The sequence below is a fragment of the Pagrus pagrus genome (genome assembly GCF_965226575.1).
Source record: "Pagrus pagrus genome assembly, chromosome: 12".
Lineage (NCBI taxonomy): Eukaryota > Metazoa > Chordata > Actinopteri > Spariformes > Sparidae > Pagrus > Pagrus pagrus.
This window is the reverse complement of record NC_140196.1, coordinates 1,330,515-1,618,872: the sequence shown is the minus strand read 5'-3', so window position 1 is coordinate 1,618,872 and position 288,358 is coordinate 1,330,515. Positions and strand designations below refer to the sequence as shown.

The window sequence follows — 288,358 nt, the reverse complement described above, 5'->3', positions numbered from 1 at the left end:
TGAATATCCAATGCCAGATATGTTAAACTTCAAGGGACTATAAAACCTCTTTCAGTTAAAATACGTGACGCTGGTGATGCTGTGGTAAATATAGTTGTTATTCACCAATGGGTTAATGTTTATTTTGTAATGTTGATAATTCAATTTAGATTTTGTCGTTCATTTTTGTACACACACAAATAAATGTACACATTTGATAGATTTGAACCAAAATAGACTTTAATGCATCTCTTCATTCATAATCGTGACGTAAGGGTAAGGGGCGGGAACATCTGGTGGCCAACCAGGAAATACTCCGACGGCTAGACGGTCTGATTTAACAACGGTGGTCGAGGCCTTCAAGGTCTCTCCGAAGGACCCGGCCTTCGTGGGCAGCAAAGGCTGCGTCCTTGAAAGCTGCAGCCCCTGAATTGAGACACAGCCAGTATCATCGTGAACGTGAACAACAAACATGGCTGTTGTTAGTACTCACCGCTGTCAAGCTAGCATGTTAGCATTGGGAACTTTGGCTGCCATTCTTGTGCCACTAGCTTGCTAACAGCTTTAGCAAACATCACCTCGCCCTGTGGAAGACTCCGGTCATACGCAGTGATGCAGAGTGCAAAGGTCAGAGTGGAGCAGACAGACAGGTACGTATGCAGACAGACAGGTAGCCTGTCCAATCATTTCATACGGGTCAAATAGAACCATTGGACGGGCTTATTAGAGGCCTGCAGCAGCCACAGATACTGGATTTATTTTCTGTTATTTGTCAGAGCGTTTGATTTATTGATTGCTGTCGGGATGTTCACAGATTTTCTATAAATATAACAAAAATCCTGCCAAACTGACAGGATTCAGAGGAAAAAATGGTCCAGAGAGAGGGGGTTCGCCCGCTATTCCGACATGCCGCTATTCCGACATCCCTCTATTTAGACATGTACTCCGACAATGAAAAAAACATGTCGAAATAGTGGGACGCTTGAAAAATAATTTTTAATGCCGCTATTCCGACAATTAGAGGACAATGTCTAAATAGCGGCATGTCAGAATAGCAGCATGTAACCGTGATGCAGCTCTAGAGGACTGGTGGGACTGGTGGGAACTCTGCAAGACCTGCACCAGCAGAAGGATCCCTTCTGGAGGTCAGACTGCAGGCTGCAGGTTGGAGGCTGGCAGTGAAGGCTGAAACTATCCTCAAGTCTAGCAGAAGGTATAGATCAGGACGGGAGTCTGGCAGCTATGAAAGAGAGTAGTGGCTTGGACCGGCGACATGGCTGCAGAACTGGAGGCTGGAGACTGAGAGGCCGACAGGGAGCTGCTGGAGCTGTCAGAGTCAGGAAAACAAGAGGTTACAGAACCACAGCCACAGGAGACTGATTCAGCACAGGAACTGGAGACAGCTGCAGCTCAGCTCAGACAGGTTGCTGCAGAACAGGAACAGAGGACTGCTGCAAGGCAGAGCAGGAGGCCGGCAGCTGGAGGTCTGGACGGGTATCAGGAAAGACCGCTGGTCCGGCTCTGGAGCAAGTCTGCTGACCAGCTGACAAGGAAGCAGGAAGAGGTGATGACTGGGCCACCAACTGAGGACAGGAACTGGTGGACCTGCTGGTGGAGCTAGATAAAAAGTCAGAATCAACAAAGTCAATGAATGAAGTTCATCCTCTGGGGACCAAGAACGTCTGTAGAAAATGTCATGTCAGTCCATCCATCCATCCTTTGGTCCAGGTCCAATCCATGTGGACTAAAGTAGTGGAGCGACAGACATTAGCATCCATAGAGCAACACTGCTAGTGTGTCTAAAAAGACAATAAAAGAAGAGACAGTCATGTTGATATGAACATTAGAGAAACACATCATGGAGCTGAAATATGATCCTGCTTCATCATTTGGACTCGTTCACCTCAGCCGACACGTTCAACAGCACACAGGTTTTTGTATTACGATGTCTCGCTGTGGGAGGGAACAGGGTATCCATACGGCATCTTTGGCTCTGGAACTAAACTGTTTGTAACAGGTAAGAATAAAGCTTCATTTTCCTTCAGTTGTTTTATTGAACAAGTTGAAAATGTGTTTTTAATGAGTTTCTGCTGCTTCAGGCTTTACATGTTAGTTTGTTTATAATTAGTAGAGAATTCTTGCAGCCATGCAGCTATTGTTACATAAAAAGGTTCATAACTCCTGAAAAGATGTTTAAATCTCACTGCACAACTGAAGTTCTTCTTTATTTCTGCAGGAGATCAAACTGATTCATATAGAAAAAGTTTCATATTGACAATGTTACAAATATACAGTATTTGATCCTCTCAGTAATTCAGCACCAGCTCTTGTTTTTATAAAACAACATCATATATGATATTAAACATCATTTAATATATGTCAGGAAATGTATCTGAAAAACATGTAACTTTAAATATGTTGTATAGGATAATTAATAAGTCTTTATTAAATGGTCAAACTGACCTCATGACAATTGTATTTTATATGATGGTACATATGTCTTTTAGTGTGAGATATATTTATACATGAAGGAAACACATACTGAATATGATATTACGATAAATGTAATATATACTAATTATACTAAAATATAGAAAACATATTTTAAAAAGATGTAGGTTTATATACAATGGCACATGTAAAAATGAATTTTTTTGTTGATTGACTTTAAAACAGTTTATATAATATATCTATAAATAATTTCACTGATAATTAAAACAGAAATAAATGAATAATGCCAAACATAATTTCAGTTATTTTAGAGTAAATGTATTTTCAGTGTGTGATATAATATAGTGATTTCCATAGGGCAGATTAAAATATATTGATGTATGTTATGTTATTGTAGGAGCCACACATCATTTTGCTGAGGATAATTTGGGTTTCGATTTGTTTGGTCTGGTTGCCACGGTGATATGTGGTGTTTGGGTCACATGGGCACCGTAGTAGGTTACAATAGGAGCTGAATCACCTGCACTGGGGAAGGAGAGAGGCGAGTTAGGTAGCCGTAATTTTTGTTGACCGCCTTTGTTCAAGTTTGATCGTTTTGATAAACCTTTTCCATTTGATATGCACGTATAATCTGAAAGCCGCTGTAGTAGCTCTTTTGTCATTAAATACACTGAAACTCACCTGGACTCAGCGTGCTTCTCTGTATCGGCAGCGGCGTGTCATACAAATATACAGGACTTATTCTCTACCTCTCAGGCGACTTTAAGAGATTGGAAAGCCGCAACAGTTATGTTATGTTAAGTTATGTTATGTTAATTTAAATTTAATTTAATCATACGTGAAGTTCCTGTCAAGGATAAAAACAGTCTTACCTTTCTTCATATTATACTACAAAGCAGTCGTTATTCATATCTGACATATCTGAACATATCATTGTAATTGTGTATGAATCTAAAAATATTGAGAAAAAAGGTTCAGAAATTATTGAAGTACTGATTTGTTTTTCTTTAGCGGCTGGACTAAAGTACACGCTGGTAAATCTGTAACATGTTACACATGTTGTAATATAAAAATGTATTTCATGGTAAGATAAATGTATATTTTATCATATTATATGTTAATAGGTTATGGTGGTAAATATATATGATATGTGGTGGATATTGTAAACATTAAAATGGCAGCGCGTACTACACTTGAGGGTAAATATGTCCTTTATTATAATATGTCTTTTATCATGATACACATGAAGATTTTCCGTTGTATGAACATATGATGTTATATTATTATTAGTAACAATCATAATAATGATGAATGTGCGCATTGAAAGAGAGAAGTGCTGAACACATCATGTTGTTTGTCCCCATATAACATATGATGACATGACATGATGAGTGTGTTTGATGTGCAGGTGAATCCAGTCTATGTGTTGGACTTTGTGCTGTATTGATGAGTAGTTTAGTGATCAGAGTCCATGTAGTTTCCAGGATCACACTGAATGCAGTGCAGTGCTGTAAGCTGCTGTTGACTGTGTCAATGTGTGTCTGTGCTGCTTGTTGCTGCTGTCAAACTTCAGGTGAGCAGGTAGTGAAGCCCGTGGTGAGCGTGTACCCAGCAGCATCCAGAGCCCACCTGGAGGGGAACAGCTCCCTGCTGTGTGTGGCCTCAGCCATGTTTCCTCCTCTGGTCCGGTTCTCCTGGAACAAACGAAAGGAGAATGAGGAGAAGTGGCTCCCTGCTGAGGGAGAGCAGCTGGAGCTCAGAGAGTCGGGACGCACCGCCGCCATCTTGCTGGTTGACGGGGACGCTCTCTACACGTATAAATACCGCTGCTCCGTCCAGCACGAGGGGGGCACAGTGGAGGCCCAAACAGAACAAGGTAATGAAGGCTTGGTGACTGTGTCCAGCAGTGATTCAGCTTCATGTGGAGACGCTGTCAGAGAGAGCAGAGGAGCAGAGGACTGACATTTCTTTTGGCCTCCTCTTCTGTTTCAGAGGTTCCAGCTCCAGCAGCCTCCTGTCCTCCAGAGAGAGAGCCAGCAGACCTGCCAGCTCTGCAGCAAGCCGACTGTAAGATCTTGATAAAGCAGAAAGTCATATCCTGTTCAGGGCCCCTAAAAAGCTTGTTGGGGCCCAGACTCGTTGTTTTTAATGAGGGCCTTTGAGCTTTCATTCAAATGGTAGCTGACCCCTGTCTTCATGTAAAGACGGTTGTCCCGTCTGGAAAAGTCCAAATTCTACTGATGAAAATGTGATGATGTTCTGATGAAATTAATAGTCTGTCTGTCTGTCTGTCTGTCTGTCTGTCTGTGTGTCTGTCTGTCTGTGTGTCTGTCTGTCTGTCTGTGTGTCTGTGTGTCAGTGTCCTTCCAGTCTCAGTGCAGGGTGAAGCTGCTCTGTGTGCTCTACACAGTGCTGATAGTGAAGAGTCTGGTGTACTGCTGTGGACTCTCTCTGCTGATGATCCTCTGAAACAAGGGACCGTCCACCAACTGCACACATGCTGACTGACTGTTTTCTGCTCGCCTTTTCTCAACATCAGATCTCATCAGTTCATCTCATTGATCACTTTGATCAGCAGTCACAAATGTCAATTTTCATGTTTTGTGTTTGGTTGTAAAATGTGTTTTATGCACAGGTTAGATACAGTCATCCTACATATATAAATACATATGTACATATATATATCTGCATTGAGTATAAATTCTGTGGTATAGTGTTATTTTCATCCTCTAGTTTATTTCCACTTTGAATTGTGACTTGTATAATAATAGAAGATGAAGCTGAATCATTAGCTGTCTGCTAGATATTTGATTGTTTTAGTATTTTTCTCTTCTTGTCTTTCTGTTTAATACATTATGCAGAGTGTGGCAGCTTTGTTAAATTCTCTGTGTAACATTCTCAATAAAGTGAAAAATCACAGTGTGTTTTAGAAACAGCCTTGTTTTTATGGATTTCAGTTTGGCTTCAGAGCAACAGTCAGAAACAGAATCAACTTCATGGGCCATGTATGTTGACACCTACAAGTAATAGTAAAGTAAAAGCAACAAGAACAAATGAACAGGAAGATGTGAATATTAGCATATAGCTAAACAAGGACAACAAAGCTAAAGAAAGAGAAGCAAACAGAAACATATAGCTATTATATCCAAGTCAGTAGGTGAGGCTGTGCCACCAGGTTCAGTGCTGAGCCCCTTTTATAATTGTGTCAGTGTGGATGTAAAGCTCTACGCTGATGACACTGTTGTTTACACACATGAACAAACAGCAGAGCGAGCTGCTTTGAAGCTACAGCTGCTATAAAATGATCACACAGCAGCTTCATCAGTCCATCTTCCAAGTTGGAGTCAGGCTGCAGAAACAGTCAGTAAACTGTCACCTTTACAGAATCAATCAAATAGTATCAACAGATCTGCTTTTATTTCAGCTTCTCAGCTCCCTGGTTTGTCGCCCAGGTGAATAAGACAGGTGAAAGCTGAGACAGTGAGTACTGAGCACTGAAATCAAACTGAAGTTACCGGAATTATTCTTTAACTGGAGTCCGTGGTTGTAACTGTCATTGTGTTGTTCATGTGAAAAAGTGCAGCTAACGGTGAGAAGGCCATCTGCTGCAGGAAGGAAGTGCTGGTTGGCTCTCAACAGTTTTTGATGAGTCCTAATAACCACTGAGAACAGATTCATATCTGCTGCTGTACACACTCATCGACTCCTCTCCCTCTCTGGTCTGGTTTGTCTTTTCTCTTGTTGTCTGGAAGCCTTTTTTCCACTGAGCCCTCCACCCACACAAAGTTGAACTGAGCCCAGAGACCAACAGTGACCCCCCACCTGGAGCTCACTTCCATAAATATAATCAAGTACTATCGCTATTGGTATTTTTTCTTCTCATTCATAATATAATAATAAACGGCAGCTGATTTGCTTAGTTTTATGTGAATATTTTCTGAGATGAAGCTCTAGTGAAAGTTCAGGCAGTGAAAGCAGGTCATTGCCTTGTTGGGACCCACAGATGAAGTTGTTCAAAATGGACTCTAAACTGAACTTGCCAGCTGCACTTCCAGCAGGCCCAAAGAACTCCTCACAGCAGTGACACGAGGTCCTGCTAGTATTCCAGCTCAGTTAGCACCAGCAGCTGCAATGCAAAGCTTGCCAGCTAACACCACAATCTGAAGAACACCAAGCAAGTTGCTATCCCTGGAAAGGAAAGGAGCGACCAGTTTCCTCTAACTACCTTCTTTCATCAGACATTGCACAGCAAGAACAGAAGTTTTCAGCACTGGGATTACAACATTCTCCTGCCTGGCTCGTCAGCCAAAGAACCACCAGCACTTTTTCTTCAAAGACTGGTAACATTGAATTGGGCCTAGAGCACACAGCATAGCATAACAACTAACCATCTTCTCTTACCTGGCACAATCAGAAAAACGACAGTTCAGTACCTTTTTATGAGACTGATTTATTGAATTGGCTATCTTTTCCCTTCTGTAAGGGTGGTGCTCCTGAGGCAATCTACTGTAAAATTGGATCTTATTATTTATCATACTTAAAAGGAGCACAGGGAACAGTGTCTTGTGTGTATTCAAAATTGCACATGACAACAACGGTGTTCCGCCATGGTTTGTTCAAGCCTTGCGCAGCTTTGAACACCATCAGTCAGCCATCTTGGCTCTCTCTCTTCATGCCCATCCTTTTTTGGCTCTCTTTCTTTCTCTCTCTCTCTCTCTTTCACACACACACACACACACACACACACACACACACACACACACACACACACACACACAGCGTGCTTGTTTGTTGCTTGAGCTTGTCTTATTATTTTAGTTTCATAGTTGAGCTACTGTAGTTGAATGATAGATTTTTGTCGATTGAAGTATTATTGATTATTGATCAATTTGTTAACATTAATAAATTCTATTATATTGTACAGAGCAGTTTCTGTGATTATTTGATGCATGTTTTGTGGAAATTACTGTTCGTGTCAGAGCTCAGATTCATTTTCTTCACGGTTCCTTTAATTCTAAATATTTTACAAATATTTACATTTAAAGTGAAACCTTCTTTTAAGACTGTTTTTGGTTTGGTTATTGGTCCCTGATTCCAGGGTCGTGCCCTGTTTTAATGATTTGATTATTAAATTTGATTCATTTAATAAAATTATTATACCTGCCCTACCACCAAATCAAACAATGGTGCCCCGTGTGAGGTAATCGTAAAGAAATTGCTGCTGGTGCTGACATTAACATCACAGAGAAACACCACCACCCAGTGGTCAGTCACAGGAAGTGCAGGGACATCCATGTGATGCAGATGACGGTCACCATGACGACATGATCATGCTCCAACCTCTCATTTTACTGGCGACAAACCCACAGTGACATCTAGTGGATAAAAAACACACAGCAGTAAATGAGGAGTATTACTGGCAATATTGTTGTGACTACTTCTAAAAATACTTCAAATACTATTTCTACTGCAACTATATTATGAACTATATTATTACTATATTATTCTGCTGCTGCCTGTTACAGTAGATGGTGTCATATTACTCTTACATGTACTATACTAACTATAACTATAGAAGTGTAACTAATCACAGCACTGTGTCACTTCACTTGAAACAGTACTGCAGTATTAGTTGAAGTACATCTCTGCTGGTGGGTACTGTGTGTATTTGTACTGCTTGCCTTGTAAGTTGGAGTTGAATTGCTCTTCTATAGTTTCTATTTTGATTTGTGTCGTTATTTGACAGTTTTGACAGACGGAGACAAATGATGTGGTGCTGCTGAGAGTTTCATCACATCAGAAAACACTTCTATGTGTCGTTTTAAAGCTCACTTACAAACCACACATTTTCTCTTTTCATTCGGACCACTTTTTGGCCCCAACCTCTGCCTGAATACCACCTGTTTCACATCCAAGGAGGGTTCTTACAGGCAGAAGCACAGCTGTGGTGGCTTCACCAGCGTCTCCCATTGTGGCTGAGCTCTACATGGGGGAAGTAGAGAGCAGAGCCCTGAGCTCCTTCCAGGGAACAGCACCAGAACCACTGCTTCACATATGAGGAGCACAGCTGGACTTCAGCTCTTCTGAAGCCTCCGCTGGCTTCGTCTTTACAAACTAACCCTCTGAACTTTATCTGACGTTCTGCTGGAGATCCCAAAGTTTACAAAAATACCAAATGTGTCAGGCTGGATTTTGGGGAAATGTGTGTAAAATGATGCAGCAGACATGTTGAAATGTTCCATTTGATGGAGTCTTGGCTTTGAATCTTTCACTCAGTGAAACATCATGTAGCTTTAATGAAGAGACTGAACAACAGGAGACACAATAAAGATGTGACACTGTGTGTGGAAAAGGTTTGATGTGTTATAGAAATGAAATGATTGAGTGAAATGACAGAAATGTAAGGGGACGTTTAAGGCTTCAAATCACAGTGGAGGAGTTTTGTGGATTTGTACTTGAGTCTTTTCATCACAGCTGTTCAACAACAGATAGCAGTCTGTGCTACTAAATTCACCACCAACCTGAATGTGTTTGTGCTCACATCAGTGTTTGTTTCTATTTCTATTACACAGCAGCTTCAGCCGAGCCGTCGATCGGCAGCGGCGGCCTTATCTGTGCGCCGCAGGGGCTGATGGGAGCTCTGAGGACCTGTTAGAAACCACGTGGCCCTCGTCTGATCTGGCAGCTCGTCCTCGTTTGGCCTCAGCTGCGTCAGAGCGCCACTTCTCCCCAGGTTCACCAGAGGAAACACCACTGCACAACATGCTTCTCCTCCCAGCTGCTGCTCTGTGCTGTCTGTGTTCAGGTGAGTGTTTCCAGCCAATCAGGAGCCAACAAAGTCCACCTGGAACAAGCACTGTCACACTGACCTTCATCTATCTGTCTGCTTCTCTACAGCGCTGGTTGCCATGGCAGCACAGCTGATTCAGGACGATTTAACACTGACCAGGAGAGTTGATGGAGACGTCTCCTTCAGCTGTCGAACTGACCAGTGTGACAACAATAATTATTTATACTGGCTCGAGAAGAAAGACACAGAAACATTCAGATTGATTCTGGTTATTGACAAGAGCAGTTGTAACATAGCTGAGAGGTTCGTTCATCCTCAGATCAATGATTTCTCAGCTGTGAATAAAACGAACGGCTGTGAGTTGAAGATCCAGAAAGTTAAACTCCTTCATTCAGCCACCTACTACTGCGCCTGTGAGAAGAAAGTTACCCACAGTGAGAAATGATCCGAGCAGCCTGAACAAAAACCAACAGATGAACAGACGTCAAACAGTGTTTGTGACAGGAAGAGAGCAGTAAACCACAGCCCAGGTTCACATATTTCACCTCCATCTCAGCCACAGTCACAAACACACTGAACTGAGGGATTTATTTCATATTATATTTATTTATATTCTGATCAGATATTCCAGCAGGTTTATTGTTGTTTCACACAGTGAGGAAAAAGGACACAAACACAATGATAAAATAAAGAGGAAAATAATTCAATGACAAACTCAAACATAATCCAGATGAATCAGTAAAACAACAAACATACTTCAGAATATTTCAATAAAATGATCTCAAACATAATCAAATGTTTGCAGCCCAACGTCCTGCTGCTAAATAAAGTCCATCCGTCCCTCACAACACTAATGTCTCTGAATGAAAACACTTCCAGCAGCACTTGTTGTTTAACGCCTTTCAGCAGATTTCACCACATCATTTCACTTTATTACATTTTAAAAGACAAATCTTGGACACATGTCAGCTCAGGACTTTGTCCTTCTAGCAGCGGCTTATTAGGACGCTCGTCTTGTTGGACACATTTCCATCAGTTTCCTGTGGATGTTTCTGCTTCCCAGAGGATGAACCCTAACATTTATGGTGACCTCCTGACCTTTCCTCTAGCGCCACCATCAGGACAAAAGTGTCTCCAGACCGACACTTCAGCATCTGGAAAGTTAATGACTTGATTTTGAATCAACTGACTGAAAACTTTAAAGAATGAAACACTTTGTAACATTTAAAGCTGCACAAATCAAGATTTTATATGAACAGAGGCTGAAATGACTTTGTGTCATCAAGGGCCGACTGGTCATTGGGAGAAGCAGGAGGTTTCCCAGTGGCTGTTACACACACTGTTGCAGTCAACACACACACACACACACAAAAAAAAAACAAAAAAAAAACAAAAAACATGCAAACAAACAAACACACAAAAACACAAACAAACACACAAACACCGCTACAGGAGTGCGTTGCTGCCGCAGCAGCTCTGTTATTGGCTCAGGGGGTCTGTGCGTGTGCTTTGTGCTACTTGTTTAGCGGCTGAACGACGTCTGTCACTGCCGCTGCTGCTCGTCGTTCTGTGGCTCAGGGGCTGTGTGCTTTGTGTTCCTGAGTTATCAAGCTGCTGAAGAGCAGCTCAGAGGCTGTGGACAGTGAACGCAGCACATCGTCATCGCTAACCATACCAACCACCTCATGTCTCACTCACATAAGAGACCAGCTGACATTGGCTGTGTCTCAATTCAGGGGCTGCAGCCCACAAAGTGCGCATTTGAAGGCCAATTACGTCACAACGCCGAGCGAAGGCTGTCCCAATTGGAAGGCTCCTTCAAATGCAGCCCACAAACGCAGCCTGCCCTTCCCTCTTTTCGGAGGACGCACCGCTACTATCATTCGCGGCCTCCCATATCCCAAGATCCTTTGCGCACCGCTGCTCAGTCCCGAAACAGAAGAGGAAGCAAGAGAAATGGCGACATCAAGTGGCGCAGACACGACATTCAAATTTAAGTAATGGGTTTATACTCGGTTTTTACTCATTTGAATATCCAATGCCAGATATGTTAAACTTCAAGGGACTATAAAACCTCTTTCAGTTAAAATACGTGACGCTGGTGATGCTGTGGTAAATATAGTTGTTATTCACCAATGGGTTAATGTTTATTTTGTAATGTTGATAATTCAATTTAGATTTTGTCGTTAATTTTTGTACACACACAAATAAATGTACACGTTTGATAGATTTGAACCAAAATAGACTTTAATGCATCTCTTCATTCACAATTGTGACGTAAGGAAAAGGGGCAGGAACATCTGGTGGCCAACCAGGAAATACTCCGACGGCTAGACGGTCCGATTTAACAACGGTGGTCGAGGCCTTCAAGGTCTCTCCGAAGGACCCGGCCTTCGTGGGCAGCAAAGGCTGCGTCCTTGAAAGCTGCAGCCCCTGAATTGAGACACAGCCAGTATCATCATGAACGTGAACAACAAATATGGCTGTTGTTAGTACTCACCGCTGTCAAGCTAGCATGTTAGCATTGGGAACTTTCTCTGCCATTCTTGTGCCACTAGCTCGCTAACAGCTTTAGCAAACATCACCTCGCCCTGTTGAAGACTCCGGTCATACGCAGTGATGCAGAGTGCAAAGGTCAGAGTGGAGCAGACAGACAGGTACGTATGTAGACAGACAGGTAGCCTGTCCAATCATTTCATACGGGTCAAATAGAACCATTGGACGGGCTTATTAGAGGCCTGCAGCAGCCACAGATACTGGATTTATTTTCTGTTATTTGTCAGAGCGTTTGATTTATTGATTGCTGTCGGGATGTCCACAGATTTTCTATAAATATAACAAAATAATAATAATAATTTCAATGCCGCTATTCCGACAATTAGAGGACAATGTCTAAATAGCGGCATGTCAGAATAGCAGCATGTAACCGTGATGCAGCTCTAGAGGACTGGTGGGACTGGTGAGAACTCTGCAAGACCTGCACCAGCAGAAGGATCCCTTCTGGAGGTCAGACTGCAGGCTGCAGGTTGGAGGCTGGCAGTGAAGGCTGAAACTATCCTCAAGTCTAGCAGAAGGTATAGATCAGGACGGGAGTCTGGCAGCTGTGAAAGAGAGCAGTGGCTTGGACAGGCGACATGGCTGCAGAACTGGAGGCTGGAGACTGAGAGGCTGACAGGGAGCTGGTGGAGCTGTCAGAGTCAGGAAAACAAGAGGTTACAGAACCACAGCCACAGGAGACTGATTCAGCACAGGAACTGGAGACAGCTGCAGCTCAGCTCAGACAGGTTGCTGCAGAACAGGAACAGAGGACTGCTGCAAGGCAGAGCAGGAGGCCGGCAGCTGGAGGTCTGGACGGGTATCAGGAAAGGCTCTGGAGCAAGTCTGCTGACCCGCCGACAAGAAAGCAGGAAGAGGTGATGACTGGGCCACCAACTGAGGACCAGGAACTGGTGGACCTGCTGGTGGAGCTAGATAAAAAGTCAGAATCAACAAAGTCAATGAATGAAGTTCATCCTCTGGGGACCAAGAATGTCTGTAGAAAATGTCATGTCAGTCCATCCATCCATCCTTTGGTCCAGGTCCAATCCATGTGGACTAAAGTAGTGGAGCGACAGACATCAGCATCCATAGAGCAACACTGCTAGTGTGTCTAAAAAGACAATAAAAGAAGAGACAGTCATGTTGATATGAACATTAGAGAAACACATCATGGAGCTGAAATATGATCCTGCTTCATCATTTGGACTCGTTCACCTCAGCCGACACGTTCAACAGCACACAGGTTTTTGTATTACGCTGTCTCGCTGTGGGAGGGAACAGGGTATCCATACGGCATCTTTGGCTCTGGAACTAAACTGTTTGTAACAGGTAAGAATAAAGCTTCATTTTCCTTCAGTTGTTTTATTGAACAAGTTCAAAATGTGTTTTTAATGAGTTTCTGCTGCTTCAGGCTTTACATGTTAGTTTGTTCATAATTAGTAGAGAATTCTTGCAGCCATGCAGCTATTGTTACATAAAAAGGTTCATAACTCCTGAAAAGATGTTTAAATCTCACTGCACAACTGAAGTTCTTCTTTATTTCTGCAGGAGATCAAACTGATTCATATAGAAAAAGTTTCATATTGACAATGTTACAAATATACAGTATTTGATCCTCTCAGTAATTCAGCACCATCTCTAGTTTTTATAAAACAACATCATATATGATATTAAACATCATTTAATATATGTCAGGAAATGTATCTGAAAAACATGTAACTTTAAATATGTTGTATAGGATAATTAATAAGTCTTTATTAAATGGTCAAACTGACCTCATGACAATTGTATTTTATATGATGGTACATATGTCTTTTAGTGTGAGATATATTTATACATGAAGGAAACACATACTGAATATGATATTACGATAAATGTAATATATACTAATTATACTAAAATATAGAAAACATGTTTTAAAAAGATATAGGTTTATATACAATGGCACATGTAAAAATGAATTGTGATTTGTTGATTGACTTTAAAAGTTTATATAATATATCTATAAATAATTTCACTGATAATTAAAACAGAAATAAATGAATAATGCCAAACGTAATTTCAGTTATTTTAAAGTAAATGTATTTTCAGTGTGTGATATAATATAGTGATTTCCATAGGGCAGATTAAAATATATTGATGTATGTTATGTTATTGTAGGAGCCACACATTGTTTTGCTGAGGATAATTTGGGTTTCGATTTGTTTGGTCTGGTTGCCACGGTGATATGTGGTGTTTGGGTCACATGGGCACCGTAGTAGGTTACAATAGGAGCTGAATCACCTGCACTGGGGAAGGAGAGAGGCGAGTTAGGTAGCCGTAATTTTTGTTGACCGCCTTTGTTCAAGTTTGATCGTTTTGATAAATCTTTTCCATTTGATATGCGCGTATAATCTGAAAGCCGCTGTAGTAGCTCTTTTGTCATTAAATACACTGAAACTCACCTGGACTCAGCGTGCTTCTCTGTATCGGCAGCAGCGTGTCATACAAATATACAGGACTTATTCTCTACCTCTCAGGCGACTTTAAGAGATTGGAAAGCCGCAACAGTTATGTTATGTTAATTTAAATTGAATTTAATCATACGTGAAGTTCCTGTCAAGGATAAAAACAGTCTTACCTTTCTTCATATTATATTACAAAGCAGTCGTTATTCATATCTGACATATCTGAACATATCATTGTAATTGTGTATGAATCTAAAAATATTGAGAAAAAAGGTTCAGAAATTATTGAAGTACTGATTTGTTTTTCTTTAGCGGCTGGACTAAAGTACACGCTGGTAAATCTGTAACATGTTACACATGTTGTAATATAAAAATGTATTTCATGGTAAGATAAATGTATATTTTATCATATTATATGTTAACATAATATTTAATAAGCTATTTAATTTACATGAACATATAGATGAATTTTCCTGCAGGGACAAACGAATTTTTACCTTCTTTTATATTTTTACCTTCTTTTATTATATATATTCTTTTATATATTATTGTGTAATAAGTGTTAATATTAATGAAAAACATATGAAATAATAGATTCATTTTTTAAAATAGGTTATGGTGGTAAATATATATGATATGTGGTGGATATTGTAAACATTAAAATGGCAGCGCCTACTACACTTGAGGGTAAATATGTCCTTTATTATAATATGTCTTTTATCATGATACACATGAAGATTTTCCATTGTATGAACATATGATGTTATATTATTATTAGTAACAATCATAATAATGATGAATGTGCGCATTGAAAGAAAGAAGTGCTGAACACATCATGTTGTTTGTCCCCATATAACATATGATGACATGACATGATGAGTGTGTTTGATGTGCAGGTGAATCCAGTCTATGTGTTGGACTTTGTGCTGTATTGATGAGTAGTTTAGTGATCAGAGTCCATGTAGTTTCCAGGATCACACTGAATGCAGTGCAGTGCTGTAAGCTGCTGTTGACTGTGTCAATGTGTGTCTGTGCTGCTTGTTGCTGCTGTCAAACTTCAGGTGAGCAGGTAGTGAAGCCCGTGGTGAGCGTGTACCCAGCAGCATCCAGAGCCCACCTGGAGGGGAACAGCTCCCTGCTGTGTGTGGCCTCAGCCATGTTTCCTCCTCTGGTCCGGTTCTCCTGGAACAAACGAAAGGAGAATGAGGAGGAGTGGCGCCCTGCTGAGGGAGAGCAGCTGGAGCTCAGAGAGTCGGGACGCACCGCCGCCATCTTGCTGGTTGACGGGGACGCTCTCTACACGTATAAATACCGCTGCTCCGTCCAGCACGAGGGGGGCACAGTGGAGGCCCAAACAGAACAAGGTAATGAAGGCTTGGTGACTGTGTCCAGCAGTGATTCAGCTTCATGTGGAGACGCTGTCAAAGAGAGCAGAGGAGCAGAGGACTGACATTTCTTTTGGCCTCCTCTTCTGTTTCAGAGGTTCCAGCTCCAGCAGCCTCCTGTCCTCCAGAGAGAGAGCCAGCAGACCTGCCAGCTCTGCAGCAAGCCGACTGTAAGATCTTGATAAAGCAAAAAGTCAAATCCTGTTCAGGGCCCCTAAAAAGCTTGTTGGGGCCCTGACTTGTTGTATTTAATGAGGGCCTTTGAGCTTTCATTCAAATGGTAGCTGACCCCTGTCTTCATGTAAAGACGGTTGTCCCGTCTGGAAAAGTCCAAATTCTACTGATGAAAATGTGATGATGTTCTGATGAAATTAATAGTCTGTCTGTCTGTCTGTCTGTCTGTCTGTCTGTCTGTGTGTCTGTCTGTCTGTGTGTCTGTCTGTCTGTCTGTGTGTCTGTGTGTCAGTGTCCTTCCAGTCTCAGTGCAGGGTCAAGCTGCTCTGTGTGCTCTACACAGTGCTGATAGTGAAGAGTCTGGTGTACTGCTGTGGACTCTCTCTGCTGATGATCCTCTGAAACAAGGGACCGTCCACCAACTGCACACATGCTGACTGACTGTTTTCTGCTCGCCTTTTCTCAACATCAGATCTCATCAGTTCATCTCATTGATCACTTTGATCAGCAGTCACAAATGTCAATTTTCATGTTTTGTGTTTGGTTGTAAAATGTGTCTTTTTATGCACAGGTTAGATACAGTCATCCTACATATATAAATACATATGTACATATATATATCTGCATTGAGTATAAATTCTGTGGTATAGTGTTATTTTCATCCTCTAGTTTATTTCCACTTTGAATTGTGACTTGTATAATAATAGAAGATGAAGCTGAATCATTAGCTGTCTGCTAGATATTTGATTGTTTTAGTATTTTTCTCTTCTTGTCTTTCTGTTTAATACATTATGCAGAGTGTGGCAGCTTTGTTAAATTCTCTGTGTAACATTCTCAATAAAGTGAAAAATCACAGTGTGTTTTAGAAACAGCCTTGTTTTTATGGATTTCAGTTTGGCTTCAGAGCAACAGTCAGAAACAGAATCAACTTCATGGGCCATGTATGTTGACACCTACAAGTAATAGTAAAGTAAAAGCAACAAGAACAAATGAACAGGAAGATGTGAATATAAGCATACAGCTAAACAAGGACAACACAGCTAAAGAAAGAGAAGCAAACAGAAACATATAGCTATTATATCCAAGTCAGTAGGTGAGGCTGTGCCACCAGGTTCAGTGCTGAGCCCCTTTTATAATTGTGTCAGTGTGGATGTAAAACTCTACGCTGATGACACTGTTGTTTACACACATGAACAAAAAGCAGAGCGAGCTGCTTTGAAGCTACAGCTGCTATAAAATGATCACACAGCAGCTTCATCAGTCCATCTTCCAAGTTGGAGTCAGGCTGCAGAAACAGTCAGTAAACTGTCACCTTTACAGAATCAATCAAATAGTATCAACAGATCTGCTTTTATTTCAGCTTCTCAGCTCCCTGGTTTGTCGCCCAGGTGAATAAGACAGGTGAAAGCTGAGACAGTGAGTACTGAGCACTGAAATCAAACTGAAGTTACCGGAATTATTCTTTAACTGGAGTCCGTGGTTGTAACTGTCATTGTGTTGTTCATGTGAAAAAGTGCAGCTAACGGTGAGAAGGCCATCTGCTGCAGGAAGGAAGTGCTGGTTGGCTCTCAACAGTTTTTGATGAGTCCTAATAACCACTGAGAACAGATTCATATCTGCTGCTGTACACACTCATCGACTCCTCTCCCTCTCTGGTCTGGTTTGTCTTTTCTCTTGTTGTCTGGAAGCCTTTTTTCCACTGAGCCCTCCACCCACACAAAGTTGAACTGAGCCCAGAGACCAACAGTGACCCCCCACCTGGAGCTCACTTCCATAAATATAATCAAGTACTATCGCTATTGGTATTTTTTCTTCTCATTCATAATATAATAATAAACGGCAGCTGATTTGCTTAGTTTTATGTGAATATTTTCTGAGATGAAGCTCTAGTGAAAGTTCAGGCAGTGAAAGCAGGTCATTGCCTTGTTGGGACCCACAGATGAAGTTGTTCAAAATGGACTCTAAACTGAACTTGCCAGCTGCACTTCCAGCAGGCCCAAAGAACTCCTCACAGCAGTGACACGAGGTCCTGCTAGTATTCCAGCTCAGTTAGCACCAGCAGCTGCAATGCAAAGCTTGCCAGCTAACACCACAATCTGAAGAACACGAAGCAAGTTGCTATCCCTGCAAAGGAAAGGAGCGACCAGTTTCCTCTAACTACCTTCTTTCATCGGACATTGCACAGCAAGAACAGAAGTTTTCAGCACTGGGATTACAACCTTCTCCTGCCTGGCTCGTCAGCCAAAGAACCACCAGCACTTTTTCTTCAAAGACTGGTAACATTGAATTGGGCCTAGAGCACACAGCATAGCATATCAACTAACCATCTTCTCTTACCTGGCACAATCAGAAAAACGACAGTTCAGTACCTTTTTATGAGACTGATTTATTGAATTGGCTATCTTTTCCCTTCTGTAAGGGTGGTGCTCCTGAGGCAATCTACTGTAAAATTGGATCTTATTATTTATCATACTTAAAAGGAGCACAGGGAACAGTGTCTTGTGTGTATTCAAAATTGCACATGACAACAAAGGTGGTCCGCCATGGTTTGTTCAAGCCTTGCGTAGCTTTGAACACTCCGTCACGTTGTCTTCCAAGAGATCGCGTCAGCCATCTTGGCTCTCTCTCTTCAAGTCCATCCTTTTTTGGCTCTCTCTCTTTCTTTCTCTCTCTCTCCCTCTCTCTCTCTCTCTCTCTCTCTCTCTCTCTCCCTCCCTCTCTCTCTTTCACACACACACACACACACACACACACACACACACACACACAAAGCTTGCTTGTTTGTTGCTGGAGCTTGTCTTATTATTTTAGTTTCATAGTTGAGCTACTGTAGTTGAATGATAGATTTTTGTTGATTGACGTATTATTGATTTTTGATCAATTTGTTAACATTAATAAATTCTATTATATTGTACAGAGCAGTTTCTGTGATTATTTGATGCATGTTTTGTGGAAATTACTGTTCGTGTCAGAGCTCAGATTCATTTTCTTCACGGTTCCTTTAATTCTAAATATTTTACAAATATTTACATTTAAAGTGAAACCTTCTTTTAAGACTGTTTTTGGTTTGGTTATTGGTCCCTGATTCCAGGGTCGTGCCCTGTTTTAATGATTTGATTATTAAATTTGATTCATTTAATAAAATTATTATACCTGCCCTACCACCAAATCAAACAATGGTGCCCCGTGTGAGGTAATCGTAAAGAAATTGCTGCTGGTGCTGACATTAACATCACAGAGAAACACCACCACCCAGTGGTCAGTCACAGGAAGTGCAGGGACATCCATGTGATGCAGATGACGGTCACCATGACGACATGATCATGCTCCAACCTCTCATTTTACTGGCGACAAACCCACAGTGACATCTAGTGGATAAAAAACACACAGCAGTAAATGAGGAGTATTACTGGCAATATTGTTGTGACTACTTCTCAAAATACTTCAAATACTACTATTTCTACTGCAACTATATTATGAACTATGTTATTACTATATTATTCTGCTGCTGCCTGTTACAGTAGATGGTGTCATATTACTCTTACATGTACTATACTAACTATAACTATAGAAGTGTAACTAATCACAGCACTGTGTCACGTCACTTGAGACAGTACTGCAGTATTAGTTGAAGTACATCTCTGCTGGTGGGTACTGTGTGTATTTGTACTGCTTGCCTTGTAAGTTGGAGTTGAATTGCTCTTCTATAGTTTCTATTTTGATTTGTCTTCTTGTTTGACAGTTTTGACAGACAGAGACAAATGATGTGGTCCTGCTGATGGTTTCATCACATCAGAAAACACTTCTATGTGTCGTTTTAAAGCTCACTTACAAACCACACATTTTCTCTTTTCATTCAGATGACTTTTTGGCCCCGACCTCTGCCTGAATATCACCTGTTTCACATCCAAGGAGGCTTTTTACAGGCAGAGGCACAGCTGTGGTGGCTTCACCAGTGTCTCCCATTGTGGCTGAGCTCTACATGGAGGAAGTAGAGAGCAGAGCCATGAGCTCCTTCCAGGGAACAGCACCAGAACCACTGCTTCACATATGAGGAGCACAGCTGGACTTCAACTCTTCTGAAGCCTCCGCTGGCTTCATCTTTACAAACTAACCCTCTGAACTTTATCTGACGTTCTGCTGGAGATCCCAAAGTTTACAAAAACACCAAATGTGTCAGGCTGGATTTTGGGGAAATGTATGTAAAATGATGCAGCAGACATGTTGAAATGTTCCATTTGATGGAGTCTTGGCTTTGAATCTTTGACTCAGTGAAACATCATGTAGCTTTAATGAAGAGACTGAACAACAGGAGACACAATAAAGATGTGACACTGTGTGTGGAAAAGGTTTGATGTGTCATAGAAATGAAATGATTGAGTGAAATGACAGAAATGTAAGGGGACGTTTAAGGCTTCAAATCACAGTGGAGGAGTTCTGTGGATTTGTACTTTAGTCTTTTCATCACAGATGTTCAACAACAGATAACAGTCTGTGCTACTAAATTCATCACCAACCTGAATGTGTTTGTGCTCACATCAATGTTTGTTTCTGTTTCTATTACCCAGCAGCTTCAGCCGAGCCGTCGATCGTCAGCGGCGGCCTTATCTGTGCGCCGCAGGGGCTGATGGGAGCTCTGAGGACCTGTTAGAAACCACGTGGCCCTCGTCTGATCTGGCAGCTCGTCCTCGTTTGGCCTCAGCTGCGTCAGAGCGCCACTTCTCCCCAGGTTCACCAGAGGAAACACCACTGCACAACATGCTTCTCCTCCCAGCTGCTGCTCTGTGCTGTCTGTGTTCAGGTGAGTGTTTCCAGCCAATCAGGAGCCAACAAAGTCCACCTGGAACAAGCACTGTCACACTGACCTTCATCTATCTGTCTGCTTCTCTACAGCGCTGGTTGCCATGGCAGCACAGCTGATTCAGGACGATTTAACACTGACCAGGAGAGTTGATGGAGACGTCTCCTTCAGCTGTCGAACTGACCAGTGTGACAACAATAATTATTTATACTGGCTCGAGAAGAAAGACACAGAAACATTCAGATTGATTCTGGTTATTGACAAGAGCAATTGTAACATAGCTGAGAGGTTCGTTCATCCTCAGATCAATGATTTCTCAGCTGTGAATGAAACGAACGGCTGTGAGTTGAAGATCCAGAAAGTTAAACTCCTTCATTCAGCCACCTACTACTGCTCCTGTGAGAAGAAAGTTACCCACAGTGAGAAATGATCCGAGCAGCCTGAACAAAAACCAACAGATGAACAGACGTCAAACAGTGTTTGTGACAGGAAGAGAGCAGTAAACCACAGCCCAGGTTCACATATTTCACCTCCATCTCAGCCACAGTCACAAACACACTGAACTGAGGGATTTATTTCATATTATATTTATTTATATTCTGATCAGATATTCCAGCAGGTTTATTGTTGTTTCACACAGTGAGGAAAAAGGACACAAACACAAACACAATGATAAAATAAAGAGGAAAATAATTCAGTGACAAACTCAAACATAATCCAGATGAATCAGTAAAACAACAAACAGACTTCAGAATATTTCAATAAAATAATCTCAAACATAATCAAATGTTTACAGCCCAACGTCCTGCTGCTGAATAAAGTCCATCCGTCCCTCACAACACTAATGTCTCTGAATGAAAACACTTCCAGCAGCACTTGTTGTTTAACACCTTTCAGCAGATTTCACCACATCATTTCACTTTATTACATTTTAAAAGACAAATCTTGGACACATGTCAGCTCAGGACTTTGTCCTTCTAGCAGCGGCTTATTAGGACGCTCGTCTTGTTGGACACGTTTCCATCAGTTTCCTGTGGATGTTTCTGCTTCCCAGAGGATGAACCCTAACATTTATGGTGACCTCCTGACCTTTCCTCTAGCGCCACCATCAGGACAAAAGTGTCTCCAGACCGACACTTCAGCATCTGGAAAGTTAATGACTTGATTTTGAATCAACTGACTGAAAACTTTAAAGAATGAAACACTTTGTAACATTTAAAGCTGCACAAATCAAGATTTTATATGAACAGAGGCTGAAATGACTTTGTGTCATCAAGGGCCGACTGGTCATTGGGAGAACCAGGAGGTTTCCCAGTGGCTGTTACACACACTGATGCAGTCAACACACACAGACACAAAAAAAAACAAAAAAAAACAAAAAACATGCAAACAAACAAACACACAAAAACACAAACAAACAAACAAACACCGCTACAGGAGTGCGTTGCTGCCGCAGCAGCTCTGTTATTGGCTCAGGGGGTCTGTGCGTGTGCTTTGTGCTACTTGTTTAGCGGCTGAACGACGTCTGTCACTGCCGCTGCTGCTCGTCGTTCTGTGGCTCAGGGGCTGTGTGCTTTGTGTTCCTGAGTTATCAAGCTGCTGAAGAGCAGCTCAGAGGCTGTGGACAGTGAACGCAGCACATCGTCATCGCTAACCATACCAACCACCTCATGTCTCACTCACATAAGAGAACAGCTGACATTGGCTGTGTCTCAATTCAGGGGCTGCAGCCCACAAAGGGCGCATTTGAAGGCCAATTACGTCAGAACGCCGCGCAAAAGCTGTCCCAATTGGAAGGCTCCTTCAAATGCAGCCCACAAATGCAGCCTGGCCTTCCCTCTTTTCGGAGGACGCACCGCTACTATCATTCGCGGCCTCCCATATCCCAAGATCCTTTGCGCACCGCTGCTCAGTCCCGAAACAGAAGAGGAAGCAAGAGAAATGGCGACATCAAGTGGCGCAGACACGACATTCAAATTTAAGTAATGGGTTTATACTCGGTTTTTACTCATTTGAATATCCAATGCCAGATATGTTAAACTTCAAGGGACTATAAAACCTCCAGATGTTAACTTTCAGTTAAAATACGTGACGCTGGTAACGCTGTGGTAAATATAGTTGTTATTCACCAATGGGTTAATGTTTATTTTGTAATGTTGATAATTCAATTTAGATTTTGTCGTTAATTTTTGTACACACACAAATAAATGTACACGTTTGATAGATTTGAACCAAAATAGACTTTAAAGCATCTCTTCATTCATGATCGTGACGTAAGGGTAAGGGGCGGGAACATCTGGTGGCCAACCAGGAAATACTCCGACGGCTAGACGGTCTGATTTAACAACGGTGGTCGAGGCCTTCAAGGTCTCTCCGAAGGACCCGGCCTTCGTGGGCAGCAAAGGCTGCGTCCTTGAAAGCTGCAGCCCCTGAATTGAGACACAGCCAGTATCATCGTGAACGTGAACAACAAACATGGCTGTTGTTAGTACTCACCGCTGTCAAGCTAGCATGTTAGCATTGGGAACTTTGGCTGCACTTTCTCTGCCATTCTTGTGCCACTAGCTCGCTAACAGCTTTAGCAAACATCACCTCGCCCTGTGGAAGACTCCGGTCATACGCAGTGATGCAGAGTGCAAAGGTCAGAGTGGAGCAGACAGACAGGTACGTATGCAGACAGACAGGTAGCCTGTCCAATCATTTCATACGGGTCAAATAGAACCATTGGACGGGCTTATTAGAGGCCTGCAGCAGCCACAGATACTGGATTTATTTTCTGTTATTTGTCAGAGCGTTTGATTTATTGATTGCTGTCGGGATGTGAGAGGGGGTCCGCCCGCTATTCCGACAATTAGAGGACAATGTCTTAATAGCAGCATGTAACCGTGATGCAGCTCTAGAGGACCGGTGGGACTGGTGGGAACTCTGCAAGACCTGCACCAGCAGAAGGATCCCTTCTGGAGGTCAGACTGCAGGCTGCAGGTTGGAGGCTGGCAGTGAAGGCTGAAACTATCCTCAAGTCTAGCAGAAGGTATAGATCAGGACGGGAGTCTGGCAGCTGTGAAAGAGAGCAGCGGCTTGGACCGGCGACATGGCTGCAGAACTGGAGGCTGGAGACTGAGAGGCTGACAGGGAGCTGGTGGAGCTGTCAGAGTCAGGAAAATAAGAGGTTACAGAACCACAGCCACAGGAGACTGATTCAGCACAGGAACTGGAGACAGCTGCAGCTCAGCTCAGACAGGTTGCTGCAGAACAGGAACAGAGGACTGCTGCAAGGCAGAGCAGGAGGCCGGCAGCTGGAGGTCTGGACGGGTATCAGGAAAGACCGCTGGTCTAGTTCTGGAGCAAGTCTGCTGACCCGCCGACAAGGAAGCAGGAAGAGGTGATGACTGGGCCACCAACTGAGGACCAGGAACTGGTGGACCTGCTGGTGGAGCTAGATAAAAAGTCAGAACCAACAAAGTCAATGAATGAAGTTCATCCTCTGGGGACCAAGAATGTCTGTAGAAAATGTCATGTCAGTCCATCCATCCATCCTTTGGTCCAGGTCCAATCCATGTGGACTAAAGTAGTGGAGCGACAGACATTAGCATCCATAGAGCAACACTGCTAGTGTGTCTAAAAAGACAATAAAAGAAGAGACAGTCATGTTGATATGAACATTAGAGAAACACATCATGGAGCTGAAATATGATCCTGCTTCATCATTTGGACTCGTTCACCTCAGCCGACACGTTCAACAGCACACAGGTTTTTGTATTACGCTGTCTCGCTGTGGGAGGGAACAGGGTATCCATACGGCATCTTTGGCTCTGGAACTAAACTGTTTGTAACAGGTAAGAATAAAGCTTCATTTTCCTTCAGTTGTTTTATTGAACAAGTTCAAAATGTGTTTTTAATGAGTTTCTGCTGCTTCAGGCTTTACATGTTAGTTTGTTCATAATTAGTAGAGAATTCTTGCAGCCATGCAGCTATTGTTACATAAAAAGGTTCATAACTCCTGAAAAGATGTTTAAATCTCACTGCACAACTGAAGTTCTTCTTTATTTCTGCAGGAGATCAAACTGATTCATATAGAAAAAGTTTCATATTGACAATGTTACAAATATACAGTATTTGATCCTCTCAGTAATTCAGCACCATCTCTTGTTTTTATAAAACAACATCATATGATATTAAACATCATTTAATATATGTCAGGAAATGTATCTGAAAAACATGTAACTATTATGTTGTATAGGATAATTAATAAGTCTTTATTAAATGGTCAAACTGACCTCATGACAATTGTATTTTATATGATGGTACATATGTCTTTTAGTGTGAGATATATTTATACATGAAGGAAACACATACTGAATATGATATTACGATAAATGTAATATATACTAATTATACTAAAATATAGAAAACATATTTTAAAAAGATGTAGGTTTATATACAATGGCAAATGTAAAAATGAATTTTTTTGTTGATTGACTTTAAAACAGTTTATATAATATATCTGTAAATAATTTCACTGATAATTAAAACAGAAATAAATGAATAATGCTGAACTTAATTTCAGTTATTTTAAAGTAAATGTATTTGCAGTGTGTGATATAATATAGTGATTTCCATAGGGCAGATTAAAATATATTGATGTATGTTATGTTATTGTAGGAGCCACACATTGTTTTGCTGAGGATAATTTGGGTTTCGATTTGTTTGGTCTGGTTGCCACGGTGATATGTGGTGTTTGGGTCACATGGGCACCGTAGTAGGTTACAATAGGAGCTGAATCACCTGCACTGGGGAAGGAGAGAGGCGAGTTAGGTAGCCGTAATTTTTGTTGACCGCCTTTGTTCAAGTTTGATCGTTTTGATAAACCTTTTCCATCTGATATGCGCGTATAATCTGAAAGCCGCTGTAGTAGCTCTTTTGTCATTAAATACACTGAAACTCACCTGGACTCAGCGTGCTTCTCTGTATCGGCAGCAGCGTGTCATACAAATATACAGGACTTATTCTCTACCTCTCAGGCGACTTTAAGGGATTGGAAAGCCGCAACAGTTATGTTATGTTAATTTAAATTGAATTTAATCATACGTGAAGTTCCTGTCAAAGATTAATACAGTCTTACCTTTCTTCATTTTATATTACAAAGCAGTCGTTATTCATATCTGACATATCTGAACATATCATTGTAATTGTGTATGAATCTAAAAATATTGAGAAAAAAGGTTCAGAAATTATTGAAGTACTGATTTGTTTTTCTTTAGCGGCTGGACTAAAGTACACGCTGGTAAATCTGTAACATGTTACACATGTTGTAATATAAAAATGTATTTCATGGTAAGATAAATGTATATTTTATCATATTATATGTTAACATAATATTTAATAAGCTATTTAATTTACATGAACATATAGATGAATTTTCCTGCAGGGACAAACACATTTTTACCTTCTTCTATATTTTTACCTTCTTTTATTATATATATTCTTTTATATATTATTGTGTAATAAGTGTTAATATTAATGAAAAACATATGAAATAATAGATTCATTTTTTAAAATAGGTTATGGTGGTAAATATATATGATATGTGGTGGATATTGTAAACATTAAAATGGCAGCAGGTACTAAACTTGAGGGTAAAATATGTCCTTTATTATAATATGTCTTTTATCATGATACACATGAAGATTTTCCGTTGTATGAACATATGATGTTATATTATTATTAGTAACAGTCATAATAATGATGAATGTGCGCATTGAAAGAAAGAAGTGCTGAACACATCGTGTTGTTTGTCCCCATATAACATATGATGACATGACATGATGAGTGTGTTTGATGTGCAGGTGAATCCAGTCGATGTGTTGGACTTTGTGCTGTATTGATGAGTAGTTTAGTGATCAGAGTCCATGTAGTTTCCAGGATCACACTGAATGCAGTGCAGTGCTGTAAGCTGCTGTTGACTGTGTCAATGTGTGTCTGTGCTGCTTGTTGCTGCTGTCAAACTTCAGATGAGCAGGTAGTGAAGCCCGTGGTGAGCGTGTACCCAGCAGTATCCAGAGCCCACCTGGAGGGGAACAGCTCCCTGCTGTGTGTGGCCTCAGCCATGTTTCCTCCTCTGGTCCGGTTCTCCTGGAACAAACGAAAGGAGAATGAGGAGAAGTGGCTCCCTGCTGAGGGAGAGCAGCTGGAGCTCAGAGAGTCGGGACGCACCGCCGCCATCTTGCTGGTTGACGGGGACGCTCTCTACACGTATAAATACCGCTGCTCCGTCCAGCACGAGGGGGGCACAGTGGAGGCCCAAACAGAACAAGGTAATGAAGGCTTGGTGACTGTGTTCAGCAGTGATTCAGCTTCATGTGGAGACGCTGTCAAAGAGAGCAGAGGAGCAGAGGACTGACATTTCTTTTGGCCTCCTCTTCTGTTTCAGAGGTTCCAGCTCCAGCAGCCTCCTGTCCTCCAGAGAGAGAGCCAGCAGACCTGCCAGCTCTGCAGCAAGCCGACTGTAAGATCTTGATAAAGCAGAAAGTCAAATCCTGTTCAAGGCCCCTAAAAAGCTTGTTGGGGCCCTGACTTGTTGTATTTAATAAGGGCCTTTGAGCTTTCATTCAAATTGTAGCTGACCCCTGTCTTCATGTAAGATGGTTGTCCTGGACAAGTCCAAGTTCTACTGATGAAAATGTGATGATATTCTGATGAAGTTAATATTCTGTCTGTCTGTCTGTCTGTCTGTCTGTCTGTCCGTCTGTGTGTCTGTGTGTCTGTCAGTGTCCTTCCAGTCTCAGTGCAGGGTGAAGCTGCTCTGTGTGCTCTACACAGTGCTGATAGTGAAGAGTCTGGTGTACTGCTGTGGACTCTCTCTGCTGATGATCCTCTGAAACAAGGGACCGTCCACCAACTGCACACATGCTGACTGACTGTTTTCTGCTCGCCTTTTCTCACCATCAGATCTCATCAGTTCATCTCATTGATCACTTTGATCAGCAGTCACAAATGTCAATTTTCATGTTTTGTGGTTGGTTGTAAAATGTGTCTTTTTATGCACAGGTTAGATACAGTCATCCTACATATATAAATACATATATACACATATATCTGCAGTGACTGAGTATAAATTCTGTGGTATAGTGTTATTTTCATCCTCTAGTTTATTTCCTCTTTGAATTGTGACTTGTATAATAATAGAAGATGAAGCTGAATCATTAGCTGTCTGCTAGATATTTGATTGTTTTAGTATTTTTCTCTCCTTGTCTTTCTTTTTAATACATTATGCAGAGTGTGGCAGCTTTGTTAAATTCTCTCAGTGTAACATTCTCAATAAAGTGAAAAATCACAGTGTGTTTTAGAAACTGCCTTGTTTTTATGGATTTCAGTTTGGCTTCAGAGCAACAGTCAGAAACAGAATCAACTTCATGGGCCATGTATGTTGACACCTACAAGTAATAGTAAAGTAAAAGCAACAAGAACAAATGAACAGGAAGATGTGAATATAAGCATACAGCTAAACAAGGACAACAAAGCTAAAGAAAGAGAAGCAAACAGAAACATATAGCTATTATATACAAGTCAGTAGGTGAGGCTGTGCCACCAGGTTCAGTGCTGAGCCCCTTTTATAATTGTGTCAGTGTGGATGTAAAGCTCTACGCTGATGACACTGTTGTTTACACACATGAACAAACAGCAGAGCGAGCTGCTTTGAAGCTACAGCTGCTATAAAATGATCACACAGCAGCTTCATCAGTCCATTTTCAAGTTGGGGTCAGGCTGCAGAAACAGTCAGTAAACTGTCACCTTTACAGAATCAATGAAACAGTATCAACAGATCTGCTTTTATTTCAGCTTCTCAGCTCCCAGGTTTGTCTCCCAGGTGAATAAGACAGGTGAAAGCTGAGTGAGTATTGAGCGCTGAAATCAAACTGAAGTCCCTGGAATTATTCTTTAACTGGAGTCCGTGGTTGTAACTGTCATTGTGTTGTTCATGTGAACAAGTGCAGCTAACGGTGAGAAGGCTGCAGAGCAGAAACCCACACAGCGCGTCTGCTGCAGGAAGGAAGTGCTGGTTGGCTCTCAACAGTTTTTGATGAGTCCTAATAACCACTGAGAACAGATTCACATCTGCTGCTGTACACACTCATCAACTCCTCTCCCTCTCTGGTCTGGTTTGTCTTTTCTCTTGTTGTCTGGACGCCTTTTTTCCACTGAGCCCTCCACCCACACAAAGTTGAACTGAGCCCAGAGACCATAAAATTAAAACCAGTACAATTATTTATTCATTTTTATTTCTGTATTCTTTCTAATTTGCATTTTACGAGACAAAACATAAATAAACGAGAGATAAATAGAATTGTAAAACAAAAGGGAAAGTAAATAAATAGGAGGATTTATACAAAGGTAAACAAACACAGATGCAAATTAAAACAGAATTATCTATTTATGTCACATTTTATAAAATGATAGTTGCTTACCGTTATTTTAAGAGCATTCACTATATATTTACTCACATATTTAGCCTTTTATTTACTAATTTATTCATTTATTTGACAGTTTCAGAAGAGAAGTGTACTTCAAGTTCATTTTATTACGTCAACACTAATGTCATAGTACGAGCAGTATCATTGTATGTGTACTACTTGTGTGATGTTCCAGTTTTGTTATTATGTGATTTCCTGTTTTACTTTGAAATATTGCCGTCGTGTGTCGTGTGTTGCTTCTCAGTTCCCCTATTGTGTGATTTCCCGCCTTTTTCTGTGTTCACCTGCGTCTTGTTTGTTAATCAGCCCTTGTGTGTCTATAGTGTGTGTGCTCCCTGATGTTTTGATGTTCGTCCTGTGTTACTCACCTGAGGTTCACCTGAGAACCTGTTCTCGTGTCGTCCAGGTTCTTCCTGTGGTCCGTTTGGTTTGTTGCTCCTTGTGTTTTTCCTGATTTGTACTTTGCTTTTGGTTTCATGTCTTTTTGGACTTCAGCTTTCGTTAATTAAAGCTCACTTTGTGTTCGTTGTCCTGCCTCTCGTGTGTTTCTGGCCCTTTTAACCTAAACTTAACAACTTCAGAAGTCTACGCTTGGGACTAAGTTAGGCCACTTTTAAGTTTATAAAAGTCTACCTCTAAGATCACAACTCTGTTTTATTTTGTACTTCAACTATACCGTGAACTACACTATAAGTGAACTTATAGGCACTAGTTATATACTTCTAGCTCACTTTTTGGTTCATGAAAGTATACTACAGGTGTCGGAGTACTTTAGTATTCAAGTAGTTTACATTCAACTTTGTTTAAAGTATTTCTGGGGGCTCTTTTGCCTTTTGTAGTGATTGTGACAGGAAAGAGGTTAGAGGTTCGAACCCGGCCAGAAATTTATTTTCTACTACAACTATATTGTGAACTAACATACTGTGTGTTTGTTTTCTAGCCCAGTATGTAGCTTATGAAACTACACTCAAAAGTATACCATCATTAAACTATAACTTTAATCTTTAAGTGCTTATAGTTTAATATTTATATATTGTTTATTGTATTTGTTCTGCTGGAAATAAACCTTTAACTGTATTTTAAGTTAACTCATATTCTCTAGTGGACAACACTAAAAAAACACATTTCCTTAAACATATCTTGAGCAAAAGATTAAGTGCAAGTATACAAATACACTTAAACTTTATTAGTATATATAAAGTATATTTAATGTTAAAGTATATCTTAAGTATATTAAATACAAACTGAGGGCATACTGTCTTCTTTTAGTTTCAAAGAAGTAAACTTATAGCACATTTTTAGTATTTCCATCTCGGCTCTGCTGACACGTTAATGAGCACACGTTGTTGCTGCTGTCACACTGCTGCCCTCTAGTGGCTGTGATGACACATTGCATCATCACAACTTATATTACTGCCACTGCAACTCATACTCATAAAACTAATGTGCTGCTGTTACTGTTGGAGCAAATCATTCACACTGATTCACACACGAGGCTGCTTCTGCCACAGTGAACAAAACTCTGTCTCAGAGGACAGACATGATGTTTCATTGAGGACAGAAACACAATGAAACATCAGATTTGTTCTCTGAGAGTGACAGAGTTTTGTTCACTGTTGATTTCTGCCTCTTCTGTGCACACGGCAATTATTATGAAGCTTTGGAGAAGTGGTCTGCTATTTTTTCATACGCTTCTACTGCTACCTCTGGCTGCTCCTGTGCTAATACTAATAATACTTCTACTTACAGGCTGTATTGTGATTATAAAGACTACTACAGAACCTGTAATGTAAATATTGTAGAGCTGCTCCTGTATATTAGCAAATTAGTGTATTAAATACTTTTTCTGTGCCGAGGTGGCAGAACTGATGACGTATTGCAGTTTAACACAAAACTAAATGTATTTTACAATCTTTACAACGGCTACATTACTTGATTAATACAATTTAGACTATTTAAGATCAGATTTAAAAATTTAGACTGACAAACATACGTGTGCTTTTTTTTGTTGTTGTTGAGGGAAATCAGAGGAAGCGGTCACCATGGGACCGTATACTGGAAAAACAGTAGTACAGTAGTTACATAGTAAAAGTAGTAATACTGTTGGCAGGAAAATAAATATAAGTTGTGCTGTCTCTTTGTAATAAGAGAATAAACATGTAAAAACCAAACAGGAAAATCATGTTTTGATAAATCTGCTGAAAAACTGGTCAGTCTGTAACTTTAATAAGAATCCAGTGTTTTGGTCATTAACAGTGTGAATCGTTACAAGAACATCGTTAAGACCTCATTGAATACAGAACACAAAGATATGACAACTGTAACTTAACAATAACCGGCTGTTCAAACACTAAATGTAGAATATTTAAAGTTTTATATCGTCACAGAAACGACACTGAACCAGAAACAGTTCCTCGACATTGGCACGTGACCAAACCAGGAATTATGATGAAATAAGAAGAATGTAAAGTAAAAACATATTTGTTACATTTCCTCTTTCTTCTTCTCTAAATACATTCACGGCTCTGTTCCCAAACCAGCTGTAAACTGAGTCAAATCAAACACACAGAACAACATTTGTATCAAAACGGCCTTTTATGTGAACACAACCGAACTCGCAGGCGTCAAACATCGAGCGGTAAACTGGCGTCCAGTGTCCAAGTCCACGTTCAAACACTGAAAATAAACTCTGTAATCCGGGCGTGTCAACGTAAAGCTTTAAAATAATAAATGTTGATGATTTAAAGGGGCAATACGTAAGAATCTCAGTTGAAAACATAAAAAAATGATCAACAGTCATTACAAACATTATGATGTCTGTGTATTGTGTTGCAAAGATATCTACTACAGTTAGCATGCTAACCAGCTAGCCCTTAAAATGTTCTGCGGGAACTATGAGATCAGTCGTGATCGTAAAACATTTGATTCAGAGCAAAAAGAAAGTAAGATAGGAAAAAGGCAAAGGTACAAGTCTGTGTCCATAATAATTGTCAGTGACGGTGTCCTCGTCCCACAAACCTCAGCTGTCCCCCGTTCAGTCGCTCTCTGAGAAGTTGGATATGAGTGAAAGGACCTTCGGGTTGACAGCCAACCGTTTTCTTTTCTCCTGGTTTCCCACTCTGGAGCCATTGTCAGGGTTGATTCTGAAAATACATCTGTTGGCAGAACATCGGATTTAAAAAATGTGACTTATTTTATTCATTTCTTCATTTTGAGAAATTTTATTATTGTGTGTACGGTTTTGTTTTTTGTTGTTTTGGTTTTAATAATGAACCTGACATGTTCGCAGCGAAAAACCACAAACACAATCCAACATTTTCTTTCACCCTGGTTTGTTTTATTGAAGCGAACAAGTTATCGTGAGAAAATACCTCTGAAGGAACTCCAGCGTGGCGCAAACCTCCGCAGGATAGTCAATATTCATGACGTAGTACATCATGAACATGGAGGCCATCGCATCGGGGAACGTGGAGATTCTTTCCATCACGACCACTTGATCCACCGCCACCATGAACACTCCCGTCGTCAGCGGGCCGTCTCCTGTGGACACATACCAACAGAGAGTTCAGCTTCAACAGGTCGCTTCCCATTTTAAGGACAAGATAACCCAAGAAAACAGCTTGTGGATAAAGAAATAAAGACAACTGGACAATAAATATTAAACTTGTACAGTCAGACTCACCACAGAGCACAATGCATGGGTTTGGAGGTAGATCGTCTCGTCGGACTTCAGCTGAGATGCAGGCGTCTTCAACTTGGACAAAAATCCTGCTCTCGTCTTCCTTGAAGTGGAGTAACAGCATCCGCACGGCGTGATATAATTCCTCACTTGTATTTGCAGACTGGATTTCACAGCGGAGCTTCGCTGCACCGCTTCCTCTGTCCCGGTTCTTCAGGCACTGCAGAATTCTTTTGGACTTCCTGCTCATGGTTTCTTTAAACTCTTCATCTATGTGGACACCAGTCAGCTGCTTGAAATGAGTCTTTAGTCCAGTGGTGTCGAAGAGGTGAGGCCACTCTTCTTTCAAGGTCTGCATGTCATTTCCACTGAGTACGTCTCTTCTTTGAGAAGCGAATGTTTCCGTCATCAGCATCTCGATTTTATTCTCATCCATGTCGTCGTTCTCAAACATTCTCTGCAGTTCTTCCTTGTTCTGTTGTTCTACTTCCAGGTTTCCAGGAAGCGGATCAGGGTTGACACATCTGTAAACGTTCTTCTGCCGTCTTCTTCTGCGTCCAGAGCTGGCTGGCGTCACCATCCCTGGCTGTGCTCGTCTGCAGTTGTCCACTCTGCACTGCAGTTGTTTTGTAAGGGAATCATAGCCGCTGCCTACCACTTGACCCCCAATGACGTCCTTGAATGATTTGGGATAAGCCAACACCATCTTGCGAGCAATTTCCCTCAAGTGTTTCTTTTGTGGGCATTTGCACACTGCCAGGATTTCTGCAGTGACCATCCTGACCACCTCTCTTCTGTTTTTAGCAGACGGACGTTCTTGCTTCTCCAGAGTTTCTTTAATGTGCGATGGCATCGAATTCCAAGGTATGCAGAAGTTAAAGTGCCAGTCGTGGTCCAGCGTTGATAGCAGTGTGTCACTGTTACTGGTGGAGGCCGTCAAGTTGTCGACATTTATATCTGCAACAGACAATGCTGTAATCAGTGCAGTCGGACGACAACATGAAGGAATGATCAGTGATGAGGGGATTCTGCTTGATGAACCCTCTGGACCTCTCATGCTGCGTTCAGACCAAACGCAATGCAAATTATTCCTGCGTCTAGATTACAGACAAAATCTGTATATTTGCCCACAGCGTCCGGGAGCGCCATTCATTTCAAAATCATTCCTAGTGAATCACAGAAACATAAAACAAAATCCTGACCTTTGTGTAGTGGACGGTGTTAAGATTTTCACAATACTACTCCTCAATTCCTTTTGTTAATTTCCAGGACCAGAACAGTGACGTCTCTGTGTTTCCTGAATTACAAATGAAGCACTGCTTGTTGAACTTGTGGTAATTCGAGCATTGTCCACATCATCGACTCTACTGAAGTGTAACTGGACGTTGGAGTCTTTATTTCTCTCCAGCATTGTCACTAAGAGGAGAATCTCTGCATGTCTGCAGGTATGAGAGTGATAACAGAAATGCTAAAGCATTGTAATGTGAAGCAAACTGACCTGAACTGTTCAGAGGAAACCAACCAGGGTCCTTGTACTTGCCTGCATTCGTGGAGGTGCTGATCCTCGGAGCCGACTGTGAGCTTTCAGGAGAGTTTGGGAGAGTCCCATCCTCAAATCCTGCCCCTGAATTCCCGGACAGGGCTGGAGAGCAAGTCAAGGCTGTGAATCGATATTAATGCTTTATTGTAGTTGGTGTCATGTTAAAGACATAATGCTAAATCACAAATGTGTGTACAAATAACAGAGATACTGTCTGTGAAATATTAGTATTTTTTGTTGTTTGATGGCACCAGTGCTTTAATACACAGTACATGGCTGTACCTTTGACACAAGGCTGAAGTTGCAGCGTGGCCTGTGATGAAGAAAAGCCTGCAGGAGAGCTGAGAAACGACTCGTGTCCTGAGTAATTTCTTTCTGCAGGGCTGAGCAGAGCTGAAGAAGAGTTAACAGATCAGTCAGGAATTAATGTTGAGACATAGAAAGTACGAGAACAGTCTTTGACACCGCTACGAGAATGCTGTAATAAATACAGTCATATTTAGGGGAACGATGGCTGATGTGATTATCTCACCAACTCGTCTGATCTCACAAGTCCTGAAAATGTAAAGTCTGCAGTTCTGATGTTGAGTTTCACCCTCGTCTTCCTACCGTTTTCTAAACACTGTAACTTTCGAGCTCTGCACTTTTCTTTGTTTTCAGCCAGAATGAGAATTCAAGTTGTGTTTCATGTAAGCGGATGAAAGACGCTAAACCATTAGCGCCACAGTCAGGGAGGGGTTGCTGAATAAAAACCCAGATTTGGGAGGGCTAACCTGTCTGCTAGTTGGTTGACAAGTAAAGCTTAACAGTAGTTTATTTTTATCCAAACTGATGGTAATTATGAATCTCTTACACACCCAAACGTACCACCAACATAGTTCTACTCACCTTTGGCACGAGCGAGAAGCTTCCTCGACTCCACTTTCTTCAAGACACCTTCGAGGTCGTCCGGCTCCACAAACCCCAGATCTTCTAATGAGCTCACACCGATGCTTTCAAGTGTATCCAGTAAAGGCTGCCCTTGGCAGTTTGGTAGCACAGTTGTGATCAATGTCACCACGTCAGCCATGTCTGTAAAACATACAGTATGTACCCACACATTAGTTTCAGGTGGAGGAGGATTCAGTTTAAAGCAGCCTTCCTCACGGCGTGGCCCGTGGACCACCACTGAGCGACTCTACGCCTCGTGGTGAGCAGGATACATGTGTTGTTTTTAATATTAAATCAACTTGTATGTAAATTCAAATATAATTATTTTAACTGGCTGTTCTGCTGTGAAGTCAGGCATGTTATATAGGTGCATCTCAGTCGGCCATCTAGAGTCCATGAGGTTTTTAATTTTTTATTGATTAAGTCTGAAAAAGTTTGATTTAAAGATACACTGTGCAGTTTTGGAAAACAAATTCAAACACAGAAAGGAAATATTCACGATTGCACTAAGTGTTGGGACCCTCACCACATGTTTCCGACAATAGAGCGGCCTACGTGTAGACCAAAGCTTGAATGCACGTCCGCGCACTAACAAAGCCTGGTAAGCAAAGCAAAGTGCACCAACCCTAATGTCCAGTAGGTGGCGCCTGCTTGTCACAGTCCCCCCAGGTTTGAAAACTGTCTGAGAGCGCACCTGAACACATATGACAACATTAGGTACCTGTGGCAGAGCTGCTACCTTGGTGGCACAGTGTCGTGTGCATTCAAAAGAGCACGTTTTTGATGATTGACGTATTATTGATTTGATCAGTTTGCTTACATTAATTAATTGTATTATATTGTACAGAGCATTTTTCTGTGATTATTCTGTGCATGTTTTGTGGTAACTGCTGGTTGTGATGGTCAGTACTCAGATTTATTTCCTTCACTGCTCCTTTAATTCTAAATATTTTACAAATATTACATTTAAAGTTATTTTGAGACTGTTCAGTCTGGTAACTGGTCCCTGATTCCAGGGCGGTGCCCTGTTTTAATGATTTGATTATTAATTTGGATTAATTCAATTTTAGTAATTACTATCAATAATTATTCATTTCTAATAACCACATCTGCCGTACCACCAGCTCCAACAGAAGAAATAATACAATATATCTCCATAAGTGAATTAACATGCTGAGGTCTGCAACAAAGCTAGAAAGAGGCGACTTAGAAGTAAAACAGTATGAGATTACACTGAAGATCATTTGTTTATTCAGTTATAACAAAAAAAACTATTAATGAAGATTTTTCCATTCTGACTGAAATGTACTGCTCCAACTACATAATGTACCTTGAAGCACAGAGATGACTGGAAACACATGTACTGAGGTTTTTTGGATATAATGAAAATAATACATAAAGTGTATATAATGACAGTATCAGAACAGTAGAACAGTCCGGTCACTTCACTGTTAATGAGAATTTAAACACCAGGTACAAACAACACACCTGTAACTGATCACAACACAATGTAATCACGTCCACGTGAGGTGAACCGACCTGCTCTGTGGAACAGGACCTCCGGCTTCATCACGTCCTCCACTGCTTTCCTCTGTCGGCACAGTTCCTCCTCGTACTCCGCTACGGTTCTTTCGAACAGCTCCAGAATCTCTTCAGCAGCCGCGGTCAGTCTCTGGTCCACAAAAGCTCTCAGAGTTTGGACCTTAGACATGTTTCCAGACTCTCCTCCAGCAGCAGCCCGGTGCGAACACTTCGGTCAGTCTGTCGTCTAATCTTCGTCTTCGCTAACTACTTTAGCACACGTAGCTAACAGGAGATGAGTCCGGTATGAAACAAAGTCCGCCTGAACAACTTTACCCACACATGGAGGCTGTGCTGGACCTCTGATGTTGTGGTAACGTGTGCGAGAAGTAACGGGAAAAGTAAGTACAACCGCTTCCGGTACTTCTTCTTCTTCACACGGCTCACAGCCAAGCCTCCAGAAAGAGCGCCAGGCTTCCAAGCAAACATGCGTAGTGGCCAAACTGTGTAATTACATCGTCCCGTGATGCACCGCGGCCCAAAAAGACCTGTTCCCATAAGCTAACAATGGTGAAAGAAGCGTCTGTAAAACGGTGGATAATTATTTTTGAGCGCCACAACCTCCGAGACACGACTCGTTTCACTGTCAGAACCGGAGCCATTCGGTCCAATAACATTTGGAAGGTCTAGAAGAGCCGCACGGTTAAGTTATTTTATCTCTAGTCAAGTTAGCTCGGAGCTAAACAGGAAGTTAGCTTGCTCGGTCGGCGGAAGTCGCTAGTGCGCACGCTCAGTGGGCAGTACAACCCGGAAGATAACTTTCATCAACAAACTGTAATGCTGGACTTTTCTGTCCTCTGAAACAATGCTTTCATTTCATATAGAAACAAAACTCTGTATTCACATACTTGGTTTGTTAATAACATCAGTACTGTGAACCGACTGTTTTTGTTTTGAATTTTGTAGTTATGAGGCTTTTTTAGATAAATATAGTGTTATATTTCTCAACAAGAGTTTGATATGGTTATCAAATCAATACCCCAGAGAAAAGTGTCTTTAGCTCAAAGAATACCTCTTGATGAACTGACTTTAAGTCAATGTCCTGTTACTATTAATGGTGTTTCTATATGTAGTGGCGGATTCCTCCTTTCTGTTTTAAAAGCCACCTGAATGGTACGAGCTGACTTTGTTCTGACGCGTGTCCACTTTCGTTCAAAAATAATCCACTACTCACAGGTCTGCAGTTGATGTCCATTTATTAGCAGGATTCCATGGTTTAAAAACATCAACAACTAAAGGAAAACGTATCCCGTGATCCAAATTTCACGGTCAAAAAACATTTTGCGTCCGGCTCGTCTCATCCTGAACAAAAGCAAAAGGCTGCCATACACACCTGTGCTGGCTGACCTGAATAAGTAAGACTCCACCTACAATCAAATATCTTCCGGACAGGTATAGATTAATCAATAAATTAACATAAACAAACCACTTACATGTATTAAAATTAATACATTTAAACTAAAGCCTTAATTTGCTGACTTAAATATAAACTCTTCAAATAAGTTTGAAATGGCTTCTACACTATACTTGATTTAAAAAGAAAAAAAAAACACGTAGAAATCATCATGATCATATCACAACTCCCACATCATAGCTGCCAACTCTCACGGTTGAGTGTGTGTGAAAACAGGCAAAACCGTGTGTCACACGGCGAAGCTGGCAGCTATGCCACATGTAAATATAGATGTCTTTATTTAAACGATGGAGCACCGTCTTTCTCTTACCTCTGAATATATATTTCCAACTAGAACAACACAGATCTGCGTATTGTTATAGAAGTGGAGCCATTTTGGCTTCACAGCGCTAGAGTAAAATATGACAGTTTTTGTAAAGGATGCTGCTGATGGATTCTATTCTCCAACAAAGCAGACTGCTGGAAAAGATAAAAATAATTGTGGGTGATGGTGAAACAGCAACAAAATATTGGAGAGCAACAAAAAAAAGTTTGTTATATCAATCCCTGTTAGTAAAACATAATAAAGTATATTGTTTATTTGTATGCTATCTGCTAAATATAGTAAAGACTTGAGACACAGCACCTGAATATTAATATTCACAGAACTGTGTTTTTTAACCACTGTTTTCACTGCTGCTTCTGCCACTACATGCTACAGTTTACCTGGTGTGGAGCAGAGTGTGATTTCAGCCACAAGAGGGCAGCAGTAAAACACAAGGTGCATTTATTTATGTGGCACATTACATGTGATGTGTGATGTGTGATTTACAGAAGAATGGAATAAATGAAATAAAGGATGTGGTGTAATTTAATATAAGCTCACGTTTACTGAAGTACGGCACAAATATGACACATTTTTACACAGAACATATAAAGGACTTGTGAAATATGATGTTTGTTAGAAATAAAATTGCTCAACAGTTTATAGAAGCACAGCTGAAATTATTAGTCGATTAATTAATTAGCCAGTTGATTTATTTTTATCTATACATTTTTTTCCATAATGTTGTAAATGAATATATGTGAAAGTCTTTATGCTGCTGTCTTGGCCAGGACTCCCTTGTAAAAGAGATTCTGAATCTCAATGGGAATATTCCTGGTAAAATAAAGGCTAAATACAGTATTTTTAAAATAAAAAATATTAAATTATTACATTTTTTAATATTTTTTTTCATGTCAGTGACTGCTTTCATGTTTAAATATTTGAATAACTTAAATTGAGCTATTCTTCATAATTGTCAGATTTTTTACAAATTAAAAACTAGATCAAAATGAGCTCCATCTCAACCAATAACAGTAAAATCCTGCTTTTACATTAATGACCGAGTCACAATCATCTAATGACATCAGACAGAAGAGAACGACAGTCACAGCCTGCAGGGACACGTGACTGCATTCAATACTTTGAGCAAATTTTCCTAATATTTATATACTTTTACTGAAGTAGTATTTTGATTGCAGGACTTTTACTAGCAACACAGTATTCTGACAGTGGTAAAACTCCTTTAAAGGACCTGAATACTTCCTCCATCTCTGAAAACAAGATAAACAGGAGGGGGAAATATGCATACCAGTAATGTGTCGTTGCAGCCACCAGAGGGCAGCAGTGTCAGGAAGGCAGCAGGACACAGAGGTGATGGAGTAAAGCTGCTGTCTGGTGTAAATAATAACATAATAATTATCACATAATAATCACAGTCTGTTCGTTATTCTGCTACAACTATGTTTAATGTTCAGACATTGTGTCAGGTCTATATCCAGGTTATAAACTCAACGAGCTGAAATAAAGATGTATGTGATATTAATCATCGTTAGTGATACAGAGAGACAGAGAGGGTTTGTCCTCATGTAAAACTTGGTTATTAAACTGATTCAATGATGAATGAAATGAAAAGTTAAAAATGTGAAAAATGTCACTACATGAAAGGTTTGTTCATCCTGTCTGACATTATCAATCAAGCAGTCAATCAAACTTTATATCTATATTATAACCTTTCAAACAAGTCAAAATGCAACTCGGAGTGCTTTAAAAGTGATTGATAAAACAAAAACAGGTTTAGAGACTGATGCACTCCAATTGTAACAAAATGAATAGTTACGATAAAAAAAGATGAAGGATAAAAGTAAAAAACAAGCAATACAAATAATGATACAGGTGAAATAAAAGTAAAATGAGTCAAATCAAATCAATTATATTTATACAGCCCAGAATTACAACGACATCACCTCAGTGGGCTTTACAGTGAACAACATCCTCTGTCCTTAGATCCTCGATTCAAGAGAGGAAAAACTTCACATATTGAAATGAAATTGATTTGATTGTTTTAATCAAATATAATCAAATATAGTGGTTATGATAAAAAACGAAATACATTAAAATAAGTATAAACATTAACACTATAAAATTATAAGACACTAGGCTACATAAAAGCCAAACAGATTAGACTGTGCCTTTTAAAGTATCAATATTATAATCAATCAAGTAATCATCAGTTAATAAGATCTGATTTGTAAATTCATCATTTGCATGAATAACTGCACTGTTTACTTTACGTGATGTTCATGTACAGGTGGAAAACTGGCTTTTAACTAATGTTATGTATGTGTTTGTTTGTTTGTTTGTTTATTTATTTACTTATTGACTCCTCGTGTTACTATTGAGTCTCCCTGTGTGTCGTCATGCTGTGGTCTGTTCTGGACCTCATCATTGGACCTCATCATTGGACCTCACTTCCCGGAACCATGAGCATCATTTACTGCTCACGGACCACCCTCTCACATCACCGCTTCACTACACACCCGCGGAGTAAAGTAGTTCCCGCAGTTAACGCATGTTTTTGCTCCGTTTGAAGGATTTTTTAAATAAACTGAGCTGCTGCTGAAAGAGCACGCGCTGGGTTATTTTTCACGCTGCCACCGACGCGCTCACGAGTCGTTTTGGTTTACTACGTAGTTGACATTTGGCGCGAAAGTTGTCATGTGAGCGGATGAACACGGAAAATCGAGAGCGGGGTATTAAATGTCCCGGTGCCGGTGACTCAGCCAGAGCAGCGGCGGAGCGCAGAGGCCGGAGGTCCACTCAGCACCGATATCGATTATTGATTGAGAGAGGAGCTGTCTGTCACACACCGGTTCTGTTCGATACAACGAACTGAAACTGAAGATTTAACGGAACGTTTGGACTTCGCTCAGTTTTCACGTCGGTCCCGTCACCTTTATTGTGGGAGTCATAACGGTGAGTTTTAATTAACGGTTCAGACTTTTTCAGCTCTCCGGGACATTTGTCTCCTGCACCGGGGAAACTTATCAGCAAATCAGTTTTAAAATATGCCGAATTTACCTCTGCAGTAGGTTCATAACAGTATTCTGATGGCTCCTAATGACAGCTGTGATTTTTATAGTTTAAAGGTGGAGTTAGAGGTTTTGGTGCTGGAGGCTGGTGACTGTTCGTGTATTTGCAGCGCAACAACACCTCACCTGTCAATATTTGAACACGCCGTGTATTTAATAGACTCTGACAGAATAATTAACTTAAACACATGTTTATAGCTTATATTTGGACGTTTATCTACACTGAATGTTGGTAACCGTTTTCGTCCATATGGGACACGGGTGGAGATGTCGAGGGGTTTATTGACCTATTACTCATTTAAATTTATTTTAAATATTAAGTTGTATATGCCGGAGTGTATAGTGTCCTGTATTGATATGATTTTTTATATTTGAGCAATATTTCGCCCTTTAAAACCTTCAACTATAAATAAAAGAATCTTAAATTTACTGTTTTTTGGATTAAGTTCTGTGTGACGGTTACACTGTAAAACACAGCCGCCGAATAAACCTCCACATTTAGTTTTTACTGCAGTCACAAGCCGTATTTCTGCAGCTGCTACCAGAAACCACTTTAGTTGTAGAGAGTTTGAAAAGTTGAGCTGCGGTAAGTGAAGGCTGGTGGTGTCTGCTGAACACCTCACCTGTCAATATTACAAGGGTTGTTAAAGTTACAAGGGTTTTTTTGGTTTGTTTGTTTTTACTAGTGCTTATATTTGTATTTTTACATGCCGAATTGTAAAGTGTCGTCTATTGATGAAGGATCTTTATATTATAGTCATGTTTTATGTGTTAACTTGAGCAGACAAAGAATAGAAAACTAAACCACAGTCTTTAGGCATGAAGTTTTGTACCTACCTGTAAACATGTGACATAATCTATTTTGTAAGAGTATAACCTCATGATAAAGACACGTCATTTTAAATTGATAAGATGATGCGTCTAAAGGCTGTTAAATAACTCGTTTGTATTGAATCTCTCCACCTCTCACAGTTATAAAGTTATAGTGAGGACCACTTTTTGAGTATGGAAGATCAAAACTGCCAAAAATGAATAAAGAAATGAATAAATAACTGGGTGAAACGTTGACCCAGTGGTACACTTTTGCATAATGAAGCAGAAATGCATCAAGAAATACAGAAATAAAAAGTATACTTTCAGTGTTGGCAGGTTCGGTCCTCCACAGTAGTGTTCATGGTGCTCTGTGGTTAACTTGAAATAACTTGAAGATACTCATGTTTGTGTCACTGCTATGACTAATCCTTTAAATATTCATTGAGGCACAGTCAGCGCTGCAGCTGTATGGTATCTCCCCTGTATGCAAAAACTCTTCAGTTCAGATTTTGCTGAAAATCTGAATGATTGGTGATATCTGCTACACTCGTTCATGCTGCAGTAACTGAAATATGGGGATGGAAAACACAGAATATGAAGTATTTACAGGTTAATTGTGAAACAGCTGAGACGTTTGGATTAATATCTGTACTCAGATTTTTTATTTCTCTATAAAAAACAGAATTTTTGTGTAGATCGTGAAGATGAACACTTCTATGTGGTTCTGTTAGAAGTAAAGCTCATCATCTCAGTCCTGTCAGGTGACACTCGCTCAGTCTAACCTCATGTTTCGTCTCCATGCAGGCAGCCATAATGCCGCCGGTGTTAACCACGTCCAGCAGCAACTATGACTACGACTATGACACTGTTCAGCCCTACTTCCTCCTGGATGGCGAGGAGGAGGACTTCTACCTGCCTCCACGCAGCCACCTCCTCCCCGGCCCCGGAGAGGACATCTGGAAGAAGTTCGAGCTGCTGCCGACACCTCCCCTGTCGCCCAGGCGGAGACCCTCGCTGTCCGACGTCCCGCTGTCCGCCGCCGAACACCTGGAGGCGGTGTCTGACCTGCTGGACGATGACTGCAACCCCTCAGCTGCCCTCCTCCAGTCCTTCATCATCCAGGACTGCATGTGGAGCAGCAGCTTCGCCGCAGCCACCAAGCTGGAGCAGGTGGTGTCCGAGAGGCTGGCGTCGCTCCGGGCCCGTCGGGACTCCTCAGCAACCAACAACACGAACAGCAGCGCAGACGGAGCAGCCGGTCAGCAGGTGATCAGCTCTCAGGTGAGCTCAGGGTACCTGCAGGACCTCCACACAGCAGCGACAGACTGCATCGACCAGTCTGTGGTGTTTCCATACAGCACGCTGAGCGAGAAGAGCGGCGATGGAGCGGTGATGGAGGCGACATCAGAGCTGTGTGTGGACTCACCGCCACTCAGCAGCAGTGACAGCGAATCAGGTGGGCTTTTATTTTGAAAGGTTATGTGTTGTTATGTTCCCGGTCGTATTTTTATAGTTTTATCTGTCATTTAAAGGAGCACTCCACCAATTTCACGCTCTAATGTCAGTTTTCGCATCATGTTTGATACTATTCAGTGCAGGAACACATTTGTAAAATGTCTTCTGTGCTTCTGGAGGAGAAAAGCTCTAAAGTCCCATCAGAAAGATATATCTGATAAACGTTGGGATGAATAGTTGAAGTCTAGAAATTTTAAGTACATTTATTTAGTCAAAACTACAAAAATTAGACCAGAGTAGTAAAAAATGTTCAAAACACAACTGTAATTTCTTTTTGCTTCTCAGATGCTGAGTGAGAAAACTTACTTAGTGACCGATATATCAGCTGGCTGATAATATAACACACATACGGTTACCGGTGTTTTGTTCAATATGAAAACTTTATGATTTGGAGTTTACGATGCACAAAAAGATGCTTGGGGTAATTTATAATTATTAAATTCCAAGTTAAGTTTCCCAGCACTGACACCTGAATGTTTTCTTTGTTTGTCCTCAGAAGAAGAAGAAGAAGAAGACGGTGAGGAGGATGAAGAGATCGACGTGGTGACGGTGGACAGGCGAAAGGCGTCACAGCGGTCAGACAGCAGCAGCCGACGGGACGCCTCCCCGCTGGTCCTGAAACGCTCCCACATCAACATCAGTCAGCACAACTACGCCGCCCAGCAGCCAGCGAGCCAACGACCGAAACGGTTAAAGACTGAGAGCGGCTGCCCGGCGGCTCAGAGGCAGAGCGGCGGCCGCAGGTGCTGGAGTCCACGGTCCGACGGCGAGGACGACGACGACAAACGCAGGACTCACAATGTGCTGGAGAGGCAGCGCAGGAACGAGCTGAAGATGAGCTTCATGGCTCTGAGGGACGAGATCCCGGCGATCGCCAACAACGACAAAGTGGCAAAGGTGTTGATCCTGAAAAAGGCGACTGAGTTCATCGCGGAGATCAGAGAGGAAGAGAGTAGGCTGCTGACGACGAAGGACGAGCTGAGGAAGAGGAGCAGAGAGCTGAAACACAGACTGGAGCAGCTGAGGACTTTACATTAACTGTTTGTTAGTTTAATGTTAGTTTATTTTTCAATTGTTACGTTTTCATGTTGGAAACTGAACTCCTGATATCTGAGCTGCAATGAACATCTTTATAAGTAATTGTTAATTATTTAATGTGTTTAGTAACTAAAATAATGTAAACTGAACGTGGAGGACTTAAACTGCCAAAGGAGAAAATAATTAAAATAATAAATAAAAGGCTCAATAAATCAGTGCCATCTATTTATTAATTTATTCTTTTTTTGTCATTTATTTATTTATTACCCTTAAAACTGCAATGGGAAGACATTTAGATTTACATTTTAAATCTAAATGGGAAAGTTAATGAACAGGAGAATTAATAAAAAGTTAATAAATTAAGAAGCAAATTAAAATGAAATATCTGCATCTATTTTTGATTTTGGCAGTGTCAGTCCTCCGTACACAGGAACCTGCTGGCTGCTGGTCTGTCATCAGTCAAACTGTGTCTCTTTGTATTTATTACATTTTTATGTTTTATCCTCTGAAAAACAATTCAGATGTCTGATCAGGAAAAATACGTTTCAACTCAGCATCTGACTGACTGTAACGATCATCATCATGATCAATAATTTAATATTATTTAATCAACACTTACTCCCTGAGGCATGGATTCATTGGTATATTTTTTATAATAGTTTTTATTTTTATATTTTCTTCTTCAGTTGATTGTTTTTGAAACCAGCTGCACGAGAGGAAGTACACTAGAGGCATTGCCAACTCTTCAAAATAAAAGCCCTTCATATGTTGGAGGTCTTGTCAATCTAACAGTTGTGTTAAATTTGTTTCTTCACATGAAAATTGCACTTTTAAAGGAAACTAGATGAATATAAGCTGGTTTATTTTCATTCTTGTTCCCATACACTTCTAACGATGATGCTGGAGGTCAAAGGTCACAGAGCAGATTAGAGGAGTTGAGTTTCGCCTTATTGTGAAATCTGAGGGTGAGATGTGATGAAGGCTCCTCAGAGATCAAGTTTGGCGTCGTCTGTGCTCGGTTCACTAGAAGTGGTTAGAAACGAGAACAAAATGTCTCGTGGGACAGTTTCATCAGCCAGATCATCTCACAGGCTGCAAGAGACTCAGTCTGAGTCCACTCACTGTTTCTGATCTGGTTCTGGACTCACGGGTCAGTCGACACATTCAGCCTGGTGAACAGACAGACTGACTGACGCCGCTGTCGTCATGTTGAGTTTCCACACTCAACTCGGAGAAATCAGGTGAAAGTTGAGCTCCAGCCGGTAAATATAAAGTCAAACGCCTCCAATCCCACGGTGCACTCTGGGAGTTCACATCCCAGAATGCCGCAGGGTTGCTTCGCAGAGCCCAGACTAACTGGAGAATAAGAATAACATCCAACATCTGGATCTGCTGGAAAGACCTGAAAATATGACGACTTTCTGTTGAATCAAAGACTTTATGTCGCTCAACTATAACTCTTAGTTCAAACATAAGCTCTTTAAGAAATAATCACTCAACGTGTTTGACTTGATTACTCTTCTTTCTCTGTATTTGTGTCGTCCGAGGCTGTCCTGACTCAACCGTGTCACCAATAGAAAAAATCAGCAAAGAGAAATGTGACGAGTCACAGTGACGCTCTGCTGAGTCATGTCGACAGTCCAGACTGCTGAGTGCAGGACGGTCAGCGATGACTGAGGACTGAAGGATTTCCTGTTTCTGCTGTCGCCACGTTTTGTTGGTGAACTGCATCTTGTACAGATCTTAAAAAAAAATCTTACTTTGAACAACCTAAAGTCATCAGACTTCACTGCTGAGTTTTTAAAATGCCGCACAGCTTCATGCTCGGACACCTAGAGATGTACGCTGCTCTAAAAAAGCTACACATTAAACTGTCATGCAGTTTAATGTGTATGAAGAATGTGTGATTTGTTATTTACATTTACATTACATTACATTTACATTACATTACATTTACATTTAGGGCATTCAGCAGACGCTTTTGTCCAAAGCGACTTACAATAAGTACATTTGTCACAAGAAAGAAACCACAACATATCACTGTTGATAAAGTAGAAAAGATAGAAACCATATTCAAGCCCTCTTCAGAGCAAAGTATGTGTGTTATTAGTCCACTTTCAGATCAACCAGACACAAGTAAATTGAGAAAACTACCCTCCCAGCGACTCCCGAAGCCTCCAGGAGTCAGTTAAAACAGACTTGGTTCAGACGTGAAGCTCCTCAGCGTTCCCAGAGAGCCTCAGAGACTGAGGACATCTGTGTGGGGACGCCTCCCCTCCCTGACGGACATGATGACACCTGTTGTCTCCGACCAGCTGTTGAACTGAATCGTTCTGTTTCTGTACGACCTCAGACACACACACACACACACACACACACACACAGTGTCAGCTGAGTCAGCAGAAACGCTCCCACTCACCGCTGTATAAACAGTGGGAACATCCCAGTTCCCTTGAATCCGTCCCACTGAGAAGAGATGCGAGGAAACGAGGAATGAGATATTTTCCTCAGAAGCGTCTGGATCAGCTGTTATTCAGCTTTAACAGCTGTTTCTAGAGACTTTCTCTGAATTTGTGTCTGAATACATGTGCACTGTGTTGATACTAACAGAGGGAGAGACAGAAATATGATGTGACTGAATTGGACTGTTTGATTTGGCTGATAACAAATTTAAACTCGACTCTGAATCATTTCCTCACCCCGAGGACTCCGATCACCTCAGACTGTTTCCTGCCACAAACAAGCGGACAGATTTAATCGTCTCTGATATGTTTCGTCCATGTGTTGTCCATGATTCTCAGCCTGCAGACCAACTCAGCAGAAATGTAAATATTATCTGTTGTCAAAACAAATTACAACACCGCTGTCAGCGTTAGAGACAATATGCTGAATGAGACAATCAGCGGTTCATCAGGTGTGTGTGTGTGTGTGTGTGTGTGTGTGTGCGCACAGCAGGACTCCTCACCAGTTACTTGAATTAAAGTTTTACCGTCGTTGTTCAACATCTTCCATGAAGTCCTCAGAATGACGTCGTGTAGAGAATGAAGAGATCTGATTTATGTCGCATCGTGAGATCATCATCTGAATCCACTTTTCAATCAGTAATAAACTGTTGGAAGTCCACGTTGGAAGGTGGACGCGTTGGTTGGGTGGGATCTTAACAGGAGTCTGGAGTTGACATCCCATTCGTTTGATTTGTTTTTCACTTCTGTAACTCTGGTTACTTCAACCAAAGTATGGTCTTCTCCTAACCCCAGCCAAGTCATTGCTGTTGTCAAACAAATCTGATGGGGGTAGGAAGGGCGTCATCTTTTGTAGCTTCAGGCCTCTGACCAAGCTGCTCAACGTGACCAGGCGTGAAACGAGTGAAAAATGTGTTGGACTCCACCCCGGTGACAGAAATCTTCAGTGTAGCTGCTGAGCTAAAAGTGTTAGCATGCACGAGCGCGACCGCATGTCGAGGGTGTGAATAACGTCTTCTCAGATCAGTTTAGATGAAGATTGTGCTCTTCGATCAATAAAACAAGTCTATAACAGCGATAATAATAACAACAATAGAAATAATAATAACAACAACATTAACTGTGATGATAACAACAACCACAGGGAGGTTGTGGTGGTGAACAGTGGTGTTAGGTGTTCAGTGCTGCAGACAGGTGAACGGGCGGCTGCCGGCTCTGAGAGCGTTCGCTGTGTAAACAGACGAGCTCAGTGAGCCGAGTCATGAGCAGAGGCAGCTTCCTCCTCTTTAATCACAGGTTTGAGGTATTTAAATTAAAGCAAACAGTCACTGATTTCCCGGCACAGTTGGTTGAATATCCCGGGGGAGATCTGAGCGGAGACCCCGCGAGGTAAAAGGGGATTTCCATCATGATAACTGGTGAAAGTGTCAACAGGGCTTTGATTCTCAGGAAGCTGGAGAAAATCAAATGATGGACAGATTTACATGGCCAGGTGTGATAGTGAAGAAAAAACAAAATAAATGTGTCTTCATGTTGCATTTTACTCCATTTTAATCTGTTCTCTGTAATCAACACTATGGGGCCAATTAAAAGGACCCTGAGATGACTGAACGTAATACTGTGAAGTTTTAGCTCAGCAGCTACAGTGAAGACAGTAAATATCATCTCCTCAGATCAGGTTGTGATCTCTGTGATCGCAGCAGACGAGCTGTATGGAGACATCTGATGTTTAAATCATCTCCAGCTGCTTCAGGTGTTCAGCAGAAGAAACTTCACCTGACTTTTCATCAGCATGGAGGGAGGAGGTGATGACTCCATGAATCTGCTCAGAAATCCTCAACGAAGACGCTCTGTGTGCAGAACTTGCCTTAGAAACATCATGTTTTAAGTTTTCTTCAGTATCGCTGTAATCCAGTTATGTTGTTTGTACGTCCACAGGTTCCTGCAAACAGGACATGCTAACAGCTAATTCGGCAAAGATTTAATGGAGTTAAAGTATTTTTATTTCATTTTTTTGGTTGTTTTTTTTTCCATTTAAAACAAGTCTCCAGCTACTTCAGTGGTTTAGGAGAACGCGGCAATGCTGCACAAAACTTGGGGGATAATAACTGGATTTACAATTTTTGGGTGAACTGTCCCTTTAAAACTTTCTCTCCACTGGTACTGTGAGGTTATATTTTTATCGCTGAAGGTAAATTTAAACCAAACGTTGTCAGATCGTCTGTGATAACAACATGAAACTTTCTTGGTGAAGTACGGCCCTGTACTGCCCCCACCCCTCCAGCTGAGCCCCCACGGGACACCATGGCGGTATCCCCCCTGTAACACCACCCTGCCCCCCTCTCAGTGCCGCCGCTGGGTTTCCTGAGCGTTGACTTCCTCCTGACGCTGAGTGGAAAGTGAAACTTTTCTGTGTGCGGACCACCAGCAGGTAAAGCTGCCGACCACAGAGCAGCGCTCACTTTCCAGAGACGCATCAGTTTGACACATGGATTTTCTGCTGCTGTGGTTCAGAGTGACGCTGAGCGTGTCACCACTAATGTGTTATTGTTAATATAAGAAGAAAGGTCCATTTATCTTTTGAAGCTTCAACAACATCACCCAGAAAGACTCATGAACTGTGACTGAGAGTTCAAAAGCTGTGATGGATTTACTTCAGTAAGAGTAGTAATACTACAGCGTAGAAATACTCTACTACAAGATAGAGTTTTGCATTTGGAGTTATACTAAACTAAGAAAGTATGAGCTTCAAAATAAACTGTACCAAATATTTATATATATATAATATATAATAAATATGGTAAAATGTACCAGAAGTACAGTTGCTCTTCATGCAGAATGGTCCATTTTAATATAATACACATTATGAGATGATGAATACTGACACGTTGGATTAGTTCATTATGGAAGACTTAAACTGCCAAATAAAAAAATAAAAACAAAATAAATAAATAGCTCAGTGGAAAATAATTTATTTATTGAGCCAAATTTTTTGTCTTTAAATTTTGCCGGTTTCAGATCATCACTTTAATGTTGCAGCCGGTGAAGGTGGACTTAATTTTAATGACTTTATATGCTGCTGTGTAGTTTTACCTTTATTTTATTTTATATTATCTTAACCTCTGATAACATATTATGATTTATCTGTTTGTTATATTTTGTAGATTAATCTGAATCTGAAATGTATATATATATGTAGCGGAGTAAAAAAGTTCATTATTAACAAGAAGTATAAAGAAGCAGAAAATTGGAAAATTTAAATAAAGTACAAATACCACAAAAATGCACTTAAGTACAGTACTTGAGTAACTGTACTTAATTACTTTTCACCACTGCTAAACGGGCCTTTAAGTGCATCTACAGAAGGATCATGGCAGACGATGGAGGACTTCTGTCTGTGGAGGTCTGACGGGGACTTTCCCCTCGAAACAACAATCAAAGAGAGAAAAACAACGTGGCCAAAGAAAGAAACGTGCTGTTAAATCCGGAAAGTCTGAATGTGTCAGAAAGCAGAAATCATCATGTGTGAGTAACGGGTGAGTCATCGGTGTCTCCCCCCTCGGCTCCCCACGCTTCAGCCTGTCAGAGCACCGACTGTCAACCTGAGGACTTCTGCAGAAACACTGATGTTGTTGTTATTCAGCTAAACACCATTAAACGTCACAACTGGAGTCTGTGAGTGTCTGTGGTCAGTTCAAGTGTCCGTAGTAACTGCAGGACAGAGCGGCGTCAGTGCTTTGACAAATAGAAAATTGTCTTTCAAAAAGACCGAATGAAAATTTTATAAATACGATCTGCGGCCACAAAATAATCATTTATTTAATTATAACTTTGTTAGAGTCATGGAGGTCTCACTCGCCGGAGCTAAATAGAAATCCAACCAGAGGAACAAACTTCATGTTTTCAGACAAACCGATGAAGAAACGCTGGTTGTATTAAGTTACAGCAGCTAGTGGACCTGAGGAAGTGAAGTCAAAATGAGAGAAAGAGAGTGCTTAAGAGTTTTCTCTTAAGCTGCAGCACAGAAGACAAACGACACATCTTCAACATATAGTAGATCATCTTCAACATAGAGTAGATCATCTTCAACATAGAGTAGATCATCATCAATGAAGAAGTCTCATGACTCACATTTTAAACATGATCCATTTTCATCCTTTGAAGTATTGAAACCAGTCACGAGACATGAAATTAAACCCAGATTTAGCCTGTTTATTCTGATTCAGTGTTTACGACACTTCAACCATGAAGTGGAATAAAAGGTTTTTAACGTCACAGAGCTCGTAGTTTCTGCTCTTACTGTTCTTCAGCCCCGACGATGATTTTCCACTCGTCACAGCGGAGGTGAAGAGAAAGAAAGTGAAAGCGATGTATGAGATTTTTGTAAAAGTACATCAAACAGCAGCTAAAAATACTGCAGCGTTTCCTGAGCTTCAAACGCACCACCTGCTGTTTTTCTGAGAACTTCAGCCGCTCTGTAGAGAAGCTTCTTCTGCTGCGGTTTCTGACTCCGTTTGTTCGCAGCTCAGGTGAGACCGCTGAAGACGAACTGTTTCCTGCAGACGTTTGCGGATTATTCTTCACATTTCTTTGACTTCGTGTTGAGGCCATGTTTTGTACAAACACTTTATTCTCACATTGGTGTGAGAGTTTCGGAAAAAGAAGCTGAAGCGAGCCCACCGAGCTGGAAGCCACCGAGCTAGCTAACACTCACAAGCAGTCAGCGTTCAGTTTAGCCTCTGACCGACCTCAGCACTGACCAGAGACTCAGTTTCTCTGTTATCCTGCAGTGTCGTTTCTTTTTCCACCTCCTCTCTGTTTGTCATGAAGTAAAGTACATTTCCCTCCATTCAGCAGTGACATAAAGAATTACAGCACTTTACTGTGGATTTCAGCTCCTCCACTTTTCAATCCCAAAGGTTCTGCGCTCTCCTCGACTCCAGGTGTTTTATTCTTCCAGTAGCTCCAGCTCCAGCAGCTGTCTGCAGGTTAAAGGTACAATACGACTGAATTTCAGTATAAAACCGTTTAAAACAACTAAAATTATAAACTGAAAATGAAGAAATAACAGTTTTGACGGTACTGTATGTGGAAAACATCTTTGTAAAGTATTGGGGAGATATTGATTGAAGTCAGCATGCTAACCAGCTAGCGCCTTGCCAGTTTGTACATCAAGCGGTGATACTCTGATATAAATCAATATCAGCGCTCCCCTGGAGCCACGAGAGGCTGCTGATGAAGAATAATGTAAATATGGGTCATAATAAGCTGCTTACACAAATGAGTTATATGGCCACCTGTTCGGGATGGCCTGCATAGCATTACTATCAGTGTGGATGTTACAAAAGAAAAATGCCATTCTGTCTAATTGTTTATCACTAAATTAAATGAGTAGAATATAATTGTATTCATATGTATTTGCATTAGATGAGGACGACCGTCGGATGGATGGAGGTCTGATGTGAATGCGACAGGAACGAGGCTGCAGGCGGTTCAGATGAAAAGAAAACAGTCGTGTTAGTTTGAGTGTAATCTAATCAGCCAGCTGCTGTCTGGTTAAAAAACAACTAAACTAAAACTACGACTGCACCTGACGGCTCAAACTGCTGCGCTGATAAAGCTGCCTGTGATAACGCTTCACATGAACTCCCTGTTTACCCACAATGCCAAGCGGCGTTATCAGTCTAACAGAGGAGCGGTTTCCTGCTTCCTGCTGGCATCAACCCCTCTGACCAGGAGGAAGGAAGCTCCTTATATGGGCACCAGGTGTGTGGAGCACTGTTTCACTGTCTGAGGAGCAAAAGTGAAGTTACAATGTGGAAGACAGAGGCCGGACAAAAGTATGTGGACACCCATGTTTCTGCGTCTGCCAGCCGCAGGAATGATTTTTCTCAGTTCGGTGAGGAAGATCTTGGATTCTCAGGGTTCGAGAGGCGACCGTGTCCACCAAGCAGGACAGAACAGGAGTCCTGGTCCAGATGTGAACAAAAACAAGTCTCCATAGCACCGTTTCAGAAATGATCTCCTTCCACACAACACACCTTAAAACACACATCCTGTGTTCATTCACGTGCGCTGGGCGTGCTGTTATAAACAGGAAGTAGATCGGAGACTCCGCTCGGTTGCTTAGCAACAGAAACTATAATGAACGAGTCAGGAAACACGAGAGCTCCTCGCAGCATCATCTTGCATAATTTGTCAGCAAAACAGCAGCTTTTTTTTTCTCCTCTCTTTTTCCATCATTGTATTATCAACAACAGTATAACATCCGTCCAGTCACCCTGCAAACTCAAACACTCTAATATCATTACACACACTCCCAGTTACATTTGTTAATGATGCCACAAACACTGATTAACGTGTGTCTGCGTCACACTCAGTGACATGAGACACTGTTTACGTGTACAAACACAAAGAAAAAGCTTCATTTGAAGAAATGAAATAAAAAATGAATGCAGGACTTTTATTGTAACAGAGTATTTTTATACGTACTACATGTTTTACTTTAGTAAATTATGTGATTACTTGTCTTAAAATAAAGAAAGATTAAATAAAAAGAATACATCTATTAACACTGACAGCTGTGTGCTAGTTTATAAAATTAAAGGCAGACGACAGGAAGTCGTCGTCGTAGAGAGTCGGTGAGAGTCGATCCACCTGTGTGTGTGAGTGTGTGTGTGTGTGTGTGTGTGTGAGTGTGTGTGTGGTGTGATTAAAAACCACAAACAGGTTTATTTTTAACTGCCACAGGTGAAGGAAGTCATGATGGGATAATAATATTTGACCTGAGAGTTTGACTTTATCTTCACAGCTGTGGAAAGATAAAGTGGCTGTTTTTGTCCCTGCAGGCCACCGTACACTGATCACGGATAGTAAACACGGGTTTTATGTTGTAAGTTTCCAATTCTGATATATTTCAAAATGAAATATTCAAATAAAAGTGTTTCTTTTAACCAAATGTATTGACATTTTTTTACATTTCACAGCTGAATGTTTTCTGTGTGCAAAGTACACATTCATATTATTTTATAGTTTTTTTTATACTTTTTTCAAACTCAGATCTTCACTGTAGCTGCTGAGCTAAAAGTGTTAGCATGCACCTCGTCAGAAGTGGGTGCACGAGCTCGACCGCATGTTGAGGGTGTAAATAACGTCTCAGATCAGTTTATGGTCTCGGGGCTTCTTTTTTCTGTTTTAAAAAAAGTCTCCAGCTGCTTCAGTTGTTTATGAGAAGAGATTCACCCGACTTCCATCAGCATGGAGGGAGGAGACGATGACTGAGGTTAATTTTTGTCTGAACTGTCCCTGAAAGTAAAGGATGTAAATACTTCCTGCACCGCTGCAGTCGTAGTATTTATCAGTAGTTTAATGTGTGACGGCGACGTCAGCAGGACGTTACAGTCGGTGTTTGGTTTAAAGAAAGAGGATTCCAGCGCTCAGCGTCCTCTCTGTTTGATCTCAGGTGAGACACACCTGAAACAGAGATTTCCCAGGAAGCCTTATTCCACACACACACACACACACACACACACACACACACACACACACAGCGTGGACATGTAATCTCTACACACATATCATAAAGATTAGATTGTATTCAAACATCACGATAAGATAAAACATTTTCCTTCATTCCACATTTTATTTGAGGATTGTTTGTTCAGTAACATGTTCACACATCGAGCAGTCGAGCACGGAGGAGTGAAAGTGTCAAACTCAGAAACAAATAAATAAATGATACAACATGAAATACACCAAAATGTGGGAATTAATAAATGAATGAAAGTGTTATAGAATGAATCAACATTGTACTGAAGTACCAGACTGAGTAAATGTGTGAGTAAATCTTAGTTACTTTGTATCACTCAGTACAAGTGTATCAAAATTCTACCTAAGTACATAACAGTAAGTGTACTTAGTTACATTTCATCACTGATTACATGGATTGTGATGCTTTAAGTACATTTTGTCGTTAATATTTTAATACTTTTACAGAAGTCAAAATGTTGAATGGAGGACTTTAACTTGTAACAGAGTAATTGTATATTTCTTCTTCTGTTACTGTTAAGTAATCCACACAGTTATTTGCCAAACAGAGAGCCAAGAGTCATACTTGAGTAAAAGTAAAGATATGGTGTTAAAATATTACTTTGATAAAAGTGAAAGTCACCCATATAAATGTATTTGATATGTAAGTATCAAAAATACAAATTAATGTAAAAATGTGCTACTTTGGCTCTGATGCAGCATGTAATCTGTAAAGTAACTAGTAACTAAAGCAATCAAATAAATGTAGTGGAGTAAAAAGTACAATGTTTGCCTCCAGAATGTAGTGGAGATGAAGTATAAAGTAGCAGAAAATGGAAATACTCAAATAAAGTACCTCAAAATTGTAGTGAAGTGATAAAGTACAGTACTTGAGTACTTAGTGTAAATAGTTACATTCCATCCCTGGTGTGAATCTGTGTTTCCTGCCCTCGTCCTCAGATATTTTGGATGTGAGTAATTCCTGAAAAACGTCTGACAGGAAGCGTGTGTGTGTGTGTGTGTGTGTGTGTGTGTGTGTGTGTGTGTGTGTCATTTAAAGCAGGAGGACAAGAAAACTCTGTTTTTGTTGAGTCTGGCGCCCCCTGTGGACAGAAGCAGTATGAGCACCACCAGCACCTGTTGAAGATCCATACAGTGTAGAAGTATAAACAGAGTGTGTGTGTGTGTGTGTGTGTGTGTGTGTGTGTGTGTGTGTGTGTGTGTGTGTGTGTGTGTGTGTGTGTGTGTGTTTTCAGTCATCAGAGTGAGAATGGACCGTGTGGCGTTCAGGTTCACTCACGGTGAAATCCTGACTCCAGTTTATTTACAGAAGTAATTTTACAGTCAAAACAAAGGATGACTCGAGTTAAAAACAGATTGTGGTGATAAAAGATGTTTGAAACGCGCAGACAGAATAAAAACAATCATGAAGTCAAAGAACTTTTGTCTCGGCTGAAAAAAGCAGAAATGAAAGTCTTAAAATACCAACAGCAGGAGGGAGGACGTGACGGTGACGTCAGCTGATCCACAGTCAACAAGACAAAGCAAGCTGGAGGTCAGATTATTACCTGGAGACTGGAAACAGACAGGAGTGATCGATCAGATGGTCTACACCTGAGCTGTTAATGATATTGATTAGGTAACAGTAAAGATTTCTGTGAGTTAAAAGTCAGAATTCTGACTTTTTGACTGAACGATTCAGTAAAACAACTCCAAACTATACTGAAATGTGTTTACTGAACGTCATCATTGAATAAACATTTGGAGGAACGTTCAGAGGGAATGTTTCCATAGAAAAAGCTCAAAGGTGGCAAAAGTATGAAAATAGAGATAAATAAATCAGTCTTAACATGGATCCCTGATTTCTTTCCTCAAAATTGTGAGTTTCAAAGCTCAGATTCTGAAGGGAAACAATACTAAACATTTCAGTAGAACAACTCTAATAAACTATATTGAAATGTGTTTTTATCTCCTTGTCCATATTTAACAGCATTAAAAACATGACAACCTGATCCAGTAAACATTTGGAGTAACAGACAGAACGGACGTTTCCATAAATAGAGCTCAAAGACGGCACGATATTATATATAAATAGAATAAAATGGGTCCAAACATGGATCCATGTGGTACTCCGCAGGAAACTGGTGCAGAGGAGGAAGTCTGAAATCCAAACAGGAAGTGTTCTTTCTTGTGGTTGAGACACAAAACCAGACTCATGACTCACAGTGACTGTCTGTGGTCCAACAGAATACTATGTAATATATTTATATTATTCCTGACAACATTATTGATTTGTCTTCATTAAAATGTCGATCGATTGTCACTTCCACAGCTGCAGATACTCACGTATCACTGCAGCAGCGTCTCGCTTCAGCTTTTCAAAAAGAGCCATGAGAATCATTTTTATTACAAATTTAAAAACTTTATTTGGCCAACACGAACATTAAAAACAATTAATGCCATACAATCCCTGACACTGCAGCGTTCACGTACACGGCAAAATAAAAAAACACAAGCTGGTAAAGATTCCAGTCAGCAGTTCCACTGGTCACGTCAGTCCACATCAGTCCACGTCAGTCCCCATCAGTCCTTCAGTCCACGTCAGTCCACATCAGTCCTTCAGTCCACGTCAGTCCACATCAGTCCACATCAGTCCCCATCAGTCCTTCAGTCCACGTCAGTCCTTCAGTCCACGTCAGTCCACATCAGTCCTTCAGTCCATGAGTCCTCATCAGTCCCCATCAGTCCTTCAGTCCACGTCAGTCCACATCAGTCCTTCAGTCCACATCAGTCCTTCAGTCCACATCAGTCCACATCAGTCCCCATCAGTCCTTCAGTCCATGTCAGTCCACATCAGTCCGTCAGTCCACATCAGTCCTTCAGTCCATGTCAGCCCTCGTCAGTCCTTCAGTCTGCATCAGTCCATCAGTCCACAGTCCTCATCAGTCCTCACCAGTCCTCACCAGTCAACAGTCCTCATCAGTCCCCGTCAGTCCTCATCAGTCCCCATCAGTCCACATCAGTCCACATCAGTCACAGTGGTTCTCCTCTCCTCTCAGCCTCTCAGTAGCCAGTTTATTACGGTGCTTCCCATTTTTACAGCAACAAATTAAATCACTGATGATTTCGTACCGAGTTTTTAATCTAAATCTCTCTGACGAGGTGCAGAAATGTTTGGGTCGGTCTGGTCCGCTGTGTCTCAGGCGGTCAGCAGAAACACTCACAGGACATCTGTCTGCTGCTCTTTATGGGAGGTGGACCAGGTGTACATTAACCAAACCAGCCAGTCCTCCTGACAGCCACACAGCGTGACGTCAATAAAACTGTCCAACAAGAAAGAGCAGCTCAGCTTCCCTGACAGTTTCAGTGGAAACCACCTGAGACACACTGAACCAGAACCACCAGAACTAGTCATCACACTTATTTTAACCAGCTGTAAGTGACAACAGCTGGTCTTCTCAGGAGGAATGAGCTGTTTGAGTTTCCCCAAACAAACTGACCAGTACCGAGTGTTTCAACCATTTTCCACCAAAGAATCCAGAACCCACAGGGAGCGTTCGTTCAAGCAACCAGGAACTTAGTTGATCCGTGGGGGAGTTTAGGGAAGTGACACGTGTCTGAAATGCAGGTCACGTGACGTCCTGACATCCACAGAGACTTTTATTTATAGAAATGCTTTCAAAGACAAGAAACGTCCACGAGCTCGTCCACAGTTTGATTCTCCAGGCTGACAGAGGCAGCGGACATGTTCGTCTGGAGACATTCACAAAGATGTACGACTTTAATGAGTTTTATTTTTCTTTTCTGTTCTGAAAAACATTTGACGACAGCTGAAGGTCTGTGAATGTGTCTGCTTCCCTACAAGGTGACAGTTTCAAGGTCCAGGCTTCATTTGACGTGCTGCTGATTGTCTGTGTGTAAAAACAGCTGGTGAAGAAAAACTACAGGGTTTTATTTTCTTTAACTCTGCAGCCAGAAGCTTTTCTCAGAGATAACGTGGTTTAAAATCTTATTTTAGATTCAGCATCTTCACAATTTTATTTTATTTTTTACAATTCTGACTTTAAACAGAGAAATCTGATTTTTTTGAGAGTTTAAAGTCAGAATTTTAACAGTCTGAGAGAAGTCGGACTTTTCTAAAACAAAGCAAAACTAAAATTCTGGGGGGGAACATCAGACGCCTAACTTTAAAAAAAAAAACTCAAAATTTTGAGACAAAAACAAAAATTTTGAAAAAGTAAAAATTTTGGAAATTCAAAATTTTGAGAAAAAAGTCAGACTAAATTTTTAAGTCACAATTTTGAAAAAAAGTTAAAACATTGAGAAAAAAGTTACAATTTTGCAGGAAGTCACATCAAAAACATCAATATTTTGAGGGGGGAAAAAGGCCATTTTTTTTTAGGAAAACGTTTTTAAAAAATTAGGAAAAGTTACAATTTTGTAGAAACATCAACATTTTAAAAAAGTTACAAATTTTGAGAAAAAAGTCAGACGTCTGATTTTGTCACAGTTCTGACTTTTCCCTAATCCTCGTCTGTAAATATTAATAACTAAATCTAATAATGTGCTTCATCAGGAAGGTGTTTGATGTTTGGAAACAAAAGCCAACAGCTGTCGTCAAGTGCGACTCCAATGATGCTAAACTCTGATTGGTGCAGACGAACGTGACATCATCTTATTTCGAACCAGCTCACAGTCAACTGAAAGTTTGAGCTCGGCCACAGAGACTTTGGTCTGAGGTAGGAACTGTGGTCGAGGATTTAACCAAGAAAAGGTTTCTCCGGTAGAAAAGTTCCTGGGTTCTGAAAATGGTTCTGTAAAAGGTTCTGTGGTGGAGAACGGGTCTGAAGTGATGATCTATCAGACATCTAACAGATCTGTCAGAGCTGCATTCAGGTCACATCACGGACGAATGGTCAACACGTTGGAAAGTCTACAGATGTTTAAATCAAGCAGACCCAGCTGCTGATGAACCTACAGCTCCAGATTAACGTAGGTGGATCTTCATCATTCATTCATGTTTCAGCCCCAGAAATCAGGACAAACTTTACATTTTTGGCTCCACGACAGGAAAGTCTGAACAACAAAGGGAAGTCACCTGTGCTATTCTCAGCGTCCACCAGGTGGCAGAATAAACTTCCACTGAGCAGATGTGACGTGAATGCAGCTCGAACACAACAGCTGATTTTTACGCCATCTTTTCTTGGATCAACCAACTCTTCTTTTCCTTTTTTTCTTTACAATGACAACAAAAAACAGCTTTTTTTTTCAAATGAGAGTTAAAAACAACAACTGAGGTTAAACAACGAAACATGAGCTACAGCTTTGTTCAGTAGTTCTTTTGAAATTTGGACCATAACACTTCTGTCTCCCTGCATCGACTCCAGTTTCAGTTCAGCCGAAGAAGCGTCGACTTAATTTGGCTGCAGCATGTTTTTGATCTGCTTGGAGGTAGCCTCGTCGTTCAGATGTTTGGTCGTATACCTGCAGGGACGGAGGAGGCACTGTAATCATCATTCAAAGTAATAATCAGTTCAGAGAAGACTCAGGTTAATGATGGAGATTTAATAAAAGTCCCTCAAGTCAAAATGGGGAGAAAATCAGTAATCTGACATTTTTCACTGAGACACTAAGAGGCTGATCGGACCTGATACCAACATCCGTCCTGAGAGACCATTTGTGATCTTTGACTCAAAGACAGAAAGAAGTTCATGGAGAACATTTGCTGAATTTACAAGAAGGAACAAATCAGTCAGAATCAGTCAGAGACAGAGTTTCACACAGTTTATAAAGTGTCTCCAACTCAACAACTCACTAAACTGACACATTTGTTAAGGGAGTCTGGTGATGTTGTGGTTACTGGTTCAATGGATTGATCAGTTGAAACAGACGGTGTGTTCACAATCTTCTTCTTCTTCTTCGGTCATGTGCGGCCCAGAATGAATATCAAATGCGTCTCATTCACACCTGTACTTTGAGCTGTCTACCTGTAATCGGATTACACAGGCCGGATGTCGATACCAGGTCTGAACTGGTCAAAACTGTGACTTCAGTAATAATGTTTCCTGATCTCTGTCTCTTGGCTGGTGTGTGTGATGTGTTGGTGGTGTGTGTGATGTGTTGGTTAGTGTGTGTGATGTTTTGACCGGTGTGTGTGATGTGTTGGTTGGTGTGTGTGATGTGTTGGTTGGTGTGTGTGATGTGTTGGTTGGTGTGTGTGATGTGTTGGTGGTGTGTGTGATGTGTTGGTGGTGTGTGTGATGTTTTGACCGGTGTGTGTGATGTGTTGGTTGGTGTGTGTGATGTGTTGGTTGGTGTGTGTGATGTGTTGGTTGGTGTGTGTGATGTGTTGGTTGGTGTGTGTGATGTGTTGGTGGTGTGTCGGGATGCTGTCAGACCTGAGAGCGTTGAGTAATCCCTCCACACTGCTGGGCGGCTGCTCCTTCAGCACTCTGATGCAGCCTTTCATCTGGTAACGAGCAAACAGCAGAGTTAATTGATCCTGAACAGATCATGTGTGTGTGCGTGTGCGTGTGTGTGTGTGTGTGTGTGCGCGCGTGTGCGGTCCTTCTTCTTACGTCTATATTGGAGGTCTTAACGAAGGCTCCGGCCGGGTGAACGTGGTCGTACAGGATGATGACGCCGACCATCACACGGAGGCAGAACAACACCGTCTCCTCACTGGCAAAACGACTGCGGTACTCCCTGCACACGCACACACACACACACACACACACACACACACACACACACACACACACACAGTGTTGGTTCAGGTCTGAGGCTGGTGGCTGCGATGATGCGTTCAGGAACGTGTCAGGACTCACGGTGTTTCCAGCATCACTTTGCAGACGCTCGCCATCGTACTCAGACAGTCTGTCGTGTTCTCGATCGGGACGTCCGGATTCTGCAGGACAATAAAGTTTCATTCAATAAACAAATAGAATATTTCAGAAAACTTTATTGAACTTCAAGTCTCCGACAGTTATGGTGAGTAATGTTTATTAGAAAACCATTCAGACAGGTGACTGCTTGTTTTAGATCTTTTAATTAAGTACAAATACAACAGTGTAAAAGTACTCTATTACAATTCAAGTTTTATCATTGCCATGTTCTTTAAATATCAAAAATAAAATCTTTAAGCAAATAAAATTTTGAGAAGAAGAAAATTTAAATATAAAGAAATCCAAAGTTGTATGTTTTTAGAGGAAAGTCACAGCAACCAAGTTTTTATTTCAGTTTATTTTAGCCTCATGTAGAAATCCTATGAATCTCTACTCATAAACTTTATTTAAATATTATTAGCTGAATGTAAAAACGTCCTCGTCTTCACTCGTCAGATTATCATGAATGAAACGCGGCTGCTGAGCAGAAAGAAGGAAAAATATCGTCACATAATTTTATTACAAACAAACTAATAATTTATTTCTGTGACCCGACGTTAAAACAAACAGGAAGACTTTAGTTTTAATGATTCGACGAGTGTTTAAACTTCACTGAGGGCGACCTCTGCTGGCGGTTCATAAAATAGCAAGACGTACAGTCTGCAGTGCTGTAGCGACCCCTGCAGGCTGACGTGTGCATTACACCTACGATATAACGAAACGACATCAAAGGTTTCTCGTTCTATGATTTAAAATAAACTTTAACTTCTTTGTGTCTTCCTGCTGTTGAAACTACCAAAATAAAATAAAAAATACAGAAATGAATGGTTCAGTAAATCCATTAATTTGCCATCAGTGCAACAAAAATAATAATTTATTATTTTATTTTATTTATTTTTATTCTAATTAATTTAAAATAAAAAAATTTAATTTGCTTCTGTATTTATTTACCTTTGTATTAAGTCCGCTGTTTATTTACCTTACCATTTAATTTGTTTTTTAATTCAGTTATTAATTTTAAAATGTATTTATTTCTGCAGTAAAACAATAGATTGATAAATAAAATGTAAAACAACTAAATAAATAAATAAATTGGGGACTAAAAAAGCTAATTAAATTATTCAATTAATTCCTACGTTTGTTTTTAGTATTATTTTAGTGAACATACTGATTTATACTCATTATATTTATACATTATTTCTTTATTTCTTTTTGATTTGTCAGTTTCAGTCCTCCGTACACTCAGAGAACAATCACAGTGAAATGAATGAATGAATGAATGAATGAATGAATGAGCTGTTCAATTAACACATTTATTTAGAAAATTAATAAATAAAAAGCATAAATAAATAAACTGGGATTAATTGATGGACAGACTCACATCTGAGACAAACTTTGACGTGGCGTCACTCAGCGTCTTCAGCATCGGCGTGGCGCTGGCGTAAAACAGAGACATCCGATTGGCCAGCTCGTTGTTGACCTCATTTCCTGCGTCGGCCTGGGAAGAAAAACAAGCAACAGGTCAGAGATCAGCTGAACATCGTCTCCTGTTACAACATAACTTCAAACCGCTGTGGAGGCTGAAACTGCCAAATCTAAATTAATAAACACATTTTATGCCATTAAAGTACACATTTTTTCCTACCTGCTCTTTTTATTTTCCCTTTTTATTTATTGAGTTATTCATTTTTAAATTCATTGATAAACTTCTCAACACGTCCGTGCGTCTGAATGATGCGGTGATGTCACTGTGGGTTCATCTACTCACTGACAGGTTGTTGATCCGCATGCGGCTGATGGTCCGACGATAGTAGCTGAAGTCGTTCTGGATGGCCGGGTTCGTCATCTGAGACACAGAGGAAGTACTCAGATCCTGAACTTCAGTTACAGTAGCAGCAATACTGAAGTATGAAAATACTCTGTTACTAGTAAAAGTACTTTCCACCACTGGAAGAGAAGGACGGAGGGCAGTGAAGATGGAGCTCATCAAGATCAAGGATGTAGAAGAGAAGTGGAGGAGGTGAAGAGGAGGTGAAGGAGATAAAGAGGTGAAGAGGAGATGCAGGAGGGAAAGAGGAGGTGGAGGAGGGAAAGAGGTGAAGAGGAGATGCAGGAGGGAAAGAGGAGGTGGAGGTGGAGGTGGAGCACCTTGAGCTCGTCGAAGCGCAGCGTGAAGTGCATGATGTGAGCGAACTGACGAGCCAGAGCTTGTTTCTGCTCCAGATGCTGAGTGGGAGTCGAAGCCGAGCTGGTGAGGACGTCCAGGAGACAACGCAGACTGGACTCTGACGGGAGACAGGGAGGGAGACAGGCAGGACGGGGGGAGACAGGGAGGGAGACAGGCAGGACGGGGGGAGACAGGGAGGGAGACGAGGGGGAGACAGGCAGGACGGGGGGAGACGAGGGGGAGACAATAAAATATAATTCAAAATGAATAAATTAAAACAGAAATATTAATTGATGCCACATTTCATACATTAATTCGTAGTTCAGTTTTATTTTTGGTGCATTTTGACAAATTTCACAAATCCCCTATACAAAACCACTTCCTTGTGATTGAGCTCAATAACAGTGTACAGTTTGTCCTGAGGGTGGCGCTGGAGGGAGCGTCACGGGTCGTAAGAATCAGGGACATTAATACTCGAGCAGCACGAATGAAAGGACATTTCATGGACACGCTGGCTGCTGAGACGTCTCTCTGACTCTGAGACAGCGATCGGAGCAGAAGGTTGTTTAAAGAGAAAAGTTGTTGTCAGGTTGTTACCGAGCTTCTGGGAGAACTCGTAGAAGGTTTTCAGTTTAGTGACCAGAGGAACAACAGCTGACCAGGCCTTCTCCTGAACCCCCTCCACACCAGGACTCTGGATGGCCTGGACACACACACACACACACACACACACACACACACACACACACACACACACACAGACAATACACACTCATCATCTCATCACAAAATACAAAGCCACATTCCTGTCTTTTCACAATAAAAGCCTGAATCCAGTGATGGAGGAAGTATTCAAATGATTCAAATGATTCAAACATCTAAAAACTGTTTGTGAAGCTGCAAACATCAACAAACGATCTGATCTGCGCTGGAAAATGTTAATTTGTAAAGTAACTGAAGCCGTCAGACAAACGTAGCTCGTGCTCACCTGTCGTATCTCCTCTCCTGCCCCTCTGTACGCCTGCAGGTCGTCCAGGATGACCCGAGCCTCCGTCAGCACCTGGTTCACCGTCTCCCACACCGACGTCTCCGACTGTGTGGGCTCAGCATCTGTAAGGAAACGTAAGCGTCCTCATCATCACTCACCTGTCTCACCTGTCTCACCCCTCCCTCTCTAGACAACATTGAAGTGCAGCATGTGATCTAATGATGTCATTAGCTGATGAATACTGAGGTTCAGGAGTGTTTAGAGACGCAAACAGCTGTTTGTTGACTCGTGAAGAAACGGTCGAATGAGCAGCGTCAGGATCACCTCCAACTCTGCAGCTCTACGGAGCTTTAGCCTCTTTTAGCTCCTGGTTTTTGTTTTGCAGCACATTTCCTGTTCACACCTGATCAACATCCATCCTGAGTGACCACCTGTGGTCACATGTCACTTCCCTGCTCTCAAAACAAACCCGTCCATCACTGAGACAAACAGACGCCATGTTTCTACTCAGAGACAGAAAGAAGTTCATGTAGAACATCTGCTGAATTTACAAGAAGGAACAAATAAGTCAGAATCAGTCAGAGACAGAGTTTCACACAGTTTATAAAGTGTCTCCAACTTAGTAAACTGAGACATTGTCCTTCTTCTTCTTCTTCTACAGATGATGTCAGCTGAGTAGACGTCCTTCACCGTGACTCTGGACATGTGCGTACTCACTGCTTAATGTGATGTGAGTGTGTGTGTTTACTGTGTCTTACTCTCAAAGTCCAGGAAGAAGTTTCCACCATTGTTGTCGATGTCTCTGGTTAACACCTTGATCAGGTTCCCCATGCTGTCAACACACACACACACACACACACACACACACACACACACACACACACACACACACAGTGACATGATGAAAGACACACACACGATCGGCTGATCGTTAAAAAATCGTTATTTGCTGATTTAAAGAAAGATCCACTGCAGATCTACTGAACCTCTGATGCTTCTTGTGTATTTGTATTTGACAGCAGCGGTGGAAAGAAACTATTCACATTATTTACACCTTTTTAAAGCTTCACTGTAGCTGCTAAGCTAAAAGCGTTCGACCGCACGCCAAGGGCTAAAATAACGTCTCCTCAGATCAGTGTGTGATCTCTCCTCTCCTGCAGACTGTAAATACAGCAGACGAGCCGTATGGACACATCTGGTGTTTTTTGGTTTTTTCTTTTTCCTGTGAAGCTCCAGAAATGTTTTGTGGACTACGAAACTTCACCTGACTTTCTATCAACATGGAGGGAGGAGATGATGACTGGGTTTTACTTTTTGGGTGAACTGTTCCTTTAACCCCCCAGGACCCAAAAACCTGTGGGTGTTTTTGAAGGCATGTTTTCTTTCAAACTGCCCAAATGACAGCATTTATCAAAGACAAAATCCGTAAAAACGTCAGATTTTTAAATTTCCAACAGTCCTTGAATGTCCCATGTACTAGAGACGCTTACGTGAGGACGAGTAACGAAGTATCTCAGCTTTAATTACAGCTATTTCATCAAAATCAGATGATAAATGACCAAAGACATCAGGTCGTTGCAGCTGTGTTCGACTGCACACACGACATTTAATTTCCCACTTGATTCTCGTTGTGACTGTGAAGTGAAAGTTCAGTGAGAAAGTGTGAAAGGAGAAAAAAAACACGCCCAGAAACTGTTTGAGGAGATCTGAGGCGTAACACTCATTTATTTATGAATGTGCTCCATCTTAATGTTGACACAGGAATACAGATTAATACAGAAGCAGCCGGAGCCTCGGTCGCTGATTCTGAGCTTTAAAGGTGCATTTTGTACCAAAACGAGCTGAACTACAATCAGCTTTTACACAAACAACAAACCATCAGACACAGTGAGGCTGCACACTCGACTACAAAGACTATTTTGTACCAACCTCACTGACGCACCGGAGGTTCAGGTAGTTCAAACTCGTGCCGTTTGTCCAAACTTCCCTCAAACGATCTGAACTTTATTCTGAATTCTAGCTCAGATCCCAAAGTTTCCACAGATACCAAACATGTCCGGCTGAATTTTAGTGAAATGCTACGAAAATGACGCAACAGAGAGTAAAAAACATGGAGTCTGTGGTCTGAATACCAACATGATACACGGTGAACAGACTATGATGCTGATTTAACAACCTGAAAGCTACTTACTGTGAGAGTGGAGGAATTAATGAAGCTTTAACGCTCTGCAAAATAAACTAAGTCCAGTAAAGGTCAGGTACTCCTCAGACCGGCGCAGCTTCGTTGAGTTGGCGAGCTGCAAACTGAACTGGAAGCAGCGTCTTCTCGTTAAAAAACAGTGAAAAGAGGAAGTGATGAAGTCTCTGAAAGTTTGGCCTAAATTTAAAACAGAGGAAGTGAAGCAGACTGAGCTCAGATCAGGTGAAACACGACGCAGCGCTGTGCAGAGACGAGGCACCAGCACCAGTCAAACTGCATCACAACGTCCTCACAACAACCATTAACACGTTCATTCACCTCAAAGTACCTTTAATTTCTCAACGATCACGGCGGCATTAAGATGAAACCGCCTCAAACAGCACAGATCAGTCATTTAAAGGACAAATACGTGAATTTGTCCTGCACGTGAAGGCATCTCTCATGTTTCCTGTGCAGGTTTACACGGTGAGTTCAGGTGCATTCAAACCATCAAAGCCTGCTGACATTTTCCTCAACACAAACTCAGCTGTGAGTCTGACGTAAAGTCCGTGTGAAGCTCAAAAGAAATGGAAATGAACACGTGGTGAGTGACAATCACTCGAAATATTCAGTTCAACGTTCTAAAACAGCAGAAAGGTGAAGAAATAAAACTAATTTAAACGTAAAGTGGTTTTATTCACGCTGGTTTCTGTTAATATTTCAATGTAAATCACTGAAAATGATCATTTACAGTTTTATCCTCTGGATGTTCAGACGCGTCTCGTCTGCACGGTTACACTGAATGTTTTATGTCTCATTGTGAGACATGTCCCTGTCCACAACATACAGTCCAACACGGTCCGAGTTTAAACTTAGTAACAATATCACCGAAGATAAAAACTCCTGATGCTGCAGCGAGGACAGAAGCATCAGCGCATCACGAGACGTATTTCCTTCTTAAAACTAAACTTTGTGCATAAAACAGCGAAAACAAAAACAACAAAACAAAACAGCGGTGTCGCGTACAAAGCACACAAACAGACGACATCACGGTCACATGACTTCATCACCACTGAGCGTCTTACTGCACAATTACTATCCAGGTTTTCTATAAACTGATCAATACAAGTTGTAAAGTCAGAGTGAGAACAGTGTGTAACTAAAGTGGGCCTGTAAAGACGGACTAGTGAGGAGACGAGTCTCCGTGTTCGCTGTGAGGACGTTTAATGTCCCCGACAACCTCTGTAGTCTCATTCAGACACTTGTTAGCAACCGCTAACAGAACATGTAAATGTGTTCAGCCTGTGGTAACGACACATTTAACTGACAACACATTCAACACTCACAGACTTTGAGACGAGGGAACAGGAAGTGCTAACAAGCTAACATGCTAACTGACGTCTGGGTTTTAGGACTACAGACTGCAAAATGCATAAACCTCCGTAAACGTACATGATTTCAAAGTCTGGAGCGTATAAACTTTATTTTGCCGTTGATGAAGTTTGATTTTGGCTCGGAGCAGAAACGCAGGAGGCTGCTCGTCGTCACAACATCTGAACGCTCAGAGAGACGAAGTTCAACGTCTTTCTGCAACATAACGTCCTGACTGCTCGTACAACGCGACCTCCGGCTCTGAACCAGAACGTGACCTTTACGGCTGTTTTTAGAAACACGTCTGCAGGAAGACGCCCTGAAGCAAACACTCTGATTAAAGGAGCAGTCTGTAGTCTTAACGAGCAGAGAAAGATCCTCATTGGCTGATTTTTTTCTTCTGCCTAAACAAACTGACCTTAAAGGACAACACAGTTTATATGTGGCGGACCCTGCCACCTCTCTAGCTTCAGACAGTATTCTGGGACTTATTGTCCTCTGAGCAGCTGGTTTATTCACTGACGGAGACGGTTTGTGTTGCTACATCATTAATGTCGTCAATATTAAAATTCTTTAAAACTACGTAGTGCTCCTTTAATCGTGTGTCTGTAATCAATAAAATAATAATTTGCTCGATTTGTTCAACCATCGAACTCACAGATGTTAAATTTACTCTTCTACACGACAAACATTTGAGTTAATGTTTGATGTTTTTGGTTTAAACGACGAAACGATCGATCGGTTTATTGATCGATGCAAATTAAACATGTGTCGATCAATAACGGGTGAACTTCAGCTGCTCCGGCTGCTGAAACATGATGAGAACTTTCACTTTCAGTACTTTTACTACACTCAGCTGGAAATACTTCTTTACAAGCAGGAAGTGTAACTGAATACTTTCAAACTGTAGTATTTGTACTGTAACTCAAGTACAGGATGTGATTCCTCCACCAGCAACGAGTCAACCTGAGCTGCAGTCATTCATTAAAGTACACGTGTAATATATGGATCAGTTACTTTACTGAAAGTACATTTATCTTCAGATACTTTAAGACTTTTACTCGAGTACTCTTCATATGAGTGACTTTCACTTTGACCACAGTAATATTTTAACACTGTATCTTCACTTTTACTCGAGTATGACTGTGTTTACTTTGTACCACAGTAATTACCAGTGGTAGAAGTACTCAGACCCCTGAGTAACTAAGTACATTTACTCAAGGACTTGACGTTTGGGGTACTTGTACTTTATACTTCCACTCCGCTACATTTTGGGGGCAAATCTTGTACTTCTTACTCACTTTGATTTGATAACTTTAGTTACTAGTTACTTCACAGATTACATGCTTCAGATGTAATATCAGATACTTTAAGACTTTTACTCGAGTACTCTTCACATGTGTGACTCTCACTTTGACCACAGTAATACTTTAACACTGTATCTTTACTTTTACTCGAGTATGACTGTTGGGTACTTTTGCAACATTGTTGAGTAAAAGTACTCAGTTACATCCCATCCCTGGTATTTCAGTAGATATTTCCGGCTGTTTGTTGTTATTGATTACTGGCTGAGTCTTTCCTGCAGCACTGATCGTATGTGATGAGCTTCAGCAGAGTACAAGTACCCAGTCTGACGGGTACAAGTACCCAGCCTGACGGGTACAAGTACCCCCGGCAGTACTCGCTGGCTCCTCGGCCTCCTGAGGCTGCAGCAGCAGGAGGCTGCTCGCTGCGTGTCGTCACAAACCTTCAGCAAACCGCCGTGATGTTGGTGTTATTGATCTGATCTCTGACCGGAAGTAATAAGTGGCCCGTCACCTGTTGTGACGTCACTTAAAGTCAGTAAAAAGCAGAGTTTTGTGGCGTTAGTGGCTGAGAGAGCCGCGGCAGCAGCAGAGCCCTGCAGGACCCGACATGTCTGATCCGGGACCAGGATCCACCCTGAGCGGACTGAACCCCCCCAGATCCCCAGCGCTCCCTCCTCCCTCCTCCCCCCCGATCACCGCCCTCCCCCCGCTCCTCACCTTCTGATAGGCGAGCTGATCGATACGTGCGGATCGATAGTGTGTCCGGGCTCCGGCGTGTCCGCGGCGGTCCAGGTGTCTCCGGCGGCCCGCCTCCTCTACATGCTGAGTGAGTGTGAACCCGGAAAACAGCCGCGCGACGCTCCGTTAACTATAAAAGGAGTGATTTCCTCAGGAGGAACTGACCTGAGAGCCAATCAGAGAGCAGCAGCTGAGGCTGCAGGAACCTCTGTACCTGCGGTACTTGATTACATTCATGGACGGGAAGTTACTCCTGACACCTTCAACACTGTTACTCGAGTTACTCCTCTTCCTCCTCACTGATGCAGCCGGCAAACTGAAGTAACTAGTTACTGAAGGTGTAGTGCTGGCATGTAACTGAGTACATTTACTCAAGAACTACAGGCCTGCTGAAGTACAATGTTGATGTACTTGTACTTTACTTGAGTATTTCCATGTTCTGATACTTTATACTTTCACTTCACTACATTCTGGAGGCAAATATTGTTCTTATTACTCCGTTACATTTATCTGATAACTTTAGTAACTAGTTACTTTACAGATTACATGCTGCACCAGAGCCAAAGCAGCACATTTTTACATTAATTTGTATTTTTGATACTTGAGTACATTTAATATCAGATTAAATTAAAAATTATTAACAACAGTATCAAAATAAAAGAGTACTCATTAGGCCTCCATGTAATCAGGGATGAAATGTACCTAAGTACATTTACTCATGTACCATAGGCCTTAAGTACAGTAGTGAGGTACTTTTTGGCAGGTTCAGTCCTCCATTGGAGTGGAGACTATTGCAGTAGGAAAACTGTAAAGTAACTGAAGTTATCTAAAAAGTAATGGAATGTAACTGAGTACATTCTTTCAGGTACTATAGGGAAACTACTCAAGAACAATTTTGAGGTACTTGTACTTCACTTGAGTATTTCCATCTTCTTCTTTATACTTGCACTCCACTCCACTTTGGGGGGAAAATGTTGTACTTTTTACTCCACTACATTTATTTGATAACTTTAGTTACTAGTTACTTTACAGAGTACATGCTGCATCAGAGTCAAAGTAGCACATTTTAAAATTAATTGATTTTATTATCAACCAGATTATTTTTAAAATCCTTTGTGAATATCAGATGTGAGAAACAGCCAGGCGACAGTTTACAGTTTAAACTACAGGATCGTTTTACTTGTACTTATGATACTTTATTACATTTATTGCCTGTAAGTTACTTGTGATATGTGATGATATATGATGTAATTTTTATTTCTCATCTAATCTCATTATCTCAACTGTTAAACCTGTAACCTCTCAGGTACGTGGTGGCTTTTTCTTCTCTTATAAACTTAAAAGATGCAGAACAGCAGCAAACAGCAGCATCAATGAAAGCTGCTGCACCAAACTCCATTCACAAAACTGCCGTTTTTATACAACGGGTGTAAAGAAGAAAAGCAAATGGCAGAAAAGTGTGTGAGGAGGAGGTGGGGAAGGAAAGGAGGTAGGAGAGAAGAGGAGGCACCTATAAGGGAAGGAGGAAGTAAGTAAAAGGAAGGGAAATGTTACGAAAGGTGAGCGAGGTTGCAAAGGAGAAGAGAAAGGAAGGAAGTACTCAGGGAAAGATGAAGGAAGGAAGTGAGAGAATGAGGTGATAAGGAAGGAAACGAGGAGTTAATGAAAAGGCTTGTTTCTTTATGTGGTTTTACTTCACCTGTTATTATTTATCAAATTAACATACTGTGTCCAACATGAGCAGAAAGTAATGAAGCATTTATACCAACATTACACTCAGTGTACGGACCTCCTGAGTGTTTACATGTATAATCACATCTATATTTATTTATTTGTATTATTTTACTCCATGTAACCTCAGTCTGTATATTTAGGTCCCGTGTCTGTCAACATGAAGGCGTTGCTGACATCTCATTGTGTAACCTTGTGTTGTGAAACAATCACAATGAACCTTGACACTTTGAAACAACACAACATTGGTGGAATCCTACATTTCCCATGGTCCCCCGCGCACACGGAAGTGCGTCACCACGCATGACCTTGCCTTCTTCTTCACTGCGGTTGCTAGTCGACAGAGAGGACGAGCATGGCGAATAAAGACCCCGGTGTAAGTGTTGACTCGTGTCCTGTGGTTGTGAGTGAATGTCGGCGACATGTCTGCTTCTGCTCCGCGGAGCCGCGCGGCCGCTTCCCGCGCTTTGTGTGCCAGCTCGTGACATTAGCGGTTTTTCACAACAGCTACACACACACACGTGAGTCGGGCTGTATCTGATGTAAGCTAGCTCCCAGCTTCATTAAAGCTAGCTGACTTTAATTCAGAAACATTGAGCCATCGGTGGAGACAGATGCTGCATGTGGACGGTTTCCTAAAGCTAGTTAATGTTGGTCTGCGATCGTTTCACTAACTGCTGCGGGAACATTTACGTTTGTCTTGTAGTTACGTTCACTCTTGTTGGCAGACATCCCAGTTTCCGTCTAAAAATCTAACAGATTAACGTTTCCCTGCTTATCTGCACACGTACACGCACTATAAAATAATGTTTGAAAACTTAATGGACGTTTCCAGAATCTTCTTTCTAATTCGGCCTAATGTAGGACACTGATCTGCTCTGCATGTTATAAATGAGCTAATACACGGTGGTTGACAGTTGGAAATACTATAAGCAGACGCATAGAAATGTGGATTATCTCTCAGACGAATTCATCATTAAAGCCCTTAAATTCAAAACAGACCAGTCTTACACTCATTCATTCGGTTTGTGGTAGCACACATGAAATCAGTGGGTTTTTGAATGAAGTTTGGCGTGTCCTGAACACATGGACTGGTTTTGTATCCAGAGTCCTTGGTGAAGTTGTCGCCCATCCAGTACCAAGGTCACTCAGAGTGACCATCTTTAACCATTAACTACTCGGTATGAAACAGAACCGTGTTGTGTTTTAACTTAAAGTCACCCCAGTGTGTGTGTTGTCGACGTTTCTCATCAGAAATCATGGTGTTTGTGTGTGTTTCAGGGTTTTCTGCAGCAGCTGCGGCAGATAGCCGGCAGGATGTCATCAGGACCTCGGGGTGCAGGCATCGGGCTCAAACTGCTGATCGGCGCCGGAGCTGTGGCTTATGGAGTGAAGGAAGCGACATACACAGGTAGCGTACTTTACTTTGTTTCCATGCAGACAAACAACTAACACACCTGTGACTCACCTGAGCCTGTTTCCAGTCATGACCAAAACTGTACAAAAGATGCAACATGTCCTCTAGACCGTGAGAGCACATGGACAGTGTGCATTAACTCTGCCGAGAAGTCCAACAGCATCCTGGGCGATATTACTGACACCTCGACCTCTAAGAAACAGACTATTTTTAAATAAAATTAGAGAAGTTGATTCGGTTATGTTGTTTCCCTGATTTGTATCATACTGAACTGAAAGGTGACGACTGTCAGCGGGTGTCAGACTGTTGCACATAACGACCAATGTCGAGGCTTCAAGTCCTCGTAGAGTTCATGATCCTGTGTCCAATGTTATCAAGAAGTCTCAGGTCCATCTGTGACGACCTCCCAACTTCAAAACGCTGATGAAAGATTGGTAAAGTGCATCATCTCGTTACAGAAAGCTAAGGAGGCGTTTAACAGGGATGTTTTGAGGTTTCTTTGCTGCAGCGTGCCTCGAGTCTGGAAATGAATCCAAATTACAAAAGTGTTTTGTAGCACAAAGGAAGTAAAAGAAAGAGATAAGTTAAGGAAGGAAAACGTGTAGAAAAGGGAGAAAATGTAGGGAAGACATGAGAGAAAGGGACGTTAAGGAGGAGTAAGGAAGGACTGTGGAAAAGGAAGGAATTAAATTGAGGAAATAGGAAAGAAAGTGAGAGGGTAGGTAGAAGAAAGGGAAGAGTCCGGGAGGAAAACGAGGAGGACAGCGACGACTGAGAGGGGAAAGAAGAAAACGAGATGAGGCTGAATGTGAGGAATCAGGAGGAGAGTATCTTTAATCTTTGTATTTTCACCAGTTTTTCCCTCTGAATCACTGCACAATTTCATACTGTGTTACTTTGACTGTTACTTCTGAGGATGTATTTTCTATTTACATGTATTATGACATCATCAGTATTGTAAATATTACCGTTCTGAGTTAGAATTTGTTCTGTAAAACTTCGTAGTGCACCTTTAAGTCGGACATGTTGGAGGAGTTTGTGCTGGAGGTGCAGGGAGCTGACTCATGTCAAAAGGAAACGGTTTCTTTAAAGTTCATCTTTATTTTTATTCTCCAACAATGTTTCACCATAATTCAGTTTGCCGTTAAACATCTGAAGTCAGGGTTCATCACGGCCCAATCCCTTGACCTCTTGATCCGGGTTGGGACAAAAAAACATCAATGCAGCAATACATCATATCACTGCGATAATCGACACACTGGTGCCAAATACTGATATTCTCAATTTAAAATAATGCATCAACAGACTCTCCTGAAACTACCTAATGCCTCCTCATGGTGTAAACTTAATTAACACCGACTGAGCCGTGGTTATTTCCTTTAATCATTTTAACTCCAGAGCTGTTCTGTTCGCTGACGGTTCAGCCTTGTGTCAGTTTCACACTGACATGATGGCCGACATGGACGAGTTACAGTCAGTGTGTGTGTGTGTGTGTGTGTGTGTGTGTGTGTGTGTGTGTGTGTGTGTGTGTGTGTGTGTGTGTGTGTGTGTGTGTGTGTGTGTGTGTGTGTGTGTGTGTGTGTGTGTGTGAGAGAAAGAGGAACAACATTATTTGAATGCAGTGAATAAATATAATCCTGCTCTCTGCTGTCGTCAGTCAGACTGATATCTCAAACTCTCTAACTTCCAGTGGTTCTGAAGTGTAATGAGTATTTATTCCTCTGACACACTCTTGTGAACGCTGATGTCTCAGAACCACCTCGAGGGAATTTCTTCAGATTTGGAATAAATGAGAATGAACTGATCTGAATTTGGTGATCAGAGGTCAGAGGTCAAGGTCACTGCGACCTCAGGAAACACACTCTGGCAGTTAAAGGATAAACACAGCGTCATAAAACAGCAGCAGAGCTCAGGAACAGGAACCTGACTGGTGATGTGGTGACTGCAGATGAAGTCAGTCAGACTCATGATGCGTTTGTGTGTCCTGTAGTTGAAGGAGGTCAGAGAGCGATCATCTTCAACCGGATCGGAGGGATGCAGATGGACACGGTTCTGGCTGAAGGACTTCACTTCAGGTAGGATAAACACACGGAGAGAAAAATGATGCATTATTCCTTTAATATTGACTGATGAGCGAGGGTGGAGACGGGATCTAAAACCATACATTAATGTATAGAGGTGTCAGTGCAACAGGGCTGATGGATGGAGGTTCAGTGCCTTGCTCAGTGGCTCCCCTGCACTGCCCAGGAGGTGAACTTGAACCTTGGTGGGATGTAGTTGGTGAGAGAGAAGGAGAAAAGTGATGGAGGAAGACGGGAGGTTGAATACGAGCCTCTCCGCGACGACATGGAGGAGCCGGCTCGTTAACTTTTGGCTGTAAAAGCTTAAAATTAGTTTTTAGTGAGTTTTCTTTCCGATTGTAAATGAGGAGAGTTATTGTAAAGCAGAATCAGGCTTCTTGTGCTCAGTCTGTAAACAGCTTTTATGATTCAGGGCTTCAGTTTGCATCATTTGTGAACTAGAAGAAAAACATTTGTGGACATTTTAAACTGTAACGTTGCAGCGTGAGGCACGTTCTCCTCACGTGACACAGGCCTGTTACCTTGACAACATGGCTGTTGTGAAAATAAATTGATGATTAATACATGAATTTATTCTTTAAGCTTATAAACGATCGTCGGGCCTGAATGGAAAATGCAGGCCCAGGTCCGAGTGCCTGTTCACAGCTACCATTTCCTAATAATTGTGTGGTGGTCATGAGTTGTGTCTCTGGTTTGTAGTTTAGTCACTGATAGGGATGGGTACCTTTCACACTTGAACAGATACTCCTTTTGTATATTAAAAAAATTGTCAAAACTTCTGAATTTTGAATATTTATTTCTCAATAACATCAAGGAACTCCAACATAAAACTTGAGAAAAATGTGTGGGTGGAAAAGTAAATAACTTAAAAATAACGAACTGCAGCCAACCCGCTACAAACACCGTCTCCCCCTAAAATCTATACTCGCCTCATGTCTGTGCAGGAAACCTGAGAGAAAGAGGTTTTTAAGGTTGTGTGTTCATCTCTGAGTCCTTCTGCAGCTTCTGACTGAACCTCTTTAGTTTCTCTTGTCCTGTTTGTTTCAAACCTCTGCTGAGTTTCACTGCTTCATGTGTTCACTGTCAGCTGGTTCAGGAGTCGTGTTTAGTTCCTGCTGCTGAAAACACAACGTTTCCTGTGATGCTTCTTCAAAATAAAAGCTTTTAATGGCTAAATAATGGAGGAAGTGAAGCTGGACTCTCACTGTGTTGAAGCTGGACTCACTGTGTTGTTGTCTTCAGGATGCCGTGGTTCCAGTATCCCATCATCTACGACATCAGAGCCAGACCCAGAAAGATCTCCTCTCTCACTGGAAGCAAAGGTCAGAAATCTCAAATCTCACTGACAAACTGAAACAATCTGATGGAAACATGTTGTGAAAAGTTTAAAGCTGGAAGGACAGTGTGTTTTTATTGATCCTTCACGTTGTGTTAACTCGCACAAGTATTTAGATCTTTTACTTGAGTAAAGTAGAAACGCATCATTGTAGAAACATGAGCAGTGTCAGTTTTCTTAAATCCATGATTCAACTCTTTGAGCGCTGACGGCTCTGCCAGCGTTAGACTGTCACATGTGGATCAGCAGAGATGAACAGATCGTTGGTTTTGTGTCCTGACAAACTGTTATTTAAATATATAGTCGGAGTATTTTACAACAAAAGTACAACTTTTGACAAGTTCAACTAATATTCACTGAAAATAAAGATTCCAGAGTTCGACAACAATTTCCAGCTTCAGTGGTTCAACATGAACAACAAACGGTAGAAATGCAGCTTTTTCCAAAGTTCAGCTGCAATTAATTATTTTCATATTTAATCTGATAATTAGTGTCTTTATTAACGTGTCTTTAAATGTCAGACCAGTCATACTGTTTTTTGTAAAACTTCTCAAAAAAAGCAGCAAATCCTCACGTTTAAGAGTCTAGAAGTGAGAATATTCAGATTTATTTTTTTTGCTTGACATTTGATTAAAACGAGCTGATTATCTGAATAGTTTCAGATTAATCGATCTGATAATCACCAGACGTTTGTGGTCATACAGGACCAGAGTTTGTCCACCAGAGGGCGCTGACCCGCTGCTTTTATTTTAATACACTTTAACTCTGCAGATCATAGTCGTCGTTCTTTATAAACGGTTTGAATGGATCCTTATTCAGAACTGAGGACTCGAGCGTGGTTTTTAATATAAATGCAGATTCAGTTGTTTCCATGGCTGCTGTTTGATCATCAGCAGCTGTAAACGGATCGTCTGTTTCCTTTGTCGTCGCTCTCAGACCTTCAGATGGTGAACATCGCTCTGCGCGTCCTGTCCCGGCCGCTGGCGTCCAACCTGCCCACCCTCTACCAGCAGCTGGGTCAAGACTACGACGAGCGCGTCCTGCCCTCCATCGTCAACGAGGTGCTGAAGAGCGTGGTGGCAAAGTTCAACGCTTCACAGCTCATCACACAGAGAGCACAGGTACACGCACACACACACACACACCTTTATATGTTTATATACATTAACACTCACTTGATCAGGTAGACCTTTACAGTCCAACGCAGCTCTGTCGTAACATCCGTCTTTATCAGGATGTTTAGTTTTTGTTCACATTGTCAAAAAATGTTCAAATTAAATATTAATCTGAGTGTCTGAACGTCTGGAACAAATCCTCTTAAACTCTCGCTCAGTATCCGGTCAGAACAGCAGAAACAGAAGCAGTTCAGCAGTGAAGGTGCCTCACTTTAGTGCAGTAAACATTAAACAACCTTGTCGCCCTCCAGGTGTCCCTGCTGATCCGCAGAGAGCTGTTCGAGAGGGCGAAAGACTTCAACATCATCCTGGACGACGTGGCCATCACCGAGCTCAGCTTCAGTCGAGAGTACACCGCCGCGGTTGAGGCCAAACAAGTCGGTGAGTAGGAACAGGAAGTTTTAACCTTCTGCAGCCTGCAGACATTTGAAACACAGAGAGTCATGATTTAATCAGCTGCGATGGATCAGATGTGATAGTTTGAGAACGTGTGTGGAGAGGGTGGCAGTAAACTGTCAGTCTTGTTTCTGAATGTGTGTAAAAGTAAAATACATCACCTAAATATAAGTTGTATAGAAGCATAATGTGACTGTTGTGCGTGTTGTTCCTCTCCAGCCCAGCAGGAGGCGCAACGAGCTCAGTTTTATGTAGAAAAGGCCAAACAGGACCAGAGACAGAAGATCATCCAGGCTGAAGGAGAAGCTGAGGCTGCTAAGATGGTGAGCTGAGTTCAACTGGTCTGAAATGTGATTCTTACTGAGCAGTCACGGCTGAACAACATCTGAAGAGAAAGAGGTGCTCCGGTCTTCTGCCTCAGCAGCAGTAATTCAACTTAATGACGATCCAGACTAACACCTGGAAAAGATGAGACCTGAGAGGTCAAAATACAAACGGTGAAGTCTCAGACGGAGCTGAAAGTGTTGAGAGCAGCTGTGCTCCTGCTGCTCGTTACTGTTGTTGTAACAAACCTGTTGTCGTGTCCTCGGGCTGTTTGAACAGAAGGTTTACACGTCTGTGATCATCCAGCCGGCTCTGATTTCTCCTTTTAAACAGTCGTCAAACCTGAAAACAAACAAGTGTTGACATGGTGCAGGAATTTCTAACTTCCATACAGTATCTTAAAAAACATTAGAGAGACCATTTTTGATCCCACGGGGAAAATCTGACTTTGAGACATGTCCGGTGTCTCAGTGAGACACGGCAGAAAAACATTAAAGGTGCGATATGCAAGAATTGAGCACCTGTTAAGTTCAAACAACTCCACACACAGCTGCTAACTGTAGCTGCTGTTAGCTCGTGAGCTCAGTTAGCCATGCAGAGTGTGGGTGTTTACTGCTGCACCTCTGGAGGCACAAAACAGCGAGGGGCTAGCTGTTTAGCACGCTCACTTCAAAAGATGTCTCTCCAAGACAAAACATAGACGCCTGCGGTGTTTCCCACAGGTTGATAATTTACTCACGGTGGCGTTGGGTGGCAGGGCGGTGTGTGATGTGGAGCATGTGAATTGTTCATTAGAGTTTCAGGGAGCCGAGCCTCTCGCACACTTTATAATACAGGCCTGATCTAACGTTTATGTCACGTTTGTACTGTTTCATCTGAGTGACATTTTCATTGTTCAGCAGCAGGTCGTCTCCCTACAGACTCCGAGCATCTGATAAGACGCTCTGACACACTTCCTGCTTCTGTAGACAGCTGCGGACCGGTCGAGCGAATCGCACACATTTCCATTCACACGACAGTTAGCCCGAGTGCAGCGTACATGCAGGATGCTCGGCATCACACGTAGCTTCTGACAACAGCTCTTGAGGTGGACTGTTTTCTGGTATGTTAGTTGATGTGAATCCAGCAGCACATCTTAAATTTGTAAACTTTGACCACAAAGGTTCGCTGCTCTGCGTGCATCATAAAATGACACTCAGAGTTTGAATCTGGATTTTATCTACCTGGGCAGGTCGCCCAAGTGAAGCTCGAGTATGGGAAAGACAACGACTGTGACAAAACGTCAAGACTATTCTCTTCATATTATGTTGATGTTTACATCGAACACTAAACAATTCTTACATAAAATATATTTTTCTAAAAGAGTGTGAATGACCTTTAAAAGATAATGTGTCTCAGTGCTGTTGGAGAGAAGAGAGAGGAGTGTAACGGCTGCATCGACACTGAAGGAACTCAGATCTTCAGATATTTTTAACGTCACTAAAACAGAGTTTGACGTTAAAGAGTAAAAATTTCGATTACATTCAAAAACTGATTACATTCATTCCTTATTTCATTAAACTAATTACATTGATTTATAAGATTGTAATGAACGCTGAACACAACCTCCAGATCTCATAAATTCCTGTTCTGACGTGAGCTCACTTGGCCTCAACTCGTCGTTCAGCACAACTATGCACTAATTATTTCCCTGCCTTTCAACATGCGTGAGAACATTAAACCCGCGCGGCGACACGCCTGCAGCTCTGATCCCTCTGATGATCGGAGAGACCGGCTCAGCCAGCTGCTGCCAACCGGCCTCAGGTCCACCTTTTGTTAGGTGTGTAACACTTTCTCTGCTGTGAATACACTAACAGTTTAATTATGTGTGTGTCAGCTGGGCGAGGCCGTGACGAAGAATCCAGGCTACCTGAAGCTCAGGAAGATCCGGGCGGCGCAGAACATCGCCAAGACGGTAAGAAACTTTGTCTGTGCAGCACCTCATCAGCTCTGCAGCAGGATAACATTTCAACGTGTTGAGAAGCACAGAGTGAAAAGTTCAGATTCAAGATTAAAATGTTTAGAAGCACACAGGTGGACGACGGTTTGCAGCCAGAGATCGTCACTTTAAAACCAACAGCAACAGTCAGACTTCCACAAAAATACATCCAAGCAGAACCAGTTTACCTACAATCTGTAATATCCAGAGATATGAAACCAGACTGAGTCTGCAGCCTTTTATTTATCAGCCTTAATGTGACAAACATAAGTCACGTAACGGTACTTTCCTGTTCTGTAAAGCAGCTCATGCAGGATGTCTGCAAGTCCTGATAACCCTCAAGGAGCAGTTCAGCCAAGAAGTAAAACAGTCATCATCTCCTCCTGATGATATAAAGTCAGGCTCAGTCATCATCTCCTCCTGATGATATAAAGTCAGGCTCAGTCATCGTCTCCTCCTGATGATATAAAGTCAGGCTCAGTCATCGTCTCCTCCTGATGATATAAAGTCAGGCTCAGCCATCGTCTCCTCCTGATGATATAAAGTCAGGCTCAGTCATCGTCTCCTCCTGATGATATAAAGTCAGGCTCAGTCATCGTCTCCTCCTGATGATATAAAGTCAGGCTCAGCCATCATCTCCTCCTGATGATATAAAGTCAGGCTCAGCCATCATCTCCTCCTGATGATATAAAGTCAGGCTCAGTCATCGTCTCCTCCTGATGGTATAAAGTCAGGCTCAGCCATCATCTCCTCCTGATGATATAAAGTCAGGCTCAGTCATCATCTCCTCCTGATGATATAAAGTCAGGCTCAGTCATCGTCTCCTCCTGATGGTATAAAGTCAGGCTCAGTCATCGTCTCCTGATGATATAAAGTCAGGCTCAGCCATCGTCTCCTCCTGATGATATAAAGTCAGGCTCAGCCATCATCTCCTCCTGATGATATAAAGTCAGGCTCAGTCATCGTCTCCTCCTGATGGTATAAAGTCAGGCTCAGTCATCGTCTCCTGATGATATAAAGTCAGGCTCAGTCATCGTCTCCTCCTGATGATATAAAGTCAGGCTCAGTTATCGTCTCCTCCTGATGATATAAAGTCAGGCTCAGTCATCATCTCCTCCTGATGATATAAAGTCAGGCTCAGTCATCGTCTCCTCCTGATGATATAAAGTCAGGCTCAGTCATCATCTCCTCCTGATGATATAAAGTCAGGCTCAGCCATCGTCTCCTCCTGATGATATAAAGTCAGGCTCAGTCATCGTCTCCTCCTGATGATATAAAGTCAGGCTCAGTCATCATCTCCTCCTGATGATATAAAGTCAGGCTCAGTCATCGTCTCCTCCTGATGATATAAAGTCAGGCTCAGCCATCATCTCCTCCTGATGATATAAAGTCAGGCTCAGCCATCGTCTCCTCCTGATGATATAAAGTCAGGCTCAGTTATCGTCTCCTCCTGATGATATAAAGTCAGGCTCAGTCATCATCTCCTCCTGATGATATAAAGTCAGGCTCAGCCATCGTCTCCTCCTGATGATATAAAGTCAGGTGAAGTCTCGTAGTCCACAGAACATTTCTGGAGCTTCACAGTAAAACAGAGTTGCAGCGTTCTGCTGAACACCTGAAGCAGCTGGAGATGATTCAAACATCAGATGTCTCCATGCAGCTGAAAAGACGTCATTTACACCCTTCACTGTAGCTGCTGAGCTAAAAGTGTCCGCCTGAAGTGGGTGAAAACAACGTCTCAGATCAGGTTGTGATCTCTGTGATCACAGCAGACGAGCTGCATGGAGACATCTGATGTTTAAATCATCTCCAGCTGCTTCAGGTGTTCAGCAGAACGCTGCAACTCTGTTTTACTGTGAAGCTCCAGAAATGCTTGTGGACTACGAGACTTCACCTGACCCAAGAAGATGAATGAATCTTCTTTGGCTGAACTGCACCTTTTTAAATATATCAGAACTGGGTCTTCAGTTGTTACAAAAAGACAAACAGCTTTCCTTAAAGCTGCACTGCAGGATTTTCCTAATGATCAAGTCATAGAAAAATAATCCCTCTCACTCACTGTCTATCTGCAGAGACCTCGCTCTCTGCTTGTATTATATAATTTTTTTAGTATTTTGCCATGTTTGTAACGTTTCTAGGTGAAGTCGTCAAATACTGACACTGAGCCAAACCAACCGTCACGTTCAGGAAGGAGACCCGCCTTTCTGCTGACTTCCTGCTGACTTTCTCCAGAATCCAAACCTTAACACTGTGTTCACAAGCAGCAACCAACCAATCCTGCAAAGTTTGTCTTTAAACAGTCAGGAGCCAGAATAAACAGTGAAACAGGTTTTTGTTTCTGTTCACCTCGGACTTAAATACACAGAAGATTTCATCACCAGCAGAAATGTCAGAGGTTATTTTTATTGACCGACCTTTAAAAACTAAAGAACGTTTTACTTTACAATCACAGTCTTCTTCAGAGTGTTCAGTTTGACCTGATTAAGCTCAGACAGCTGTGGTGACACCTGAAGTCTCCCAGTGGCCTCAGGTCGATCACCTCAGGTGCAGCTCAGTGAGTCCACCAGGTGGCGCCAGCAGAACATGAAAGTCAGAGGACACAAACATCAAGCTTCAGAGTCTCATCCTCATTAAAGGACATTTAATTTAACCTTTTTTTTCATAGCTATGTTGGTGGAGACCTTAAGTTTGTTTTGATGCATTTATTTTCATTCATTTCTTTTCTCTCAAGTTATAATTGAATCTGTGCACATCCTGATATATTATCAGCAGCAGGAAGACAGAAAACAGTTTATCTGTGACTTTTATCATCACGCCCTCGTCAGGTTTTATAGTTTCTCTGAATTAAAACGTGTCCCGATCACAAAGAATCAAAACTAAAATAATCTGTTTTGTCCTGAGAACTGCAGCTGATACAGATCATTTTCTATTTATTTACACTTTATCCATCCTCTGATTTGACATCTCTAAGCTGCAGTTAAACACTTAACAGTTATCAAACATGAGAACTACCATTAATGATTATTTCCACCGTCGATTGATCTGCCAGTTTTTTCTTCACTCACTCGTTCGGTCTGTTAAACATCGTCTTGACGACACATGAACGAGCGGCGAGCTGCTTTAACGCCCAAAATATTTATTCAGACTTTCAGTGTGAAATAAACATAAAAAAAACATTATTAAATGTTATTACAACTGTTACCAGTCATTCATCTCCTGCAGTGTTGTAATGTAACTGAGAACATTTATTGTTAACTAGAGACGCAAATTAAAACAAAAATATTTATTTCTGTCACATTTTATGAAGAAGTTAGTACTCGAGTTCGTCTTCTGGGTGCTTTTCACATCAACAGTTAACCGCTATAAATATAAAGACCAAACACTGAGATGTTGTGTGTTACAACAGCTTAATAATAAATGATACGCTGCTCATTAATGCTACATCTGTGTAAGTTTAGGTTGTGTCTTTGTCGCTGACCCCAGTGGAAAAGAGAAATCAGAACCACGTTATCACCACAGTGTTGGACCGGTGGTTTGAAACAAGAAGTTGTGAGATATCAGATGAAGCTTCTCTGAGTTAATCTTCTCTGATACGTTCGGACACACTGAGCGCCTGTTTGTGTTCACGTGAGCCTGGGGGGTCGTGATCAGGGACGGAGCAGCTCTACCTCACTCGCCTGTAGATTACAGTCGGGTCACGTGACCCGGGCGCTGCGGCGCTGGCGTGTGTTTCCTGTATGGCCGGTGGACGGGCCTCAGCAGCTCTCACTGTGCTGTGAATCAGCTCAGTGTTGAAGTCTGACAATGTTCCCATTGTGCTCCGTCAGGCCGGCACGCTGAGAAACTCCACCTGTTTGTGTTTTCCCTCCACTCACACTGTGTGTGTGTGTGTCTGTGTGTGTGTGTGTTTGACCTGCAGGTGGCGCAGTCCCAAAACAAAGTGTACCTGAGTGCCGACAGCCTGGTGCTCAACCTGCAGGACAAAGAGAGCTTCAGGTGAGTGTGGACACAGAGACGTCATCGGAGCCGAGCATCAACACACTGATTCACTGATCTGATCGATTCAAGTCCTCAAAGTCCAGATTTTATTGTTTTCGCTTCATATCGATTCAGTTCAATCATCTCGTTGAGGGTTTTTCTTGGATATAAAATAAATTCTGAGAGAATTGAAGCTGTACGAGGAACCGTCTCCCCGGTGCACTGTTAGTAATATTAGTGCTGATGTGACATGTTATGATGATTTTAGCACCTTAATATTAAAAATGCCGCAGTGAAAGAACAAAGTAACGATCAGAGTTGAGCCAGTACTCGGCTGAGTAACTGGTACAGAGGAGATACTTTTTTTAAAAGTACTGTCCGAGTAAATCAGTATCGGTATCAGTACTCCTGCTGAAGTCTCCGGGTCGCTGACTGTACGTCGCTCTGACTGTTGTGATCAAATTATTGATCCAACGCTCGACTCTGAGGCTGTTCTGTTAATAGATTTATAATAAATAATATATAAAGCAGCTTCTGTTACTTCCCGTTAGCCCCACCCACTTCTGGTTTAAGCCCCGCCCATGTCATGTACATAAACAGATACAGAACATTTAGTAAGTTGAACAGATACAGACGACGAACTCGCTCGTCTTTAGTAATGACAGATGTCAACAAAGGAAAATAAGAAGATAAAAGGAACTTTCTGTTTTTTAATAACCCTCGTGGCCATCAGAGTGCAGATTTCTGAGTTACGAGGTGCATTTGAATGCACCATGAAGTCCTTGTGTTCAGTGTGAAACTCAGACGGCAGAAGAAAGAAACTGCGTCTGTAAATGACACAAAAACATGTCGGAGTCTTCCTCTTCTTTAATATTAGATAAAAATCACCTTCAGAGATTTAAAGTTAGCTCTCACAAGCTAATGTTAGCTCTCACAAGCTAACGTTACCTCTCACAAGCTAATGTTAGCGCAGACAAGCGACTGCTGGACGGGATGATTTTCATGCTGGAAACCAAACACTGTTTAAGTTTAAATCCAGACCATGATCTTTTCTAAAACCTGTTTTTATTTCCTACATCTAAACAAACTGCGGCTAAAATTTGGAAATATTCTTTTAAATACCTGAAAACAATAAATTCACAAAGTCAAATGGTAAAAATCCATAAAACAAAACTCAAACATCGACCTCGTCCACTGGGACAGAGCATCATGTTAGTTTCACCATCAGCGAGTTGCTTTTACTAAATCACCTGAAGACCAAAAGGTTTAATTTATATTTTAATATTTAAAATATTAATTATTAAAAAGTAACATTCACTCGGAGCTCGCTGAAACGTACACGACTACTGCGTCCATCCGGGTGGTTTTAGGGAGTCGCTCTGCTGGACGACTCTCACAAACACAAGTTAACTCATAAACTACTCATAATAGCAGAAAATAGCGTCTCACTGCTGGTACTTTAATAAACTGACAGCGTCGTCATTTCATTTTCTTTCAGAATGTTGCTGAAGTAAGAAGACGTCTGTCGGTTTGTCATCATTCCTTTTGGTCCACTTCTATGGAAAGAAAACATCACCGACTCGTCTCTCACCTGTTGACTCCACATCAGGTTTTCAGTCCGATCCTGGTTCATCCGTCTGTCGGTCACAAAAACTTTAATCAGTCGTTTTATTTTGAAAGGTTCCTGTAGTGTAGGTGAAAGTGAATCTTCTGCTTCTCTCGTATCATCATCTGTAGTCATGAGCAGCCATTTTGTTTTGCTTTGTCACGATCAGAAAAAAGAAACTTTTTTTGTGGTTTAGAAGTCGTTCAGACGGTCCCTTCCTCCTCAGACGAGTCGAGTTTCTAAGATTATTTATGTACATTTTCCAGGTGGAAGCTCCAGTTTCATCAGCCGACAGCTTGTTACATGAATAAGTTGTAACGTGCTGATAAAAGAAGACATTTTGGTTTCTGCTGGAACTTTTTCACTCATTTACATCCAATGCTCAACATCAAATAAAGAGTTTAAAAACTGAACGCTCCAGTTTCATGAATGATTGTGAAAAGCGTCCAACTAACAAACTCCAGAGGAATCTCTGAAAGAGACGGAGACGGCTACAGAGGACTGAAACTGCCAAAATCAAACAATAAACAGCTAAATAAATATGTAATGTCATTAAATGCACCAAAGATGATACTAAAGAATAATGTAGGCATTAATTAATTTATAAAATACAACATGAATTAATAATTCTGTTTTAGTTTGCTTCTGGATTTTACCTTTGCATCAATTCACAGATTATTTATTATCTTTCAAAATACAGAGAAAAGAATAGAGAAATAAATACAGAAGCAAATTAAAGCATAACAATGTGTCATTAATTTGTTATTAACGAATTCCTGCCTTTAGTTTATTCAGTTTTGTTGCATATCATTTATCAATTGAACTATTTTTTTTTTTTATTGTATTGGTTTTGGATCCAGCCACTGTTTAGTGAAAAACTGAGATTTAAGTTGTGAGATTTTTGAGAGAAAGAATCGACGTTGTGGTCGTAATATCAGAATTCTTCTCATTTGTTCCTCAGCATTTTGACTTTCTTCTTGAAATAATGTGACTTTCCGTCTAAATCTCACTTTCCCACTAACATTGGTGAAAAGCCGAAGTGTCAACAGTCCACACATTGTTTAGGGCGTGTACAGGCGTGAGACTTTAGCCCCACAGCAGGAGAACGAGCATGTTTTCCAAAATCCTCAACTGTCCCTTTAACCTGCTCAAACTCGAGCATCATGTTCTCATTCAAACCTGAAGCTAAAATAACTCGGCTGCTCCATTTTCGCAGCGAACATCAGGGCGCTGCTGCGTCGCTGCTGCGTGGACGGCAGCAGAGAACATGTTTGAGTCACAGCGTTCAGGGATCAGCGCGAGCTCGTAAACGTTGTCGGCAGGTCGGAGCTGCAGCTTTTGTGTTTTGTAACACTTCATTGAGTAAAGCCTCCGCTCAGCCTCCAGCTAAATATGAACATTGTTGAGTCATGATCGTTAATACCAGAGTATTTATGTCAAGAGACGTCTCGTGTACACACTCACACTCACACACACACACACACACACACACTCACACTCACACACAGTTATCTTTGTTGCAACTGTGTGGAAATGAAAAGCTTGTGTGTCCTCAGAGGTCAAGCACCGACTATATTAACGTTCAATAAACCTCTTTCTTTGCGTCTCATTAAAGCGCCCAGTCGGCCATTTTGATCACTCAAGTTAAAGGAACCGTTCGGCCAAAAATAAATATTCAGTCGTTATCTTGTTCTCGACCGACGTCCTCTGAGAAGACAACGTGTTCAGGCTCTCTCGACCTGCCGGTGTCAGCAGCAACACAACCAAGTGTTTCAACCCAGTTACAACAACATCACCAGACTCCCTTAACAATGTAGTGATTTTAAGAGTTGCTTCATGAGGAGAAACTGAACAAACGTAGTGAAACTCTGTCTGACAGATTCTGAATCATCGTCTCCTTCTTGTGTATTCAGCGAATAAATGAAAACATAAAGTTGTTTGTTTCCTTGTCACATTTTACAAACACACTAACCAGTAACCAGTATAGGCTACTGCTTTGTCCCAGACTCCCTTAACAAATGTGTCAGTTTAGTGAGTTGTTGAGTTGGAGACACTTTATAAACTGTGTGAAACTCTGTCTCTGACTGATTCTGACTGATTTGTTTCTTCTTGTAAATTCAGCAAATGTTCAACATGAACTTCTTTCTGTCTTTGTGTAGAAACATGGCGTCTGTTCGTCTCATGATGTTTATCTGCATACAGAGCAGGATAGTGAGCTCTGATCACAAATGCTCCCTGAGGATGGGTGTTGGTTGATGGTGTGAACAGGCTCACAGGCATCAACATAGATTAGATGTTTTTTGGCTTCAACAACAAAATCATTCGGCATCGACCACTGAAGTCAGAGTCATGGAGACGGGTCCGTGAAACTGAAGCAGCTCGATGAATTCAGCCATCGTCTCTTATTTTGTACCCTCCTCCTCGTGTGTCGCCATGTCTCGGTGAAACAGGCCTCAGCAAACAGTTGAATCTTAAATGCGATCGGCCATTTTAAACCACAAAGACACAAACTTATCGACCATTTCATGCTAAAATAAACGTGACGGACGACGTCAGCTCTGCACCACCTGTTCATCAGCTCTCAGCTCGCTAAGGCTGAAGATTTGAGGCCCTTCAGCTAATTTTGTCGGTCACATGACCCTCATCATTTCTGCCCCCCCCCCCCCACAGGGTTACAACAACAACAAAAAAAAGAAAAGATAAGATGGCTGCCGAGTTATTTATAGCCCGAGCTGTGAGCGGGGAGGCTGCAGCTCAGAGCTGCTGCAACCTAAAATCTGCAGAGGGAGGAGGGGGGAGGACGAGGAGGGAGGAGGGAGGAGGACGAGGACGAGGAGGGAGGGGGGAGGACGAGGAGGTGAGGGGGGAGGGAGTCCATTGTGTTGGTGACACAAAGCGAGAGCTGCCGTCCCTCCATGTTGCGAGAGGCTGCTGTTCTTCTTCTACATAAGAAAGAGGAAGGAGGAGGGAGGGAGCAGATTTAAATCTCAGAGGGGAGGATTTTTTTTTATGCAGGGAGGAAGGGGAGGGGGTGAGGAGGAGGAGGAGGAGGTGAGGAGGAGGAGGAGGTGGGAGGTGAAGGTACAGGCGGGTGAATATTCATGGAGGGTTTTTAAAAAAAAAGAAAAAAGGAAAAAGAGGGGGCTGGGAGACGGAGGCAGCGCCCGATTGGCTGCAGCTCCACGCCCCCTCACACCTCACAACAAGCCTGTCAGCCGGCCAATCAGGAGCCTCTGTGCAGTTTGAAAGATGCCAGAGAGAAAAAGAAGGAGAGGAGGAGGAGGAGGAGGAGAGGAGTTTTAAAGGAGAGAAGGAGGAAAAAGGAGGAGAGGAGTCAGAGATGATGAATGTGCTGCTGGTCTGCAGCCGCTGCAGTTTGCAGGAGCTTTCTGAGCTCGGCTGTTTTAACCTGCAGCGCTGCTGGTTGTCACGGCGCCGCGGGGGTTTGGCGCTCGGCTCCACCATATGGTCGACCCGTCTCGCTCGTGACATCACTGTTCCAGATTAATCAGGGTTTTTTTCTGTCGGTCAGGATGGAGGAGCTGCGGCAGCGAGCTGCACAATGACACCAACAATAAAAAATCATCTTGTAAATGTGCTTTTTGTATCAACCCGGCGATCTCAGGTTGAGCTTGAAGGGCGGTCGCCGTGATTTATTCAGCCTACAAGCTGTGATACACCCCGTCGCCCCCCCACGCATCTTCTCATGAATCTCCTCATCAATTAAAGATGATATGTGTAAATTATACCTCCTCACCTAGTGGCAGCTGTAGGGAACTGCACCTTCATCGACACCCTCTGCTCTGTTTTATATACATTTTTTTATTCGGCGTAAACCTTTAAAGCTTATTCTGATCAGCTGACCCGTACGCTGGAAATAATAAAGTAGTTTTTGTGTTCGGATGCTTGGTGAGAAGATACAAAGGAGTGACAGCAGAGAAGATGAAGTGAGGCTCAGAGACGCTGCTGAAGTCCAGGAAGCAAAGTGTGGACAGGAGGTGCGTCTGTGTCACTCCAGAGACCTGAGGCTGAACATGGATATCTATCAGCTGTGTCCTTCGCTGTCCTTCCTGTCGCGTCCTGCGTGCTGCAGCTCCTTCAGCTTCCTGCAGCAGCTGATTACGCAGCAGTGAAATGCCGCCTGTTTGCAGTGACCTCGTTTTTTGCTCCAGATCATCAGCGCCTTTTAATCTTCCGCTGGTTCCTGCTTGATCTGCAGTGCATGATTGCAAATTCGCTATTAAGAGCGAGAAGAGGAAGAAGGAAGGCTGAGGGGGTGAGGAGGAGGAGGAGGAGGGTGGTGGGGTGAGGTAGGAGGGGTGAGGCTGCAGATCACACACACATGCTAACACATGCTCACGACTCCACCTCCCCTCCTCTCCCTCCTCCTCTCCCCTCGCCTCCACCCTCCCGTCCTGTTTCCACGGTGCAAAAACAAGGACGGATTACCGTTCATCTGCTCCATCGCCATGGAAACACTGACCTCACACTGTGGTGACCGGCAGTCTGGGCTGGTCGCCATGGCGATCTGCTGCCGGTGCTGTGCCGTACCGTGCCAGGCGGGTGGAGGGAGGGAGGGAGCAGGGTCTGCTGGGTTGTGACGGAGAGGCCCTGCAGCTCTCCGCAGTGTCGTCAGAAAGCACAACAGGTCTGCTGCCACCAGCAGAGGGCGCTCTGCATGAAACAGGACCAAAACCAGGCAATTAGAGAGTCTGAGGCCCCGTTCACACCTGGTATCACCATCCAGTCACAGCTGGACAGTACAGGTGTGAGCGTAACATCCGATCGCTCAGACCAGAAGAAGAAGAAGAAGAACGGCAGAATGATTCAGCTCTGTCTGATCTCCAGGTGCTTCACTGGTCTCTGTTCACCTGTCAGTGTCAGCAGCAGCTGTTTGTGAACACAGTGATCAACCACTGAACCAGTAACAAGTGAAGTTGTGTGTTTCCTTGTAGAAAGTGTCAGTTTGTGGCAGCATGGCTGTACCAGCCTGTCTGCTTCTGTGTCTAAAGTGCTAAAGTCTTACCTGCCAACATTTAGCAGCTGTTTGAACACACTGTTTACACTGATTTCACCATTTACACTCAATTTATGAGAGAAGAAACATGTTATTGATCTAAACATGTCACATTTTACAAACACACTAACCAGTAACCAGTATAGGCGACTTCTTTGTCCCCAGACTCCCTTAACAAATGTGTCAGTTTAGTGAGTTGTTGAGTTGGAGACACTTTATAAACTGTGTGAAACTCTGTCTCTGACTGATTCTGACTGATTTGTTCCTTCTTGTAAATTCAGCAAATGTTCTGCATGAACTTCTTTCTGTCTTTGAGTGGAAACATGGCGGTCACTGGAGACACATGTTGAAGTGGACAGGGTCTAGATAATTAGTCACGGCTAATCTCTTCCACAAACAGCTTCAGATATGAGTTTGGATACGACAGCTACAAAGACTGGAACTAAAATACAAGAGATACAGATTAAGCTGACTAATGTGATTTACTACTTCTGTAAATCACTGAGTTGTAAGGTTGTGTTGCAGTTCAAGGATTAGAAGTAATTTATTAGCTAGCTGGGTTTTCTGGGCCGGTTCTGTTTATAAAAAATCCACATTTAAGACCGGCACTCTGTGTGGAGACTGTGTCCAGACCTTTATAGGATTTTTGGGAAGTTTACATTTCAGCAGCTCCAGCTAACGTTATCCTCGTTAGCCAAACACGGTTAATCCATCTTGTCAGGTTAATTGACTAGCTAGCTACAGCTGATAATACTGTTTCAGGTGTGAAAGTGTCGGCATCGAGTCATTTAGCCAACATAAAACCAATGTTTTGTTAGCATTCAGAAGTTACAGCATTAAATACTGCTGTGTGTTAAATTAAGGACAAATCAAACCCAATGAAGCCGACGGATCGTGCGGCAGGACGTCCGTCGTCTCACGGACTCCTCGTGTCCTCACTGTGACGTCCTTCATGCTGCAGAAACAAGACAAACATTGAGCCGTTTTTATGACGGAGAGGCAGTTTTCTTCCCGCTACAGGACGACAGCGCGTCAGAAACGTCACAGTGAACTGCAGGGATGTGTTGTGTCGATGACGACCAAACCCTCAGTGAAGCTCGCTGTGCTCCGCCCTCAGTATGTACAGGAAAGACGAGGGTCACAGTCGGACACAGTGGACGATGAGAAACATTTATGTTGATTGAGATATTTGTAAGTAAAGTTATAGAATCACTGATGCTTGACGACTTCGTCCCAACGTTGACTGAAGGAACTTACTCGAAATAAACCTGGAAAAGGTGCGTGAGCGATTTCCTTGAATGAGTCTTAAACTTAAAGAGACATGAAAGGTGTAAACTCAGTCATCACCTCCTCCCTCCATGCTGATGAAAGTCAGGTGAAGTCCAGCGTTGCAGCATTCTGCTGATCAACTGAAGCAGCTGGAAACAACAAAAACAACAACAAAATACTTTGACTCCATTAAAACTTTGCCGAATTATCTGTTAGCACTTCCTGTTTGCAGTGAACCTGTGGACGTACAGACAACTATCACTGGATCACTTTGATACTGAAGAAAACTTAAAAACGTGATGTTTCTAAGGCAAGTTCTGCACATGTGAGGAGCGTCTCTGTTGAGGATTTCTGAGCAGATTCATGGAGTCATCACCTCCTCCCTCCATGCTGATGGAAGTCAGGTGAAGTTTCTTCTCCTAAATAACTGAAGTAGCTGGAGACTTGATTAAATCATCAGATGTCTGCTGTGATCACAGTCTGCAGGAGAGAAGAGATCACACACTGATTTTTAAAAAGATGTTATTTACATCCTCGGGGTGCATGCTAACACTTACCTCAGCAGCTACAGTGAAGATTTCATCGTAATAAAGGGTGTAAATATCATCTCCTCAGATCAGTGTGTGATCTCGGGGCCTCTGCAGACCTGGATCACAGCAGACGAGCTGTATGGAGACATTTTTGGTTGTTTTTTAGGATTTAAGTCCCGAAAATGCAGCGATGCCATCTGACTTTCCTTCAGCGTGGAGGGAGGAGATGATGACCGAGTTTACATCTTCAGGTGAACTGTTCCTTTAACAGTAACAGAGGACAGTACATCATGTTTTGTGAGTTCATCAGTGGAGGTTTGGTTCATCAGCAGTCATCAGTAACTCTGTCAGATAAAAGAAGTTTCTCTTTGAAATGAAGTCAAAGTCTTAAACTGGAACTGCACAACATAAAACTTCCTGACAGACGACATCGTGACGCTTTAAGTATCCAGGCACCGTTATCTGCTCTGATAGTAGGAGGCCTGGAGGTCAGAGGTCACAGCAGCCTGACAATATCCTTCAACCCCCCTCTGGGCCTCCTGCTGAGACCTCGGCTTCATCAGGATCAGGATCGTCCTGCTCTCTGGGGTCAGTGTGACGGTGCCGCCCTCCTGTTGAATCGGAGCTCTGCTGGTAATTTGCTGATGTGATGGAGCTAATTAACCTGCTTCTCTGTCCTGCTCCTGTTGCTGTGGAGGTCCACAGGGACGATCTGGAGCCGCTGGCCCACTTCAGAGGCAGCAGCCTGCCGTCACGCCTGCTGCCTCTTTGTTCACGTCCTCCTGAATTATGTCCGTGTGACACGTAAACGAGGCTGGTGATTGCTTTGACTCGCAGCGTCTCAGAGTGTAAATCAGACGCTGGTTTCTCCGTCAGACGGACGACTGCTGCTCTGATACTTCACGTCCAGTCTGGACTTTGAGCTGGTGCCTGTTTTAAAGTCTGTGTCTAATAGTTTAATGACCATCTCATGTAAAGTAGCTTCCTGTGTGTCTGGAGGCTGCTGACTGATGGGACTCTGCAGACCGGTTGAGTCTGCTCGCATGTTTTAATAAAACCTGTGGACACCTCAGTCACAGTGTGAACATGTTATTGATCACATTGATCGTGCCCATACTTATTCATTTTTTTACTTCAGTCAGAAATAACTGAAAGTCTGCTGGGATACAGAAATAAATATATATATAAAGATATTAAATATAAATGTAGGCACACTCTGTAAGGACACTCCCACACTCTGTACGGACACTCTCACACTCTGTACGGACACTCTCACACCCTGTACGGACACTCCCACATTATGTAAGGACACTCCCACACTGTGTAAGGACACTCCCACACACTGTAAGGACACTCCAACAGTATGTAAGGACACTCCCACACCATGTAAGGACACTCTCACACTATGTAAGGACACTCCCACACTCTGTACGGACACTCCCACACCATGTAAGGACACTCTCACACTATGTAAGGACACTCCCACACTCTGTACGGACACTCCCACACCATGTAAGGACACTCCCACCCTCTGTAAGGGACACTCTCGCACTTTGTAGGGACACTCCCACACTCTGTAAGGACACTCCCACCCTATGTAAGGACACTCCCACACAGAGATTAAAGCCCTGTGACTCTCCTCCAGTTAGTTAGAAGTGAAGAAGCCTCTTGGACGAGACCTGAAACATCTTCAACAAACTGAAACAAGTCGCGATACAGAACTTGGAGGTACCAGGACCTGGATGACTGAGAAGCGTCATCAACATTTACTTCAGTATTTATTTACTTTTGTCTTAATTTCCCTTTTTGTTTGTTTATTTAGTTCATTTTAATATTTTTCTAACGTATTTCTTTCTCTTTGCATCAACAGGATAATACATGAATAAACAAATAACTACAGAAGCAAATTAAAACAAACATCAATTCATGTCACATTTTCTAAAGAAATGAGTGACTACGATTCTTTTAAGTCTTATTTTTGTTTATTGACGGTAAATCAACTTTTCTCATCAGCTGGTTGATCGTGAGTTATGTCCGTGGCGCTGTGACGGAGTGATGACCATCATCGTGGTTCTGTGATGATCCGATGGATCAGAGTGATGAACAGATGATCACGTGATCGTCCTGCTGCAGCGACGACACAAAGAGCGATCAGGTTTCGTGTTGTGTTCACTGACGTGACGGAGCTGTGGGAAACGACGCCTCCAGGTTCGCTCTCACGCATCAGGAGAAACCTGAAGCTCCTTTTCTTCTTCTTTGTTGGTTTGAGGAGTTGTGACTTTTGTTTCCTCCTGATGCTCTTTGTCATTTTCACCTACAGACACAGACAGTTGGCGAGGTGGTGGAGGAGGAGGTGGAGGAGGTGGTGGAGGAGGTGGGGGGATGCTGGTGTCAGGTGCTTCAGAAACCAGCAGGAACCTGTTTGTGGGGGGTTTCCGGCTGAACGCTCTCAAAACATTTCAGCTCTGAAACACCACAAACTGATCTCGGCTCAGACCGCAGGCTGCGACAGCCCGAACTGAAAGCTTTCTTTTTCTGTCTGAGTCACAAAACTTTCACCAGACTCCCCTGAACACCTCGCTGCTCCCCGCTGTGACCTCACAGGGTTAAAGTGCTGCTTTAAAGGAGCAGTCCCACCTTTCAGCTCCTTCTGCAGACTGTTGGTGCAGCCAGACTCCCGTCCGTGTGCTACTGTTAGAGGTTTCTGGTAACGGAGGCCTGATCCAGGACTCCAGTCGGGCCAGGTCCAGATTACTATCAGCTGAATGAGGTCTGACGGTCCCGTCGTTGTCATATCATCTAACAGCTGAACCCACAGTGTGTCAGTGAAGTTACACTCAGTGTTTCTCACCAAAACATTTGGTGTTTATCAGACAGGCCGGGCCCACGACTCCTCTCATAAATCACAGACAGAGAAGTTTTTTTAATTTTTGAAAATGTGTATTGTTGACATCATCTTTAAGCTCGTAACGAATGAAGCTAAGTAACGATTATCTTCATTTGTATTAAAGATGAACAGTTCACCTAAAGATGTCATGTAATCACAGTCTGCAGAGGAGACCGGGACGACACCAGGACAACACCAGGATGACACCAGAGGTCAGAGGTCAGAGGTCGAGTCTCAGGGTTCACAGATGACAGTCAGGTGCTGACAGAGAAATGAAGGTGAGAGCTGGAGGACGTTAGGACCCAGAAGAAACAATCAGTGGTCATCAGTCTGCTGCTTCATGAGACATCTCAGATTACCCCCGCCGCCCCCCCTCCCCCCACCGGACGTCCTCCCCGTCCCTCCCTGAGCAGACGGAGACATGGGGGGAGGACGGTCGTATCGATCGATCAGCTCAGTGAGGTCGAGCTGCAGCACTGTGTTCTTCACCCTGTTCAAACCAGAGACGCTTGAATTAAACACACTTATATCAGTGATGAGGGACCTGAAGGGACAATGGAGACACACTGAGACACTGGAGACACTGGAGACACACTGAGACACTGGAGACACACTGAGACACTGAAGACACACTGGAGACACACTGAGACACTGGAGACACACTGAGAAACCGAGGAGACACTGAAGACAATTAATGAATTTAAAATGTGACACATTGTCGTTTCTGTATATTTTTGATATAAACTGATTTATTTACTTTGCAGTTTGTTTTAGTTATTAATGTTTAAATGTATTTATTTATGTATTATCTCACAAAATGCAATTAGAACAAAGTATTTCATACATAAGTGATAAAATTTAAATTAATAAATAAAATGGAAAGTAAATAAACAGAATAATTAATAAAAAGATAAACAAATACAGAAGCAAATGAAACCATGAATATAAATTTATGTCATATGTAAAATAAATAATACCTAAATTCATTTTAAATATATTTTTTGTACATTTAATCTCCTATCATCTATTCACTTGGATGATAACTAAATAAATAAATAATTGTATTTATGTATTTATTTTTGTCAGCGTCAGTCCTCCATACTGCAGCACCCTCGTCGAGGTTTCACATTAAAACTGCACATTTTATTTTGTTATTTTATAAACACAGAGGCTTTAATTTAATTGTTTTCTTCTATTTCATGTAAATATTTGAATATTTGTTAATTATTGAACATGTTCGGTGTGAGCAGTGTGACGGTACGGAGGACCGGGACAGCCAAAATAAAAAAAGAAATAAAGAAATAAATGTAGGTCTAAAAAAAATAAGTAAATGCACCGTAAATTATGGTAAAAAAGGATGTAGATTAATTCTTTCATAAAATGTGACATAAATTAATGTTTCAGTTTTAATTTTCTTCTGTATTTATTTGATATCAGATCATGAATCATACTTTCTGTCGTGGTCCTCTGAGCTCGATCGCTGATCAGGATGTGTGATGAAGCCGGCGGCCTCCAGGGGACGTCAGGACATTTTATTAATGTCGAATGGTTTTTATTTAAACGTCGACGCGTCTCTAAAACTGTGACTTGGACAGAAACAGAAGCAAACAGCCGGCTGAGGCGTGAAGCCGTCGCTCTGCTTCATGTAACTGTGATAATAAACCTGCTGCTGTGTTTCTGGAGCTGGATCAGCTCCTTGCTCTGCTCACGTCCGTCATCGCTCTCGCTGCAACAATCACACGAGGGGGAATTCATGTTTCTGCTTTCACGTCGAATGTGAAGCCGCTCAGAAAAACAGGAAGTGTGCAGAGTGATCTCGGCCAGCCGACATGTTGGAGAGCCTGCAGGCCGTCTCCTCCCGCGAACACACCAGCACTTCCTCATTCTTCACATTTCCGCCCTGAAGCCAACCAACGGCAAATATTTGTTTTTGTCCTGAACAGGAAGACGCTGAAGGCAGCCGACTGCTGCTGCTGCTGCTGAGCCAGTGTTCAGGCTGAGGTGACTCTCTGCTGTTTCTCAAGAAATTCACCAGAGCTGAGAGTCAGTAACTTGAAACTAGACTCGGTGAAGAAGCAGAGCTGTGTGAGAATCATGAAAAGGTCCTGAAGAGGAGGCTGGATCGGACCTTTTAAGGTTCTCTGATCAGACTGACACGAGCTCTGAGGTCTCTGTGGTTAAGATCATCACATCCTCACATTTCTGCTTTAAACTGACGACACGACGCACATGAAGCACCTTCTCCTCTCCAGAGACCTCAACATAAACCTCAACAAACACCCGAACAGCTGAGCACAGACACGTTTCTTTGTGTTGCTTTAACAACCTGTGACGAGACGTCCACAGGACAGTTCAGCCACTTCGTCCTCCTCACTCGCCCTCAGAGAGAGGACGACAGCGTGAATCCACTCTGTGGAAGACAGACGAACGTTCAGTCTCTCCTCACAGACTCATAAAGATTTATTATGCTGCACTTCACTTCAAGCAAACTGAGGCCGTTGAAGCGTCCCATCTCAGAGGTGAGCCTCAGGGATGGTGGAGGACGTCTGAACCTCCAGAACCAGCTTGCATAGTTTATCCTTCACCAGAGAGAAGCTCACTGAGCGGCTTCATCTTCTGCTAAGTTTCATACAAAGCTTTTCCTCGTGGTGCCGAGCTGAGCCCGGCGGACCGACTCTGTATCCGAGTCAGCACATGAACAGAAAAGCCCAAATCCAGATCTGACTTCAGGCCCAGAAACACCAACTGACATCCAGGAACGAGCAGCGACTCAGGCCGAGGATTTCTCATCGTTGATCATTTCCACCAGCAGGGGTCCTCAGTCAGAACCACAGTAAAGAACAGCGAGGGATCATGGGAGTTGTTGTCTTCATTACAGATGTGAATCTCTCTGTGACTCAGACGAGGTGATGTTTTAAAGTCTTCTTCACGTTATGTTTCGTCTCATAACCAGAAGAAACGCAGCGTCACCGTGAGGAAACGTGAGAACACAAGTCAACATGAAGAACGAAGATGGAGTCGTCTCCACACGTCCTCACACATTAAATCTTTGATTATTCTTTGTTCTCTCTTTCCTCCTGCTGCTGCGTATGAAACAGGAACTTCATCTTTTCTTGTTGCAGCTCAGTTGAACTGTTGTTGACATGGTTGTGTGTAAATGTACATATAGATGCATTAATGTGTGTTTTTATCTTGAAAGGATCAGTCTGGTGTCGCAGCACCGTCTGACTTCCTGTCTGTGGCTCGTTGGCTCCAACTGAAGATGTAAATCTGTAAAAACATTTAAAATGATCCAGTGTTCAGTTGTTTCTCTAGTTTTAATCAAACAACAGGAGGAGAGCGAGAGCAGATCTGTTGGGGACTATTTTCAGCAGCGGATGAATCCACATTTGGTGCTCTGGTGAGTATTTGTGTGTGTGTGAGTCAAAATAAACTACAGTGTGTGTTCACGGTGACACAATAGCACAATAAATGTGATATGATGATGTTTTTCCTCATTAGAGAGAGGAGGTGGAGGAGGGAGGACGACTCAACCCTCCTGAGGTGTTGTGATCACATGGTCACATCAGATTAACAAAAAACAAAAAAACAACTTAAATCTGAAAATCAGATTCTCCACGTGTCAGACAACCTTCAAAAATCTGAGTTTTTTTAAGGGTTTTTAAGAAAATGTCCCCTCAGACTGACAGTAGCTGCTACGTTCATGTTGTGTTCATGTTTGTGTGTTTCTCAGGACTCCTCAGCCTTCATCACCTCCTCCTCCTCCTCCTCCTCCTCCTCCTCCTGCAGCCAGGGCTCCATGTATGGTCTGAGGGGAAACGTCTCAAACCTCCAGCCACCGAAAAGCCTCCAGCAGGGAGTGACTGAGCCTCCCCAGAGTCTCGGAGGGCGAGTCCTGTATTTTTAGAAACACAGACTTACTGGCTATTATGAACCAGGGCGTGTGTGTGTGTGTGTGTGTGTGTGTGTGTGTGTGTGTGTGTGTTGACAGTGATAGATGGATCATCATGTCTCTTCATGTTTGTCGGAGCTTCAGTTGTTGCCTGAATCAGCTTCGGTTTCCATTTTGGAAACTTCTTGTGTTTCCTGCACCAAACTCCAGTCAAAAATGTTACGTTTTTACCTCCACTACATGTTTGTGATTAATGCTGGTTGACTTGTGAATGTGTATATCTGGTGTTGCCTGTTGATTCTTCTTTTATTAATAATAATAATAGTAATAATAATAATACATTTGTTTTATGTACTCAAACACTCTACAGGTTAAAAAGCAGAATAATAAAAACACTAAAGAAGAGCAGTTTTCCATTAAAAGCAGTTTGAAGGTGAGTGTGATTGTTTTCTTCTTTCGTTTCTGTTTGTAAGCGGGGAATTCCCAAGATTGGAGATAGAAGGTTTTCCCCTCAGAGTAACAATGGTTTAATGTAGCACATGAGAGGTTTTCCTGTGACAACGCCCGTCAGACATTTTACTGATGATGCAGGTTCAGTTTTACTGAAGTGAAGTTTAAATGTAGGATTTTAACTTCCCATCAACACTTTGACTTCATTAAAGAGTTCCTCCACGGAAAGAAGGAAACAGATGCTTTTATTGTGAAGCTACGTTAACAAACCTGTTGTGACACAGTTTACACAAGATAAACCTGACGGAGGTCTGAAGTCCTGAATGAATTTAGCTGCAGATAAACTGTGTGAAACTCCGGTCATGTTCAGAAGTGGATGTGAAACGTGTCGCAGGTTGATCACAAGCAGCTTTCAGTTCCTCAAACTGAAGCTTTCTGTGGCCTGAAATGTGTCGCTATTGTTCAAATGATGTTTTCACACAAAGACAGAAAGAAGTTCATGTCGAACATTTGCTGAATTTACAAGAAGGAACAAATCAGTCAGAATCAGTCAGAGACAGAGTTTCACACAGTTTATAAAGTGTCTCCAACTCAACAACTCACTAAACTGAGACTTTTGTTAAGGGAGTCTGGGGACAAAGAAGTCGCCTATACTGGTTACTGTTTAGTGTGTTTGTAAAATGTGACATGTTTAGATCAATAAAATGTTTCTTCTTTCATAAATTGAGTGTAAATGGTGAAATCAGTGTAAACAGTGTTCAAACAGCTGCTAAATGTTGGCAGGTAAGACTTTAGCACTTTAGACACAGAAGCAGACAGGCTGGTGCAGCCATGCTGCCACAAACTGACACTTTTTACAAGGAAACACACAACTGACTGTTTTCATTTAATGCTGAATTTACAAGAAGGAGACAATGATTCAGAGTCTGTCAGAGACAGAGTTTCACTACGTTAGAGAGTTTGTTTTAACTCAACAACTCTTAAAATCACCACATTTGTTAAGGGAGTCTGGTGATGTTGTGGTACCTGAACATGGAGCTGTCCACCTGTGCTGGTGACACTGGACAGGATTTAGTCGTGTTCTTCAGATGTGAAGATGACAGAGAATAATCTCATGGCGTTTCTTTGCAGGGTGGTAAAAGTGTGAACAATGAGAAAAGGTAGAAAGAAGTTCAGGCTGAGGCTGTTGTCACACAGCTGACCAATCACAGTAAGAAGTGGCTGCACAGGTCAAAGGTCAGAACTTAACGTGTGTATTTTCACATCTTGTTTATTCATTCACACATTTTTAAATGTATTTCTCGACATATTTATTTGTGTTTTATTTTCCCTTTGCAGTTTGTAAAATGATGCATGAATAATCAATAAATGTCACATTTTATAAATTCATTAATGCCTACATTTATTTTTAGTGTTATTTTTGGTTTATTTATTTATTTATTCAGTCCTCCACAGAAACTAACAAAACTGAAAATGATTAATAAACACATAACTAAATGTCTTAATAAATAAATGAAATGGTATTAAATGCACCGAAAATGATAATAAAGATAAATGTAGGCATTATTTAATTCATAAAATGTGACATGAATTGATATTTCTGTTTTGATTTTCTTCTGTATTTATTAACTTTAATTAATCCACTATTAATTAATTTATTTTCATATTAAATGTTCCATTTATTCATTAATTTAATCATTCTTAAATGTATTTAGTGATATATTTATGTCTGTATTCTTTTCCCTTTGAAATATTTCAATAAATATCAATTTCTCTCATCAGTTATGAATCAATCAATGCCCACAGATATTTACTTATTTAATGAGCCATTTATTTATTTATTCATTTACGTCTGATTGTGTCAGTCCTCCCTAAGTCTTCCTAATACCATGCGACAACGACCAGCTGCAAACAGCTGTTACTGTCCGTTAGCTTAGCATAAATGCAGGAAACAGGAGAAACAGCTAGCCTTGTGTCTGCTGGTTGCCTGGTAACACAACAATGATAGAAACTACAGGAAGTACAGATCAAACAGGTATAAGGTGATTTTCTTCATTGCCTGCTATCTCTGGCTGTAGTTAGCTACTGTTAGCTCATTAGCTCATAGCTCAGTTAGCCGTGCAGTCAGTGATGGTTCTGGCTGAGTTCGGTCACAGAGAGAAACTCGAGTGCAGACGGTGTTCGGTTGTTTTTTTATGTTTATAATGAAAACGTGTCAGAATATTTCTTTCTTCACATTCAGTGAGTTCATGTTGGCGACTTATTACGTTTACATCTCCAGCTGCAGCTACAGGCTGTCAGACTATCGCCTCTGAGCTACACAGTGCTGTTAGCAGCTAGCTGGTTAGCATGCTAACTTCAGTAGACATCAACACTGTTGTTTCTTCACTTTGTTCATAACGTGAGTTCAGTTTTTAAATGTTTAAACTCAAACTCTGGTCATTTCTCACAGACGGATCCTGTGGACAGAGCTAGGCTAGCTGTTTCCCTCTGTTTCCAGTCACTAAGCTAAGCTAAGCTAAGCTAAGCTAAACTCAACCTGAACATCAACAAACAGAAGAAGAGGATTCGTCAAACTGTTGATGTTGAGCTGCAGGTGAAATTATCAAAATCATTCAGATTCATCGAGTTTAACAGAAGGTTCATTAAAGGAGCAGTCTGTAGTTCTGTTGAAGAAATGTTAATGAGCAGAGAAAGATCCTCATTGGCTGATTTGTTTTTCAAAACAAACTAAATCAACAACCTTTGTTTTTTCATGACTGAACAAACTGAATAAACAAACTGACCTTAAAGGACAACACAGTTTATACTGTTTTACTGTGTTTGTATGTGGCGGACCCTGCCACCTCTCTAGCTTCAAACAGTGTTCTGGACCTTATTTTTCCCTGAGAGCAGCTGGTTTATTCACTGATGGAGGCAGTTTGTGTTATTACCTCATTGATGTTGTAAATATTAGTTTCTTCTCTAAAACTACTTTTAAAAGATTTTTTTTTAATTATTTTTTTAAAATTAATTGAACAAATCAAACGTTGATGTTCAGCTCTGATGACACTGATTATAATGATGTCTGTTTGTAATAGTGTGTCTTTAGATTTCACCTTCAACACACTCGCTGTGTGTTCAGCGTGTGTGTTTCAGCAGCGACACACTTTCATTTTTATCTTTGCTTTCGGTCGATCTCAGCAGTAATTCGACCAAACTGTCGGCTCAGGCCGGCTGAGCCCGTCACACGTGCATCAGACTGGATACCTGCCTCCCTCCAGATGATTAATGAGTTTATTTCAAAGCTAAAAACCTGAAACCAGATCAGAGTCCAGATCCGTCCTGAGCTCCGGCTCCGCTCCGGGCTTTCTCTCCCTCCCTCTTCGCTCAGCTCGTTCCTCCGGCCGCCATTTCAGGAGCTGCAGAGGCCTTTCTGTCATGGAAGAACAAAAGCTGCTCTGTCTTTGTCTGCAGCTTCACGTTCACATGCAGCTTTTTACATTCAGAGACGTGCAACCGCTTTACCACACAACACACACACACACACACACACACACACACAGACAGACACACACCGAGAGACCAAACAGTGACGGGACTTTAAATTATTAAAACAACTTTCACATGTGGGTGAAAATTCATGAGTGGAAAGGTCACACACACACACACACACACACACACACACACACACACCTTCCTGTCCATCTGCGTCACGCTCACACTGACATCTTTGCTGAACTTTTATTCTGAAAAATAAAAAAAAGGCTCCACACAAAGACTCAAACTGTGTTTCCTGTTCACGAGGACGCGTCCAGCTTCAGTCCTGCAGGTCTGTTGTTTTACTGACATCTCTGCTGCCTCTGACTTCATCAGGAATACAAATAAAACATTTAATCACCATGAAAACATTTAGTTTCACATTAAATTCAGCTGAAATCCTCCTGCAGGGACTGAAGCTCCGTCAGGGTTCAGCTTTAACGTCTCTGGTGTCTCTTTAATGTCACTTTGTTCAGTTTATCAGTAAAATCTTACATTTTTCTTCCGCTGTGGCGTTACAACCTGAATCCACCTCAGATTTTACACCAGAATAAATAATGAGGGGAAAAAAGGGGCTTTACTTCTATGGTATGGAAACGCCTTCAAACTGCCCTCCCCTCACACACACACACACACACACACACACACACACACACACACACTCATAAAGGCCATCCCGTATCAAAGGAGTGTTTGATGTCGGTGGGTCGGTGTGGGCCGGCTGGTTTTGGGGGCTGGGCGGGGACAGGCAGCAGATGAGGGCTGCTGGTGCTGGTGGTCTCATGGTGAGCAGCAGGAATACCAAACCTCCTCTGTTACATGACGCAGAATGGTAACTCTGTACTTTAACCCACACATGCATCTGTAACCAGAGTGTAACAAAGAGGACGCACTACGTGTCTGCTGGCGCCCTCCAGAGGCCACAGCGCTCATTACAGACGCCAGCAGACCAGAACAAAACACAGCAGACTGGATCCTGACCAGGGACGAGAGGAAGAAGAGTAACACCTTAACTTCAGACCAGATGTTTGGATTGAGGTTCTCGCTGTGAGCTTGATTCAATCAATCAATCTTTATTGAGACGTTCACATCGGAGCAGAACAAACTCTTTAATTATTTACAGAGTGACGAGAAAAATCTGCCTCGAGCAGTGAAGAGTTGTGAAAGTGTGAAAATGTGGGATCTTTCCTTTAACTTGAAGAGGAAATTTCTCACAAAACACTGAATATGACTGAAAGTATTAATGAGGTAAACGAGGACAGTCAGAACAATAACAATAATGATATGAAGTTTCCACATTAAAGAAATGTTACGACTCAAACAATGTTGGAGTAAAGTTGAACAACTCGAGCAGCTGGAGACGCGTTTCAAACATCACGTCTCCGTTCAGCCTCCACTGCTGCTCCAACAGACGCAGTGTGAAGAAAACAAGACAACTAGCATCGAGATCAGAAGTTCAAAGGTCAGAGAGACGACGGCCTCGTTTCATCAGCAGGAGTTTGATTATTTTTAATATTTCTCAAAGGAAAGCAGCAAAAAAATCACATTTAAGAAAAACAAACAATATTTCACTTTTTGTTTGGAAATAAAAAAATCAAAGTTTATCAAAACAGCTGCAGATTATCTGCCGATCGATCGATCGATCAGCTGCAGCTCTGACGACACAATATAACATGAACACTCAACAACAATATCAACTTCTTTGTTTTTGCTCATTTTTCACCAGTTAAAGTTAAAGACTGCAGTGTTTTCAAATGTGTTAAAATCTGTGTTATCGCTGGTTTCCTCCCGACAGGTGAGTCACATCAAGGTGCTGATTAAACAGCCGGATCAGTGCACAGGTGAGCTGCTCACAGTGACAGGAAACGCTGAATGTGCAGTTTATCTGAAACATGGACTTTACACGACGAGCGACCGGGTCAGGATGTGGTCCGGTCGACAGCTGTTGGTTGTGATCTGAGCCGCTTTTCTTCTTCAGCTGTGTGAAGCTGCTGGATGTCAACAGAAAAGATGCTGTCAGACACGTCCGTCCATCCAACGTGCTGCAGGCGGACATGTCAGGTGAGTCTGCAGGTCAGGATGCAGGAACCAAGGAAGGAAAGGTCATGATGTCGGACTGTGGTTTCTGCCGTATTGAAGTCTATGGGAGATGATGGAGAAACACTAAAACCCAACGTCGTCTGACTTCTGATGAAGGAAAGCCTCCACACACAGCAGAACATGTTGTTTTTTATCAACATGTTCCTCCCTCGATTTGTTTTATCTGAACATCATCAGCCCTGTCAATCAATCAGTGAATCTCCCATAGACTTCAATACAGCTGAAACCACAGTCTGGCTCAGTGACATCATGACTCCTCCTTCTTTAGCTTCCTCGCTGAGCGCCGGGATGTTTTCAGCTCATGTTCACATCCTGTCAGCCGAACGACTGAATAACTGAAGATTGTTGAAGTGCAGCAGCGACACGCGAACCGGGCCGTCGACGTTTGGTCACATTGAGGAGAACCTCGTGGTTTTGGGCTCAAATCACGACAATATTTCTGTAACTTCATTCACAAACATGTTACCTCTAATATCGTTTAACCCGTCCACCATCCCATCAGCCTCCCTTCACTCGCTCCTCCTCCACAGCTGTAATAATCACTTCAGCCACTAGAGGGCGCCGCCTAACCACAAACATAAATATGGGTGGTAATAAGCTGCATGATTTCTCAACCAATACGGTCGTTTCTCTGAGGACGGGCTCATATAGATCCGTCTAACGTGCGTCGTCATGCTGCTACATGAGGTGATGGACGACTACCGGCCTCAGACTCTGATCACAACATCTCAAACCAACCGCCACCGTGTTCGTTGTCGGATGTTCACGTCGGCCCATTCAGAAACTTGACCACCACCGTGAGGCGCTCTGTTCAAACGGTTAGCAAACCGCTCGCCAACACGACGCCACACACGCCGCCTGCCATCTGATCGGGATTCATCCACAAAGAGAAGACGCCATCGAAGGTGAGCGTCTACCTTCTCAGGTCATGTCCAACAACAAGCTGCAGTTGGGTAGCTTCGTATTTATTTCCCGTTTGATTAACATTTAATTTATTAATTGATCTGCTTGTTTCTGTATCATTTAGCAAAAGAAATAAAATGAAATTTAAGGAATTTTATTATTAAACACAATTTTCAACAAAATGTCAAGAAACCCCGGGTCAAAAGGTCGTGTGCTAGCAGAGTAAATACCAGCTCTCTAGCTAGCTGATAAGCTAACTTTATCTACAATCATAGTTAGCTACAGAATACAGTTAGCAGCAGTTAGCTTCTCTGGTGATATACTGCCCCCTATGTGTCAGCAGGTCGTCAGTTCTTACATACTGCAGCTTTAAAAAAAATTATAAAACGGAAATAAAGGAGGAATTAATACAAAGATGAATAAATACAGAAGCAAATTAAAACAGAAACATCAATTTATTTCACATTTCATAAATTAATTAATGCCTACTTTTATTTTTAACATCATTGTTGGTGTATTTAATAGAATATAATGTATTTATATATTTATTTATTTTTATTTAATTTTGTCAGTCTCGGTCCTCCGTACAGTTTCTCCAGAACTGATCCGATGTGTTTGGATTTGGATCAGTATTATAAACATTATATCTGGATTCTGTTTGTTCCTGGTGACATTAATAAAACGGTTTGGAGCTTTGATGTGACGTCTTCAGGCAGACGGAGGGAAACATTCAAGTATCTCAGATGATTTGTTTCAGTGATTTAAATATGAAATATGATCTTACCTGCTTCTCCAGCAGCAGTTTGATCAACAGGTGAGTTCAGGTCCAGACTGAGACATTTAAAGCGAGCCTTGTGTGTCCGTCTAGTTTCCTGCCGAGGTGTTAGAGCAGCTGTGTGATGCGTCATTTCCACCTTAAATCAGACGTGTTAATGGAGGCTGAGGGCTGAAAATTGGTGTGAGATCAGTTCAGGTTGAGACTTGATGCTGGAGACCTCGACGGCCTGCTGTCGTCACACAGACGCCGCCGGACGGGAAGACGGTCGAATGATGAAAACTGAGAACTTTTCTCTGGTTCTGAAACAGTCTCAGTTTAATACCGATGCCTCTTTATGACCTACATAAGAAAACAAGCCCGTCACACAGAAGATATTTCAGTCACCAGCTCAGAGTTTGACAGTTAAATCTGTTTTGTGTTGAGGAGTGAAGCTGCTGTGGCCTGATGCTCCGGCAGCAGATACTTCTGTATCTCATGTCAGACAGCAGCAGGACCTCCAGATGTAATGTTAACATTATATGTTGGTTTGTTACTGAGTCTCCTGTTACTGTTGGATTATTTAAGAGAAACACTTTTTACAGTTTTTTTTTTTACATTTTACAGTTATTAATCTTTCATAGACACGAAGAGATCGATTACCTCGTCGCATTGCATCATGCAGCTGAGTTTAAAGGGACAATCTGTGAAATCTGTGAGTTTTAGTTTAAAACATTTAAATAATGTGAACAGAGTGAAGAAACAACAGTGTTCAAACACGTCTACTGAAGTTAGCATGCTAATCAGCTAGCTGCTAACAGCACTGTGTAGCTCAGAGGCGATAGTCTGACAGCCTGTAGTTTCAGCTGGAGATGTAAAAGCAGTCAGTTCACTGCTGAGTCCAACAAGTCGACAACATGAACTCACTAAATGTGAAGAAAGGAAAATATTCTGACACATATTTTCATTATAAACAGAAAAATACAACCGTCCACCGTCTGAACTCAAGTTTCTCTCTGTGACCGAACTCAGACGAGCTTCATCGCCTCGTTAACTCATCAGACACGCTTCATTCAGACTGATGTTTGTTTCTGAGGAAACAGAGTTCAGACTTTAAACAAGTTTAAACAACAATAAGTATAAATAAATAAATAAATATGAGAGAAACATTTGAAGAATTCTTAGAAAATAGTCAAAGTTCAGACTTTTAACTCAGAATTCAGACAAAAACACAATGTTTTTTTTAAAGCCGTCAGAATTCGGACCTTAAACTTTGTTTTAAAGAGAAACAAGTTGGAAGAATTTTGATAAAATAGTCAAAATTTAGGACTTTAAACTCAGAAATGTGACGTTGAAGTCCCTGGACACAAACTGAATCAGTCACAAGAACAGTGTTGGTTCTTCTCCACAGGTCTGGTTCGGTCCAAATAAATCCTCAGTTCACAGAGTGACATGTGAGGATGTTCTGTCTCTCTCTGTCCTCTCATGTCCCCGCCTGCCGTGTCTTCTCGTCCCCGGAGTCGTAGTCCTGGTCGAACACTTTGGGTTTTATTTTAGTTGTTTTTCCATCATTGAAAGATAAAAGTATTTTATTTTACTGAAGTATTACAGCAACACAAAGTATCCAACAGTCATACTCGAGTAAAAGTAAAGATATGGCATTAAAATATTACTTTGTTAACACTGACAGTCAGTAAAAGTCTTAAAGTATCAGATATTAAATGTACTTGTGTATCAGAAGTACAAGTAAAAGTACACTTAAACATACATTCACATGTATTTATGTACTCTATAGTATCGACTAGTCGACAGACAACTGGATCAGAATTCAGCGTTTATCTGAAAATCTGTTTTATATTTAAAAACGTTCTACTTTGACTCGGATGCAGAATGTAATCTGTAAAGTAACTAGTAACTAAAGTTATCAAATAAATGTAGTGGATATAAAAATACAAAATTTACCTCCAACATGTAGTAATGAAGTATAAAGTAGCAGTAAATGTAAAGTACAAATACCACAAAATTGTACTTAAGTACAGTACTTGAGTAAATGTATTTAGTTACATTCCATTATTGCTGGTGATAATATAAGTTAGTTGCAGCACAGTTTCAATTGTGGTTGAATTTACTAAATACATTTACTCAAGTACACTTTATAAGTACTTTACTTGAGTATCAGCTGGTTACTTCAGTAGAAATATTTCATAATTACAACACTATTAATGTCATTTTGTATAAAGTTACTTAGTATCTGATATTAAATAAACTTCATATCAAAAGTAATTTTCTGTCAAAATGTACTGAAGTATCAAAAGTACACGTAAAAGTAAATTAAACATATTTTCATGTTTTCTGATTATTGGAATCAGTGTTTGTTTATTTAGTTTTTATTTCATTTCTGATAAAACAAATATTTTACTACTTTGACTCTGAAGCAGAATGTAATCTGTAAAGTAACTAGTAACTATAGTTACTAAATGATTTGTGGAAGTATAAAGTAGCAGAATTTAATACTCAAGTAAGATTACCTCGAAGTTTAACTCAGGTCCAGTACTTGAGTAAATGTACTTAGTTACAATCCATCACGTCACACGACTACAGTTCATACAGCCGCTCAGAGCTGAAGCAGGAATTCAAAAATGTACTTGTATTATATATTTAAATATAATCAAATGAAGTGTTGACATGAGCAAATAATAGAAACTAAAAGTAAAATACAATAAATAAATAAATATTATAAATTATAAATAAACAGGTAAATAAATCAAATCAAACTTAAAGACACATTTAATGTTTTATTTTATTTAAGAGGTCTTTAAAGTAAAAGTTAATTAATTTGATTATTTTTAATCTTTGATCATTTTTTGCTTTTTATGTAAAATAACATTAATAAAATGTGTTGTGTGATGCTGAGTGTGAACACCAGAGGGCAGCAGATACAAACACCTCCACTGAGACACTGTAACTAATAGTACTGCTACTGCAGTACTACTGCAACTACTGCAGTACTACTACATTACTACATTACTACTGCAGTACTACTACAGTACTACTGCAACTACTGCAGTACTACTGTAGTACTACTGCAACTACTGCAACTAATGCAGTACTACTGCAACTACTGTAGTACTATACTGCAACTACTTCACTGTAGTTTATCAGAATTATTCATGAATTCAACCTTCTTAATCTGACAGTTTGATGTTGAATGAAAGATATTTTAGCTGCTTCAAAAAGAGGAACTTTGCAATGATGAAGTGCCAAAAAACAAAACATTAATAATATCAGATAAAACAATAAATAAATAAATAAATAAATCAAAGATGAGAAAACAAAATAGTGAATTAGTTCAAACTGATCTGAGACAGAAACATAAAGTTTTTAATCTTTGACAGAAAAACACAAAAACCCAGAAATAAAACTGATCAGATCCTGAAGATGTAAACAGGAAGTACAGTTGTTTTTTATTGTGATTTATTTTTTGTTTGTGGTTTTCCTGTTTCAGTTTCTCAGCTGGTTAAAAAAAGATTTGGTTGTTGAGTCAGTTAAACTTTATTTATATTGAACCTTTCAGATAATTTAAGTTTAGAGCTTTGAGCTGATAATGAGACTGAACAAAGTTAAAGTGAAGAATAAAATATAAAATAAAGAATAAATGTGTGTGTGTGCTGCCAGCAGATGGAGACAGAGACTTGAACATGACTGACAGACTCTCCAGACGCAGATTAAATCACTGGATCTTTGACTGAGGTTCTGCTGGACCGACAGAACCACAAGTGAGATGAGTGAGAATGAAGAGTTCACACAGAGGCCAACTCTGAAAAACATGAAGATAACATCAGGAAAGAGGAAAAGAAAATGGAAACATCACAATGGAAGAAGTGAAATTAATGTTTTATCATCTGGAATAAAATATTTTTCATGATGAAACATGAATGTCACAGTGAAGTTGTCACGTTCACCTGAACTGTGGTTGAATGTGAACTTGTTGTTTTCACAGGTGATTTGTGACATTTCACTGCAATCTGCTTTGTTTAGATTATATCTGCGTTGTTTAATATAAAAGAAAATACCTAATTATTATATAAAAATATATAAAAGTAAAAGCAAGAACACATGAATGTGAATAAGTTATAATAAATATTATCTAGAAAATAATATGATAAAAAAAATCTGTAAATTCAGTGAAAAGTTTCAGATTAAAGTCCAGTGATAGAGGAAGTATTCAGATCTACACAAGTATCATCAGCTTCATGTAGTAAAAGTATCAGTAGTGAAGATAAATCCTCTTTTTATTCCCAGAAGTTTGAAGTTATCTCTGATTCTCCTTCCGTCGGTCACACTCTGGTGTGAGTCTGGTTTGACTCTGGTGAGACTTTGGTTTGACTCTGATGTGACTGGTGTGAGTTTGGTTTGATTCTGGTTTGAGTCTGGTGTGACTGTGATTTGACTCTTGTGTGAGTCTGGTTTGACTCTGGTGTGAGTCTGGTGTAAGTCTGGTTTGACTCTGGTGTGAGTCTGGTTTGGCTCTGATGTGACTCTGGTGTGAGTCTGGTTTGACTCTGGTTTGACTCTGGTGTGAGTCTGGTATGACTCTGGTGTGAGTCTGGTTTGACTGGTGTGAGTCTGGTGTGAGTCTGGTGTGAGTCTGGTTTGACTGGTGTGTGTCTGATGTGACTCTGGTGTTCAAGGTTCAAGGTTCAAGGTTTCTTTATTAATACCAGCTGGTAAATTTGTTGTGCAGACAGGCACTCGGCAATCCCAATATAAACAGCCACACCCAGACATCATGAGAGACAAATCACAAATAGAAAAACACAACATACTCAAAATACATGGTCATAGGAATAAGTAGAAAAGTGCTTCTACATAGAAAAGAAAAGAAAAGTGCTTCTACATGTCCCTGGGGCCCAACTAAGTTCAATATGAACAAGTTCACCTTGTGGCTTTACTATTCAATTATTACAATTGCTGTGGGTATGAAGCTACTTCTGTACCGTTTTGTCCTGCCCTTAGGGGCCACAAGACAACAGCCAGAGCGAAGGAGCTGGAACTCGCCATGCAAAGGATGTGAGCAGTCCTTACGAATAGTGCTGGCTTTACGCTGCAGCTGTGTGTCATAGAGTGCTGCCATGGTGAGTTGAGGCTCACCAATTATCCTACCAGCCCATCTGATAATCTGGTTCAGGGAATTTTTGTCCTGTAGTGACAGATTACCAAACCAGGATACCAGGGCAAAAGATAACACAGACACAGAGTCTGATGTGACTCTGGTGTGACTTTGGTGTGAGTCTGATGTGACTCTGGTGTGAGTCTGCTGTGACTCTGGTGAGTCTGATGTGACTCTGGTTTGACTCTGGTTTGACTCTGGTGTGAGTCCGGTGTGAGTCTGGTGTGAGTCTGATGTGACTCTGGTTTGGCTCTGGTGTGACTCTGGTGTGAGTCTGATGTGACTCTGGGTTGAGTCTGCTGTGACTCTGGTGAGTCTGATGTGACTCTGGGTTGAGTCTGCTGTGACTCTGGTGTGACTCTGGTTTGGCTCTGGTGTGACTCTGGTGTGAGTCTGATGTGACTCTGGTGTGAGTCTGCTGTGACTCTGGTGAGTCTGATGTGACTCTGGTTTGGCTGTGGTGTGACTGTGGTGTGAGTCTGGTTTGACTCTGGTGTGAGTCTGGTTTGACTGGTGTGAGTCTGGTGTGACTCTGGTTTGGCTCTGGTGTGACTGGTGTGAGTCTGATGTGAGTCTGGTGTGAGTCTGGTGTGACTCTGGTGTGAGTCTGCTGTGACTCTGGTGAGTCTGATGTGACTCTGGTTTGGCTCTGCTGTGACTCTGGTGTGAGTCTGGTTTGACTCTGGTTTGACTCTGGTGTGAGTCTGGTTTGACTCTGGTTTGACTCTGGTGTGAGTCCGGTGTGAGTCTGGTGTGAGTCTGATGTGACTCTGGTTTGGCTCTGGTGTGAGTCTGGTGTGACTCTAGTGTGAGTCTGATGTGACTCTGGTGTGACTCTGGTGTGACTCTGGTGAGTCTGATGTGACTCTGGTGTGAGTCTGGTGTGAATCTGCTGTGACTCTGGTTAGTCTGATGTGACTCTGGTTTGGCTCTGGTGTGAGTCTGGTGTGAGTTTGGTTTGATTCTGGTTTGAGTCTGGTGTGACTGTGATTTGACTCTTGTGTGAGTCTGGTTTGACTCTGGTGTGAGTCTGGTGTAAGTCTGGTTTGACTCTGGTGTGAGTCTGGTTTGGCTCTGATGTGACTCTGGTGTGAGTCTGGTTTGACTCTGGTTTGACTCTGGTGTGACTCTGGTTTGACTCTGGTATGACTCTGGTGTGAGTCTGGTTTGACTGGTGTGAGTCTGGTGTGAGTCTGGTGTGAGTCTGGTTTGACTGGTGTGTGTCTGATGTGACTCTGGTGTTCAAGGTTCAAGGTTCAAGGTTTCTTTATTAATACCAGCTGGTAAATTTGTTGTGCAGACAGGCACTTGGCAATCCCAATATAAACAGCCACACCCAGACATCATGAGAGACAAATCACAAATAGAAAAACACAACATACTCAAAATACATGGTCATAGGAATAAGTAGAAAAGTGCTTCTACATAGAAAAGAAAAGAAAAGTGCTTCTACATGTCCCTGGGGCCCAACTAAGTTCAATATGAACAAGTTCACCTTGTGGCTTTACTATTCAATTATTACAATTGCTGTGGGTATGAAGCTACTTCTGTACCGTTTTGTCCTGCCCTTAGGGGCCACAAGACAACAGCCAGAGCGAAGGAGCTGGAACTCGCCATGCAAAGGATGTGAGCAGTCCTTACGAATAGTGCTGGCTTTACGCTGCAGCTGTGTGTCATAGAGTGCTGCCATGGTGAGTTGAGGCTCACCAATTATCCTACCAGCCCATCTGATAATCTGGTTCAGGGAATTTTTGTCCTGTAGTGACAGATTACCAAACCAGGATACCAGGGCAAAAGATAACACAGACACAGAGTCTGATGTGACTCTGGTGTGACTTTGGTGTGAGTCTGATGTGACTCTGGTGTGAGTCTGCTGTGACTCTGGTGAGTCTGATGTGACTCTGGTTTGGCTCTGCTGTGACTCTGGTGTGAGTCTGCTGTGACTCTGGTGAGTCTGATGTGACTCTGGTTTGACTCTGGTTTGACTCTGGTGTGAGTCCGGTGTGAGTCTGGTGTGAGTCTGATGTGACTCTGGTTTGGCTCTGGTGTGACTCTGGTGTGAGTCTGATGTGACTCTGGGTTGAGTCTGCTGTGACTCTGGTGAGTCTGATGTGACTCTGGGTTGAGTCTGCTGTGACTCTGGTGTGACTCTGGTTTGGCTCTGGTGTGACTCTGGTGTGAGTCTGATGTGACTCTGGTGTGAGTCTGCTGTGACTCTGGTGAGTCTGATGTGACTCTGGTTTGGCTGTGGTGTGACTGTGGTGTGAGTCTGGTTTGACTCTGGTGTGAGTCTGGTTTGACTGGTGTGAGTCTGGTGTGACTCTGGTTTGGCTCTGGTGTGACTGGTGTGAGTCTGATGTGAGTCTGGTGTGAGTCTGGTGTGACTCTGGTGTGAGTCTGCTGTGACTCTGGTGAGTCTGATGTGACTCTGGTTTGGCTCTGCTGTGACTCTGGTGTGAGTCTGGTTTGACTCTGGTTTGACTCTGGTGTGAGTCTGGTTTGACTCTGGTTTGACTCTGGTGTGAGTCCGGTGTGAGTCTGGTGTGAGTCTGATGTGACTCTGGTTTGGCTCTGGTGTGAGTCTGGTGTGACTCTAGTGTGAGTCTGATGTGACTCTGGTGTGACTCTGGTGTGACTCTGGTGAGTCTGATGTGACTCTGGTGTGAGTCTGGTGTGAATCTGCTGTGACTCTGGTTAGTCTGATGTGACTCTGGTTTGGCTCTGGTGTGAGTCTGGTGTGAGTTTGGTTTGATTCTGGTTTGAGTCTGGTGTGACTGTGATTTGACTCTTGTGTGAGTCTGGTTTGACTCTGGTGTGAGTCTGGTGTAAGTCTGGTTTGACTCTGGTGTGAGTCTGGTTTGGCTCTGATGTGACTCTGGTGTGAGTCTGGTTTGACTCTGGTTTGACTCTGGTGTGAGTCTGGTTTGACTCTGGTATGACTCTGGTGTGAGTCTGGTTTGACTGGTGTGAGTCTGGTGTGAGTCTGGTGTGAGTCTGGTTTGACTGGTGTGTGTCTGATGTGACTCTGGTGTTCAAGGTTCAAGGTTCAAGGTTTCTTTATTAATACCAGCTGGTAAATTTGTTGTGCAGACAGGCACTCGGCAATCCCAATATAAACAGCCACACCCAGACATCATGAGAGACAAATCACAAATAGAAAAACACAACATACTCAAAATACATGGTCATAGGAATAAGTAGAAAAGTGCTTCTACATAGAAAAGAAAAGAAAAGTGCTTCTACATGTCCCTGGGGCCCAACTAAGTTCAATATGAACAAGTTCACCTTGTGGCTTTACTATTCAATTATTACAATTGCTGTGGGTATGAAGCTACTTCTGTACCGTTTTGTCCTGCCCTTAGGGGCCACAAGACAACAGCCAGAGCGAAGGAGCTGGAACTCGCCATGCAAAGGATGTGAGCAGTCCTTACGAATAGTGCTGGCTTTACGCTGCAGCTGTGTGTCATAGAGTGCTGCCATGGTGAGTTGAGGCTCACCAATTACCCTACCAGCCCATCTGATAATCTGGTTCAGGGAATTTTTGTCCTGTAGTGACAGATTACCAAACCAGGATACCAGGGCAAAAGATAACACAGACACAGAGTCTGATGTGACTCTGGTGTGACTTTGGTGTGAGTCTGATGTGACTCTGGTGTGAGTCTGCTGTGACTCTGGTGAGTCTGATGTGACTCTGGTTTGGCTCTGCTGTGACTCTGGTGTGAGTCTGCTGTGACTCTGGTGAGTCTGATGTGACTCTGGTTTGACTCTGATTTGACTCTGGTGTGAGTCCGGTGTGAGTCTGGTGTGAGTCTGATGTGACTCTGGTTTGGCTCTGGTGTGACTCTGGTGTGAGTCTGATGTGACTCTGGGTTGAGTCTGCTGTGACTCTGGTGAGTCTGATGTGACTCTGGGTTGAGTCTGCTGTGACTCTGGTGTGACTCTGGTTTGGCTCTGGTGTGACTCTGGTGTGAGTCTGATGTGACTCTGGTGTGAGTCTGCTGTGACTCTGGTGAGTCTGATGTGACTCTGGTTTGGCTGTGGTGTGACTGTGGTGTGAGTCTGGTTTGACTCTGGTGTGAGTCTGGTTTGACTGGTGTGAGTCTGGTGTGACTCTGGTTTGGCTCTGGTGTGACTGGTGTGAGTCTGATGTGAGTCTGGTGTGAGTCTGGTGTGACTCTGGTGTGAGTCTGCTGTGACTCTGGTGAGTCTGATGTGACTCTGGTTTGGCTCTGCTGTGACTCTGGTGTGAGTCTGGTTTGACTCTGGTTTGACTCTGGTGTGAGTCTGGTTTGACTCTGGTTTGACTCTGGTGTGAGTCCGGTGTGAGTCTGGTGTGAGTCTGATGTGACTCTGGTTTGGCTCTGGTGTGAGTCTGGTGTGACTCTAGTGTGAGTCTGATGTGACTCTGGTGTGACTCTGGTGTGACTCTGGTGAGTCTGATGTGACTCTGGTGTGAGTCTGGTGTGAATCTGCTGTGACTCTGGTTAGTCTGATGTGACTCTGGTTTGGCTCTGGTGTGAGTCTGGTGTGACTCTGGCGTGAGTCTGATGTGACTCTGGTGTGAGTCTGCTGTGAGTCTGCTGTGACTCTGGTGAGTCTGTTGTGACTCTGGTTTGGCTCTGGTGTGACTGGTGTGACTGGTGTGAGTCTGATGTGACTGTGGTGTGAGTCTGGTGTGAGTCTGCTGTGACTCTGGTGAGTCTGATGTGACTCTGGTGTGAGTCTGATGTGACTCTGGTTTGGCTCTGGTGTGACTGGTGTGAGTCTGATGTGACTCTGGTTTGGCTCTGGTGTGACTCTGGTGTGAGTCTGCTGTGACTCTGATGTGACTCTGGTTTGACTCTGGTGTGAGTCCGGTGTGAGTCTGGTGTGAGTCTGATGTGACTCTGGTTTGAGTCTGATGTGACTCTGGTTTGGCTCTGGTGTGAGTCTGATGTGACTCTGGTTTGGCTCTGGTGTGAGTCTGGTGTGACTCTGGTGTGACTCTGGTGTGAGTCTGATGTGACTCTGGTGTGAGCCTGGTGTGAGTCTGCTGTGACTCTGGTGAGTCTGATGTGACTGGTTTGGCTCTGGTGTGACTCTGGTGTGAGTCTGGTTTGACTCTGGTGTGAGTCTGGTTTGACTGGTGTGAGTCTGGTGTGACTCTGGTGTGAGTCTGATGTGACTCTGGTTTGGCTCTGGTGTGACTCTGGTGTGAGTCTGATGTGACTCTGGTTTGGCTCTGGTGTGAGTCTGCTGTGACTCTGGTGAGTCTGATGTGACTCTGGTTTGACTCTGGTTTGACTCTGGTGTGAGTCCGGTGTGAGTCTGGTTTGGCTGTGGTGTGACTGTGGTGTGAGTCTGGTTTGACTCTGGTGTGAGTCTGGTTTGACTGGTGTGAGTCTGGTGTGACTCTGGTTTGGCTCTGGTGTGACTGGTGTGAGTCTGATGTGAGTCTGGTGTGAGTCTGGTGTGACTCTGGTGTGACTCTGGTGTGAGTTTGCTGTGACTCTGGTGTGAGTCTGCTGTGACTCTGGTGAGTCTGATGTGACTCTGGTTTGGCTCTGCTGTGACTCTGGTGTGAGTCTGGTTTGACTCTGGTTTGACTCTGGTGTGAGTCTGGTTTGACTCTGGTTTGACTCTGGTGTGAGTCCGGTGTGAGTCTGGTGTGAGTCTGATGTGACTCTGGTTTGGCTCTGGTGTGAGTCTGGTGTGACTCTAGTGTGAGTCTGATGTGACTCTGGTGTGACTCTGGTGAGTCTGATGTGACTCTGGTGTGAGTCTGGTGTGAATCTGCTGTGACTCTGGTGAGTCTGATGTGACTCTGGTTTGGCTCTGGTGTGAGTCTGGTGTGACTCTGGCGTGAGTCTGATGTGACTCTGGTGTGAGTCTGCTGTGAGTCTGCTGTGACTCTGGTGAGTCTGTTGTGACTCTGGTTTGGCTCTGGTGTGACTGGTGTGAGTCTGATGTGACTGTGGTGTGAGTCTGGTGTGAGTCTGCTGTGACTCTGGTGAGTCTGATGTGACTCTGGTGTGAGTCTGATGTGACTCTGGTTTGGCTCTGGTGTGACTCTGGTGTGAGTCTGATGTGACTCTGGTTTGGCTCTGGTGTGACTCTGGTGTGAGTCTGCTGTGACTCTGATGTGACTCTGGTTTGACTCTGGTGTGAGTCCGGTGTGAGTCTGGTGTGAGTCTGATGTGACTCTGGTTTGAGTCTGATGTGACTCTGGTTTGGCTCTGGTGTGAGTCTGATGTGACTCTGGTTTGGCTCTGGTGTGAGTCTGGTGTGACTCTGGTGTGACTCTGGTGTGAGTCTGATGTGACTCTGGTGTGAGCCTAATGTGAGTCTGCTGTGACTCTGGTGAGTCTGATGTGACTGGTTTGGCTCTGGTGTGACTCTGGTGTGAGTCTGGTTTGACTCTGGTGTGAGTCTGGTTTGACTGGTGTGAGTCTGGTGTGACTCTGGTGTGAGTCTGGTGTGAATCTGCTGTGACTCTGGTGAGTCTGATGTGACTCTGGTTTGGCTCTGGTGTGAGTCTGGTGTGACTCTGGTGTGACTCTGGTTTGGCTCTGGTGTGAGTCTGGTGTGACTCTGGTGTGAGTCTGATGTGACTGGTGTGAGTCTGGTGTGAGTCTGATGTGACTCTGGTGTGACTCTGGTGTGAGTCTGCTGTGACTCTGGTGAGTCTGATGTGACTCTGGTTTGACTGTGGTGTGAGTCTGGTTTGACTCTGGTGTGAGTCTGGTTTGACTGGTGTGAGTCTGGTGTGACTCTGGTTTGGCTCTGGTGTGACTCTGGTGTGAGTCTGCCGTGACTCTGGTGTGACTCTGGTGTGACTCTGCTGTGACTCTGGTGAGTCTGATGTGACTCTGGTGTGACTGTGGTGTGAGTCTGGTTTGACTCTGGTGTTTATTCCTCCAGCAGCTCTGGACCTGCACCGTCTCTGTCAGAGAGCCCCCTAGTGGCAGAAATAACATTGTACGTTAACCCTGAAATTAAACCCCGCCCACTTTTAATTTCCGATTCAAGCCACAGGATTGGACGCTGCTTTCTCTTTCAAATTGATTGACAGGTGTGTTTAAACAGGACCAGCAGACACATCAGTTTGAACTCACAGTGTCCTGATGCTGTCAGATGGTTCTCAACATTTTTTAATTTTATTTCACACATAACTACAAAGTACACATAACTTATACTTTATATTATAAATGTGATATTATTATTATTATTATTATTGAGTATTTTGTCACAAACATCTGATTGGATTGAAATGTTTTTACTGTGAGACCTCAGCAGTGATCCATGAATTGTCTCCTCAATGAAATTATCAGACGTACATTACACACTGACTGATGACATCATCGTGTGTGTGTGTGTGTGTGTGTGTGTGTGTGTGTGTGTGTGTCCATCTGCCTCTATAGAGATCAATAATTAAACACAGCTAATGGGCTGCGAGCTGCAGCCAGGGACATCTGTCTGACTGTGTGTGTGTGTGTGTGTGTGTGTGTGTGTGTGTGTGTGTGTGTGTGTGTGTGTGTGTGTGGCGCAGTCAAACTGAGCATGCTCAGTTCATCTGTATCATAACGAGGTCAGAGCCTCAGTTTGACCCGCTGACCTCTACAGATCCAACATCCGCTGAGATCAAGGTTAAATATTAACACTACTGATGTTTGTACTTGTACTGACACTGATACTACTTGCAGCAGCCTGCAGACACACACGGACTGGAACTAATATATATAAGAGACGTTTATAAAAGGATTGTGTTAAACATCTGAATTTGTTCTGATCAAAGAGCCAGAGGAGAGATTATATCTGCTTTATGTTGTTTCAAACCTAATTATTATACCAATGATTTTAAATTATGATCCCTCTGGTATCCGCACATTACAGCTACAGTTGTTTATCTTTCAGCTTCAGTGTTAAAATCCTGATGATGTTCAGAGAACCTGAACACTGAAGAGTTTCAGCATAACAACACGAAACACCAGATTTTTTAAAGAGGCACGATGTCGTTTAATATTTGCAATATTAATGAGGTAATAACACAAACTGTGTCCATCAGTGAAAAAATCAGCTGCTCTCAGAGGAAAATAAGGTCCCAGAACACTGTTTGAAGCTAGATAGGTGGCAGGGTCCGCCACATGTAAACAAAGTAAAACAGCATAAATTGTGTTAGGTGAAAACAAAGAGAGTTTGTTTATTTAGTTTGTTTCAGCCAATGAGGCTCTTTCTCTGCTCATTAACATTCTTCAACTAAACTACAGACTGCTCCTTTAAACTACAGACTGCTCCTTTAAACTACAGCCTGCTCCTTTAAACTACAGACTGCTCCTTTAAACTACAGACTGCTCCTTTAAACAGCTTGTCTAACACTGCCTCTGTCAGACTGTCAGCAGGATAAAGATGTAAATGTTGAACTGCGTCTGTCGGTCCTGCTCTCAGGCTGCAGAGTTACCGACTGTGGGCCGCAAAGAAACTACAAAATGGCGTCAGAGTCGATACATTCGGCTACACGCCGTCTGGAAGGTATAACCCACATGTGCAACGAGTCGCAAACAGGGTTTTGTAACTTTAAAGCACTCTGACATGTTTAATGGCAGCAATCTTGTAACGTAATGAGTTACTTTTCAAAAGTAACGTTGCCCAACACTGGTCATCACTGAGCTTGAGAAGTCTTTATGCTAAGCTAAGCTAACCACATCCTGACTCCAGCTCTGAGGACAGACGTCTCACTGACGGACAGAATGATGAAAGTGTTGAACTGCTCCTTTAATCTCCTCTGCTCAGGGTTCAGACCTGTGGAGCTAATTTTAGCTCTCTGCTGTTTGTTTGTCTGCTCGCTCGGGTCCGTCAGAAACTTTTGGAGGAGCAGAGTTCATGACGGCGCCGACTGAACTCTGAACACAGCAGCTCGATTTCTGCTTCGTGAACAGGAAGTGTCACTTTCACCACTTCCTGTTTCAGACTCTTCTTTTCTCTGGCTTCACTTCAATCCTTCATGTCCTGATCAATGTGATGTCACGTCTTTAAATCTAAGGATCAACACATAAACTCTGTGTGTGTGTGTGTGTGTGTGTGTGTGTGTGTGTGTGTGTGCTGTTTATCTAGTTTCTTCTTATCAGCTGATTCAGTGAAACGCTCACCTGCTGCAGCTTTGAATTTCTGTCTGACTTGTTTTTGACATTTGTCATTTTTTAGTAAAAACAGTAAAACTGAAGTTTAGAGAAGTGAACTTGTGTCTGAAGGGTTGTCGGTTCGATTCCCAGACTGGCTCAAACAAGAAAAGGTGCCTCTCTCATTCTGAGACGTCCTTCAGCGAGGTGAAGAAATAAAAGGACCTTCATTATCCAGAGGAGGAGTTGTTGTTGTTGTTGTTGTTGTGCAGCAGTTAGAAAGTAAGAAAATGAAAATATAACTTTTCAATAAACACATTGTTACAAATCGTTATCATGTGGACGTTTGTAAGCAGCAGAATATTATGGGGTGTTTATTGTGGGTGTAGCTTCCTGCAGCTGCCACCAGATGTTAACGACCTCGTTAGCAGGGAGCAGCTTCAACGTGTTTCAGGTGCAGATTTACAGTTTTTACCTGTTTTTGATCCTGATTTACACTTTACCTGAGTGATGAAGAGGTGTGTGTCGGGACAACAGAGTCAGCAGGAGGACTCACCTGAATACTGAAGGTAATCCCCCTCCTCCTCCCCCACCTCCTCCCCCCAGCAGCCCCCCAGCGAGGGTTCGGACCAACACCTCCCATTGTCATGTGTGAAGCTCCAGGCCGTCTGAAAGTCTCCACACTGATTCTGTTTTCATGCTAATGCAGCGAGCACAAAGGAAGGTAATGCTTTAATAAGAGTGGAAATGGGTCATGTCAAACTGTGTGTGTGTGTGTGTGGGTGGAGGAGTGTTTGTAGTGATTATTTTCTACATTTTTAACCATACAACTGTGTTCAGACCTGCTAACTAAGTCTGTCCTGAGTGATCTGATCACAGGTGTGAATGCCACCAAGATTTAACGAGGAACATTTGATCACAGAAGAACCACATCACCAGACTCCCTTAACAAATGTGGTGATTTTAAGAGTTGTTGAGTTAAAACAAACTTTGTAACGTAGTGAAACTCTGTCTCTGACAGACTCTGAATCATTGTCTCCTCCTTGTAAATTCAGCATTAAATGAAAACAGTCAGTTGTTTGTTTCCTTGTAAAAAGTGTCAGTTTGTGGCAGCATGGCTGTACCAGCCTGTCTGCTTCTGTGTCTAAAGTGCTAAAGTCTTACCTGCCAACATGTAGCAGCTGTTTGAACACACTGTTTACACTGATTTCACCATTTACACTCAATTTATGAAAGAAGAAACATTTTATTGATCTAAACATGTCACATTTTACAAACACACTAAACAGTAACCAGTATAGGCGACTTCTTTGTCCCCAGACTCCCTTAACAAATGTGTCAGTTTAGTGAGATGTTGAGTTGGAGACACTTTATAAACTGTGTGAAACTCTGTCTCTGACTGATTCTGACTGATTTGTTCCTTCTTGTGAATTCAGCAAATGTTCGACATGAACTTCTTTCTGTCTTTGTGTAGAAACGTGGAGTCTGTTTGTCTCATGATGTTTATCTGCATACAGAGCAGAGAAATGAGATCACACATGTTGATGTCGGGTCTGAACAGGGCCAGAGACTTTCTCTCTGAGGGCTCACTGACGTCTTTAATATCACTTCAGACGAGCTTCAGATCGATGCTCGCTCATGGTTTTATTTTCAGCATGTCGTATTTGTTATTATTATTATTTTTGTTGTCGTAATCTGATATTAATGTCGGATTTTATTTGACTCTGTCTCCTGAAATGTTCGACTCCTGGTTCAGCCAGGTGAAACACGTTGTGTCTTTGTTCTGTATTAATAAAGTTAACTATGATCATGTCAGCAGATAGTTTGTCACCAGTTAGACTGCAGACATGTTTGGATCCTTAGAGGTTTAAAGGTTTTGGGTTTTTGCTCTTCATTCAGGTTGAAGTTTTGTGTCTTCATGTCATTTTGTTTCTACGATCGACGTTTAAAGGAGCAATCTGTAAAATATGGCTGGAATTTGACTTCATCTGAGGTCGCGCTCCGGCCAGACTCTGGTCAGCTCACATGGCCACCTAGCTCCACAGCTAATTGAGCTAGATAGCTGGTATCTGCTGCCCCCTATAGCTTTCAGAGCTAACTGTGACCGCTTACATTAGCGAGCACGTGAGCAGCGTCGGTACGAGTAAAAGTGTCCGTTGTAATGTAGGTGCAGTAGCAGCAGTATTACCAGAGCTCCGGTGGCAGCAGCTGGTAGAGCAGCTTTAAACCGAGTGTTTTGCAGGAGGAGCGTCTGCTGGAGGAGCAGCAGCGGGAACAGAGGAGGTGTGTTGCAGGAGTGGAGGAGCAGTGCAGCCTCTCTGAGCCCCTCACTGTCTCAGCTTGTTCTTTCAAACAGAATTCCAGCTGTAAATGTGCCGCCTCGGGCTACAGGCTCGTAAAGCTGCAGACGCCTTCAAAGACACACACTGAGGCTGTGTTTGAGTCCGTGCGCCGCCATTACATACGTTACATGTTCAGCCATCACGGCGGGACAGTCGCGGCTGCTCCTCCATACGTGTTCGGGATCAGCCGGAGCCACGGTCCAGTTTGTCTGAGCTCCTGCTGGTCCTGGAAATATTCACAACAGATAAAAATAAATAACGGACCAAAGTTTAATCAACGTTCTGAAAATATAAGGAGAAAAAGAGGTTGTTAAAGATATAATATGTAACTTTTTAACATACTTCTGTCACAGTTTTATGCATCTGACCTGTTTTACCTGAAGTACTGAAAATCACACCTGAATAACAATATTTGATAATAAATCAGCAGGTTTGAACAGTTACTGCACGTTGGCTCATCAGTTAGTCCATATTTGTTCTTTAATCAGTTATTTAACGCTCCAGGCGCCACAGAGCTGCTCGTCCACACACTCATACAGGAAGTGATGATTTTATCTTTTAGCTTCAGTGTAAAATCCTGATGATGTTCAGAGATCGGTCGCAGGTTCGAGACCTGAACAGTGATGTCACTCCTGGTTCGTTAAAATAAACATCACATGAACAACATGAAGCACCACATCGTTTAAAGAGGCGCTGTGTCCTTTAATATTTACAATATTAATGAGTTAATAACACAAACTGCCTCCATCAGTGAATAAACCAGCTGCTCTCAGAGGAGAATAAGGTCCCAGAACACTGTCTGAAGCTAGAGGGGTGGCAGGGTCCGCCACATATAAACTGTGTTGTCCTTTAAGGTCAGTTTGTTTATTCAGTCATGAAAACAAAGAGAGTTGGTTTATTTAGTTTGTTTATCAGCCAATGAGGATCCTTCTCTGCTCATTAACATTTCTTCAGCAAAACTACGGACTGCCCCTTTAAATGTATTTATTTACAGACGTAATGTTTGTTGGTTTGTCTGTAGGATTAAACAAAAACTACTGAACAGATTTCCACCAAACTTAGATTGAGGACGAGTCTCAGTCCAGAACAGAACCCACTAACTGTTGGTGCTGATCCGGTTCAAGGGACGCAACCACAAACGTTTCTCTAACATGGTGAGTTAGGACGTTCTGACATTTTGGTTAATTTCTCAGGGAATGATGAAAACAATCAGGTGTCTTGTGACTCAAATAAAAATCTGGATGCAGCAGATTTAGATTATATTCGGCTTGTTTGACCTGAAGAGGCCTGTTGGCGGAGGTATGCGCTCTGTATTGTATGTATGATTCACAAAGTGCAAAGAGAAAAGAAGACAGAAATAAATTAAAAAATAAATATGCAAATAAAAACATTTAAAAATGAGTAAATTAACAAATAAAAGAGAATTAAACAAATTCAGAAGCAGAAATATCAGTTTATGTCACAATATGAACTAATTAATGCCAACATTGATTTTTAATGACATTTTTTATTTATTTATTTTTGCTTCCGGTGGTTTAATTTCTGCATATTTTTCTATTGATTAACTATTAAACTTACTTTTTCTTTAAATGCACATTGACATTACTTTTGACTTCGAGATATTCAATGTCACTTCCATGAAGGTCAATATTTAATATATTAATATCAAAATTTAATTCTAAATAAAATCTAACAAAAGCTGGATTTCATGTGTGTTTGACTTTTAAGGACTCGGCTCATAAGGATTCTCGTCCAAAGACACCTGGAGGTGATAATCAGTGATCTCTCTCCTCCATGTAACATCAGACATCATGTCCCTGTCAGGCTAATCAATAGAGAGAGAGAGAGAGAGAGAGAGAGAGGTGGTGGGGAACTGACAGTGAAACCAAGCTGTGGGCGAGCGAGCAGGATGGTAGAGTCATGTGACCTGTGGAGGAAGATGAAGAGGGCGGCAGAGGAAGAGTTTCATTGGCTGTTGGTTATCATAAAGGACGAGCTGATGAAGACAAACAACCTTCATCGTGTGGACAGCAGCACGTTAACTCCTCCAGACACCGAGCTCCGACTCTGACGTGACCTCTGAGCTGTTTAAGTCCAACGCTCAGGTTCTGTTGAGTCGGACTCGAACATCGTGGCGCCGCTCCGGGCTCAGTGTGGCATCTGAGGACCTGGACACTTCCTCCATCACTGCTCCAGCACACGTGACATCACTGGTGGGCGTGGTCACAGGTGCAGAAGTTAGACGACGCTTTCGTCGTTAATTAAGTAAAATCATGGATCAATAAAGAAATGAATTTGTCATTTAATGCATCAAAATGATACAAGAGATTAAAGGAACAGTTCAACCAAAGACATTTCTGACTGCTGTTCTTCTGTGAGTTAGCTGCTAACTGCTGCTAACTGCTGCTAGCTGCTTTCTAAATCTCCTGGTTGTGGGTCGGACTTCACGTCACATCCCGTCCTGCTGCCGATCACCTGCGTACCGACCAACAACGTTCTCATCTCGTCTCGTCTGCATGAACATCAGCTTGTTGTTGCTTCACTGAGACGCCAGAGGAAGTCGGGGTCAGACGAGCGCTCTGCACTTCCTCTTGTGTCAGATAACATCGGTTACACACTCTTACTACACAGTTTCAGGCCACACACACGCACACGCATATTTCATGCTGCTGTTGTGTTTTACATCACACGACATGTTAAAGATGCATGAAGTTGTTTTTGAGTGAGGAAACACTTCATTCTGACTTCCTGTGACTGAACAGACTCGGTGTCACTGGAGTCGGACCTGAACGGGATCAAATCTCTGCAGCAGGTTCTGCATCAGGTGGCCTAACACCAGAGGGGTGGAGGCTGTTGGATCAGCACGTTAACCTCCTCCAGCTGGTTCCCCAAACCAGACAAACACAAAGCAGATCTGCTAACGCTGCAGTTAAAGTGTATCGTCGTGCCACACAGCGTTAGAAAGCTTAGACCCTCCTGACTCTACTCATGTCAACCATTTCAAGATGAAACCACGTCGGCGAGGTCCAATCACCAAACAAACAAGCTAACTAACTAGCATGCACAACGTTCTGCCAACTCACCACTAAAGTGTCTGTGTGTTTCAGACTCCAACAAAATGTCCATTAGATCAATTTCAGCAACACATTCAGTCTAAAACACTTTCACATCATTAAATGGTGACAAAATGGCAAAAAGGAACTGATCGTGGATGTTTTTCACTCTTTTATCTGTAAAAGTCTCATTTCTTCTCAGCAGAAACTCTCCTGCCTGCACACCGGACATCCTGCCGTTTGATTGACAGCTCATTTGAGCTGATATGAGCTTCTGTGCCCGCCCTCGGGCCTGCAACAGCCAATGAGTGATGGTGTAGACAAGTCCCCCACTCTCTCTTCTTCCTCCTCTCTCCTGAGCCACTCACACGCGGATGATTGACGCGTCATGTAGCCAATGAGATTTCAGATCCAGTAATATATAGTTTATATCAGTTTTTAAAGCCCTAAACTTGGAATAATGTAAGTTTATATAGTTTTAATGTGTTTTATTCTTTTAGATTTTTAAATGCACAATGTTAGTTTAATAAGGAAATAAAGAATAATAATGAGTTTCTGCAGGCAGGGGTGTTTTTTGGTCATAAAAATAAAATACAGCAGTAATAATAACTACAATGGCAATCAGCATAATTTTCGGTGCATTTAATGACATCATTTTTATTTATTTTTGCTTTGAGCAGTTTAATTTCTCCATATTGTTTTGAAGAATGCACACTGACATTACTTTTGTCTATGAAATAGGAGATATTTAATGTCACACCCATGAGGGTCAATATAGCAGATCTATCGTCAATATTTAATATGTTAATATCAAAATTTAATTCTAAACAAAATCTAACAAAAGCTGAATTTGATGCAAAAAGACAAAAACACTTTGTGGTGAGTCAGTTTAAACTGATTGATTTTGCTGTTTTAAATGCTGGTGTGACCGAGTCTTAATAAAATAAAATAAAGGTGATTTAACAACAGTCCACAACATCAAACGAAAAGATTTAAATCTGCTGCATCCAGACTTTGTGTTTAGATCTTCATCAACCTGAACTCACTCAAAGACACCGGACACATAAATACACCTGAAGATCCACTCATACCCTGAAGAATGAGTGTCCTCTCTCACAATGTGACAGAAAGTGATAATATCCGTCCCTTCGTCAGAGTCACACCAAATGTTGATGGACTCTATTCTGGACTGAGACTCGTCCTCCATCCACGTCTGGTGAAAATCTGTTGAGTAGTTTTATTTTAATCCTGCTGACGAACCAACAAACTGACGGTTACAGGTGAAACACGAGCTCCTCCGTGGAGGGAATCAGAATAATACATGTTTGTATGTTTTTCCTCTCAGACAGAAGTTTGATTCTCAGCTCTTGCAGTCTCTGTGCTGTTGATACTCTGAGGCTGTTCATGACTCATTAGACGACCTCTCACCGCTGTAACGTCAGGTTACATGTATGGATCTGCTCCTACAGGTATGTGCAGATGGGAAACCTTGTTTGTCTCTGTGAAGACCTTCAATTTAAAGATACAGTCCCCCCGGCAGCTAAAACCCTCCTGCATGTTTTATCTCCTCATCAGTCTTAATGCACGATTCTCCTGGAGCTATTGATAGAAGTTAAACTGGATGATAACTGCAGATATCCTGATATGAACTTGTTGTTTGTGGGGCTGCAGGAGGCGGCGCTGCAACAGGTTCAAACATGTCGGCTGCAGGCGGGAAGACTGAAACACGACCAGTCAGACGCCAGGACACATTATCTGCTGCTGTCATTTATCTGTTATCTTATTTAGTCTCAGCCGTGAGCAGAGAAGCTGGACGTCGGGTATCAGGACAGTTTAACAGAAAACCAGAAACAATCAGGTTTAAAGTGTCTCTTGGTTGTTTGAGCAGCGTCTGGTCGTGTAGACCAGATTGATCCCCTCCAGGGTGAGTCGCACCAGCCTGGATTAAGTCTAAACCTGGATTAGTGTCGGCTCTGAGAATCCAAATATTGAACCTCCACTCTGACCAGTGTTCACGGACGAGCTGATGGTTTAAAGCTGGGAGATGTTCCTGAGTCCTGTGATAGTCTGCTCACTTTCAGACGGTTGTTTGTCTGTTGACGATAGTCTGGTCCGTCTCTACAGGCCCACTTCAGTTACACACTGCTCTGACTCTGACTGACAACTGGTACATTGATCAGTTTATAGAAAACCTGGATAGTAATTGTGATGTCGTCTGTTTGTAGCCTAGCATTAGCTTTTTACTGCTACACAGCTAATTTACTTCAAACATCACAGACTGGAGTTCATCTGTGGAGATATAATATAATAATCCAAAATACAGTTGAATAATCCCACAGAGAACCAGTGATGATAACTTCTTACCACAAAATAACAAATGAGGTTTTCCAGGATCACAAGAAAATCTTCTCTAGATCTGCAGATAACGAACATGATTTAATAATTTAATAACGAGACACAGTCGAGGCTAAATAAGACCGTGTGTCCTGCGTAAAGTCAGATAAACAAGAGCATATTTATTGTTGTCTTGTTGCTCTACATGGCTTCACTGCTCTCCTGTGATCTCAGATTAAGTATCTTTATTTTTATTAAGAGAGTCGTTATCTCAGGAAAACAACATTCGATATCTGGAGATCTCGAGAAAATAACTTTTGTTGTCTTGTGATAAAGACGTGAATAACTGGAGAACACAAATAAAGAGTAGTTAAATAAATCTGTCTGATCGCTCAGGGTTTCTGTATAGTTTCACTCATTCAGTGTTTTTTTTTAACTTAACGTTTATTTGATTGCATTTAAACTGTATTTATTGTGATTGTAGTTTTTTAGTTTATGGATTTCTGTTTGTCTGAATGCTGACTCCTCTGATCAAACACTTCAGGTCAGTTTTATTTTAAATGTCCTGTTTGTAAGAAAAGTTGATCCCAGCTCATCAGACTGACTCACAAATCTTACAAACAAACAAAATGTTCCCTCCAACAGAAAGTTATTTTATGTATTCATTCAGGTTCGTCTCGACACACTTAGATATATATTATTAACTCTACATAACAGTGCTGACAGAGCGCAGTGTTGCAGCCGCCCAGCGCGGACAGATGAACCTGAGGGGCCGCGGAGCAAATATCTGTTTGACTCTAATTAAAGCTAAAATAACTGCGGCGGTGAAGCTAAGTGTCGACACCGGGCCCCTCCCCGGGACAGGGCCACCAGATTAAGTAGTGATCCCGGACCTGTCTGAGTTGATATTGTACTTCAATGGTGCAAATTCCTAAACAAATCTGCAGTTAATCAAATTATGTATAACCAATTGACACACAGTGAACTCGGGGCTTTGGGGGGCCCCTGGGCCTCTGGGGCCCCGCTGCAGCTGGCGGCTCGGCTCAGCTGGTGATCTGAGCCGGAGCTGGTACCAAGATTCACCCTGTAGATGTTAATGAGCAGAGAAACGTGAGTTCAGACGGTGTTCGGTTGTGTTTTAATGTTTATAATGAAAATATGTGTGAAAATATTTCATGTCTTCACATTCAGTGAGTTCGTGTTGTCGACTTGTTCGACTCAGAAGTGAACCGGCTGCTTTCACGTCTCCGGCTCCAGTAACGAACATCGTTTCCTGAAATATCGAGACACAGCCGCGGTTATAAACCGAAATCGCTGCAGGAACTTTTGTGTTTTGAGCAGCGACGTCTCTTCAGTCGAGGAAACTGCTGTAAAGTGCTTCGTCTGGTTTTGGTCGCCACAAAAACGGCTGGAAATGTCTTCAGGTGTCTGTTCTCCTCAACATAAGCAACCGGACCTGAAGAGACGAACGTGTCCGACATTTATTCTGCTGGTTTGCATTTGTGACCTGAAGACGCGTTTGTTTGTGTGGATCCTTTAAACAACGAGCTCAAACTAACGGTGTTTAACAGAAGTCATAAAAAACAAGATGTGAAGGAAAAACAAGGAAAATAAAACAATATTTAAATGTTTGATGCCTGAACCGAACCAGAACCTGCACAGCATGGTCTTTAGAAACTGGACCTAAAGAGACGTGAGGTGTCCAACAGGTCTTCTCACGGTTTCCTGAATGTGAGATGTTTCCACTGAGCTGGTTCATCTCAGTGTGAACGCTCCGCCGGTGAAAACACGGTATGAGGGGATGCTGTGCAGAGTCTGGTCCTGTTGGATCCGTCTCCGCTCCGCCTCGCGCGGTTTAATATTTCATACTACAGCTGAATGAAACATGAAGAGCTCGAGCGTTTCCAAGCAATTACACATAATGAACGAGGCTCTCGGAGATCATGGCGGCAACAGGCGCCTCTGCTCGGCGGCGGATGGGGAAAAGGTAACATGAAGTGAAACTCTACACTGATGCTGCGCACACACGCGCGCCGCAGTCCACGTCCGCGATCCGCAGCCGGAGTTTACAGCGCGCCGACGGGAGCCCAGTTTGAATTGACGGACGTCCGCGGCAGCCAATCAGCGCGCGTCGTGCGCAAAAGCCGTGTTTATTCCACTTATCCGACCAATCGGAGCGGCCCTGAGCGGCCGAGTGCGTCATCAGAGTAGAATGTGAATGTGGGCTGCCTGTTACCGGACCGCACTCCGCTCCCATCCCCCATCATGAGCGCGTAATGGCGGCTGCTTTTTTGCCGCTTTGTCCTTCTCATGTTCAGCTTGTAAAATGAGTTCAGACCTCGGTAAGGAAACAATACGTGTTTGCCCTTGTGTTTCATAACGTGTCAGTTCATGAGCACATTATAATTCTGTTTCCTGCACTTGTCTCATCGCATGTCTGTTATGTCGCACTGCTTTTTTTTCTCTCTCCCTCCACGACGGGGCATTTGTGGGCTCTTAACAATGGAGACGGAGGAAATGAGGCCACCGGCACTTTTTCAAAACCCTGCACCAGCTCACTTGTAACACGGCTGCACACACTGTGACACGGCGGGGACATGTCTCATGTACACGGTGCTCGACGGAGATTGTGTGTTTATTCGTGCATCGACCTTGGCGCACGAATTTATGGGATGTTATGTAAAAAAAAAAAAAAAGCGTCAAGTGCGCACATCCACAGATGAGTGAGGGAGTTTCAAACATGGGCGTCGGGAAGAGAAGAAGGGGGCGGGGCGAGCTGTGATGAGACATGGCGGCGGTGCTGCACATTCACGTCCTCTGAGCCGTTTTATGTGATTGATCGTGTTCATAAGGCGACTTGATGAGCTGACAGTAACGTCATTAAAAGCTCTGATCCGCTAACACCGTCCGCGCCGCCGACATTTTGCCTCTTCTTCCTCCAGACTCGCCTTGTATTCCCTCGTCGCGGGGCGGTGGGCGGGAGAAAGAGCCGTGTAGCCGCCGCTTGACTCGACCAGACGAACATCAATCAATCAAACTGTGACACTACGTCAGCCGGAGCTGCTGCCCGCGCGACATGTTTAGTGCGTAATTCGGTGTGAACGCACTTTTGTCGGTGTCACCGTGTAGAAACGGGCGCGCGGGTGTCGGGTCGGGTCCGTTTTGCGGGCTTTGATCGGCGGGTTATTGTTTTTGTGGAGAAAGGACAGTTGCAGCGGCGGACAGGAGGGGGCGTGGCCTCCCGGTTTAGAAATTCTATCCATTGTTCCACTCCAACGCGCGAAGAGAACACCTCTGTGGAGCCCGCAGCCAATCAGCGGCCGCACAGCTTCCTCTCGACTCCGCCCACAAGCCTATATTAAAGGCTCGGCCGTCAGCAGCATTGGCCACTGGCACAATATAATACTGATTGATCCACAAACCGAGGAGAGGGATTTACTTTCTTCAACCTTTCATTTCAGCCGTCCTTTATTTTATTGAACTAAAACAATGGCAGACACACAAGTTGACTCCGGCTCGGATATCTCTGCCAAGGTAAGCCGCCGCACACCTCCAGCAGGAGCCGCGTCTCTCTAAGCCCCTCAGCGGCATAAAGCTCCTCCAGGCTCTAACCTAGATTTTTAAAAAACCTTCCGTCGTCGCTTCGCGCTCATTCGGACTCGAAGTCGGACGCGCCGGAGGGGGTGAAAAACAAAAAGAGCCGGTGTTCACGTCTTTTCCTCTAAAACTCTGTTGGGGGATCTTGTGGAGATGAAGCGGGGGTCTCGGCACCGCATCATGGAAATAGGCTGCGTTTACAGTCCGCGTCTCATTGTCCGGAGAGTAACAGTCTGCGCGGGTTCTTTGTTTATCCAGGCGGCTCGGTTCTCCTCTCCGAAACACGCACAGCAGGTCCGGAGCGACACGGCGCCGACCAGCCGCCGCTCCAACACACACTTGACAGCTTTTTGAGCTCTTTGCGCCGCGCTCGTCGCTCATCGACGCGCCTATTTGCTCATTTTATTTCCACATCTTCTCGGCAGCTTAGTGCGAATTAATTTGAAGTCCGATCCGCTTCCAGCGAGGAGAGCAGCGCTGATATCCCGGGTTGTTTTATTAATAGAGGGATAACGAGCTGCTGAGGCTGAGCAGCGGACTGAACGGGATTTCGTGCGGCTCTCCAGCTGGGCTGCTGCTGCGAAGTTGGTCCGTTTGAATGGAGGGCAGCGAGGAGGCAGCGGGCGGTGCGTAATGCACACAGATGTCAACTTTCGTGCTTCTCCACTTCTTCCAGCGCTCGCAGCTAATGTATTTGTTTATGGCCCCGGGTTTTAAACGGCACCAGCGGGCCTGGCCGCACCGCCCGACCCGGTTTGTTTACCGACTCAGGAAGGTCGGCTGCTGCTGCTGCTGCGTGAACGGGCTCCGGGTGCTCAGCCTCCGCTCACCGGAGAGTCTGAGCCGCGGCTTCCGCCTTCTCCTGCTGGTTCTGAGCGTGTTTGCAGGGCGCGTTTATCTCAGGGGAAAAGTTTTTCTTTCTTTTTCTGTAATGCAGCCCACTTCTCCTCTGTGTGTGTGTGTGTGTGTGTGTGTGTGTGTGTGTGTGTGTGTGTGTTGTGCGCGCGCGTGTGGCCGGGCTGTGGAGGTGTGATGTGACGGTGCTGGTTTTCCCCTCTTTGTTACCCGTCACCGTTTGGGCTCTCTCCGTCTATCCGACCGTCTTTGTGCTTCTTTAAATGTTAATTTCCGTCCAGTTGGACTTTGGACCAGATCGGGTAAAACTTTAATAGCCCCCGCGGGGGGAGCCGGGCTGCGCGGCGGCAGCAGCGGGGAGAAGGATCCAGGCTTCAGACAGTCGGAGCGGCAGCGAGCTGAATAATTATGAGTGATTATAACAAATGAACATATGGAGAAGGTGGCGAGGGGAACCGGGCCTGGTATTACCGCTGATAATCCGGCGTGCCTGTTCAGACACTAAATATAGTTGTGGAGCATTTTTACGCACAAGCGCCTTTTTACGCACACTCGGTGAGCGAGTGCGCGGAGCCTCCGTGCTCAGCTGAACCGCATTTGTCTCCTGCCGATGCTGCTAAACAGCTTAATGGATTTGAACCAATAAGATTATGTGAAGTAATTAATCAATAACAGTGTATGTGTTGGATGCGCGGGGCGTGCGTGAAGCGGGGATAATGGGCTGAGAACGGACGATGTCGGCAAAACGAGGAAACGGAGCGCTATTAATAGGCTCGGCGGGCGGTTTTCCGGTCTGAGCGCGGGGCAGAAAGCCCCTCAAGGTGTTTGTGACGGTGTGTTGGCGGCTCCGGTCCCGACGCGCCGCCTCGTTTTCGCTTTCCCGGCCGCTTCTCTCGGCTGCCATGTGTCGTCTTCTATTGTCCTCCAGCCTCCGTTACAACGAGCGGCCAGCAGCAGCAGCGTGCACCGCGCTCACCGCCTCCTCCTCCTCCATCACCCCCCACCTCCTCCCCCTCCTCTCTCCTCCCTCCTCCCCCCCCCCCCGCTCCTGCGCCCTCCTGTGTTATTTTAAACGGAGCAGTGCATCCTGGGTATTGCAGTGCCTCTCCCGGGCGTGTCTCGTGACATATGGCAGCGACGGCAGCCCGCAAAGACTACAATACCCAGAGTGCCCCGGGGGCCACATCAAAGTATCAGATTACAACACATTAGAAGGGATGAAGTGGGAGGAGGAGGACGGGGGGAGGATCTGCAGAGACCAATATGGTGTTTAAATAGGAAGGCTTCATTCTGACAGCGAGAGGGCTGAGAAATGTGCAGCTCCCAGCATGCACTGGGGCTCCACTAACTAGGCCATCAGGTAGAAGGGCAGGTAGACGAGCTCACGCACCAGCTGCTTCCTGAACGCATCACAAATATTTTTAAAATATATTTATATTTTTCTGTTTCTGTTTTCATCAGGACCTGAAAGAGAAGAAGCTGGTGGAGGAGAAGGAGAACGGCAAAGATGCTGCCACCAACGGAAAGGTAACCTCCATCGCCTCAACCCGGTCTCTCCACCACTCTGGTGTTCCTCCTCAGAAGCACTTCCTCTGAACTTTGAATGAAATGTTGAACTTTTATCCGGACAGCTTCAGAAAGTCTTCAGAAAGTGAACTTTCTCTGCGTTTCAGGAGAACGAGGAGAACGGCGAGCCCGACGTAGATGACGAAGAGGACGAGGAAGTGGATGAGGAAGACGAGGAAGACGACGGAGAAGGTAGCTAGAATATTCTGCACGCGTTTTTTAAAAAAAATGCTCCGTCGTTTCCCGAAGAAACATCTCACACTTCTCGTCCTGCAGGTGAGGAGGAAGACGAGGACGACGACGAGGACGAGCTCGAGGGCGGCACAAAACGGGCAGCTGAGGATGACGACGACGACGACGAGGTGAGACGGCGAAACCCTCACCGCCAGCAATCTGATCGACCAATCAGCTCCTGATCTCACCGTTCGACTAACCCACTCTCTTCTTCTTCTCTTCCTCCAGGACGACGTCGAAACCAAGAAGCAGAAAACCGACGATGACGATTGATGCGTTTTCCCCCCGCGCCATCCTGCTGAACCACTTCCTGATTCTTCACCTCTGACTGTTTTTATATGTCGCAGGTGGAGGGGCTGGAGGACTGATTTAAAGGAAAAATAATAATAAAAAAAAAAATCCAACATGGTCATTAGCAAGTAGAGTTCAACAAACATCGACCACGTCCACACACACACTCGATCTCCCCTCAAACTGCAAAACAAATTTTCTAGAGGAACTCGCCACCACATCGACGCAGAAATCCGGCTTCTCTTCAACAACAACAACACGAAAGGAGAATTTGTTTGTATTTTTATTTACATTTTATATTTTTGTACATATTGTTAGGAGGGGGGGTCAGTTTCTCTCCCGGCAGCGATCTCGTCAGACCAAATCGGTGCTTCTTTAACGAAAGATTTTACTTGGTTGACCATGTTACGATATCTCAACAGATACTAGGGAAAACATGTAAAAACAGTAAAAAAACAACCTCTTAAGCCGTTGAACTCAGAGCATTCCAGTAAATTTAATGTATGTACTTTAGCTGTACCATAACTAGTTTGTTTGTATGGGAGGGTAAGGCCAAAGAAAAGAGCCTCTTTTCTTTTTCCTTCTTATTTCGTTTTTGTCAGCGACTTTTTGTTTTATGACGGCCTGTTTTGATGTATGTGCGAAGTTTGTTGTTTGACAATAAACCGGACTTTTATTTTGTGAGTTGTACTTCGTATCTCTGCTCGTTTTCTTCTTCTCAGCGGCCGGAAGACAAAGACGCTCAGGTGGACGTGAACCGCAGGAGGTTTTACAGAGGTCAGAGGTCAAAGGTCAAAGGTTAGCACCACTGGAAAGTAACTAAATACACTTGTGAGGTATTTGTACTTGAGTATTTCATGTTATACTACCTGACGCTTCAAAACTCCTTCAGGACGGGATGAATATTTTACTGCACCACATTTAATCACAGATACAGAAAACCATCAAATTAAATAAATATATTTAATTATTAAAGGTTAAATGTGGAGTTAAGATCAATCTGATCAGCTGTTATATGATTAATATCAGAGAAATAAAAACTTTTTAACTGAACAGCTTCTTTTAAAGAGAATAAATTATTTAAATCTTTTAAGCTTTTATCAAAACTCCGAGTGCAACTAAGAAAAACAAAAGTATTTAATTTTCTTAAACTTCACCTGCAGGACTCTTTGATTAATCAAATAAATATTAAAATATATAAAAATGATTCTCTGGTCGAGGTGAGAGGTCACAACATGATAATAACTTTATTTATACAGCGTCAGATCACAAAGACAAAGTTCTTCACATGAAACATCAATAATAAATAAAGTTTATACAATAAAGACGAGAGAAGAAATATTAAAACAGAGAAAAATGTGTTTAAAGAAAGAAGATAAATCTGATCAATGACGTCAGGAAATAAAAACAAGTGTTATAAGTATAAATACTCTAATTACAAGTTTATTTAAGTACATTTAGCTGATAATACTTCTGAAGGATTATAAAAGCAGTACTTTTACTTGAACTGTGGTATATTCAAACCATAGTATTAGTACAGGGTATGAGTACTTCTTCTACCGCTGTGTAGTAAAGATATTATGTCAAAATATTACTTTGGTAAAAGTGAAGAGTACTCAAGTAAAAGTCTTAAAGTATCTGATATTAAATGTACTTAAGTATCAAAAGTACAAATAAAAGTTCAATAGTAAATATATTTACTATTTTACTTCTGAAGTACCTTTATCTGATAATACTTCTGTACTTTTACTGAAGTGGGATTTTAAATGCAGTACTTTTACTTGTAATGGAGTATCTTTAAATTTGAGTATTGCTGCTTAAAGTACAGGTGTGAGTACTTCTTCTACCGCTGGTAATCTGTGTGGTCAAAAGTACCCCAAAGTCATACTCGAGTAAAAGATATGGTGTAAAAATATTACTTAAGTATCTGATATTAAATGTACTTAAGTATCAGTAAAGTAACTGATCCATATATTTACATGTATGTATAAACTGTGAGTCAGCTGATACTTTGGCTCTGATGCAGCATGTAATCTGTAAAGTAACTAGTAACTAAAGATATCAGATGCATGTAGTGGAGTAAAAAGTACAATATTTGCCTCCAGCATGTGGTGGAGTGGAAGTATGGAGTAATATAAAATGAAAATACTTAAGTAAAGTTCCCCTAAAAGAGTACTGAAGCACAGTACTTGAGTAAATGTACTTAGTTACATTCCGTCGTTCTTGGTAATAGTTTGAGTTACAGCCCAGTTTAACTGGAGGTTGAATTTACTAAGTAGAAGTACTTTACTTGAGTATCAGCTGCAGTAACTAGTTACTTTGCATCAGTGCTTTTTTGAATAAAGTTACTTTTGAAGTACATTTATCTGATAATACTTTTGTACTTTACTGAAGGAGTATTATAAAAGCAGTAATTTTACTTGTAATGGAGTATCTTCAAATCATAGTATTAGTACAGGGTGTGAGTACTTCTACAATCATCAATCAATCAATCAATCGTCATCAAACACGATTTATTCTGTAATACTTTCATTTTACAAGATAAGACATTAAAAAATACGTAAATAAAGATGTTTTAAAAAGAATAAATAAAAAGACATTACAAGATATTTTATAAATAAACGATGCCTGTATTTATTTTTACTGTAATTCTGGTGAATTAAATGGCATATTTACTTATTTATTGAGCAACTTATTCATTTCTTTATTTGTGATATTGGCAGTTATTTCCATATTTCTAATCCAGCCAACATGAGCAATCATCTGTTTTACTACTTATATATTAATTTATAAATGTTGACATTTATTAGTGTATTTATTTGTTTTCTCTTGAGAAATGCAATGAATACAGAAGTAATACTGCAGTAACCAGTTTATAATACCACACATTGACTCACAGTGTTTGTTGATATTTCTGTTTGGATTTTCTTCTGAATTTATTTAACTTCCAAGTTTCCGTCTTTTATTTAATTATTTATTTATTAACTGAAAATAATAAACTGACCCGCCTCGTCCCTACGTGACCTCTTTGACTTCCTCTCCTGCTGCTGTAATAATGACTACGGCCACCAGAGGTCGCCTCCTAACAGGAAACATAACTATGGGCCATCATAAGAGGAAACATATGGAGGACAGAAACTGCCTAAATCTAAAATTAACAAATAAATGGAAATTGAAAAATGAATAAGTTAATTAATAAAAGTTTTAAAAACAAAGGGGAACGTAAATAAAAACAGAAGCAAATGAAACAAACCGCCTCCATCATTAAAACGACATATTGATCGACTGTGAAAGCGGCTGATCGTGACCGGTGATACGTTTGTTGTCAGGCGGCGACCTCTAGAGGCCGGAGTCATAATTACACCAACAAAGGAGGAAGTCAGGTGACGCAGTTTGATTTGAGCAGGATGAAGTATTTTTACTTTGTGGCCTGAAGTAAAGAATACCTTTTCCACCACTGGCAGTATGAGATGATTAAAATAATACGTATATTAGTACTTGTGTTGGGCCTCGGTTGGATGGAAAGTAATTAAGTATATTGACTGTACTTTTACTTGTAACAGAGTATTTTAAAGTGTGTTTTTTTACACTTTTACTGCAGTAAAGATGTGAATACTTCCTCCGCAGCTGCACACGAGTGTAAAGTTTAAAAAGAGGCTTCAGACGGACAGAGGGAGGTGGCAGAGGAGAGTATCCGAGTGTTGAAGGTGTGAACGGTGAAGCGGAGGCGTGAACTCGTCCCTCTCAACAGTTTCCAGCTCAGGACGAACATGACGGAGCCTGAACGAGCGCCGACGACCCGATCTCTGTTCAGTCACGTCGGCTGCAGCCTGCAGGGCCCGGAGCTCAGCCAGGAGGTCCACACACAGGAATGTTCACCACACACACACACACACACACACAACACACACACACACACACACATATATACACACACACACACACACACACACACACACACACACACACACATACACACACACATACACACACACACACACACACACACACACACACACACATACACACACACACACACACACACACAACACACACACATACACACACACACACACACACACACACACACATACACACACACACACACACACACACATACACACACATACACACACACACACCACACATACACACACACACACCACACATACACACACACACACACACCACACACTCACACACACACACACACACACACACACACACACACATACACACACACACCACACACACACACACACACACACACACACACCACACACACACACACACACACACACACAGGACATGTCGGTGCTTCACCTCCTTCAGACAACATGTCACTGATACACTCTCACAGTGTCACTGTACAGGTGAGCTGGACAGGTGAGCTGGACAGGTGAGCTGTACAGGTGAGCTGGACAGGTGAGCTGGACAGGTGAGCTCCGTCTGCCGCTGTTGGTTTGATCGGATCAGATGTTTCTGCAGATTTCTTTAATATTTTCTCTATTTTATATTCGAGCAGTTTTTGTGTTGCTTGTCAGCAAAACTGCACAAAAACCTTCACAAAGATTCAACCTGGAAATTATTTAAATGAAAATATTTGTTGGTTTGTTTTTTGTTAATGTTTATGTTTTTCAAGTCTTTATTTGATCAGTTAAATCAAATTAAAAAAATAAAAGATATCAATCAATTAATAATTAATATTCATATTTTAATAGATATTTTGAATTTGAACATTAAACATTTAAAATTTAAAAAAATATATAATTCATTATTTAATTATTTAGAATATTTTCAGTATAATATTTTTAGTATAATATATACTATATATGTATACTTATATTTTAAATATTTATTTTGGTATTTGTTTGTGGGTTTTTTAATCGTATAAATGTTACTACATATAAAATATATATATTTTGTATTATTTAAAATACTTTGTAAAATAGATCTTTTGTACTTTTGGTTCGATTTTCATTATTAAACTTTTTCATATTTCATGTTTATTTAAAGAAACAGGACTTAAAGCAGTCTTGAGAAAAATTAAAGTGTTTTTGAACATTCAAGCAAGTAAACCTTTTATATGGAGGACTGAAACTGCCAAAAAATAAAATTAAAAAATGGCTCAATAAATTCATCAGTAAGTCATTAAATGAATAAATAAATAAATAAATAAATAAATAATTTATCAAATGTGACATAAATTGATATTTCATGTTTTATTTGCTTAATAATTCTATTTATTCATATTTAAAATGTAGGTTTTTATTTCTGTCATGTTTTCCCTCCATTTTACAAGATAAGACATCATAAATAAATAAATACATTTAAAACTGAATAAATAAAATGGTAAAACAAATGGGAAAGTAAATAAGTAGGGGAATTAATACAAAGGTAAATTAAATCATTAATATCACTTTAAGTCATATTTTATAAGTTAATTAATGCCCACATTTATTTTTAGGATCATTTAATGGCATTAATTGAGATGCTTGTTTCTTTCTTTCAGGCCTCCATGTTTCTAGTTTTTATGTAATACTGCCAACAAACCAACAAACCAACACAAGTGAGTCTTTTGTTTTACTATTTTTTATATTTTTATTATTATTTTTTAAATGTGTTTTCATTTTTATTAAAGTTTTATCTTGAAAAATGCAAAAGAAAAAGAAAACAGAAATAAATACAGAAATAAATCAATTTAAAAATGAATAATTGAATTCATTAAATGGGGAAATTAAATACATGTGTTGATTGTTTCAAATTTAGATAAATATAGTCCATATTTCTCGTAGACACCAAAAATATGAACCAGAAAATGAGCAGAATGTCTCATTTGACCACCAACCAATCACATTTGCTCTGTTAACACAACAACATTTCCAGATCCGACCGATAAAATCTTCACAGTTCATCAAAAGATGAAGAGTTTTTATAAAACGCTGACATCTCAACCAATCAGCTCTTAGATCAGAGGAGAGGCAGGTCAGACCGAGTCCACAGGTGTTTTACAAAACACTTTTTTTTCCTCCTCTGGTTTCAAAAGGATTCCCGTCGACATGAAAACACAAACGCAGGCTGTCACCACGAAGCAGTTTTCAGTGACCTGAAACACGTTCACATGTACGGAAGACAAAACACACAGAAAAGGTTTCGTTTTCAGAAACACCCGTGTGGACGTGGTCTAAATCGATGCTCATGTTTGCATGATGTCTGAGTGAGTCGGCACCAGGATGGACAGAAATCTAAAAAATATCTGAATCTCAAAAAACACAACATGTCTCTGTGTGTAAAAGCAGAACGTGAAATCGCCACAGAAGATTTCCAGGAGTGTGTTGGAGCACACGACCTCGGCGACCTCGGCGTCCTACTGAAGCCAGTTAACCAGAAACTGTTGATGTGATTAAATCCTGTCTTGTTCTTCAGAGCGCAAAGTCTGACAGAACAGTGTGAGGAAACAGAGAGCGGGCTGAAAAGTCTCAATCAGGAGTTTACACTTTAAACAGGCTCTCACAGACTCGTCCCTGCAGGCTGCCGCCTCACATCCTGACTCACTGAGCCCAGAGAAGTCACGTCAGCCCACATTTCAGCCAGAGTCTGCAGCTGATCCGGCCCGTCACCAGAACCTCCACAGACAGACGCTCGTTCCTCTTCACATTCACACTTAATGAAGTCCAGAACGCACCGTGAGGCGTTCACTGACCACCTCCTGCTTCATGCTGGTGTTGCAGCCAGTCGGCAGAATGAAAAGCTGCAAACAACGATACTTTAAATCAGTTTGTACAACATGTGTCACGTCACGCTACATGTTTATGAGTCGAGCCACAGACCACTGTTCAAGACTGCGTTTGGACATTTGTAAGTGTCAAACCACTGGATATTTTTGATAAGACGTGGAGACATTTTCCAGCCGTGTTTGTGGCGACAGAACCAGATATTTTAAGCCCAAACATGATCCAACCGAACCGTATCGTATCGTGAATGTTATTTTTGTTAACTATAAAGTTTCAAATTAAACATGAAGAGACATGAAGCTCCTCCAGAGGTCTCGGTCCGTCCTGTATCTTCAGCACGCTGCGAATCACCAAGTACCAAAAGTAAAAGTACTCATTAATCAAACAGCTGCCATCAGAATAACATATTTGATTAGAGGATGATGATTATTGATGCATTCATGTGTTCATCACTTTAATGCTGCAGCTGCTGAAGGTTTCATTGACGTCATCACTGAGCAGATCAATAAAGAATGATTGATTATTAGATTATTAGATTATATTCTGTTATTTTAATCTAAAAAAGCAGATTAAAGTGATGAGTCACTACAGTGAAGTGTGTCAGGAGCAGAAATACTCAGGTGAAGTACAGTTACAGTTACAGTTACAGTTACTGCGGCTGACTCACAGACGAGTCCTGACATGACTTCAGTTCAGAGCCGCCAGCTGAAAACAGGAAGTCTGACCTGCACTCAACAATCCTCAGCTCCCTGCTGATTGGCTCTCGTCACTGGAGCGCGATGACAGCCCGTCCAATCAGCTCCGTGTGTGGAGTTTGAACTGGAGAGCCTCCGCTCTGCAGGTGTCTGTCGGCCAATCAGAGAGCAGGATCACCAGGTGTTTACGTTCATTCATTAAATTCAACGTTGAGAGTTTTTATCACTGAACATCATGAAGACTCAGAGTACTACTACAGTACTACTACAGTACTACTACTACAGTACTATTACTGTACTACTACAGTACTACACTACTACTACTACTACTGCTGCTACTACTACTACTACAAGTAATAGAAGACAACTTTGAAGTGATTGTACTTTACTGGAGTCTTTCATATTTACTTCATCTCAGAGGAAAGTATTGTACTTTTACTGCAGTACATTTATCTGGCAGCTTTAGTTGCTAGTTACTTTACACATCTGATGTTTGTACACACCTGGAGAGTTTATAAAGTATGATGTAATTACAGCTGATACAATTAGACAGTCAGTCAATTAATCGATGTACTTTGACTGAAGTCATGTTTTGATACTTGTAACAGAGTATTTTACAGTGTGCTATCAGTACTTTTACTGCAGTACAGGGTGAGTACTCGTAGTACTCTGGCTGTTACTGTTCCTCCACCTGCTGCTACCTGAGCAGGATCAACAGGTGACCACGTGAAGGGTTATGGCTGATGGAGTCGACAGTCATCTGTCATTGTTCCTTCACTCTGCTGCTGTGGCTGCAGCTGACGGGCTGCAGGTCGACTGAGCGTCTCTCAACTGTTGTTCTGGATTAACAACAAATAGGAAACCAACGTCAACACAACATGACGACATTCAGATGTTTCTGAGCAACAGCTACATTCAGAGCGAGATGCTCGTCAGATCCTGATGAGCTGCGTCAGTGTTGAATCTGGATCAGTCAGAGTCGCTGAGAACAGAAGGTCGTCCAGATATGTGAATACATTAATATCTTTTCTTCAGAAAATATTGAAATAAAAGTAAGACAGCTGTTTTCTGGCAGACGTCCTGACCGTCGTCCCGTCTGCTCTCACTGATGAAGCTCTGCAGAAACAAGATATTAAAGGTACAGTACGTGAGAATTCAGTCGAAAACCTTCAAAAATGAACCAAAATGATCAACAGGATGTGACAAAGTAACAGTTTTGACACAATCACATCTACAGTGTTGGAGATATCTACTGAGGTTAGCATGCTAACCAGCTAGCTCCGGCCAATTGTGGGTCAAAGCTCCTGTGCCAGCGGTTTAAGCACCACCACTCCCCCGCTACCCTCACTACTGACTGAGCTAACAGAGCTAACAGTAGCTGAAGGTAGCAGCAGTTAGTTGTTCTGGTGGTGCCACTGATTTGTTTTCAGTCTGAATTCAGCAGGATGCCAGTTCTTACATATTTCACCTTGAACGCACAGATTTACACGCAGCTCGATCAGTGTGAAGACGTCGTGGTGCAGCTGAGCTCCGGCTCTCCTGCAGCTGCCGACACGTTCATCTCAGCAGCTGCACTGAAGAAGTCAGCTAAACAAAGGGTGTAAAAACGACCTCAGATCAGTTTGGATCACAATAACAGTGTTAGTGATAATTATGATAAAGACTGTTACTAACAATTATTTTCATTGTCAGTTAATCTGTCGACTATTTTCTCGATTCATCGATCAGAAAATGGTGAAATAGTCGATCAGCTTTTCATCCTCAGATGTCCAGTTATCAGAACATGTAACGAGCTGACGGCACAATTTTTCTTTTTCTTCAAAAATGACTCAAACAGATTAATCACTTATCAAAATAGTTGACGATTAATTTAATAGCTGACAAGAAATCAATTAATCAAATTTAATGAAAGGGAAAAGAACAGCAGTAATGATTATAGATAGTTTTATAGGACGTGGCAGCTTTTATCAGACCGAACACAGTTTGACCAGATTAAATTTCCAGATCATCAGATCATCAGATCATCAGATATTCAGTGTTTGTGTTGCAGAAATTTAAAGTTAAAGTCACATTTATTGACTGAAGACGAACATGATTCGTCTTCTCGTCAGTGGAACGAGCAGTAACCAGACCTGGACCCAACAACAGTCTGAGCTGTGAGGCGTTCGCTGTCTCTCCTCTGGTGCTTCACTGCCCCCGTGTGTCCAGAATCAGAGTTGCATGTTGTTTCCTCTTCAGTCTATAAAGCTCAGATGATTAATGAGCAGAGCTGTGAGTCAACACTCAGTCCATTTCTGCATTGAAATATCTAAAACAATTAGACCTTGGTTATATATTTTGTGGAGCTGTGTGCTTTCATCATCCCAAATGTTCCTGGATGATAAAAACATTTGGTTTTGTCCCCACAAACACAGCTGGAAATGTCCCGACATCTTGTGACCAATATCCAGTTTCGCTGCCACAAACACGACTGGAAGTGTTCACTGTCTCCTCAAAAACAGCTCGTTACATCACCACAAACACGGCTTTAAAAATCAATCAGCTCATTAAAAATACTCCTGGAAAAGACCCGACATATCCGGTTTTGGACAGGTACAGCTGGAAAAGTCCTGATGTCTCATCAAAAAATATCCAGTTCATTCACCCCCCAGACAGGAAGTGTCCCATAGTTTAGTCAAAAACTGCTCTTTCGTGTTGCCACAAACACAGCTGCAAACGTCCCGACATCTCATCAACCAGAACCAATTTTGCTGCACAGACCACAGCTGGAAGTGTTCACCGGCTTATTAAAAACTGCCCGGCTCATCGGCACAAGCATGGCTTTAAAAGTCCGATCACCTTGTCAAAAGAACCTGGTTCTGGCACAACAAACACGGCAGGAAATGTCCCGACGGCTCGTTACAAACATGCAGCAGTTTCACATGGTGAAGTTTTGAACCGGGTCTCCAGAACGAGCTCTGAGGATCTCTTGAGTGAGCGGGTCACGTCTCTGTAAAAACACCCTGTTGTTTTTTTAAAATGTGTTTTTCACACCAGAACCATCCAGATGGATGAACATCTCCACAGGTGAAAGGAAAATATGTTTTTTTTTAAATTTTTGGATGAACTTTCTCTTTAGACGTCACAGAGCTGGACTCACTGAGGACAGTTACTGTCTCTTCATTCACTCACAGGAATGAAATAATTATATTTCATTAAGTCTGAAAATATTCCTCGTCTCTTCATGTGCTGCTTCATCGATGTCTTCTCATCTGTGTAACAAACTTTGTGTCTGTTTTTATTCTTTTTATTAATGAAGACATTATTTTGTTGATTGTTCTTCATTGTTTCACTGTAATCTGTTGTGTTGTTGTTGTTGTTTACGGGAAAACTTCATGAAGACTCACAAAAGAAAAGATTACAAACACATATGATGAACTTTAAAATGCAAAACAAAACACACACACACACACACACACACACACACACACACACACACACAGTGTCCTCCACGCCCACTTTCATTGTGAGCTCCACACCCAGTCCCTATAGAAATATCACACACACACACACACACACACCAGACCATCAGGGGTCTATACATCGCCCCGGCAACCAGGGGCTCGCCTAGCAACAGCTGGTGTGTTAACGGGCTTCTGAAACAGCGTACCCCCCCATCACACACACACACACACACACACACACACACTCCTCTTTAGGGAGTGTGTGTTACAGAGGCACCATGTGGCATCATCACATCACCATATGAAAGATTCACTCACACCATCAACATACATACATACATATATGTATATATATGTATATATATACATATATGTATGTATGTATGTATGTATGTTCAAACCACTTCAACACATTCAGATTCACGTGTGTAAATAAAAAATATTAATATACGTCCTAGTTCTCTGTATGGAGGATTGAAACTGCCACAATTCAATCCACAAAATAAAACAATTAAATAAATAAATAAATCTGCTATTAAATGCACCAAAAATAATAAGAAAAATACATCAAGGGTTTAAAAATGTGACATAAATTAATATTTTTGCTTTAATTTGCTTTTTTAGTTTTCCACTTATTTTTGACTTGTTTTATTTATTTTTAAATATTTTTATTTACATATTTATTTCTGTAATGTTTCCTTTTGCATTTCACAAGATAAGACATTCAAATAAAATAAATAAATAATACTTAAAATACATGTAGGCATTAATTAATCTATAAAATGTGATACAGATATTTCTGTTTTGATTTGCTTCTATATTGATATTTATTTCTATGAATTCCCATATTTATTTACTTTCCTATTTAATTTATATAAATAATAATGAAAATATAAACAATATTTTAAAATCAATAATGCAAAGGTAAATACATACTGACTTAGACTTTATTTATTTTTAAATGTTTTTACATACATATTATTATATTCCCATTTAATTTTCCATTTTATTCATTGAGTTATTATTTTTTATGCATTTAATTCTGTATTCTCTATCCTTTGCATTTTGCAAAATAATACATGAATACTTACGTTAATCAATAAATACATTAAAACATTTTTTAATTAACCATGCGAAGGTGAATACACACAGATTCAAAATGAGACTTTATTGGACTTTATTATCCCATGAGGAAGTTCTTTTAACACCAGACATTATACAAACCAGTGCAACAACTACACAATGAAACACACACAGAACCAAACAGCAATTACAAAACCACACGTGGGTCGGTCCAAATTAAAGCAAATCAAATCAAAGCAGAAATATCACATTATGTCACATTTTATAAACTAATGAATGTCTACAATTATTTTAAACATGATTTCTTATTTATTATTATTCTTGTATCATTATTTTGGCAGTTTCAGTCCTCCACACATGATCCCACTGCTGCTCTGAGACTGTGATGTTCATGTACATGAGACCAAACTGTTCAATAAACCAAACTAATGGACAAATGATAAAACTTTGACTTGAACATGGAGCTGAAGTCAGATGATCACATGTGACTGTCTGAACCAGCTGAGGCTGTTCAGATGCTTCTCTCTGCAGCAGCACAGCGCCACCTGGTGGTGTGTAGGATGTATGACAGCCCTGCAGGAACACAGACACAAGAGGACAGTGAGGACAGCTGGTCATCCAGCGTCACGCTCAGGTTCCTCATAATCCACAGAGACATGATGGTGCTGCAGAGGTCAGAGGTCACTGATGGGAGATTCCTGCCCTCGTCTTGATGTTTGGACGCAGCTTCTCCAGCAGTGTGAAGTTCCTCTGTGACAGCGAGGAGGAAGCTTCCAGCTGAGTGGCCTTGAATCCAGACCGGTGGAGGTCAAGAAGGTCGTTCTGGTGACCCGGTCACAATAATAAACACTGATAATGTACAGTTCTGCAAACAACAGTTGTGTTTCGTTTCTTTAGGTTTGATTTTTAATTGTATCTTGTGGTCTGGTTGGGTTTATGCATAAAACCACTTTGTTAGATCATGTTTAAAACATCTGGTTTTATTATTGCAAACACGGCTGGAAAATGTCAAGACGTCGCGATAAAACAAACTCTGGTTCTTCCTCGCTGGTGGTCGCTTTCCTTGTTAAAGGATAACTACCGATTTTTACAACCTGGACCTTATTTCTAGGAAAATATATGATAATTTACTCACCCAGATAACTCTGTTGTCATTTGGCGTCATTCGGACCAAAATTGATCCAGTGTAGCGCCGATATATCCATATAATGCGAGTGACGGGGCACCGAAGCGCAGCCTCTATGAGCATTATCTGCCACGAAACTAGTTCATTTCACCAATATTTTGTTACGATATGCTCGTGCTATTCCCCTCTGAGTCCGGGCTCGTCTGTTGTCAACACCCGGGGTCTGTAGGCTGACCTACGACCTCTGACCTGGAGGATGTCGTCTCTGAGTTGCGCGCGCACCCGCGACAGCCGGCTTGTTTACCTGTAGCTGCTGCTGCTAGTTTGACCCCGGATGTTGATAACGGACGAGCCCGGACTCAGAGGGGAATAGCACGAGCGTATCATGACAAAATATTGGTGAAATGAACTAGTTTCGTGGCAGATAATGCTCATAGAGGCTGTGTGTTGATGCCCTGTCACTCGCATTGTATGGATATATATTTAAGTAGCTAAACTATTGAGATCTTGTCTAAATGATACGCGGTTGGTGGGAACTACTTTTTCTTCCGCCTGGGTTAAAGTATTGATCATTTAAAGTGGACTACATAGACTAGGTGTCATTAAATCATACAGAGCCATGGTGAACTTGATGGATGGATAAGAAATAACATTTTATCAATAAAATATATCTATTATTATTTACAATAAGTCTAATTTGCTTTAACTGTTAAATTAATATTTTAAAATGTAGGTATTGACAAACTTGTGCAATTATTGTGGCATTTATTTATTTAATTAAATATTTTACTGGCAATGTCCATTTGAGTCACCCAGTATTATAAAACAGCCAGTGTTTGCATCCCTTACTGGAGGCTGGAGAGACTACACACATAGTTAATCTAAATAAGATTCAGCGCTCAGTGCAGAGTAGCCACATCGTTTGTTTTGCCCTGTGATTTTATATCGTTTGAAGATGATTCCCCGAGAGCAGCAACAATAACTGAGGCCGCTGCCTCAATGTACTGCCGAGGTTAAAATAAACACATAAATGAATAAATGAATTACTCTGGTGTCTTGTATTCTTTATGAAGCTGTGATTTGAAATACACAACTTTTTTTAGATTCACCAGACACATTAGGTGTATTTGCACAAAGTGTGAGTATCGGATCGGTGTCCCCGATACCAGCCTGGATTTTACTCGGTATCGGATCGGAAAGGAAATCGGTGGTATGAACATCACTACTGATTGGTCGCTCAGAATTTAAAAGTCAAAACGGTTGCAGCTGATTGGCTGTGGCGTGGAGGAGAAGGGCGGGGCCAGTCACAAACGGTTGAGACTAATGGCGCCGCCTGGGTCACGTAGCTACTGAGGAGAAACAAGATGGAGACACAGACACACTTTAATCTGGGTGAGTAGGTAAACTTTATTGTGATGACACAGAAAGGTGTGTTTAACTGAAGTTCAGTAGAGTTAATTATTGGAAGCTGAGCTGAAGAAGGGACGTTTCCGTTAGCAGCTAATGCTAGCGCTGACGTTAGCTTGTAAGTGTTAGCCTCGGCTCGGTAAAGTTTTCGTCGGGCCTGAACAACCGACCCGGTCTGCGGCGAGACTCTCGCAGCACCTCAGGACTTTTTATCGCATGTTGTATAAATTGTCAGTATTTCCCCACAAACACACTTCACTGTGGTGTATTAACAGCCGCCCAGTTATCATCTGCTGACCCATTAAACTTATTTAATCCGACCGGGAGAACGAGTCCATCCTGATCGATTAGCAGGTGTCACTCAGGCCTCCAGTCAGTCACGGCTGCTCTGAGACTCATCCCGCCTGTGAACACAGGCTGTGTCCAAATTCAGGGGCTGCAGCCCACGAAGTGCGCATTTGAAGGCCAATTACGTCACAATGCTGCGCGAAGGCTGTCCCAATTCGAGGGCTGCTTCAAACGCAGCCCACAAATGCAGCCTGGCCTTCCCTCTGTTTGGAGGACGCACCGCTACTATCCTTCGCGGCCCGCTATATCCCAAGATCCTTTGCGCACCGCTGCTCAGTCCCAAAACAGAAGAGGAGGCAAGAGAAAATGGCGACATCAAGTGGCGAAGACATGACATTTAAATTTAAGTAATGGGTTTATACTCGGTTTTTAGTCATGTAACATCCAACGCCAGATATGTTAAACTTCAAAACCTCCAAATTTCAACTTTCAGTTAAAATACGTGACGCTGGTGATGCTATGGTAAATATAGTTGTTATTCACCAACGGGTTCATGTTTATTTTGTAATGTTAATGATTCAATTTAGATATGACACATTTTATTGTTAATTTTTATACACACACAAATAAATGTACACGTTTGATAGATTTGAACCAAAACAGACTTTAATGCATCTCTTCATTCACAATCGTGACGTAAGGGTAAGGGGCGGGAACATCTGGTGAGGCAACCAGGAAATACTCCGAAGGCTAGACCGTCCCATTTAACAACGGTGGACGAGGCCTTCAAAGACCTGTCCGAAGGACCTGGCCCTCGTGGACCGCGAAGGCTAGGCCACTGAAGGCTGCAGCCCCTGAATTTGGACACAGCCACAGTCATTGTGGTGCAGCCTCTGCTTTTTAACGTTGGCCCTCTCGTGTTGGTTTGTATAAACTGTAGGTGCACCTGGCTGAGCGATGTCGTCCGGTGCGCGTTGGTTTTAATCGGCTACGTAATTAACGAGCTTCCTCCGCAGGCGGCTCACCTGCTGTGCATGGCGACTGAAAACATCCTGAATGTGGAGGCATGGATGCAGGAACCAGGGGTGCTGAGGAGGCTATAACATATGCCGAATTTACAAGAAGGCCCAAATAATTAAGAATTCGTCATTGACAGCGTTTCAGAAAGTTTATAAAGTTTCTCCTAACTCAGCAACTCACAAAAATTAAGCGTCTTTTAAGCGAGTCTGGGGACTTCCTCTCCCTCTTCATCTCCTTGCTGTTCCTGACTGCAGTTGATGTGGCTGCTTTGACTTATAATATGTTGGTGTTGAAGTTTGACGGCTGCTGTTGTGCAAAGCGTTCTCAAAATGTTGTCAGTTATTGTTAATAATGATCAGATACATGTTTAGTGAATACAAAATAAGAAACGGACTTGGAGGTGTGTCTTTTGGTCAGTTTTATAAAACTTACTGCTGCTGTTAAAGCTCTGGTCTACGATTAGAAAGGTTTGAAAAAAGCCCCCCCCCCCCCCACACACACACACACGCACACGCACACACAAACGCACGCACACACAAACGCACACACACACACACACACACACACACTCTCCTCCCCTCTGTGCTCCCTCCCCTCCGACGTGGTATCGCTCTCACACACACCCCCTCCAGGCACAACAAGCTGGGGAACAAGTAACGATGTCGGATTTACAGGTAAAGTTATTACGATGCACGTTGAAACTAACATAAATCTTGTAAGTCATTACAATGTCCACAGCTAAGCTCCACAACCAAGCTAGCGTAACGTCATTAGCATGTTACAGCTACGTAATAAGTTACTATTTATCAACAGCTAAGTTAGCTCTGGTACTGGGATAACAAGGAGAAAGCTAACAGGAAACCAAGAGACTAACAGATGCTGCCGTCAGCTTTCATCACAACGATCGCTTCCACATTGTGGCTGAAAAATAAACCTTCATGATCCTCGGACCAGCTGTGTGTGTCCCAGCTGCTGTCTGAGCAGCACCAGACCGCGACACAAACGTGCCCGTAAACCGTTTCACGTTGCCACATACGTAGACCTGGGTAAGCATTAAGTAGTTATCATGTATTTGGATGATACAGAAACACGTGTTGGACTGAAATTTAGCAGCTAATGCTAATGCCAGCACTAGCCTGTCAGTGTTAGCTTAGGTATTGCAGGTTTACATGTTTGAGTCCTGGTGATGCTCACTGTCTTGTTGAACTGTAAATTGTAGCTCAGTGTAGTGCGTATTTGAGTATTTTGAAATGGATCAAGTGTCTGATGGTGCAGTGTTCTGTCGTTTTCCTTGGAGGGAAGTGTGTTGGTTTGGTAAATATGTTTTCTTTGAGCCTTTATGTTCTGGGTTATACAACCGTGACAGTCCTCACATTTTGTTCTGTTAAATTTAACACTTTTCCACTGTGGAAATATTAGTTCTTTTGAAAACAATGTCTCTTTTTACAAGAAATGCATGAAAACATTACCCATGTGCACAGAGGTTTGTCTGCACCTCTTCTATAGCAAGGTAGGTTTGTTTTAACTTAAACAGAAACTGTGGTGATTGTCAATCAGCTTTGTATCGCTACAATCTTGGTAGTATTTTCAAACAATGTTAAAGACGTGTCATCTGGTGGATTCTAGGGCTGTTGTATCAGCCACAGATTGATGTTCCGAATAACTAAATATTTGGTCAAATTTCATTAAAATCTGATTTATTCATTTTTTTCTTTTACAATTTCTTAAACAATATTATGACACAGAAATGTGTCATTTGCAATGACAACATGTAGTTTTTGGGAGTAAAAACAAAGGTAGAAACTAAACCACATAGATTCATACACACATGCACATGTGTATTTGTTAACAGTAACTGATATCAGAAACCTAAAATAATTAACTGAAGTCTAACAGTGAAATCACTGCCTTGCTGACATTAACCAGACAACAACATACAGAAGAGCTTTGACCTGAGGAAACGCCCTGTGTGAGGAGATAACAAGTACTTGGTGTATTTTGTTTTTATGTACATGAAGGCTTTAATCATGAGACTGATCTGTTGAATGTTGTCTGTCCTGTTCTGCTCACCATGCAGGGTGAGGCCCAACTACCTTCTTTGTGATGGAAATAAAGTCAACTCACTGAGGAGGAGGACTTCTTCCTGAACTTTATCTCCTGAGGTTTGTTAACAATGTATCTGATGGTTTAAAGGAAGGGGTCGCATTTGTGTCATAAAACAATAATCACGTGCAACAACTATTGGTGGCTGATTGTCCACATGAGCTGGTTTTGGGATGTTTTTCTTTACCGTCAAAGTGCAGTTGGTTTGACTTGAGCAGCAGCAGCAGTCACTGTAGTCGGAGCAGGGTCGTATTCAGACCTCACCGTGCCCCGGGGCAACAACATTCAAGTGCTTTACAGTATATCCAAGACTTGAGTATCTGACCCTCATCAAGTGCATTTTAATGAGGGGAAGCTATGATGTACAGATGCAGTGTTCAATCTGAACGTATGTAACTATACAAAACATAGGTCATACACCACTACTTCATACCAGAGAAACTCATTTACATATCACGTTCATACAAACACACCAGCATCAGCAAAAATACACAACTTTTACTCCTAAATAAAGAGAAGGACGAATAATAAGATCATACTGAACTGACATACATCTTCTGGTACAGGCGATCATGTTCTCGCTCCTTTTCATCTATCAGATGTTAAACACTGGCTCTCTTTCTTCACTGTGAATATGCAAACTGGAGGACGATATCCTCAAAGTCCAGACCCCTAACGAGTTCATGTTCGATGGCCAGGAGGGAATGTGCAGAAAGCCGTCTCTGTAACATTGCGGTCCTCGGCTCATTTTAATGACCTCTCACCTTCACAGTTTGAGACAGGTGAAGTTAGAAACATTCGTAGTGCAACAGAAACATCTGGAGATCTTGTCTTGAGTCCATTACTCTCAACAACTCGCCACAAACGTATAATAAGTTTGCACTTGTCCTGGTCTGTCGAATATGTGCAGCTCAGCTCAGCAGCTCTGTCACGTACTTCACATTCAGCACAGTGCTTCATAAAAACCACCAAAGAGTTCAGATATCAGTGCAGGCATCAATCCATGTGGATGGGCATGAACCCAGCCTGTTAACTATGACATGTAGGTCTCAACTGTGTAAAGGTCCAACTAGAAGACTAATATTATATTACTGGACTTCAACATCAAAACAAAGACGGCAAAGTTTTTTGTTTATTTCACTGCACATGTAACAATACAGTGACAAAATTCCTGTTTTTTGTTTTTTTTCTCTTTACCCTCCAGTCACATGTTCTGAGGCTGAATAAATGTACAAAGAAAACAAGTCAAATAAGAAAATAAAAACTAATAATATTCATAATAAAATAAAAATACATAATGTGGAGAAGTGAAATTAAACTACCCTATACACACACACACACACACACACACACAGTGTAGCCGTTGCCTTAAGTTACAAGTTACTTTGCCGATTCAGATTAATTAATATAAATAAAGATTAATAATATAATACAAATTAATTGATGGACTGTTATCAGAGCAGTGTAAAGGAAATGAATATGAGCTCTGTCTTAACCAGTTAAAGTGATGATCACATTAATGCATTAGTAATTATATTCCAGCTCCAAATTATTCTGAAGTGCACTTTTATGTTTTGGAAAACTAAATTATAAACTATAAGTTCTGTTTTAATTAAACATACGAACATTTCAGCTGGTCTTTGTGCTGGAGTTTGTGGTAAATCAAATTCTAAATTTTGACACCAAGATTTTTTATTTTCATTGTAAATGCTTATCGGTCACCTTGATTACTAATAATCAGCATCAGCCCTGAACCAGCTTTTTCTTGAGAAAGAATCTCGTCCAGACACGGTGAGTACACTGTCCTACAAAGCTAAAACACAGGGACTAAATATTTGGTCAGATTGTGTTAAAGTTGTGGAGTGAAGACTTTCAGCTGGTTCAGTTTCTCCAAAAGACTCTACACATAGTTGGAAGCAGCTCAGCAGTTACTTCCTGTGAAGAGACGCCCTGTGTGAGCAGGTTCGGATAACAAGTACTTTGTGTATTTTAATATGTTCTCATGTTTATGAAGGTTTTAATCATGTTGAATGTTGTCTCTCCTCTTCAGCTCACTGAGGTGAGGTCCAAACGTTTCCTGTTATTGAAATAAAGTCAACTCACTGAGGACGAGGACTTCTTCCTGAACTTTATCCCCTGAGGTTTGTTAACAATGTATCTGATGGTTTAAAGGAAGGGGTCACATTTGTGTCATAAAACAATTAACACGTGTCTGCATGTACGTTTGAACAGTTATTGATGTCTGATTGTCCGCGCTGACTGGTTTTGACTGGAGAGTTATTCTTGAATCACCCTAAAAATAGAGTTTGACTTGAAGTAGGAGGCAGTATCTGAAGTAGTGTGTTGTAGCTACCACTGGAGGGCAGCATCAAACAGGTTGTAATCCTGACAGCAGCAGCACAGAGCAGACAGATCAGGTGTTACTGAGGTTTAAAGGTCAAAGAAGTCCAAAGTTAAAATGAGCTCATGTGAACACAGTAAAACAAAGCAAAATACAAGAATCAGTGATGTTTAAATAAAAACACAAAAGTTACATCTCAACCCAAAAGATTCAGGGTTGAAGATTTTTAGTTCATCCAAATCACTTAAATTGGCATCATGAGGTTTTCACAGTAAAGCGACACGTTTTATTTTACTCTTGACTTCAGTGGAGCTTTTCTTTCATACAGCAACTGTAAAATGGTTGTGTAAAACTTCACTGAGCTCACAATTCAATTTGATTACAATTCAGCTGTGAACGATTCAAATGCAAAATGATTATTGATGCATCTTGATGTACGGCATCCTACATTTTCTGTATTCCTGCACATGGCTACTTTTCATTATTTAAATCCCCCTATTATTGAGAGGGTCCCTCCAGTATTCAGACTACAACAGTCTACAGTATAAATATATGTATATAACTGCATGTTTTCAACACCAGTGTCTGTGTTATCACCTCAGTACATAAACATTACAAAAACAAAACATAAATCTATCTGCAGTGCATTTCACATCTGCTGTGATCTATAATATATTGTTTTCACACGGCAGCTTTAAGACAGGACACACACTGAATGTGACAAACATCACAAACACTCTGCTGCACACACCTCTCTCAGAGTTAGACTGAAAAGTTGACAGCGCCTCTTCAGTTCATGACTGGTTAGCTAGACGCGCTGTGTTCGTTATGACTGCAGATGTTAATATCAGGTGAAAACTACTTATGTGGTTCGTGATTGTTGTAAGTCAGAAGTTACACTCAGCCTGTATCTTGCCCAGTTCATGTTTCCCAGCAAGTTCATGAAGTCCAACACGTGCCCAGATACCCGCTTTCAAAATACTTGGTGTTTTTTTGTTTTTGCACTCTCTGCTGATATCTGCCTCCTTCCTGCATGATGTGAGCCTGATGTCCACCCACAATTAATGGAGGAATTTCCACACCTCTACTGTACAAGCTGACAGATGACTAACAGTTTGGATAGCAGTAGTGCCTCAGAAGTAAAGTAACATACTTTCTGTTTTCTCTAGTCTAGACTAAGAGATGGGCTCTAACGCCAGCAGAGAAATGGAGGTGCCATCAATGGAGGTGGCAGCGCTCGGCCGGCCGTTCAGCCTCGGGATGCTGTACGACTGCCGCAGTGATACTCTTGTTCCTGGTAAGGATTCACATGTAAAGGTTACTCAGTGTGGCTCAATTACAATACGTGTTTGTAAGTAATAAGTTACAACTCCTGCTACTATCTCAATAAACACGTTTATCTGAACTTGAAGAAGTTACAAACCAGGAAAACAAATACTGTAAATTCATCAGTGTAAGCTAACCTTTCCAAGCCTTCCTAAAGAATAAAAGGCAGTTTAACTATTTCTTTTCTTTCTGGCAGGCATGACACTGTGGGACTGCGATGATCTCGACAAACATACAAGAGAAAGACCAAAACCTAAGACTGACTTTAACATAGTTGCATCTGAATCAATTGAGGACAAATCTTCAGCACTAAATGTTGAAGCCTCTTTGAAGGCGAGTCTCTTGGGTGGACTGGTTGAGGTTGATGGATCAGCAAAATACCTGAATGATAGTAAGACTTCCAAAAATCAGGCCAGAGTAACACTGAAGTATGAAGCTACCACAAAGGTCCAGGAACTGTCGATGGATCATCTTGGAAGAGGCAATGTGACGCATCCAGAAGTCTTTGATACAGGGTTAGCCACACATGTAGTCACAGGTATCCTTTATGGAGCACAAGCCTTCTTCGTCTTTGACCGTGAGGTGTCAGAAAAGGAAGATCATCAGGACATCGAGGGTAACTTGAAGGTGATGATCAAGAAAATTCCTTGTCTTGCTATAGAGGGTGAAGGTTCACTGAAAATGGAAGACAAAGACAGAGAAAAGGTTGATGAGTTCTCCTGCAGATTCTTTGGAGACTTTTCACTTCAGAAAACTCCGACGTCCTTTGACGATGCAATACAAGTCTATCAAAGTCTGCCAACACTGCTGGGAGCCAACGGAGAAAACGCCGTACCAATGAAGGTCTGGATGTTGCCACTGACATGTTTAGATTCTTCTGCTGCTAAACTCGTCCGTCAGATAAGTATAACATTAGTTCAAAAATCACAGAGAGTCCTGGAGGACTTCAGTGAGCTGGAGATGAGGTGCAATGATGCACTGAAAACCACCACTGCACAGCAGTTCCCACAGATTGGCACAAAGGTTAAAACCTTTAGAGAGATGTGCTCTGAGTTCAAGCTGGATTTCCAACAAACCTTGGCAAAGAAACTTCCATCAATCCGAGGAGGAGGAGGAGAAGAGGCTGTGCTCGCAGAGATCCTGAAGAAGATTCATTCTTCTCCTTTCAACAGCAAAGACCTGAACAAGTGGATGGACTGTAAAGAGAGAGAAATTCACACCTTAAAGTCTTTAACCAACAAGATGGAGAATACTAAGATTGTCTCATCTGAAACAGACCTGTACAAGGAAAGTCTCAGTGCAGAGCATGCTGTGTGTTTTGTCTTCACCTCACTGGGAAGCGATGAACCGTACCTCTCAACTTTATCAGACTACTTAGAGGAAACAACCAAGCCAGACGAGGCTCGAGGGTCACGTACTCATGATGTAGAGAAGGAACAATGGTACGCCTCAAGAGGAGTAGCAGATACAATGAGGAGGAAAGCAAAACTCTTCAGTGACTTCGCAGAGGCCAACAAGGAGAACAAGAACATTAAGTTCTTGGCAGTTGGTTCAACGGACGAGACACAGAAAGGTTCAAGCATCGTCCTCTATAAAGACGGCTTCTCTGTCACTGAGAACTTTGAGCCTCCTTCAAAGCCTGAAACAGTAACAGTCAGAGACAGAAACCACAACAGTGTGACACTGAAGATTTCTCCAGCAAAGTTTGGAGCAGAGAACATCACCTCCTACTCTGTTGAGTACTGTGTCAGTGGACAGGATGGATGGAAAGAAAAGACAGCACCAGCTGAAGAAGTCACAGTGAGCGATCTGAGTCCAAACACAGAGTACAAGTTCAGATGCAGAGCAGTGACCTCAGTAGGTGTTGGACCAGCCAATGAAGTCAGTGGTTCCATTAAAACTTCACCTTGCAGCCCTCCTGGAAAACCTCAAGTTGAACCAAACTCAAGTGAGATATCACTTAGCTGGGACAAACCTGCTGAACTTGGACAAGATGTCCAGATCCTGAGCTACATCGTGGAGTACGCCAAAACAGACAGCAGGGTGAAAGAGGAAGATCTCCAATGGAACCAAAAGATGTCAAAGACTGAAAAGACGATCATTTCAGGGCTTCAGTCAGAGACACAATATGTCTTCAGGGTCAGATGTGATTGTGGTGAAGCTGGAAGAAGCAAAGAAAGCATCTCTTCTATCTTTGTTGTGTTCCTGAAAGAACGACTTGCTGATGCTGTTAAAAAACAAAGCAGACTGCTGAAACACCAGTCAGGTCGTCTCCCTGTTTACAAAGTTCCCCTGGAAGAAGAAAGAATGAGTGTTGCAGGCTGCAGGCGTTTCAGGTTTGGGAAAGAGTCCTTTAAACATAATCGCACCATCATGGTTCTCGGAGCAACTGGAGCTGGAAAATCAACTCTCATCAATGGGATGATCAATTACATTCTGGGTGTTGAATGGGAGGATTCATATCGGTTTAAATTAGTTGATGAGGATCAGTCGAGATCAGAAGCTGAAAGCCAGACTTCTGAAGTCACTGTGTACAAGATCAACCACCAGCAGGGGTTTAAAATAGACCACTCACTGACCATTGTTGACACTCCAGGATTTGGAGATACAAGAGGCATAGAGAGAGACCAGGAGATCACAGATCAGCTGCGTAATCTCTTCACTGATCAGCGTGGTGTCAGTGAAGTTGATGCTGTGTGTTTCGTAGCTCAGGCTGCTTTAGCTCGACTCACACCAACACAGAAATATGTGTTTGACTCTGTGCTCTCAATCTTTGGCAAAGATGTGGCAGAAAACATCAGAGTGCTGGTGACATTTGCAGACGGCCAGCGTCCTCCAGTTCTAGAGGCGATCAAAGCTTCAGGTGTCCCATGTCCTCAAACAGAAGACGGGCTGCCACTTCACTTCAAATTCAATAATTCAGCGTTGTTTGCAGACAACAGATCATCTGAAGCAGGCAGCATTATGGAGGAGGATGAAGATGAATCAGACAATGAAGAAAGCTTTGATCAGATGTTTTGGAACATGGGGACAAGAAGCATGGAGACGTTCTTTGATGATTTGAATGTGATTGAAACCAAAAGCTTGACATTAACTAAGGAGGTCCTCAGAGAAAGAAAGCAGCTCGAGACTTCAGTTGAAAATTTGCAGAAGCGGGTTAAATATGGGTTAGTCAAGCTTGAGGAGATAAAAGAGACAAATAAGTGTTTAAACAGACTCAAAGAGATCGCACTGAAGACAAATCCTCTCTCCACTCCAGAGTTCATTGACCTGCTCATTGAGGGAGAGAAATCTGAGCGTAAACCAGGCTGGAAGCAACGAGTTGAGATCCTGATAACTATCAGAGAACGAGCAGAGATCATGGCTAAAGTAGAGAGAGGAAAGGAACTCCTCTAGAGTCCATCTCCTGACCTCCAGCATGTTATCAAGGCCAAACAAAGAACAACACCAACCATGACAGGAGACCACAATGATTCCTACACTGTCACCAACCAGGACCAACACCAACCAAAACTATTGACCCAGACCAAGATGAGACTGAGCCGAAACTGACCCAGACCAAGATGAGACTGAGCTTATACTAACCCAGACCAAGATGAGACCGGTTCTGATACCAGCAAAGACGAGCTCATGCTGCTTCCCAGTCAGACTACGAACTGGTCCTCAGGTCAACTCCATGAATGATCACATGGACAGAGATCTGATTTAAACATCACTGAAGTCTTTACTAGCTGAGACATTTCTTCAGTTGTAATGGAGCAACCTGATCGGTAGTTTGAAACCAGCCAGTAGTTAAAATAAAATCTCATGGAGAGCTTCACATGTAAACGCAGCAGCAGAGTTATGAAGAGCTTCACGTGTAAACGCAGCAGCAGAGTTATGAAGAGCTTCACATGTAAACGCAGCAGCAGAGTTATGAAGAGCTTCACGTGTAAACGCAGCAGCAGAGTTATGAAGAGCTTCACATGTAAACGCAGCAGCAGAGTCATGAAGAGCTTCACATGTAAACGCAGCAGCAGAGTCATGAAGAGCTTCACGTGTAAACGCAGCAGCAGAGTCATGAAGAGCTTCACGTGTAAACGCAGCAGCAGAGTTATGAAGAGCTTCACGTGTAAACGCAGCAGCAGAGTTATGAAGAGCTTCACGTGTAAACGCAGCAGCAGAGTTATGAAGAGCTTCACGTGTAAACGCAGCAACAGAGTCATGAAGAGCTTCACGTGTAAACGCAGCAGCAGAGTTTTGGAGAGCTGGTGCAGCCCAGTCATGATGTTCAGCAGGTGTAACGTCGACCACGTTCACCATCTTGATTAATGTATTTAAAGTGAACAGCAGCCTTCAGCTGTTGTCTGCTCTCACAGTGAAGCTCAGTCACTTTAATCTGTGAGGCTGTGGGGAACATGAAGAGAGCAGATCTTCTGTGATGATGTGAACACATTTAGAAAGAAATCTGATGGTAAAGACAACAAATCAAAACATCGACATCATGTTGTGATAAATGTTGAAGAGCTGAGCTGATATAAAAATCTGCTCCAATGCAACCTGATCATGAACGTTTGTGTTTGTGTGTTTTTAACATGAATGTTTAATGTGTTTCATTGTTCCCACTTTACATAGTTGAGTTTTGACTCTGGGTCATCAGCTTCCTGCTTATTTAACATGTTTTTATCTATTTTTTTCTTTTTTTCTTGGAGATTTAAACCTTCCAGACGATCTGAATAATGTTTAATGACTCCTGATGCTGATGTGTACTGACTGACATGTTATTGTCCTGTGGGCTCCCACTGACAGATGGAGAAATCAGTAATCAATAATAAATACATGTGATTATTAGAAGTGTTGTCTGTCGCCCTCTGATGTGTCAGTGTCGCCTTCTTTGTCTTCTGCAGCTTCATTTTCTCTTCCAGGACCTTTCAGGTCAGTCGTCACACTGCTGACATCACTTCAGTCCGTACTACTGCAGTCCATTTACTCCAGTACTTCACTTGAGTACAGTGTTGAGGTACTTTTACTTCACTTGAACATTTCCATCTGATGCTATATTATACGTTTATTTCACTCCACGTCAGAAGGAAACTTTGTACTTGCCCGACCCAGAGGTTGGGAACCACTGGACTGAACTATGTAACTGAATATAAAGTAGTTCAGACTTAGTGATGTAATGTAACTAAGTACATTCACTCAGGTACTGTACTCAAGTACAATTCAAGGTACTTTTTGCTGCTTCATACTTCCACTCCACTACATTTAGGAAGCAAATATTGTACTGTTTACTCCTCTGCATTTATTTAACTTTAGTTACTAGTTACTTTACAGATTACAAGTATCACAGTTTTAAATGAATTGATTTTCTCATCAGTCAGATAAAAACAGTGATTGTGATGATCAGCTGACTCACAGTATACAGTTTATACATACATGTAAATATATGGATCAGTTACTTTACTGATACTTTGATACTGAAGTACATTTAATATCAGACACTTTAAGACTTTTACTGGAGTATTTGACTTTTGGGTACTTCTTACAGCACCGTTCACCTGCAGCAGCTCTGATGATGATGATAATAATAATAATAATAATAATGTCACATAGAAACAGATCTTTTTTTAAAGTTTCATTACTTTTGACACTTTAAATGTATTTGAGTGAAAGTACTTGATTACTTGGACTTAAATGTACTGAGAGGAGCTGTAAGTGGCTCTGAAGCTGTTTAAATGTGACACTGCTGCCTCTATATGAGCCACATGAACAGCTGAGACATCAGTGAGCAGATTGTCTGTTTCTGTGTATTGATGATTTTCACTCCTGATGTTTGTCACCAGCTCAGATTCTGACTCATCCAGGTTGAATGAATCATAAAGATAAATGTCTGTTTTATTTGACCGGGCCCACCAGAACCAACAGAACACAAAGTGTCTGGTAGAGATCCTGAATGCGAGCCTTTTACTTGTGACGGAGTCTTTTGACATTATTGTCACTGAAGTGAAAGATCTGAGTTCTTCTTGAAGAACATCGTAACTCAAGTGTCTGAACATTTAGTGAAACTGCTGCTGTGTTAGTTTCATCTGTTGCTGTCACATTCTGCCTCTTCAGGCCCAGTCGTTGTCCTTCTCCATCCGTCCACCAGATGTCCTCAGACTCTTCCACCTGTCCCCGTCCCCTGACTCCCACGTCCACCTGCATCAGCCCCAGTGTCTAACTGGCCTAACCACAAACCAACAGACAGAAGCAAATTATAAATATTTGTCACGTTATACAAATGAATTCATGCCCACATTATTTTCTATTATTAGTGGAGTTTCCTGGAAAATGTATTTATTTATTGAGCCTTTTATTATTTTAATATTTTATTGTTTTTCATTCTGAAGTACCTGTAGCAGGTGTGTTAGCATCCTGACATTAGCTCATTAGCACTGGTTTTGTCGTCTGCCTCAGATTATTTATTTGGTTCATTGATGTTTTCACTGCAATATAATTAAACAGCTTTACCTTTAAAGGCTCCTCTGTGTTACAGTTGTTGCAGGACCTCCATTTTATTCTGAATGCAGCAGTTACTCATGTCTTGGGTTATGCTATGTGGACTTAGTGGTGTATCTTGTTCTGTAATTTGATGTGGACCTGGTGGCAGCTGCCTGACTGTATAAATATATTTAAAGTAATTAAAACTATCTGCGTTATCGACACCACCATAGTTTCATGTATTATAATGTGTGGATCCACTGCAGGACCAGTTCTTCTCCTCTGACCCTGCAGGAGCAGTTAGCTGACATTGTGTCTGACTGCAGGACTTGTATGGATCACGGTGTTACACCTTCTTAGCACCAGTGGACCTCCTGATGTGACCTCTGACCTCCAGGACAAAGTCGCTCCTGTAACCCTCCAGCATGTCTCAGCTGCAGTGTGACGCGACGCATTAGTGGCATTCAGGTGACAATGGGATAATCGGACGCTGCTCGCCGCTGATCTGCAGGCTGAGACACAGACAGAGACAGAGAGAGGGACAGACAGAGACAGACAGACAGACAGACAGAGACAGACAGAGACAGACAGACACAGAGGGACAGACAGAGGGACAGACAGACACAGACAGAGACAGACAGACACAGAGGGACAGACAGAGACAGACAGACACAGAGGGACAGACAGAGGGACAGACAGACACAGACAGAGACAGACAGACACAGAGGGACAGACAGAGACAGACAGACACAGAGGGACAGACAGAGGGACAGACAGACACAGACAGAGACAGACAGACAGAGGGACAGACAGAGACAGACAGACACAGAGGGACAGACAGAGGGACAGACAGACAGAGACAGCGGTGTGATTCTGGGCCGTCGGCGGCGACAAAAGCTCCGTTGTTGAAGCTTCAACACGCTGATTCACCGGAGCAACAGCAGCTCAGCTGACAGAGGGAGCGCTTGTTTAATAACACACACTCCGTCCCACCGGGGTCCTCGAGAGCACACACACACACACACACACACACACACACACACACGCACACACACACACACACACACACAAAAACAGAACACGCACTTTATGTCAAGACACACTCTTGTACCATTATGATTCAGATACTACAATGCACAGACACTATCCACTGTGTGTTTGTGTGTGTGTGTGTCTGTTTGTGTTGAGATGATGTAAACTAACACTATTAAAGGTGCAGTATGTAACTGGATAAGTTGTCATACTCTAAACAAATAGGGGGAAGCATATCACCAGAGTAACCGCTAACTGCTACTAACTGCAGCTGCCGTTAGCTAACCATGCAGCTAGCGGTCATGCTGGGTTACTCTGCCTGCACTGGGAGCTCGGAGCACTCGCACACTTGTTGTTGTTTATCATCAGACTGTCACCTCGAGGTAAAAAAACGGGCCATGAGCTAACTGGTTAGCACGCTACACGGTAAATAGACGTTTGACATGTATTTGACACCACTTATACAGCACATCTCAAACAAATCAAAAAGTGTTTACAAGTGATTGAAAAAAACAAACATGGGATGATAAGAAAACAAAAACAGGTTTAGAGACAAATGAAAACCAATTACAATAAAATTAAGATAATAAAAGACAAAAACAAGCAAAGAAAATAACAACAAATACAAAATAAAATATTCCATGTTAAAGTTCAAATATAATATCAATAACAACAACAACAACAACAACAACAACAACAACAGTAAAATGTAAAAAAAAAAAAACCCTCACAAACAGAATTAAATAAGTATAAACATTAAACATTATTAAATAAGCAGACAGGGGGAGTGTCTACGCCGTCCTGGAGCCCACAGCAGCCAATCAGTGTTCATGCAGAGAGGAGACCCGCTCTCTGTTCCCGCCCCTCTGTCCTGAGCCACTTACACGCCAGCCACAGAATGATTGACACCTCGTGTAGCCAATGAGATTTCAAATACAACAATATTCAGTGTATATCCTTTTTTAAGGCCTACTCTTGGAAACTGTTCAAGTTTATGTTGTTTTTTTTCTAAAGTTCCTTTAATCTTGCGTCCACGTTTTAGCTGCAGGTGTTTCAGCAGAAACACCACGAGGCGTCAGACGCTGCCTGGCCAACATGTGGACGGCAGGATTTATCCGTCCATCTGCACCAGAACCTGCAGACTGGACTGAGCCTGAGCGCTGCTGTCTGACACTGTAATGTGATTACTGCACATGTCATGTCAGTTTTCATCCCCATCTGGACAACATGCTCATAATTAATCTTGGCATAAATCTGGACTTTGGCAGCCGGAGTGTGTGACACACACACACACACACACACACACACACACAAGCACACACACACACACCCAAGCACTTATTACACACACATAGCCATAGCGTAAACACACAAGTATGAGGCCTGAACACTCATAGCTACACAAAATCATAAAAAAACATACACACTGTCATTCCCACGCACTCCTACTACACACACACACATGCACAGACACACACGCAGCTCAGACACTCATCAGCATTAATGCGGTCAGTCTGGCTCTTACTTACACACACAACATCACATTTACTGACAACATAAACACAAATAAACTGAGTAAGTATTTTATCTGAAGTGATAGAAAGATGTTTTAATCACTCACAGTGTCTCACCAACAATCACCTGAAGTGAAATCATCTGATGATGTTTCATGACTTTAATTTTAGTTAAATCTGTGTTTGAACGATATAAACTGCTGGATGAAGCTTCAGACTTCGACAACAGGAACGTAAACTTCTCACTCTCAGCATTGAAGCTAATGAGCATGTTTCACATCATGTCAACAAATTTCCTCAGTAAAAGTCAGAAGCTGAGCTCCTGCCGGTGAGTGTGTCGTCAGGATGGTTTAAAGAGGATACAGATTGAAACACACCTGAAAACAAAGAGGTGCTAATTCTTCATGCTGGTGTGATGAAATAAGAGCAGGAGGGCGTCACAACAACTGCACAGGAATCAGAAACTGAAGAGTCCAGCTCTGTTTGGTGGACGAACGCTGAGCTCCTGATGTTTGGTGCCATGAAATGATGAAGCACATGATCCACTTCAAAACCTGTTTTAAGGAACGATGTTGTTGCTCTTTTACCCTCTGATTCATTTGTGTTTTACATCTGTTGTTGTGTTGATGTTTTTATTTGTGACGGTGTGATCTGACAGTGTTTGTTCTATCAGTCAGGCTCAGCCATCATCTCCTCCTGATGATATAAAGTCAGGCTCAGTCATCGTCTCCTCCTGATGATATAAAGTCAGGCTCAGTCATCGTCTCCTCCCGATGATGTAAAGTCAGGCTCAGTCATCGTCTCCTCCTGATGATATAAAGTCAGGCTCAGTCATCGTCTCCTCCCGATGATATAAAGTCAGGCTCAGCCATCGTCTCCTCCCGATGATATAAAGTCAGGCTCAGCCATCGTCTCCTCCCGATGATATAAAGTCAGGCTCAGCCATCGTCTCCTCCTGATGATATAAAGTCAGGCTCAGTCATCGTCTCCTCCCGATGATATAAAGTCAGGCTCAGCCATCGTCTCCTCCTGATGATATAAAGTCAGGCTCAGTCATCATCTCCTCCCGATGATATAAAGTCAGGCTCAGTCATCACCTCCTCCCTCCATGCTGATGACAGTCAGGTGAAGTAGCTCGTCTGCTGTGATCACAGTCTGCAGAAGATCACAACCTGATCTGAACAAGTTATTTACACCCTCGCCGTGCGGTCGAGCTCGTGCACGCTAACACTTTTAATTTAGCAGCTCCAGTGAAGATTTCAGCTTAATAAAGTGTGTAAGTGACGTCTTCTCAGATCAGTTTGTTTTCACGTATTAACAGCTACAAATATACAATATGATGAAAAATATCTGATCTTCGCTGAATGTCTCTGGTGAAGCTGCAGCGTGGGGCTCAGAGTGGAGGCGACCATCTTGGATCAAGAACAAAAATAAAATGATCTGTTATCGAACATTTTGATCAGCCGTCGTCAGCAGCACCTCCTGACCCCGGACATCCTTCTGCCTCATCACATCTGAGCCTGATGCGACCGTGTGGCTGTCAGGAGGTGGCAGGTGGCGTGAGAGCAGAGCAGACCTCTCCTTCTCGACTCCAACACGACGAGCCCAGACTCAAGGCGAGGTCATTCATTAAACATGACCGTCTAAAAATAAAGGCCTCCTCCTTTCACCGGAACTGCTCGCTTTAATCTGGGCCAGAGCGCCGAGTGGTTTGCACCAGCACATGAGAGACGACATGAGAGACAACGAGAGACAAAGAGGGACGTTTCACACGGGGAGGAAGAGGAGGAGGATGTTTCATCTTCATCGTGACCAAAGGATGGATCTGTCCTGCAGGAGGGGTCAGCGGCTGACCTCTGACCTCTGTCACCGTCGGCTCCTGCTAATAAAGTCTCATAAAACATGTGTCAGGAAATGATCTGTGAGCATCAACACATCTGTAATCACACAAACCGTCAGGCAAAAACACCTTTTCTCTGTTTCTGATGTTTGCAGAGGCTCCTGACAGATATGGAAATATAAAGAACTTCAGATCAGTTTAATTTATACGGTTATTAATATCTATATTTTAATGGCTGATAAAAAAAAAATATTTATAATAAATACAAATGAAGTATTAATCCATTAACAGAATATTTGTACGTTTCTGCAAAACCACAGATAACTTCAAACTTTTCTTGAGACTGAATCTAAACACTATCAAGTTAAATAAAGTGATGATCCATTCATCACTCAGATCTGGTCTCATCCCTCCTCCTCTTCTTCTTCTTCTTCTTCTTCTTCTTCTTTAATCTATTTAATCCATATTTGACCCTCCAGTTCATCTTTCACCTCCTCCTCCTCCTCCTCCTCATCCTCTCCTTTCAGTCTAGCTTCACATCTTTTTCCTCTTTACTTTCTTGAAGTCCATCTTCTTTGAATCAAACTTCCACCTCCTCTCTCCTCCTTCACCTCCTCTCCTCTCCTCATCCTAAAACTTCTGCTCTTCCTTCTCCTGCTCTCTCCTCCTCAACCTTCTACTCTTGCTCCTCCACCCTGCGCCTCCTCTCCTCTCTCCTCCTTCACCTCCTCTCCTCTCCTCTCTCCTCCTTCACCTCCTCTCCTCACCTCCTCTCCTCCTTCACCTCCTCTCCTCTCTCCTCCTCCTCTCCTCACCTCCTCTCCTCCTTCACCTCCTCTCCTCCTTCACCTCCTCTCTCCTCCTCTCCTCACCTCCTCTCCTCCTTCACCTCCTCTCCTCTCCTCTCCTCCTCCTTCACCTCCTCTCCTCTCCTCTCCTCTCCTCCTCCTTCACCTCCTCTCCTCTCTCCTCCTCTCCTCTCCTCTCTCCTCCTCCTCTCCTCCTCTCCTCACCTCCTCTCCTCCTTCACCTCCTCTCCTCTCTCCTCCTCCACCTCCTCTCCTCACCTCCTCTCCTCCTTCACCTCCTCTCTCCTCCTCACCTCCTCTCCTCTCCTCTCCTCTCTCCTCCTTCACCTCCTCTCCTCTCCTCTCCTCTCTCCTCCTCCCCTCACCTCCTCTCCTCTCCTCCCTCCTCTCCTCTCCTCACCTCCTCTCCTCCGTCACCTCCTCTCCTCTCCTCACCTCCTCTCCTCTCTCCTCCTTCACCTCCTCTCCTCCTTCACCTCTCCTCTCCTCTCCCCTCCTCTCCTCCACCTCCTCTCCTCTCCTCTCTCCTCTCTCCTCCTTCACCTCCCCTCTCCTCCTTCACCTCCCCTCTCCTCCTCACCTCTCCTCCTCCCTGGTGCTGCAGGTGAGCCTGTGATTGGGCGGCAGGTTGGGGGGAAGGCTCCTCCTGGACATCACATGTTCAACATTTGCAGCTCTGAGACGCCATTTTGGAGGAAAGTTTGGAATTTGTGGACCTGGGGAGGAGGAGGAGGAGGAGGAGCAGGAGGAGGAGGAGCAGGAGGAAGTGGAGGAAGAAAGGAGGAGAAGCAGGAAAAAAGAGGAAGTGCGAGAAAAAGAGAGGAGGGATTTACACTGAGAGAAGTTTGACACGAATGCACAACGCAGGCTGTGCGGGGAATAATAATAAGTGTGCGTGCCAGTGCGGGATACATCAGTGCGGGCTCGGCTCGGCTGGAGTTGAGGTGTGCCGCCAGGCTGGACTTTGAAGTTTAGTTTATTTGCGGGAGAAGAAGAAGCTGCGGGGCTGATCGTTTCCCTCCACCGCAGCGGCAGCAGCAGCGGGCAGCTCACGCATGCACCGCACGGAAACGCACTGTTTTTCACACGGAGTTCGGCGCACGGCGGGTGAACGCGACATCTCCACTTTTTAACGTCGCCGCCGCGGTCAGCCTGCGCGGTGCACGCCGGGGCAGGGAGCCTCTCTGGCGGGGAAGTACAGCACGGAGAGTCGGTGAAGGACGGAGCTCGTCGCCGGACCCTGCTCGCTGTCTGTGACGGGACTTTGAAGCAGGACTCCCGGCTGTTCCGTGGCCGTCCCCCCGATCCTGCGGCGGCTGCTGTCGCCGGACGCGTCAGTTCGCCGACAGTTAGTTTGGGCTTGTTGGGCTCGGAGGGAACTTGGTGTCGTCGTGGAGGGATTTCCTTCTGCCCGGACTTGGAGCGCTGACAGCGGCTTTAGCTGGCGGAATAATCGATAAAAACCGCCCTGTGTGGGAGTGTATGTGGCCAACACTGAACTAGCTCCACACCGAGCCGAGCCGGACCGGACCATGCCAGTCAGGAAGAAAGGTAAGCCGCTCTCACTCAACATATCAACTAGCAAGCTAGCTCGGCTAGCCGCTGCCTGCTGGGAGAAAGTCAAACTGCAGCCTCGTATAAAGACACACAACAGCGAAACAAACACGGACTCACTGAAACACGCTCACAACTCGACACTAACACACTCCACACGGCTTATCTCGGCCTTGCTGAGCCGTGCCGTGCCATGCCAGGTAAAGTGAGTTAAAGTAGGTGGCTAGCCGGTTAGCCGCCGCTGCTAACCAAGTTGTATGTGGGGCACCTTGTCTGGAGACGAGCCCAACTAAAAATAAACTAATATTAATGAAATATTTACAACAGGCGGCCACAGCAGCACTCAGACACTCTCATGTACTGGTGACGTCACTAACCGTGTACTTTTACTTTATCTCTGTTAAAATGTGTCACAGAGTCAAAAGAGCCGAAAAGTCAACGGCAACCTAATTATACCCAGTCATGATGTTTCACTGCCAGTCACACTGCACTGACTGCACTGACTGCTCTGTGACTGACTGCTCTGTGACTGCACTGACTGCTCTGTGACTGACTGCTCTGTGACTGCACTGACTGCTCTGTGACTGCACTGACTGCTCTGTGACTGACTGCTCTGTGACTGACTGCTCTGTGACTGCACTGACTGCTCTGTGACTGACTGCTCTGTGACTGACTGCTCTGACTGCTCTGTGACTGCACTGACTGCTCTGTGACTGACTGCTCTGTGACTGACTGCTCTGTGACTGCACTGACTGCTCTGTGACTGACTGCTCTGACTGCTCTGTGACTGACTGCTCTGTGACTGCACTGACTGCTCTGTGACTGCACTGACTGCACTGACTGATCTGTGACTGCACTGACTGCTCTGTGACTGACTGCTCTGTGACTGACTGCACTGACTGCACTGACTGATCTGTGACTGCACTGACTGCTCTGTGACTGACTGCTCTGTGACTGACTGCTCTGACTGCTCTGTGACTGACTGCTCTGTGACTGCACTGACTGCACTGACTGATCTGTGACTGCACTGACTGCTCTGTGACTGACTGCTCTGACTGCTCTGTGACTGCACTGACTGCTCTGTGACTGACTGCTCTGTGACTGCACTGACTGCTCTGTGACTGACTGCTCTGACTGCTCTGTGACTGACTGCTCTGTGACTGCACTGACTGCTCTGTGACTGCACTGACTGCACTGACTGATCTGTGACTGCACTGACTGCTCTGTGACTGACTGCTCTGTGACTGACTGCACTGACTGCACTGACTGCTCTGTGACTGACTGCTCTGTGACTGCACTGACTGCTCTGTGACTGCACTGACTGCTCTGTGACTGACTGCTCTGTGACTGACTGCACTGACTGCTCTGTGACTGACTGCTCTGACTGCTCTGTGACTGACTGCTCTGTGACTGCACTGTGACTGACTGCTCTGACTGCTCTGTGACTGACTGCTCTGTGACTGACTGCTCTGACTGCTCTGTGACTGACTGCTCTGTGACTGACTGCTCTGACTGCTCTGTGACTGACTGCTCTGTGACTGCACTGACTGCTCTGTGACTGACTGCTCTGTGACTGCACTGACTGCTCTGTGACTGACTGCTCTGACTGCTCTGTGACTGCTCTGTGACTGACTGCTCTGTGACTGCACTGACTGCTCTGTGACTGCTCTGTGACTGACTGCTCTGACTGCTCTGTGACTGCACTGACTGCTCTGTGACTGACTGCTCTGTGACTGCTCTGTGACTGCACTGACTGCTCTGTGACTGACTGCTCTGTGACTGACTGCACTGTGACTGCTCTGTGACTGACTGCTCTGTGACTGCACTGACTGCTCTGTGACTGACTGCTCTGTGACTGACTGCTCTGTGACTGACTGCTCTGACTGCTCTGTGACTGACTGCTCTGTGACTGACTGCTCTGACTGCTCTGTGACTGACTGCTCTGTGACTGCACTGACTGCTCTGTGACTGACTGCTCTGTGACTGCACTGACTGCTCTGTGACTGCTCTGTGACTGACTGCTCTGACTGCTCTGTGACTGCTCTGTGACTGACTGCTCTGTGACTGCACTGACTGCTCTGTGACTGCTCTGTGACTGACTGCTCTGACTGCTCTGTGACTGCACTGACTGCTCTGTGACTGACTGCTCTGTGACTGCTCTGTGACTGCACTGACTGCTCTGTGACTGACTGCTCTGTGACTGACTGCACTGTGACTGCTCTGTGACTGACTGCTCTGTGACTGCACTGACTGCTCTGTGACTGACTGCTCTGTGACTGCTCTGACTGCTCTGTGACTGACTGCTCTGTGACTGCTCTGACTGCTCTGTGACTGCTCTGTGACTGACTGCTCTGTGACTGCTCTGTGACTGACTGCTCTGTGACTGCTCTGTGACTGCAGTGACTGCTCTGTGACTGACTGCTCTGTGACTGACTGCTCTGACTGCACTGACTGCTCTGTGACTGCTCTGTGACTGCACTGACTGCTGTGTGACTGACTGCTCTGTGACTGACTGCTCTGACTGCACTGACTGCTCTGTGACTGGCTACACTGTGACTGACTGCTCTGACTGCTCTGTGACTGCACTGACTGCTCTGTGACTGACTGCTCTGACTGCTCTGTGACTGCACTGACTGCTCTGTGACTGACTGCTCTGTGACTGCTCTGTGACTGCACTGACTGCTCAGTGACTGCTCTGTGACTGACTGCTCTGACTGCTCTGTGACTGCACTGACTGCTCTGTGACTGACTGCTCTGACTGCTCCGTGACTGCTCTGACTGCTCTGTGACTGCTCAGTGACTGCTCTGTGACTGCACTGACTGCTCAGTGACTGCTCTGTGACTGACTGCTCTGACTGCTCTGTGACTGCACTGACTGCTCAGTGACTGCTCTGTGACTGCACTGACTGCTCAGTGACTGCTCTGTGACTGACTGCTCTGACTGCTCTGTGACTGCACTGACTGCTCAGTGACTGCTCAGTGACTGCACTGACTGCACTGTGACTGCACTGACTGCACTGACTGCACTGTGACTGCTCTGTGACTGCACTGACTGCTCTGTGGCTGCTCTGTGACTGCACTGACTGCACTGACTGCTCTGTGACTGCACTGACTTCTGTGACTGCTCTGACTGCTCTCTGACTGCACTGACTGCTCTGTGACTGCTCTGACTGCTCTCTGACTGCACTGACTGCTCTGTGACTGCACTGACTGCACTGACTGCTCTGTGACTGCACTGACTGCTCTGTTACTGGACCTGAAGACTGACGGTCAATCACTTCATCAATCACTTCAATAAAGGTCAATAACTATTACAAACTGGCCCTCAGTAGTTCTCAGAGCCTAAAGTGACGTTTAATATCTCAGTATGAGGGACAACAAGACAGCAAGACAACAAGACAGCAAGACAACAAGACAACAAGTACAATAAGTAAGCAAGTAAAATAAAAACAACTCGGTCAGATACTTATAAAGTGCTTTAATGAAAAATAAAAAGTTTCTCTGTTGTAGAGCCTGACTGATGTTATCAGCTGATATCAGCCCATCACAGATGTATCAGCATCTGTTGTCCCGCATGTAAACTTTGTTTTTATCTTTATTGTTTGTTTATTGGCCCTAAAAATCTCATATCAGTCAGAAAACAGCAAAAAAATCCAACTAATACGAATGGAAAAACCCAACTAGGTCAAATACTTATAAAATGATCTGTCTGCATGTTGTCCCACATGTCAACCTGTTTGTTTTGTTAAGAGATGATAATAAGGAATAAGTTAATTTATGATTATTACATTCTTAGTGAGGTTTTCTGTTTCAGTGGTTTCAGTATTAGAAAAATGTGCGTGTCACATGTTCTCTGAGAACAGAGAGGTTTTAATGTCACTTTCTGTTTGATCAAAAGACAAAAACAGCAAAAACATAAATTAAAACAAACAAAAAAACAGCAACTCAAATATAAATTCAATATTAGGTCAAATATTAATGAATTGATTTAAAAGAAGCTCAAGTGAAGTCAGTTATCTGTTAAATATCTGCTCTTCATGTCCTGACTTGGAGTTTTGTTTATTTTTAGAGCCTGGCTGATATTATTGATGCAGAAAAAGATGTTCGAGTTCATTGATAATTATTAGATTCTCCATTATTTTACAGTGTCGGTGCACTGATGTCGTTTTAAACAATAAAGCTTATTGTTACACTGTAACATCTCCTCCTCTGTGACATATTTCTGTGCTTGATAACAGCTTTTGAAGAAACATTGCAAAGAAAAGAAAAACAAATGTGTATATTGACCCCAAAACTCAAACATTGGTCCTCAGTTTGACATGAAGAGAAAGTACATCACAGTTCATAAATCATTTCCTTTTTAGTCTTTGATGTAAAGATAGATACAAAACAAAACCTATAAAATACACACAATGACAACTAGAATGATTTGTGTACAGTTCTGTTTCTCATCAGCGACAGTCTGACCGTCTCTTTAAAAGTTCTGGTTGATATAAAAAAGTTGCTCAGAGTCGAGTGGACTTTTCTTCAAGCATCCTGTTTTGTGTGAAAACCACTAGAACAGCAACAACTAACAGAGCAGTTGTAAAGTGTTAAGTTAATCACTAGTATTTCTGATAATCAATTAATCAGTTTGAATTATTCTTTAAGAAATAAAAGCCAAAAGTTTCTTCTCCAGCTGGTTAAATGTGAATATTTCCTGGTTTCTTTCGTCCTCTGCGACAGTAAACTGAATATCTTTGGGACGAAACACTGATGGACATATTTCACCATTTTAGAGACCAAACGATTAATCAATGAATTCAGGAAATACTTGACAGATTAATCGACAATGAACACAATCGGTAGTTGCAGCCATAAATAAAAAAAAAGAAATGTGATCGGCGAACTGATCGCCAGGCTTCAGTCAAAATTAGTTGTTTTTTCAGCAGCAGAAACGACTTTCGATGGCCTTTCAACCGAGCGTGGGCCGTAATCCAACGTCTCTTCTGTGTGGAGAGAACCAGGAAGATGCTAACTTCAGTTAGCCACAAAAACTGGCATCGCTACATCGCTGTATTGACCCGTAGTAACTTCACAGTATCGACCTGCGTTTCCTCGACTGCCTCCACATCTCAGCGTGCGCTATCCTTTCAAAATAAAAGCCTGAAGATGCTGTAACAGCTTTCAATATTTTGAAATAACTTGCACATCCCAGGTAATATTGTGATATTTGATGATATCTGATATCTGATATCGACCCAGGACTTCTTTAAACCTACAGCTGACATGTAGTGCTGCAACTAACGATTGTTTTCATCATGATTAACCCATACATTATTTTCTCCATTACTCAAACAGAAAATTACTTTAAAAAGAAAGTGTTTAATAAAGGTTTAATCACTACTGTAGAAGTCATTAAGCAGAAATGTTGACGTTTCTCTGGTTCCAGCTTTAGAAATGTGGAGATTTGGATGTTTCTGTTTTAAGATCACAGTAAGCTGAATATCTGAATATCCATCTGTGTTCTGGACATTTTTTCTGGCAGTTTATAGACTAAATGATCTGCAGATTAATTTGCAAAGAAACTACAGCAGCCCTGTTCTTATTGTTTCAACATCTAACTCTTTTTCCAGGTCCTTGAGAAGCCTTAGATTAAACTGTTAATATCAGGCCTTTAAAGTCATTAAATTGTCTCGGATGTGTGTTAAACACTTTAAGCATTTAATCTGATTTTCTTTAGTCTGAATCAGAAGTTTTGATGCCCTTTAAACCCAAATCTGTGCTCATCCTGACACACTGACCTTTATACTTATCTGTCGGGGAGAGGCCTCATTCAGTTAAACCAGACTCCACTTACACTTTATACTCATGTCTTCATATTCGGTGGTATTAAACTAAAGTATTAAGTATTACAGTGTGATCTGAATAGAGCTGGTGTAGCTCAGTGTTTCAGCACTGAGGGATTACTGCAGCAGTGAAGCAGCTGTTTATTCAGACCAGCGTCTCAGATCACTGTTATCAGTTGTTGAGGCCCAGAATGAACCTCTGCTGCTTCCTCCTGTCGTCCAGATGCACAGCGAGCCCTGCTGCTGCTGGAGGAGTACCGGGCCAAGCTGCAGCACGCCGAGGACCGGCAGCTCCGACACTCCATCCAGAGGGTCATCGACATCTTCCAGAGCAACCTCTTCCAGGCTCTCATAGGTACGGTCGCCTCTTTCTGACCCTGAAAACACTTCACAAAGGGCCAACTCACATCCTGGGAAAATCCAGGTGTTCTCGGTCTTAACATCCTGGAAACAGAGAAAAGGTTTGATAAGGTGCTTCGATAAACTGCAGATGCCACAAGAACACAATTTTGTGCTAATTTAGAGCTAAAACTGGAAACTATCGTGGACGGGCACTTAATTTATGGGACGTAAATGTCATCAGTACAAACACTGACGGCTCTGCCACTGTTAGACGATCACCTGTGGATCAGTAAAGATCAGATCAGTGGTTCTTCTTTACGACAACAGCTTGTCTTCATCCTGGAGTCTTTATGCAGGTCAGTTTTTGCATCGTTCATCATCGGCTCCAGAAGAGACGACGTATTAAGAATATTATTGATTAAATGTGTCCAGCGCGTTCGTGATCACAAAGGCAAAAAACTGAAAAACAGAAAGAGAAACTTCCTGTTTTTAGCAGGTTTAAAAAACATCCATACACACAGTAACGTAGGTGTAAAGTGATGCTGCAGGCTAACGCTAAGCTAGCCCCTGATGGGCGCACATGGGCGGGTGAAGAGGAAAATAATACTGTCAGAATCACTGATGCTGTGATTTCCATTATCCAAACTGAAAGATCATTTGAGCAATTTTTCGACTTTAAAACGAAATCGTGACACCACTGGTATACATGTAGATCTGATATAAAGACAAGAATTCAGAAATTAATTTTTGACGGTTGTATTTTGGGATCAACGGCGGTTAAGTGCCTCCCTTCTTGAATACAGTCTTTCCTCCTAACTTCATGCAGTGTTCAGGATTGTGTCTCTGTCTCGGGGAAGCTGAAGCTCTGACTCTTGTTATCGATTACTCTGCACACTCCTGATGTCGGGTAAACCGCCGATTTAATTCATCATTGAAGGTCAAACATCACACTGTAAATGTCAGTAAACCTCTGCAGGGAAGAGCCGGCCGTCAGTGTTTGTTTCTCCTGTGCGAGCCGTCACAGCGCGCCGAGAGGTCATAAAGTTTGTCGGTGTGTCGGTGTGACCGTCCGGGGGCTGAGAGTCAGAGGCAGAGCAAACAGTCGACACAAACAGAAGAAGAAAAAACCTCAGAAGGAATCTGCTGAAAAGACGAGAAGAGAGCAGCTCCTGAGGCTGCAGCAGAGAGGAAGTGGTGGAGAAAAGTGGTTTGTTGTGACAGGAGAGGCGAGAGGTCGGGAGGAGTTCACTGATCCGACACTGAAGAGGAGACGTCTGCTCACGTTTTCATCTTATTGATGACAAATAGTCTGTGCCAGTTTTAGCTTCTGTTTTATTGAGACTATTTATCACCTCCTCCCTCCTGAAGTCAGGCTCAGTCATCATCTCCTCCTGATGATATAAAGTCAGGCTCAGTCATCGTCTCCTCCTGATGATATAAAGTCAGGCTCAGTCATCATCTCCTCCTGATGATATAAAGTCAGGCTCAGCCATCATCTCCTCCTGATGATATAAAGTCAGGCTCAGTCATCGTCTCCTCCTGATGATATAAAGTCAGGCTCAGTCATCGTCTCCTCCTGATGATATAAAGTCAGGCTCAGTCATCGTCTCCTCCTGATGATATAAAGTCAGGCTCAGTCATCATCTCCTCCTGATGATATAAAGTCAGGCTCAGCCATCGTCTCCTCCTGATGATATAAAGTCAGGCTCAGCCATCATCTCCTCCTGATGATATAAAGTCAGGCTCAGTCATCGTCTCCTCCTGATGATATAAAGTCAGGCTCAGTCATCGTCTCCTCCTGATGATATAAAGTCAGGCTCAGTCATCGTCTCCTCCTGATGATATAAAGTCAGGCTCAGCCATCATCTCCTCCTGATGATATAAAGTCAGGCTCAGTCATCGTCTCCTCCTGATGATATAAAGTCAGGCTCAGTCATCATCTCCTCCTGATGATATAAAGTCAGGCTCAGCCATCATCTCCTGATGATATAAAGTCAGGCTCAGCCATCATCTCCTCCTGATGATATAAAGTCAGGCTCAGCCATCATCTCCTGATGATATAAAGTCAGGCTCAGCCATCGTCTCCTCCTGATGATATAAAGTCAGGCTCAGCCATCATCTCCTCCTGATGATATAAAGTCAGGCTCAGTCATCGTCTCCTCCTGATGATATAAAGTCAGGCTCAGCCATCATCTCCTGATGATATAAAGTCAGGCTCAGCCATCATCTCCTCCTGATGATATAAAGTCAGGCTCAGCCATCATCTCCTGATGATATAAAGTCAGGCTCAGCCATCGTCTCCTCCTGATGATATAAAGTCAGGCTCAGCCATCATCTCCTGATGATATAAAGTCAGGCTCAGCCATCATCTCCTCCTGATGATATAAAGTCAGGCTCAGCCATCATCTCCTGATGATATAAAGTCAGGCTCAGTCATCATCTCCTCCTGATGATATAAAGTCAGGCTCAGTCATCGTCTCCTCCTGATGATATAAAGTCAGGCTCAGCCATCATCTCCTCCTGATGATATAAAGTCAGGCTCAGCCATCATCTCCTCCTGATGATATAAAGTCAGGCTCAGTCATCATCTCCTCCTGATGATATAAAGTCAGGCTCAGCCATCATCTCCTGATGATATAAAGTCAGGCTCAGCCATCATCTCCTGATGATATAAAGTCAGGCTCAGTCATCGTCTCCTCCTGATGATATAAAGTCAGGCTCAGTCATCGTCTCCCCCTGATGATATAAAGTCAGGCTCAGTCATCGTCTCCTCCTGATGATATAAAGTCAGGCTCAGTCATCATCTCCTCCTGATGATATAAAGTCAGGCTCAGTCATCATCTCCTGATGATATAAAGTCAGGCTCAGTCATCATCTCCTCCTGATGATATAAAGTCAGGCTCAGCCATCATCTCCTGATGATATAAAGTCAGGCTCAGCCATCATCTCCTCCTGATGATATAAAGTCAGGCTCAGTCATCGTCTCCTCCTGATGATATAAAGTCAGGCTCAGTCATCGTCTCCTCCTGATGATATAAAGTCAGGCTCAGTCATCGTCTCCTCCTGATGATATAAAGTCAGGCTCAGTCATCGTCTCCTCCTGATGATATAAAGTCAGGCTCAGCCATCGTCTCCTCCTGATGATATAAAGTCAGGCTCAGCCATCATCTCCTCCTGATGATATAAAGTCAGGTGAAGTCTCGTAGTCCACAGAACATTTCTGGAGCTTCACAGTAAAACAGAGTTGCAGCGTTCTGCTGAACACCTGAAGCAGCTGGAGATGATTCAAACATCAGATGTCTCCACGCAGCTCGTCTGCTGTGATCACATTTACATCGTGGACGAGCTGTTGCAACACTTTAGCACTTTTAGCTTTACAGCTACAGTGAAGACTTCAGCTCAATAAAGGGTTAATGATGACTGAGTTGTACTGTTTGGGTGAACTGCTCCTTTTTAAAGTGTGTAAACGCCCAAATTAAAAGCATGAACCTGACAGGAGAATAACGAGGGACCTGTAAAAGACCACAACAGGATCAAGATGTGAGGGGAGTGTCTTTAAAACCCCTGCGGTCCACTTGTTGAATTTCTTCTTTTGTGGTAAAGGAACAAGCTGAATTTGTCTCGTCAGTTCAGAGAAGAAGAACTTGTGCAGGCAGGTTTGTGGCTCTCGGTGAGCCTGCAGGAGACGGAGGTCGTTTGTGGTTTTCAGTGTTTTCCTGTGAGTTTGTAGTTTGTGTCCCTGCGTCCTGTCTGACAGCCGGATTAAGAAATGTGTAATATCGCAGCGTATTGAGACTGCCGGCTGTTAATGAGCTCCTGGTCTGTGGACAGTGTGTCACTGCCTCACTGTGTCGGCGCTTCATCGATGTGTAGTGTAACGTGTCAATCTGTCCGTGCGCTGAGCAGCAGGCAGGAAATATGCTTCATTGGATCCATTTGATTATGACGTGCTGATCCTGTGGTGCGAGTTGGTTTCTCCTCCTCTACCTGCAGAAAGTTGGCGTGAGTGCAGCAGATCATTTAAACCACGACGATACAAAACATGTCGGTTCATCTTTAGCATGTTCTTGTGAAGCAGAAAGTCACCCGGCAGGTTTCTGGGCGTTTTGATGATAGCGGTGCGTGTTTGTGACGCTGCCAGCTAACGGGACCAGAGGAAACTGAGACGCCGCCGCTGCCACCGCCACCGCTACTGCTGCTGCAGGGTTAACGGACGCCGAGCAGCAGGAATGTGGTCCGATCTGTTTCAGTTTCCCAGGACTGTCTGACTGACTGTCTCACTGACTGTATCTGTCTGTCTGTCACCTTGGATCAGGTGTTCACAGGTCGTCAGTAGTAGTTTTTCTAAACGTTGTGTATAAATCTGATGTTCTGACGTCAGTGTCATGTTTCAGATTGCAGGTAGTCCTCCTGTACATGTGCACACCTTCAGCCGCTCACTGTTACAGGAGTCCTCTCCACCTGAAAGGCTAAAAGATAAAGAAGAAACGGGGGGGGGGGGGGGGGGTAATCTCTTCATCACCATAGCAACCGGTCAAAACACTTCAGGTCCACACGGATCAGAAGAGATGAATGAATTTACATGTGAAGCGGCAGCATGTGAAGAACCATGAATGAAGTGCTGGAGATGAATACTTCAATTAAAAAACTGCAGAAAACAAAATCCTGATATTAAATGTTGAAGCTGTAAAGAAGAATTAGAGTCGTCGTAGCCTGTTTTTAAAAATGTGATCATGATCAACATGATCAGTAGTTTGACCTTTTTATTACATATTTATAAGTTTGTTCAGCGTGAAACAAACAAACAGTGTCCGACTGTTTCTGCCGAGAGGAGAAGAACTGTTCAGCGTATTTATAATCCATGCAGAGCCGATGAACGTGTGGATTTTTTAAACATACTTCTTATTCCCTGTCATCGTTACAAAGGCGTCACATGTTACTCTAGCAGTGGTGGACTAAGAGCGAAGGCAGCTGTTCACCGTCGTATGAAAGTTAACGGCTTGTGTATCGTGTCCAGGTGCCAGGATCCTGTAGGAAGGCTGACTTTGTCTCTCCAGAGATCTGATTGGTCCAGTTTTGATCTGATCCTCTGAAGTTAACGTGGAGTTGAGCTTCACGATACAGAAAACCTGAGCGAAGCCCAAAGATAACTGACCAAACCACTGATGTCTCGTTTGGTTTCTTCCTCTGGTCGTCAGTTGATTGAAAACACATTCGGTCACACTGTATTTTCAGAACGGTTCAGACATTTTGATTGAAACTCGGTCAGCACTGGACTCAAACAGCTGCTGACACTGTCTTTATTCTTGTGTTGAAGATCAGCAGGACGAGTTGATTTCTCCTGCGGCACAATCAGATGTTCTGATCACCTGCTAAACCTCACGTTGACCTGATGTTTCCCTCGTCCTGAACCTGATACACTGACCTGCTGCGATAAACCAAACCCCCTTTATATCCTGACCTGATAATGTAAAGGAAACTAGTGTCTCATGAAATATTTACGGAGCTGAAAGCACAAGAACGAGTATGAATGTTGGCCTCTGATCATCACCTCACAGGAGAAGCACATTCAGTACAGTCTTCAGATATCCTCTCCGTCCTCCAGTCAACTGAAAACATGCAACATAAATATATTTGTACAAATATCAGGTTCGATCTGCGTCACATTCGACTTCATAACATTCACAGACGACAGCGACGGCTCGATTCCTTCAGTTTCTGTTCATCCTGCAAACATCCAGTTCCTCCTCCTCCTCAGCATCTTCATCACTAATAGATGAGTGGAGATCATCGGTGTGAACTCAGTGGCCTGTTTCTTTATCTTCTTCCTCCTTCGGTTTAGTCTTTCTGCTGCTTGAAGCTCAGTCACACTCGGTAGATCCACATCGTCAGGTGCGTCTGGGTTTGTGAGGCTCCAGTCTTTGTCAAACCGGCCGGTCTGTGATGGACCTGAGAGAGTTGTGTTTTTTATATCTGCAGTCTTCTGGCTTCCCTTTTTGAAATGATGAACACGGATCACCGCCACCTGCTGGTTGGGAGAGTTCACTCCTCACGCGGCTGCAGAAACATACAAGCTAGTCGGCCGTCGTCCTTGTGGTGTGTTCAGGTGCAGAGACACGGGAGACGTGAGGCGACACAGCAGTCTACGCTCAGCACCGTTAGTTCACTGATGTTGATTTGGTGTCTCCGGGGTCTTGATTGTCGTGTGTGCTTCTGCTAGTTCTCATCATGAAAATTGTCATTGTTGTAGCACTAATTAACCTTGAAAGTTCCCAGGAACTCGAGGGAACGTGGCCCGTTAAATCCTTTCAGAGTCCTTGGTTCTGGTGTTTAAAGTTCCCATGAAACAGATTATGTAGTGCTGTTTGCTTCTGCATAATTACGTGTTTCCTGTAGAAACAGGCAGCAGCTAATGGTGCTGAATGTAGGTCACGCCCGCCCCACTATCCAACCACCACGACGGCCATGCTGCCTCTCCCTGGACAGAAGCTTCCTGTGGACACGGCCTCAGAGAAGACGGTACAGAGGTGGTTTTCTGCAACGTGTCGGACCGCTCAGCGATCTCACCAGCTAACTGCAGATGACGTTACATTAAGCTACAGTTAGCTCTTACTTTAGCAACCAAGCTACCTGCATCTGTCAGACCAAGGGACCTAAAAAAGAAGGAAGGGGCATTACATCACTTTGGGGCCAGACTGTGGTTTCAGCTGTATTGAAGTCTATGGGAGATGATGGAGAAACACAACATATATACCTCGTCTGGCTTCTGATGAAGAAATACCTCCAGAACATGAAAGAAAACACTTCAGAGAGGAAGTTCATGATTTATTTCCCCCCAAATCATCGACAGGGCAGATAATACGGTGATGGACAGAAGTCTTTCCTTCACCAACTGTGTGTTACTTCATTTTCAGGAGGTGGTTCATTTCTTTCTACACATTAAATGATCATATTGATCGCTCTTCCTGCTTCGACTCTTAATATTAAATAATAATAAGTTGAGTGTTGTCAGACGGCTTCACCGTCCACACCCTCTGTGTCTCAGCGTGTCTCCGGCCTCGGTGTGTTTGTCACGCTCACCCTGACGTCCCAGTGTCACTGATGAAAAATAGATTTCGGCCACACAGTTTCCAATCTGCCAAACCCCCCAAAAAGAGATGTCTGCAGCAGGCCGAGCACTGTGTAATCCCTCTGTGGACACGACGATTACCCCCAGTCCATAATCCCACCCCCCTCCGCCGCTGATTTACAGAGAGCGAGCGAGCGAGCGAGCCGTGTGCTTCAGTTTCTGTTTTTCTTCTCATTCTTTCAGTTCAGACTGGCCTCATTCCTCTCAGAAACAGATGGCATCTATTGAATCTTTTCAATTTAATAAATCGACATCCAGTTTGCAGCCCTAAAGATTTGGATGTTACTCTGCTAATTGCAGAGAATCTGAACTCTGCCCAGGATTTATGATGAGGTGACCAGATTTCTGAGGGACAGTTTGATGGTCAATTTATCATTAAAATATCCAAATGTATTATCTAAGAAGTATAAAAAGGGGACAAACAAAGTAATAGTCTGTATATATTTGGTATTAACATCCGTCTCCAGTGACCACCTGGGATCAGATTCACCATGTTTCTACACAAAGACAGAAAGAAGTTCATGTTGAACATTTGCTGAATTTACAAGAAGGAACAAATCAGTCAGAATCAGTCAGAGACAGAGTTTCACACAGTTTATAAAGTGTCTCCAACTCAACAACTCACTAAACTGACTCATTTGTTAAGGGAGTCTGGGGACAAAGAAGTCGCCTATACTGGTTACTGTTTAGTGTGTTTGTAAAATGTGACATGTTTAGATCAATAAAATGTTTCTTCTTTCATAAATTGAGTGTAAATGGTGAAATCAGTGTAAACAGTGTGTTCAAACAGCTGCTAAATGTTGGCAGGTGAGACTTTAGCACTTTAGACACAGAAGCAGACAGGCTGGTACAGCCATGCTGCCACAAACTGACACTTTTTACAAGGAAACAAACAACTGACTGTTTTCATTTAATGCTGAATTTACAAGGAGGAGACAATGATTCAGAGTCTGTCAGAGACAGAGTTTCACTACGTTACAAAGTTTGTTTTAACTCAGCAACTCTTAAAATCACCACATTTGTTAAGGGAGTCTGGTGATGTTGTGGTCACTACGTCTAGTCACCCTAATTTAGGTTAATAAAGGTCTGCAATGACTGACTGTTTGATTAACTCATATTTAAGTTTATAAAATATATAAAACAAATGGTGAATGTTGTTTTTTAAATCTCTTGTTTTCTCTGATCAACAGTCCAAAACCTCAAAATATTCCAGTTATGGTGATTTAACACCTACAGGAGCAGAAAACCTCCCAGTTAAGAGGCTTGAACAAAGACTGGAGAGTTTGAGATGGCAGAGCCGCTTTAATGAACACAATCCTCAAAACTATGACATTATTTTCTTACTTAACAAGTTGATTTAATTCTCTTTGATTGGAGAACGTTTACTTTAACTCCTTTTTTACATCTGTGATGTTTGTCAGGGAGGAGCGACATGTTTCAGATCAACATGCTTAGCTTAGCTTAGCTTAGCACAAAACACTGGAAGCAGGAGGAACTGCTAGCTTAGCTGTACCAACGGAGGAAAAATCCACCTTCTGTCTGAAATCCCTGTTGTTTGTGAGCAGGTGTAGACTGCCCTCCTGTCAGTTTGCAGGGAAGTTATTTTTAAGACACGACTGAATTTTCTTGCAGCTCTTGTAGCGTAGCATGCTGCTAACCTGCACTGCTTTGTGTTCAGGAACCTAAAAAACAGTCAAAACACGGTTTGAATCAGCAGCTCGTCAACTGTGTGAGCTTAAATCTGAACATGTTTCTCTGGTTCCCGCCTCTCCAGGCTGTAACTTCTGGATGTGAAGTGCTGAGTCAGCTCCCCTGACCTCTGCACACACCCTGGGTGTGGTGACTTGGTGGTGTAAAAGTTGTCCTGGACGTTGTGTGTTTTCCACACAGCTGCTGCTCTGATAGCAGCAGCAGTCTAAATAGGTGTGGTCTTTTATTAGACTGCACAACAGAGGCTCTTGTGTCGGACTCGGCAGTCTAACTGGTTAATGTGATCACGGAGAGGACCGGTCTCGGATCAGCCTCTGTTTAAAGACGTCAGCTTTCTGTCCACTGTCTTTAATTTGATTTAAAAACTAAAGGTTGGAAATAACAAGTGAGCTACAGACCCCATGATGGCTCTTCTTTCAGTTCTTTGCTCTTTGAAAATGTCATTTCAGGATCATTAAGGCCTCTGAGTTCGTACAAAGTTCTGTATCGTAGTCAACTGGACCTGTTTCAGCTTCTTGAAGATGTTTCACCTCTGGTCCAAGAGGTTTCTTCAGTTCTGCTAGTTCTTGTAGAGCTGAAGAAACCTCTTGGATGAGAGGTGAAGCGTCTTCAAGAAGCTGGAACAAGTCCAGTTGACTACGATACAGCACTTTGTATCAGCGTGACCCGCTGTCTGTTCATAATCTGGAACCAGGTTAGCTAACTGAGCTAACTAGCAGAAAAAAATCCATGTCGTGGGCGAACGTGACACCGGTGACGGTGATGAAACCGGGACACCGTCCATCCTGAGGGCACGTATGAACCATCAGTGACACTAACGGCAACACAGCAAGTCACCACACAAGTCTCGTTAAAACACGGGAACAAAAACCTTCCAGCTAATCCTCACAGAGTCACCAACACGGTGGCTGGTGGGTTCCTGCTGTGTAAATGAAGGGCCCGTGTCCACAGAGTGTCTTTACTCAGTTGTTGGTGACGAGGAGCGAGCGTCTGCAGCAGCGCTCAGAGAGCTTCCAGTTGAAAATCTCACATCTTCTCAGAAATGCTCTGCTGACGTCACTGTGGCTCTTTTCCTTCTCCCTGGCCGAGGCGACAATATTCACCGTATTTTTCTCTCCTGTGTCACTTCCCTCATCCTCCTCGCTCTGATGTCCTGATGTCAAATACAAATCAAACAGCTAGTAAACCTCAGAGGATCAGTGTGGATCATACAGCGACGGCTGTCAAGACGCTTCATCTCAGCACAGCCGAGCTTTTCTGCCTGAAAACAACGATCTGTGGAAACAAGAGGCCTAAATGCTACAAACTCACTCCTCTGCTGCTTCACCACCCTGCTGGTCTCTGCTGGTCCCGTCTGAACCGCCTTGAAACGTAAAGTCACCCGGGTAACAGTTAATATATGACCTGTTGATTAAACTGGCCTCCGTCAGTCCTTGAGGCTTTGTTCGGTCCTGGTCTAGTCCTGGTCTGGGCTGCTGAGCCCGGTCCTGTTGCCCGCTCTGGGCTTCAGTTCTGGGGCTCATTCATAAAAACCTCCTCACTAACTAGCAGTTAAACACAAGCAATAAAAACCAGTTAAGTCCCGATCGGCAGGCAGCGTGTGACTCTGCAGGTTGTGGACACATTGTTGACCTGATGAGATGAACAGTCGGAGGATCAGTTGACCTCGAGCTGGACGTTGTTGAGGATTTCAGTGTGAAGCTCACAGACGTGACCACAGTTCTGCTGAATTAATGCACTTATTATGAAGAGAGAGAAAACAATGAGGCGAGTCTGGAGGAGAACAGGGAACTTGTTATTTTTAGGTCTTACATCAGCTTCTGTAGATGTTTGGAGCTATTTCCAGTCGTCACAGATTATTACATAACATTTGACCGTATCAGTGAGAATTGTCTCTTTGTTTTTGGGCCTTTTTTCAGTCATTTGTTTCTTCTCTCACAACAAAGTGATTGTCCTGCAGCTGCTGTCAGGCGGTTATGTTACAGTGTTCAGTGCAGAAGAACCGGATCCTGATATAAATGTGAGGCTGCGACCCGGCTGGTGGAGGGTGAAGTCAGAACACAGTCGGTCTGAAGCGGCGCAGATTACAGAGTGGAGTTACTGCAGCAGCTCCACGTGGCACTGATGTCACCCAGACATGTTAGGCTCTTATTGTGAAAGAGCCAAGCTGAAGGAAGTCCTCCTGAACTGCACAGACCGGTTCTGACTGCGTTCACCGGCTGCTTCTGACTGAATCTGTGTCTGCTGCTCTGTTAATATTCGATCATTTCAGTCGCTGATCAAACAGAAATGAGTCGACAGCAGCTACGTCTCTGAAATGTTCCTGATCCAGTCCGTCTCACTGAAGACATACTTTACTTTATCTGATTTTAGTTTTGGTTTTGGTCGTTTTTTAAGCAGTAAATCGAACATTTCCTGGTTCCAGCTCCTAAAGTGATCGATTAGCTGCTTTCTATGGAGGACTGATGCTGCCAAAATCAAAAAGACACAAAGAAATAGCTCAATAAATAAGTAAATATGTCATTAAATACAAAAACACTGATATTAAAAATAAATGTGGGTATTAATTAATTAATTAATTAAATGTGACAAAAGGTAATACCTGTTTTAATTTGGTTCTTTATTTAGTTTCCTTTTAGTAATCCCCCATTTATTTACTTTGTTTTGCCATTTTATTTATGACTTTGTTCATTATTATTGTTTATTTATGTATTTATTCTATACCTTTTGCATTTTGCAAAATAATAAATAAATACATATAAAGTAAATATGTATAGAAATAAATGCACAGAACTTTTTTTGTATTATTTTCGGTGCATTTAATGACACAGTTGATTTATTTTAGAAGCGTCAGTCCTCCATAGAAAAAACACCAAATCCTCAAATGTAGGCATTAATTAATATTCCTGTTTTTATTTACCTTTGTATAGATCCCACTTTTATTCACTTATACATTTATTTATTTATGTCATGTTTTTAGGTAAAGAATACAGAAATAAGTTAATAAAATTTATTTATTTCCACACATATTAATTTATTCAGCAAAACATAAATGGAAAAGATTACAGTAATAAATAAATACATATAAAATGAATAAATTATTAAATTAAATGCTTAAAACAAATAAATACGAGAATCTTTACTTGGTTTTAATTAGCTTCTGTATTTATTTACCTAGCTTTTATTTTTAGCATTATTCTTGCTGCATTTAATAAAATGTTAATTTATTTTTTGAGCTGTTTATTTTTTATTTTGGCAGTTTGGGTCCTCCGTACTCTTCTGATCTGTTGCTGGACGAAGATGATTTAATCTCATCAAATCATTTTACTGAGAAACAAACAGAGAAAAGAGGAGCGTCCATTTTGTTCTGAATTGTGTTAATAATGTTGGAGCTCCTGATGTTTTTGTGATGTAGAAATGTAACTGTAACTGTGTAACTGTAACTAACTGTGTAACTGTAACTGTGCCGGACAGAGACTAGAGAGGAAAATAAGCTTTAACATGTTTATAATATCTTGTATTTAAAATAATTCCACCTTAAATCCGACTAAATCTGAGACTGAGCAGAGACGTGTGACTGTGATCAGCATCATGTGATTGGCTGAGCTCTGATCATGTGACTGCAGGTGTGTTTTTGAGCCCCTCCGCAGTCTGAAGGCTGATATGTGATCAGATTTGAAGGCAGGTAGCTGCAGCGAGGAGCTGCTGAAGTGATGGTTGATGGGAAAACATCTGTGTCGCCCCGGCGGTCAGCTGCCGCGCCGAGCCAAAGAAAGCCTCGGTTATTTTAGATCTGCGCTCTCTGGAAGCCCTCCTCCAAAAATAAAGGCGCATGTTGGATGTGACCACAGGCTTTTTATAATCCGGGCCTCACAGACGGACGGTGCTGCAGGGACGGGCTCAGAATACCAGTCAAACTATCCATCAGAAGTCTCACAGTCCGTAACTGAGAGATGACATCAGTGTTTTTGTTTGTGTCTCTGTGCAACAAACAGCAACAACAGATATTAAATATTGATCTTCCCGATGTACCGACCCAGCAGAGCGTGCCGTGCAGGCTCAGAGCCGCTGTGTCCAGAACGTCACTGTTCATCAGTGTGGAGGCTCACGGCGTTGATCCTTCGGGACGTGGGCGGCCATGTTTCAGATCAATATGATGTTTTTGATTTAATTAAAGAGCAGTCGTTCCCCTCAAACAAAAACTTTTATTAATCTGTTTTCAGTTCTGCAGTTTGGTCTCTAAAAGTGTCTCAGGTGAGACTCTTGGATTAAGACGTGTGTCTGCTCCTCTGTCCTCGCAGATATCCAGGAATTTTACGAAGTGACCTTATTGGACAGTCAGAGGTGGGTGGAGTCTTCCAAGGCGGCGGACCCCATGGCGCCCGTCCACCTGTGGGACTTCTCCAGCCTTCAAAGCACAACGGTGACCTCGGACACTCTGCCCAGCCTTAGCACCAGCATCGAGGTAAGACCTGAGCGAGGGTCGACGGCTCACACAGGACAGGAAGTGAACTTCTTCTTCTTGTGTCTGAGCTGCTCTGTCCGCTGTGACGATGTTTGTTGGTAACAGGAGCAGAACAGTAAAAATAGAGAACATTAAAAATAGATCACACCTGTGAAAACATCACAGGGTGGTGGCTGAAGGTGCGTCTGTTTGATGCTAACTGCTGCAGGATCCACAGCTTGTTTCAGCAGAGCCTCCATCGCTGCTCTGTTATTGATCAGCTGTCACATGACGAGCGTGGAGGTAAAAGAAGGATCCAGGCCGACCTGCTGCGTCATGCTTGTGTTTCTGTTGGTTTCCTGCCTCATCATGTTGTTGTCGTCTGCTGCTGGCTGTCATTTATGATTTACTTGGTGTCCAGAGATGTGTTGACCCGGGGTTCAAACAGACGGGTCGTGTGAGGGGACGCCTCCTTTTTTCAGCTCAACACTCGTAGTTCGAGCAGTTCGATCCGCTTCAGTGTGGACGAGATGAAAACCTCGTGTCGCTTCGCTATTTTAGGATAAAATCATCTTTATTTGGCAACGTGGTGAGATTAAAGCAGGTGGATGAGAGTCATACTCGAGTAAAGTAAAGATATGGTGTTGAAATATTACTGTGGTCAAAGTGAAAGAAGAGTACTCGAGTAAAAGTCTTAAAGTATCTGATGATAAATGTACTTAAGGATCAAAAGTATCAGTAAAAGTACATTTATACATAAACTCCACTGATTACTGGATTCAGTATGTTTTGTTCCAATTGCTGATGCTGCATGTAATCTGTAAAGTAACTAGTAACTAAAGCTATCAGATAAATGTGGAGGAGTGTAAAGAAGCAGATAATGGAAATAATCCAGGGAAGTACAAGTACCTCAAACTTGTACTCATGCACAGACCTTCAGCAAATCTACTTAGTTACATTCCATCATCGCTTGTATGTGTAAGTTGCAACCCAGTTTTAGTGGTGGTGGAATGTAACTAAGTACATTTACTCGAGTAGGAAAATGGGAGTACTTGACTTGAGTATTAGTTACTAGTTAATATAATAAGTATATAACAGATAATACTTCTGAATTTCACTGAATTTTAAATGAAGTACTTTTACGTGTAATAGAGTATCTATAAGTAGTAAGTATTGCTACTTAAAGTAAAGGGTGTGAGTATTTTTTCTACTGCTGGTAATCTGTGCAGTAAAAAGTACCCAACAGTCATACTCGAGTAAGTAAAGATATGATGTTGAAGTATTACTTTGGTAAAAGTGAAAGTCAGTCATATGAAGAGTACTCGAGTAAAAGTCTTAAAGTATCTGATGTTAAATGTACTTAAGGATCAAAAGTAGCAGTAAAAGTAACTGATCCATACAATAACATGTATGTATATACTGTAAATACTTTTTCTCTGATGCAGCATGTAATCTATAAAGTAACTAAAGTATCATATATGTAGGGGAGTAAAAGAGTACAATATTGGCCTCCTGTGGTGGAGTAGAAGTATAAAGTAGCAGTAAATGGAAATATTCAAGCAAAGTAAATGTACTTAGTTACATTCATCACTGCTGAATCTTCAAAGTAACTTAAATCATCAAATGAATGTAGTGAAGTAGAAAGTACAACTATTTCCCTGTAAAAGACGTCAAAGTGTGAAGTGGCGTGAAGTGAAGTACAACAGGACGATACTGGAGTACATATACTCAGTTCCTGTCTGTCCAGGCAGCGTAGGAATGTAACTGAGTAGGAATGTAACTGAGTAGGAATGTGAAGATAAAGTGTGAAGTGAAACGTCAGCTGGTTGTTTTTAATCAGCTGGACTTCGTTAACACAAACCAGAGTGAAACTATTTCCCTTCTGCTGAGTCAGCAGCTGAGTCAGCAGCTGAGCCAGATGATGTCACAGGACTCCTCCAACCCGACACGTCTGCACCGGGCGTCCACATACTTCTGGCCATGACTTCTTCATTCTGATTTCACTGTAATCATGAACACAAAAGTCTCAAACATGAGCCGTGATGAAGTGATGAGGTGATGAAGCGATGACGTGATGAAGTGATGACGTGATGAAGCGATGACGTGATGACGTGATGACGTGATGACGTGATGAAGTGATGACGTGATGAAGCGATGACGTGATGACGTGATGACGTGATGACGTGATGAAGCGATGACGTGATGACGCGATGACGTGATGAAGTGATGACGTGATGAAGCGATGACGTGATGAAGAGATGACGTGATGAAGCGATGACGTGATGAGAGGAGCAGTCGCAGAAGATCAGAATCCAGTTTGAGACGATAAAATCAAACGTGATCTGTTGTTCAGGTGCAGACTTTGACTTCAACTTAAAAAAAAGATTTTGAGTCATTTATTAAAGACTGTTTATTTTTGATTTTGGCAGTTTGAGTCCTCCATAAGATTCAGCTTTTTAAGTAATTCTTAACATATTTAACCTCCAGATTTAATGTCAGTAATATAGTAATGTAGTAATGTAGTAATGTAGTATATATATCCGGTCAAATCAACAGACACAGAAACATTAAAGTTAAAGTGAACAGTTTTAAATTAAATAAATAATAACGAGCAGAATGAGTCATCGGTGCAACACTGAACACGAGGCAGCGATTAAAAGACAAACGTATCTGCTGATTAAGATCATTAAAATGAAATCATGACACGGTGCAGCCGCTGTTTTCTAATCGTTACAACGATCGTTATTTTACTGAAGCTCATTTAAGATTCAGTGAACTTAACGACAAATCGAGCTCGTTGTTATGAAGCCGTGTCGTCGATCAGTCGTCTTCTCTCCGTTCACACGTGATCAGCTGTGTGTCGTCAACACCGACAGCGCTGCATGTTCCTGCAGAGCGCTGGACTCTGAACGCACCACGTTAAAACCTCACTGACTCTTGCAGTGGTGTGTGTGTGTGTGTGTGTGTGTGTGTGTGTGTGTGTGTGTGTGTGTGTGTGTGTGTGTGTGTGTGTGTGTGTGTGTGTGTGTGTGTGTGTGTGTGTGTGTACTCTGACACTGTCTGACACACACACTGCGGTGATGACGTGAATCAGACAGTTTTTAGAGTTGTGCTTCCTTTTTAAAAGGAGCTAGGCTAACAGTTTCCCTCTGCCTTCAGTGTTTGTGCTAAGCTAGGCTAAACACATCCGTCTGGAGAAAGCCTGAAAGTGTTGGACTGCTCCTTTTAAAAGTTTCATACCATGTCAGAGCGCATGTCGGACAGAAGCTTTGCCTTCGAAGCCTTTTTGTTATTTCACTCCATCTGAAGCCGTCATGATCTTTGTGCTTTTGTTGGAGGAGGAGGAGGAGGAGGAGGAGGAGGAGGAGGGTTTCTGTTTGAGAGGTTGTTTCATTTTCCTGTTTCATCAAGAACATGACGAAGCTGAGTCGGCTACAGTTGAGTCAGCACAGTTCAGCTGGCAGGTGGGGGTCACATGGGCCCACAGGTAAACTGTTTTACCTGTTTAAGTGCCGGATGAGTGGGATGAGTTCATCTTCTGTGTTCAGTCACAGCTGTCAGTCAGTCCGTCACAACAACACTGTCACAAACATGAATATATTGAAATGTAGTGACCCCGACAGGATGAATCGTAATAAACTCAGGTTTTGATGACAGCATCCGACGCTCATCCACTCATAAGTCGGTCAAACCAACCTGATCAAACATCACACGTTCAGTCAGAGACTTCAGACGACTGAGACGCCTCCTCAGAGTCTTCTTCACTCTTCACTGTGTGGACAAACACACTTTCAGTAAAAGTAAGTAAGCAACAAGTGAAACTGAAAGTTAGAGCTGTCACGGTTCTCCAAATCCACAATTCTTCAGCACCGACAGCTCTGCGGCCGTTAGACTATCACATGTGCATCAGTGCAGGTCAACAGACGGCTCCACTTTATCCTGGGGTCGTTTTGTAGGTTAGAGTCAGACGAGTTTAGAAACTATCCACCAAAAATAAGACTGTAGCCTGTCGACATGGTGCCACCCGCAGTGACACTGTTGCTGTATACAACACAGAGTGCAGCGGAAGGGATTATAAATCAGAAAACTTCGTTAGAGGAAATGTAAACGCAGAGAGAAGAGAGATTGTTTAACTCCTGTTCACCAAGTGTTTCCCTCTGACTGACTGTCTCCACCCGTCTGGCACTCAAACAGGCTCAAAACAAACCACAGACGCTGTGCAGATCAGTCTGAGCCTCGTGTCTTGTTTGCATTGAACCCGTTCTCTCTCTTTCCTCTTTCTCTGATTGTAAACACTCATCGTCACTCGTAGGACTCCCCCCTCCTCAATGAAATCCTCGTCACGCTGGCGCAGGCCAAGCGCTCGCCCGCCGGCAACACACAAGTAAGTACTGGACGCCTGCTGCTGGTGGGAGGGGGTGTGGCTGCCGTCCACCTTCAACGCATGTCCCATCCAGTCCTCGTGTGCTTTGGACCATCGGAGGGGGCGGGGTTCTGGGTTAGGGGTTAGGGGTCAGGGGTCAGGGGTCAGGTTTGGCCTCAAGGTGTCGCTGTAGTTCAGTCTGAATGTGACCGAAGTGAAACCAGAGAAGAAATCCTGACGCAGCTCGTCAACCGAGACAGAGACGACTGAAAGTGACTTAAACAGAAGTGAAAGACGGGCGAGACATCTTCACTTTGTTAGTGTAACATTAAAAAACATATTTTCTGTCGGATTTGTTTTATTTTCTTTAAAAAGATCAAATTCAATTTGGAAAAAGTGTAAACTTTGTCCAGCGAATGATTTATTTTCAGAAGAATGGAGATAAAACTGAGACAGATTTCTTCTGTTTATGATTTGTTCTGTTTCAGTGACGCTGAAACTGCCAAGATCAAAATAAATAAAGTAAATAAATAAATGTCATTGAATTTATATATTCTGTATTCTTTCCCCTTTGCATTTTCCAAAATAATACATAAATAAATACATGAATAAAATGGTAAAACAAATGGAAGATTAAATGAATATTTTGATTGTTAATTTTGGCATTTTCAGTCCTCCATACCTGACGGACTCACATTAACGTTATATAAAGATTTTTGAAAGGGAAAAAAACAAACCGACAAACAAAGCGGATGCTGAAGGCAGCGTCGCTCTGAAAGAGGAAATATTTCTAGAAGACAAAACGTGACGACAGAATCCAGAATCTGACCGCTCGTGTTAAAATGCTGCGCTGCAGATATTTATTCTCAGCACTTTAATATTCAGCTCACAGACAGATGTGACTCATTGTTCTGACTTCATGTCCGTCTGCCAGATGTGCATCAGGTTAACTTCGGTTTAATCGTCTTTATGTTCTGGCTGCTTTCAGCCGCTCGGCAGGATTTCCTCTCTGGTTTCATGTTTTAATATTAGTAAAAGACTCCAGATGCAGCCGACTGGAGAAGAAACGCAGCGACGTGTTGAGGTGGTTTGTGCTGGTTCAGGGGGTCATGGTTCAATGTGCTTCATTCATTTTGGTTGATGTTGTCGGGTCTGAACAGTACAGCTCCGGTCCTCAGAGCCGACGGACAGAACCTGTAGATACAGAGTTTGTTCCTCAGTGTGAGATTCTCACTGACACATTAAATATCCTGTTTAATCTTCTGACTTGATCTTCTGAATATTTAGATTTCAGATCCAAACCGAATCCAACGTAACGTTTACACATAAACGTGTGTGAAACCCAGCTGCTGTGACTGTTGAACTGACTGCTGAGCTGCACCGAGCAGCTGAACGTGACCCGGCAGCCGGTCTCACTGTTGGTACAGTTTTAAACAGTGAAATGACCTTTAAATCTGGTCCAACACTGTCCTCGATGAACAACCTGGTAAATGTTATCAGTATTTTAATGTTAGAAAATTAAACACTGTTCATAAAACATGTGAATTACTAGTTTGTGAAATAATATCTAGAAAATGTAAAATTTAAAACACTTTTATTCAAAGTTTTATTGTGACGACTTCCGTACACAAGATATGTTAATAAACAAAGATGTGTGTAAAACTACAGAACCAACACTGTTGGACTAATTGTATCTAATTTACTAAATTCAGTTATTAATGTTGAACATAATATTTTCATCTAATTAATAAAAAAAATGAGACAGAGGTCATTTTTTGGGGGAAAAAAATATTTTCTGCAAAAAAACGTGACACTAATATTATAGATATTTCATTTATTTAAAAAAAATGGAAAAGTAAGAAGGAAAAGTGAGTTGAAAGTTTTTATACAGTAGAGATGCAACTAAATAATCCAACTGAATCAAATGAGAACAGATTGTTAATAATAAATCACAGTTATGTCACAAATTAAATCAGAATTCAGGTAATTACTGTAAACAAGTAACTATTTGAATAAATACACCACAAGTAACACTGACGATAAATGTTGCCATTGTTTGATTATAAGATGTGACATTAATTTATTTTGTTTATTATTTAAATCTTACTTTTAATTTTGTATTATTTTGAAGGGAAAATAAATATGTAATAAATTTGGAAATTAATAAATAAAATGTCATATTAAAAGTAAATAAAGAAGGTGATTAAATACAGACACAAATTCAGACAAAAATACCAATTTATGTCGCATCTTATGAATTAATTGATGCCAGCTTTGAATCTCGTTTTTGGAACTTTTAATGACATTTGGTTTGGACAGTTTCAGGCCTCCATATAAAGACAAACAGACGCTCAAACCAAACACAACGTTTGTTTGTAGCCTCCTGACTGCGGACGACGACAACGACGACTCAGACTCACTCGGAGACACTGGAGCTGTGCTGGTGTTCAGGACCTTCGTGGTGGTGGTTCATGTGGATTTCAGTTCTGGTTCTGTGCAGGTTTCAATCATACTTTGACTCTTTAGGTTGCTGTGTGTGTCTCCATGGTTTGATTTAACAGGCATCATCTCATGTGTTCATCTAAAGTTGTTAAGCAGAAATGACTGTTGGGTCGAGTTGTTCTGACCTGTTGTTGACCCGAGGCACGTCTGAGTGTTTGTACCAGCTGCAGTCGCCTTCGTTTGACTGTTAACAGGATATCTGATGACTCGACACTTCTGTTAACCAGGTTGTTATGAAAATGATCACTGTGAAGTTTGAACAGCATCATCCATCATTCACAGCTCTGTGTGCAGCAGCTGTGATATCTGCAGGCTGGAGTGAGAGCAGTCAAAGAGCTCACAGAAACATCTGGAAAGATTCATCTCGGGTTATAAAAGTTACACTAACGAGCTGCTCAGACCTGAAATCAACATCAGTCCTGAGCGATCACAGCGTTCAGCCCTCAGTCAGCTGACGTTAACCTGCGTCTGAGTGACCAAACCAACCCCTCCATCACTGACGAACAGACGCCATGTTTGACACAAAGACAGAAAGAAGTTCATGAAGAACATTTGCTGAATTCACAAAAAGGTCCAAATCAGTCAGAATCAGTCAGAGACAGAGTTTCACACAGTTTATAAAGTGTCTCCAACTCAACAACTCACTAAACTGACACATTTGTTAAGGGAGTCTGGGGACAAAGAAGTCGCCTATACTGGTTACTGTTTAGTGTGTTTGTAAAATGTGACATGTTTAGATCAATAAAATGTTTCTTCTTTCATAAATTGAGTGTAAATGGTGAAATCAGTGTAAACAGTGTGTTCAAACAGCCAAACTTCTTCATCTTCGTCTTTCTCTTCTCCTTCTCATCCTTCTCCTTCTTCTCCTCCTCGGTCTTCTTCTTCTTCTCTTCGTCACGTCTCTGCTTGTGTTCTGATTGATCTGATCTATGATGCATCTCATTCTCACCTGTCCACCTGTGATCAGATGACTCAGGTGGGATGTTTGTCAGCGTTGAAACTCCCTCAGCTGTTTGAACTGTCGAGTCAGACGGCTTCTTATTATCATGTCACATTATATGTTTGATGTCACAAGCTGATTCCTACACGCCTGCTTTAGTTCATGTCGTAGATGCAGTTGAAGTAAAGTAACGGTCGAACAGCACACTGTCCCTGCAGGCTGTCGTCTTCTCTGTGATGTCACCAGATGACTTCATGTAAAAGCAGGATTTTACAGTTGTAGTTGGTGGAGTCTGTTCATGTGCACAGTATGTCCGACAACAGTAACATTTTAATTAATGCGTTATTATAAAAATAAATAAAAACTCCCCAGAGGAGTAGTTTCATCCCATTGCATCACGCTGCCGTGATGACTGACTGAGGTGGACTCGCTGCTGAGTGGACGCTTTATGAACATCACATCGTAAAAACTGATCCGAGTCTCTGAGATCAAATAAAATCCTCCACATCAAAACTGCATCTTACTGCCGTTATTTACCCGCACAGCGTCCAGAACATCAGCTCAGAGGAGCTCAGCCACTTATTTAATCATTTCCTGACAGTGAAGAAAGTTTACACCTAACTCGATCCTACATGTAGAAACCTCACTAATAACATCAGAAAATGTTCTGACTGATGATGTCAACATTTCCACCGATATTTTAAAGGTCGTATTGAAAACAACTTTATTGTTACTATCAGACAGTAGAAGACAGAAGAAGGGACGCTGCAGCTGCTGGGACTGTCTCAGTGCTGCAGCTGTTCCTCTGTAGATGATATCAGCTGCTTCATACTGAGGCTTCAGCAAAGTAAACATGTTGGAGAAGAACTTCTGCTGTCTTAGATTTTGGCTAATGCTATCATTAATGCTAAGCTAATGATAACCGAGTGAGAGAAAAAGCAGAGCTACTGTATCTCCAGCGTGCTGATCAATGACGCACAGATGTTGATGCCTCGTCGTTCATGTAGGCACCTCGGTTTCTCTCCCTCTTCTCCTCTGTCTCCTCCATCAGCCGGCTTCTCTTTCCCTCACAGTTGTTCACGTTGCTCCACAGTTACATGGAGGAGACGGATTCCTTTGTGCTGTAATTGGACCTTCAGATCCAGCCTGGTGTCAGACTGGATATCACAGTGAAAGTGAGGTTAACAGCGACCCAGTCCAAACGTGGACGGGTCTTTTTCTCTGCAGAATCACACTGTGACATCAGTTTACTTCAGAATGAGTCGAACCAAAAAAAGTTGTCTGTTGTCGGTTTAATTAAAATGTTGTTACAATATCAGTCAGGACATTTTATTATTACATTTTATTACATTTTTCAGGAAACGATCACATTATTGGGTGCTGATGGGGAACGCTCTGAAGACACAGAGAGCAGGGACGTCAGGAAATCAAAGAATATAAAACAATAATTCAGTCGTTATCGTGACGTTTGACTTTTATTCCTGTGAGCGGGTTGATTTCGGCGGGAACAGGTGAGATGATGTTTCTCTCTGAATGAACTCAGATTTTCCGACTGTAGTTTTAGTGGTTACATCACTTCCTGTGGAGCGCTGAATGTTTAATGAGGAGGCATGAATGACACACCGTATGACGGCACACATGAGGGAGCAGCCACATGACGGCTGCATGGAGCTGTAAAATATTCATACTTGTGATTCCCACCCGCCCACGCTGCCTCGTCTCCTGCTGCTGCTGCGACACTCGCTCTTCCTCCTCCTCTTTCTCCTCCTCCTCCTCCTCCTCCTCGTCCTCGGACAGTTGGTGTTGAGTCATACATGTGATAACAGGCAGGCGAGTGGTGTGTTTAAAGTCCTGAATTTAGAGTACAAACTGAATCAGTGTCTGGACTCTGGAGCAGTCTGATGTCAGGTCGGACACATCGCAGCTTCATGGGAGAACACATGCAGCGCTCTGTGACATCATATCCTCATTAGAGATTAAATAATTAGCTGAGTGACAGAAAGTTATTAATCACTGGAGACATTGTGCTGGTTCCAACCTGTAAAGATCTGCTTTTCAATAAATGAAAAACTTCTGGTTCTGGACTTCAATTTAAGCTCTTGGTTGTTGTGACGGACATTTTTCACTAGTGATTACTTGATTTATTGAGAAAACGATTAGCAGATTCATTAATAATGAAAATAAATCTTCATTTTAGGCCCAATCATGATAATATGATCGTCTTGTGTTATTGTTCCAGTCAAATTAATGATTCTAAACCAGTTTTAAATAAACATCAAAGTATACAGCGAGCTGCTTATGTTTTGGTTTGACACATGAAGAGCTACTAAATCATTATATATATGTATGTATATGATCTCTGACTGTCCTCATCAGTCAGGTGAATTAATTCACACATTTGTTTACATATTTGTCATAAACATTCAACTCAAAAATAAATGAATGCAACACAAAGTTTTAATGAAGTGGATGAGGAGCTTTACAACACGTGTAATCATAACATATCTTTATTTTTAATAACTTACAGCACCACATTTAAGTCTGGATGTCCTGATGGTGAAGATGTGATGTTTAATGTTGATTGTGTCCTGCTCATTATTTGGTTTAATGTGATCTTCTCATGACATTCAGATGTGAAACACCTGCAGATGATTTTCTTCAGTTTCGTCATACAGTACAGGTATTTAAGTGTTGCCTTCACTGCTGTTGGAATATGTAGAGTTTTAGATTGGAGATCCACAAACAGCCTGATTTAATAGCAAACAGCACTGTGTAAATAAAACATGTCGCACTGACGCTCAAATGACAGATTCCACTTAAACAATAATAATAAACAGTTAATTGTAATATTATTGTAATATTCGTCCTGCGCTGCTGAACTAACGTGTCAAACACATGATGTCATTTTGGTTTTCTGACTTTGTTTTAAAGCTTTGGAGGTGTGGGCGCGTCACAGCAGTAGACATCTGTCGGCTTCAGTTACAAGAGTAATAGTACTCCGTTACTTACAGCTCAGGATCAGTTCAGTAAGTTTTAGAGTGGTTAGATTTCCCACAGCTCCTGAACGCAGCGTCAGACCGGAGGAGCGGGGCTCGGTGAGTCCTGCCCCCGCTGAGCTCCGGATACCGGGAGGAAGGAGGACCGGGGGAGGGATGAGGAGGCTCTCCGGTGGGCGCACACTCTCTGTCCGGTACACGGAGGCTGTCGGTCGGTGCGTGTGTGTGGCTGTGACGTTATTCGTGGAGACTCGTGAAGCCGCGAGCCGGAGCTCGCAGCAGAAGGGACAGCGCGCGGTGAGATGCTGATGTTCCCGGGCTTTACTCCCGGCTCGGAACGATGGACTGCATCTGTATTGTCACGACTAAGGTAACGCCAGAAGAACCGCACTAAACAGCGACACACAGACGGGGTAGAGGGCGGGTCTCCTTCAGCGTGAATCGGTGATAAATTCGGCGTGTGTGTGATTTTCTGAAGAGCTCTCGTTTTATCACAAATCTACTTTTAGACACGGTTCACCTCTCAGCCCTGTGATGTGTTCCAGCTAAAATAGCGCAGCTCACAGACGGAGGCTGGTTGTGAGATTAATTAGAAAAGTTACGTTTGTCTAAAAATACATGATATTTTATGGGTTATTTAAATGCCGAATTAAACAGAGCACTGTCGAGATATAAGGGATGCCATCCTCTGTTCCTCCAGCGGCGCGTTTCTACACACAAGTAAGGAATTGTTAATTTATCATATTTCTTAATGGTAGTTTGGCGTGTTTTCTCTTCTCATTCATTTAATTTACACTGGTAATATCTCTCTTTTAAGCGTTTTCTCTACACTACTGAAACATTACATAACTACTCAAATAAGGTGATGTAGTTTGACTTTACCTGCCTTTCACATGATCAGTGGTTTAGTCTAATCCCAGCCTCTGTATTGATAACTGATCAGGCTAATTAATTATCAGCCAGTTGTCAGTTTCTGTGGTGTAGACTTCCCTCTGTGCGTTTTAATCAACTTGCCCAATTAAAACATGATGATGTGACTAATGATGGAAGTTGAAAGCTCTGCAGCGGCCACATTACCCTTTAGTTTCTCTGATTATTAGTCACATTATCTGCCTCTATTCCTCCAGAAAAAGCTCATTTTGTTTAACGTGCTGTCGTCTTTCTGTGGCTGCCGTGTGTCATCAGCATTACCAAAGAAGGAAAACCTCCTTTTTCATCTCCCGCACATTTGTTCAGGCCAGGTGGGCGTCTTGAACAGGTGACCTTGTGCTTCTTGCAGGCTGCTGTGGTGACGGTGTCATGCTGTATGCGGGGCTCTCGAGCACACTGTTTCAGACTGGTGTCAGAAATCCTCTGACGGGCAGCAGCTGGAAGTGTTGCGATCAGGTCCGAAGGAGGTTTAAATGTTTGTAAATGGTTGAAGGTATCTCCAGTGGACAGCTGTGTGAGCTGTGTGGTCGTTTCCATGTGAATCCCGAAACATTCGGACTCGTTTCGTGTACAGGAGGACGCCCGGGACGGGTCGTTTAGCTGAGTCAGCTTCTCCCTTCACAGTTGTTGTTCACAGTTACAGTCTGAATGAATCAATCAATTCACATTTCACCAAAATCTGTCAGAACATTTCAACACCGCAGAAATCATTTTGATCACAGACCAGAGCCCTTTTAATGGAGATAACAGTGTGATTACTGGTACAGTAATACTTCTGACTGTGTCGCTGGACATGAATATATGATCATGTGTTTGTTTTGAGCTCTGGAAGCAGAAAGATCGGATCAGGAGCGCTGCTGTCTGATGCCAGGATGTGGACGTGACCTTTGTGTTGGTCTTTTTTCACTCTGTGTGTTTAAAGATGAAACTCTCACATCCAGTCTGAGTGTCTCTGCGTGTCTGTTTTCATCCGACGGTCGACCTTTTGTAATGTCAGCATGTTTAGCTCCGATTCCCTCGCTGTCCTGTCGTCTGACGGCTGACCGGACTCCGCGTTGGTGGGTTGGACAGGACTGAGCACAAGTTCACACAAGAGGCGAGATGTCAGAGCGACTGAGAAGCCCTTCAGTCCACACGGTCCTCATAAACTACAGTTTCTAACTTTGGTACATTACATTGAAAGATGATATTTAACACCACGGCGAAAACCTAACACGACATTAAGAGCAAAACATTTTAGGATTATATTAAAAGAGAACAACAGAATGAGCGTAGTGAACATTAAATCACTATTAAAATCTGTGTCTGTATCTGTGGTCGCAGGTCGAGCTGCGTGACTTCTCATTATTAGTGATCAAGGAGACAAACTGATATTTGGGATCGATGTTCTTAAGCACAACTTTCAGGTACTTTACTCAAGTTTTCTGCTCCTGTCTACTTCCACTGCGCTACATTTATTTGATACATTTAGTTACAAGTTACTTTGCAGATTCAGATTACTCTGTGTTTATAGGCCATTGATTGTGACGTGTGACCAATCAGATAGTGTTGTGGGCGGGACCGTGTGTGAGAGGATGATGCATCGGAGCCAAAGTAGCACATTTTGAAATTAGTTGATTTTACCAGCAAGAAGACAGAAAAATCACTGATAATCTAAAAATGCTGACTATGATAATAATCAGCTCCGTCTACCCCGAATCTTCAGATCATTCCTTTAATAATAATTTGACTGTGTGAACTTGCTTTTGCAAGAAGATAAAGCAGGAAAGCAGCTGGTACCGGACCGGTGTACCGATACTGCAGAAAATGATAATTAAAGCATATCAAATATTCAGAATCAGTATTCATCAAAAATTGAACAGCAGACTGAATCACAGACTCTGCAGCGTCTCTACAGGCTGACTGAGTCCAGGAGGTGTGAACAGGAAGACAACAGCAGTGTTTTCATTTACAGATTCATTCATTGAATATCCGATCCATCGTCCTGAAGCTCTTCAAGCCCACAGTGAAACCAGAAAACGTACAGCATGGTCACTTTCCAAAGAAAAACTTGGAGACCATTCTCGTATATTTCTGTGTTTCGATCAAAATATAAGGTTTTCACAAGCTGTTTCCTTGGCAACCCCTGAGAGTTTGACTAACAGCTGAAGCAGTCATTACAGTCCCATCAGGCTCTGATGTAATGCAAACATTGATCACTACTCCAGTAAACAGGACGGACCTTAGATATGACTTAAACTAGTCCGCTCAGCTCATTGAACCCTTCAGCTCGGCTGTTAGCCATAAAGCTAACGTTATGCTAACAAGACTCAAAGTAAATAACATTGCGTACGGTCAACAAACAGTAAATATAGTCGTTCTGCGCCGAGGTGACGTCTCGCGACTGCAGCCAACCCGCTACAAGCCCCGCCTCCTCAAATCTATACTCGCCTCGTGTCTGTGCAGGAAACCTGAGAAAGAGGTTTTTAAGTCGTGTGTTCAGCTCTCAGCACGTCTGCAGCTTCTGACTGAACCTCTCTAGTTTCTCTCGTCCTGTTTGTTTCAAACATCTGCTGAGTTTCATGTGTTCACTGTCAGCTGGTTCAGGAGTCGTGTTTACTTCCTGCTGCTGAAAACACAACGTTTCCTGTGATGCTGCTTCAAAATAAAAGCTTTTACATGACTTAACACTTTGTTAGCAGTGATTCTTTGTTTAGCACTGTGGGGATTGGGACAAGCACGTCGTTGGTTTAAGACGCACCTTCAAGCAGGTAGTTTTGTGATGGAAATGCAAATCCCTGCCGTGCCGAGTCAAACCGAGTAGAGCCAGGCCGGCAGATGTGATGAGAAACAGCATCAGTTACCCACTTTATAATCACTACGACTCTGAGTGTGTCAGTTGGTGTTCGTTCGACCTTTTCGGGCTGGACTGATATTTGGGGCCTACTAGTACTTCAACTGCCTGCTACTGCTCTTTATAGACTGACTTTCAGATATTTTGTAAAGAGCTCGACTGCTTTTGCAAAGTGTTTTACATCAAATGCTCCTCTTCTGCTCAACCAATCACAGCCTCTGAACACTCACCGTGTGTGTCATGTGACCAAAGTGGCAGATAAACCCAACAGGGCCTCCGACAGCGAGGAGGAAAATCCTGATGGTGATGTCGAGCAGGAGAGTGAGTGCTGTGATTGCCGCTCTGGTCTGGATGCTGATGTGGAGTCGGTGTCTGAGTCCTGGACCTCCTGCTGGTCTTGGATCAGATCCCTCCAGGCCTTCATCTCTTTCCTTAAATCCTGTTTCTGTGTACCGTGTCCTCGTCCTCCTCTGACCTGCTCCCTCTGCAGCCTCCTCCCTCAAAACTCTGCCTGTAAATACTCAACGTTCAGCTGGTGTGTGGCTGCTCTGACCTTTGACCCTCAGCCTTCTCTCTGTTGGTTGATCCGGTCGTAGTATTGTTGTAGGCTAACCAGATGTTAGCATCAGGGATTGACTGATATGGGTTATTTATCAGGACCGATATCGATTATCAGGGAGACTGATAACTGATATTTAGAGCGGATTTACATTTGCATTCACGTACCTTTACTCAAATGTACTCAATGTACTCAGAGCCACTGTAGCACATATTTAAATTAATTTGTTTTATTTTAATTGGACACAAAAAACAAACTGACAATCAGAAAAATTCAATTTTCTTAAATGTGAATATTTTCTGGCTTTGACATCAAACCTGAGGACGAAACACTGATCGACATTTTCACCACTTTCGTACTTTTTATAGATCAAACAACTAATCAATAAATCGAGGACCTAATCGACTTTTTTAGGTGAAAAAACGATCTAAAAACAAAAGACTTTCAGTTTCCTGAGTTATGAAACCGAGAAAAACAGCAAATATAATTAACACGTTTTATATTTTCCTTCAAACGACTCAACAGAACCATCAGAATTATTTTCTGTCAGCTGAGTGGTCGAATGATTGATTTGTAGGTGAAAAATGACGTCATTGATCATAAATAGAAATATTTTTCTGTGTCAGTTAAAGAGACAGACGCTGATGCCTCAGGGGACTTGAACCAACAACCTTCACGGTGCTCGTGTGTCTTCTCCCTGCAGTGCTAATCTACCCCCCCCCCACAGACAAGGTGTCAGAGCCTCAGGTGCAGAGTGTGTGTGTGTGTGTGTGTGTGTGTGTGTGTGTGTGTGTGTGTGTGTGTGTGTGTAGGGCAGCACCTCAGTGTTGGGACTATTTTCAGCTCCTTATTAAGCGAGTGCTGCAGCTCTGTGGCTCAGTCAGCTCAGTTTAAAAGGAGCTGCTCTGCTGCTGCTCACCAGTGTTTGGTGCAGCAGCCACAGTTAGCTCAGTGTTTGCTGCAGCAGCCACAGTTAGCTCAGTGTTTGGTGCTGCAGCCACAGTTAGCTCAGTGTTTGGTGCTGTTGCTACAGTTAGCTCAGTGTTTGGTGCTGCAGCCACAGTTAGCTCAGTGTTTGGTGCAGCAGCCACAGTTAGCTCAGTGTTTGGTGCTGCAGCCACAGTTAGCTCAGTGTTTGCTGCAGCCACAGTTAGCTCAGTGTTTGCTGCAGCCACAGTTAGCTCAGTGTTTGGTGCTGCAGCTACAGTTAGCTCAGTGTTTGCTGCAGCCACAGTTAGCTCAGTGTTTGGTGCTGCAGCTACAGTTAGCTCAATGTTTGGTGCTGCAGCTACAGTTAGCTCAGTGTTTGGTGCTGCGGCTACAGTTAGCTCAGTGTTTGGTGCTGCGGCCACAGTTAGCTCAGTGTTTGGTGCAGCAGCCACAGTTAGCTCAGTGTTTGGTGCTGCAGCCACAGTTAGCTCAGTGTTTGGTGCTGCAGCTACAGTTAGCTCAGTGTTTGGTGCAGCTACAGTTAGCTCAGTGTTTGGTGCAGCTACAGTTAGCTCAGTGTTTGGTGCTGCAGCTGCTTTATGGTTAGTGTGAACATGATATACTAACAGGTTTAATCTATACACACAACATCTGTGTGATAAACACACTTTAAACTGTGAGCAGCCTGAGAGCAGCTGAACATCAGTTAGTAGGTGGATCATCATCATCAGCTTCATTCTTTACTGCTGACTGGGACACAAATACAGGAACTGGAAACACTGACCACAGAGAGACACGCCCATTAAACACACGGCCATTAAACACACACACACACACACACACACACACACACACACACACACACACACACACACACACACACATTAAGGACACACACACACACACACACACATTAAACACACACACACACACACAAACACACTAAACACACACACACACATTAAAGACACACGCACACACACACATTAAAAACAAACAGCCCGAAGCAGCTCTTTCTTTCTTTCTTTCTTTCTTTCTTTCTTCTTCTTCTTCTTCTTCTTCTTCTTCTTCTGAGGCGTGAATGAGTCGTCTCCAGTTGAAATGACCACGGACAGAGCAGCAGTGGCTGATGGGAATGTAGATCAGCTGTTTACCTGCTGACTGACATTTCTTGGTAATGAGCTCCTGCTGTCGAGGCGTGACGACAGTGCAGCAGCAGTTTGATGCCTCGTGTGCTGATGGATGAACTGTTGGCTGCTCTCTGCTCGGTGGGAAAACGTCACTTAATTATTAATTAATTATTACAGGCTGCTGTAGCTGACGGCCACGCCCACTTACAGGATGAGACGTCGTTTAAAGCGTACGCTTTAAAAAAACGTCAGTTTAGTCAGGAGACGTGTCGTCACCGCCAGCCTCTGGGATGGTTATCTTTTATCATTTAATATTTTATATACATTTTTTTATATACATTTTTATATATACACATTAACACTTTTTTTTTGTATCTAGATTTATTCATTTTAGTTTGTAAATCTAGTTAATTTTATTCTTTTCATTTAGTTTTTGTGAAATTTTGCTAGTTTTTACAACATTTGAGGTTTTATAACTGATTCTTCTTTTGTTTATTGATTTTGGACAAAGTTCACATTTGACTCATTTTAAATAAATTTAGCATATTATATAATTTTATTATCATTTTACGTATTTAGTTAAATTTTTTTACACTTTGTTATTGAGCAACAATTCATTCAATATAGAACATAATGTAGATTAATGACATTCAGACGTGTGTCTGTTCTAATAGGAATTGAAATGATATAAATAAAGGTCACAATGGTGATCCTCAGTTTGCTCTGTTGGATCAGCTGATCAGAAACTTCTGAGCCCAAAATATCGAGCTCTGCTTCGTTCTTCTTCTTCTTCGACTTCTTTCTTCTTCCTCATCCTCTTCCTCCTCTTACGAGTTTACTAAAAATCATAATAATAATAAGAAGAACTATGTTGTCTGTCTTTTATCATGAGGAAGAGTAGAAATACTTAATTACCCACCTCCCCTCGTTAATATGAGTCCTGTCTGAAACGTGAGTGTGTTGTATGTCACACGAGTGTGTGTTGTGTGCGACACAAGTGTGTGTTGTGTGTCTGCAGTGTGACTGTAACAGTTATTGTTTACACTGTAGAGAAGTCATGTGATCACGTCTCATGTTGAGCTGAAGTCCAACTGTGACGACAGAAGCTCCGACCAGGAAGTGAAACAATCCACCAAACTATCAGCCGAACACACGACCTGCTCTGAGTGACGTGTGTGTGTGTGTGTTTGTGTGTCTGTGTGTTTGTGTGTCTGTGTTCGTGTGTGTGTGTGCGTGCGTGTGTGTGTGTGTGTGTGTGTTTGCTGTAAGAGGCTGATGTGCCCTGAAGGAGGACACAAGCCAAGAGGAGCATCCATGCGTATTAAACACACACACACACACACACACACACACACACACACACACACACACACACACACACACACACAGCAGGCTGCCAGCAGACTGCAGGGAGGTGAGGAGAACAGAAGGAGAGGTTAGAGAGGAGGAGGAACAGAGAGGATGCTGGGAAGGCGTGGGCGGGGCTCTCAGATGAAACAGACAGGAAGGAGGAGAGGTTGGAAATTGCCTCTTTGTTCAGTGTACTGTCTGGATGTTGTGACCTTTGACCTCCAGTGATGATGTCACTTTTTTTTGTTTCTGAGGACAAGCTTGAAGTTAAATTGGCAGTTTTCCAGAGGGAGTTCTGTATTGGGTTTGTCTAACGAGATCTCTGGTGACTGGAGTTTGTTCAGAAGTGAACACTCTTCAGTTAAAGTAGAAAACCTTATTTAACGGGAGGATCTTGTTTTTTTGGATCATCGTCTGATGACTCATTATTATCAACTTAAATAACTTAAACAATCTGAAAAAAGGTCCCAGCAGCTTCCTTGGGTTAGTGTCGGGGGTTAACATGCAAGTTTAGAGCTGCGACAAATAATTCATCCATAAGTTTTCAATTTTTAAATCAGCTGCCAAATATTTTTATCATTAATTTATCAGTTTGATCACTTTTTTCTTTAAGGAGAGGTTTTAAGTTAAATTGGCAGTTTTCCAATGGGAGTTCTGTGTTGGGTACATCTGGGTCATTGAATGGTCGTTTGCCTCTGGTTTTATTATTGTTTGCAGCCATAATGAACAATAAGCTGTCGCTCGTTAACTCCCTCAGTCGAAGCAGTGAAAGCATCTTTGACTGTTTGACTTAGAAACAGTTTCTTCAGTTTCTTTTATCTCCACATATCAGACCTGTTGATGGTCTCCTGGTGATCTCCTGTTGGTCTCCTGGTGGTCTCCTGGTGATCTCCTGTTGGTCTCCTGGTGATCTCCTGTTGGTCTCCTGGGGATCTCCTGGTGATCTCCTGTTGGTCTCCTGGTGATCTCCTGTTGGTCTCCTGGTGATCTCCTGGTGATCTCCTGTTGGTCTCCTGGTGATCTCCTGTTGGAGGTTGTGTAGTTAACAGTGTTGGGTTGTCGTAGTTGTGAGTGTGATGGTTTCCTCTGCAGGCGTTTCGACAGCAGAGCGATTTTCCCTCCTCTTCCTCCTCTGATCCTCTGGTTCCCCCGGGTCTCTGCCTCTCTAAACTCTGCATTGGTATTCATGCTGATGGAGAACCTCTGTGGTTCTGCTGCATATTAAACTGAGCTGTCATGTCTGCAGCGGCCTGCGCTCGCTCTGTGCCACGCTGAATAATGGATTCCTCTTTGTGTTTCTGTGGCTTTTAGCAAGAGAGAGATGAGAGACACACGGAGAGATAAAGAAATGTGAATTTTGTTAACATGATCCGTTTTCATCAAAGCGATCCTTTATGGAGGAGAACGTTTGATTTGAAGTGAATGTTAGCTTGAATCACTGAATCAGCAGGACAGTTCTCAGTCTGCTCTTCTGTCTCAGCTAACCTCACTTTAACTCTGTTTTACTTCGCTGTTAATGAAAGAGTCCACACGCAGAAGACAAATGGTTGTGTGAAGATGAAGGAGGTGCAGTCGTGCTACTTGATCTTGTGGTTGGTCGCTGATGTGGGTTCAGTCCCTACACCAGCGTCAGCGGCCGATGTTTATCTGATGTGTGTCATCAGTTTTGCGCTGTGCAACGCTGCCTCGTCCTCCGACCCTGAACGTGTCGTCCATGTGGAGTTTAGTTCCTCGTCTTTGTGTCCTGCTCACAAAGCGGAGAATAAACAACAACCAAGGCTCGATGAAAGGGTTAGCTTCAGGGTTAGGTCACAATTTGATTCATTTTTTTTAATGTAATGATTTAATTAAAATGTAATAACCTAAATATTTCGCCTGTCAACTGGGAGCAAACTGTTCAACACAAAAACCAAATAAGAGTCTCTGGATGTCTGAAGGGAACTTAACTCTCAACCAGACTGTTGACGTCTGGAGTTTGCCGGCCGGAGCGTCTCTGCAGCACCGCCGTGTTTTACTTATAACAGTTTATTATATGATTTCACCTCCCTGAATATCACACGAGGCACTTTTTCAGGTTTCTATAATATTTTGATCAAAGCGTTAAATGTAACGTAATAACCAGACTTTATATCTGTGAACAGACACCCAGTTCTTCTTGTTCTGTTGCGTCTGCTGCCCCCGGTGGTCGACGTGTGAATCATTTCCAACACAACGCTGACACCAAATTAACCAGGACTGAAATCTGTTGGATTATAAAGTTTATGAACTAAAGTGCAAATTAAATACAGAAGTCTACGTTGTGATGTGTCTGAGCCTGAAACGCTCTCGGAGCAGTTTGTTGGTTCATTTTTTCAGCCCGCCGTTTCCTTTTCCTCGCCGGCAGCTTTGTTTCCATGCGGCCTCTCGTGAGTCGAGCTCTCTTTGTGTCGACGGCGGCTGTTGTCGGGACAGGAAGTGCTCGAAGTTTAGATTGACTTGGTTGCTTCAGATCACAGAGCTCTGACTTCCTCTGCCTTCGCTGTGCTGAGAGCTTTTTAATGTGCCACTTTCCCCTGAAACCTGCAGCCTGGTCTGATCTCAGGTCAGACGGTTTGATCTGATCTGATCTGAGCTGATTGATTATGTCCAGTCCATATTCAGAAATCCTGTTTTTCTGTCTTCCGTCTGAAGATCTTGTGATTTCTGGTTACTATGACTCCGAGCAGGGTCGATCGATCTGATGGTTTTGGTTTGTAATCGATCCCGAAGGCGTCAACAACCTCCATTTCCCGTGAATCGTAGCGATCGCTGTATCTAACGTCGTCTCTCTGCTGTTTCCAAACTGGACATAAGATCATCGGCTGGCTGAGCTACACTACCTGAACAGGTGAAGTAGCTTGATGGCTGCTGTGTGGACGAATCACTTCAGGTGGTTTTTGGGTGACATTTTATAAACAGCTCAACATGAGTCACAGCTGGCAGCGTGGTGAGTGAGGAGCTTGTGCCACGAAGACACTATATTTGATGTAGTATTGTGTTTTAATGGGTCAAACAAAGAAGAAAGTCAAGAGAAACTCCCCGTCTACATCCGGGATCAGTACTGTAACTATCTAAATGTTTCTGCCAGATTGTCCACCACATTGATACTCTCAATTATGATTTTTATTTGAATTAGCCCTGAAGTGGTTAGATTAATAATGAATTACTTGTTTTACATTTTAAGCAAAACATTAACCCTCCCAGATCCAGACGGCCGCTGGTGGACTCATGTGAAGCAGTTTCTCAGCTCTTCAGCTCTCACACTCGTCGAGCTGCTTCAGTTGTTCATGTTCAGTGGATCATATATTTCTCTGAAAAAGTCACTTTCTGTTCTGATTTAATAACCTGGCAATGTATCCACACGGTCAGTGAATGAAAAGAAGGATTACTGTTTAAAACACTGAGGATGATATATAATTAAAACTGCAAGCAGTGATGAACGGGCCCTCGCCCCCCCACGTACGTTGGGCTGTGGCGCCTTCGGAGGTCTGTGCGCCCAGATGTGTGCTCGCCCTCTGCCTGTGGAAATGTCCTGCCTAAATGCCAGTGTAGTTACATGATCCCACACTGATTTTGAATCTATTGATCACATGACCTGGAAGCTATTGAGCTAAAATGCTAATATTTGCTAAAAATGCTAATATTTGCATATAAAAATTAATAAAAAATATTTACAGATGTAAAACGTAAAAACAAGAGGCGTATCTCATGCAGCCAGTGTAGTTACATGATCCCAACATGATTTTGAGTCAATTGATCACATGACCTGGGAGCTATTGAGCTAACATGCTAATATTTAAGTATAAAAATTAAGAAAAAATAATAAATCAAAACTGCAAGCAGTGATGAACGGGCCCTCGCCCCCCCACGTATTTGGGCTGTGGCGCCGTTGGAGGCCGCGCCCAGATGTGTGCTTGCCTGTTGCCTGTCGAAATTTCCTACCTTAATGGGATACTTGTCAGACAAAACACAACAGTGACATCTTCAGTGCCTTCCAGTGGGTGGCGCTATAGATATGACACAGTATTGATGCAGAGACGTATTCAGGGTGAGCTCCTCTACATGTGTGAGCAGTTTGATGCAGATGGGCAAGTGTATGTTGAAGTTATAAGGACTTCCTGTGTGATGGCGAAGGATCACAATTGACCGCACGGCCACGCCCACCAGGTGTAACACAGGCTGTGGAAGGTCTGAGGATGCTACTGAGTGAATGTGAAGTCTGTGGTGTTAAATCTGTAGGACGAGTTAGTGAAAGTATGAGACTTAGAAATTGGGATCGCACAGAATGACTTCATGATAATCCGAGAAAATTGTCGCGGGGAAAAACAACGTTAGGTGGCGCTATGGAGCCCCCTGGCAACACTCACCCCCAATAATTTTGAATTCAGATAGCAGCACACCAATGTGACGTTTGTTCCAAGTGTGGTGAGTTTTGGGGCATGTTAAAGGCTCCAGATATGCAGTCGAGTGGAAGGAAAAAGAAGAATAATAAATAATCCTTACAGATACAATAGGTCCTCGCACGAGATTCGTGCTCGGGCCCTAACAAGTAGCTGTAACTTTCTTATTGAAGGTCAGATGGAGACAAAGATTCATACAGAAGTCTGAAACATCCAAATACTCTCTGATGTTTTTAGATCAAAACTAAATTACTAACTAACTTAGTTAATAACTAAACTAAACTAAACTAAACTAATTGTTCACTGTCATTTCTAAAAAGTGGTAAATTCTCAGACAAAGCAGATGAATCGAATGATGTTTGGCTCTTAATGCTGACTGAAGAACTAAATACGATGATTTCAGATGATTTCAGATGATTTCAGATGATTCCCTCCAATCAGTCAATAAACGATGATTACATTTCTCATTTATTTCGCATGAATCGAAGTCATTCGTCCTCACAGTGAAGCCTGTAAGCACCGAGGATTCTGGGTAGGGAGTGGCAGTGAAATGCTGCAGATTTGAAGGCGAAGCTGATTTTGGCTGAAGTGGCTCTGATGTACCCACACTCCCCCCTCCCTCCCCCACCTCAGGGCGACGCCTCGCCATCTGGGTGGACTCAGAGACAAGAAGTCCCTGCCAGACTGTCCTGTGGGACGAAAACACACAAGCAGGCGTCGTCAGACTGTAAACAGCCCGCCGTTACAACAACAGAGGGGGCGTGGTGTCAGGTGCAGGTGGGACATGACATACGACCCAGAGAGTCCAGTTTGAGGAACAGATCTGAGTTCAGAGGTTAATCAGACGGATTTATAATAACCGACAGGTAGCACATGATGGTAAACAGTGGACATATCTGGATAAAGGACTTTTCTTTCTTTGGTATTAAAGAGTTCTGGCCCGATAGAACAACTACTGTTTGTTCTGTGTTCAACAAATCTGTATTGAAATAATTATAAAAGGAAACTCTGCGCCAAGACCGAAGAGATCTGCTGCTCACAGCTTCTGTCCGTCTGCACTCTAAGTGGACTGAAACTCACCGTTACTGCCTCAAACACCATGTTACAGATTATTACAGATTATTACAGATTACACGAGAGCCATAATTTGGATAAAAGTTCATCACCATCACCCCAGTGTTTACTCTCATCCGTCATGTTTCAGCATCAACTCACCAACTCGTGTGATAATTTAGTCCGACTGTCTGATTTGTTGTTCTGACTTGAGGGAACGTTCTCTTGAATTTCCCAGCTGGAAAACAGCAGCTCCCATCACCACTGACGGACTGAAACAGCCCCGCCGGGTTTGAAAGTGTCGACAGAGACTTGGAACAAAGTCAGCCAGCTAGCTCTACTGAGGAAGCTAAGCTAAGAAAACGTCAACAACAACAACAACAACAGCAGCAGCAGCGACCTGCAGACAAGAAACATCACTGCCACAAATTGAACCGAGTGTCTTTGGTTCATCTGACTGAGCTGGTTTATTAAGAAAATAATAAACAGCACATGAAGACGGTACGTTAGTGCTCCGTGCAGCAACAAACTTTAATTTTCTCTCCGACACGTCACAAACAACAACAACAACACTGAGGGGAGACACTACTGTATTGTGCTCTGTGGTGGGCGACAAAAACCACGATGTTCATGTCAGTTCATCAGTTCATCAGTTCATCAGGCCAGACCTAATTAAAATAAACACTGGTTGCAGCCTTAACAAATGAAAAGGCTTCACACTTGCCTCTTGTTGTTTCTGAATGTGTATTCCTGTTAAAAGCTGATAATTACTATTACTACTAACATTTTAGTTTAATATCAGTCAGTATAAAATACGTGAGATTAGAAAGTATTTTCCTTGTCGTCGTGGATTTATTGTATTATTCCTCCTGCTAACTGAGGGGAAAAACAGAAAACATGGAGAAAGCAGAAGAAGAGCTTCTCAGACTGAGATCAGCTATGAACTGTGTGATGGTGTGCTGCCCCCTGCTGGACATGTGCAGGCTGTGTCTGCACATCTTCACTGGTTTCACTGGGATTTACAGTTTAGAGCGTTGATGTTTGGATTCGGCAGCGACTCTGTTTATAATCTCTTCATCACTTGTTGCTGTTCGAACTTTAATGTAGAGCATGTTGAGTTTCCCTGAGGTCACGTTCTGGTTCAGTTCTGAAGTGGAGACCACAGATGAAAACGTTCGAACCACAACTGAAGTTCAGTTGACTCAGGTTCTGTTCTCCAGTTCAACAATCAGGTACTTTACTTGAGTATTTCCATTTTCTGTTACTTCGTACTTCCTCCAAGATAATATGTCATCTGCACATTTCAACATCAACATCAGAACACTGAAAACAAAAAAGACTTGATGTCAGTAATCCACTGGTGATGTCAAAACTTTCACTCGAGATCATATTCAGGAACAAAATAACGACAAATACAGAAATGAAAGCGATCAGGTGTTGTAAAGATCCGACAGGTAGGAAGTGACGGCGTCTCACCTCCACCTGTCCTGTCTGAACGAGGCTCTCGAACATTTCATTAAAACATCACTGCTTCATATTTTGAATGTAATATTTTATCATTTATAAAACAGGAAACATGAAAGACATTTTCAACATAAAAGAAAAACAGCGCAAGGATTTTCCTGTTGGGGTTGTGTGTGGAGGAGTCCAGCAGGGGGAGCCACTCCACAGCTGTGAGCTGTAACACAACACGCTGACCTGAGAGAAATGAAGTAGAAATGATTAATGATGGTTTATATGAGACTCAGGTGACCACAGTGTGTCCAGCTGACTGAGACACACCGCAGACGACAACAGCATCCAAACCACAACACTGCAACAACATGCACACATGCACTGTCACCTGACCCACAGCCAGCAGGACCCGGGTCATATCAGGTCCACCTGGAGACATACACACACACACACACACACACACACACACACACACACACACACACACACACACACTAGTCCAGAGTGTGTGTGGTGAGCGATGTGTAAAAAGCAGCAGAGTAAATTTAGAAGGAGGCCGTCACATCTGAACCTGTCAGCTGTTATCACTGTCACTGCAAACACTCAGTCTGCACTGCTGGACTGCACTCACTGTGTGTGTGTGTGTGTGTGTGTGTGTGTGTGTGTGTGTGTGTGTGTCTGTGTGTCTGTGTGTGTCTGTGTCTGTGTGTGTGAGCCTGACTCAGGCTTTGATAATGAGGCGCTCAAACAGCAGCACACCCCGACTGAAGCTAATTGGTGCAAACTGTCCAAAATGTAATTCAGTCTAACAGAAGCTTCATGTGAGGCTCGTCCGTCTGTCCGCCGTCCGTTTGTTCACCGTCTCCTCGTTGTTGTTCAGTTTGAGAAGCCTGTTCAAGTGTAGAAATCAATGCAAAGTAAAACAAAAAGAGACAAAACAATGAAAGGAAACTTGACTTTAGTTTGTTCGACCTGCTCTTTTTACAAAACATATCCTGCTTTGACCACGAGGTGAACATGGAGGACTGAATACAGGAAATAAATAATGTGACGTTTAATGCTCCAAAAATAATACAAAGAAAAAGTAGGCATTACTGATCTAATTAATAAAACGTGACTTAAACTGGTATTTCTTTTTTAATTTGCTTCTCTATTAATTGATTTATTTATAAATACAGAGTTGCAAGTAAGTTACAATAAGCCTCCACGCGGGGATGTCCCTCCGTCCCCCGTCCCTCCGTCTCTCCATCTCCCTCCGTCCCTCTGTCCCTCCGTCCCCCGTCCCTCCATCTCTCCGTCCCTCCGTCTCTCCATCTCTCCGTCCCTCTGTCTCTCCGTCCCTCTGTCCCTCCGTCCCTTCCTTGTGAACACGACATCTCAAGAACACCTCGAGGGAATTCCTTCAAGTTTGGAACGAACGTCCACTTGGACTCAAAGATGAACAGATCAGATTTTGGTACACGAGGGTGAAGGTCACTGTGACCTCACGGCGTCCCACAGAGAGCTGAAGCCCCGCCCCTTCCTGTTCCCCAATACGTCATTATGAGCAGATTTATTGCGATGTTCATCTTGTTTACGAGCTTTTCTTCCCAGCTGGCTCCATGTTGGTGTTGGTGACGTGTGTTGATGAGAAGACGTAGTTCACTGAGCGCTTCGACACAAAACTACATGACATTTTACTTTAATTACCACAAACTGACACAGGAAAATGATTTTAAACTGAAGATGGACTTCAACATTACAACATCTTTCTGAAATAACATCCCGTGAGGTCGACAGGAAGCGGCGTGACTTAGGCTTCGTAACTTCTTCACCTTTACATCTCAAAACACATTTCTGGCCATAACTCAACAGATCAAATAATAAGAGTGACAAAAATATAATTAAATGACGAAGTGAAGACATTTTTTATCCAAACGGTCAAAGGTCAACTTCTGCAGATGTTCTGGCCTTTATTAACGCCACAACTTGAACTAGTCATCCAACACTTTAAGATCAGGCTGTAATGAACGCTGCAGCCTCTAGAGGGCGCTGGCAGAGACCTGAGACTGTTGCTTCTGACTGGACGTCCGTGATTTGATGCTTTAAAGTTGTTGTTCATTAGATCCGAAGCTCTTCTGTTGTTTTTACGTCTAATTTACAGTTTACCCATCGAGTTTTTATCTGTTTTTATATTTCGGTGTGATGGCTTTTAAAGAAATGAATGAGTCTGTCGCACGTGGTTTGAAATGAGCAGCAGCGTGATTATAAAAACGTTATTTAAAGAAAACGGCTTCAACGTGATCTGATGGACAGAAACAGAGAGCTGCTTCTTCTTCTCTCCTCCTCACTTCTCACATTTCCTTTCATCTCCTCCTCACCCTGAATGACTAACACACAGAGACAGACTGTGGGTGGATGTGTGTGTGTGTGTGTGTCTGTGTGTCTGTGTGTGTGTGTGTGTGTGTGTGTACAGAAACAGACCAATTAAAAGCCGGCAGAGAGACGAACAGATGAGAGAGACGGAGCGACTCTCTCTGTTCTTTCTGTCGTCAGTCTCAGGAGGAATCTCTCGGCTTCCTGACGTCTCCGCCCAGGACGAGATCCGCCTCGTTATCACACACACACACACACACACACACACACACACACACACACACACACACACACACACAGTCATCAGATAGGTGGTGTTTCCTGTCTCAGAGGTCGTCCCCCCCGTTCAGTCTGCAGAGGTTCACTAACTTCTCGTGGTTTTTTGTTTTGTTGTTTTTTTGTTAAATGTGCGTCTTTGACAAACAACAATCACTTCTTCAGTTAACACCAAACAAACGATCTGAAACAGAAGTGAAGAGGTGATCGATCAGCACAAAATAATCACCATCTTCTCTGATATTGATCGCTGGTTAAGCTCGGTCGTAGCTAACGTGATCACTATTAATGTGAATATTCAAGTGTTGAAGTTACCTGAAATCAACAACGCTCATGTAATATTCAATATTTATATGTATTATTATTATTTTTAATATTTCTCTTAACATTGTTGACAACAACATGGTAATAATCTCTGCACCATTCATAATCATCAAGGATGACAGTATTTATTTTACATCCAGTTCTTCTAATATTAATCTAATATAACGTCATCAGGTGTAACTGTTGATGTAATCTGTGGGACTGAACACAGTCGGATGTTTCATCAGCTGAACACTGAATCGGTTTAAAGAGAAAATAATTGTCGGATTTGTCAATAATGAAAATGAAAGATTTCAAACCAGTCCGCTGACAGGAAGTGTCCTCGTCTCCATGTCTGTTGTTGTTATGCACATCAGGGAGCGGAGCTGCAGGAAGTTGGTTCACAGCGAGTCTACATAGTTTTATTTTGGCGGGGCAGCTGTGAGCTGTAGTGATGCTGAAGGAGGAAACACAGGTGGGCTCTCAGGTGCTGAGGTGTCGTCAGGTGTCTGAGGACACGAGCTCTGACCCGTCAGACGTTTGTGTGATGATTTAGTTTGTCGATAAAGATTTGAAAGATGATTCGAAGACGTTTTGAGCGAACGGGACCGATTCTACAAAAACTCTTTCAACACGACGTCTGAAATCATTTTATCAACACGATGCAGGCCACGCCTCCTCTTCATCCTCTCCTTCTGTCCTCCTCTTCTTCGTTCACTTCATCCTACTGAGTCCTCTTCATTTGAATAATCCTTCTCCTCTTCCTCTGGTCCTCTACTTCCCCTTCTCCTCTTCCTCGTCCTCCTCTTCTTCATCTCTCCTTTTTTTCTATTTTTCTGTCTCCTACCTCTTTTGCTCCTCCTCTTCCTCTCTCCTCTGGTGGTCAACCCTTCTCTTCCTCCTCCTCTTCCTCCTCCTTTCCTCCTCTGTCTTCCTCTTCCTGCCTTCTTCCTTCTCCTCTTTTTTCTGTCTGTCTCCTCCTCTTCCTCTCCTCCACATCACTGACTCTGTCCTACATCACTCTACCTTCCCTGAGGATACACCCCCACTCTCTCTCTCTCTCCCTCTCTCTCTCTCTCTCTCTCATTCCTCTCTCTCTCTCTCTCTCTCTCTCTCTCCTCTCCCTCTCCCTCTCTCTCTCTCTCTCTCTCATTCCTCTCTCTCTCTCTCTCTCTCTCCTCTCCCTCTCTCTCTCTCTCTCCTCTCTCTCTCTCTCTCTCCTCTCCCTCTCTCTCTCTCTCTCCCTCTCTCCCCCTCTCTCTCTCTCTCTCTCCTCTCTCTCTCTCTCTCCCTCTCTCTCTCTCCCCTCTCTCTCTCTCCTCTCCCTCTCTCTCTCTCCCCTCTCTCTCTCTCTCTCTCTCTGTCTCTCTCTCTCTCCTCTCCCTCTCTCTCTCTCCCCTCTCTCTCTCTCTCTCTCTCTCTCTGTCTCTCTCTCTCTCCCCCCTCTCTCCCCTCTCTCTCTCTCTCTCTCTCTGTCTCTCTCTCTCTCCCCCCTCTCTCTCTCTCTCCTCTCCCTCTCTCTCTCTCTCTCTCCCTCTCTCTCTCTCTCTCTCCTCTCCCTCTCACTCCCTCTCTCTCCTCTCTCTCTCTCTCTCCCCTCTCTCTCTCTCCCTCTCTCTCTCTCTCTCCCCTCTCTCTCTCTCTCTCTCTCTCTCTCCTCTCCCTCTCTCTCTCTCCCCTCTCTCTCTCTCTCTCTCTCCCCTCTCTCTCTCTCTCCTCTCTCTCTCTCTCTCTCCCTCTCTCTCTCTCTCTCGTTCAACCCTCCTCGTTTCTGATGAGTCATGTGACCAACCTCTTCCCCCCCCCCCCCTCCCTGGAGAACAATCACACCCCCACAGAGGAAAGCTTAACACACTCACACACACATGCACACACACACACACACGCGCACACACACACAGCGCTCGCTCGCCCCGGCTCTCATCATCATCACCACTCTATCAGTGTAGAGAGAGAGAGGGAGAACGCAACAGGGAGAGAGGAGCAAAACGAGAACGAGGGAGAGAGGAGTCGAGGCGAGCGCCTGAGAGGAGGTCAAGAGGGAGAGGAATATATTCTACCAGAAGAAGAAGAAGAAGGAGGAGGAAGAGGAGGAGGAGGAGGAGGGGTCAGCGGAGAGGAGGAGGGGGGAGGTTCTCCCTGAATGAAGGAAGAGCTCTGGGAGTCGTTTCCTCCCCGCCGCGATGGAGCGACGCGAGGAATGAGGGCGGATGGTGAGAGCAGGGAGCAGCAGCAGCAGTGGAGGAGGAGGTGGAGAGGATGGAGGTGGAAGCGGAGGAGGAGGTGCAGGGGGAGCCACGGCCGGAGCCGGGCGGCGCGGGAGGAGCCGGCAGCGCTCCCGGAGGAGGCGGCTGTCGGCCAACTGCCCCGGCTCCGACAAGATGTCCCCCGGCACGAAGAAGAAGGTGGATTGTTTCTCGCCCATGCTGTGCCACTGCAAGGTGGCCTGCACCAACAGCACCATCTCCCTCATGTTCGGCTGCAAGGTGGGTGGAAACATCTGGAGCGCCGCTGTGAGGGAGGTCCTCAGCTGAGGGGGGGTGTGAGGTCACAGCCGGGGCGTCGGGTTCGGTTGTTTATCACAGTGTAGAAGCTGAAGTCCGAAACTACCTGAAACATCTCACTGAAGGTAAACTTCTGCTTTGTATTCTGAGTACTGTGAGTAATCAGAGTAAATTGAGTGTAACAGAGGTGAAGTCCCGCCCCCTCCGGTTTCCCTCATGGGACCTTTTTACCAGAAATAATCACGTGGTTCACGACGAGAAACTAATCTTTTTTTGATTTTTCGCTTGTGTTCATCAAATTTAAAATGTTGCTAGAAAGTTGCAGTTTGTTACAAAGATAATAAAATATAACTGAGTGTTAGTGAAACCACATCGTCTCGCTCGGTATACGTCAACGTCAACTCCAACATGGCCGTCACCTCGGCACCAGAAAAGTATTAGAAAGTTCAAAATCTCAACAACTCTCACCGAACTCAGACAGAAGAAATGAGTGTTAACCGTCACTCACACGCCTGCTGTGTAAGCTTTCTAATGAGATTTTCACTTATTGCTTATTTTGTCTGTTTGTGATCAGATCACAAAGATGAAACGAGAATATTTGTTTGTTTTTTTGCTTAAAAACTGACTTCAACGATAAATATCGACTATCGACTGATCAGGTAATCGAGTAATCGTTTCAGCTCTTATCAGTATATCTTGAGCGCTAAAACACGACGGTCCAACAACTGAAGAATGAGCCGTCGGGTTTTGTTTTGGTGGTTTTGGAGGAATAATACCTGAAGTTGGATCAGAGAACAAATCTGAACCAGTTAGACTAAAATTTTGTCCTTTGAAACCCTGAAGATGCCTAAAAACACTGAACTAAATCTGAGTATGTAAACGTGACGATGAAAGCAGTGAGTAATCTGGTAATAATAACCAGAACATCATTAAAATAACGGATGCTTCTGTCTGCTCGTGCTGCTTTTTGATTTATAAGAAAATCCCAAATATATTCTTTCAGTCAACTCGAACATCATGTTGAGCGACTGAAAGCTGACGGTTTGGATCCACCAGCACCTGAACACCGACGCTCCATCACAGCTGCTGCAGTGTCGTGAGGGAGACGTTGACCTCAGCATCAGCATCATTTTGATTTCTGCAGCTTTGATTTGATGTTTTCTGGACTGAAATATTGAAAGTGAAACTGTTTCCAGAGCAGAGATGGACGGACACTGAACATGAAAAGAAGCAGAAATCGAACCTGTGTGGGCGACACTGAGAAACCCTGCAGGGCAGCGAGCGAGCCGCGATCACAAAACGTTTCAGTCAGACTCTTAAATCGACCAAAATTCAAACCAGGTTCTGCTGTAGTTGCCTGTCAGACGACAGCTGAGGGGGAAGAAGCCCTGTTAACCGGTCGTCACTGAGCGGCTGTGTTTACTGTTTGACCTGACGCGTCACGATAGGCCGCCCGAGCCGCCTGTCGTCTCTGCTTCACTGAACCGGCCAATGGGAGGCTGTGATCGCAGCAGCGCTGAGGCGCGATTGGCTGTCGGGCAGCGTCAGTGGCAGGCTGGCAGGCACGTGCATGTGTGGTCAACATGTGCTCTGCAGGGAAACACCAACGAACCAACAGCACACATCACATGAGAGCTGCTGATGGAGGCTGAATGAAGCCTTCACACAGTTTACAGTGGAAACACTGACGGAGAGCAGCGGCCTGACTCTCCTCCTCAGTGTTACCTGTGAAATACTGACTATTTAAGAAATGAGCCTTCAAACAGTGTTTGTCTTTCAAATGTTAAAGTAAATGTTGGTGCATCCCTGTCTGTTTGTTTTAGATACGTTATGATCCAACACAAGAATTATATTATTATCACACTGTGATTATTTTGACAGATGTCGAGTCTTGAGTCACGGCTGTAGTGGTCATTCAGATATTTGTATTTAGTTTTTACTGAACTTACTTCATGTCCCACCTGAAGCGTTTCAGCAGCGGAGCGTCATGTCCGCCTGATGTTGTTGTCCTGCTCAGATTGTGTTTATTTCTTATTTATTTCTGTGGTTGAGTCGCTAACTTGTTGAGTTGTGTCGTTGTTTATTGTTAATATTTCTGACTTTGAGTCCGACACAGGAACGTTACAGAGCATCTGGTCAATTTTCAAAATAAAACACCCTGTGCAGACTCAGGATCCACAACACAGCAGAGTCTGAAATATTAACAGTAAACACACTGAAGACGTTTTAACGACAGCTCCTCGACCACAGAAGAAAATGATGAAATAAATACAAAACCAGTTTTTAGCTTCCATGAAATCGTCCCTTTCAGGCTGCAGCAACAGTCGTGCAGCGGCTGACCTTAAACCTCTGAACTCTGGTCCAAAGCCTCTGATGGACTCTGGTCCACTTCAGATGAACCTCCCAGCTGACCTCGTGCCCCCTGGCTCTGATTGGACAGTCACTCCGCGCCTGAGGGGGGTCGGAGTTACAGTATCATGTCGACGGCTCAGATTAAAGCGTCCTGTCCTGCACGGATCAGGAGGTGATTGGTGTGTATTGTTAATCTGAGGGATTGGGACGATGACATCTCAGACTGGTCGGGCTGAAGTGCTCCCACAGCGCCGGCCTGTGATTAACCGCTCTGCTGTGACTTCTGCTCTGTGTCAGTTTGACCAGTCTTAATTAAGTCCCATTGATCGGCCGCCATCGACTGCTCTCTGCCACACACCCGATAGATTGTGCCGGAAGTTATCAATTGTGGAGCCGTAAGTGTTTAGTGAGCTGCTGTCATTTCTCAAACATCCAGCTGGGATGACTTCACCACCCATCGGATTATGTTTTGATTTAAAAACATCCGGGCCGACCCTGCAGGGCCTGACCGGGGCCGAGCTCCACGTGTTGAACCCACAGCTCGTCAATATTCAACTCCAGGAAAGGCCGCTCTGTTTACAGTCTGCTGTCAGTCTGCAGACCGCTGAGAGGAATATTAAGGCTGTGCGATTATTAAATATTTAGTCTGTGGTGGAGGAAGGACTAAAAGTAGAAACACAGCAGTGTAGAAATGCTCTGTCACAAGTTAAAGTCCTGCAGGGACGAGCTCTTATTTTGGTAGATTAAAGATGTTGTATGTAATTTTTCTAGTGCGTATTATTTCCACATTAAACTTCCAGGAGCGTCAGAGAGAAACGTGAAGAAAACTTTAAAACATTTCCTCGTCTGAGTCACGTCAGACGAAGAACTCCCATGATCCAATGCGACTTGATTACATCATCAAACTACGCCTTTGTTTTGACTGAGTGACCCCTAGTGGCAGAAATGACATTACCTGTGATTAATCCATAAAAATACGATGAATGTTTTATATAAATAATCTGAATCTACAAAGTAACTGTCATTGAATAAATGCAGTGAAGTAAAGCTCAACAACATTTCATGTTTAAAAGTACAATAAAATAACTCAAGTGAAGTATAAGTTGGAGTTGGTGTTAATCATGTGTGGACTGTCTGGTCGTCTCTCGTTTCATCTCTACGTCCGTCTGAGAGCGTCTTTACGTCACGCAGCTGCACGAGTTTCATCTGGCGGCTCCGGTTCTGTCTTTATCCTGAAAACCTCCTGAAACAAAGCGGGTGGCCACGGGTCCTTCCTACACGTCTGATCGCTCACTCCTCCTTATAAACTTCAGGCTCTGTGGTAGAAAGTCTGCAGTCGGACGAGGCATGACTGTGAAAAACACACTAAAAGCATCCATGACACACTGATAAAGAGTGTCTTCATCTAACTGAGCTGGTTTAACAAGAAAATAATAAACGTGACATGAAGACGTTCACAGAGCGGCAGAAAAACCCAAACAGCAGCAGCTGTGAGTGGATGGACGGCTGCGTGCTCTCCTGTGTTTAAACGCCATGTTGCGACGGTCAGAGCTCAGAAGTTGTTGTTCATCCTCAGATCATATTGGTTTAGTTTGAGCTCGGTGATGATGAACTGACTGAAGGTGTCTTTATTGGACAGCTGACAGCAGAGACGGACAGGAGACATGGGGACAGACTGGGGTGGATTCAAACAGATCTCATGGCATCACAGCTGCAGCCAACCATTATTTTCATTGTTGATTCATCTGATTAGTTTCTTGATTAATTGATTAGTTAGAAAATTGTGAAAAAATGACGATCAAATGTCTCGTTTGTCCACAACACAAAGACATCCAGTTTACTGTCACAGAGGAAAGAAACATCTGACATCAGAGTTTAGACCTTAAATAATGACTCAACCTGATTCATCGATTGTCAGAAGAGTTGATGAATTGAATTAATGGCTGCAGCTCCACGCAGGAGGCGAGTGTGTCTGATGTTTCTGGAAATTCGAAGTGAGAGTTTGATAATGAAATAATGACGAGAAGCATTTTGTGGTTTGAGTTTCCGTCTGTGCTCAAAGTTGACTGACAAACACAGAACAGACGGTGAGCAGAGAGGCTGTAGAGGGAGATTACTCCTCGCCTGGTTGTTCCCATCTTCTTCCTTGTGTTCCTCTTCATCACATCCCTGAATCATCCAGAAACCCTCCTCTTCCTCCTCCTCCTCCTCAACATCCTGCTACATCCGCTCCATGGTGATGCTCCTATTTATAGCAGCTTTTGGCAGGCAGGAGTCGGCACTGTGCCTCCTCCTCCTCCTCCTCCTCCTCCTCCTCCTCGACAGCTCTCAGAGAGACGAGGAGGAGGAGGAGGAGGAGGAGGAGGAGGCTCTCTTCAGGCAGACAGTGTCATCACTGGAAACCTCCCCGCTGCCTCCTACACGCACATTTCCATTTGAGCTGCCCTCGTCCTCAGTGAGTGGGCTCAGTGTCTCGCTCAAGGACGCTGTGACATGATGCTGCTGCAGCCATTGAACCTGCGATGTGTTTACAGGACGATCGCAGCGTCGTCCACTTCACCGCCGCTCTCTCTGTGCTTTCACAGCTGTTTAAATTTTAATGGCAACAATTCACATGAATGCACAGGAGGCAGCCGGAGAGCCAGATTTAGGCTGCGTGGGCTGAGACGCTGCAGCGCTGTGACCCACAGAGGGAGTCGAACCTGTAGACCGACTGTTTCACTGTGGCTGCTTTGTGTTTGTGGTTGTGTTTCCTCCGAGTGTCGTGACGCCTCAGCTCGCCTGCAGCCTCCTGATGCTTCTCCATCTGCCGCTCTGTGGTCAGGCAGCACTCACGCAGAGCTGTGGTGTGTTTGTGTTTATGAGCGACGTCGGGAACGTTGTTACCTGGAAGTCACCTAAAGATTTGATGAAGCAGCCGCAGGGTGTGAAGTTGTTTGGCTGAGCAGCTTATTGAACATGTGGCTGGCAGGTGAACATTTCTTGACGAAGGATCAGGGAATTAAATTGTTGCCTGATGAATCGCAGAACCTCGACAGTGTTTTCACCGTCTTTTGTTCAGACGAATAGAGCCGACCGATACTGGCTAATCACAGACATGCTGCTGTCTGCATCTGTGTTGTCTGACAGGTCCTGAGACGTTTTGTTTGGTTGTCTTTAGATATTATGATGCACAAATAGATGCTCGGCTCATTTAGGATCATTCAGTTGAAGGTTTAGATCTGTGGTTCTCAGCCTTCATAATTAAAGTATTAAAACATTTAATAGAGGGTTTTTTTGTTTGTGTGTCTGATCATAATCATGTGCATCCACACTCTCACTCAATACAATCTATTTTAAGTATCCCAGCTCTCCCAGTCCCATCACAGCTCTCCCAGTCCCACACTGGGTCACTATATGATCACACTGAGACTCATTAATGGATAATATTAAATTAACGGTCAGTGGTAACTCCTATCTGTGTCGTCGTATGAAAAAGGTTTTATTATAGTTTCACCAAATATTCTGTCCAGTTGGTGATTGGTTATTTATCTTTTCACAGATTTGATTGGCTGAGCTGCGTCACGTGAGTGTCTGTGAGTTTCCCGGGTCGTACAAGCGCCTGTCAAATAGAAACTCTCTGTCAAATTAAAATAATTCTCATTAATCAGTCAGTAATAGTTCTGGTTCTGGTAGGATGGCGTCCATCTTTGAGTGATTTGATGGAGGGGATGGCAGGTGAACGAGGGTGATGGCGTCACCTGATCATGTTCTGATACTCCGAAGAAACTTTATTTTTCTTAAATGACACTAATTCAGTCAAATACTGCAGATGATCTTCTAGTAGCTGTTCTGGATCTGGTTCTCGATCAATTGTCCAATCCCAGTAGTACGGTATCAATAACACTGTGGGATCTTGTACGTAATATTTCAGAAAAGCTTCCTTCAGCAGTGAAACCGGTTCCTCTGAGCGCTGGTGTTGCTGGAGCAGAGCTGGCGTCAGTTAAACACAGAACACATCAGAACATTTTCTGTACAAAATGAGTCAGACTTCCTCCAGCGGAGTGATTGACGGCATGTGATTAACACGAGCTCACCAGCAGGGTGATCCTGTGACTGTCTGTACATTCAGAGCTGCGACACGTTTGTTGATGATGATTCAGGTGTTCTTCTCTCACCTGGTCCTCGGCTCAGTGTTTGCCTGTTCAAATAAGCGGATGGAAACTCGAGCCTGTCGCTTCACGTCACTTCAGGAGTCGTGTTTACTGAGCTGCTCGTATCAGATCAATAATTTAAGATCAGGTTCACAGGTTTTTTAAATCAGACCTTCAGATTTTGGATCAAGAAGCTCAGAAGAACTGAACAGCTTCAGTGTGTCAGATCCTTTTGGATCAGGGCCAAAAAACGTGATCAGGTCGTCGTGTCAACCGAGAATCTTTGGTCTTTTGGTCAGTTTCCAGTGCAAACCAAAATCATAATCCACTCACTTACTCAGAATGATCTCGAAAGGCGCCACTGGAAACTGAAACGTGATCAGACGAACCATCTATCACAAGCTAACTCCAACCAATCAGACCAGCAGGACAGCGCTGCCACCAGAGGACCCGATCGCTGCCACCACTTCCATCAGTTCTGATAGGAGTGATGCTACAGCAGCTACGCTAACCTCTGGAGGAGCCACCATTGTTGTGTCGCTTCTCTCGCTGGTCGTCACACCTGAACCTCACCTGTCGCTGCCAGCAGTTCCTCAAAGGTCCGGAGCAAAGACACAGATCAGTGTGTGTGGTTGTTACCAGCGTCTGATGGTCTGTGTGAGACTGAAGATATTTTCGGCCTCTGTGAACATGCTGTTCCCCCCCAGAGACGCCTCGCTTCCTCCTCACTGCAGCAGAACACGGAGAACACGGGGTTCTCGATTCGATTCAGATCCTTTATTTGTTGGAGCTGTTCAAAAGGTGTGAACAGAAATGTGTGATTTCTGCTTTGTCTGTAAGCAGCGTCAGGCTGCCTTCTCACTCTCTTACTGCTGCCTCCACTGCCGAACAGTGATCACAGCGATCACAGCGATCACAGCGATCACAATGATCACAGTGATCACAATGATCACAGGGATCACAGCGATCACAGTGATCACAATGATCACAGTGATCACAATGATCACAGCGATCAGGATTATTTAGGTCTTATGTGCTCAGGACTGCTGAGAGCTCAGGTTCAGAAGCATTTAGGACGTCTGATGTGATGTTGAGTGGACGATCTTGTTCCTGTGTGAAAAGGTGAAGCTGTTTTCTGACGTGTTCAGTCGGTGAAATGATCCTGAAGTTTGATTCCTGTTTGTTTCCAAAAAAGCAGATTTGATTTCACATAAATGTTCACAAGGTTTGATCCACCTGCTTCATGTGTGAAATGTAAAAAATCTGAATGTGATTCAAACATTTCTGAAGTATCTCACAACAGACAGGAGTTTTCTGCAGAGCCTCAGTTTGTGTTACGTTGCTCTCTAGTGTTTCCTAAAAATATCTGGTGTGAGCGGCTGCAGCAGGAACAAAAGACAGACTGTGGGCTGATTCTTAAACACAGTGCATGAACACTGTGGAGGTGGTTTACCCAACAATGAAGACGACAGGAAGGAAGAAATAAAAGACAGGAGTAACTGCAGGAGCACAAAGACTCGTGTATTCTCATGAATCTCTCGTGCAGAACATCTTCAACATCTGTTCGAGGCCAAAAAAAAGACACTTAGTCAATTAAAATGAAACTGATTTTTCGCTTTTCAAGATGAGCTGTTCACTGAGAACATGTCGGTGTTTGGTTCGTGATTGTCAATTAATTCAGTCGTGATCTCCATATTTTTAAAATCCTTGAGTATTGAACCTCGATATTTGACATCAGGCGTTTGTCAGTCGGACTCATAATCATCTTTACTTTTCTGTACGTCAGATGGTTCGTCGATCCACCTCCTGCTGTCCGGGTCAGGTGGAGGTGTCAGTAGGTTAAGCGAGGTCATCGTCTGATACGACCTCAAAGGCTGGTTCAGGTATCAGATACACATCATTTATAATCAGTGTTTTATTGATTAGGAACAGGACAGAAACTGGTAGATCTGACTCCACCATGATTTTTGTATTTGATGGTGTTTGTTCTTTTCATGGTTCGTACATGCGAGTTGCTCTGACGTCCGTCACATCGTGACGGATGAGACTTTTACCTCGTCAGTGTTGGAGTGTTTGTTCAGATTCACACCTCTGGATCTGAGAGCGTTGGCTGTCGGCCGCCTCTCTGGCAGCTGCTGTCGTCCTTCATGAATTAAGCAAATGTTCAATCAGTGGGCCGGCAGCTCGCAGCCTCTCAGCCTGATGAATGGAGAGGTTGCCCTTCAAACGCCGTTTGTTGGCTCTGTGCAGGCCGCGCTGTCACAGTGAGGCCGACGTCTTCCCTCTGAGCAGAAACAAAAGCAGATGAAACAAATGCTGAAGACTTTAAAGGGTCAGTTCGCCCAATTTACACAAATAAAAATAGCCTCCACCACAGGACGGTGAGGCGCATATAACTGGATAATCCACGTGTGATCGGAGCAGCATGGGAAGTTATCTCTGTTGGAGGGGCTGCATGTGGACTACCAGCCCACAGCCAATCAGACGCAGGATAATCCAGATTAACGTCCCTTTGAAGTGGCTGCTGAAAGTTTCTCCAGAGGTTCTTACAGCAGCGTGGCAGGGTTTCTCTAATCCGACGGCAGGTCTCACGTTGAAGAAAAGCAGGATAAATGTTTGTCACGAGCAAAACCCGAAACATCTGCACCCACAGCTGTGTCCAGATTACTGCAGTTACTCATTCAACGTGGTAATCGTTGTGTTTCTCATCATTTTATCATCATCAGTGTGTCCGTCTGTACGAAACACAAACGCTGGTTCACTGTGGTCACTTTCTCTAAATCACAGCGTCACTCGTTAATACCGACCTCACACACACACTGATTCATGTTCAGTTTAGACTCAGTCTTTGATGAAAGTAATGAAGTTTTCACAAAACCTTCGTCTTTCAACCTGTTTTCATGTCTTTAAACTTGTTTCATTTGGGCACCTGATTTAATTTAGTTTGCGTCTTTTGATTTTGTTAGTTTAAAGACATTTTACTCATTTTTGTCACATTTTAAATTTAAATGTCTTAAAACATAAGAAGACACGTCTGCCACCATCTTATGTTGTGTACAGTTGTGTCCATGTGAATCTCCAGTTCTCGTTCCTGCTCATCATTATCATTGAATAAAATGTTGAGCAAAATGAAAAAAATAAAATGAATCTGTCCATTCGTCATTCTTCCACATAATTATTTAGCTTTTATTTGTTGACAAAAATATCAGATAAAATCCATCACAGATCTCGTGTTCAAGGGTTGTCAATGAATATTTTTCTTCAAAGTGACTAAATCAGTATTGAAACAAGTGCACCTGTAAATGACATCCTGTACGTCTTTATAAGAATTAATTAAGCTAACAAAACACGCAACATTCATGTTAAAATGGCTCCAAACTGTGACCACTCAGTCACATTTGGTAACTATGTTTTTGTTTTTTAAATTTATCACCACATCTCATGTCAAACACCACTTTTTCACTTTAAAGCTCTACTTCACTTTGAGACTTTTCCCTTTTGAATAAAACAGAAACAAATGTAAATAAATGTCTGTTTACTACCAAAACATTTATGTGTCACCAGTGAGTCCTGAAGAAGACTAAATAATGATAATTAAAAAACCTGTTTGGTATCTTCACTTCCTCAGCTCAACTTATATACATCTAGTGTGAGACAACAGTTGATCCAAAGTGTTTTTCAGCACTGAGAGAAAAACAACAGAAGAATAAGAATAAAGTGATGTTTGAAGTTTATCAGTGATCAAATGTTGTAGAGATGAACTTCCTTCATCAATAAACCGATCAGACTGACTCCTGTCACAGTGAAGCAGAGCGCAGCAGCTGACTCGTGCATCACTCTGAGTGTAGTTATGTAAGCGGCGTGTCGAGTCGCTCACCTGTCAACGTGAACCTCTCTCCTGTTGAAGCCAGCGAACAGATGAGTAAGACTGAGCTCTGACTCATCAGGACGTGAAGCCGCAGCAGACGGATGTCTAAGAAAAATCAGCATCCTTTCAGCTCTCATCTGTTTTCAATCCCTTTAAAGGGTGATTACAAGACTCTTATTTTGGTAGTTTGTCCATGGTTTCCTGTGTTTTTCTTTCCATCATATAAAGTGTGTGAAAAGTAGCCAACAGTCGCACTATGAAGTAAAGATGTCATGTTAAAATATTACGTTGGTAAAAGTGAAAGTCACCGTATGAATATTACTGGAGTCAAAGTCTTAAAGTATCTGATATTAAATGTACTTAAGTGAGTGTAAAATTATACATATTGCTGATAAAATACATATTTCTTTGCATTATTTTAACTTATTTTTATTTTTTGTTTTTAATGTGCTCTGATGCATTCTTTAAAGTTACTAGTAACTAAAGTTAAAGTTACATTAAATGTAGTGGAGTGGAAGAGTTATACTCAAGTATAAGTACCACAAAATTGTATTTTAAAGTGCAGTACTTGAGTAAATGTATTTTTACTCATGTACTGTATTTATGTTTAAATTAATTCAACTTGATCTCTTGGATGTTTTATTTGGTGGAGGCCTCTAAAAACTACGTTACCCATGAGCCTCAGCAGCCATTTCTCTTTAGATTAAATCAGTCAGCTGAGAATAAAACACAGAAACACTTTTGCTGAATTTAATCCTCAATCGGCCCAGAGTCCAAAATGAAACCACCTTTATCTTCCGCAGCAGACGACAGAGTTTGGAGCTCTGTGATTGGATGTTTGTCACTGAAATGCACCTTGGGAATCGTAGTTGAGTCCTCTCCGTCAGTTTCTATGTCCACAGGCTTTCTGTAGCGTTGAATCAGATCTTTTCTGACACAGTGGTTCATGTTTTGTTCTGATGATTCAACCAGGAGAGTTTGTGTCCCGTCAGAGACCTGAAGTGCTCCGACTGTGAGTCACTTCACATCCTCAGGAAACACGAGCAGATCCTTCAAGTGTTTTCACACTTCATCTAAAAATGACTCCACGGTACATTTGTGACTGCAGACTTCTGGAGTTCAGTAACTTGTGGACTTCTGGTCTTGATGTAGAAACGTTATCGGCTGCATGTAAACTGATTTGATTTGAATCATATCACCTGGTTCTCTGAGGAGACGGCGCCCTCCGTCTGTCAGTCAGTGCTCAGGGCATCACCACCCTCACCATCACCGTCCACCACATCCACCTCACCCTCGTCTGTCTGTGTGTCTCCTGTTACAGAAGTACAGGCACCACGATGAGGACTCGTCCCCCCAGGACCAGAGCTCCCCCCAGCTCACGGAGGAGGCGGTCGGAGCAGAGCTGGTCCAGGTAGCAGAGAAGAACCTGTCCCAGATCCAGAATGTGCACGGATACGTCACCCACGCTCACATCTCACCCATGAAGGTAGGAGAGAGTCGGCTTCGTTTCCTGTCTGTACTCCGCCTCTGTTGATCCATGTGTCGGTCTGTGTGCTCAGAGACTTTACTTTAATAATCAGATATTAACGAGGGCATTTAAAGAGCCAGCATCAAGAATAATGAGCGTGATCCTTCAGGTGCCAGTAAAGTCGAAGCTTTTATCTGTTTTTCTTTGTTTCTGCTTGTTTATCTCTTTGTTCAATAGAAGATTCTCCCTCCCCTTTTCTCTTGTCATGTATTTATTTATTTATATTTGTATTTATTTGTTTATTAATGAACATGTTTGTGTTCATCTGTCAGTCAACACACATTCACACAGACCAGGTCAGGTCTGACTTACTGAATTCAGTTCATTTTAAATTCACCTTCTGAAATCGTTCGACTCAAACTGATTTCAGTCACGAGAATGAAAACTGAACTGGTGAATTAATCCTGACACACACACACACACACACACACACACACACACACACACACACACACACACACACACACAGAGGGAGGATGCTGGTTGTTGCTTGTCTGTGTCGCCTCCATGTGGTTCATTAAAACCCTGAAGCTGCTCTGAAGCTCACACGTGTACATGTACCTGTACCTGTACCTGTACCTGTACCTGCTCACCACACCTGTGTCCTGTCATGATGCCATCCCACACACATAAACACACCTGTCAAATTCCTCCAGCCAGGTTTCTATTGGACAGGTGAAAACCTGTTTACTTCCTGTGAATCCAGGTGAAAACGTCCCTAAAACAGATAGTGAACTGAACTGAGATGAAGTAAAGTGGAAATGTTGTGTCACGTACGACAGACTTTAAAGGACTATTCTGACATTTAAACCAGCTGAAGTTACCTGTGACACGTCCTTGAACAGTTTCAGCATTTTATAATAAAAAGTTACTTTACATTTTAATGTAAAAGAAAAAAAAAGATCTAAACAAAAGACTTTATCATCAAATCTTCCTGTTTCCTGTCAGTTTTTTAACTCTCCTCCCTGAGAGGCTGAGGCGACACCCTGAGCAGCTCTGTGTTTTCAGCTCGTCAGTGTGTTTATTGAAACCAGAACAGAACCAGACTGTCTGGAAGCTCAACCTGGAGAATTTGGCGCCGTCTCGGTCACATGACTCTGCTTCCTGTTCATGCCGTCCTCCTCCATGCTGCCACCGTCAGCTGCTGCTGTGTTTGTGTCTGTCGCTGCTCAGATCGGACTGTCGTCTACTGTTTGTGTGTCAGAGCGAAGTGGATCCGTGTCAGTTGTTCAGTTCAGGGACATTCAGCGCCGACTCAGCCAGAATTCAGAACTTTTCCCAGATCATGTCGGGGGATTAATGGATGAACGTATTAAATTCATGGGACCTTGTAAAATCCTATGAAAATACAAAAACTGACCATTACAAGCTGTAACTTTGAAATGTCCTGAACCCAATGAAAAACAGGCTCAACAGGTATCAGACAGATAGAAAAAGCCTCCCCGTCGTCTTATTCTTCTCTGGATTGGGTTGAAACGTGTCCTGAACATCACAGAGACCCTGAGGATCATTTACAACATGTGTTCATTTAAATCATTGTTGCTGAATGTTTACAGTCATCAGATTAATAACAATAATTATGTTTTTATTTTCCAACAATATCTCCACTAGTTTTCACTTTGTTGACCCAAATGTTGAACCTGTGTATTAATGAAGCTCTGTCACATCTACAAGTTATTTTGTGACACACATCTTGTTAAACAGCCTCAGAGCTGAAAAACACTGACTCACTGAAGAAGACGGCAGATTTTACCGAGGAGGATTATTTTATTTTTTCTTGAAACTTATTTTCTTTCTTTCTTCTTTATCTTTTAGAAAATAGCACACCTTTCCTACTTTCCTTGGCTGTGATGTCACATTCACTGTTTTTATTTCATAGGTGGATGTTTGTACTGTGTTGTGCTTCAAGGGTTTCAGTCCTTGTGTGATGCCTATTGAGCCCGTTTTTCATTGAGTTCAGGAGATTAACAAGTTACAGTTCGTGATGGCTTTAATATTTTGACTCTATATTCTAAAGAAGAGACTTTGAAACTTTTTTTTGTAGCTGTAACTTACAAATGTCCTGAACTCAATGAAAAACAGACTCGACAGGTATCACACAAAGATAGAAAAGCTTTGAAATAAAACCAGTGGATGTGATTTTACAGCCAGTGAAACAGAAATATTGACGCTTTCACAAGAAAAAGTTTCTGCTTGAAAAAAACACATCTTGTTGAATATAGCTTCAGAAGACACTGACTAACTGAGAGAGACTGTGGATTCTCACAGGACGGATTACTTAATTTTTTAAATTACTTACACACTTATTTGCTTTTAAATAGCTAAGTGTTCATACTTTCCTCTGATACCTATTGAGCCTGGTTTTTATTGGGTTCAGGAAATGTGCAGTTTACAGCTTGTAAAGGTTTTTATGTGTTGACTTGATATTTCCCCCAGAAGAAATTTGGAAACTTTTTTTTATATGAAAGTGTTCATATTCATTACAGACATAAAAAAAATCTAGTATGCAACAAACCAAAGCACTACAATCTGTAACGTAGAAAAACAGGCTCAGTAGGTATCACACAGATGGAAAACCACTGGGTGTGATAATACAGCCAGTGAAAAGTAATAATGGAGTTATATAACGTATACAACTTCTAAACTATAACTCATTTCTACAGATGTTTCCAAGGTATTAAAATAATCCTTTTTTTAAATGATTGGTTCAGAGTACATGTACATGCATTATGGGAACTGTTGACTGGAGCGGGTCAGGGTGTCTCCACCTCTGCTGCTCAGACTTTGTTGTCAGTCCTTAAATGTGAAACACTAAATCATCAGTTATTTTAAGGCTTCTGGAGGCTGTGATGGACATTTTTCATTATTATTGACATTTTACGAGTTTCATAAATTAGTCAAAAAATAATTGATAGATTGATCAATAATGATAATAACTGTTGAGGCTTAGAGTTCATGAGGTTAAAGCAACGATAAGTTTGTTTATGCAGCAGAAAAACAGGTTACAAAGCCCTTAAAGAATAAAAATAAGATTAAAATAATAAGATAATAATAAGATTAAAACAAAATGCAATTTAAAACATTTAAGTTCAGAAATGACAAAAATCTATAATCAAAGTGAAAACTGATGCGATAAAGACGTGGAGCAGACTTTTAGTTTGAGTTAGCTGGTTCTGTTTTTATTTTTGAGAAAATAGTTTCCATTAAATGAAGAAGTAAAACATGAAGTGGCTTTTTGTTTCCTCTCAGCCTCAGTTGGTCTGTGAGGTGATGCAGAGTCCACGCAGCCGTCCGCTCCTCAGACGCCGTTTCTGTGTTCGCAGTTGATTAATTCACACGTGTTTAAACATGTTCACGCTGCAGTGGTCACGGTAACGGAGAGCATGAGATCAGATTAACGCCTGATAAACAGGACTGATGTGTTCAGACTGCTCAGCTCTCACTGCTCAGTGAAGCTCTGCTGCCACCGTGTGGCGGGAGGACGTACCGACGCCTTAATGTTAACACTCAGACACTCGTCAAAGCATCGAGTTCACCTGCTGTCTCAACGCACAGGACGACATTTGTGATGAAAACAGTTGTATCGTTTGATCAGATGTGATTTTTGTAGTGTATAAAAAACATAAAAAACAACAAATCAGTCGATACGTGGATTAAATTCATGCATTAAATGACATTTTGACTGATTTGTTGAGCCATTTCTTTCTTTCTTTACTTTTGATTTTGGCAGTATCAGTCCTCCGTATTTGTTAAGCTACAATGAATATAATAAATATAATAATCTTTAAAGTATGTAATCAATGATGTGTACAAGCCTTAATAACTAATAACATTTTTCAAATATTAGCTCATTGTGTGTGGACAGCTTTTATTCCTCCTGTGTTTACCTGTAGAATTTATTTTCTTATTTATTTTAAAAAAGCAATAAAAAACATCTTTTAAGAATTTGTATTCAGCTTCGCTGTTCTGGAGGTTTTTGTTTGTTATCACAGTATCAATATGTTCCTCAATCAGTTAAAATCGTTCCAGTTGCTGCATTAGTCCGTATTTAAGAAATGAGTTTAATATGTCAGCGTACGTGGTTTTCATCGTGTGCTGTGGTTGGTAATTAAGTTGATTAATTAGATAAATAACTGTAGCTGTCCTTCTATAAACACAGTAGAGCTCCAACAGAAGTGTCCTCACCTGTTGGACTCGTGTCCGTTGTCCCAGGTTGTTGTTGTGTTCACGTGTCGTCTGCTGTCGTCTGTCTCAGCTTCCTGTAGTTCATACTCATGAATGTGTTGCTGCAGCGTTCAGACCTCATAACTCATGTTTTGGTCCTGGAGCTCACGTGACTGGATGATCTGACCGATCACACTGATAACAAACTGAATCCTGAAGCTTTTATTCTTCGTGTTTCAGAACATCCGGTCAGCCTCCAAAACATTAGAGGAAATCATCCCGTCCACCCGTTTCCTGCTCATCCTCACCGCTCTCTCTCTCTCTCTGTCAGGATGATCTGTCTCTCTTCTGCTTTGCCTTTTCTGTATTTTGACCTCTCCGAGACTCCGTCTTTCCTCCCCTCCTGTATCCTGTAGGTAGCGTCTCTGGAGTGCATCTTTGACGGTTCTTCACTGTTAGGACAGCACCTCCCGGAGCTCCCCTCCCCCACGCCCTCCACCCTCTATCCCCACGGCGAGGACAGCCCCCTCCCCTCCTGCTCCTCCAACCCCTACCCCCCAATCCAGGTAAACGCCCTCCCCCCATCCTGCTGGGCTGTCGTCATGGTAACCCAAACTGCTTCAGTACTGCTGGGAATAATATTTCTGATTTTGATTCAATTTTTTGTGACTGTTTGTGTCAGATTGTTTCCATCTCGACACATTTTCATTTCATGAGAGAAACGTTCAACCACCACATTCATATTCAAATAAATCCAAATGAAAAAAGCCTCAGTCGAAACTGTTTTACACACCTGATCCCAGATGTCAGGTCCACCTGAACCACCACACAGAAATGTAAACTCAGTCATCATCTCCTCCCTCCATGCTGATGAAAGTCAGGTGAAGTCTCGTAGTCCACAGAACATTTCTGGAGCTTCACAGTAAAACAGAGTTGCAGCGTTCTGCTGAACACCTGAAGCAGCTGGAGATGATTTAAAATGTCCATCTGACACTTACAATACATTTAGATTAAACAACAAACTCTGCTCTGTGCAGCAGCAGGGCTTCAGCGCTGTGGCTTCATGTCTCTGCAGACTGAAGCTGGACTCACATGTGATCCCTCTCGTGATCTCATGGGGAAGCAGACATAAACAAAACTTGAGATTAGTTTGTTGAAACAACTTGCTGAACAATGTCTACCTACCTTAACTTGGCAGCACCATCAGCTGTGACCAGATCGTCTGTGCCCGACAGGATACTGCCGCAAATTCAGTATTGAAGAATATGGTCAGAATAAGATACTTGGTTTTGTTGTCCAGTGGAAGCATGTATGAAGCGCTTCTGAGGAGATTTCAAAATGTATATTGTGATCGTGATATAGCCTAAAAATATCACAATATAATTTTGAGGACATGTCACCCAACCCTGAAACTGAATGTGTCTGTGGGACAGTCTTCTAGCCCTACTTGTGTTGTGGTTCCAGGGATGATGATGATGATGATGATGATGATGATGATGATGATGACGACGGTTGTGTGGTTGGTCCAACACTTTGATTCATACGCAAACATCTGAACAACTAGCGGATGGATTGTGGTAAATGTGGTTCAGACGTTCATGTTCCCCTCAGGATGAACTGTGTTAACTCTGTTGATCCTCTGACTTTAGCGCCATCATCAGGTCAACGTGTTAATGTGTCCAGCACTCTGGTTAATCAATGACTTTCCCATCAGCCTCAGGTTGGTTATCAAGTGCGTAGTGGAACATTTTACAGTGTTAACACACTAATCTAAGATGTAAATCATGGTAGAAGTAGCTCCAGTATGTCAGTGCTGCCATAGTGAAAAACAATGTTAGCATCATCTCTTCAGTATTCAGCCTAAAGCAGCGTCTCACAGAGCTGCTAGAACGACTGTAGCTTATTTCTGTTGGAACCAGGAACAGACCAGATGGAGATCTGGACTACAGAGTTAAAACGACTGCAGTTGTAATGTAGAAAACTCGGTCATGTGGCCCAGTTCTGTGTCGTACTTCACATCAGCTGGACGACTGTTCAGAGACGGAGCAGGACCTCCACACCTTCATCTCAGCGGTAAAATCACCTGCTCTGATGATGAGCTTTGTGCTCACGCTGACACTGTTTGTTGGAGAAATCTCTACATCCTGCTCCTCATTGTTTCCTCCACGTTTGATCTGCGGCGGCGGCCCGTCCCCGGCCTGACGTCAGCAGGCAGCTATCTCCGACACCTCTGCCGCGATAACGCCATGAATGGATCCTCACATCCCACAAAGACACCGGAGGCTGGGAGGACGTACTGTACACTCCTTTTTTTATTATTCCTTTCATTTTTTCATCTCTCTTCCTCCGCCTCTCGCTCGCTCTCCTCAGCAGCGCCATGGCAACACAGGAGATGAATGCCGACAAAGAAAATCCTGACGGCAGGAAAATGGAGGAGGAGGAGGAGGGGTTGAACCTGCAGAGAAGGACAAGGGCAGATTTAGTGAGGCTTTCTGTAATAGGGTGAGGGAGGTGGCAGTAAAATGCAGAGTGGCCGACCTCCTGTTCGTCCCAACGCAAAGATTTACAGCAGCTGTGATGTGTGTTTATCACCGAGACAAAGGACTCAGAGGCCATGAAATGACTTGTCACTAATGCTTCTTCTTCATCGTCTCATCTCTGCTACACTTCATTCCCAGCTGCAGCAAAGGATGCTGGGAGGACAGGCCAGCTCTATTTATAGCCAGGCGGTCCTGGAATTTCAGGGAAGTCATGGAATGTCAGGGAAAGTCGGGGGCTATCGGGGAAACGGCAGACGGTGTTTTCTTTCTTCATACGACCCAGATTACAAAAACCTTGTGACGCTAAAACAAATGAAACATAATGCGATAATTACTTCTTGTACATATACTCACTGTTCAAAAACAATATATTTAACGGAGCTGCAACTAACGACTTATCTGCTGATTTCTTTCAGGGTTAACTGATAAGTCTATAACATTTAGTCTCCCAGAACCCAAAGTGATGTCTTCAGATAGCTTCTCTTGTCCAGCTAACAGTCCAAAACTCAAAGACTCTTCATTTCACTGTCAAAAATGACAAAGAAAGGCACTAAATCCTCACATTTAAGAAGCTGGAACCAGACAGTGTTTGACATTCCCACTTGAAAAATGACTGAAACGATCAGTTGATAACTTGACTAATCGTTGAATTTTCCTATACATTTTTTATCTCTTTTACCTACACTTGTTTTTTGATGAAGAAAAGAAACACTTTGTCCCTTCTGGGAAAGTTTCCCTGAATATCCAAAAGACCAGGTATTAGATATGTGACACTCATCTTAAAACATTTTTACAGGTAAACGAGAAGCATGAAATACCTCCTTTAAAGCACAATTCCAAAAGATTATGATCCAGATCTGTTTCTCAGTGTATCAGTGGATAACTGCAACGTATCAGTTGCGTTTTTGTAAAGTCACAGCTTTTCCACTGACCAGAAAAGACCACAAAAATGATCACATGGGGAGAAGTTAACGTTCTTAAAGGGTCTATTACAACCCAAACCATCTTTTCCAAAACCTAACCAAGTATTTATGTTGCCTAAACTTAACCAAACAGCAACTTAATGTAAAAACACAAACTGAACAAAATGTTCTGGACGGGATATAAACCCTGGACTCCTGGTGAAAGTCCTGTACTTCACCCAGGCAGGCACAGGCTCATTTACATCTGGACATGTCGCTTTTTCCTAAGTTGCAGTGACGGTCCTAAAAACAAGAAGAATTATGATATTCTAGGAAAAACCCCAACGTGGCGATATCAATTAAACCTACTCATACACTCTCCTGTCAGACTCTCTTTTTACCAACTTGACAGATGATTCATTCTCCGGCTTGTTTCTTCTGTTGGTTGAAGTGAGCTGAACTTAACACTTTGAAAACTGACCTGACCTCTATTGTGGAAGTTTAAGAAAATGCTGCCATCCACTGGTGATTAATGTCTGAGCGTTCAGATCATTGGAATCAGCAGCTATATAGAGTCTGGTGTCATCTGCATAGTGGCGATAGTCAAAACTTTTCCTCTAGATTAGGATGCAAAGTGTAAAAGTTTGAGAAAGTCGTGCACCCGGGACAGAACCTTGTGGTTCCACATGGGACGTAGTTTTGATGAGAAGCTCTTGAAGCTTTGAAATTTAAAAGCTGTCTGAAACACACAGTGGAAACAAAGAGGGATGAGACCGATCGGGTACAACCTCTTTGTCCGGTGTCAAAGGTCACAACATTCCCTAAAATTAAAACAGACTCAGCTTCTTTGAAGAACATAAACTTAAAACCCTCAAATATGGAGAACCAAAACCAAAACCAATATACGAATGAACAAAATATAAAAATTAGACCATACAACTTTTTTTTAAGTGAAAACAGTATCTTGTTTTTGTTCAGTTTTGTTTTGTTTTGTTTTTTTGGGGTTTTTTTGGAAAAAAGTGAATGAATGATTAAAATCTTGGAGGAGCACAACTGCGTCTGTTTTGCATATTACATCATATGTGTTTTTGTTAGCTATTTGTTAGTTGTATGTTTATACATTTTTTATGTATGTTTATTGTAAGAGATGATGCCCAACGAGGTGTCAGACATGTCCGACTCGCAGTTTGCTCCAGACAGAATTAATGGACTCAGTGGAGTCTGGAGACGTCATCCAGCTCATACCATATTCATTTGGCGAAGACAAAAAAAACTATATTTTCGTGTGTTTTGCGATCAAAATATGAAGTTTTTCACAAGCAGTAGCTTCGTTTCCCTGGCAACACCTGAGAGTTCAGACTAACCTGAGAGTTGGACTAATACCTGGAACAGTCATTACCGTTCAGGTTGTTATGTAACAGAAACTTAGTTCGCTGCTCCAGTAAGTAGATCAGACCTTAGATACAAGATGACAACGGGAGATAAACTAGTCCACTCAGCTCAATGAACCCTTCGGACTACCTGTTAGCCAGAAAGCTAACGTTATGCTAGCAAGACTCAAAGTCAGTAGCACTGCGTACGGTCGATAAATGGTAAATATTGCTTGACTGCATGTTTAACAATAAGATGTCACCGTCCTCAAACCAATATGAAGACTTTCACAAACACGCGATCCACGTGTCCTGAAGCAGAGCTGAACAGTGAGCGAGATGTGAGATGATCCTTGTGTTCAGAGGTGTGTGCTAACCTTACAGTCTCCATCCTGTGGTGTTCAGAGGACGATGCATCAAAGGACGACACTGTTGTTACTCATTTAGATTCAGACTGTAATACATTATTTAAACAACAGTTTCAATGAAACTATCGTTCATCAAGAATTAATTTACGTCCTGCAGCCAAACAGAATCACGTTTTTTTTTCACCCTGACCAGGGTATGAATTAATTTAATTAGTTTATAATTTCAGTTGTATTTTCATTAGTTTGTTTTTCTGTTATTATCAATGACTCCAGAGTTTCAATAACTAATAAGCCACCAGCAGTTAGTCGTCTCTTGGATCAGCCATCGTGACGGTCGATCCACACATCACTGATCGCCACGCTGTCCGTCACAGCCGTGATAACTCAGCAGTTTGCAGGCGCGAGTTTCCCCTGCTGACTCGTTTTTGAAAAAGGGACTGAAAGTCTGAGGAGTGAAGTAGGACAGAGGTCAGCTCGACCAAACCCACAGCGGACTGACAACCAGGAGGAGGAGGAGGAGGAGGAGGAAGGAGCTGCGTGAGGTTTCCAGACTGCAGAGAGAAGAGATCAGAGGACTAATTTCCTCCCTGCCTGCGCTCTCTTTAAACACACACACACTCTCTGAGACACACACAGTCGTCTCTCCTCTCGTCCTCTCGTCAGCCCTGCAGTCTGTTGTTGCTGTCTGCTTCACACAGACGGAGGCTGGCCGACCGGCTGCTCTCTCTCCGCCTGCTAAGCGATGCTCTCTCACCCCGGCAGGTTAATCCGCCCCCGGAGGCTCCTCTCTCTCTTTTTCCCGTTAAGTCCGGCGTCAGACGACTACCGCTTACCGTCTACCGCCGCTGCTCGTAACTGACAGCAGGAGGACGACCTCAGCGTGTCTCAGCAGCTGGTCACCTCCGTCAGCTCCTCTGCAGCCTCCCTGTTTGTGTCTGTGAGGAGGAGGAGGAGGAGGAGGAGGAGGAGGAAGAAGAGGAAGGGGGGACACAAAGTGGAGTGAAGCCCCCCTCCCATCGTCTGCTCTCCAGCCAGCACCACCTCCGCCAACCCCGCAGCCTGCAGCAGGAGCGAGAGGAGGCGCAGAGGAGGCGACACACCACCTCCACCTCCACCTCCACCTTCACCACAGCAGCAGCAGCAACAAGCAGCATGCTCAACTCTGTGTGGTACGCCAAAAAGATGGGCCGCCGCATCATGGGCACCCTGAGGAGAACCAAGCGGCTCCACCGGCGCCTACTGGTAGGTCGACCCCCCCCCTTCTGAGACCCCCACCCATCAAAACATAAATCCTCATATAGGTGAGGAGGCAGGGGGAGGTGCTGCAGCGAGTAGCATGAGTCATTTTCTACAACATCAGCCTGTACACATACGATCATACACTCCTCTGACTGGTGTGTGTGTGTGTGTTTTTGTAAATGTATTGATCGATCCGTCTGCTGTGGATGTGACGCTGCTGGATGAGGCAGATGTGGAAAAGTTGCAACAGGAGCTGCTGCTGCTGCTGCTGCTGCGTCATGTGGTGGATCAGGATTCATGCAGAAACCTTCACATCTGCTTCAGATCTAGAAACGCCCTCATCCACGACCTCGTCTCTGACTGATGTGTTGTTATCTTCATCATCAGATAAACACAGTGTAAACATGAGTACGGTGTGTGTGTGTGTGTGTGTGTGTGTGTGTGAGGTGATTGGTTGATAAGGCTGCAGCGGCTGTGAGCAGGTTGTTAGATCTAAACAGGAGATCACTGTGCGTGTCCTTAATGTTCAGGAATCGGGGACGCTGCTGATTGTTCCAGAGCTTTCAGCAGCTGTGTGTCGTATCTGCAGATATCTGAGAGCGAGCTCGTGTTTCTGTTGATGTCAGGTCCAGTTTTCTAAGCGTCTGTGTGGATGTGGAGAGATTTACCTGCATAAACAGCAGCATCATGTTCTGGGCAGATGTGAGGAACCCCTGCAGTAGCACATGCCTTCCCCGGCGTTGCCTAGCAACCTCCAGGCTCCTGACACGCAGCACTGCCCCGCCGCCTCCATGTTTACTGCCTCAAACACACACGTTAACATACGTGCACGTCGACACACACACTGAGGACAGGCTTGAGCTGAGAAAAGCAAAATATAAAAGTTTTATCTGAGTCATGAAGTTTCTTTTGAAGATTTTTACTCACTTTAATTAAATTTTTAAGATTTCTTTTTTATCTTAAAACAATAATCAGCCGCACATTTCACCATCGAAACAGGTTTTTCTCTGTAAACGTTCTTTCTCTTTGTACTGCTCGTTAATTATCTTCCCAACATGCATCCAACATAAGCAAGCTTAATATCTCAAGTGATTATGATGTTTCTGCAGTGCCAGTTAGTTCTTTTTCATTCAAAATGCGACAAAACCCAGGAGCCACCTTGGTAGTTTTATTATATGTAATATATAATTCATGGCCAGTGAAGTAGAACTTGTGCTTGTTGGGATTTAACACTAACATGGCTGTTCCTTGAGTTTCTGTGCTGTCAGGAACTAGAATAATGTAATAAGAAATGTTTATTTTTTTATTTTTAGTTTGGAGTGATTTTATTGGTGGTACAGGTCTTTAATGAGTTGGTTTGTTGGACTCCTGCATAGGATTTATTCTTACATCAGGTCCACAATGAAGAGAAGTCTCAGACTTTATTTTGATACTTGACTTTTTTCTTTTTTGTCAAAATAAAAAACTAAAGCTGCAGCTGCTTTTGTTGCACTGAGCTGAAGTGAAACCACAACCTCCAGGTTCTGCTCCAAAAGCAAGAAAACCTCCTTCAGAATCACGTGTTTGAGAACACAAATAACTAAAAGTCCTCACAACAACATAAACTTCACTCACCTGTAAGACTGCGGCTGAGTCCGTCCTCCAGCGGCCGGGGTTCAGATCTGACCTGTGGCTGCATGTCGTCCTCCCTCTACCTCGTCCTGTTCCCTGTCACTCTTCACCTGCACTGTAGGATCAAGCAATGAAGAGGCCACAATAATAATAATAATAATAATAACTATAATAGTTATTTTAAAAAAAGTATGCAACAACCCATTACAAGCTATAACTTTCAAATTGCCAGAACCCCAAAAAACAGGCTCAATGGGTATCACACATTTCGTAATAATTAATTTAAATTACATTTTGTATCTAAATGTAATAAATATTCACGCTTTCACATAAAAATAACCTTTTTTGGGGATTGTAGGTTTGGAATGCACAAAGTGCCGCAGATGTAAATATAGCTTTGGACTAAAAACCCAGTTTTTATCATGTTCTGACTTTCAAAGTCAAAGAAAGATTGTTTTAATCATGTGAAGGGGTTCATACTCATTACAGATTTATTTTAAAAATAATAATGCTGTATTACTTCATCGCTGTTAAACATGACACATTTTGTACTTTTCACTGGCTATAATATCAAGTTCAGTGGTTTTCTATCTTTCTGATACCTATTGAGCCTGTTTTTCATTGGGTTCAAATCTAACCGACTTAAATCTTAATCTTTATCTTCAGCTCACCTGAAGAATTTGAAGCTCTGTGATTGGATGTTTGTCAGTGAGGCGTGGTTGAATTATCTCCTTCAGTGTTTATGTCTCCAGGCTTCTTGTAGCTTCGACTTTTTATCAAAGAATCTGATGTTTTCTTGCTCATCTTTTGTTCTGAGGATTCAAACAGAGTTTCATGTGAATCCAAGACTTGTAGAGAGAAAACTGAGTCAGCAACACCGTCGATTCAAACCTGAACTGGACTTTTTATTGATCTAAGTGTTGTCTGGTTGGTGGAGCGAGGCACAAACACTGGCAGGGTTGCTGTGAAGCTGTGTTCCCTGGTGGTTCGGATAATATCTGAGCAGAGAAGCTGCAGGACTGACGTGACTCTGAGCTCAGATTCATGACTGTAATCTGTTTGGTGTCCTGTCAGCCATGGCTTGTGTCGGCAGCGCTGCTCCTCCACCTGCAGCCCACCGCGGGTTAATGACCTATGAAACGGCTCACCATCAACCCGGAAAGAACAAGCTAAAGATCTACAGATGGCACCGACACACCGGATCAGGTTCACAGACGATCTCTTTTATATGTATTGAAGGATTTAAGATACAACTTTGAAATGGTTATTTTTCCATTAAGCATGAGAGGTGGTAGCACACGAGTTCCTGCAAGTTTCCGAATTGCAAGAGTAAGATGAAAAGATAGCGCTGGATGACAGAGACAGGTTGACTGATATGTTTGTATGTGAGGCACAACACGACTGAAACTTTATCTCTCAGCTACAATTATCATGTGTTTTAACCAGACCTGAGTATGTGTCCCTCACATAGTGTTTAACGTGCTGTAATGACTTTCTACTCAGTCAGCTTTGTGAAAGTCAACCTGACGCATGTCAACAAAGAGGCATGTGTGGATGAATACGCAGGGTGATTCGGTCAAACTGTAGATCCTCAGTCAGTTTAGACATAATGGCTCTTTCAGGCGGCTATTTTGCAAGTTTACTTTCAGCCACACTCGAACGAGTGTTGTGAAATGATTCATGTAATGTTTTTTTGGAAAGCTGTCGGAGGCTCAGACTGATGAGTTTTGTGCAATTCCTCGTTTGGCTTGAAGCTCTACAACAGAGGTCAACCTTAGCGTGAAACTGGAGCAACATCAGCCAAGTGTTTCCCACAGGTTGAGGATTGACTCGTGGTGTTGATGTTGTGTGATGTATTTAGAAAAATAAACAAATAAAGGTTTATGAATAACACTTTTGGCCTATAAGGTGCGGGCCTTGTACAGTTTGAGTTAATGTTCTCTTTAATCCAGGAATCGTCTGAGATGACCTCGAAACCTGACCTACAGTTAATGACACGAATGTTCATTGATCACTTTCCTTTCTGATTTGTCAGGAAATGTGAATTTCCCTTTAACCTTAACAAAATATATAAATGCCAACTCACCGAAAGCCTCCAGGTTCATTTCATGGATTTTCTTGAAAAAATCAATGTTGTAACTTTGATTAAACTCACAGGATCCTGTGAAACCCTGCAGCTGTATTTCTCACTGGATTGAGTTGAAGTGTGTCTTGAACATCTCAGAGACCCTGAGGATCATTTACAACATGGATTCATTTAAATAGTTGTCATTGAATGGTTACAGTCATCAAATCAATAACAGGACGTCATTTTTTACCAGAACGAAGAATCTGTGATTTTCCAAAGTTCATATCTTCACTAGTTTTAACTTTCTTGCAACCAAGTTTTTCATCGGTAGATATTTGTACTGTGTTGACTTCAAGGTTTTCTATCTTTGTGCCCCATTGAGCCTGTTTTGGGTTCAGGACATTTGTAAGTTACAGCTTGTAATGTTTGCTTCGTTTCATTGTAGATGATGACATCGTGTTCTGTGTTCCAGGAGATAATATTGATCTTCTTGAGCTGGATATGTAAATATTAATTCACAATGTGAACTCGTTTCGAGCTGACGTCAGAGAATCTGGACTTATTTTCTCTTAAAAAAAAATACTTTGACAGATTAATGGAATATCAAGAGTTGGCCATTGATTTAATTGTTGACCATTAATGACTTGATTAATGAGTGCAGCTCTGTTGTACCTGCTGTCGGTGCCTGTGCAGACTGTGGTCACTGCAGGTCTGTCTGATTGTGTCACTGCTCATGTTGCTGCCTTGTTGGACTTCATGGTGAAACTGGCCCAACATTTGAAAACAACACTCAGATCAGGTCTTTGATTATGGTGATGCAGCTCTTTGGGGTCCGGTGATTGTTTCACCATCAGGACTCAGTTTGGTGAATTAGCACCAATTAGCAGCGTTTGTTTCAGTGTGAATGTGAGTGGGACTGTCACATCTGTGTTGTTGCCAAACACTGTGATTGAGGCTGATAAGGTGGCAGCTTGTTTATCTTGCTGGACACGATGTCAACACGATGTCAACACGATGTCAACACGATGTCGCCATCGGTCAAATCAAAGGAGAATTCTGATTTATTACTTTTTTTTATAATCACAGTTTATCCATCGTTGTTTGTTTCCGGCCCGTCTGATCGTCTCACTGCTGCTGTCTCTTGACCTGACTTGTTTTTTCAACATTGTTACTTCTGACAAACAGACGGACTGAACAGGTGTGATGAACTGAATTGTCCTCCTCTATGAACCAGTTTTCCTCAGATCAGATTTTGTAGCTCCGGCTGCATAAATTTGCACATTAATGAGGGAAAAGGAAAAATTCTTTTGTTAATCCTCCACAGCTCCTCCTCCATGTTTTAAGACATTCAGTGTATATTAATACCGTCCATGTTATGTGAAACAAGCGTAACAGCGTCGTCACCGACCCTGTTTGTGTGTCTGGTTGTGTTTCTGCTGGTGAATGTGTGTTGTGTTGACAGTGATGGCAGCTGCAGCCGTGTGTCGACGTGTTTGGCCTGTAGGTGGAGCTGCAGATGCACAGCAGCAGATCTGAGGCTGTAATCCTAATCTGTCCTCTCAGTGTGTGGAGTCAGATTTTAGCTGATGTGTTGATGAGACGGTCTCGGGCTCTGACATGGACCCGCTCACACTGCGTGTTCATACCGACACATGTTCAGAACAGTCCATGGTTCTGATTTGCTCTCTCAATGCTGCGTTTGTAGTGAATCACGAGAGTCGGTGTCCAGATTCACAGAAACACAGAACCAACAACCTGCTTTATTGTTCAGATGACAGTGATACATCAGAATCAGTGCAGACGTGTAGATCTCACAGCAGAACGTGGATGTAGACCGAAACAGTTTATATGGACACAGACATGAGGTGTTCAGGGACTCCAGGACCGTCCAGGCTGGGTCGTTGGTTTATTGTTCCAGTTCTGTCACAGATCCAGACGAGGTGTTGCCGGCTCGTTGTTTTGGATGCTGGAGAGGGAAAGATCTGGAAACGCTCCTCCCACCAAACCTCGGCTCTCCTCCCTGGATTTTAAATCCTCTTTTGAAATGTGTCCAACCGCACGGCGCCCGTTGTCATGTCAACACTAGTATGCGGGTTATTCTGGGCCTAGTTTTATGTTGTATAAATTATTGTCCCATTCATAATTCACCCAGAGTAAAGGCTGCGATACCGTCAGCCACAACGGGGAGAACAAACTGTTGACAGGAGGTTCGAAGTCAATCTTAAATCTTTTTTTTTTTGTGTGTAATTAGCTCAAACTGTGAAGGATTGTTGAGGCTGACTTTGATATTTGAGAGATGACTCGTGTTCCTGTTGCTGCTGTAAACTACAACATTACAGCTGAGAGAAATAAAAGGTTCAACAAACTTTGGCTGGTCTGCAACGAAGATGAATGATACAAGAAACGGTCTGTCGTGCAACAAAAGGTTGGAATTATTAGATTATCCTGAAATGTCCTTCACCAAACATCGGCTCTGAGTTAGTTTGAAGACGCACTTTTCTGTTCATAAAATCAGGAGTATCACGGGAAAATGGTTAGTGTGTGGAGGTCCTGCTCCCCAGAGGATGAACCCTCTGCATCAGGAGGAAACACTGCTCACGTTCTTCAACCTGCGAGTACATTATTTAGTTTAATTCTGAGGCTGTTTTTGTTTTTTATCAGAAGAGTCAAAACAACAACAGAAAGTCAGAAGCGTCACATCAGCAGCGGCTCGTGGTTCAGGCCTGAGCAGGACTGTCAGCTTTTATCTTCAGTGGAGGCTTAAAGCGGCTGCAGTGAATATCTGCAGCTCTCTGCCTGCCTGCTAACCGGGAGTCCTCGCCCCCCCTCCCGCCCTCGCTGCTGACGCTGACATGCACATCGCTGTGTCTGAATCCGGGGGCGACATCGATTATTCATGCAGCGAGTGGAGCCGCCCCCCCTCGTGCTGACATGTGCCACGCTCGCTGGAGCCCATTAATTGGCAGGAGAAGGAGAGAAGACGAGAGGCAGAGCGTCACAGAGGAAGAGCAGCTGAAGAGGGAGGGGTGACGTGGGAAACAGAAGAGGGAGTTATTGTGTTTTGGTGGTGGAGGAGGTGGTGGAGCCTGAGAAACGGGACTGAGTTTGGGTCTGTTGCCGACCCAACAAGCCTCTTTAGATCTGAGGGACGCATCCATAATTTATCATTTCACCTCCTCCAACCGGGAATCTCCTCCAGGAAGATGACCACACATTCCCCCCGGCAGGAGATCGCCCCTAAAGCCATGAACGGAGCCGAGAAGAAGCTGCCCCGGGTCAACATCAACCTGCAGGAGTCCATCGCCCATCTGCACCCGCTCCAGAGGCAGCACGCTATCGAGCTGCACCGGCAGCAGCAGCAGCAGCAGCAGCAGCAGCAGCAGCCGAACCGTCCGCAGGTTCAGGCATCTCTGTCGACATTCACCGCCTGCACAGTGCCGGCGTCCTGCCGAGCTCGCAGCCGTTTCCTCAACCTGCGGGACAGCGTCAAGAAAAGCCCGACCAAGAGCACCGCCAAAGTGGTCAGCAGCAGCCACGCAGCAAGCAGGCCGGAAATCCCCTGGGTCCCCTTCTCTTTCAGTAAGGTACTTCAACACTGATGACAAGTTCTGCTAGAAGTTTGTGTTGTTCTGTCTCAGTCGAGGTAAGACTGGACTGATGATCGTAACGGTCTTTGTAGCACCAAGTCCAAACCAAAAAGTACTTGTAGCACTGAGCTGGTTGGATTGTGACATTTCAGTACGAGACCCTGATCAAGGTTTTACTGATGAAGGTCAAGTATTGAAACTAGAACTTCATCAGGAAAAACCTGATAAAAACCTTTAAAGACTAAATGTATTTTTTCAAGTTAGACAGTTTGCAGGAGTTCGCCTGCAGTGTTGGATCAGCTGTCCCTCCTACGCACCCGGCTCATGGAACAGATGTGAGAAATACTGGTACCAAAAAGTTCTGTGATCCGTAGCAGTGACGATCGTTCTCGAGTAGCAAAAACGTTGCTGTTAGATGTCAGATTCGTAATCTTAAACTCCCTCGATGTTCTCAGAGTTTCATCGGGTCGAGTCAGTCTGAGGACAGAGATGAATTTATTTGCAGCGATCAGCTGTGTTTTGTTTTTGTTCTGGTGTCTTCACAGTTTTTGTTCTGCGGCACCTGAAGTGTCCAAGAACTTGTTTTCACTGTTCAAAACGTTGTTGTGACCTCCGACTCCTGAACTCATTGAGAAGTCGCTCTGTGGTCAAACTCACATTGACAAATAGTTTTCTGTGTGTGTGTGTGTGTGTGTGTGTGTGTGTGTGTGTGTGTGTGTGTGTGTGTGTGTGTGTGTGTGTGTGTGTGTGTGTGTGTGTGTGTGTGTGTGTGTGTGTGTGTGTGTGTGTGTGACCTGCTGTCAGAGAGTCAGATTGAGTTACTACAGTGTGTCAGTTTATGGAGAATCAATACAGAGCGTCCATGTGTTGTTGTCAGGACATCTGTTGTATCAAACTCGGGACGGACTCTCTTGTTTTATTTCTGTGGATTTTGCGTTTCTTCATCATTTTCCCCTCCAGTAGTTGTGTGAAGGTTCGTGTACACAGTGTTGAGTTAAGTCTGCAGTCAGCGGTCAACAGTCTGCAGAAGCCCCGAGATCACAACCTGCTCTGAGGAGACGTTATTTAACCCTCATTAAGAGGAAGCCTTCACTGTAGCTGCTGAGCTGAAAGCGTGCATCCCGTCTGAAGCGGGTGCACGAGCTCGACCGCATGTCGAGGGTGTGAATAACGTCTTCATCGTGATATAACCAAAAAATATCTAATGATATTTTGTGTCCATGTTTTATTATTGAGGACAGTTGAGGCTTCACTGGAGCTTCAGAGGAATCAGAGTTCGTATGATCCATGAAGACGATCCGTCGTCTGTCGGACATTAATCAGATATTAATTAAACTCAACGTGACGTTAATGTGTCAGAGTTACAAGATAATGTTCCTGCAGTGAGCTGTCCAATAACTGAATTACATCAAGTCTTTCTTACTTTCACTGTTCTTTGCTCTTTTCTTTTAAAATATTATTATTCACCTTTTCAGGGAGCTGGCAGCTAATGAGGAAAAGTCACTTTGTTTAAATTGTCCACATCATGTAGACACACAGTGGACGCTGCTTCCTTTTTCCTATTCTGGTTCATCATTTAAATATTTTCATTCATATTTTGAGTTTTAAAATCACTTTTTCTCCACGATGTGACCGAACTGTTAGGACACGAGGACAGAGTCCGACTGTACCTTCACACCGCTCTACCTCTCCAAACCCCGGCTCACATGTAAAACCACAATAAAGAGAAGTGAGCATGAGGCAGCCGTCAGCACGGTGACCTCTATTATGCAAGAGCAGGACCTCGTGAAGCTGCTGGCAGGAAGTGCCGCTCTGTTTCCAAGAGGCTTAATTGTTGTGCTGCAGCAGCAGAACTTGGAGCCCATGGAAAACCAACAGCCGCTAAAATTAGCCCCCGCACATCGACCGCATTGATCCGCCAGCCCTACATCTGGAGCGCCGCTCGGAAAGCCGCTGACAATGGGGCTTAATTGCTCCCAAAGAATACAAACCGGTGTGACAAACGCAGCAACACACGAGGACAGAGTTCATGTTTGAGTTTAACAAACACTCCTGAGCCAGAACAGAACCAGAACCGACACTGAGACACAACTCAACAAACCCTGATCTGTAGTTGTTCATGAGACGTGTTTGTGTGATGATTTCTCACTTATTAACTCGACGACAGTAAGCATCAAGTAATCCAGGAATGATTCTGATCATTTCTGGATCAACTTGTTCTCATTGTTCTTTACAAAATCAGTTTATCAGAGAACACGTTTTCTCAGATCGTTTGACTTTCAGCCCAAAACCCAAAGGTTTCAGGTTAATGATGATGTAAACAGAGAAAAAGCCTTTTTCTCAATAAATAACATGTTGACTGTCTGACTGATTAATTGACCGACTGATTAATTGACTGATGAAACAGTTGTGCGGTGGTTTTGCTCACTTGTTGACGCTCATGATCTCGGTTGTTGTTGCTCATCACTACAAAGATGTGCAGAAAGCTGTTTGTGTGTTCAGGGCTTCTAATGATATTCACATGTTAAGCTTATAACAAGTTTGATGGCAGAAAATAATATTTTGACGGCCGTCACTGATGCTAATAATAATAATAATAATAATAATAATAATAATAATAACAATAATAATGATGCTGAATGAACGTGCATTTTGGTTCAGTATCTTGCTCATATTGGACGTTCAGCTGGGGGATTGAACCAGCAACCTTCTGATGACTGGACAACTCGCTCTACCTCCTGAGCTGCAGCCACTCATATTGATATATATCATTAATAATAGTGAATATAATAATAATAAATATAATAATAATAGTTGTGTAACCGAGAAGCTGTGAGAGTTTCTACAATATCTCGGTTTATTAAATCTGCTCAAAAAGTCAAATGTTTTGATAAAAATGTACTTAATGACAATATATAATAAAACTGTGACATAAATTTACATATTCGATGATAAAATAAACCGCCGACAACGACCTGCCGCTGTTACATGTCGACCTTTGACCTCAGCGCTGCGTCACTGTCGGGGTTAATACCGTCTCCTCTCCATGATTGAAATATCTGCTGCTGCTTTTCAATAATCACAAAAAGGACATCCGACCCCCTGCTGAGACTGTACCGAGGGACCGGGGATTTACCCCACACACACACACACTCACACACACACACACACACACACACACCCACACACACACACACACACACACACACACTCTCAGACCCAGGTCACAGTGTGGCTTTAATCTTCTCAGAGCAGCAGATGGGCAGAGTTTGTCACATCAGGATTGTCCAAAAAGCAGAAGTGTCAGGTAATCTGTCAATCACAGGGCGCCTTCCTGTGATTGGCCGACCTCTCTGACCCCCTGCCGTCCTCTCCCGTGTGTCAAACTCCACCCGGCCGGGGCATCGGCACGATGAAAACAAACGCACATTGGTCACAGCACCTGTCAGTCAACATGGACACATCCTCCTCCATCCTCCCTCCACTCGTCCTCCTGCTGTTCATCTGTGCTGCTCTGTGTTTGTCTAACCTTTGACCCCTCACCATGCTATTGTTCAGCAGGCCGAGGCCACCCCGCCCTCCTCTCCCATAATCCCTGTGATCCCAGTCTCGCCAATCGCAGCCGAGACCACCATCATCCCTCCGACGTCACAGGTTTCCTTTTTTTGTTTTTTTGTTGTTGTTGTTGTTGTTTTTATTTCCCTCCACTTGTCTTCTCTCCGCTCCATCCATCCGTCCATAGATTGATCTCGTCACTCGTCTGGCTGCTCATGTGTTTGCTTGTCGTCGTGTAGAGTTTAGTTCCATGTCTGCCGTCCAGCTGTGGCTCTGATGAAGTGAGCAGATTAGAGATAGAAACAGTGGGAGAAATGCCACACTTCCCCCACATGACTTTTAAGAGCCCATCTGGCTCCTCCCGGGCAGAAACTGAGCGAGCGAGCGAGAGAGCGAGCGAGGCAGACAGAAAGAGAGTGAGTGAGTGAGCGAGCGAGCGAGTGAGGCACAGATTTTAAAGCTAGAAGAAGAAGAAGAAGAAGTGAAGGAGCAGAATCTCCGTCCTTCAGGACTTGATTTAATCGATTCAGGCTTCATGCTTCAGCATTGCATCTTCTGCAGCGTGAAATGCCACCATGTACGTACGTCCTCACTAATCTCTGCTCAAATCCACCGGCTTCCTGTTTTATCCTCAGCTGGTCTGTAGTGTCACCAGGAGAGAAATGTCAGTGATGTCTGTGGTTTGCTGCACGGCGGACGGTGTCGTGTTTCTCCTCTGACGCTGTGATGTGTCTTCTCTCCTCAGGCCAACCCTCCTCCTGTGGTGGTCAACACCGACAGCCTGGACACGCCTCCATACGTGAGTTCACCTGGTTACCTGTCCGCTGATCGTTTCCTCTTGCTTGTAATTAGATAATATTTCTAATATCAGCCCAACTTTGGTATCGATATTCACCTTGTTGAAAGTTATCGGCCTGCAAATAAGATGATGTTCACCGATTTGTATCTGATGTGTCACATTAATTCTGCACTGGCACTTCCATTAACTGTCTCGTGACATCGCTGACATCGCTCTGTGAAGCTGCAGCTCGCTGTCTGACGCTTCATCGTCCTCTGAGCAGAAACTGTCCTGCTGTGTGTTGAGCTCCATTAGCTCTTAGCTCCGTTAGCTATTCACTCCACTTGCACTTCATAAATCAGACATCACCATATTTTTGACCAAATACCTCGATATGAATAAACTATTGATCCTGGGAGTCAGTGCAGCTCCTCAGGGTTTAAAAGGCTGATTTCTAAAGGAGGTTCTGTATCAGATTGTTCTTTATTGAATCATGCTGGTGATGATCTGTGTGTGTCCGTTTGAGTCAAACTGCAGATAAACTAAACTGATCCGGCCTCCTCCCTGTCTGCAGTCACCACCGCCCACAACACTGTCTGACTGGTTACATGTCACGAGTAACAGCCAATCACCACTTAGTAATCTGAATCTGCAAAGTAACTAAAGCTATCAAATAAATGTGGAGGAGTGGAAGTGTAAAGAAAATGGAAATACTCAAGTGAAGCCTGGTCACCCTTCAGCAGGAATCGAGTCGCTGATAGTAATTGTTCCTTCTGTGCACGTTGCACTTATTCTGAGGTTAGTTATTTAAACAACAAAGTTAAACACTGAATTTGATTACTCGCATTTTTCTTTTTTAAATTTCTATAGATATCGTGAAAATATCATGACGGTTAATTTGTTTGTCTCATCTATTCGTATGTGCGACAGCGTCGTCCTGCTGAATCACAACACGAGCCGTTATCATCCCACTCAGATCATTTTCTTTTTCTTGGTGTTTTTTCACTGAAAATCAGTGCAGGAACATCTGGACTGCTCGTCATCACGGTGCTGATCAGTTGTGTATCGTACAAAGATTACAAGACAGAAAGTTAAGGTAGTCAAACATTCATACAGGTGTCGGGGAAGGTCTACGGAGGCCCAGAGGGGCCGGTGAGAATCTGTTTTTCTGGTGATCCATTTTCACCGTCTGAGCTAAATGATCTTCTCTGCTGTGTTCATGACTTCTGATCTGGTGGAAGGAAAAATTTCGGCCATGATAATCTTTCTAAATTCCTTTTTATTTATTTTCATCTGTGAAAGCAAAAAGAAAATTGCTCTTGTGGACAAACTAAAAAATGTTTTACTGGGAAAAAAATAACCGACTGAAAAAAAAAGATTTACTTTTTCAGTTTCATGAAAAAAAAAATCTCCCTTTTCACAGACTGAAAAATAATAAAGGAACTTACAAAGATTATCCAGGCAGATTATTCAGCAGCTCTCAGTCACACAGGAGAGAAAGTAAAGAAAGTCACCAGATATAATAAATCTCTCTCTTGCCGCTCGGAGCTGCTGTACAGATCTCCGTCCAGCCGAACACGTTTCCCGGCGGTCGCAGCACGAGTCCCGTCACTCTGCTGATGATCATCATTTTGATATGAAAGCTCCAGAACAGCTACTAAATAAACCTCGTGATGAGATCGTCTCCTCAGCTGCTGTTTAAAGGTCGCAGATGAACCTACAGGCTGACTGGCTGCTGCTGTCAGACTGTGATCAGTGATTGATGAAGTCAGTGCAGCTCATCAAACTGTTCGTCTCTGCACCTGTAAATGAAGTGAAGGACAGGTACGAGGCTCCTGCAGAGCCGTGAGCTTCCTGCGGCGGTCCCGTCCGGTCTGTCCTTGTCGGACTGGCTCCTGGCGTCGGACCAGTCTAAATTAGAGCGGTGGAGACTAAACGGCTGCCTGGCCTCTGATTGGCTCTGAGATGCTGGAGATGTTGGCTGCTGTCAGCGAGACGCTGCTTTATCTCAGCCAGCTTAATTTGCAGAAGAGCGAGATGTTAAGAAAATAAGAAAAGGAGGTTTGAAAAGCAGCTTATTACTCCGGCTGGCTGAGTCGCATCAGTTCACCAACACTGCAGCTGCTTCACTCTGTCCTGACGCCATGAAACGAGACCTGTGCGTTCATCTCAGCTTCAGACGGTCCGTTTCCTCCAGGAGGAGTTTCAGCTTCACGGATGATTTTGCAATAAAATTCAGGTTTTAGTTAGTGATTCGTTAAAGTGATCAACAATCCAGCTCATCAGTGTGAAGCAGCTCCGGACTCATTAAAGCATCATAGCTGATGCAGTAACAAGTACTCAACAGTCGTACTCGAGTGAAAGTAAAGATACAAGGTTCAAATATTACTCTGGTTAAAGTCACTCATCTGAAAAGTACTCGAGTAAAAGTCTTAAAGTATCTGATGTTAAATGAAAAAATAAAGTGAAACATAAGCACATTACATGTATACGTAGTGTATGTGTATGTTAATAGCAGTGATGAAATGTAACTAAAGTACATTTACTCAAGTACTGTACTTCAGGGGTACATTTATGTGATAACTTTAGTTATTAGTTAGTTTTCAGATTACATTTTTAAATGAATGTATTTTCTCATCAGTCAGATAAGAACTGACGATCAGCTGACTCAGTTTATACTTTTAAACTTCAGTCTGAGTTTCACTTCGTGTGAATATTTGCAACACTGAGCGGAGTCGTCGTGTCTCCTCCTCTGAGAGATGAACCGGCTGGTTGACGGCTGAAATAACTTCTTGAGGTCACTTTGCAGCTTTTGAAGGTCTCAGCAGATTATCACACAGAGGATGGAATAAAATAATCTGCAGTTTAAACTGTGCGTGTCCTTCATGTGGTTGTGTTCACTGAGGACGTGAGTCACCTGTTGGTTTCCAGAAGTGACCTGATGAATCTTGTGTGTGTGCAGGTGAACGGGACGGAGGCTGATTATGAGTACGAGGAGATCACGCTGGAGAGGGTAAGACGACGAGCAGCCGTCCTCTTTATTTATTTATATTTATGACTCAGGACTCGGCCCGCGACACACGACCTTCAGCTCATGACCTGTGGAGGCTGCTGGTGTCCTGAGACCAGGAACAGGATCTTATTTCTGTTTTTAAAAGTTTCTGAATCTGTCAGAATCTGTAGAGATGAGACATAATGACTCAACTCTGTCTGCCTCTGTTCAACAATACGAGTGTGTGTGTGTGTGTGTGTGTGTGTGTGTGTGTGTGTGTGTGTGTGTGTGTGTGTGTGTGTGTGTGTGTGTGTGTGTGTGTGTGTGTAGCTGTGTTTTAATCTCTGACTCTGCCTGTGGTGAAATCTTTTTTATCATCTTCTCTCATATCGTCTCTTTTTTTCTTGTCCTAATTCAGCTGTGCTTCTTCAAGTGCAAATTATTTTCAGTGCAGCGTGAATAAAAACCGTGTCTGCCAGCTGAGTCCCACAGAACCCACAGAACCCACAGTCCGTCTGTCCGTCTGTGCTGCTGCCTGTCGGCTCTCGGGCCTCGGGCTCGTTGGTTTATTATCTGTAACGGCAGTTTAATCATCAGGGTAGAATTAATTTATCACCGTTTGTTGAATGAATAATCTGATTTTCTTTAATTTTCACTTAAAAATAACGTTTTTGATTCTGACTCAGTCACACACACACACACACACACACACACACACACACACACACACACACACACACACTCTCACACACACACACTCACACACACACACTCACTCACTCACTCACTCACACTGTGCTGCTGCCTCAGATACTAGAGCACCACATGTGGATTAATCCGCTGCTGAAAATAGTCCCAACAAATTCACTGTTTCCTCCTTTTACTTTGATAAAAGCTACAAACTCGCATCAGTTCGGACTCTGCGGCTGCTTCAGCTTCATTCTGACACGATGAAACGAGACTTCTTCATTTATCTCGACGTTTATTTTGAGCTTCAGATGAAGGAGTTTAGAAAAGAAACGTGTGATGTGAAGAGTCTCAGTCTGTTGGATGATTTTAAAATAAAACGTTTGTTTGTGATTCGTTACAATGATCAAGAACAACAATCCAACTAAATAAAAACATGAAGCTTCTTCATCTCAAAGATTTCTGGATTTAGAAATATGACCAAAGTATTTCTAAAGCTACAGAAAGCAGCTTCTTAAAGAAATTCAACTGTATATTTTGTGAGGAGTTTTTAAGATTTACGTCTTCAGTAGGAACCAATGAGCCGCAGGCAGGAAGTCAGACCGTACTGACAGACGGACGAGCATGTTGTTGGTTTGAGTCTTTCTAATAATGACAGAAAACATAATTTCACCTCACCACTCTGTAGCTTTGCTGATCTTTTTTCTTCAGTGTTTCACATTAAAAGCAGCTACACAGAAGCCTTTTCTCTCCTGGGCGACTTTTAATGTGAAATCCTGCAGGAAGTGTAGTTTCAGTGACAGGAGCTTGATGACAATCAACAACATGTCAAAGTGGAAACGACTGTCAGGTCTGAAAACAAGAACAGATCCGATATGAAGTTGAAGTGAACCCTGTTCTTCACTGACGTTTATGTTCTGATCCATTAAAAGTCTGTGAGATGTGTTGATGCTGAATGTAATCACTCATCTGTTGTTTGTTTCTGTTGTGGTCGTCATGGTGATTGTCGTGGTATCCAGGGTAACTCGGGACTGGGCTTCAGCATCGCGGGCGGCACAGACAACCCCCACATCGGTGAAGACCCGAGCATCTTCATCACCAAAGTCATACCTGGAGGAGCCGCCGCCCAGGACGGACGGCTCAGGTGAGACGAGCGAGTCATGAGTGTGGCTGCAGGATCTTTGTGAAGCTCGTGTCACAGTTCAGGACCGTTCAAAGACAAACATGAAATAATGTCTACGTGGTTGTTGAGTGGTATCTTTAGTTTCTCATCAGTTACAACAAATCAAACATTTAAATATTTTTGTGCTGACAAGAGGAAAATGACTGAATCAACCGAGTCAGCAGCTTCATGCAGCTTTCAGTTTTCATCTCGTTTTTTTGGTTGGCTGGTCGTTAGGTGAGTAACATCCAGTATTTAAAGGATGAGTTCACACAAAAAGTAAAATCCAGTCATCATCTCCCTCCATGATGATGAAAGTCAGGTGACGTTTCGTAGTCCACGTAGGGACTGTGACCACAGCAGACGAGCTGCGTGGAGACATCTGATGTTTGAATCATCTCCAGCTGCTTCAGCTGTTCAGCAGAACGCTGCAACTCTGTTTTACTGTGAAGCTCCAGAAATGTTCTGTGGACTACGAGACTTCACCTGACTTTATATCATCAGGAGGAGACGATGACTGAGCCTGACTTTATATCATCAGGAGGAGATGATGGCTGAGCCTGACTTTATATCATCAGGAGGAGATGATGGCTGAGCCTGACTTTATATCATCAGGAGGAGACAATGGCTGAGCCTGACTTTATATCATCAGGAGGAGATGATGACTGAGCCTGACTTTATATCATCAGGAGGAGACGATGGCTGAGCCTGACTTTATATCATCAGGAGGAGACGATGGCTGAGCCTGACTTTATATCATCAGGAGGAGATGATGGCTGAGCCTGACTTTATATCATCAGGAGGAGATGATGACTGAGCCTGACTTTATATCATCAGGAGGAGACGATGACTGAGCCTGACTTTATATCATCAGGAGGAGACGATGACTGAGCCTGACTTTATATCATCAGGAGGAGACGATGGCTGAGCCTGACTTTATATCATCAGGAGGAGAAGATGACTGAGCCTGACTTTATATCATCAGGAGGAGACGATGACTGAGCCTGACTTTATATCATCAGGAGGAGAAGATGACTGAGCCTGACTTTATATCATCAGGAGGAGAAGATGACTGAGCCTGACTTTATATCATCAGGAGGAGAAGATGGCTGAGCCTGACTTTATATCATCAGGAGGAGACGATGGCTGAGCCTGACTTTATATCATCAGGAGGAGAAGATGACTGAGCCTGACTTTATATCATCAGGAGGAGACGATGACTGAGCCTGACTTTAAATCATCAGGAGGAGACGATTAGTGAGTTTACTTTTTGGGTGAACTGCTCCTTTAAAGCTGCTCATTGTTTACCTGTATGAACTCAGTTTAAATGTTAAAATTAGGAATAAGCAGATGAAGTTTGTCTGACTGAGGCCTTTAACTGTTAACTTTTAGAGTCGTCAGTAAATAGCCGGTGTCGTTTACCCAGAACCCCCTGCAGCGTCCTGCAGCCTTTCACTGCTTCATTCATAATGCAGCAGCCTGAGTCTGACACACCTGATCCAGGTGATGAAGACGAGGAGGAGGACGGACTGTGGGATGAGGTTGCCTCCAACATGAACCCTGTTTGTTGGTGTGTCAGTCAGCAGTGAGGCTCATGTGTCCGACCGAAAGCTCCGGTCAGTTACAGACAAACAGGAAGTCAGTAAAAGCACTAAGTTCAGGACAGAGAGAAGAAGAAGAGGAAAGTGTTCACGAAGCTGCAGCTCAGAGATTCAAATGAACCAACGCGTGAAATAAACTCGCTCAGGATCAGAGATGAGGAATGAACCCGGGTCCGCGGAGCCGATGTTGTTGTTGGATGAAGATAATAAACGATGTTCATCAGCTGCAGTTTGGTGACGGGCGTCTGATCACATCGAGTCTGTTGGGTCTGTTTTTGAGTACAGGAGGAGAAATTAATCATTTCACAAAAACACAAACAGCTGGTGACGAAGAACTCGCGCACGACATGTTCGACACCTCGTAGGTTCAGTTTTAATAGTAAAATGTTGTTTTTACAGGATGTAAAAAAGTGACACTTCAGTCCTCAAAGTTTATTACACAAATCTTTTCATTTAAAAAGGGTGAAAACATTTAATGAAAATCGATCTCATGCTTGTTTTAAGAACAGAGCTGGAGTCAGTCTGTTTTCTTCACAAACTGAAACCTGAGTTACACTAACTAACTGTCAGGAGAGGAGATGGTGTCTGCAGCTCTACTTCACCTGCCTTGTTTTCATCCAGCTGCAGTGAATCGTTTCTGTTCCAACGCACCTGAAAGTTTACAGCGGAGGGTGACTGACGGTCTGTGGCCTCGTGTGTTTCAGGGTCAACGATGTCATCCTGAGAGTGAACGAGGTGGACGTTCGGGATGTGACCCACAGCCGAGCCGTGGAAGCTCTGAAGGAGGCCGGCTCGCTGGTCCGACTCTACGTCCGCAGGAGGAAACCGGTCTCTGAGAAAGTGATGGAGATCAAACTGGTGAAAGGACCCAAAGGTAACAGGAAGCGGTGTGAGCGAGCGTCCTGCAGCTGCAGATGATGAGGAGTTGTTGGATCGTCTCTGCTCGCTGAGGAGCTTTAGTGAAATCCCTCCGGGCCTCATGATTATTCAGACAAGAAGCCAGGCTGGAGAACAAAGCCTCAGTTTCCACGGAAACATCCTAAAATATGCTTTAGTGCGTTTCTGTGCCCTGATTTGTGCTGCTGCTAAATTGGCAGCAGCGTGTTTGAGTGATGTCAGTGTTTGTGTAAAGTGCATGTTGGTGGTGGCAGGTTGATTCTAACAGTCCGTCCCCCCTCTGGTCCTGGTCCTGGTCCTGGTGTGTTGCAGGTCTTGGCTTCAGTATAGCAGGCGGAGTGGGGAACCAGCACATCCCGGGCGACAACAGCATCTATGTCACCAAGATCATCGAAGGAGGAGCTGCACATAAAGACGGGAGGCTGCAGATCGGAGACAAACTGCTGGCTGTAAGACTGAACACACTCGGTTCTGATGGTCGCAGCAGCTCGTCATCATGATTCACTTGTTAAAGGATAACTACCGTTTTTTACAACCTGGACCTTATTTCTAGCAAAATATATGATCATTTACTCACCCAGATAACTTTGGTGTCATTTGAAGTCGTTCGGACGAAATTGGATCCAGTGTAGCGCCGATATATCCATATAATGCGAGTGACGGGGCAGCGAAGTGCAGCCTCTATGAGCATTATCTGCCACGAAACTAGTTCATTTCACCAATATTTTGTCATGATACGCTCGTGCTATTCCCCTCTGAGTCCGGGCTTGTCTGTTGTCAACATCCGGGGTCTGTAGGTTGATCTACTACCTCTGACCTGGAAGATGTCGTCTCTGAGCTGCGCGCACCCGCGACAGCCGGCTTGTTTACCTGCAGCTGCTGCTGCTAGTTTGACCCCGGATGTTGACAACAGACGAGCCCGGACTCAGAGGGGAACAGCACGAGCGTATCATGACAAAATATTGGTGAAATGAACTAGTTTCGTGGCAGATAATGCTCATAGAGGCTGTGTGTCGCTGCCCCGTCACTCGCATTATATGGATATATCGGCGCTACACTGGATCTAATTTCGTCCGAACGACTTCAAATGACACCAAAGTTATCTGGGTGAGTAAATGATCGTATATTTTGCTAGAAATAAGGTCCAGGTTGTAAAAAACGGTAGTTATCCTTTAACTCGTCTCATCGTCTGAAGAGACGTTTGAAAATCAGTTTATGATCTCTGCATTTTCTTAAAACAGACATTTCCCTTGATTTTAACGTTATTAATGATGAATGAGTTCGTTTGGCTCTCGTCTGTTCAGAGGAAACACTACAGGTGACATTTAACACGTCTTCTGTCAGAACATTGGATAAACCAGGTTCAAGCTTCTGGTTTCATGTTGTTGACATGTTAGAGTCAAAGGTTTTCAGACGGGGTTGATGATATCTCTTTATAACGCGTCTCCTCTGTGTTCAGGTGAACAGTGCTTGCCTGGAGGAGGTGACCCACGAACACGCCGTCACTGCCTTGAAAAACACTCCTGACGTGGTCTACTTGAAAGTGGCTAAACCCAACAGTGTCTTCATGAACGACAGCTTCGCCCCGCCCGACCTCACCAACTGTGAGTGACCCACGACCACCCATCAGTTAGAGCCGCACGGTATCGTACAGCAGGTCGTGTTGTGATTGTTGTGATGGATGTTTCACGTGTGTCATCTTCAGTAGAAAAACACTGAAATCATGATGATGTGACATTTGTTCATCTGCAGAACAGAAAATCACAAATATTTTGCTGATATTTTATTTGTGCAGCCTGAGCTGAGCGACGTCACAGTGAAACTGACAGCTGAGTGTGATCTTCATGTTTCATCATTTGTTCACATTTATTCTTACAGTTCGCACATATTGCACCTTGAATGGGTTTCATGTACAACTTACAGCATTCGTTCTGTCAGAACTTCTTTCTGATACTGAATCAGATTGAGTTGAATATCAGATGAATTTGTGAGAACGTGGCGATATCGACGAACTAAACATCAGAAACACTCAAAGTGATCGGACAGGAGCTCCTGCTTGTGTGTGATCGGCGCCGTGTTACTGGACGACGTCACTCTTCAGCTCAGTAAAGACCAGAACCAGGTTCAGTCGTCTCTCGTGTGACGGAGGGACGCAGCAGCTCTTGTGTCGATCTTACTGAGACGCTCAGAGGACATGAAGCGTCCTGGAGGTCTCCTGACGTCACACAGACCAGATTATCAGGTCCTGGTTCAGACCTGGGCGGGTTGACTTTGTGCCTCTGACCCTGAATCAGTGTAGAATTCAGCCGGGACCGCAGCGTCTGTGACGACGCTCCCGGAGGCATCCATCAAACGACACGTCTCAAAGTCGAGGCTGAACTCATTCAGAGCACGAAGTCTGGATCGGATCCCAACGACTCCCTCAGTGAAGATTAATGTGGACACGCTGAAGGACAAACGGATCCTGGACTGATGAGGACAGGAGGGACCAGGTCCAGCTGGACTGTGTGACCAGCAGAAGGGTGATCGGGTGATCAGGAGATCAGGTGATCGATCACTGAAAGGATCAAACAGGAGGGAGGACACCAGTACTGTATGTATCTGAGGACATACTGTGCATGTTTGGCTGCGTCAGACGGAGGCTCCGCTCACTGTCATGTTTGTTTGTGACCTGTTAAATTAGAATAATGTTTTCTCAGCTGATTCAGTTTCTTTTTACTCAAAGTGGAAAATTGAGGACACGAATCAAAATGGGATGAATTTCTCCAGGTGACCGAAATGTTTAAAGAAGATACAACAGTTTGTACTGAACTGGTCGTGAACATGTTCGAGTGTCTCCAGCAGGTCTGCAGGAGGAGCTGACGTTCAGCAGCAGACGGCTGTTAGTTTAAAGCTTTCCTGCCAAATGTTGTACAAGCTGAGCAAAATGTGAAGATGAACTGAGAGTCTGATGAAAACACGTCTGAGTCTCTGTCTCCTGGAGGACAAGATGTTTGGATTTCTGCTGAAATAACTCAAAAGATAAAAAATCTTCCTCTTTAAAGATCAGCTGATCCTCGATGGTTCGGTCATCGCAGGTCGAGTGATTTACAATCAGGAATGTTTGTCGCTCAGGACGAACCGAAAGATTAATTAACTCCTTAAATATAATGAAGCTGACGGGAATCAAAAAACTACATCGTCACTAAAGCTGGAAGAAAAACAGATCCACTGAAGTAAAGTCAGTCTTATATTAAAGAGTTTTATTAAGCAGCGTGTAGGCCGTTAGCTCGATGCTAACGAATCATAGGAATTAAGTCCTCACTGGGAACAACTAAAAAGATGCTGGGCCTCATTGAACGGTTTTATACGCAGTATAATAATGATGCTGCTGAACTAAAACTCTGAATGATTCAAACTCGTCTTTGAAAAAAAAGGAAACCAAAATAAAACAAAAAACAGTTTGAGAAAACGTCCCGTGCGTCTTCCTTCATGTTTCAGCTGGTAATCAGGAAACGTCTCCGTGTCGCGGTCCCACCAATCCCCCATCAGCCATCAGATCCCCTCAGACTCTGCGTCCTGACCTTCGTCTTATCAGCCCTCCTCTCCTCTGCTGAGGTCGAGACGCGTGAAGGACGAGCAGCAAATCCAATCAGTGGGCGTCGAGCTGCATCACAAGCGTCAGCTGCTGTCAGTGTGGTCGGGCTAATCCACACAGCAGCACTGGAGGACGGGGGGTAATGTGTCTAATGACGTCCCGCCACAGTGACGGCAAAGATCAGAGCTGGAGGTCATGAAGGAGAAATGATTCTCGCTCCATGGCGGCAGCTTAGAAACAAACATGGAGGACGTAGTTGTTGTGATGATGCAGCCGGCCGTCCCATCATCCTCTGCTGCAGGTGTCACAGCGAACAGATTTACCTCCTCGACTCGTCCCGCGTCGATCTCGAACATCTAAAACTTTGGATCTTCAGACTCAGAAGGCTGAAATACGTCCACTCAGTTTTAGAGCGAGCATCTTGTTTTGTTTCCTCGTGGTCTCTCTGATGTCCTCTGCTCTCTGAAGATGTCCTCTGCTCTCTGAAGATGTCCTCTGCTCTCTGAAGATGTCCTCTGCTCTCTGATGATGTCCTCTGCTCTCTGAAGATGTCCTCTGCTCTCTGAAGATGTCCTCTGCTCTCTGAAGATGTCCTCTGCTCTCTGAAGATGTCCTCTGCTCTCTGATGATGTCCTCTGCTCTCTGAAGATGTCCTCTGCTCCCTGAAGATGTCCTCTGCTCTCTGATGATGTCCTCTGCTCTCTGATGATGTCCTCTGCTCTCTGAAGATGTCCTCTGCTCTCTGATGATGTCCTCTGCTCTCTGATGATGTTCATCTTTGTCAAACTTCAGACAGGTGAAGAGACGTCAGTCAAAACTGGAACTATGACTGAAAAATCACAAACTGAATCAGAATTGAATCAGTTCAGCTCTGATTGTTGTGTGACGTGAAGATATGAACTCTGTCAGCCACAAACAATTACTCTCATTATTAAAGGTGCAATACGTAAAAATGGGCCACAAATGTTGGCAACATATCACCAGAATCAATGCTAATTGTTGCTGACTGTATTATTTTTAAACAGCCATAATCTGTAGCTACTGTTGGCGTATTAGCTCAGTTAGCCGTGCAGCTAGCTGGACTAGCAGGAGTGTGTTGGTGTTTACACAGCTAGCGGAGGAGCTTTGGACCGCTCCTCTCAGCGGCCGTCTCCACCAGAGGATTTTATTTTAGTAAAAGCTGAACCGATCCTGTAAAATCAGGACGTTGTACAGAATGAACTCCGTCTGTGAGTCAGTTTAAACTCAGTGATGATCCTGAGACGTTTCCACAGACGGCATCATCAGTCTGATCGGACCAGGTTCAGTTTCTCTCTAGTTTAGTTTACGACCCCCCCAGAGGCTCCTGGCCTCGTCCAATCAGACGGTAACAGGAGCCCGACAGGTGAGTGTAGAGGAGGGTCTGAGCAGGTGTGCTGTCAGAGGAGCGGAGGCTGAAACACAGGCTGCTGCTCAGAGCGAGTCCGGACCAGAACCTGTTTTTACTCCACAGTTTTTATTGTCTTTTAATTCAAACTTCATCTTGTTTTTGTTCCGTGAAGCTTCGTCGAAGGAGAACCTGGACTCTGACGGTCCCGTCCTCTCTGTGTCTGTTTCAGCGTACTCGCAGCACATGGAGAACCATATCAGCCCCCCCAGCTTCCTGAGTCAGCCCCTCCCGCCGCCAGCATCCTCGGGACGCTACTCCCCGACCCCCAAGAGCATGCTGGGAGACGACGACGTCACCCGGTGAGGACGAACGCATCAGACACAGTGACGGGGATCGTTAAGTAAAACCTGACTGACACTGATGCAGATACAAGACATTTACACACGTTAAACCTACGGAGGACTGAAACTGCCAAAATAACAAGAGCAACATGTCGGCATTAACTCATTTACAAAATGTGTCGTGATATTTACTTTCTCATTTCTTTTACCTTTTTATTTATTGATTTACTCATCAGCTCTGCCATGTTTTCTTCAGGCTTGTTGGTTTGTTTGTTTGTTGTTTTGTCAGAAAGATTACACAAAGATTACTGGACAGAATCGACTCATTAACTTCCAGATAAACGGACGGATTCAGGATTTTTTCCCGCTTTCTTTAACTTTGCGAGAGTTTTTAGACATTTTCATTAATTTCTCAGTGAATGAACAGATCTGGTAATTGTTATGGGCCTTGGCGGAGGTATGCGCTCTACTGAGTGAAGGTCTATGTTTTGAATTTATTTATATACGTATTTATTTATGTTTATTTATTTAGCAAAATGCAAAGAGAAGCAGGATTCTTTAGGTGAAGACGACATTTTCATTTTGCAGACGGGAAATAATTGTTCACAGTTTCAGAACCAAACGAACAGAAAATATAACAGAAGATTTTACTGCAGATTAAATTTACTCTCAGTCAGTTTTTAACTTTTTTCCTTCCCTAACATGTTTTCTGTCAGAAAATGTCCAAATCTCACATTTAAGTTTATTTTAGTTCAGATTTCTGTTCTGGACATTTAAACAGATATTTAATTAGATAATGCCTCATTAAAATAATTAAACATAAATTATTAGAGTACTTGATACGAAAAACAATCGTGTTAATGTCAGAAAACAACTGGTGAAGTTTCATGACGACGTCACAGCGGTGCTGTGTCCCCGTCAGTGTCGCCCTCTGCTGGTTCAAACCTGCACACACACACACACGCACACACACACACACACACACACACACACACAGTTCTGTGAGTTTAAAAGTTAAATATAAATATAAATATAAATACAGACCGCAGCAGTGAAAAGTCATGTTGTTTTCTGAAGTCATCTGGAGGAGATGGAGAGAGTTCACCTGGGCGTGTCTGTCATCTGTCTGAGGTCACGTGACGTCAGGATGATTGACAGCTGTGTGTGAGGTCACGTGACGTCAGGATGATTGACAGCTGTGTGGTCCAACAGGGAGCCCAGGAAGGTGGTGCTGCACAGAGGAGCGACGGGACTGGGCTTCAACATCGTGGGCGGTGAGGACGGAGAGGGGATCTTCATCTCCTTCATCCTCGCTGGAGGACCAGCGGACCTCTGTGGAGAGCTGAGGAAAGGAGACAGACTCGTCTCTGTACGTGCACACACACACACACACACACACACACACGTGGAGCTCACCTGTGCAGCTGTCATGAAAGCGTGTTGTTTATTGTCCCTAACACACTCGTGTGTGTTCGTCTCCAGGTGAACGGCGTGGACCTCCGTAACGCCACCCACGAACAGGCCGCCGCCGCCCTGAAGAACGCCGGGCAGACGGTGACCATCATCGCCCACTACAGACCAGAGGGTGAGACACCTGGACACACCTGCTGCACCCGTCACATGATTATCAGACATGTCCACCAGCATTGTTAGGAGGTCAGAGGGTTGTCACAGAGACTTCAGGACTGATTCAGTCCATTACTGTGACGGGTCAGAACACAGAACCGGCCTCTTTAAAGCAGCTTTCAGTCATGAAGAAGTTCTTGAGAAGTTCTTGTGTTTGTTTGTTCACCTGTTTGCTGTCAAACGTTCGGTGTTCCCGTGCAGAGTACAGCCGGTTTGAGGCGAAGATCCACGACCTGAGAGAGCAGATGATGAACAGCAGCATCAGTTCTGGTTCTGGATCTTTGCGGACGAGTCAGAAGAGGTCGCTGTACGTCAGGTGAGATATCAGCTCACCTGGGAGCGACACGGGTTCAACAGCAGAGCAGAGCTGATGTATGGAGGCTCAAAGTGGACAAAAAGAACAAGACATTAAGAAATACTAATTATCGTCAAATGATTTTTGTGTTCATGACGTTTTATTTGTCTCTTTTATAAAGGACGAAATTTGTTTTTATCAATTTTTATAAATTTGTTTCATTTATAAAATAAAACAAAATGAAAATAAACAAATCACAAGAGAAGAAAAATATAAAATTGACTGAAGATCATAATTAAATACTTCAAAGCTAAATTATTGTTTGATTGTTACAAAAAATGTTTCTGTCATGAGTTTATCAATATTCCTCTTATATGTTATTAATTATATATTTTTTCTTTTTATTATTATCTTATTTTAATTAATCAAAAATGTTTTCAGTCAATATTAATAATTGATTTTATTATTTATTAACGTGTGTCTGTGTGTGTGTGTGTGTGTGTGTCTATGTGTGTGTGTGTGTGTGTGTGTGTGTGTGTGTGTGTGTTGCAGAGCTCTGTTCGACTACGATAAGACCCGGGACTCGGGTCTGCCCAGTCAGGGACTCAACTTTAAGTTCGGAGACATCCTCCATGTGGTGAACGCCTCCGACGACGAGTGGTGGCAGGCGAGACAGCTGACGTCACAGGGGGAGGTGGAGGAGGTGGGGGTGATCCCCAGCAAGAGGCGGTCAGTGTCACACACACACACACACACACGTAATTAATCATTCACATATCGTGTGATACATTTTAAACTTGATTTTATTTCATGTGAACTTTGAGTTTAAGAACTTTGTTTTATTTTGTGAACTTTGAACTAAAAGTCAAAGAAATGAGACGACGGCAGTTTCGGAACACTTTGTTCCACGACTCGTCTCCAGGTGGAAACCTGTAAATGACACTCGAACTTCCAGGTTCTTGATGTTTCCACTGTATCTCACAAACAGGAAGTGTCAGATTTTTGGCAGCTGGACGTCTTTTTGATTTGATGTTTTGTAGGAAGTCGACGTTTGTGTGACAGACGAGAGTTTAAACCTGTCGCTGATCATGTTATTGATTATAGATGAACTCCAGCACGACTTCGTTCTGATGCAGAGTTCAGCTGCAGAGTTTCTTTGTGTGTGACCTTCAGTGAAGCCTGACCTCTGCTGACCTTTGACCTTGTGTCCTCTCTGACCTCAGGGTTGAGAAGAAGGAGAGAGCGAGATTAAAGACGGTGAAGTTTAACGCTAAGTCTCGAGACCGAGGGGTGAGTGTGTGATTTCTGATGGTAGCAGCAGCTGTAGAAGTGTTGGTCACAGTCCCATGATGCCCTGTGAGAGGCTGAAGGTGTGTTCATGTTGATTTATTAGAGGCGGTCAGAACCGACCCTGTTGATGGAAAGCGGACCGGAGACGAACAGTGAAGTCAGATGTTTGTCTTCTCAGATGGAAACTGAAGCGATCCGTTTGTTTCGTGTTGTTTAAAACTGCAGCTAACGATTATTTTCACCGTCGATCAAACTGTTGATAATTTCCTCAAAATGACAGAAAATGGTGAAAAGTGTCGATCAGTGTTTGTCAAAGATATTCAGTTGATATGGAGGACTGATGCTGCCAAGATCAAACATGAATAAACAAATGTCTTAATGAAAAACTAAATATTAATGTCGATATTAATTAATGTATAAAATGTGACGGAAATTGATATTTGTTTTAATTTGCTTCTGTATTTATTTACCTTTGTGTTAATACTCCTATTCAATTACTTTCCTATTAATTAATTAATTAATTAATTAATTATTTTAAAATGTATTTGTTTCTATAGTTCTCGCTTTGCATTTTGCAAATGATACACAAATAAAAACATAAATAAACATTTAAATACCCCTGTTTTCTTTAACCTTCCTTTTTTTCTAATCTTTTTTTATGTATTTAATTATTTTGCTAAATGTAAAGACAAAAGTATACAGACATAACATTTTAATAATGAAAATAAATAATAGATAAATTAAATAGAGAAGCAAGAACAGAAATACAATTTATGTCAGTTTATTATTGATTCCTACATTTATTGTTAATATTATTTGTGGTGCACTTATTTATTTATTTATTTACTTATTTATTTATTTATTGGCAGTATCAGTCCTCCATAAGTTAACTGTCTCAGAAAAGTAAAGAAACCAGAAGATATTCACGTTTAAGAAGCTGCAGTCAGAAGTTTTGGTCTTTTTTGCTTAAGAAATGACTCAAACCCATCAATCAATAACCAGAATAGTTGAACATGTATTGATTAATGCTGCAGCTCGACTGTAGTTTGAGCCTCACGTGTTTTTACCTGATTGTCGACACAAACACAACAAACACAAGGCATCATGGGACTTTCCTGTAGTCTGTATCTGAGCAACATTGACTGTATTGATCTGTAATTAGCTCCTGTATTGATCCATGCTGCATGAGTTTAGTCTGAGTTTCTCTTCCTGTGTTCTGAAGACGAGCTCCACCTACTAATGAGTGTTGGACTAATGTTTAAACCAGCTGCAGCCACTTAACAGCATGTTGTCGTTGATCTTCTTCACCACTCGAGCGTCTCAGCAGCCAAACGCAGCAGCGCCTCCCCAGCACCTTTTAAACCGTGTGTCGCTTTAACACGCGTCGCCCGGCGCCGCCCGCCGTCCCGCCCGCTAACACACAGACTGACGGGGGAGGAAAACAAAACAACAACATGCATGACCCCCCCGACCTTTCCCTCCCTCCTCATACGGAGAAAAACGCTTGACATTGATGTCTGACTGTCTGCTGCTCACTGAAACCTTCCTCCTCCTCCTCATCATCACTCACCTGTCTCACCTGTCTCACCCCTCCCTCCCTCTCTCTCTCTCTCTCTCTCTCTCTCTCCTGCTGGATAACATTGAAGTGCAGCATGTGATCTAATGATGTCATTAGCTCCGCCTCCTGCTGATGAATACTGAGGTTCAGGAGTGTTTAGAGACGCAAACAGCTTTTTGTTGACTCGTGAAGAAATTTAAAAACTGCACTGATGAATATTTTATATGAACGATCAAATGAGCAGCGTCAGGCAGCAGCGGAGCTTTTTAGCCTCTTTTAGCTCCTAGTTTTTTATATCAGCTGATATCAACATCCATCCTGAGTGACGACCTGTTTCTGCTCAAAGACAGAAAGAAGTTCATGTTGAACATTTGCTGAATTTACAAGAAGGAACAAATCAGTCAGAATCAGTCAGAGACAGAGTTTCACACAGTTTATAAAGTGTCTCCAACTCAACAACTCACTAAACTGACACATTTGTTAAGGGAGTCTGGGGACAAAGAAGTCGCCTATACTGGTTACTGTTTAGTGTGTTTGTAAAATGTGACATGTTTAGATCAATAAAATGTTTCTTCTTTCATAAATTGAGTGTAAATGGTGAAGTCAGTGTAAACAGTGTGTTCAAACAGCTGCTAAATGTTGGCAGGTAAGACTTTAGCACTTTAGACACAGAAGCAGACAGGCTGGTACAGCCATGCTGCCACAAACTGACACTTTGTACAAGGAAACAAACAACTTACTGTTTTCATTTAATGCTGAATTTACAAGAAGGAGACAATGATTCAGAGTCTGTCAGAGACAGAGTTTCACTACGTTAGAGAGTTTGTTTTAACTCAACAACTCTTAAAATCACCACATTTGTTAAGGGAGTCTGGTGATGTGTTGCTGGTTCAGTGGCTGGACAGAGTGTAATCATTCTGCCTGTTTCTTCTTGTTTCACGCAGACGTCAGTTGAGTCGGTCGTCCCACAGCGATGACGTCCTCGTGTCTGTTGTCGACAACTCAAAGATGTTTACTGTCAGAAACCAGAAAATATTCAGATTTAAGAAGCTGCAATCAGAGAATTGAGTTCATGACTCAAACCGATGAGTCCATCATGAGAGTAGCGATTAATCCAACAGTTGACGACTAATCGATTAATCAATTAATTGCTGCAGCTCTAACTGTCCAATAGAAACACATCATACATGTGAGTGACGTGACCTGAGGTGATTTATTTTTTGACTTTGATCCTTTATATATATACAATATATAATATATGGTATAATATATATACACTGTGTATATATATATATATATTCACATACAGACGTTCTCTGTTCAGGTGTATCGACGAGCTCTTTAATAATCTATAATCAGTGTAGATGTAAACGTTGGCGCTCCGTCAGGGCTCCAGCTGGTCGTGTCCTCTCAGCTCGTCTCTGCATGTCCTCTGCATGTTCAGCTCCTCCTCGTCCTGCTTCTGTCTGACACGTGCTGCCTTCACTGTCACTGTGTTAAACGCAGCCTCTGACACACTGACAGGACTACATCACTCAGAGCAGCAGGGACTTCTCACAGGTTCAGTTCATGAGTTCAGTTTAGCTTCAGCAGACGTCTGATTCTGTGTCAGTGCAGATATTTATTTTATTTAACTTCTTCACATCTGCTGCTGTCAGCTGCAGAATAAAAGTCTCCACAGGACAGATCGATATTCTGAAATATTATATATCTACACACAAAACTCAAAGTACGTTAAATCAGCTGATTAATCTGTTCATCAGTGTAAAACAGTCACGTCAAACTCACCTCCGCTGAAAACTCAGCAAACTGCTTTTTTTCACTAATTTATTTCAGTCACGTCTAATTTGCCTTTTGTTCTGTAAACGTCTCCGGATCAGAACAGAATCTGATGAGACTCCAGGTGTTTATTCCTCCAGGAGGTCTGGTTCTGATCCAGACTCTCTCCTGGTGACAGAAATCACATATTGTGCATTTAAAAGCAGTTTTTAAAAAACGACCTGATTCACGAGTGTAACGTGTCGGAGCGGAGTGAGAGTGACGTCACAGACAACAAACAGGATCATATGACGGAGATGTGTTGTTTCTTCTGGGTGTTTTATTTCTACATGTTCAGTCTGACTGCTAACTGACATTTAGCCTGTTAGCTGTTAGCCGTTAGCCACTGACTCAGACAGAAAGCATCTCATTCTGTCCAAACCGACATCAGACTCCCATCTCCCCCTCTTCCTCCTCCTCCTCTTTATTTTGTTTTGTTTATTCCATCACCCCTCCTCCTCCTCCTCCTCCTCCTCCTCCTCTTCCTCCTCTTCCTCCTCAGCAGTCTCTCAATGACAAGCGTAAAAAGAACCTCTTTTCCCGAAAGTTTCCGTTCTACAAGAGCAAAGAGGCGAGCGAGCAGGAGACCAGCGACGTCGACCGTAAGTACCAGCGCGTCGGCGGGGTGAGCGCTCTGTCAGTCTGTCTGTCTGAGAGGCGATTGGTCGGCGACAGGGAGAGAGGTCAGCTGGTGGCGGCGGCGGCCTGGTTGTCATGGCAACAGGGCCTGGCTAAAAAAACAAACAAATGTGTTACCACAACTGAACTGATCACAAACTGGTTCAGATAGTTTGAGTGAGGAGGAGAGACTGAAACAATCAGCCGCGAAGGCTCCTCCTCCTCCTCCTCCTCCTCCTCCTCTTCCTCCTCTCTGGAGCCAAAATGGCCGCCCTGTAGCCCTGCCCACCGGCAGCGTCCCCTCTGCTCTCTCTGTCGCTGTAACTCAGTAACTTTGTGTTGTTTTCTCCTCGTTGTTCACTCGGCTCTGCTGACATCAGGACAACAGTGACGACATGCTATCCAAAGGCCACAGTAAGTGTGTGTCCCCCACCTCACCCACCTCACCCACCTCACCCCACCTCACCCCCACCTCACCCACCTCACCCCCACAACACTCCCATCAGCCTGCAGGTCTCCACCAGGATCCATGTCGTCTTGTTAATGACCAACACTTCATTTCTTTTTAATCGGACATAATCAGAAAATGAGCAAATATAGAAACAAACTTAAATTTAAATGCACAAAGTATTGAGTGTTAGCTGACGTCAGGCGTCACCTGCACAGTTAAACTGTAGTTTCTGCACATGTGAGTGTCAGGAAGCTGTGCCGATGATTCCTGTTGAGACTCGTAGACTTTTCTCTCCTCTCTGCAATTTCCAGCCGTGTCGTCGTCTGAAACTGTAAAATCATCCAACGTTCTTCTTCTCTTGTCTTTATTGGCGGATCGCAAACCAACTTTTAACCCTCCGACCTCACTGGAGTGTGTTGATGCTGCACTTGTAAAGTCAAGTCGGTGAAATCAGTTTGGCTTCACGTTGTATTATTTCACCAGTTCCCGTGTGTCAGTCTGAAGATTTTCTTAGTGGCTTCGAAAAAAATGACAATAAAAAAACAAACGTCTTCTGTCCTCCGACCCAGAAACTGAAGAGATTAAACTGAACAGAAACACTATAATAAATCCCATGTTTACACAAAATGTTCTCCAAACATAAAAAGATCACATTTTATGCTACAATAATAAAGAAAAACAAAATTAAAGCCTTCAAAACACATTTTTTAAAACCTTCATGAACTTTGTTTTGTTGCTGCAGCTTTATATTCTTGACTCGGTCTTTAAACCGACTGTTGACGTCGTCTCTGGATCCAGTCTGTTTGTCACGACAGACGATCAGGACCGACGGGTTCAGGCTGTTAAATGCTGCTGACGCGTTCGCTGAGACACTTAACGACGTCCTCACTGATGAAGCTTGTGTCCATGTAGAGACGCGTTCATTCATTTAAACTAATAACTTCAATTACATTTTTCTCGTTGGGTCCTGGTGGACACAAAGCCTCAGAGCTGCCCCTCCCTCCTCTCCCTCCTCTTCCTCCTCTTCCTCCTCTTCCTCCTTCTCCTCCTTCTCTTCTTCTTCTTCTTCTTCTTCTTCTTCTTCATGTTCTTCCTGTTCTTCTTCTTCTTCTTCTTCTTCTTCATGTTCTTCCTGTTCTTCTTCTTCTTCTTCTTCTTCTTCTTCCTGTTCTTCTTCTTCTTCTTCTTCTTCTTCATGTTCTTCCTGTTCTTCTTCTTCTTCTTCATGTTCTTCTTCTTCTTCTTCTTCTTCTTCATGTTCTTCCTCTTCTTCTTCTTCCTCTTCTTCTTCTTCTTCTTCTTCTTCTTCTTCTTCTTCTTCTTCATGTTCTTCCTGTTCTTCTTCTTCTTCTTCTTCATGTTCTTCTTCTTCTTCTTCTTCTTCTTCTTCTTCTTCTTCTTCTTCTTCTTCTTCTTCATGTTCTTCCTCTTCTTCTTCTTCTTCTTCTTCTTCATGTTCTTCCTCTTCTTCTTCTTCTTCTTCTTCTTCATGTTCTTCCTCTTCTTCTTCTTCTTCTTCTTCTTCATGTTCTTCCTCTTCTTCTTCTTCTTCTTCTTCTTCATGTTCTTCCTCTTCTTCTTCTTCTTCTTCTTCTTCATGTTCTTCCTCTTCTTCTTCTTCTTCTTCTTCTTCATGTTCTTCCTCTTCTTCTTCTTCTTCTTCTTCTTCATGTTCTTCCTCTTCTTCTTCTTCTTCTTCATGTTCTTCCTCTTCTTCTTCTTCTTCTTCATGTTCTTCCTCTTCTTCTTCGTCTTCTTCTTCTTCATGTTCTTCTTCTTCTTCTTCTTCTTCTTCTTCTTCTTCTTCCTCCTCTTCATGTTCTTCCTGTTCTTCTTCGTCTTCTTCTTCTTCTTCTTCTTCTTCTTCTTCTTCTTCTTCTTCTTCCTCCTCTTCATGTTCTTCCTCTTCTTCTTCTTCTTCGTCTTCTTCTTCTTCTTCTTCCGGCTGTCGAGGCTCGTTCAGGCCGGAGCTCCATCTCTTCACTCTGTCACATCCATCAGTTTTCACTCCTCCACCTCTCGTGTGTTAAAGTCTTGTTTTCTGTACGACCTCGTCTGGTCCTCCATCACACCCGGATCCACCCGGACCTTCAGGGAGGTTCACAACTTCTTAGTGTTTCAGGATTTCATGTGATCAGAATCACAGGCTCATGTTTCTGCTTGTCATCAGAAGTTCAGTGAGTTTGTGTTAATATTCTGACGACTCGTCTCAGTTTGAGTTTTACTGAACAACAAAGTTTATTTATTTTGTTTGAATGATTTCTGACATGTTTGTTTCCTGTTTACAACAAAACCAGCTCACAGTAATTATTCACAGTAATATTCAGTCATCCAGCTGAAACTTAAATTAATTACATCCATAAATATTTGTCCAGTAACAGAGAGGAGCTGTTTTATCTCCACATTAAATACAATAAACGACTTTCATTGGACTCGTATCCTGATGATTTGTTCACATAATTCTGATTTCAAGACAGTTGAAGTAATGTTGTTAAATTCATTATTGAGGGTTTTGTGTATTTAACAGTTTTTCATGATCAGTTAATCTTTTGAATGTCTTAAAATGTAAAAAACCTGTTTCAGTCTCGTTGAGTCCGACAGACGATCAGAGCTCAAAGATATTCAGATTATAAAGATGGACGACAAAGAAAAACAGAAAATATTCACGTTTGAGACGTCTGAGCTGATGTTTGAGTCATTTACACTTGAAAGTTACTGAAACGATTCATTGATCATCAGAATAGTTTGACTTAAACAGCTGATGTGAAACACTGAACATGAATGTTACATGTAGACTTTGAGCTCGTTGTGATGTCATTCATCAATATCACTAAATACTCTGTTAAATACGTGTACGCAGTAACGACTGTAGTATCGACGCAGCGATCTAAAAGTCCTGCAGCAGTTCTGTGAAGTTCAGGTCTGTTTCAGGTCTCACCTGTTTGCTGTCTGAGTGAAATGAGATTATTTGTGTTGCTGTGATTCGTTCTGCTGCTGTCGAACGCCGCGAGTCCTCTGAGCAAAGCATCATGGGAGAGAGAGCGAGCTGACCCTGTGTTTTGTTGTGATTGCAGAACATGTGACCTCTAACGCCAGCGATAGTGAAAGTAGCTACCGTAAGTGTGACCCCGAGCCGTCGACGCCGCCTGCTTCACTCGATGATTCACAGGAAACACTAACACCGACCTGCTAACTGCTAACTCCCTCACTGACGAGCACAGGCTGCTGATTGGTCCATCACAGCATGACCTCACACACAGTTTATCTGCCCGCTAACGACCCTGAACGCTGCCTGTTTGAAGCTGCTGCATGGATGTGTGTAGGAGCCAGAGTGAAGTGTCAGTGAATGTTTTCATTAAAACACGGTTCAGAATCAGACCTGAGATCAGCTGTTAGCACAGCAGTCACACCCACTGATCAGGCGACGACCTCCTGCAGCTGGTTTCTGACAGACGTGGATGAAACGCAGCAGAAGTTCAGTTTCTCTTCAGTCCTGAAGCTGATTACAGAAAGTGTCTATGAAAGGATCAGACACACACTGATCTGTGTGTGTGTGTGTGTGTGTGTGTGTGTGTGTGTGTGTGTGTGTGTGTGTGTGTGTGTGTGTGTGTGTGTGTGTGCGTGACACTCGTGCTCACCCTGCTGTCCTGTGTGTTTGCAGGCGGGCAGGAGGAGTACGTTCTGTCCTACGAGCCCGTCGTGCAGCAGGAAGGTGAGTCAACAACTGCTGATGTTTGTTTGTGTCAGTTAAACATAATTAACGTGGTGGATTTTTATATTTAAATCAAATAAAACCTTCAGGACAGGATTTAGATCCTTCAGCAGTTTAAAATACTAATAATAAACTTAAATATTAACATCAGAGCAATAAATAATCATAGAAATATGTTTTATTTATGTCGAGCTTCATGTTACTTAAAGACACTTTTCATTATTTAAACACTTAAAATATATCAACATTAACATTAATCACGTTTCCATAAAAATATTTCAGTACCTCAAATTAATACTGAAACAAAATGACAGACGGAAAATATGTTTAATAATACAAACGATATGTCAATATAAAAACAAACACAAGACGAAAAATAAATAATAAAAAGGACAAAAGATGAAATGAAATAATAAAAAAATACAAAATAAAAATGTTTCCCAGCAAATCTAACTTCAGTCTTTACATATGGAGGACTGAAACTGCCAAAACCAAAAATAAATAAATGGCTCAGTAATTAAATTATGTCATTAAAGTTAAAGTTAAATATGGAAGTTAATAAATAGGATTAACACAACAGACAAATTAAAGCAGAAATATCTACATTATATATAATATATAGATATTTAGTGTTTTTGGACGTTTACTGAGGCTTTCTTTAATTCTCTGGTCGGTTTCAGCAGCTTCAGTCCTCCAGATGAATTTAAACATGAATGAATATGAAGAAGAAACGTTTCTGTGATGTTTGTGTGAAGATGTCGACAGTCCGACCACTTCCTGTTTCCTTCCTCTGACAGTGAACTACACCCGTCCCGTCATCATCCTCGGCCCCATGAAGGATCGGATCAACGACGACCTGATCTCAGAGTTCCCCGACAAGTTCGGCTCCTGCGTCCCCCGTAAGTCCAAACTGCTGCTGGCAGTCGGACACGTTGGGTCGGATCAGGACGAAACTCCAGAGTCCAGATAAAAACTGTTTCCCTCCTCCTCCTCCTCCCCCTCCTCTTCCTCCTCTTCCTCCTCCTCCTCCTCCTCTCTCAGATACGACCCGGCCGAAGCGGGACTACGAGGTGGACGGCAGAGATTATCACTTTGTGGTGTCCAGGGAGCAGATGGAGAAGGACATCCAGGACCACAGGTTCATCGAGGCGGGGCAGTACAACAACCACCTGTACGGAACCAGCGTCCAGTCGGTCCGAGAGGTGGCTGAGAAGGTAGGAAGAACCTTTACCTCCGCCTGAAGCAGAGGAAACAGTCATGTTGTTAGAACAGAACCAAACAGTCCAGAACTTTTGTTCCAACTTATTACAAGAATCATGAGGATTTGAAACATTTGGACCGGAGACCAGCTGATTCTAGAATCATCTTCTGTTCTTCTTCTGTGGTTTTCAGGGTAAACACTGTATCCTGGATGTGTCGGGGAACGCCATCAAGAGACTCCAGCTGGCTCTGCTTCACCCCATCGCCATCTTCATCAAACCCAAATCTGTGGAGAACATCATGTGAGTCAGCAACAAACAAACAAACACACAAACACACAAACAAACAAACAAACAGGAAGTCCTTCATGAAGGAAACAAGGTGGCTCACAGTAAACTGAGACCAGAACAAAGAGTCCTCCTGAACTGATCTTCGGTGTATCTTCGTCTGATCCTGGTCCGACCTTATTCTGATGCGTCTGAACCCAGTTGGACCTGTGTCTGATCTCTGGTCTTGGTCGTGTTGTTCCTGCAGGGAGATGAACAAGCGTCTGACGGAGGAGCAGGGCAGGAAAACCTTCGACAGAGCCACCAAGCTGGAGCAGGAGTTCACCGAGCATTTCACAGGTGAGACGGCGCCAGAACACAACAACCTCTGTTCTCATGTTGGAGAGCAGAACCGTTCCTTTAATCAGACTGTGTGAGCCTCAGGTCCAGTCAGCAGAGGAAGTCCAGACTCCACAGTGGTTCCGTCGAGTCTGGACATGAAGATAAATGTGTTGTTCAGGTTCTGATCACTGACTCTGCTCTCTGCTCCTCGCAGCCATCGTTCAGGGCGACACTCTGGAGGAGATCTACGATCAGGTGAAGCAGATCATCGAGGAGCAGTCGGGTCCGTTCATCTGGGTTCAGTCCAAGGAGAAGTTATGAGGATCACACCGTCTCCAGCGCTCCTCAGAGGAGCTCCTCTCCTCTGAGGAGCTCCTCTGAGGAGAGGAGCTCCTCTCCTCAGATCCTGTTTGTTTTACTTTGAAAAGAAAAGTCGACCTGCAGACGGCAGCCTCCCCCCTCCTCCCCCCTCCTCCCCCCTCCCCCCTCCTCCCCCTGCTCCTCCTCCCCCTGCTCCCCCTCCTCCTCCCCCTGCTCCTCCTCCCCCCTCCCCCCTGCTCCCCCTCCTCCTCCCTCCTGCTCCCCCCCCCTGCTCCTCCTCCCCCCTGCTCCCCCTCCTCCTCCCTCCTGCTCCCCCCCCTCCTCCCCTCCTGCTCCCCCCCCCCCCCCCCCCAGCGAGTGGACTCCGGCTGACCTGAGTGCAGTTTGATGTAGTTTTTGCTGACTAAGACTCTTGTTGGGTTTCCTGACCAGCAGCGTAAAGCACACAGGAAGTGACATCACACTCAACACGGTACAGCTCCTTAATGTTTAAGGGAGGAGAACTAAAGAGGAGAAGAAGAAGACGACGTGTCCGTGAGAAGAAACGTACGAAGCAGATTTTATCTTTTTGTTTGTGGGTTTTTTCCCCCTTTTTTTGTCTTGTAAGGAAAAACGCTGCCGGACGGAGTTTGAGTCTCAGGCAGCGTCTGTCGGTCGGAGGTCCGGAGGTCCGGAGGTCCGGAGGTCCGGAGGTCCGGGGGAAGGCGGAGACACAAAAAGCAAAACTTTGCACGTTTGAGCTTTAACAGCATGTCATTTAAAACCCTGTTTATTTCCCATCAGCCCCTTCACCTCAGCGTCTGACGTCACAGCTTCTCTTCTGTTCTGCGTCATTACATCTTCTTTTTTACTCTCGAGTCGATTCAGTCTTTGTTTTTTGCTCCTCGCTGCTGCAGGATGTTTGTCCGGACGCTCTGCAGCCTCCTGCTCTGCTGCCGGGGGGCGCTGTGGAGCTGTGTGTTTTTAACCGTTTTTAAAGATTAAATTTAACGTTGAGATTAATTCACTTTCTAAAACTCTAATTTTCTTCTTCAGACAGACGAGGAATCATCGTCTGCTTTCACTTCACCAGTTCTGATTTTATCGCTCAACATTTTGCAGTTTAGCTCGACCCGACCCGACCCGACCCGATCTGACGAGGTCAAAGGTCACAGCGTAGATTATTCTGCCGACACTGCAAAAACATCTCAAGTCATTTCTGTCAGAAGAAGAGAAAATATGTTTGTGTCCTGAGACGAGATCAGCTCGACCACGTTAACACTGTTTTCACCAAAGAAGAAGAAACACTGATGATGTCATCAGCAGACAAACTCCTGATTACAAGAAAATGATCCAATAAATAAATAAATGTCTCAGGAAATTCATCATTAAAGCACTCAAAGAAATCCTTAATTAACTTTTACAATGTGACAAACTGATGTTTCTGTGTAATTTTTTCATTTGATTTATTATTTTGTTCATTTTTCATTAATTTAATTACATATTTATTTCTCGTTCTGCAAAATAATACAAACATAATTAAATACATTTAAAAATGTATAAACTAATAAATAAAACAGTAAAAACAAGCGTGAAAGTAAATTCAGATGCCTTCATTTATTTTTAAAATCATTTTTGGTGTTTTAAATGACGTGAAATTTATTATAGAGACATTTATTTATTTATTTATTCGGGTTTGATTTTGTCCGTCTCAGTCCTCCATAAATATTATTCATTAATATAAATTTAAAGAACTTTTATTGTGTGATGGAAAATATTCTTGTAGTTAAATAAATACGACAAAACTTGTGAATCATCAGGACAAACTTTTTCTAATTACAAGAAATAATAATTAAGAGAAATGATCAGTGATGTCATCGATTAATAACTGAGGCGGCTTCTTGTTTGTTCTTTGGTGAAATCATCAGTTTAATGAAGAAGAAAGAAAACGAGACATCGACTTTTCATTTGAATCATCTTCACACATCTCAGCTGATCTGACTCATTTATCATTGTGTGTCTGTTGAGCGGCGCCAGTCAGAACCCGAACCCCGTCAGGCGGGTCAGAACCCCGTCAGGCGAGTCAGAACCCCGTCAGGCGAGTCAGAACCCCGTCAGGCGGGTCAGAACCCCGTCAGACGGGTCAGAACCCCGTCAGGCGAGTCAGAACCCCGTCAGGCGAGTCAGAACCCCGTCAGGCGGGTCAGAACCCTGTCAGGCGAGTCAGAACCCCGTCAGACGTCCCGTCGGCGTCGTCAGTGTCTTACATGAAAAGATGGAGACGAGCTGCCGCCTCCAGGTGTGGACAGGTGTGGACAGGTGTGGACAGGTGTCCAAACACGCAGACGATTATTGTAAATGAGAGTTCAGATATTTAACCCTCGGTAAACTGCCTATTTTGTTATAATAAAGTCTATATTGAACTTTACTTAAGCACTACTACTACGGGAGTTATTTTCTTTGCATTGTTAATCATATATGAATAGAAAAGTATAAAGATATTTGAATATGAATATATATTTTTCTTTTTCTTTGATCACCACCTCCTCTGTCTTTAATTTTCTTTTTTAAGCATAATAAAAACTTAACAAGAAAACAGGAAGTGCTGCACCGCTCTCTTCTTCTGCTGCTGCTGTTGTTCACAGGCGTTTGGTCCTCCAGAGTCTAAAGCTGAGGCTGAGTCTGAAGCTGAAGCTGAGTCTAAATCTGAAGCTGAGGCTGAAGCTGAATCTAAAGCTGAGTCTGAGGCTGAGTCTAAAGCTGAATCTAAAGCTGAGGCTGAAGCTGAGTCTAAATCTGAATCTAAAGCTGAGGCTGAAGCTGAGTCTAACACTGAGTCTAAATCTGAGTCTAAATGAGTCTGAAGCTGAATCTAAAGCTGAGTCTGAGGCTGAGTCTAAATCTGAATCTAAGGCTGAAGCTGAATCTAAAGCTGAGGCTGAAGCTGAGTCTAAATCTGAAGCTGAGTCTAAATCTGAATCTAAAGCTGAGTCTGAAGCTGAGTCTGAAGCTGAGTCTGAGTCTGCGATCAATCACTGATCGACTGCAGATCAGATCCTCGTCTGCAGTTAAAGAGAGTATTTGACCACGGCGCTGGTTACAAACCGGTCCGGTTAGTTTCTGGTCCACTCGGACGGAACCAGCAGCAGCCGGTCTTCTCAGGTCTGCTGGAGGTTTGAGTCAAAGCGCTTGTTCACCTGTGGATCGACAGGTGAGCAGCGGACCGAGGGCCACAGGAAGTCATTGATCTGCTGTAACCTGCTGAAAGTCTTCGGACTGGAACTTTATTAACAGTCGTTATTGATCGACAGTGTTCAAACTACCTGCACATTAATGTGTGAGCCGGGAATCGAACCATCAACCTGTGACTGATGACGACCTGCTGAGCCACAGTTCATCCCTCAGCCAGTGACGAGACTCTAAACACAAAATGATCCAGATTATTAAAACGTTTATAGATTTTAATAAACGATCGATCAATAACTCCTGTTCATGAGTTACTGTCAGCGGTGGAATGTAACTGAGTACATTATTCAAGTGCTGAAGTACAGTGTTGAGGTACTTGTACTTTACTTGAGTATTTCCATTTTCCACTCCACCACCATGTGATTACTTTAGTTACTAGTTACTTTACAGATTACATTTTTAAATGAATGTATTTTCTCATCAGTCAGATAAAAACTGACGGTGACGATCAGCTGACTCAGTTTATACAAACATGTAACTACATGATCAGTTACTTTACTGATACTTTGGTACTTAAGTACATTTAACATCAGATACTTCAATACTTCTACTCGAGTACGACTGTTGGATATTTTTACAGGAAAATCAAACTATTGATTCACAATCAGAACATAAAGTCATTAAATTGATCTGCTGCAACATTAAATCAGTAATTATAATATTCTGTATGAGTACTTTTACTTTCAGTACTTTAAGTATAATTTGATGATACTTGATACTTTGTACGTTTACTGCAGTAGAGTATTTCTACTGTAACTGAAGTAAAAGTTCTGAGTACTTTTATGAAATGTTCTGATTTTCATACTTTATTAATCAGATCAGTAACTTTATTGATCCCTGCGCTGTGATCACGTGACAAGTGACGCGAGAGAAGAAGAAAGATGGAAACAGAAGTGACAGGCTGCGCCACCTGCACGCATGCGCACTAACGTAGATTACTGTGTACCCGGATGGAGCCTTCTGAACAGCTTGTAATCGAGTACTTTGAGGTGCCTTCATACTTTTACTGAAGTACTTGTAATGAAGTTTTATACTGCAGTATTTCTACTTTAACTTGAGTGTATTACTTCATAGCAATTAAACATCTAAAGTATTTTGTACTTTGATGAAGTATCACGCGGCGTTACGTATTAAAATACAATGAGTAACTGTAATCCGTTACAGTTTAATGTGTGGTAATCTGAATACAGCTGCTGTCTTTCAACAGATGACGTGAAGGATTATTTATTTATTTACTTTATTTATTTACTTTATGTATCTTGTTTTATTTGCTCTGAATTCAGATGAGGCTCGTTTTTAATATAAAATAGTTTAAATAATTAATTAAACAAACAAACAAACAAACACAAACAAACAAACCAGGTGATTCAATCAGTGAGCCGCTGTGCAGCTGTGTGTGTGTGTGTGTGCGTGTCACGCTCTCAGGACTGTTAATGGAGATTTTATCTTCAAACAAACAAACAAACAAACAAACAGGTGAAGAAGAAGACAACACGGAGCTCAGCTGACCTGCAGACTGAAGGAGCTGCTCAGGTAACTGCTGTCTGTCAGCTAACGTGCTCATTGTTTGGCTAACTAGCTAGCTAACTAGCCCAGCTAGCTAATTAGCTAGCTAGTTAGCTTAGCCGAAATGCTTGTACTGCATGTGTCAGTAATCTGGGATTTAAAAATCAATAACTAGATATTTTTCAATAAGTCAGTTAAGTGTAGTTTGTTGTATTAAAGTCAAATCTCATTTCAGTGACGGCGTTAAAATACACGGCGTTACCTTTTTCAGTAACGGGTAATCTGATTACTATTTCCATCGTTACAACGCCGTCACCGTTACGGCTCGTTGACGCTGCTGTCTGATTGGCTCTCAGCCACAGGAGCTGCAGAGCTGAGGGGGGAGGGGCGGGACAACCGCATACGGGCTGATGATTGGCTAAGGTAGATAAGAGTTCGCCAGCCAATCAGAGGCAGTGCTCAGTTTACACACAGGTCAGCTGCAGCAGTGAGTCCGCAGGGACAGTTGTGTAGAAGTACACACTACTTTAATGTCCTTGAGGTAAAAGACAGGAACGCACATGTGAAGCGACATTTTGTCTCAGAGCGAATGTTCGTCCACGTCCGCTGTGAACACCTGTGAACACCTGTGACCTGTGACCTCATGAAGCGTCTCAGCGAGAGTTAAAGCTCTCCGTATTTAAACTGTGTACTGTTGTTAAGAAAATGCCTGAACAGTACAGCATGTACAGAGAGTACACTGTGTATTTGTGCTGAAGAAAGTAGTTGCAGTAGTTCGTCCCGCAGGTGTGGTCTGAGGTGCAGTGTACTGAAGGCCGTGCAGGTCGCACACCTGAGGCAGCTCCACTGCAGCCGGCTGCGACACGCTGAGAAAAAAATCCAACTTCTTCCACATATTTAAACTTAAAGAAAGAGTAACGCAACAGTTACTTTCCCTGGTAACTAGTTACTTTTATAGTGGAGTAATTCAGTTACTAACTCAGTAACTTTTTGGGAGAAATAACTAGTAACTATAACTAATTACTTTCTAAAAGTATCGTGCCAACGCTGTAGTTTGGTGTTAAAGCACAAAACTTCACCAGAAAATGTTTCTGGTGTTCATGTGCTGAACCAAGTGAATAACATGTTTTCACAAGAGTTTTGTTTTCACGCGTCGTAGAAAAGAGAAAAAAACAAACAGAAAAAATCTTTCCAGATGTTTTACCACTCTGCTCCACACAGAAAAGTTATTGTCACGTGGACAAAACATTTATTTCACTGCTACAAACATGAAAAAAAAAAAATAGTTTGGAGTTTAGAAAATGGATCCGTGAGACTCAAATACACACGACACTGTTTGTGACCTGAAACTGCCGGAAAAAACCATTTGCCATGATAATCCCCCATCGCCATGTGTGAATGAGGTACGGAGGACTGATGCTGCCAAAATCAAAACAAATAAATGGCTTCATTAATAAGTCAATAGTACGGAAGCCCTGAGGGCCAAGTGAGAATTAATTTATTTATCTTCTTGATCCATTTTCTAAATCCTAAAAAACAAAAGATTTTCAACAGTGAAATAAAGTGTTTTTCTTTCCACGTGTCGAACTGAGCGAGCGACACGTTTTCTTTGTGAAATGATTTTTCCCACTCGGCTCCACATACACGATGGTTTGGGTTTTTTAAGAGACATTTTTTTGTCGTGTGGAACAAACTGATAAATGTTTCATGAGAAAATAGTTTTTCTTCACGTGGAGCCGAGTGAAAATAGTTTTTTTCCTCTTGTGAATTTTTTCCCTCTGAGTTTCTCACATGAAGAGAAAACATGTCGTCATGAAATCATTTTGTTCCCGGTGATCAAACTGTCCTGCAGACGTCAGTGGAGCAGAGTTGACC

General features: G+C 42.8%; 10 protein-coding genes and 2 long non-coding RNA genes across 34 annotated transcripts in view; 10 read left to right on the top strand and 2 right to left on the bottom strand.

Moving 5' to 3' along the window:
• Nucleotides 1-3,848: 3,848 nt before the first annotated feature.
• LOC311266164 (uncharacterized protein) lies at nucleotides 3,849-5,003 on the top strand. The gene is made up of 3 exons (XM_084368370.1): nucleotides 3,849-4,306; nucleotides 4,423-4,497; nucleotides 4,790-5,003. Exons 1-3 carry the CDS (start codon nucleotides 3,877-3,879, stop codon nucleotides 4,897-4,899), a joined length of 615 nt encoding a protein of 204 aa, XP_084224496.1. The 5' UTR covers nucleotides 3,849-3,876; the 3' UTR covers nucleotides 4,900-5,003.
• A 10,223-nt stretch (nucleotides 5,004-15,226) lies between these two features.
• Nucleotides 15,227-16,467, top strand: LOC311266015 (uncharacterized protein; the record flags this gene model as incomplete). The annotated part of the gene is made up of 3 exons (XM_084368203.1): nucleotides 15,227-15,569; nucleotides 15,686-15,760; nucleotides 16,057-16,467. The coding sequence occupies 3 exons, from the start codon at nucleotides 15,227-15,229 to the stop codon at nucleotides 16,164-16,166; spliced, it is 528 nt and encodes a 175-aa protein (XP_084224329.1). The 3' UTR covers nucleotides 16,167-16,467.
• A 10,187-nt stretch (nucleotides 16,468-26,654) lies between these two features.
• On the top strand, nucleotides 26,655-27,892 carry LOC311266544 (uncharacterized protein). Its single transcript, XM_084368960.1, has 3 exons — nucleotides 26,655-26,879; nucleotides 26,996-27,070; nucleotides 27,334-27,892. Exons 1-3 carry the CDS (start codon nucleotides 26,672-26,674, stop codon nucleotides 27,441-27,443), a joined length of 393 nt encoding a protein of 130 aa, XP_084225086.1. The 5' UTR covers nucleotides 26,655-26,671; the 3' UTR covers nucleotides 27,444-27,892.
• A 3,323-nt stretch (nucleotides 27,893-31,215) lies between these two features.
• Nucleotides 31,216-36,898, bottom strand: LOC311265972 (uncharacterized protein). The gene is made up of 7 exons (XM_084368145.1): nucleotides 36,725-36,898; nucleotides 35,144-35,326; nucleotides 34,538-34,648; nucleotides 34,256-34,375; nucleotides 32,719-33,672; nucleotides 32,408-32,576; nucleotides 31,216-32,191 (listed from the first exon to the last, which is right to left on the bottom strand). The coding sequence occupies exons 1-7, from the start codon at nucleotides 36,894-36,896 to the stop codon at nucleotides 32,071-32,073; spliced, it is 1,830 nt and encodes a 609-aa protein (XP_084224271.1). The 5' UTR covers nucleotides 36,897-36,898; the 3' UTR covers nucleotides 31,216-32,070.
• A 119-nt stretch (nucleotides 36,899-37,017) lies between these two features.
• Nucleotides 37,018-45,155, top strand: LOC311265973 (transcriptional regulator Myc-2-like). 4 transcript variants are annotated; one of them, XM_084368149.1, is made up of 3 exons: nucleotides 37,018-37,107; nucleotides 43,191-43,842; nucleotides 44,404-45,155. In XM_084368149.1, the coding sequence occupies exons 2-3, from the start codon at nucleotides 43,200-43,202 to the stop codon at nucleotides 44,937-44,939; spliced, it is 1,179 nt and encodes a 392-aa protein (XP_084224275.1). In that variant the 5' UTR covers nucleotides 37,018-37,107; nucleotides 43,191-43,199; the 3' UTR covers nucleotides 44,940-45,155. The 4 variants fall into 4 exon arrangements, with proteins under 4 accessions (XP_084224275.1, XP_084224274.1, XP_084224272.1 ...); XM_084368148.1 differs by having other exon boundaries at nucleotides 44,401-45,155; XM_084368146.1 differs by having other exon boundaries at nucleotides 44,398-45,155.
• A 15,084-nt stretch (nucleotides 45,156-60,239) lies between these two features.
• LOC311266656 (CYFIP-related Rac1 interactor B-like) lies at nucleotides 60,240-70,760 on the bottom strand. 2 transcript variants are annotated; one of them, XM_084369118.1, is made up of 11 exons: nucleotides 70,542-70,760; nucleotides 65,726-65,799; nucleotides 64,968-65,089; nucleotides 64,577-64,682; nucleotides 63,961-64,097; nucleotides 63,581-63,658; nucleotides 63,194-63,310; nucleotides 61,756-61,835; nucleotides 61,507-61,633; nucleotides 61,327-61,397; nucleotides 60,240-60,412 (listed from the first exon to the last, which is right to left on the bottom strand). In XM_084369118.1, the coding sequence occupies exons 2-11, from the start codon at nucleotides 65,796-65,798 to the stop codon at nucleotides 60,343-60,345; spliced, it is 981 nt and encodes a 326-aa protein (XP_084225244.1). In that variant the 5' UTR covers nucleotide 65,799; nucleotides 70,542-70,760; the 3' UTR covers nucleotides 60,240-60,342. The 2 variants fall into 2 exon arrangements, with proteins under 2 accessions (XP_084225244.1, XP_084225245.1); XM_084369119.1 differs by lacking the exon at nucleotides 70,542-70,760 and adding an exon at nucleotides 67,159-67,273.
• A 1,800-nt stretch (nucleotides 70,761-72,560) lies between these two features.
• LOC311266657 (prohibitin-2-like) lies at nucleotides 72,561-86,997 on the top strand. Of its 2 annotated transcripts, none has more exons than XM_084369120.1 (10): nucleotides 72,561-72,669; nucleotides 73,575-73,704; nucleotides 75,701-75,785; nucleotides 77,034-77,113; nucleotides 78,064-78,248; nucleotides 78,554-78,683; nucleotides 78,918-79,021; nucleotides 80,899-80,976; nucleotides 84,920-84,996; nucleotides 86,477-86,997. In XM_084369120.1, exons 1-10 carry the CDS (start codon nucleotides 72,649-72,651, stop codon nucleotides 86,490-86,492), a joined length of 906 nt encoding a protein of 301 aa, XP_084225246.1. In that variant the 5' UTR covers nucleotides 72,561-72,648; the 3' UTR covers nucleotides 86,493-86,997. The 2 variants fall into 2 exon arrangements, with proteins under 2 accessions (XP_084225246.1, XP_084225247.1); XM_084369121.1 differs by lacking the exon at nucleotides 72,561-72,669 and adding an exon at nucleotides 72,831-72,923.
• Nucleotides 86,998-122,747: 35,750 nt separating this feature from the next.
• LOC311266614 lies at nucleotides 122,748-126,866 on the top strand. Its single transcript, XR_014623743.1, has 3 exons — nucleotides 122,748-122,894; nucleotides 125,534-125,666; nucleotides 126,241-126,866. It is a non-coding gene; the product is annotated as an uncharacterized lncRNA (long non-coding RNA).
• A 4,939-nt stretch (nucleotides 126,867-131,805) lies between these two features.
• Nucleotides 131,806-137,132, top strand: ptmab (prothymosin alpha b). 2 transcript variants are annotated; one of them, XM_084368665.1, is made up of 5 exons: nucleotides 131,806-131,886; nucleotides 135,813-135,878; nucleotides 136,025-136,109; nucleotides 136,194-136,279; nucleotides 136,380-137,132. In XM_084368665.1, the coding sequence occupies exons 1-5, from the start codon at nucleotides 131,821-131,823 to the stop codon at nucleotides 136,422-136,424; spliced, it is 348 nt and encodes a 115-aa protein (XP_084224791.1). In that variant the 5' UTR covers nucleotides 131,806-131,820; the 3' UTR covers nucleotides 136,425-137,132. The 2 variants fall into 2 exon arrangements, with proteins under 2 accessions (XP_084224791.1, XP_084224792.1); XM_084368666.1 differs by lacking the exon at nucleotides 131,806-131,886 and adding an exon at nucleotides 133,135-133,433.
• Nucleotides 137,133-150,843: 13,711 nt separating this feature from the next.
• On the top strand, nucleotides 150,844-162,845 carry LOC311267024 (uncharacterized protein). Its single transcript, XM_084369812.1, has 5 exons — nucleotides 150,844-150,915; nucleotides 154,316-154,400; nucleotides 156,392-156,482; nucleotides 157,852-157,979; nucleotides 158,205-162,845. Exons 4-5 carry the CDS (start codon nucleotides 157,865-157,867, stop codon nucleotides 161,402-161,404), a joined length of 3,315 nt encoding a protein of 1,104 aa, XP_084225938.1. The 5' UTR covers nucleotides 150,844-150,915; nucleotides 154,316-154,400; nucleotides 156,392-156,482; nucleotides 157,852-157,864; the 3' UTR covers nucleotides 161,405-162,845.
• A 7,525-nt stretch (nucleotides 162,846-170,370) lies between these two features.
• Nucleotides 170,371-281,904, top strand: dlg1b (discs large MAGUK scaffold protein 1b). 16 transcript variants are annotated; one of them, XM_084368684.1, is made up of 27 exons: nucleotides 170,371-171,213; nucleotides 177,268-177,399; nucleotides 190,527-190,690; nucleotides 194,982-195,053; nucleotides 233,241-233,405; nucleotides 238,028-238,177; nucleotides 254,858-254,950; nucleotides 255,597-255,650; nucleotides 258,592-258,642; nucleotides 260,328-260,452; nucleotides 262,776-262,945; nucleotides 263,281-263,417; nucleotides 264,428-264,572; nucleotides 268,144-268,273; nucleotides 269,468-269,624; nucleotides 269,738-269,840; nucleotides 270,083-270,197; nucleotides 270,729-270,905; nucleotides 271,400-271,466; nucleotides 275,348-275,444; nucleotides 278,986-279,027; nucleotides 279,573-279,623; nucleotides 280,421-280,522; nucleotides 280,665-280,837; nucleotides 281,016-281,125; nucleotides 281,358-281,449; nucleotides 281,646-281,904. In XM_084368684.1, exons 1-27 carry the CDS (start codon nucleotides 171,195-171,197, stop codon nucleotides 281,750-281,752), a joined length of 3,000 nt encoding a protein of 999 aa, XP_084224810.1. In that variant the 5' UTR covers nucleotides 170,371-171,194; the 3' UTR covers nucleotides 281,753-281,904. The 16 variants fall into 16 exon arrangements, with proteins under 16 accessions (XP_084224810.1, XP_084224802.1, XP_084224811.1 ...); XM_084368676.1 differs by having other exon boundaries at nucleotides 254,855-254,950; XM_084368685.1 differs by lacking the exon at nucleotides 275,348-275,444 and adding an exon at nucleotides 275,841-275,874 and having other exon boundaries at nucleotides 170,372-171,213; nucleotides 254,855-254,950.
• Nucleotides 281,905-286,374: 4,470 nt separating this feature from the next.
• Nucleotides 286,375-288,358, top strand: part of LOC311266186 — a 7,915-nt gene continuing 5,931 nt past the window's right edge. For both annotated transcript variants that reach the window (XR_014623669.1, XR_014623670.1), the window contains exon 1: nucleotides 286,375-286,510. This is a non-coding gene — a long non-coding RNA (uncharacterized lncRNA). The remainder of the gene's footprint in view (nucleotides 286,511-288,358) is intronic.

Excerpts from the sequence above, each read along its gene's own strand:
- LOC311267024 (XM_084369812.1), top strand. The coding sequence starts at position 157,865 with ATGGGCTCTAACGCCAGCAGAGAAATGGAGGTGCCATCAATGGAGGTG. Across the intron at positions 157,980-158,204 it reads CAGTGATACTCTTGTTCCTG|GCATGACACTGTGGGACTGC; the intron begins GTAAGGATTCAC and ends TCTTTCTGGCAG.
- LOC311266164 (XM_084368370.1), top strand. The coding sequence starts at position 3,877 with ATGAGTAGTTTAGTGATCAGAGTCCATGTAGTTTCCAGGATCACACTG. Across the intron at positions 4,307-4,422 it reads GGAGGCCCAAACAGAACAAG|AGGTTCCAGCTCCAGCAGCC; the intron begins GTAATGAAGGCT and ends CTTCTGTTTCAG. Across the intron at positions 4,498-4,789 it reads AGCTCTGCAGCAAGCCGACT|TGTCCTTCCAGTCTCAGTGC; the intron begins GTAAGATCTTGA and ends TCTGTGTGTCAG.
- LOC311266656 (XM_084369118.1), bottom strand. The coding sequence starts at position 65,798 with ATGGGGAACCTGATCAAGGTGTTAACCAGAGACATCGACAACAATGGT. Across the intron at positions 64,683-64,967 it reads CAGGAGAGGAGATACGACAG|GCCATCCAGAGTCCTGGTGT; the intron begins GTGAGCACGAGC and ends GTGTGTGTCCAG. Across the intron at positions 63,311-63,580 it reads TGCGGATCAACAACCTGTCA|GCCGACGCAGGAAATGAGGT; the intron begins GTGAGTAGATGA and ends TTTTCTTCCCAG.
- LOC311266544 (XM_084368960.1), top strand. The coding sequence starts at position 26,672 with ATGTTTCCTCCTCTGGTCCGGTTCTCCTGGAACAAACGAAAGGAGAAT. Across the intron at positions 26,880-26,995 it reads GGAGGCCCAAACAGAACAAG|AGGTTCCAGCTCCAGCAGCC; the intron begins GTAATGAAGGCT and ends CTTCTGTTTCAG. Across the intron at positions 27,071-27,333 it reads AGCTCTGCAGCAAGCCGACT|TGTCCTTCCAGTCTCAGTGC; the intron begins GTAAGATCTTGA and ends TGTGTCTGTCAG.
- LOC311265973 (XM_084368146.1), top strand. The coding sequence starts at position 43,200 with ATGCCGCCGGTGTTAACCACGTCCAGCAGCAACTATGACTACGACTAT. Across the intron at positions 43,843-44,397 it reads CAGCAGTGACAGCGAATCAG|AAGAAGAAGAAGAAGAAGAC; the intron begins GTGGGCTTTTAT and ends GTTTGTCCTCAG.
- LOC311265972 (XM_084368145.1), bottom strand. The coding sequence starts at position 36,896 with ATGTCTAAGGTCCAAACTCTGAGAGCTTTTGTGGACCAGAGACTGACC. Across the intron at positions 35,327-36,724 it reads GGTCCTGTTCCACAGAGCAG|ACATGGCTGACGTGGTGACA; the intron begins GTCGGTTCACCT and ends TATGTTTTACAG. Across the intron at positions 33,673-34,255 it reads CAGCACCTCCACGAATGCAG|ATATAAATGTCGACAACTTG; the intron begins GCAAGTACAAGG and ends TGTCTGTTGCAG.
- ptmab (XM_084368665.1), top strand. The coding sequence starts at position 131,821 with ATGAACGAGGCTCTCGGAGATCATGGCGGCAACAGGCGCCTCTGCTCG. Across the intron at positions 135,879-136,024 it reads ATGCTGCCACCAACGGAAAG|GAGAACGAGGAGAACGGCGA; the intron begins GTAACCTCCATC and ends TCTGCGTTTCAG. Across the intron at positions 136,280-136,379 it reads ATGACGACGACGACGACGAG|GACGACGTCGAAACCAAGAA; the intron begins GTGAGACGGCGA and ends CTCTTCCTCCAG.
- LOC311266657 (XM_084369120.1), top strand. The coding sequence starts at position 72,649 with ATGGCGAATAAAGACCCCGGT. Across the intron at positions 75,786-77,033 it reads GCTGAAGGACTTCACTTCAG|GATGCCGTGGTTCCAGTATC; the intron begins GTAGGATAAACA and ends TGTTGTCTTCAG. Across the intron at positions 77,114-78,063 it reads CTCTCTCACTGGAAGCAAAG|ACCTTCAGATGGTGAACATC; the intron begins GTCAGAAATCTC and ends CGTCGCTCTCAG.
- dlg1b (XM_084368676.1), top strand. Across the intron at positions 190,691-194,981 it reads GCCTTAGCACCAGCATCGAG|GACTCCCCCCTCCTCAATGA; the intron begins GTAAGACCTGAG and ends CGTCACTCGTAG. Across the intron at positions 281,450-281,645 it reads GTTCACCGAGCATTTCACAG|CCATCGTTCAGGGCGACACT; the intron begins GTGAGACGGCGC and ends TGCTCCTCGCAG.